Raw genomic sequence first — 273335 nt, forward strand, 5'->3', positions numbered from 1 at the left:
GTAAGTGTGAGCAACAGTTATCAGATGAGACTACAAGAAATCTTAGGGAGTTTTTTGATATGTGGTTAGTAGAAGGAAGAATGATTATGGGAGGAAGATGTTGGTCAGTGATTATGATAAAATGAAACCATTATGCAGGAATAGTAGAGGTGTTAAATGAGCAATTCATTAAAGTATTCCATCCTTGTGAATATAATTTAATGTAGAACTTGAGAGAGAGAGCAGCGGGAAGGTGGAAGAGTGATGAGAGAGCAGAAGATATATGAGGAATTGAGGAAACTTGATGTCATTAAGGCCATAGGAGCTGATGATATATCATCATATGTTTTAAGGAAATGTTCCAGGCAGTTAACAACAGCTAACTTACCTTTTTAACATGAGTCTTAGATTGGCCCAAGTATAAAGGAGCAAAAAGAAGGCAAAATTTGTTCTGCTCCATAAAGGGGGTATGACTAAGGCTTTGGCCTATAATTCAATCTGCTTGTCTAGAGTCGTGGTGAAAGTGTTAGAGAAGTTAGTGAGGACCAGGATTCAGAACTGGGTGGACAGCAGCAGGATTCTCTTTGATGAACAGCATGAGTTTTCTAAAGGAAGATTGTGTTTTAGAAATCTGCTTACTTATTATAACAGGGTGACAAATTGTATTGGACAAAGGGGCTCCATACACAGTAGTATATTTAGATTTTTCAAAGGCTTTCAAAAAATTGCCACACTGGTTATTAAATTGGAGCAAATGAGGTTGCATGGTAGCTTAGTGTGTTGGATTGGAGATTGGCTGTCTGCTATGTATTGGCAGGTTGTGTATGGAGTAGCAATACCCCAGAAGAGGAAAGTCACTAGTGATGTGCACCAGGGGGTCTGTTTTGTGGTGGCTACTGTTGTTTAATTTGTATTTAAATGACATTGGAAGGGACTTGAATGGTGATTTTGTGCAAATTATGCAAAGTTGGGGAAAGCTATGAGAATGGCAGCCTTGCAAAAGGACTTGAATAGACTGGATGAATGGACAATTGTGTGGGATGTCAGTTCATTGTAGCCAAGTGTAGATTTTGAAATTTTGGAAGCAAAGATTGGGATGCAGAATATAAGATTGGTAAGGATATCTTAGAGGAAGTGGAGGAGATGAAAGATCTGAGAGTGATGGCGGATGGGGATCTGAAATTTCTGAGACATTTTGCTAAAACTGTGAGGATAGCACTGCAGATTATAACAATAATGTGGAGAACACTGTCATGTAGAAGCAAGGATGTTATGTTTCCATTGTACAAGACTTTGATCAGACCACATGTGCGAGAGGATTCAGAGGCAAATTGAACTAACTCGGTTTCAAGTTCAATGGAATACTAATCCGTAAACTACAACATATGGGAATGGATATAGGATTGGTGAGATGGATAGGTGGTTGGTTGATGGAGAGATATCAAAGAGTAGTTTATTCAGGAGTAGAGTCCAAAAGACGGCCTGTGACTAGTGGTGTGCCGCAGGGTTCTGTTCTTGGACCACTGCTGTTTAATCTGTTCATTAACGATATAGGGAAGGATCTAAGTGGAACAGTTCATTTGTTTGCTGATGATGCAAAGTTGGGTAGGGCAATAGTGAATGCAGAAGATGTCAAAGTCTTGCAGGATGACTTAGATAGATTGGAGTTCTGGGCTAAGGAGAATGGATGTCAATTTAATGTGACAAAATGTAAGGTTATGCATTTTGGGGTGAAAAGATTAGCAGCAGTATACCACATTGGTGGAACTGTACTCCAAGAGATTGATGAGGCCAGGGACTTGGGAGTGTTGGTGGATAGGGAGATGAAGTTTAGGGGGCACATTGCAAAAGTAGCTAAATCAGCTCATCGACTCACTTGGTTGTTGAAAAATACCTTGACGAGCAGAGACAAGCAAGTTATTGTACCTCTGTACCGAGCCTTGATAAGACCTCATCTCGACTACTGTGCCCAGATTTGGTCACCTCGGTTCCTTCTTGATGGGGAGGAGGTGGAGAGGATCCAGAGGCGAGTGACTAAGATGATAACAGGTCTATGGAATGAACCATATGAGAACAGGTTGAAGATTTGTGGGTTGCAGAAACTAGTTGATAGGCAGAGGAGGGGAGATATGATTGAGACATTCAAATTGCTAAAGGGATTCTATAGGATTAATTCAGAGGATATTTTTGAGATCAGGACTGGTGGTGAGAGAACTAGGGGACACCTATGGAAGCTAGGCAAGAGTGTGGTTAGCAGGGGTGTTAGAGCTGGGTTCTTTACTTTTAGAGTGGTAAATGAGTGGAATAAGCTGCCAGAGTCTGTTGTGGGTGCTATGACGGTGAACGAGTTCAAGACAAGGTATGATAGATACTGTGTGAATGTAATCGCATAGTTGTGTGGACATGATGTTTAAGGCCTCCCTCGATGAGTCTAAGGACTCCTGAAGTCGCCCGAAATAATAATAATAAAGTCTCTGGAATGTGGAGTACAAGAACAGAGAGATTGCAAACTGCAGAGCCTAGTGGATAGAAGGAGAACATGATTGAAATATATAAGTTTTTTTAAGGAGTAATGTGGTTGAGATTTTTTATAGAATGGCTGGAGACAGGGAGAGACAAGAGGCTATCCACGGAAGCTGTATAAGAAGATGTGAGCAGGAAGAGGAGTAGACTTTTTGCATGGAGAGTGGGATGATTGGAATACATTGCCTGAAAGTGTGGTGAGTGCGTTTGAGTCAGGGTATGATAAGCTGCATATGTGAGAATCGGACTCCCACGATGAGTCTCTTAACTCCATGGAGGTCTGATGATGACGATGATAATAATAATAATAATATTAATGGTCCACATTGGCTAATTTCTGCTCATACTGCACTTTTGCTATCTTTACCCTCCTGGAGTAACCCTCCTGGCTTGCTCTTTGTACTTTTCATGCAACTGATTATTTCTAATATTCATCTTGTGTTGCTTCCACAGTGTCTTCTTCCAGATTTAATGCATAATCTGCCTAATCTCTCCATGAATCCATTTTACTCCTACCTTATTTAGCTGTTTCACCTTTGGAATACACTTAGACATTGCTGCTGCTAAATAGCTCTTGATCAGTGTCCACGCAATGCCTACCTCCTTTTCCACTCAACTCATCTTTCCATATTATAGCTCCTAGTTGTCTCCTAAGCTTTTCATAATTGCTGGCCCTGCAGTTTTGCAGAAGTTCTCATATGACTGGCTACAACCCAGGTGATCACCTCATGGTCATTGTCACCATCTTTAGGAAAATTCCATTCCATTCACAATCACATCCTGTGCTGTTATGATCAGATCTAAAACTCTCAGCACTAATCTGCCCTTCATTACATATTTCCTATGATAGTTGTCCTTTTGAGTTTAACTCAAGAAATTCATTCTCTTTATTCTCTGATGCGATATCTTCCTTCCAATCAATATTGCCATAATTAAAATCATCTATGGTGATCACCCTTATCTTGCTCTCTTAGCTAAATATCTTATCCTATCAATTTCAATCTGTTATTATTTATATTTTCGTGCACTGTTTTGCTTGTCAGTAGCAGGCCAGAAGGATGAGCAGACATCCTTCTGGCCTACTACCACTCAAAACCTTATGGTTTTCTCCTTCTGTCTGCTGTTATTTGCTCCTTGATCACTATTCTCATTTATAATAATAATAGAAACATTTCATTCTGTTCTTACAAATACTTTTATTCATGCTTCCAGCATTATGCATCCCAGGCATACATTATTTTGAAAAAGTTTACGAAACTTTATCATGGCAAATATGAAAAGGGTAGAAAGAGCAGGAATGAGAACAAGGGATTGTTCAAGATTTGAGATTGTTCATTTTTGAGATTGTACAAGATGTGAGGAAAAAGTGTGAAGAGTAGATTTTTTTTTTTTTTTTTTTTTTTGGCACGGAGGGAGATAAGTGAGCAGATTGTATTATCAGAGAAGGTGAATGCACAAGTAGTGAATGATTTGAAAGGGTAGTACAGAGATATTAGAGGCCCACACTAATTACCATCTTCTATAAAATATTGTAGCAATTAGTGTTAACTTTCTGTATTCATTTTTACCCTGGGATCCAACTGTAATAATAATAATTTTACTTCATTTATGTTGCTTTTATTTACATGAATAGTACAAGTCACAAATAGGATTCACAACATACTAGGAAGTCATCATGTAACCTGTACAGTTTTCAAACCTTCTAAACTTCACTAACTGAATTAAATAATATGCTCTAGTATTATTTATTTATTTATTATTATTATTTTTTAGTTATGAAAGCTGGGAAGGAAAGTTAAATTCCAATTATAGTTCCTTAAAAGAAGAATAAGAAGAATGTCTTTGTGTTCTTGTATAAAGATATTGCTGTTCTGGAAGAATAACAGCATTTAGAGAGAGAGAGAGAGAGAGAGATTAGCCTGTGAAATGGAGAGGAAGGCTCATTTTATCAGCTCATTTTTTATTAAAAAGATAATATGAGCATTAAATGACATTCTGTGTACTTTCACAAAGTAGCAGGCTATAGGTTTCAAAGAGTAAATCTCCTGACCTTTAGCGAACTGAATAATAGACTAGATTATGAGGTACTAGCTCTAAAGAATTGATGGATGGAATTGAAACTAGACTGCTCTAGGATAGCAAATTAAATTCCAAGAAATTAAAAAGTTCAGCAGTTTTCAAACTTTCTGCCTTCAAGGTGAAAATGTTTTATGACTAAAAAACTTTCATTAACAACAAGGATATTTATTAGTTGTTAGAATATGAAAAATACCCCTAATTTCACCACCTAAAATACAACTAGTGGCTTTATCAGGGCTTAAACAGCAAATACACAAAATAGATCACAAAGTTAACTAAACACTGAAATACTGTTCCAAACAAAAAAAAAAAAAAAGACTAAATTCATTATAAATCAATGTAAAACTGTGTTGTATGCAGTTAATGACAGAAGGTGGTTGATAGGGAAGTTGAAGTTTCCGATGTTAAAAAAAATTTAATAAGCGATTTGCATACATCACTTAATATCAGTCGTAGGTTTTTATTCAGTGAACCACATAACTGATTCCCTCAGAAGTCTGTAAAAAAAAATTTCTTCTACATAAGACACAGTTGAAATTTTCCAGTCGACTGCATGATTGGTATTATAAAGTATGGTTGGCCATACTAGATCTACCTTTTCTTTTATGCCTGATATCTGCACCATATTCCTTCTTTCCCACCTCAAATCCATGGCCAGTCTCCTCCCTATGTAGGCTTAAACCATGAGTAGAAAGGTGTGCTATCCTTAGGAGAACTCAGGAGGCTGTGAACAGTTTAAATTGCTTTCAGAGTTACTCTGTTGTTATGATCTTTGAACAGAGATGTGATCTTTAATCGATAGACTATCAATATGTGGAATTGTGATCAAGTTTCTATATTGGATAATCTGGTTATTGGGAGAGGTAGGGTTCAAAAATAAAATCCTGTCAACTGTTTTTTGGAGCAGTCATTGAGAACAAAAAATTTCAGAGTGAGAGTCTGTAGTTTGGCCTTGAGTTGGTCCTCATTTTGTATAAGAGACTGCTTGATTCTTTAAAGTGTGGATTATTCCTAATTTTTGAGAAGGATGGTGAAGGAATGAGGTATGAAGATTACATCCTGCATGTGTAGGCTTATGACACACCTCAAGAGTAACACTATTGTTAGACTTTTTATTATTATTATTATTATTATTCAGGCCTCCGTGGAGTCAAAAGACTCATCGTGGGAGGTCCTTCCTAAAAACATAAAGTCTGTCAAGATTCATCAAGGGGGAGGTCCTCCTTAAGAAACACAAAGTCTATCATACCACTCCTTAAAGTCATTGACCGTTCTCGCTCTCACCACTCCATCAGGCAATGCATTCAACGGTTCAACCACCCTCCACGCAAAGAAACCACTCCTCACCTTCTTGCTCACAGTTTCCTTTCGTAACTTCCAGAGATGGCCTCTTGCCATCATTCCTTCCCGCTGTTCAACCAAGTGAAAGAATTCCCCAGTGTCAATGCTGTGACCACCTCTCAAAAGTTTAAAAGTCTCAATCATACCTCCCGCAATGAGTCTTTGGACTCCTTGGAGGTGTCAGGAATAATAATAATAAAAAACTCTGCAGTCCACATTCCCTCAGCTGATCCTCATAACTATCCTTGTACAGTACTGAAACCATCTTTGCCATCCATCTTTGTATCCTTTCCACAGTTAATTTATCCTTCAAATCCTGGGGACCAAATCTGAGAACAATAGTCTAAGTGTGGTCTGATCAGAGACTTATACAACAGAATGATAACCTTTTTATCTCTGCAGGTCAGTGTCATTCTCATAATTGCAGCAATCCTCTGTGTTACCTTCACCACCTTTGCAATATGTCCCCTAAATTTCAGGTTTCTATCAATCATCAACCCCAGATCTCTTGTCTCCCCTACTTCCTCCAGTATAACTCCTCCCATAGAGAATGCAGCATCCCTTCGATGTTTCCCAAACCTCAAGACCTTACATTTTGCTGCATTAAATTGACATCCCCATTCACTTGCCCATCTATCTAGCTTATTCAAATCCTCTTGCAGGGCTACCACATCTGCACTATTACTAATAATCCTTCCCAGCTTCGCATCATCCGCAAACAACTGAATATCCCCTTGCAATCCACTGGCAATGTCATTGATATAAAGGTTAAACAATATAGGTCCTAGTACTGAGCCCTGTGGGACCACACTTGTAACCCTCTGCTCCACCATACACAACTCTCTGATACCTATCAGACAGCCAATCCTGAATCCAGTTGACCAATCTGACATCCAGACCCATGTGCTGCAACTTAAATATCAGCTTATCATGTTGCACCCTGTCAAATGCCTTTGCTAAGTCTAAGAAGATTGCAGTATATGCCTTTCCCTCATCTAATGTTCTTGTAACTTTATTATAAAAGGCTAGCATATTGCTAAAACAAGAGCGCCCTTTCACAAATCCATGTTGACTCTCGCAGATAACGTTACCCTCATCTGCCCCTCACTACTTTCTTCAAGATCTTAACTACTGATGACACACAGACTTGGCTATAATTAGACACTTCTAGTCTGTTACCACCCTTATGCAATGGTGGTAACAATCTTACCTTCCTTCCATTCCATGGGCACCTTTTCAGCAGCCAGACTTTCATTGAAAAGCCAGGTTAAAGGCACTGTGAGTTCCCTAGCACATTCTCTCAAAACTCGTGAAATACCAGTTCCAGAGCTTTACTGACATCCAGAGTACTCAGTATCTGAAACACATTCTCCTCCTGTACCTCTAAACCTCGAACCAGCCCTATCCCTCTAGCATTAAAACTGACTCCTCTAGGATGAAATACTCCAATAAAGTGTTTATTGAACAATTCCACTATGTCCTCTGCATCAGTCACTCTATTCTCATTTTTATCCCACAATATCATTCTTCCACAGTCATTTCTCCCGCTACTGGCCACATAGTTAAAAAAATTCCCTAGGATTTTCTTTAGATCTTAGGGCCAATCTCCTCTCATATTCCAGTTTCACTTTCCTTACCACACTAGTCACTCTTCTGGCCTGTGTCTTATATTCTTCATGCATCTTCTCTTCACCTGTCTCCTTATATCTCTTCCATAGCCTCTTTTCTGCATGCAATTCCTGTTTAACATTGTTTGTCATCTTACTCCAAATTGTGTCCTCTTCTTCACTCGTGGTATACAACTTACCATTGCTGCTAGCAAATATTCTTTCACAATTTCCCATGCACTAATGCTATCCTGGCCTTCCAATTCCTCCCTCAATGAAACTTCCCGAAGTTGATGTCTAAGACTATTATAATCACCTGCTTTATAATTCCACATAAGTTCCCATCTCTTTGATACTCCTGCATGTCTATTCATTTTCCAAGTCAAAACCATATGGTCACTCTCTCCAACTGGTGGGAGAGATGTCATCTCAGTTATTATCAACTCTTCTGATGCTATAACCAAATCCAAAACTCTTGAACCTCTTGTTCCCTCTGTTACATGTTGCCTAAGACATTTGTCCCTCAAGAATTCTAGAAATTCCATTCCCCTATTGCTACATGCATCTTCCTCTCTCCAATTTATACTACTGTAGTTAAAATCTCCCATAACGATCATTCTTCTTGCACTTGCCAAACTTAACTGTCTAATCATCTCCTGGTCCCCATCCTCTGTGCTCCTGGGTCTGTAGCGACACCCAACTAAATATCCTGTCTTGCCTACCTCTACCTCACACCATATGCTCTCAAAATCACTTGTCTCACTTCCTTCCAAAGCCTCCACTGTTAGAGGACATAGGTCATCACTTATCATAAGTAGTACCCCACCACCACGCTTTCCCCTCCTATCCTGACGAAAAATGCTATACCCAGCGACTTCTATTCCTGTTGTTATATCCCCTTCTGTCAACCACGTCTCAGTGATCGCAATAATTTTGGCCAGGCTGATGCTATCTGCACCACCAATTCCTCTCCCTTATTCTGGATACTCCTGGCATTAGTATAAAGCATATAAATGCCATTGTTTCTATACCCAGCATTATCCTCTCTAGACTCCACTGGGTTCAGTGTTATCTGATGTCGTCTCCCTTCTATCAAGTATCCATTCCCACAAGAGGCCACCCCTGCTATCATCCTCCCTGGGTCACGCTGACTCGTTCAGAATAGCAATCTCTCCAGATGCCTACGTCCCTCCTCATTCAAATGTAAGCGGTCTCTCGCATACAATTCCTCTCTTTCCTCAAACGCACTCCAAGCATCCACATATACCAGTCCTCTCTTGTCGCACATTCTCGCTATTATGCCATTCAATATCACCGCTCTTCTGCTCAGCTCATCATTATCATACCTAGGCAACACGCACTCTATTTTTCCTCTCTCTGTCTTCTTCCGTACAGCTTCAAGCAAAAATCTCATATCTCTTGCTGCCCGACTTACATTACCACTCAAGTCATTTGTTCCTACCATCACAATCATCTCATCCACCCTTTCACCTCTCTTAATTGCCATAGCCACCCTTTCTATTGTTCCTCCTGGCAAACACTCCTCACGCATCCTATCTTGAGCACCACGGATCATTGAGTCGCCATACATTATACCTCTTACCATTTCCTCTCTCCTATTGTTTCCATTCTCTCCTCTTCTTTCATTCCCATAGGTCTCTCTCATTCCCTCTTCTCTTCTAGCATTCTCATACCTCTCTCTCCTACTGTTTCTATTCTCTCCTCTTCTAGCACTCCCACACATCTCTCTCATTCCCTCTCTCCTAGTTTCCATTTTCTCCACTTCTAGCAATTCCATATCCCTCTCTCATTCCGTCTCTCCTACTGTTTCCATTCTCTCGTCTTCTAGCATTCCCATACCTCTCTCTCATTCCATCTCTCCTACTGTTTCCATTTTCTCTCCTCTTCTAACACTTCCATATCTCTCTCTCATTCCCTCTCTTCTACTGTTTCCATTCTCTCCTCTTCTAGCACCCCCATACCCCCCACTCATTCCCTCTCTTCTACTGTTTCCTTTCTCTCCTCTTCTAACACTCCCAAAATTCTCTCTCCCCCCTACTCTGATTCGACTTGCATTTATCTCTTCCATTCTCCTAATCTTATCTTTCATATTTCTGCTCTCATTCACAAGACATTCCACCTCCACTTTCAGCTCATCTATCTCCCTCTGCAGGTCAGTCACTCTTAATCTAAATTCACTCTCCCAAACAAAACCATCTCCTAAACTTTCACAGTCACTCACACCTTCCACACTATCAACTATTATTTTCTCATTCATATATATATTTTTTCATTCTCTCCTATCACACTACTTGTCTTCCTACATTCATTCCCCGTTCCTGGAGCAACAAGGTCGGATATTGATATTTTGAATGCACTTATTTCCTCCCACTGCCTGCATTTTGCACACATACACTCTCTGCTCTCTTTCACAAGCCACATATCCAATTCCCGAGATGCATACATGTCGCAAGCACTGCATGTCACAAAGTCCCTTATGATATTGCTTATAATAGAGTTCTTAAATGGCAGAGGACTTGGCGATACGTCACTTGTGACCGCAGCTGAATCCGTCATCATTCCTTACTGCCGAATAGCGTAATTGTTAATTATTCAATTAATAAATTCCATTAAATAAATAAGAAAAAAGTACAAACAATTACAAGCAAAACAAAACATTTAAGTACACTAAATAAAATGAAATATAACTAAATACAGTAATGAAAACTTAGCTTGGTTTTGTCTTCCACCGTTATGCATTCGATTCTGACGGTAACCAAAATATATTGCGACAGCAACTAACTTCCAAAAAACAACCACTGAAGTACACTCGTATTCAGAGAAACAATTTAGCACTCAAAAACATAGAAAAACGGGGAAAAAAACGGACTATTCACCGATTAAAAATCACTTTTTAATGACAAAACATCAAGAAGCAGGAGTTTTTCCTTCTTTTTTGAGCTCTAATGCAAATTTGATGGTTGGTCAGTTGGTAAGAGTTCAGGGAATGAGGAAATTGTTGCAGACTTAGGAGGTCATGTTTCCAAATAATAAAAATATCATTCACACTACACCAACCACTGGTTTTAGAATTGTTTCTGTTAGGAAAGTTTTTTCAAAGTTTTTCATAAAGGGGTCAGCAGAAGGTGGAGAGAGGAGGCTACACATCACAAGCCCAAATTGTTGCTTGTAAAATATGTTATTCCACTAAAAAAAAAATTGGACCAGAGACCGAATTCAAATAAGTTAGTAATGCCTGGTGGAAAAAGGCATTACTAACAAATTTGAATGAAGTTTCAAATAAGTTAGTCATGTTAAACTTCAATGAAGTTTAACACATCATCTACAGGAACACTAGTAAAGAGGGATACTATGTCAAGACTTGCAAGGATGTCAGCAGATGATACATGTAAACTTGATAGTTTCTGGACAAAATAGGATGAATTTTTGATGCAAGAGTCAGATGATCTTACATGGTGTCCTAATAGATAGCCAGATATTTAATTAAGGTGTAACTAAATATCTAAAGAGATGCCAGGCTTGTGTATTTTAGGTGACCAGTAAAGTTGTGGAGGAATTGTATGCAACAACTTCAGCTTTTGTATTAATTCTTGAGGCCAGTTTGGGACATTTTTAAGTAAATTACTTGCTTTTTATTAATTTCCACATAGGGTCATGATTTAGAATTGAGTAGATGGAAGAGTCAAAAAGCAAATTTGTAATTTTTTTGTTTATAATCTTCTACTATTTAGAACTACTATTGTATTCCCTTTATCAACTCTGAAGTTCAAGATTAAGTTCTAATGACTAATAAATTTCTTTCATAGTGAAGAATTTATGGAGATAAAAATGCACATGTTGGATTAATTAATTTACTTATAATTAAGGAAATAACAATCAATGTTTTGACCTCAGTATTGAGGTCATCATCATCATCATCAGGAAAACATGCATATGCACAGGACACAAGCTACATGACACTATACAAAAGTAAGATAAATCTAAATGCTTTATGTATCGTGTATCCTAGCCTGACCCTGGTGAAAAATAAATAAATAAAAATAAAATATAAATAATAGTAAATAAAATATATACAAAAAATATAATTAACAAAATAAAAATCTTTTTACACCTATCAGTATAATAATATACAGATGATTAAAAACCCTCTAAATAAATAAAATTAAGTTTAACAGCAGAACTACATTAAACAATTTCTTCAGTCCTCTTATATTAAAGTTTTCTTGTTTGGGGGGGGGGGGGGTGTTCCGGATGCTATATGGGTTGAAGATGGGTCCTCCATATGCTTGGAATTATTAATCCATTATTGTTTAGATTTGAATGATGTTTTAGCATTTCACAAGTTTATTATTATTATTATTACATGGCACCTCCAAGGAGTCCAAAGACTCATCGAGGGAGGGCACCTACTCCACAGCTCCATCTCTACCACTCAATCCACCAACTGCAACAAACTGCAACTACTTTCATCATTCACACCAATGCCATCTACCGCCAACCACCACCACTAGTATTTTCACAGACAATCATGAACATCCATGCCCACGGTGAGATTTGAACCCGCAGCCTTTTGCTGGAGAGCGGATATGCTAACCACTCGACCAACTAGGCTGGCAGAATTGAGTAGGTGGAAGAGTCAAAAGCAAATCTGTAATTTTTTTGTTTATAATCTTCTGTATTTAGAACTACTATTGTATTCCCTTTATCAGCTCTGAAGATTATAAGTTTCCTTGAACTTTCTTTCAAACTAGGTTTTGGTGCAGTATAGGGATTTGGTGCCTTTCCAGTGATTCTGTGACATGTTTAAAGTGCATGGTCTTGAGAGGCATGATATAAAAAAGAACAAAAAAGAAATAATAAAAATTAAATACGTTTCTTTTAAGATTTAAAAAAAATCTACTTAGTCTTAAAACATTTTAAATTTGTTTTCATTATTTCATGGGCCCCCTCAGCAAAACTTACAGCCCCCCAGGTGGCCATGGCTCACAGTTTGGGAAGCTCTGCCATAGCAGAGGAATTTAATGTGCCATTTATGTTTGTCTTTTCTTATTGAGATGGTTTGCTCTGTTTTCCCTATATAGGATAGGTTGCAGGTGCACTGAATTTTGTAAACCCCTGGGTGGGCAAGGTAGGGTAGAGGATCTTTGGATGATCTGAGTATATTTCTTAATTTTGCAGGAGGTTTGAAGGTTGCCTTAATGTTGTATTTATGTAGTGTTCGATCTATTTTTTCTGATATTCATTCATTCATATCAATGAATATCAAGAATATATTTCCTTGTTGTTACTGAAAATAGAAGTTTTCAAGAATAGCTTCATGCATTCACCAAATTGTTTTCTTATATTTATTATTATTAACATCTGACCTCCATGGAGTCAGAGACTCATTTGTAGGAGGTACACACTATCACACACAGTGCTCATCCAACCATGCCTTAAACCGATTCAATGTGTCTACATTCACAACACACTCAGGCAATGCATTCCAGTCTCCAGTCTTTATTTAAACTGAACATTGTTTTAAGGATGTGCATGGCAAAGCTTTATATAATTAAATAATTTAAATGGATGTTAAGCAGTTTCCTGATATTCTTACTCTTGTAGTCTTGCATATTTATGCATTTCAAGTTTTCATGAAAAAAAAAAGAATTTTACTGTATTTGCATTGGTAGTGTTTTGATTACTTTTTTTTATTACTGTTGCCATTATAACCTCTTCTAATTCATTATCCAATCCATATTCTAATTAATCTTCTAATTATAATTTTATTTCTTTACAGGTCATGGTAGATACAAATCAAGGTTTAACAAAATGACTTGTCCAATACCAATATTTCGATGGCTGTGCATGGTGTGTTTGGTATTTCACAAAGTTCTCATTGGTATTCTCAGACTAGGATTGAGATGAAAAGAAAAAGTGTATATCTGGTTTTAAGTGAAGAAGATAATGCAAATAATGCTGGCTTCTCTCTTCTGTTTGTTGAGAAAACAAGTGTACTCTTTGGGATTCACAACTTGTATATCATTAATCTGTGATCCACTTCATAATCTTTGAGAGTATATGCAAATTGCATATACCTAGTTGTTATATGAATGGCATCATTAGGAGGATCAGATAGTGAATCATCAGTTAAAGACTATCCACTGCAGTCAGAACCAAAATATGTATCATTTCTTGACTGTCGCCGTTTATGTTATACAGTGTTCAAACTTAATCGTTTTAGCAATGTTGAAGTGGAGTTCCTGTATCAACGTTACTTTTTGCACTTAAATCAAAGGAATTTAACTGCTTTGTTAGGAATTGTATCAGCTGTTAGTGTTGTGATGTTGATTTTTAACTATGCACTTAGTACTCACAACTCCATATCACATGGAATTGTTTTTGGCATTCTTGTGACATTATATTCAATTATGAGCATAATAAGCACACAATCCTTCTTTAATCAGATCTATTTATTAGTCTTTTCATATACAGTTGTAGTATCATTTTTTATTACTGTTATCCTAGTCATAGTGGATTCAGACCTACACATTCCCACCTCTGGAGCTTGGTGCACAATAATGTTTGTCTATCTTAGTTACACTCTACTGCCAATAAGAATGCCAGAGTGTATGACATGTGGAATTGTCTTGTCATTAGTGCAGTTAATTTGTGCTGCTTGTGTTAATTATGGTGATGAGTCACTCTGGAAACAAGTAAGTTATTTTGTATTCTTTCTTTAGTTTTTTTTTTTTTTTTTTTTTTTTTTAATAATACAGTATAACACAACTGTTTTTCTTTTTGTACTAAATCCTATATTTTGATATGATGATACTATCGCTTATTTTTAGGTAGTTTTTTTTTTTTTTAATTCCTTTGATATTCTCTGAAGTTAGACAAAGGCTTTTTGGCTGTAGTTTAATTTCACTGAAATGGGAGAATGTTTTATTAGTGCTTCATAAATCTTTCATAGAACACACATGATAAGCTTGTATTTAGGTTGAAGTTAGTCATGGATAAGATAGAAACATTGTTCAGTGGATAATTAACAGATTGTTTGTTTGGTTGACAGTTATCTTATTTTGTGTTAAGGAATCAGACTGAAAGAGAGTAGCTACTGATGTCTGCAGAGATCAGGTTTGAGTCAACTTAACATGTTCCAACAACCATACAATTAATCATACATATGATTTAACTCTCACCGTTAAGGCTTAAGTTTGGGGAGGAGCTCATGTTGGAGGCTTAATGGAGTGAAAAAAAAACAGCACTGGAAAAAATTATTAAAAATACTATTCGAAGTTCTAACTCCAGATTTGATTTTTTATATCACTTGAACAAAATTTGAATACCAAGTCATTGCAAACACAATTTGAACTTAATTTATCCTATGAGAGTAAAAATAATGCATTTTTGTTAAATTATATTAACCATCCAGACAGCCATATGGATGAAAAATATCAGTACATTTATGCTTCTTTGTATCAGTGTTATTTCAATTTCAATGGACAAAATATTCATGTAATTATTGAATATAAACACGTCAAAAGAGGTTAATAGGCATTTTCAAAAAAGAGAGAGAATGCAAGGAATACAGTGGTGAACAGATTTAATTGTTCCCCTCTAGATTTTGAGGTTGTAGAAACCTCATGACAAAAATTGCAAAGGCAATTATTACTAGACTAGAATGTGATCACTAGTTGCAAAAATTGCTTTTAAAAAGTTTTAGTTTGTTGACACTTGAATTACTGAAGAGAGATAGTGTGCACAATCACCTAAAATAACATTACATGTATGATTATGAAATATTCGCTTAATTAGAGCTATATGAGCATTTCATAGTCTTATCCTATGTAAAGTGGGGAGGAGGAGGGGTGCAGAATTTGGATCACAGGTGAAAGGGAAAATGTGACCAAAATTTTATGTCATTTCTCTTGAATATAAGAAATCAGTGAGGAAGGAGATTTGGATGCCTGCTGCCAAAATAATGAATGAGGAGCAAAGATCTTGCACGTCAAAATTTGATAGTTATTACTATTACGAAACCTTAACTGAAGATCAGCTAGTCCTATATACATCTATTATGCCTTGCATTGCTTCATTAGTCTCATGTGAGGTTATCAAAAAATATTTTTTTCTATATCTATCTAACCATTAATTAACAATTAATGGCTGATTTAGAAAAAAATATTTTTTGATAACCTCACATGAGACTAATGAAGCAATGCAAGGCATAATAGATGTATATAGGACTAGCTTTTATTAGGTTATTATTATTATTACACCTTCCATGGAGTCGGCAGAATCATCGTAAGAGGTTTATTCAACTGACAACATATTTATCATATAGAGTCTTAAAATCCGTAACACTTCTTGCATTAACAACACATTCCAGTAATGCGTTCCATTCACTAACAATTCTCCATGTAAAAAATCTACTCCACACACTGCTATTCACCACACTTTTATATAACTTCCAGGGATGACCTCTGGTTCTTCCCCTCTTGCCTTCTTCTCCTTTTATAATCCGCTTCTGGATTATTCTGATAAAATTCTCTCACTAACTTAAAATCTCTATCATATCACCTCTTTTCCTGCTATCCACCAAACTCTGTAATCCACATTATTATTATTACATGACACCTCCAGGGAGTCCAAGGACTCATCGAGGGAGGGCATCTCCACCACTCAATCCACCAACTACAACTACTTTCATCATCTACACCAACACCATCTACTGCCGACCACCACCACTAGTATTTTCACAGACAATCACAAACATCCATGCCCATGGCGGGATTTGAACCCACAGCCATTTGGCTGGAGAGCAGATACACTAATCACTTGTCCAACCAGGCTGGCAATTTCTTCAACCTCTCTCCATAGCCAGCATTCCAAAGTCCTAACATTGTCTTAGTCGCTCAACTCTGGACCATCTCCAATGTCTCCACATCACACTGAAAACCAGGTGACCAGATTTGAGCACAATAGTCCAAGTGTGGTCTGACCAGTGCCTTATACAGTGACACTATCACTTCCTTATCCCTACATCTTAAGAGTATTTCTTATTATAGCAGTACCACGATGTGCAACCTTTGCAACACTAGCAATGTGCCCTCTAAACTTAAGTCTACTGTCAACCATCACTCTCAAATCTCTAATCTCATCCACTTCCTGCAGTACAGCACCATCAATAGTACACAGCCTTATATTTCTGCACTCCAAAATGCAACACCTTGCACTTATTGATATTAAAACTATAACTCCACTCCTTTGTCCAAGTAAAAAGTCTAACATCATAAAAGATTAACATCGGCAGTGCTACTTATAATTCTTCCCAACTTCACATCATTAGCAAACTACTATAGATCCCCCCCCCCCAGTCAGTCCACATGATGTAACGTTTACAAACTGCAGAGGCCCAAGAACAAAACTCTGGGGCACGCTACCAGTTACCTTCATTTTTTTGAGACACTGCTCCATCGTACACAACCTTGTGTATCATTCAGAGAGCCAATCTCTGAATCCATCTAACCAGTATACTATCTATTCCCATCCTTTGCACTTTTGCTAAGTCCAAGAATATCACTGTATATGATTCTCCCTTATCTGACATACTTGTTACCTTATCATAAAATGCAAGTAAATTACTAAAACAGGACCTACCCTTTACAAATCCATCCTGACCATCATAAAGAATGCTATGTCCATCAAACCAATCCTGTATTCTATTTCTTACCAATCTCTCCAACACTTGACCACAACTGCAGTTATACAGACTGGTCTACAGTTGGAGACCTGTCTTAGAACCATGCTTGTAGAGTGGTACTATTTTGATTTTTTAACTATTTTGCCTGCTTTCCACTCCTTATCAACTCTACCCACTGCAAGACTTTCATTAAATAACTAGTCAAGGGCTTAGCCAACTGTGGTGCACATTCCTTAAGAATATGTGGTGATATGTCATCCATTCCCACAGCCTTATTAACATCTAACCCAACCAACATCTGATATATATACCTGCATTTTTCACTTCCAATTCTCCTAATACTTGCCTCTGTTTTCTATATTGCACCGCATCATTTACACCAGCATGATATATGCTGATAAAGTACTTGTTCAATAATTCCACTATATCCTTTGCATATTATTATGAGAAAATTATTCATCACAAGAAGTTCATCCTAAATGATACAATATCGGTCATACTAATCTTACATTCATCCACAATCTCAAACAACACATTCCTATCACCCATCACTGTCTATGCAAGAAGCCATTCCTCACATCCTTATTTCACCCAACATTATTCAACTTCTAATGTTTAATTTCTCATTATATAGTATCTCAGAAGATACTATTATAGCACATGATTAAATTTATATTACTGTTAATCTCCTATCAACAATTTTCTCCCAAATTAGTCTGTCATGTGTGTCATCACTCCAATATTGTCAGATCTTATATTTTTGTCTTCCAGAGCATTCATGACTGCATCAATCCACCTAGATCTTGGTCATCCTTTGGATCTTTTCTCTACCATCTTTGCATCAAACACCTGTTTCGCCAACCTTTCCTCTCCATTTTCTTGAAGTGATAATACCTCCTTCGATTATCTATGTTCACACATTCTTGAATGCTAATAATGTTGGATTCCTTCCTAATATCTTCAATTTTAATATGATTTTGCCACTGATGCCATCTATTTACTCTCCCAATTTTTTCTCAAAACCTAGTTTCTAATCTTTGATCAGGTGCTTTATTTCTAATCCATAACTTAAAACTGGTTTGAACACTATCTATGTACTACTAGTTCAGTGTTTCGGCTAAGTTCTCTCCTATTACATTGAATTTATTCAGTTGACTTCCCACCATACCAGTTTTTCTTATTTTGTTGTCTATTTCCATATTTATTTTGCCATCTTCACTAAAAATTGTGCCTAAAATATTTTACTTCTTCTATGGTTTCTCCTTTGAGAATGCAGTTGAAGTTATCCATGTTCTTACCTATTTTCATAGTTTTAGTCTTTTGATTGCTTATTTTCATGCTGTATTTGTTACTGCTGTTATTCAGTTTAGTTTAGAATCCTTGGCAACACTTCATTTGCATAAAGCAAATAGCTAAGCATGATACCTCTAATTCAGATATCAGGTTTAATGTCAACTTCTTTCAGAGATAGTGCATCCATGACTTATGCCTGATTTTACATCAAACCATCTTCCTGTACTTCCTTTAGTTCTTACTGCTGACTTCTAACTTAAAGATAGATTATTATTATTATTAACACCAGACCTCCATGGAGCCAAATGACTCATCATGGGAAGCGAACACTGTTACACACAAAAAGCCCATAAGCCATGCTTTAAACTCATTCAATGTATCTGCATTAACCACAATGTCAGGCAACACATTCCTCTGACCAATCACTCTCCATGCAAAGCACTTACTCCTTATGCGTCCCTGTTCACACCCTCCTTATACAACTTCCAGGCATGTCCTCTTGTTCTACCTCCTTTTGCCATTTTGTGAAAAATTTCTTTCCCATTAACCCAGTAACAACCCTTGAACAACTTAAATGTCTCAATAATCATATCCCCTACCATCATCCTATTCACTTTCAATTTTTACATATTAGCTGAAGGTCAAAAAAAAAAAAAAAGACTTGTTCGGCTCCCAATAGTCGTGAAAGTTTAGCTGCCAAAGATGTCGCCCAGGTGCACCACAAGGAGGTATTTCATAACAATTCAGCACCCACCTGTCAGTGCCATTCACTGAAAACGAACTGATTCAAGCAATTAAATCACTGAAAAATAACAAAGCAGCAGGCCTGGATGGTATATACACAGAGTTCATTAAACATCTTGTATGTAACGCTCGTAAGTGGCTTTTGCAGTTTTTCTGTAAAATTCTAGAAAGCAGGAACATCCCAAAGGAATTCCTCTGAGGAGCATCATTATAGCCATTCTAAAACCTGGAAAAGAGCCTACTGATGCAGCAAACTATCGACCAATATCTTTATTAAGTATTCCATATAAACATTTTGAACGATTACATTACTCTATATTCTTGTAGAGAGGCTTATACGTTGGTTAACCTTGATAACTAATAATTAAGGAATTGACAGCATACACTAGAAATATAAATTAAATAAACTTTAATATATACTTTCCGATATTTCGGCAACATCACATTGTCATCTTCTTGGGAACTTAATACAAAGACAAGTGCACGCAAGTACTACATAACAGCAAATGAGAAAAGAGGATCGTTTTTATTGTATTGTATCATAATATTGTGCTCAGACAGATGAGAAGTTTTAGTCAATTGTTAACATTTGTGAGGATATCCTTTTATCATATGTGTGGAGTCTTTTGTGGCAGCATAATCGCCCTTCCCACATAGAATTTTAAAACCTATCATTTGTGTGTTTGCTAGTATTGCTTCAGCTTAGTATTGAATTAAGTTTTAACGAATTTTAATGAATTGTATTGTGCTTATGTGTATAATAAACTTTTGCTCATTGAAAACTTAGTTGTCTGAAATTGCCATTCAATGCACCACTTGTAATAACACGAATCTGGCCGTGGGGCGGGGAGAAAAATTTTAGTTCCGAGTTCAAGGTCACTACTGCATAATTGTTTCACACCTAAACATATTTAAGAAATTGCTTCTTGTTTTGATTTTTTTTTCATAAACTAAATGTCCTAAATGCGCAGCTAAAAAATATAAATGTTTTAGGATACTAAGGGGAGCAAGAGCTTAGATACCTTGTATTTGGGTGATATCATGTATAGTAAGAAATTTGTTACAAACAAGATAAAAAATAAACTTGTAAGTGGAATTAACAATTATAGGACGGTAAAAAGGGGACACAACAAACCTTCAAGAAACACCTGGAAAATTATATATTAGGTTTTATCCTTTATCCAAGTGTTAGCAAACAAAGTTTGCACCTGAAGTACTTTCAGGACTGAGGAAACTCGTGGTAAAGGTGGCATAAGTTCTCATCACTTGCCTTAGTATCTCCCATAATGCTAAACACATCTCCTTGCAGACATGTATAATGTTATACATTAAGGGATGGGCCACTACCCAGACCGGTTTCGACCTTTATCGAGGTCTCATCAGTGGGAGCCAGACCTAGAGGTGGTGATACTAAGGTGGAAGTGGGAGATACTAAGGCAAGTGATGAGAACCAATACTACCCTTACCACGAGTTGCTGTAGTCCTGAAAGTACTTTGTTTGCTAACACTTGGATAAAGGATAAAACCCAATATATAATTAGTAGCATAGCCAAGTGAAAAAACTTCCATAAACCTGGAAAATGTTTGCCAAAAGTTAAAAACTAGGAATATTATTATTACCAACATTTGACCTCCATGGAGTCAGAGATGTTGGAAGTTTATTTTTCATTTGGTTAGACTATAATAAATTTCGTTTAATCCTTTATCCAAGTGTAAGCAAACAAAGTTTGCACCTGAAAATATCTTCAGGACTGGGGTAAGGTAGTGCAACTCCGAGCAAAGGTGGACCGAGCTCTCATCACTCTTTGTCTAAGTATCTCCCATAATGCAAAGCACATCTCCTTGCGGACATATATACTGCTATGCATTAAGGGAAGGGCTACTACCCAGACCGGTTTCAAACTTTATTGAGGTGTATTTAAGTAAAGACCTCTCTAAAAATTAGACGATCCCGAAAGATCGCCCTACTCAGCTTTGTTCCACTCAGTGACAAGCTCACCCCACCACCAGACAGAGCCATAATCTCAGCGGCGGCTCTACTCAGAGACAGGCGAAAACCTACCCCAAGCAGAGCCTCTCATATATATCCAGCATGGGAGGCAGACCAAAACATGGGGATACTAAGGCAGAAGCAATAGGTGAGGTCATATTTATCTATAGGAGTTGCCAACAGGTGTACCACCTTATTATTGAATTACTCTGGATTTAATGAAAGATGTTGGAAGTTTATTTTCACCTGGTTAGACTATAATAAATTTAGTTTAATCCTTTATCCAAGTGTAAGCAAACAAAGTTTGCATCTGAAAATATCTTCAGGACTGGGGTAAGGTAGTGCAACTCCAAGCAAAGTTGGACCGAGCTCTCATCACTCCTTGCATAGCAGTATACATGTCTGCAAGGAGATGTGCTTTGCATTATGGGAGATACTGAGACAAGGAGTGATGAGAGCTTGATCCACCTTTGCTCAAAGTTGCCCGGGGTTGTACTACCTTGGAGATGCATGGTGATATGTCATCAAATCCTGCCTTATTAACACATCAAGGTTATTTATTTCCTCAAATACCTCCTGCTCACTCACAATTAAGCTATTCTCTCCCATGTCCTCTACACTTAAGTTCCTCATGATTCCACCCTGCATGTTAGGGTTCTGATCGGGATGAAACACACTTATAAATTGATCACTGAATACCTCAACAATGTCTTCTGCAGCAGTTACCATTCTACCACTTTCCACATATCTAAAAAAGGGTTTTTGTTAGCTTGATTTGCCAATTTCTGCTCATACTCTTTTGTTTTCCTTACTAACTGAGTCACTTTCCCCTTGCTTGTTCTTTATATTCTTAATGCGACTGATTACCAGTGTTTTGGTTGAGGGGGGGGGGGCATGCAGGAGCCAACACTTTAAAATCTGCTGCCGATGCCATAGTGTAATCTTGTGCAGAATATTGTGGTATTCGAGCCATCATGTCAACAAGTTCGCTGTGCAACTTAACAATACCATGAGAATTATCACGGGTTGCATAAAGTCTACACCTGTTGAGTGGCTACCAGTGGCAGCCCATATATATGCACTGCGACACTGCAGCACCCCCAAGGAAAAAATGAAAAATTTAAATTTTGTTTGTGTTTATAAATAATAACAATGCTTACAACATTATATAAATGCAATACAGCATGTTAAAGGTTAGAGTTTATGTTTCGACAGTGATTGAATAATTAATTATTGGAATTGTTTGATTAACACTTTAGATTGCGAAACAAATACAATGCGATCTAACACAGTGTCGATATTATCACTTTTGACCAATACAGCCAGTCTCGTCGATATTCATTTGCGCTTATGACTGCACGTTACAAGGTCATTCTGGCACTGCTTGGTTGGGCAGCGTATCATGAGATTTCTGTGAGATACGAAACTTTTATTATTGGTGTTTGTTCCTAGTGAGGGTGAAATATTTTTAATAAAACAATTTTTTAATATGTAAATTTATTTATTAATAAATTGGTTACTGATTAGGAAAAAAAGAATTTATTATTATTATTTAAAAATTTTTTTTTTTTATTTTGTATATGCAGCATCCCCACTTAAAATTTTCACCGGCTGCCACTGGTGGCTACCAACCCTCTCTAACATCATACCACCAGACATAAGAAGGAAAGCTGCACTAACAGAGAGTGGATAAAATATATGGGAAATAACAACTTACCCATTCATGAGGACCTCCAAAATCTACCATCTATTCGCTTAAAGTCCTGCAACCCAATCTGGAAACCTCAGCAACCAGATACATATTCTCCTGAAACTGAATGGAAGAATTGCTGGCTTACTTCAACAATGAAAAATGGACACTTCATTACAGACCCCACAACAGAAGCCTCCAGCTTTGACCTGCCCAGACAATAATAAAGCACACTTAGTCACATGAGGACAGGCCATGCCAGGTGTACTACCATGATGTACAAGTGAGGCTTGTGTCCATCTTCAACATGTGCCTGTGGTGCTGATCAACAGACTGTCAATCATATTATCCAGGACTGCCCACTGCAGAGTTTTAAGGGCATAGTGATGGACCTGTTCCAGGCTACCTCAGACATAGTCCAATGGATTAAAGACAATCTGAACTTAAATTTGTGATTTTTAGTATCTAGTTTTAGTATATATACAGGGTGTCCCAAAATTTATGCAAGATTTAAATTTAGTGCCATTTGTGTGGTAAAGTGTTGCCAACGAGAAAAAAAAGACAGAGTGACAGCTGACAGTTCAGGGTTATTAAAAATGACCACACACAGCGAAGAGAGTTCGTTGAATGGATTATGGAACAACAACAACAAGTGGATGCTTATTTTTCGAACAAAATCATCTTCAGCAATGACGCTCATTTTCATCTTGATGGCTTCGTTAATCGACAAAATTGTCGCATTTGGGGTTCAGAAAATCCACGAGTGATTGTTGAGAAACAAATGCATCCACAACGTGTCACTGTTTGGTGCGGATTTTGGGCTGGAGGCATCATCGGTCCATTCTTCTTCGAAAATGCGGTTGGTAAGGCAATTACAGTTAATGGTGCTTGCTATCGCGACATGATAATCCAGTTTTTTGTGCCTAAATTGCAAGATATGGATGTGGACGACATGTGGTTTCAACAAGACGGTGCCACATGCCATACAGCCCGAGAAACAATTCAATTACTGCATGAGTCATTTCCTGATCGTGTAATTTCCCGTGTTGGTGATCAGAATTGGCCGCCCAGATCATGTGACGTAACGCTGTTGGACTTTTTTCTTTGGGATTTTTTGAAGTCTAAGGTTTATGCCAACAAGTCCACGACCACCCACGCCTTGAAGGAGGAAATTGAGCGCTGTATCAACGAAATTCAGCCACATTTATGCAAAACGGTCATGGAAAATTTCGACAAAAGAGTGCTTATGTGCCAGCAAAGCCGTGGAGGCCATTTACCCGATATGCTATTCCATGCATAACCCTATACTGTATACTTTATGAATCAATAAGAAATTACAATTTTTAATTAAAAACCTGTGTTTTCTATCAAAATTACTTCTTGCGTGAATTTTGTGACACCCTGTATATTCATTTTTTCTGTTTTTTATCTTTCTATTTGCACAAATCCAACCCATATGAAATGTATGTATCCTATTCACAAGCCTTTGCAAATGGCATTGCCTCAATCTGTCCTCATATCCCACATCAAAGCCAGTTATGACCTTAGCCAGTCTTCTCTGGAACCTTTCCAACATATCCTCATCACTATGAAAACCAGGAGACCTTTATTTCTACAAGTTAAGGTCCTCTGCATCATTCTTATAATCTGATATTCATCATGACTTGTGCAGTGTGACCTCTGAACTTCAGATCCTTGTTCTCCACCATGTCAAGGTCTTTTATCTTCTCAACTTCCTCCAAAATTTCCCCACCAAGTGTATACTTTGCATCCCATTATGCCTGCCAAATTTCAAAACTTTACACTTGGAATTATTGAAATCCAGTTCCATACTGTTGCCCACTCATACAGTCTATTCAAGTCCTCCTTAAGGCTACAACATCTACTTGATTCGTCATCACTCTATCCAGTTTTGCATAATCTGCAAACAGTTGTATATCATAGTTAAACCTATCCCAATATCATTATGATATGCAAATTAAATAACAATAGTCCCCAAAACTGATCTCTGTGACACTCCACTATTGACGTTCTTTTTAGTGCCCCGCCCCCATACACAACTCACTGATATCTATTCGATAGCCATTCACCTATCCAATTCACCATGTAGTGCTCTGTATAATATTTCATTTACCTTATATAATTGTAGCTATCTAAATAGATTTTCTCTTGGCACCTTGTTGTATGCCTTTTTCTAGATTACAGAACTTAAGTACCAATCCTCGTTATATTCCCATGAATTCTCAACTATTTGTTGTAAAGTCAAAATCTGACCCTAACAATTTCTGTTTGCCTGAACTTCTAGCTTGTTCTTCTCCAGATTTCTCTTCTGTTTTTCATAGCTTATTCTCAAGTATTTGCAGTAAAGTGGATGACAAACAATATTAAACAGGAATTGCATGCGAAAAAGAGGCTATGGAAGAGATATAAGTAGACAGGTGAAGAGAAGCTGCATGAAGAGTAAAAGACACAGATCAGAAGAGTGACTAGTATGGTAAGGAAGACAAAACTGGAATATGAGAGGAGATTGGCCCTAAGATCTGAAGAAAATCATAGGGAATTTTTTAGATATGTTGCCAGTAGGAGGAGAAATGACTGTGGAAGAATGATATTGTGGGATAAAAATGGGAATAGAGTGACTGATGCAGAGGACATAGTGGAATTGTTCAATGAACACTTTATTGGAGTATTTCATCCTGGAGGAGTCAGTTTTAATGCTAGAGGGATTGGGCAGGTTCAAGGTTTAGAGGTACAGGAGGAGAGTGTGTTTCAAATACTGAGTACTCTGGATGTCAGTAAAGCTGTGGGACTGGATGGTATTTCACCAGGTATTTGAGAGAATGTGCTAAGGAACTAACAGTGCCTTTGACCTGGCTTTTCAATGAAAGTCTCGTTGCAGGACTTGGATTTGTGAAGGGGCGCTCTTGTTTTAGCAATATGCTAGCCTTTTATGATAAAGTTACAAGAGCATTAGATGAGGGAAAGGCATATAATGTCATTTTCTTAGACTTAGCGAAGGCATATGACAGGGTGCCACATGATAAGCTGATAATTAAGTTGCAGCACATGGGTCTGGATGTTAGATTGGTCAACTGGATTCAGGATTGGCTTTCCGATAGGTATCAGAGAGTTGTTTATGGTGGGGCAATTTCAAGGAAGCAGAGGGTTACAAGTGGGGTCTCACAGGGCTCAGTACTGGAACCTATATTGTTTAACCTTTATATCAATGACATTGTCAGTGGATTGCAAGGGGATATTCAGTTGTTTGCGGATGATGCGAAGCCGAGAAGGATTATTAGTAATAGTGCAAATGTGGCAGCCCTGCAAGAGGATTTGAATAAGCTAGATAGATGGGCAAATGAATGGGGGTGTCGGTTTAATGCAGCAAAATGTAAGGTCTTGAGGTTTGGAACACATCAATGGGATGCTGCATACTCTATTGGAGGAGATATACTGAAGGAAGTAAAGGACAAGAGATCTGGGGTTGGTGATTGATAGAAACCTGAAATTCAAGGGACATATTGCAAAGGTGGTTGAACGTAACACAAAGGATTGCTGCAATAATGAGAAGGATGCTGACCTGCAGAGATAAAAGAGTTATCATTCCGTTTTATATGACCCTGATCAGACCACACTTAGACTGTTGTTCTCAGATTTGGTCCCCAGGATTTGAAGGGGATAAATTAACTGTTTTCAAAGGGTACAGAGGCAGATTGTTGAGGAACACACTGACATCCAGAGATAAAGAGGTTATTATTCCCCTTTATAAAGCATTGATACTTCCACATTTGGATTACTGTGCTCAGGTCTGGTCACCTGGATTCCTTGGAGATGAGGAGGCTGTGGAGAGGGTTCAGAGAAGAGTGACCAAGTTGGTGAGTGATATAAAAAATGCTCCCTACATTGATAGATTGAGAGCTTGTGGATTGCAGAGATTGGTTGATAGGCGAAGAAGAGGGGATATGATAGAAACATTCAAATTACTAAAAGGTTTTTATAGGATTGATGCAGGGGAAATGTTTCAGCTGTGTGATAGTGATGGAAGAACAAGAGGTCATCTCTGGAAATTAAAGAAGAGTGTGGTTAACAAAGGTGTCAGAACAAGGTTTTTTGCCTGGAGGGTGGTGAATGAGTGGAATTCATTGCCTGACTTTGTTGTGAGCTCTTCATCTGTAAATGAATTCAAGAAGAGATATGACAGATATTGTTTTGCTAGCTTGGGTCTCCCTCGATGAGTCTACTGACTCCATGGAGATACCCGTAATAATAATAATAATAGCAAAGACAGGTTCAGGACTGTACAATGTTAGTTATGAGGATTGGCTGAGGGAATGTGGATTGCGGAGTTTGGTGGATAGAAGGAGAGGTGATATGATTGAGACTTTTAAACTGTTGAGAAGTGGTTATAGGGTTGACACTGAGGAGTTTTTTCGCTTGGTTGAACAGCTGGAAGGAGTGATGACAAGGGGCCATCCCTGATAGTTACGAAGGCATACTGTGAGCAAGAGGGTGAGGAGTGGTTTCTTTGCATGGAGGGTGGTTGAACCGTGGAATGTATTGCCTGATAGAGTGGTGAGAGCAAGAACGGTCAATGAGTTTAAGGAGTGGTATGATAGACTTTGTTTAAGTTAATGGATATTACATCCCATAGACTTTGTGTTTCCTGGGAGCAACCTCCCACGTTGTATCTTGATAGACTTGTGTTTCCTAGGAAGGACCTCCCGTGAAGAGTCTTTTGACTCCTTGGATTTCTAAATAATAATAATAATAAAATTAAGAATTATTAAAATAATAATAATAATAATTTTTCTCTATATTCTCAGAGGGCATTTACTTGGTAGGAACTTTTTATATTCTTTCTTTTCCAGGCTGCTTCTTTAACTTCTTGTGTCTACCATATAGTTTATTTTTCTGTCATTGCAGCACATGCCACCTTAGCTGCATCAATTATTTTTTTTTTTTCTCTGTTTGCCACTGAGACTCCAGGGTTTGGTTCTTGTTTTCAAACTATTTCATTTTTCTTGAATAATATTTGTAGAGTTTTTATATTTTACTTGTAAAAGCTGCTCCACTTTAATTCTTTTTTGAAGCTTTCTTACATGTTTTTTTGATGCGATATTTATTTTTTATCTTGCTTAAAAGTAAATGATGATCGCTTCCAATTTCAAATCTCCTATGTGCTCTTGGAAGTACTGTACTTAAGATATTGCAGAATTACCATGGGATTAATCCTCCAACTGGCCATGATGTCTACATACATCCAACAAAATCTGGATATGATTCTGTAATACCTATTGAATAACATGTATAAGAAGTTCAATTTGGTCTCACTATTTCATCCACCTCAGCCGGTAGGGAGATTAATGGGAAAACTATAACCATTATGGGTGATATTAATTGTGGCAGTATTGATTAGAATGAGGAGATAGAATCAAGGACATGTTGCCTTTAACAAAATTCATACCTACATGTTGCTTATCTTAGGCAACATGTAATGGCAAGTACATGAGGATTTAAAGTCTTAGATCTAATCATATTATCACGGGATGTGATTGTGAATGGAGTGTCTAATCCTCTTCCAGTTGGTGAGAGTGACCATGAGGTGATCACCTGAGTTGTAGCCATTTATATGAGAACTTCTGTGGAACTACAGGACTGGTGATTGTGAAAATATTAGGAGACAAGTGGGAGCTATAGCACGGAAAGGGGAGTTGAGTGGGAGGCAAGTATTGCTTGGGCATTGATCATTGCTACATAAGGTAGGAGTAAAATGAAGGGATTAAGCATGAAATCTGGAAAAGGCACCGTGGAAGCAACACAAAATGAATGTTGGTAATAATCAGTTGCATGAAGAGCACAAAGAGCAAGTCAGAAAGGTTAAGCATGAGCAGAAATTAGCCAATCAAGCCAAGAAAAATTGTAGCGAATAATATTTTGATATGTGACAAATAGAAATAAGAATAACTATGGGAGGATGATATTAATTGATGATAAAGGTAGATTGATAACTGATGCAAAGAATACAGTTGAAGTACTCAGTGAGCATCTTGTCAAGGTATTTCATCCCTGTGAAGGTGACACCATGAGAAGCTAGAGCGTAGAGGGTATGTTAGATGAAGTGATGATTGAGGGAATGCAGTTTGCAGAGTCTTGCAAATAGAAGAAGAGATATGATTGAGATATATAAATTGGTAAATAAGTTGGTAAGAGGTTGTTACCGGATTAATGTGGAAGAAATTTTTCTTTGAATGTGGGGGGGGGAGGATAGAACAAAGGGTCATCCCTGGAAGCTGTATAAGGAGGATGTGAGAAAGCATGTAATGAGTAGGTTCTTTGCATAGAGAGTAGTTGGTGAGTGGAATGCTTTGCCTGAAAGTGTGGTGAGTGCAGAAATTGTCATTTGGTTTAAGGCATCATTGAATGATCTTTTTGCTTGAGTGTGGCCTTCCTGTGATGAATCCTTTCACTCCATGGAGGTATGATGATAATAATATTTTAATTTCAGAAATTTCCATACATAGTGGAAGAAGAAACAAGAAGGATATTAAAAATATAAAACATTTTGAGTTGTGCTGGTTAAAAATTTTATTTAATGTGAAAATATGAAACTTTTTTATCATTGAATTAAAAAAAATCAGTACTAATTATGATTACTATAAGTACTATAATTACTATAAGATTACTATAAGTACTGAAACAAAGAAAGATGAATGACAGTAAAAGTAAGAAGAATGATAGCGAAAGTTGGACGCATGTTAGTCCGAAAGTACGGAAACAAAGAAAGATAAATGAGAGTGAAAGTGAGAAGAATGATAGTGAAAGTTGGACGTATGTTGGACCGAAAGTATGGAAACAAAGAAGGATGAATGAGAGGGAATGTGAGAAGAGGGGGTCGAGAGTTAGAAAGTTAGAAAGATTTAATGATAGAGAGAATGTGTCGCGAGGTTCGGAAAGTGAATTAGATTGGATGAGGCAAGAAATGAAATGGATGCTGAATGAAATTAAGAGAATTCAGGTCAAAACTATTAAAATAAATCATGATGGCATGAAAGAGTTAATGAAAGATGAGCGAGTGGCGTTGTATGGCGACTCCATTATTAAAGGTGTGCTAGAGGATAAAATGCACAAGGTATGTTTTCCAGGCGGTAAAATAAGTAGTGATTGAGGCATTGGATATGAGGCGGGAGCGAGCAAAAGAGTTAATTGTATTAATTGGTACAAATGATTTGAGAGAGAACAAAGAGCATGTCAAAATGAATGTCAAGAGACTGCTTAGAAAGATAAAAGAGAATAGTGTGACAGGAAGGGTGGTCAGTGTGTTGCCTAGGTATGATTGTGGTGAAATGAGGCAGAGAGCAAGGATTATGAATGGTATTCTGGCTGAAATGTGTGAGGAGATGGGAGTACAGTTTGTTAATGTGTGGAATGAGTTTGAGGGACGAAGTGAGCTGTATGGGAGCGATGGACTGCATTTGAGTGGTTATGGTGTGAGTCGCTTGGAGAGACTGCTGCTAGAAGGTAGAGAAGTGAATAGAGAAAATGAATCAGATCGAGAGGGGAGTGATGTGGAAGAGCAGGAGAGTAAGACAGGAGAGATTGAAGAAGTGGAAATGAATGGAGAGGTGAGTGGTATGAGTATAGAAAATGAGAGAATGGGTGTGCAAGAGGAGCAGGGAAACGGGGAGGCCCAGGGTGGACAGGGATACACAGCGTGAGAAAGGTGGATGCTCCAAGAGGAGGTGAGAGCATGTGTAGGCAGGAAAGTAATGGGATGACCAGGGATCAAGAGGAAACAGATGTTGTTGCAAAGGGTTCTAAAATGAAGAGGCAGAAAGAGAAATGGCCCCAGTCCAGCATGGAGAGAGCACATCGAGTGAATGGTATCAGTGGAACTAGCTGTAGATCCAGAAATGAGTTGTTGTGTTTGTATACCAATGCTAGAAGCATAAGAAACAAGGCGGATGAAATGGTTGCACTAATTGTGTCTGTGTACCCAGAGATTGTTGGAATAAGTGAGACATGGTTAGATGAGGACGACATCCTGACAGGAATAGAGATGGAAAGGTATGATATGTTTCGTGAGGATAGAAGGGATAAAAAGGGAGGGGGAGTGCTATTGATGATAGAGAAAGAGTTATGTCCATACAAGGTAGAGATGCAAGAGGGAAATAGGGCCAGTGGTTTTGAGGCAGTATGGTGTGAGATAGAGGTGAATAGAATCAAATACTTGGTGGGATGTTGTTATAGACCTGGTAATGTGGATGGTGGTGATAGTGAAATGTATAGTCAAATAAGCCGAGCAAATAAAAAAAGGGTGATCATTATGGGTGATTTTAATTATGGCAATATAGACTGGAATGAAGAGATAGCGACTGGAAGTAAAGAAAATGAGTTTCTTGAGTTTTTGAGGGATAACTACCTCAGACAGTATGTAACAGAGGGCACACAAGGATTAAGGGTCTTGGATTTGGTCATCTCATCGGAGGATGTAATTATAAATGAGGTGTCAAATCAAAGTGACCATGAGGTGATTACCTGGGTGGTTGCCAGCAGTGCGAGGACCCCTGTGAAAAAAGGGTATATGTGGAACTACAAGGGGGGTGATTATGAAGAGCTCAGGAGACAGCTTGCAGGTGTAGCATGGAATGAGGAGTTAGCTGGAAAAGAGATCAATGCAGCTTGGGGGATTTTCAAAAAATATTTAGTGGATGCAATGTCTAAATGTATACCACGGGTGAGAAGGTTAAATAAGGTAGGTGTGAGATGGATGAATAAAGAGATTAAGCATGCAATACAGAAAAAAAAGGCATTGTGGAAACAGCATAAGAGAAGTGGAAGTAACCAATTTCATGAAGTCTACAAAGACCAGGCAAGGAGGGTGACTTGGTTGGTGAGAGTAGCTAAAGAGAGGTATGAACAGCAGTTAGCTAAGGAAGCCAAAAAGAATCCTAGGGAGTTCTTTCGATATGTAGCCAGCAAAAGAAAGAATGATTATGGAAGGATGATATTGATTGGAGGAAATGGTATAAAGACAGCTGTTGCAGAATGTGTTGTGGAGATACTTAATGAGCAATTCATAAAGATCTTTCAATCTTGTGAATGTGACTTCATGGAGAGATTAAGAGCAGTTGATGATGGGGAGGAGAGACTGACTGTAAGTGAGCAAGAGGTGTTTGGGGAGTTGAGTAAACTAGATGTAAATAAGGCTGTGGGACTTGATAATATATCACCACGTATTCTGAAGGAGTGTGCCAGAGAGTTGACACCTGCCTTGACATATTTTTTTAATACGAGTCTTGCACTTGGTCAAGTTCCTAAAGAGTGGAAGGAAGGCAAGATTGTGCCACTTCATAAAGGAGGTGATCGAACTCAAGCATCAAACTATAGGCCTATCTGTGTGTCAGGTATTGTGGTTAAGTTGTTGGAGAAGCTTGTGAGAACTAGGATCCAGAGTTGGGTTGACAACAATGGTATAATCTTTGATGGACAGCATGGATTTGCTAAAGGGAGGTCATGTTTTAGTAATCTACTTACTTATTACAATAAAGTAACTGCTTCCTTGGACAGAGGAGAAGGATACACAGTAATATACTTGGATTTCGCAAAAGCTTTTGATAGAGTACCTCATGATAAGTTGACAGTCAAACTAGAGCAGATGGGGTTGGATATTAGATTAGTGCATTGGATTGGAGACTGGCTATCTGATAGGTATCAACAAGTTGTGTATGGGGGGTGCAATATCCAGGAAAAGGAAAGTCGCTAGTGGAGTGCCTTAGGGGTCTGTTTTAGGGCCATTACTATTTAACTTATATATTAATGATATTGGTGAAGATTTGGATGGAGATATTCAGTTGTTTGCAGATGATGCAAAGTTGGGACGAACCATAAAGAGTAGTGAAGATGTTGTGGCCTTGCAAGAACACTTGAATAAATTGAGTGATTGGGCAAGCAAATGGGGATGTGAGTTCAATGTTGCAAAATGTAAGGTTTTAAAATTTTGAAAACAAAGATGGGATGCAGAATTTATGCTTGTGAGAATATATTGTTGGAAGTAGAGGAAATAAGAGATCTGGGGGTGATAGTGGATAAGGATCTAAAATTTAGGCGACACATCGCCAAAATTGTGAAGACAAGACAAAGACTTCTGGGAATGATGCAGAGGACACTGACATGTAGAAGTAGGGAGATACTTGTTCCAATGTATGAGGCTTTGATTAGGCCACACTTGGACTATTGTGCCCAGATTTGGTCACCGGGTTTTCAGAAGGATGAAGAGATGTTGGAAAGGGTCCAAAGGCGACTGACTAAGGTAGTTTCTGACCTCTGGAATGTTGAGTATGAGGAAAGATTGAAAAGATGTAATTTGCAGAGTCTCGTGGAGAGAAGGAAGAGGGGAGATATGATAGAGACCTACAAGTTGGTAAGGGGTTGTTATAGGATCAATGGTGGAGAAGTTCTACAGAGAATAGTGGGAGATCAGGGGAGAACCAGAGGTCATCCCTGGAAACTGTATAAGGAGGGTGTGAGTAAGGGAGCGAGAGGCAGGTTTTTTTCGTGCAGAGTTGTGAGTGATTGGAATGCCTTGCCTCAGAGCGTGGTGTCTGCAAGTAGTTTGATTGTGTTTAAGACACGGTATGATGAGATGTGTGTGTAAGATAAAAGGACCTCCTAGATGAGTCTTTGACTCCATGAGGTCTTGTTTAATAATAATAATTTTTTACTATAATAATTTATCAAATACTTAGATTATTAATGACTACTTATAGAAAACATATATTTATATTTTATCACCACTGTATATTTTGTTTTAAAAAATATTTAGATTTGTCCTGAACAAATGTATGTATTCAAGTATATTTGCTTTTTTTTAAACCATATGATGTTTTTGCCACAGTTGCTTGCCAGTCTCCTTCTCCTCATTGCTGTGAATGTTGCAGGCATTTTCTCCTTATTCCCAAGTAAAACTTCCCAAAGGCAAGCATTCCTTGAAACTAGAGAATGTATTGAAGCTCGCCTTAGTATCCAACGAGAGAACCAGCAGCAGGTAAATCTTCCTATATGAAAACATTTTTTATAATTGTTTAAGCTTCTCATTAAAAACTTTAACCTATTAATGCTATTAGGTTAATCCTTTTTCTGTTCAGCTGATACTAAGTTTTTTCATAATCTGATTTTGCCTTTCTTACCATACTGGTCACCTTTCTTTCCTGTGCCTTATTTGCTTGTGAACTTGCTGATTACCTTTCTCCTTATATACCCTCCATAATATTTTATTTTTATTGTCACTTCTGCTTGATACATCCTTCCATAGCAAATTCTTATGTTCTATGGTATGGCTTCAAACTACCACTTAAGCTTGTCATAATCACCTGCCTCTAGCCTCCACATATATCACATAATTTCTCATAGTTCTTCCCAACTTTGTATCATATCCAAACAGTTTCATAATTCTAGTTTAGCCTATCACAAATCATTAACAAATATGTTAAACAATAATGATCCCAAAACAGGCCTCTGACATTACTAGTGACCTTCCTCTTTTGGAATATCCCCCCCCCCCCCACACACACACATGCACATGCAGTCCATTGATACCTATCTGACATCCAATCACCTATCCGACTTGCTAGCCTCTTATCCAACAATCCCATCTGTTCCAGTTTAGTTACCAGCTTGTTGTGTAGCAATCTGTCAAATGGCTTCTGAAAAATCCAAGTATACTACGCTATATGCATCTCCCTTATATGGTGAATTTGTCGCTTTGTTGTAATACACGAGCAGATTGTTAAAACGTGACCTCCTCCTTAACAAACTCATACTAACCATCATGGAGAACTACAGAAGTAATTGCTGCACATATTCTTCCACTAACATATCCTACCATTATCTTGATTTTTCTACTTTTCACATACCGAATGAACTTTGTGGGATTTTTCTTGGCTCGATTGGCTAATTTCTGCTCATCACTTTTGCTGTTCTTTTTAACTTATGCCATACACAGCTTTAATAGTTTTCCATCAGCTAGTCTTTTTCCACTTCACTAATTTACTAATTACCATTTGTTACAGTCTGAATACTTAATTGCAGTGTTGCAAGATCATCATCATCAAATTCCTGCCATGTACCCTCAAAGGGTACATGGCAGGAAAACAGGATATGATAGTACTACATGAAAAATTTACATCATTACTATCTTCCTATCTACAATTTTTCTCCAAATCAGTCTGTTACTTGTCAAGATTCCAACATTATCAGATCTTATATTTCTATCGTCCAAGGCACTTTGTACCATATCAATCCACCTACATCTTGGTCTTCCTCTGGGTCGTTTTCCTGCCAACCTGGCAGAAAACACTTGTTTTGCTAATCTTTCTGCCCATTCTGTTTAAGTGACCATACCATCTGAGATTAGCTCTGCTAACGCATTCCTGGATGTTGACAATGTCAAGTTCTTTCCTAATATCCTAGTTTTTAATATGATATTGCCATTGATGCCATCTGTCCATGCCAATAATCTTTCTCAGGACTCTCATATCTGCAGTCTCTAGTCTTAGATCAAATGTTTTACTTCTGATCCAGCTCTCAGATCCATAAGTTAAAACTGGTTTGAACACTGTCTTGTATACAGCTAATTTAGTGTTCCGACTAATTTCTCTCTTATTCCATATGAATTTATTCAATTGACTTCCCACCATATCAGCTTTGCTGATTCTGTTGTCTATTTCTATATTTAATTTACCATCTTCAGTAAAAATCGTGCCTAAGTAGCTGAAATGTTTTACTTGTTCCACAGGTTCTCCATTTACAACACAGTTGACATTTTCAATGATTCTGCCTATTTTCATTGTCTTTGTCTTTTTATTGCTGACCTTCATACCATATCTATTACTACAGCTATTCAATTTAGTCAGAGAATCTTGCAGACTTGTAGCGGATTTATTTAGAAGTATAACATCATCCGTATAAAGCAAAGAGCTGAGATTAACATCTCCAATTCTGATATCATGTTTAATACCACTTTCCTTCATAATGTGATCCATATAAATAATGAATAACAGAGGGGATAATGTACATTCTTGTCTCACACCAGAATTAACATTAAACCACCTTCCTGTACTTCCTTCAATTCTAACTGCTGACTTACAACTCAAATAAAGACTAATTATTGCTTGATATAATGCCCCATTGACACCATATAACTGTAGCATATTGAATAGCTTCTCTCATGGCACCTGGTCATATGCTTTTTCCAAATCGACAAAACTTAAATACAGATCTCTGTTATATTGCCATGCTTTCTCGACTATTTGTCATAAAGTGAAGATCTGATCCTGACAGCCTCTATTTGGCCTGAATCCAGCTTGTTCTTCACCAAGCTTTTCTTCCACAATTCTTCTCAACCGTTTCTCAAGTATACTTGCATAGATCTTGCCAGGAACGGAACACTCAGTAGGGAAATACCTCTGTAATTCTCACATTCAGTTTTATTTCCCTTTTTATATATATATTTTATATTATGAGAGCTCTACTCCAATCATCGGGAATTCGTCCCTCTGTCCAGGCCTTCTGAACTATGCAGTGCAGCCACTGTAAGACTCTCACACCACCATACTTCAGCATTTCTGGTCGAATATCATCTACTCCTGCTGCCTTTCCACATTTCAAGCCTTTGATGGATTTTTTTACTTCAAGTATGGATATGTATTCCTGACTGCATGCCTGGTCAGTGTTTTTTACCACTGTGCTGTCATCATTGCTTGTTTCATTTAGCAGTTTTTCATAGTAATTACTCCATACTTCAAGGATATCTTTTTGTCCTGTTTTCATGTCAACTTTATTATCTCTAACTCCTTTTACAGCACTCTTTCCCCCATTCCTAAGCTTCTTCAACAACCTCCAGAATATTTTGCCACTTCTTGATATTTATTTTCTATATTCTTGCCATGACTTTTGTTTAGCTAGTTTTACACAGTGTTTATTTCTTACATTTGTCTCTGTATTCTCTAAGAGCACAAGCTGACTTATTTGCCAGGAACTTTTGATATGCTTTTTTCTTTTCCTTCACTGCCTCTTTAACTTCCTGTATCCACCAGGGAGTTCTGATTTTTTTTATTCTTGCAGACAACCTCACCACATGCCTCTCTGCAGAATCAAGTAATGTTTTCTTCAGAGTTAGCAACTGAATCTCCAAGGTTTGGTTCCTGTTCTCAAACTTTTTCATTTTTTCTTCAATAATCTTTGTGTATTTTAGTCTGCAGTTCACATCTGAGAGCTGCTCAACTTTTATTGGCTTTAAAACTTTCTTACATGTTATTCTTTTCAATATGAAATTCAATTTTATCCTGCTCAAGACTAAATAGTGATCACTTCCAATTTCAAATCCTCTGTACACTCTGGTGTCCTGCACCAGGGAGAAAACATCACTCTCAACAATAACATAATCAATGAGACCTTTCTTATTCCTTGCCTCTTCTCTAAATGTGAATTTGTGCACATTTTTATGTTGGAACATGGTGTTAGTAATAACCAGTCCATGTCCTGAGCAGAAATCCAACAGCTATTTGCCATTATTATTATCTTTGCTCTTTTTTAACTAGATGTTGAAATCATCATCATCATCATTATATTCCTGCCATGTAACCTCAAGGCATGCAGGATATGATAGTACTACATTAAACATTTACATCATTACTAACTTCCTATTCTGTCTACAATTTTACTCCAAATCATTCTGTTACTTGTCAAGACTCCAACATTATCATATCTTATATTTCTATCGTCTAAGGCAGTGGTCTCCAAAGTGTCGTACATGTATCAACTCGCGTACCCCAGGGGATACGCGAGTCGATATGTGGGGGTATGTCAAAAAAGTTTTATATTGATAGGGAAAAAAATTAAGTAATTAATTAAAGATAAAGAATATTACTTTCTTTCATCAATTAAACATATATCTAATATAGACAAAGACATTATAAAGATCCTGTAAACTTAAATTTGCGAGTAGCGCACATTGGGCAACTTTGCACATATAATCGTTTGTGGCAAAGATGTCATGTTTTTTAAAACTAGGGAGTAAATCTCTTACTTCTTATCATTGCCATTGTTTGTAGAGCATCCTAGTTTTGACAATCCCAACTAGAGAAGGAAAATTGCTTAGTTATCCTGCTATCTACAGATCAAACCACAGTTGTATTAATTATTTGACTGTTAGTAGTAAGTTTAACGATTTTTTAGTATATATTGTTTCTGTGCAATTCCAACACCTTTTTGTGCTTACTTTTTACGTTTACACTAGAAATAGTGAATTAATATTATCAAAATTGCTTATATTTTTTAAAAGTGTTTGATATTATCAATAGTAAATGAATTATATTTAAATTTTACAAATTAATCCTCACAAAACGGATAAATGGTTAAAAAATGTCCTTCAAAGAAACTCTCTCAATCAATTGGGGGTATGCGCTATTTGTTTTTTCTGTCTTGGGGGTACGTGATCAAAAACGTTTGGAGACCACTGGTCTAAGGAACTTTGTACCGTATCAATCCACCTATATCTTGGTCTTCCTCTGGGTCATTTTCCTGCCAACCTGGCAGAGAACACTTGTTTTCCTAATCTTTCCTCGCCCATTCTGTTTAAGTGATACCACCTGAGATTAGCTCTGCTAACACATTCCTGGATGTCGACAATGTCAAGTTCTTTCCTAATATCCTCGTTTTTAATATGATATTGCCATTGATGCCATCTGTTCACGCCTGTAATCTTTCTCAGGACTCTCATATCTGCGGTCTCTAGTATTGGATCAAGTGTTTTACTTCTGACCCAACTTTCAGATCCATAAGTTAAAACTGGTTTGAACACTGTCTTGTATACAGCTAATTTAGTGTTCCGACTAATTTCTCTCTTATTCCATATGAATTTATTCAGTTGAATTCCTATCATACCAGCTTTGTTGATTCTGTTGTCTATTTCCACATTTAATTTGCCATCTTTAGTAAAAATCGTGCCTAAGTAGCTGAAATGTTTTACTTGTTCCATAGGTTCTCCATTCACAATGCAGTTGACATTTTCAACTATTCTGCCTATTTTCATTGTCTTTGTGTTTTTATTGCTGACCTTCTTGCAGACTTGTAGTGGATTTATTTTGGAAGTATAACATTGTCTGCATAAAGCAAGAACTGACATTAACATCTCAAGTTTTGATATCATGTTTAATACCACTTTCCTTCATAATGTGATCCATATAGATAATGAATAACAGAGGAGATAATGATGTACATCCTGGTCTCACACCAGATTTAACATTAAACCATCTTCCTGTGCTTCCTTCAATTCTGACTGCTGACTTGCAACTCAAATAAAGACTAAGTATTGCTTGATATAATGCCTCATTGACACCATATAACTGTAGCATATTGATTAGCTTCTCTCTTGGCACTTTGTCATATGCCTTTTCCAGATCGACAAAACCGAAATACAGATCTTTGTTATATTCCCATGCTTTCTCAACTATTTGTCGTAAAGTGAAGATCTGATCCTGACAGCCTCTATTTGGCCTGAATCCAGCTTGTTCTTCACCAAGCTTTTCTTCCACAATTCATCTCAACCGTTTCTCAAGTATACTTGCATAGATCTTGCCAGGAACACTCAGTAGGGAAATACCTCTATAATTCTCACATTCAGTTTTATTTCCCTTTTTATATATGGGTACTATTAGAACCCTACTCCAATCATCGGGAATTCGTCCCTCGGTCCAGTCTTCCTGAACTATGCAGTGCAGACACTGTAAGACTTTTATACCTCCATACTTGAGCATTTCTGGTCGAATATCATCTACTCCTGCTGCCTTTCGACATTTCACGCCTGTGATGGCTTTTTCTACTTCAAGTATGGATATGTATTCCTGACCGTATGCCTGTTGAGTGTTTTTTTAACATTGTGCTATCACTGCCTGTTTCATTTAGCAATTTTTCGAAGTAATTACTCCATTCTCCAAGGATATCTTTTTCTCCTGTTTTCATGTCACCTTTATCATCTCTTAATCCTTTTAGAGTAGTCTTTCCTCCATTTCTAAGCTTCTTCAACAAACTCCAGAATATTTTGCCACCTTCTTGATATTTATTTTCTATGTTCTTGCCAAAGTCCTCGAATGACTTTTGTTTAGCTAGTTTTATGCCCTGTTTAGCTTTCTTACATTTGTCTCTGTATTCTCTAAGAGCACAAGCTGACTTATTTGCCAGGAACTTTTGATATGCTTTCTTCTTTTCCTTCGCTGCCTCTTTAACTTCCTATGTCCACCATGGAGTTCTGATTTTTCTATCCTTGCAGACAACCTCACCACATGCCTTTCTGGCTGAATCAGTCAGGGTTTTCTTTAATGCTTGCCACTAAAGATACAAGGTTTGGTTCCTGTTCTCAAGCTCTTTCATTTTTTCTTCAATAATCTTTGTGTATTTTAGTCTACAGTTCACATCTGAGAGCTGCTTAACTTTTATTGGGGTGAAGGGCCAAAGCTGTATAACAGAGAAGACCTCCACACAGCCTTTAAAGGAATGTGGAGAAACGACCAGGGCTTCTGACCTAATGTCCAATCCTCACCTTCTCGCGGTGCACCCTTTTGGGTATATACCTGGATACTGAACGAATGAGGATTGGCTGGCAATTTGGGATTTAGCCGACCAAATTGTATTCTTATTGGTTTAAATCAAAATACAAAATGATGGTACAACATGTTGAAATCACGACTCTTAAGGTCTGGGTTTATGGACCAGTGCAGATCACTGGTCCTTAAACACAGTCATATATATTCCTGTCCTAACCAGTTTTCTAATAATTTTATATCACCACTCTCCTAAAACATAGCCTACTCTGTAATTGACTGTGCTATTTTGCACTGCAAAAAGTTGAGCTCTAGAAATGATGACAGACAGATCTTGGAAAATTATGATGCCATGATGAATGATATAGTCTGGTGTCTTCTATCTGATGGTCAGGGTTATCACATGGGATGTGGTAACCCTGACCTCTGGCTATAATTCCAAAATCACCAAAATTACAGCTAAGCTGATATCTGTTCCTGTTCATCTATCCAAAACACAAAACCAGTAAAAGCTGTTAAATATACAGTAACATTATTACATCAGAGCTCTCTATAAACTCTTTTGCAAACAGTTGAATATCTTCTCTCAAACTTTGGACTATACAAAGTGTGGCTATTAAATAATGAGACTGGTTGCAAAAATATGGTTTATTATTACAATTGTATAACTTAAAATTGTTATCCCCTTCAACATACTCCTCTCCTCTATCTATACACTGTCTCTACAAATTTTCCATTGTTGGAAGCAGTGCTGGAAGTCATCGGGTGTTATCTGCTTCATTTTCTCCTTTACCTCATCCACTGACTGAAAATGGGTGCCTTTCAATGCAGATTTCAACTTTGGAAAAAAGTAAAATTTGCATGGAGCTAAGTCCGGCGAGTAAGGTGGATAGTCCAATACTGGGATCTTCTTATCGGCCAGATATTGCTTTACAGATGGTGCACTGTGGGCTGGAATTGTCCTGATGGAGAATCCAAGCGTTGTTCTTCCACAGATCGGGTCGCTTCTTCCTCACTCATTTTCTCAGCTTGGCCAGAACCTCAAGGTAATAATGCTGGTTAACTGTCTGACCCTGTGGTACTCATTCAACCATTACCATGGCACTAATATATATATATATATATATATATAAAAAACGATCAGCATTGCTTTCAGTTTTGACTTGCTCATTCTTGCTTTTTTCATTCTCAGTGAAGTGGGTGTTTTCCAGTGCATCGATTGTCTGTTTCTGAATCGTACTGGAAAATCCACGTCTTATCACATGTAATAATTCTGACAGCGGAGCCTGCAAGTCCGGCTCTGCTGTCAGCCAGATAAGGTAAAGGAGAAAACTGCAGCACTACTGAAAAAGATACACCTGATGACTTGCAGCACTGCTTCCGACAATGGAAAATTTGTATGCAACAGTGTATAGACAGAGGAGGGGAGTATGTTGAAGGGAATAACAATTAAGTTGTACAATTGTAATAATAAACCACATTTTTGTAACTAGTCTTGTTACTTAATAGCCACACCTCATATACACACACACATATATACAAACAACAACACTTTTTTTGAAAGCAGTAGGTGTGTGTGTATATGTGTGAGAGAGAGAGAATATAAAATGTTATATTGGAGTGAGAAAGTAGGTTTAAAGCAAACTTTGATTTCCAGGTAGTAAGAAAATGGAATCTCTCAGAATGGATGATGAAAGATGTTCAGCTAAAACTTTTTAAGACAAAGCATTAGGATTAGATTAGATCTCCTATAATGAGTTTGTATGTATTTGTTTATATATAATATAAATAATAATAATATAGTTATCTATGTTTAACATGTTACATATAAATTAGTTTTTTTTTTTTTTAATTATAAGGAAAGGCTCTTGCTGTCAGTATTGCCAAGGCATGTTGCAATGGAAATGAAAGCAGATATTGCCAAAAAACCTGAAGATACAATGTTCCATAAAATATATATACAGAGGCATGAAAATGTGAGGTAAAGATGTCTCTCTTTAAAACTTGTTGTATTGTTTTCATTTTATATCATCTTATGAAAATAATAAAAATTATTGTTATGCATCTTTCTATTTCTCTGTTTTTCCACCCAGAACTTTTATTACATATCTGAATTCAATGTTAATTTTGGTGTTTATTGGCAAAATGTTATGCAAGAAATTGTTATTCATTTAGTGTTCTGAATTAATTTGATTCTTCAGAGAAAATTATTCTAGAATATAATGATATTTGAAAATATGCTTTTCTGAAAAATTTGGATGAAATTAAATGTGTTATGAAAAAATGAGGATCTGTTCTTTTACTCATAGTTGTAGCACTAGAGAATGATATTCGAAGTTCTTGATTATTTTTATATGAGATAAATGTATTAAGCATAAAAACAAATCTGGATTTAATGAAATTTGACTAATGTGTTTAGAACAAACAAACAATGTGGATATTTTAGATAAAGCTTTGATGTACCTAACTTTTGAATGAGATGCTGTTGATATTTAGAATCAGTATATTTTCCCATGTTTGTTTTCTTTCTGTAGATCAAGAACCTTTCATTTCTTAATCTACAGAAAGAATAAAAATTAGAAAAATAAAAAGTTAGAAATGGAGTAGAGAGGATGACAGAATGGATCAGATGACAAAGAAAAGGTAATGAACATAAAGAGATGCTGGAAGTTTGGCATTATTAGAGTTGACTTTCACTGTAGTGAATATGAACCACAGGAACAATTTATTAATAGTGAATTTCTTTTAGCAAAGTATTGTCCCTATGAAGCTTTGGTCCAAACTCTTCAGAAGTTTTGTGAGCAAGTTTGTTTGTTGTAGTGAGAGTCAATTGTGCTGTTTATTAATGAAAAGAATTAACAACAGACTACTAGCAGAAAATCTCTGGGAGAAACTCAGTGACAAGTAGATATTAGTATCAGAAACAAAACAAAAAAAAAAAGCTCTCAAAAAGCAGAGATGTGGAATAACAGATATGCTCAAAATGGAGGTCAAAAATTTTATACCTTTAGTCTATTGTCTTCTTTTGGCAGTTGTAATTTTATATTGGCAGAGTCCTTTAAGTTGTCTGTTCAATCATTTTGTGGCCTCAACTTTCCCCAGACATAATGCTAACATTATGCTGGAAGAAATGGAGGAAGCAGGGAATTTTGGAGTGATTGTAGATAGAAATTTTAAGTTCAGAGGACATGTTGCAAAGGTTGTGTAGACATCTCAGAGAGAGAGAATTGCTGCAACATTGATTGCATTGCATAAAACTTTGATCAGACCACATCTGGATTTCTCTGCTCATATCTGGTCTCTGGGATTTGGAGGTGATGAAACAGCCTCAGAGAGAATATAGTAAAAAAATAAATAATGATATCAGGACTGTACAGTGTTAGTACGAGGATAGACTGAGGCCCAAAGACTGCAAAGTTTGGTGGATAGAAGACAAAGGGGAGGATATGATTGAGACATTTAAGCTGTTGAAGGATTCTTCTTCTCTCTTCCATCATCTATATGGATGATGATGATGAGGGCGAATGAACTCTTTCCACTTCTGTCTGTCCCGGGAGTCTGAACAATTCTGTCCAGTTTGGTGTCACTTGTTGTGATTTGGTTTTCAGGTCCTCTTTTATTTTGTCTATCCATCTAATTCTGGGCTGTCCTTTGGATCTTTTACCTTCTATCGTTGTATTCAGGGCTTTAGATGGTAGTCTTTCTGTTCCCATTCTGGTCACATGACCAAACCATCACAGTCTTCTTTCTTGGATTTTGTCTATTATTGTTATTTCTTGTTTCTTAGTCCATCCAGCAGAGATACTCCAAGTAATATTCTTAGCCAACCCATTTCAGTAACTAATAATTTTTTTCTCTTCACCTTTTTGATATTCCAGCATTCACTTCTATAGAGGAGTATTGGGAGATTGTTTCATAGATTCTTACTTTTGTTACTTGTTTGATGTCTCTTGACTTCCGTATTTTGTTAAATCATCCAAAAGTTTGGGATTGCTTGACTGATTCATCTGTTTATATCTTTTTTAATTTCACCATTGTACTCAATAACTCCTCCAAGGTAGGTGAAGTTTTCTACCTGCTCTAGATTCTTACTGTCAGTTTCAATTTTCAGAATGGTGCTTCTTTTTCCTATTTGCATAATTTTTGTTTTTTCTATATGTTTAATCCAGATTTTATACACTCCTCCTTTATTTTATCAGAAATTTGCTGTAGATTTTCTTCTGTGCTTGAAAGTAATGCAATGTCGTCTGCAAATTTTAAATTTGTTACATTTTTTCCATATATTTTGATTCCGGATTCTTCATTGTTTAAGGCCTTATTGGTTGTTTCTTCCAGTGTAAGATTGAACATGTCTGGTGACAGATTGCATCCCTGTCTTACTCCCCTCTCTATGTGGAACCAGTTGGTTAAGGTGTCCTCCATTCATACTGCACTTTCAGATTTCTCATACAGATTCTTTATTATTCTTATTGTTTTGTTGGGAATTCCAAATTCTTCCATAGTTTTCCATAGTTCTCTTCTATGGATTGAATCAAATGCATGACAAAAGTCTATGAAATTTATGTAGCAACTTTGGTTGTACTCTAGTGTCTTTTCTATTAGCTGTCTTAAGATGAATAGTTGATCAATTGTGCTTCTTCCTGGTCTGAAACCTGCTTGTTCTTCTCCTAGTTCTAGTTCTATATATGGCTTAATTTGTTTTTGGAGTACTTTTGTAAAAACTTACTTGGAATACTGCAGAGGCTAATCCTCTGTAATTATTACATTCTGTTTTATCTCCTTTTTTTGTATATTGGAGTTATAACTGATTTGGTCCAATCAGTAGGCACTGCTTCGTTTTTGTAGATCCTTTCAAATAATGTTTTTAATGGTTCCAAAAGTTGTTCCTTTCCTGCTTTTAAGAATTCATGTAGTTGATCAATGCCAGGTGCTTTCCTAGTTTTGAGTTTTTCTATACTGTGTGCTATTATTTCTTCAGTAAAGATATTTGTTTTCTCTTCCATTTCAGTGGTGGATAGTAATATCCTGGGAGCTGTTTTTATTATGTAAATCTCTGAAGTATTCTTCCCATCTGGCCATTCTTTTTGTTTTACTTTCAATTAGTTGCCCCTCTTTGTTTTGATCATTATCATTTTTGTTGTCCATGTCTTACTAATTTGGTCTCTTTGTTTATATAATTCATGAAGGTTATTTTCTTTTGATAGCTTTTCTACCATTTTGCATTTTCTTCTAATCAGTTATTCTTGTCTCTTTTAACTAGTTTCCTAATTTCTCTGGTTAATCTATTATATTCATTTCTGTTATAGTTCTGTTTTAGTTTTATGCTTTTCCTTTGATTGCTTAACCTTTTTACTTCATTCGAGATCCAATCCTTTCTACTTTCTCTTTCTGTGTAACTTATTGTATTTTCTGCCAATTTTAATGTTATTTCCTTTTAATTTGCACCAATGTTCTTCGATGTTTATATTCTGTTTTGGTAGTTCCTTGAGGTTTTTATCTAGTTCTAGTTGATATTTTCTTAGAATATTGTTGTCTTGTAGTTTTTTTACATTCAGTCTCCTTTTGACTCTAAAAGTGCTTTCAGGTTTTAACTTTATTCTTAGGTTTGCTAATACTAGCTTATGGTCTGATCCGCAATCTGCAGAAAAGGATCTGCAATTACTTGATTTCCATCTTTGGTTTACAATAATATAGTCTATCATATTCTTGGTTTGTCTGTATGGTGATATCCATGTCCATATTCTTTGAGGTTTTGGATGTTTAAAGAGAGTGTTGGTTATTGTTAGTCTATTATATGAGCAAATGTTTAGCAGTCTTTCTCCATACCCGAACTTTCCGATTACTCTTGGCCAGATATCCCAATCTTTGCCTACTTTTGTGTTTAAGTCTCCCATTACAATTAGGAGATCTTGACTTGATGTTTGCTGTACTGCTTTTTTGCAAATCTATATAGAACTTCTTAATGTCTTCTTCTGATGATGTCAAAGTTGGTGAGTATACTTGAATAATAATTAGTGATCCGATTGATGTTTTAAATCTTGCTTTAATTATCCTAGGTGAGATAGGATTATAGGACAATAGAGTTTTGAGCCTTTACTTTTAATAAATGGACAACAAACACCAAGAAGGAGTTGTCCTCCCTGCCTGAAGTTAAGATTTTGTACTGTCCATGATGGAATTCTCCTTTTCCAGTCAATCTGATTTTGCAGAGTCCAATCACTTCCCATCGGTTGAAGGATTATTATCAGATAAACACTGGGAAGATTTTCATATGGTAGAATGAGGGAAGGAACTGGGACAAAGAACCATCCCTGGAAGTTTCAAAAGGGAAAGGGTGAGAAATAAGTTTTTTTGCATAGAATGCATTGCCTGAGAGGGTTGGTAAAAGTGCAAACAGTGGATGAGTTTAAGGAATGGCACAATAGCCTTTTGTGTTCACTAACATTAACCTCCTATGATGATTAAAGATACCAAGAAACTATATACTTGGTTTAATCCTTTATCCAAGTGTAAGCAAAGTTTGCACCTGAAATATAATCAGGACAGGGCAACTCATATATACAAGCTAATAACTTCACATCACTTGCATTACTATCCCATGATGCAAAGCACATATCCTTATGGGTATGTATAATGCTATGCATTATGGAAAGGGTCACTACCCAGACCGGTTTCGACCTTTGTATAGGTGAAGCGGCTCTAAAAATAAGACAATCCCAAAAGATCGCCCAACTCAGTGTTGTTCCCCTCAGTGACAGATTCACCCCACCACCAGGCAGAGCCATGAACTCAACAGCAGCTCCACTCAGAGACAGGCAAAAACTTACCTCCAAGCAGGGCCAGATCTGCCCTGCACTGGTTTCAACCCTCATTGAGATCTCATCAGTGGAAACCAGACCCAGATTGAAGTAATGTGCAAGTCATATTTTCATATACAAGTTGCCAAAAGGTGTCACATATACTCTGGATTAAAGATAGTTGTTGAAAGTGTTTCCACTTGGGTATACTATAAATTAAAGATACCAAGAAATTATATACTTGATTTAATCCTTTATTATATACAAAGTTTTTTCCTGAAATATAATCAGGACAGGGCAACTCTGGGTCTGGCTCCCACTGATGAGACCTCAATGAAGGTCGAAACTGTCTGGGTAGTGACCCTTTCCATAATGCGTAGCATTATACATACCCCATAAGGATATGCTTTGCATTATGGGATAGTATGGCAAGTGATGTGAAGTCATTAGCTTGTATATACGAGTTGCCCTATTCTGATTATATTTCAGGAGAAAACTTTGTATATAATAAAGGATTAAATCAAGTATATAATTTCTTGGTATCTTTAATTTATAGTATAACCAAGTGGGAAAACTTCCAACTTCTGTGATGAGTTTTGTGATTCCATGGAGGTCAAGAAAATAATAATATAATAATTATCTTTTCCAATAATTCATCTGTTCATGTAATATTTTCATAAAGCACGAGAAAGCCATTTGAAAGTTCTGCATGCTGTACTCCTGTACAGCAAAATACAGGCTTTCATAGGGAATAGATTGAAGTGTGGTAGGCTCAGGACTGTACCCAGGGTGAGAGAGCACTTGCTACCCATACTTTTCTGTAAGTCCAGATACTAAACATGAACCATGTTGTGTGTGATATCCAACGTGAATTTCATTTATGTTGATCAGAATCACATTTTGAACTTTTAATTTATGGAACAAGAACAATAGAAACAGAAAATTATTATTATTATTTTTTTTTTAAATTTAAATTCTGGTTGGCTTACAGGTGACAAAAAGGTGGAAATTATTATATTATCTTACTGCATACTCATACACAATACACTGTACTTTTGAACTGACCCTCATATATTAACTGAAGTTAATATATGAGGGTGCTTTTAATCACTGCCTCCCAGGATATTATTTTTTATTTTTTGAAAACTTATGGGATTCTTAGTAGTTTCCTCTACATCTGTAATTCAAATGAATCAATTCACTTTCTATCTTTTTTCTTAATGGTCCAGTTTTCACTTGCATACATCACTTCTGGAAAGACCTTTCCTTTAATAGTTCTAGCTTTCATACCGTTACTGACATCTTTTATAATTTTTGTCAAGTTCAAACATAGCTTCCCCACCCAGTGCTATGCTTCTAATGTTATCTTTACATTGCTTATCAAGAATAAGAAATTATTCTTGACCCCAGTAAATCATAACTTTCAGCAACCTCTCTTTCTCTCTCCCGCCCTCCCTCAATAGATTCCTCCAAATTACCAAAAGCCATCGCTTGTGTTATGACTATTTAAATTCCATCCAGCTTTTTTACTCTCCTTTTCATCTAACAGAATCAATCATTCTAGATATTCTTTAGTTTCTGCTGTTAAGGTTGTGTAATCTGCATATCTCAAATTATTTTCTTTTACTTCTGAATGCTGATTCCTGCTGGATGTTTATCTAATCCAGTCATCCTCATAACATTTTCATCCTAAATTTACATTACCCCCATGGAGTTCCAAGACTCATTGTGGGAACCCATTACATCACTCTGCTAATCTATCTTGCATTGCCAGTTCACTAATCTGTCTTGCAAATGTATTTTTGTTCATTCACTGTGTATATTTTCTGGCAATTTTGTGGGAAGAAAAATAAAAGTCTCTCAGATCAAAAAACAAATGTTCCCTCTGCATGAGACTAACCTGCCTTCAGTTAAGCATTCTTATAAAGATTCTTTGAAACCTATGAACACAAACCTGCTCATCGAGGTATCACAGATCACTTTTACCAAGAGTTTTCCCGAAGTCAAGAAAACTGCTGGGTATCAGTGCTATGGGCTCACAAATATTATACACAGAGAGAAAATAAACTCTCGGTAAAAGTGACCTGCAATACCCCAGTGAGCAGGTTTGTGTTCATAGGTTTCAAAGAATCTTTATAAGAATGCTTAACTGAAGGGAGTTAGTCTCACGCATAGGCAACATTTCTTTTTTGATCTGAGAAACTTTTATTTTTCTTCCCACAAAATTGCCAGAAAATACAACAATGAATGAACAAAAATACATTTACAAGACAGATTAGTGAAGTGGCAATATAAGATAAATTAGCAGAGTTACATCATTCAGTGGGCCCGCAAATATCACCATTTAGCATTGCATCTATTTCTGAATGAAAATTCATGATGGCATTATACGTTTTCTTTTTCGTCTTAATTGTGTCTTGAACTATTGAGGCAATGAGATAGTGAAGCTTGCTGGTGTTGTTGGTGTATGCATGTTATCATCAAAAAAACTGATCATGAATTGCTTTCAGCTTTCTTTTTGCTGTCAGTTTTACAGTAGAAAGTTTCTTCAAGCTTGATAAGATGCTTTTCCAGGTTTCAGAGATTTAGGAATTATTTAACAAAGGGGAAGCATAGAGGACTGAGAAATGGCTAGCTGAGGTTGCTCAGAAGTTTGAATGCCAATTTCTTGATTCTTGGCACAGTTGGCATGAGTTCCATGGCAACAGAAATTGCATGAAAATATCTTTTCTATAATGACCAGTTTGCATATTTAGCACTTCAGAGCTTCAAGTGGTTTCTCTGTCCTAGCGAGACTTGAAGTGATCTGTCATCACTCAGCTTTGCTGCTGTCATCTTTTGTTTCATGCTGTAGGCATCGCTATATGTCGTGTGCAAGTGCTGATATTAGAATAGAGGGATTTTTTATTTTTTTTTTTTAAATGTTCAGTCTTGAGAATGAAAGGTTGGATAAAATCACTTTTAATGGCAATAATTAAGAGAGCTCAATTCCAAGTAACACATGGGGAGACCACATAAAAGATTTAAGGAAAAATAAGAGGTATACAGATAGAATTAATGGCAGAATTAAATTAAAAATCAAGATATTATGAAATAATCTTTCTATCTTCTTGATATAATTGCCATTCAGGAATATGTAAATAGTGATAACCTAAAGGGATATGATGACTTAGAATGGAAGGGGCAAGGAGAAGGAAAGAAGAAAAAGAGCCAAAAAATGAAATCTAGATGGATTAATGCAATTTGTAGATGACCAAAATGTAAGTGTTGACAATACTGGAGACCTACCAAAAGCAGATTAATTTCATAATAGGGTATAGGGAGAATGTACCCATTCTCCTTATTTCCAACTAAATCATTAATTCCAATCACAACCACAACCTCCCTTGCATGCTTGCTTCTCATATCCAGCACCTCAATTACCCATATTCTTCCTCTTGTGAAACAGACCTTGTGCACTCTCTCATCCACTGCACCTTTTATGATAGAATCTCCATATATATTTCTTGAGTCATATGCTACTTCTTTTTCTCCACTATCTTTCATTTTATTCTTTTGCATTCTTTTGTTCACATCTACCACACATCTAATTTCATTCTGTACATACAACATCTTGTTCATCATCTTAATCATTTCATTCTTCAATTCTTGAATTCCTGCTATTGCTTCATCAGTCACTTTCTTCCATTCCTGCAGTCACACCAGCTCTTACTTCATCAGTCAGACACACTTCCGTTTCTTTAATTATGCTTGTTTTTTTTTTTTTTTAATCATTTCTGTATTCACAATAGCATTCTCCACTCATCTTCTTATGCTTACTCTTCTGACCATCATTCTTTCATCTTCTGGCTCATCACTCAACACTACCTTTCATCTGGTATTCTTCGCTTCCATTTCCAACTTTCATTCAAATCATTGCCATCCATTGATATATCACACTTTCTACAGACCCTCACTCTTTCACTTCTTTTGTTTAATCTCTCAACAAACACATCTGCCACATTTGCCTATGCATACATATTACACTCCTGACAATGAACAATCTTAGAGAACACACCACTCAATAGACTCGATTTTTTGTGTAGTGCATCTGATTGGCCTAGTTCTTGCTTCCATTTTTGCTTCTGTTAACAGCTGTACATAGAATTCACCACAAATCCTATTAACAACCTTGATAATTAATACTCGTTCAGTCTCAGTATCGTTAATATGCAGTGAAATGCATAAAATTCTTCAAAGTATTCTATAAAATAAAACTTATCTTTGCTTCAGTGACTGACTTTTGTTCTATTCTTCCTTGACTTTCATTGTACTATTCTAAATATTTTAAAAAGCAATAAATTACCTCAGATTAACAATCGCAAACTTCAATGATGTTTATTATATTTACTTGAATATAACTCGCCCTCGTGTATAACTTGCACCCTTGATTTTACTTTACAAAAAAAGAATTAAAAAAGTTTTGCATATACCTCGCACATGAAAAAAGTTTAAACTCATTCACGTCGGGACAATAGTAACTCACTTGCCACAGTAAACAACACACCCTCCCAACAACCACTTGCAGATGCAAGAAAAACAAGTAGTTTTATTGTATCACTGAATAAGATACAGAGACATTTGTAATCTGTGTAATATATTTGTCAACAAATAGTGTAGTTAGAGACAACTACATATCCCTCTAACTACAAATAGTGTAGTTAGAGGGATATGGATTTGAAATTTTCCATGTCATTAAGACAGATCACAAAGGCTAACCTCAAATAAATTTCTACTGCCAAATTGACCCAGCATACTGTATAATATTATTATTATTATTATTATTATTATTGTTCCAGGAAACTCCAAGGAGTCGACAGACTCATCGAGGGAGGCCCTAACATCATGTCAAGAACAACTATTCAACATTCACACAGTATCTATCATACCTTGCCTTGAACTCATTCACGGTCGTAGCACCCACAACAGACTCTGGAAGCTTATTCCACTCATTTACCACTCTCCAAGTAAATAACCTAGCTCTAACACCCTTGTCAACCACGCTCTTGCCCAGCTTCCATGCATGGCCCCTAGTCCTCCCACCACCAGTCATATTTTCAAAAATATCTTCTGGATCAATCTTATAAAAACCCTTCAGTAATTTGAATGTCTCAATCATATCACCCCTCCTTCGCCTATCGTCCAATTTCTGCAACCCACAAATCTTCAACCTATTCTCATAAGGTTCATTCCACAGACCTGCTATCATCTTGGTCACTCGTCTCTGGACCCTCTCCACTTCCTCCCCATCACGAAGAAACCCTGGTGCCCATAGCTGGGCACAGAAGTCCAGATGGGGTCTTATCAAGGCTTGATACAGAGGAACAACAACTTGTTCGTCTCTGCATGTTAAAGTATTTTTCAGAAGCCAAGTGATTTGGTGAACTGTTTTAGTTACTTTTGCAATGTGCCCCCTAAGCTTCAACTCCCTATCCACCAACACTCCCAAATCCCTGGCCTCATCAATCTCCTGGAGTATGATTCCACCAATGCGATATACTACTGCTACTCTTTTCACCCCAAAGTGCATAACCTTACACTTTGCCACATTAAATTGACATCCATTTTTCCTAGCCCAGTCCTCCAAACTATTCAAATCATCCTGTAAAATTTTGACATCTTGTGCACTCACAATTGCTCTACCCAACTTTGCATCATCAGCAAACAAGTGAACACTTCCTCTCAGATCCTTTCCAATATCATTGATGAACAAATTGAAAAGCAGTGGTCCAAGAACAGAGCCCTGTGGCACTCCACTAGTCACAAGACGTCTTTTAGACTCCACTCCTGAATAAACCACTCTTTGATATCTCTCCTTCAACCACCCTCTTATCCATCTCACCAACCCTATATCTATACCCATCTGCTCCAGTTTACTGATTAGGGTTCCATCTGGTATCCTATCAAAGGCCTTGGCAAGGTCCAGTAGTATCACTGTAAACCCATTACCCCTATCCAGTTCAGCCGTCACTGTTGTTTAACCCCTACTTGATTTATTATTCGGACTCTAGGTATACAGTCAACCATTGCTTCATGCATGCACTTCTTAACTACCTCCCATGCACTATCAACTTCTAGTCCTTGCAGTTGTACATGCCATGGCACTGAACCAATCAAACTCCTAAGCTTGTCATACTTTCCAGCCCGATAATTCCACATGTACCCTGTCTTAATTGAAAATTCTACACCTTTAGCCACCTCCCAAGTTAAGACCCTATGATCACTCTCACCGATTGGTGGCAATGTGGTCATATTTGTTACAGCCAAATCCTCAGATGTAATTACTAGGTCAAGCACTCTCTGACCCCTAGTATTTTCCATTACATGCTGTCGCAGATAGTTATCCCTTAATAACCGAATAAAATCCAATTCCTTCCTCCCGTGTGTCCTCTCCTCACTCCAATCAATGCGACCATAGTTGAAATCTCCCATAATAATCACCCTCCTTCCACCCATTTCTTCTATTTGCTTGTGCATACTGTCACCACCATCTTTTCCATCACCTGGTCTATAGCAGCACCCAATTGTATATTTAGTTCTGCTAGCCACAATCTCTCACCAAATGGCCTCAAATGTGCTCTTTTCTCTATCCTGCAATTCAACTTCTATTCTCCTTGGCTGGAGCTCATCAGCTATCATCAACAATACTCCTCCCCCCATTTTATTCTCTCTGTCATTCCTGAACACACTATACCCATCACATTCAATCCCACTAGTTATATCATCTACAGTCAGCCATGTTTCACTAATACCTATAACCTGTGGTCTGGAAGTGCCAACCATAGCCAAAAACTCTTCCTTCTTGTTCCTAATACTCCTAGCATTAGTGTACATGAATTTAAGACCCCCATTAGCCCCAACCCTACCTTGATGCCTTATATTAACTATCCCACTCAGATTTGTTGTCCTTATTTGCTCTGGCATATTATATTCATTCTTACATTCAACTGCCTCCATAAGGACTGTATTTCTACTCCCCCCCACCTAACAAATCTAGTTTCCCTGAATTTGCACATCCACTACATTCAGCAACACTTTCTCAAGTCTTCTTACACCGTAACCATTCAAATGCAAGCCATCCATCTTATATAGATCCTTTCGCCCATCAAACTCACTCCACACATCCACAAATTCCACACCACTCGTCATACATAACCCACGCATAAAGTCATTCGCAATTATAGCCCTCCTTTTAAACATTTCACTGTCATACCGTGGCAAAAGACTAATCATTCTAACTCTCTCACTCTTTTCTTTTGCTACCTCAAACAATTCATTCAGGTCTTCTATCATTTCCATTTTATCTCCTTTCAAATCATTCGTACCTAATATGCATGTGAGTCTACCTGATGTGGAAGCGGCACACAAATAAGCAGCAATAAAATTCAACCAAAGGGATGAAACTTTGTGTCAGTTGAGCTTGTCCACACGATGCAGAAGCAGAACACAAACATAATGAGAAGTCCTGTCGTTCCGACAGGACTTCTCATTATGTTTGTGTACTGCTTACTATACTATACTAGACTAGACTAGACTATACTGGCAAAACACCATGCTGATGTGAATGTGTTAAAACTAAGAAATGTATAGTGAATGTTGTTATGGCAGTTTCAGATATTTTGGAATTCAGTTGAAGAGAATCCAACATTTCAACTCGATAATTGTCTGCTTGCATTTGTCGTTGAGTTGTGCGATCTTTTGTTAATACTGCATCAATCATATGCATGTCCTCATAGCTGCTCTGTCTCTCTACTGGCCTATCATAGCTGTCCATTTCACACTTTGCTTTCACTTCTCATGAGTCATTCGTGAAGGATTGTTCATTACGTATCTCAAGTCTTGTAAATTACTGGTAATTTTTGCTTGAAATATGAAGAAACATTCAAGTTAGAGTGCTGGTTTTAAACTCAGGTATGATAAACTCAAAGATCTTATGATTACAAAATGATAAAACGGAGAATGAAACTGTGTTTCAAGTTAATTACAGAAGCACTGTCGCTGAAGATTCAGATATATCATGTGATGAAGGTGAGCAACTGATCTCGTAAATAATTTTGGAAATTAAAATTTAAATGCATTCATTTTATAAATAATGTGAACAATTATAAATTATAATGAATACTGAAGATGTAATTATAAATGTCTTATTTTTTGCCTGGAAAACTTTAGTTGCCGAAAATTCCCACATGTGTTGCACCATGATTTTTGAACTTTAATTTTGGGGAAAAAAGTGAGTTATGTTTGAGTAAATATGGTATACTCTATCTGTATTTATTAATAATTTTTAAAATTCTTGATATTTTTGTAATTACTACTGCCATCCTTACATGAAAAGTAGACTATGAAATTACTTTTCACACAGACAAAATATTAACTGACACAAGTTACTCAGATTGATGATTTGGAACAGCATATGACTATAGTGGTTTTTAATTGTTAGGTATGTCACCTCAGAGTTACTGTTGTAGTATTGCTAGATGATTGCTTCAACCTAGTCATTGTACTGTGGTATGAACCTTATAGTGGATGTTCAGTTGCTGCTTATGTTCAGACCATCATTTCTCAGTATCATGTGGTTTCTTTATACAGGGACTGTTTCATTAAATTGATGCTCATGTTTACAATCCCTATAGTGAATGTAAATTTATTTCACCATATATCACTTAACTGTAGCAGTCAGCAGGAAATACAAACAGCATCAATGAAGCAGCATGTGTACCACCATTGACTTGAGCAGTTGCATTAGTTAAAATTTTTTTATAGTCTTTGCTTTTCATCATATCCTGAAGTTGATGGCTTGATTTAAGCTTCCGAAATGTTGAGCTATTTGCAAGTTAAAACTTGCTAATAAATTTCTGTGATAAAAAAAAAATATGTCAAAGTATTTATCTTTACTTTATAATTATAATGCATGTTATAAGGTGATATTACTAATTATGGTTTTCATTTTAACAGTATCCTCTTTGCAGACATCTGTGGGTTTACCAGTCTTGCATCTCAGTGTACAGCTGAAGAAGTTGTTAAGATACTCAATGAACTTTTTGCACGTTTTGATAAGTTGGCAACAGAAAACCATTGTCTTCGCATTAAACTTTTGGGTGATTGTTATTACTGTGTTAGTGGGCTTCCAGATCCACGCCCTGATCATGCACATTGTTGTGTAGAGATGGGATTGGATATGATTGATGCAATCGCGTAAGTATAATGCATTTGAATATTTGTCTTCTAAAATAATTATTTCTCTCTGTCCCTTTTACTTTACAGTCACTCTTTGTACAATTTTACACACACACACACACACACACACACACACACACACACACACACACACACACACACACACACACACACACACACACACACACACACACTGTAATCCCTGAATTATACACCTTAGTGGTGTTTATGTTTGCAATTAGCAAACATAAACACCACTAAGTATAATGCAGACATCTGAAGAAGAGTTATACACCTGAATTATACACTAAGGTGTATAATTCAGGTATATAACTGTACCTTCAGTTATCCAGTTGCATAACTGAAGGTACAGTTACATGGTGCTGTATCAGAAGTGTCAGTTGGCATACACTACCCCCCCCCCCCCTTCAAGATTTAGTTAATTGAAGGTTCATTCATTTGAAGGTCAGATAAGTCAGGGATACTAAATCAATATCAAGGGAGGAATGGGGAAAATGTGTGAAAGAGAAATAATTTTTGCTATGGTATGCAAACATGATAAAGATATGAATGGCTTTGAACATGGTTTAGGACAATATTTAGGATGTATGTAGGATTTTGAACAATATTTAGGGCAAAGGGATGGAAATATACACATTGGGTTCAGACCTTTTGCATATGTCTGAAGAGGGAGAAAGAAAATTCTTCAACAAGGCCAGATACATTACATATCTAATTATAAGGATAGGCTAGGTGGTAATTTATATCTATATACAAATGACAGGAACGTTCAATAAGAAACAAAGGGATTAAGTTTGTTGCTTTATTGAATACATTGTGGCCTAAGATTGTTGGCATTAGTGAAACTTGGCTATCGGAATCAGATATGTTAACTGGAATCAAGTGTAATGGGTATACTTTTTTTAGGAATGACAGAAGAAATAGGAGAGGAGGGGGGGGTACTATCAATGAAATCAGATGACTTAAGTTTATTTAGGATAGAACTGCAAGAAAAAAATGCTGGTAATAATGTCCCAGGTAGCAGTGAGTTTGAGGTTATGAAGTGGAGGCTGACAGTATGAAATATATGGTGGGGTGTTGCTACTGATCTGGCAGGTCAGTTGTAGGGGGCAATGAAATGCATTGCCAATTTAGCCTTATGGGTACTAAACCAGCAATCATTATGGGTGACTTTAATTATTTATACATTAATGGGGTAGAAGAGAAATCTCATGATAAGAATTGAGAGGAATTTATTGAATTGTTGTGAGACAACTTTCTCAAGCAACATGTGAAAGAAGGGCCTTGAGATCAAAGAGTGTTAGATTTGTTCATAGCATCAGAAGGGGTCTCTGTTATGAATATGATTATTTTACCAATAGTTGATGTCAGTCTTCATGCTATGCTTTCTTGGGAAGTATCTAATTATATAGATGCTCCCATGCTGAACTACAAAGCTAGAAATTATGATCAACTTAGGAGAATACTATCTTTGATCCCATGGTATCAGTTACTGAATGGGAAAAATGTCAGCTAGAAAAAAGTCTTTGAAAAAGTGTTTAAATGAGGTGCTATCTGAATGTATCCCTAGAGTTCAAAAAATGAATGAGGTGGGAGTAGAATATGCAGTCTTATTAATCTTATCTTATTATCATCTTCTTGTAGAGATCTGCAAGATGATGATGTGGAAAGAATATTGTGAGAATAAGAGTGAGAAGAGTTATAAAATATATAAACTGCAGACCAGAAAAGTAACAATATTGTGCAGAAAGCTAAATTGGAGTATGAAAAGAAATTGGCTATGCAGGCTAAAGGCAATCTAAAAAAATTGTATCATTATGCCCCAAGAATAACTACTGAATGCAGATAGTACTCTAGTACTATCTGCATTCAGAAGCAATTGAGATTGTTCAATTAATGAGTGCTCACTTTACTAAGATATATCAACCAAGTGTATGCAACATGGTGCACAGTGCTACTGCTCCATTGGATCAAGAGTTAGAGGTGCATGAGAATAAAGTTGAAGAGCTATTGCATAACTTGGATAAGAATTTGTCACTAGGTACAGATGGGATATCAGAATGTGTGATAAAGGAATGTTCAGCCAAATTGGCTAGGTCTTTCACATGGTATCAGCTTAGGAATAATACCACAGAAATGTATGATAGTTCCATTGTACAAGGGTTGTGCAAAAACTAATGTATCTAACTACTGATCACAATATCTCTGGTGTGTGGTGGTGAAGATTTTAGAGAAGTTGGGAAGAACTTGCATACAGAAATTGGTAGATAAACAAGCTATACTCTGCAAAGAGCAGCATTGGTTTACTAAAGGACGCTCATGTTTTAGCAATTTGCTCATATTTTTATTATTGTTATACAGGTATTTCGATGGAGTCCAAAGAATCATTGTGGGAGACCCAATCTATCAAGAAAATCTATCATACTTCTCCTTTAACCCATTAAAAGACAAAGCACTCACAACTGACTCTGGCAACTCATTCACAACTCTCCAAGCAAAAAATGCTGTCCTCACACTCCTACTAACCACACCTTTATTCAACTTCCAGAGATGACCCCTTGTTCTAGTCCCAGCCAAGTGCAGAAACATTTCTCCTGCATCTGTCCTTTAAGCAACTGAAATGTTTCTATCATATCCCCAATTTTTCTCCTATCAGCCAACTTCTGCAATCCACACACTTTCAATCTATCCTCACAGGGAACATTCCACAGGTCACTTGCCTCTGAATCCTCTCCAGCACGTTCTCATTCCCAAGAAACCCATGGTACCAGACTTGAACACAGTAATCCAGATGTGGACATATCAAGGTCTTATTAAGAGGAATAACAACTTTCTTATTTCTAATTCTAATCAGCTGGCCTGGTTGGCCAAGTGGTTAGCATATCTGCTCTCCAGCCAAAAGGCTGCAGATTTGAATCCCACCATGGGCATGGATGTTTGTGACTGCCTGTGAAAATACTACTGGTGGTGTTCGGCAGTAGATGGCATTGGTGTAGATGATGAAAGTAGTTGTAGTTGGATTGAGTGGTGGAGACGGAGAGTTGTTGAGTAGGTGCCCTCCCTCGATGAGTCTTTGTTCTCCCTGGAGGTATCATGTAATAATAATAATAATAACTTTTAATGTGTTCTTCAATAGCCAAGTTGATCTTTTGGGGCTACCTTAGCAATATGTCCTCTAAACTTTAATTCTCTGTCTACCACCACCCTTAAATCTCTAGCTTCATCTATTTCCTGGAGTATAGTGCCATCAATGTGATCTACAGCTTGTAATCTATTTATCCCAAAATGCATAATTTTACATTTCCCCACATTTAACTGATGCCCATTATCTTTTACCCACACTGACAACCTATTTAAATCATCCCGCAAGCTCTCCACAACGCCGCGATTCATTCCTATATCATTTATGTACAAATTAAGTAGCAATGTTCCCAGCACTGAACCTTTCGGCATGGCATTAGTTACCTGTTTTTGCCTTGATTCTGCCTCTCCATATACCACTCTTTGATATTTGTTCAGCAGCTACCCTCTTATTCACTTAAGCAGTCATGTCCATCCCCATTTGTTCTAATTTACGTAACAGAGTTCCATGGGGTATTCTGTCAAATGCCTTTGCAAAATTCAGCAGAATCGACATATAGCCATTTCCTTTATCCAACTCTGCTGCTACTCTATTATAAAAAGATAGTTCATTACTAAGGTATGACTGACCCTTTGCAAAGTCATGTTGTCCCTTGTACAGTACCATATTTTTATCTACCCATTCTTGAATCTTCTTTTTGACCAATTTTTCCATGCTTGAGATACTGATTGGTCTATAATTTGCTACTGCAGTCTTAGAACCTCCCTTATGCAAGGGAATTATTTTGCCCTCTTTCCACTCTCGGAACTATTAGAGCTGAGACTTAAATTAAAGAGCCCAGTCAAGGGCATTGCCAGTTCCCTTGCACATTCTCGCAAAATCCTAGCTGATATCCCATCTAATCCCACAGCTGTATTTACATCGAGATTCTAATATCCTAAGCACCTCCGATTCATCTACCTCTGTTTCCACATTAGTGTCTGTCACAATACACCCTCTGTCCAAAAAGAAACTGAACTTTTGATAGAAAATAAAACACAGACCAATTATAATTATTCAAATAATTTATTTCAATAAATATACTCTCCCTCAGCTTTGATACAGTGTTTGGCACGGTCAATTAATTCGTTAAATGAGTTTTTTTATATCAGTTTTTGGGATACTGTTGAGGGTCGTGGTTACTGCTGCTTGAACGTTTTCAGTGCTATCGTATCACTTACCTTTCATTGGCAAATGAAGTCAGGGGAAGAGAAAGAAGTTACAGGGTGCTAAATCAGGTGAATATGGCGAGTGATTGAACACAAACTTGGTTTTTGCTCAAAAACTGTTTCACAATGTTTGAACAATGAGATGGTGCATTATCGTGCAAAAGTGACCAGCTGCCTGTATCGCAATATTCATGCCATATGCGACGAATTCCCGCTATCAATCGCTTCAAACTTTGAGATAAAACTCACCATTGACCGTTTGGCCAGGTGGAATGAATTCTTTGTGGATAATGCCCTTGGAATCATAGAAACAAATCAGCATTGTCTTTACTTTTGACTTCTCCAAGCGACTTTTTTTTCGGATGCCCCTCTTCTGGTGGTCTCCACTCAGCACTCTGGTGCTTTGATTCAGGCTCATACTCAAAACGCTATGTTTCATCACCAGTAATGATCGTTTCAAGGAAGTTTGAGTCCTTATGAGAGCGGTTTTAATAAGGTCCTTGCAGTGTTCATTTCGATACATTTTTTGGTCATTGGTTCAACTTGTGGGAACAAATTGCGAATTCAATTTATGAAGGCCCAAACTCTCGGTCAAAATGTTGCGCACAGTTATTTTTGGAATCCCCAATTCATCTTCAATCAATCTCACGGTTTTCTTTGATGAAATCATGCACTTTTTGGATGTTAACTTCACTCAGTCCAGTTTTTGGATGGCCCTGGCTTTTCGTCATCCTCAAGTGTCTTATGACCACTTTGAAATCGCTTAAACCACTCGTAAACTTGAGTATGGGATAAACATTCATCACCATATGCTTTTTGAAGCATTTCGGTAAAACCTTTACCAAGTTTAACACAAAAGTCAATCACAGCTCTGTTTGAAACTCATTATCCGACCATTGTCAAAACACACTGTCACTCTTGGAACTGTAACTCAGCTTCTAATGAAACAAATGTCATAAACAATTGACACAACACTAATGAAGTTTTCCGCTTTCGACAACAAAAGGATACAACAGGTGGTGCCACTAGTTTCTTCTATTTTTGAAAAGCTTGATTTCTCTTTGGACAGAGGATGTAGGTAAAGCAGTAACCTCAATAGGATGATATATTCTTGCAAAGTGGTCATTCAGTATGAAAGACTATTCGTGGAATCAGCCTCAGCCCTTAGGAACATGCCAAACCTCAACAAATTTGGGTGCATAAGACTGCCCCAAATTTGGGAAACATATATCAGAAGAACTTCAGCCCAAAGGCTAATAATTACCAATATAGCCCGCCAGGGGCACCATCAGGACTTTAGGAAAACGGTAGCTTCCTCGCTTCGTTTCTCATTTGCTGTTATGTAACATTTGCGTGCACCTGTTCTTTATTTTAAGTTCCCAAGAAGATGGCAACATGACATTGCCGAAATATCGGAAAGTATTTATTAAAGTTGTTTTTAATTTATATTTCTAGTGTACGCTGTCAATTCCTTAATTATTAGTTATCATGTTTATCCAGCGTATAAGCCTTTCAACAAGAATTCCCCCATCTCATAGGATGGGTTGAGCCCTCCTAATGAGGGATTAAGTATATTTTATGACTGTAAATCTGTGTTGTGTTCACAGGGCTAATTTGCCTGTTTTCTGAAGGATGAAAAACTAGTTTCTGTGTGAGAAAACCCTCTACCTCCAAATGAGACCTGCTAACTCACCTTTAGTTGAAAGAGACCAGATAAAGGTTCCTCAACTCGTGGACAGTAATCAAACAAGATCTTTCCAATCAAAGGGCTTCGTCTATACCAACTGTGTTACAGAGACTTTGATAAATGAATTAAATAAATTAATAAAAAAATAGGAAAAAAATCATAGAGTAAAAAAATAAACAAAAGAAACAAAAAAGCGAAGAGACTCAAAGCCTCTGGAACAGCCTTCCTCATAATGTGTTTCCCAAATATAACTCTAAGTTTCCTTTCAGAAAGTTTATTTTCCTTATTCTGTTGTGATTAGTAGTTTTATGTTACAAAACTAGTTTGATTTTTTTTAATTTCTTTCTTGTGTAATTTCCGAATTAAAGTTCAAATAAAGTTTTGAGGCTCTGTGCCCTTCATGCAGCGCTTGTTTTACTTATATCAGATTATGCATTTCTTATTATGCCCTCTAGATTTATTCTTTTACTCCATGATTTATTCTTCCTTCTAAGTTCAGTCATTTACCTAATGATATGATTTAATATCTCTGCGTTTTCTCAGATTATTAATTTCTTCTCCTGTGTTGTGGATTTTACAAATATACACATGAAAGAATACATTTTTTACTAAGTAATTTAAGGAAATTACAACGTCACTAGGATATACATTAAAATAAATTTTAATATACTTCAATATTTCGACAACGTCATGTTGCCATTTTCAAGAAACTTAAGAACAAGACACGTGCATGCAGGCACAACAAACAGTAAATGAGGAAGAAGCAGGTACTATTATTTCTCCTAAAGTCCTGATGGTGCTCCCTAGCAGGCAATGTTGGTATTCTTGGGTGATTGTGCTGAAGGTCTTCTGATGTAGGTTTCCCAAATTTGGGGCAGTCTCATGCAGCCAAATTTGTTGAGGTTCGGATTGTTTCTTAGGGCTGAAGCTGATTCCATGAAAAGCCTTTCATACTTGTATTTACCATAGTAAATACAAGTATGAAATACAACTTTCATACTTGTATTTACCATGATAGTATTTACTTGTATTTACCATGATAGTATTTACTTGTATTTACCATGATACGGTGTACTATCGTGGCTTTCTTCCACCGTATTCTATAGCAGGTATCCAGTGCATGGTCAGCAAGACCAGAGTGGCTGTACTGGTGAAACTGGATGTAGTCCTTGTGTTCTGAAATTCTGATATTGGCTGCCCTGCCTGTTTAGCCAAAGTAGGACAGCTTACAGCTGCAAGGGACCTGGTATACACCAGGCAGGTCTGGGGGGGGGGGTCTTTAGTAGAGCAGATAAGGGATGCCAATTTTTTATATGGTCTGTAACAAGAGGTTAAGTCGTTTTTTTTTTAAGTTTTTGTAATTTTTTCTGCGGTGCCTCGGATATAGGGTATGGTGATGGATTTAGAGTAATCCTTGTTGCGGGGGGGGGGGTGCTGGTTTCAATATTTTTTGGAAATTTTTGGAGGGGTAGCCATTGGCTGAGAAAATGTTGAGAATGTGGTTTAGTTCTGTGGTTAGTGCATTGTCATTTGAACAGATTAGTTTAGCCTTGTTGTGTAGTGTCTTAATGACTCCATATTGTTGTGAGGAGAGGGTGGTGGGATTGTTGGTGAATGTATCTGCCTGTATGGGTGGGTTTTCTATAGACTGAGAAAACCAAGGTTCCATCAGGCTGGCGGGTGACTAGTGTGTCTAAGAAAGGAAGGCAGTTATTTTTTTCTTCTTCCAGGGTGAATTTGATTCTGGGGTGTTGGTTGTTTATATGTGTTAGGAAGGAGAGGAGTGCATCGGAGCGATGTGGCCAAATAGCAAACACATCATCAACATAGCGAAGCCAAATGGTTGGTTTTTGTGGGGCAGAGTTTAAGGCTTTCTCTTCAAAAGTCTCCATATAAAAGTTGCCCAAGGGTGGGGAGAGTGGAGAACCCATGGCCGTCCCTGCTATTTGTTTGTAGAATTTTCCTTGCCAAACAAAATAGCCCAAGTTCATTGTGAACTGAAAAAGGGCTGTGATATCAGGAGGAAATTTAACTTGGATTAGCTCTAAGGATTCTTTGAGTGGGACATCAAAACTGACCATTATGTCAGTGTGTTTGAGTGCAAGATTTTCTATGCTGGCTTTGAAGTGGGCTGAGTTTTTTTATGTGTGATGGTGTGTTGTCAGTATAGTGTGAGAGTGCTTGGGCCAAATGTTTAGCTAGTTTGTATGTGGGGGGAATCAATGCCATCCACTAAGGGACGTAATGGCACATTTTCCTTATGTATTTTTGGGAATCCATAAATACGGGGGGGGGGGGGTATGGAGTTAAATGGTTTTAATTTGTTAGTGATTTCCACAGGCCAAGAAGTGGCCTTCTTAAGGAGCCTGTAGAGTTTTCTAATTTGCGAGTTGGTGGGATTGTACTCAGTAGGAAGGTAAATAGCCCGATCTAACAATAATGCTTTCAGCTTACCTGTGTAATCCTTTTGGTTAAGCAATACTGTGGCATTCCCTTTATCAACTTTGGTGATTATTATTTTCTTGTTTTTCTTTTCATTTACTGTTTGTTGTGCCTGTGTGCACGTGTCTTGTTCTTAAGTTTCTTGAAAATGGCAATGTGACGTTGCCGAAATATTGACGTATATTAAAATTTATTTTAATGTATATCCTAGTGACGTTGTACTTTCCTTAAATTACTTAGTAAAAAACTGCATAACCAACGTTTAAGCCTTTCCACGAGAAAGAATACATTATGTTTGAATATATTTTTAAAAATTATCTGCATTGACTAATCTTACTGAATAATGAAATTTGTGTCTCTCTGTGTTTCTTTCACAGGTTAGTAAGAGAAGTTACTGGAGTAGATGTAAATATGAGAGTAGGCATTCATACTGGACGTGTTCATTGTGGTGTATTAGGTCTTAGAAAGTGGCAGTTTGATGTCTGGTCTAATGATGTAACTTTAGCAAATTATATGGAGGCTGGAGGAATTCCTGGGTGAGTTCTGAATATTTATTGACATGTTGTTGAAAAGTGCCCCACTAGTTCTCAGTCAGTTGTGATTTGTGAGTTAAATATTGAAAACTAATATTTTAGTGTCTTAGTATTTACAGATCTTATGCATATATTTAATAATATCTAAATTTAAGGATTTTTGTAAAATAATGTTATGGGTAAAAAAATAAATAGAGATTTTCTGTGAGACAGTCACATTTGAATTATACAAAATGTATAATTTCAAGGTGAAAAACATGGTTCGTTCATGTTGTCATGTGCTGGCCTGGTTGGATAGCATCTCTGCTTTTCAATCAGCAGACTGTGGGGTTAAAATTTCCACTATGGTATAGATGAATTATCTAACTTTGCCCAACTCACATTATTGATGAAAATTAGGTTTGCAACCGTTCATAGGTAAGATTAACATAAAAACGGAATGTGTAGAAAGAATGGTATTACTTTGCAATTGTTTGATGATTCTTGATAAATTTTTCTAGATAAATTGAACATACCATTCTTGCATTCCAGTTCCTTATCTAAAAGGCACCTTAGGAAGACAAGAAATACAACCTGACTATCCTAAATCAAGTATCAGTCATTCACTCTACTAAAGATCAGCTTTATTTCTTTTCTTATCCAGTTGTCTTGTCAAATATCTTTTGCTTGCAGATGGATGTAAAAATAAAATTTTTGAGGTGGTAGATGGATATCATTTCCTAGTGTGAAATCACCACACTCTTTATTAGAGGTTTGAAGTGGCTTAAAATTCACTGTGGACTACTCTAGAGCAAGGTTTCTGGATAATTTAACTCGTAGCTTATCCAATATGTGCCATCCAGTCATTTTCAAGTCTTGGTGATCATGTGAACAAAAGCGCAACATTCCACTTGGCCTCTTGTCCTTTCTTTCAGCAATTGTAAGTTCAAGTTGGTAAGTTTTTTTTATGTTATCCATCCAACTCTTTTGCAGTCTTTCCCTTCTCCTCATTCCCTCAATCTTCCCTAACATAACTGCCTTTTTCAATGATTCATCAGCTTGCATAATATGTCCAAAGTATATCTATCAACTTCTGTTTAGCGATCATTTCTTCCAAGGATCATTCTGTCTTTATAATCTCTAAAACCTTATTGGTCATTCTTGCAGTCTGTGGGATTCTTAATAGTCTCCTCCATGCCCATAATTCAAATGAATCAATTCACTTTCTGTCTTTCTTCTTAATAATCCACATTCGCATTCATACATCACTACTGGAAATACCATTGCTTTGACAGTTATAACTTTCATGTCCTTACTCACACCTCTCTGTCTTTCACAATTTTTGTCAGGTTTAACATAACTTTTATTCCTATGACTATCCTTCTTTTAATTTTTAATTTCATCTACACATTTACCATCATTTCTGATTCTGAACCCCAGTAAATAATAACTTTCAGTGATTTCTATTTTATCTCCCTCTATTATAAATTCATTTAAATTGTAAGAAGCCATCACATAATATAGTATAGGTTTGTAATTTTTTATGAGTAGGATTCATATTAAAAAACAAAAACAACAACAAAAAAAAAACAGGAAGATTTGTCAGTATACAAACATGATTATATGTGATTTATCCAGTATAGGTAAACTACCATGTTCAAATTGTTGCACATATCTTTTTCTTTTTGGTTTTTGGTCATTATCTGTTGATTCTGTGTGTAAGTTATTCCTTATTATTAACATGGGAAGCAGCCAGAGTTGCACTATTGAAATGGTGGTAATCAGTTCCTCTGTGCATTTGTTGAAATTCACTCTAAAAGATATTTACTCCGTATCTTGTGGAGTGAACAAGATGATGATTGAGTAGTTTTGTTATACATGCATCATTTGCCTGGCAAGTTTATATCCCACATATGATAAGAAGAACATTTAATTAGCCTGTTTTGAGCAAAAAATTGGTATTTCTGATATATAACTACTCTTTATTATTTGTTAGTTTTTATTTTCTTTCGATTTTTATGAGTTGAACAGAGTGGAGCATAGTAAAATTATTGACGTATTGGACAGAAAGAAAGGAATGAGCTTCCAAGATTTCTTTGGTTATCTTGAAATTCTTGCGAGTTCTTTTCTGCTACGAAGTTTGTTTAAAAAGTTTGTAAATTTGTAAATTTCCAATAGACAGCAACACAATTCATTCATTCATACCAGTGTCAGCACGTATCATTTTTTTTTCATCACCCCTTGCAAAATTTTAGCCACTTGCAACACATAGTTCTTGTTTGGCAAACATTTAAAATGACCATATTCGCATTTTTTCATAAAAATGGAGAAAAACGAGTTTCATGCAGTGATAAAACACTTTGATTTGAAGAAGTGGACTGCCGTGCAGATCAAAGCTGAGTGAGATGCAGTTCATGGGGACTCTGCACCAGCATTAAAGACTATTTATTTTTGGATAAATGAGTTTAAATGTGGTCGTAAGTCCATCAAAGATGAAGTGTGCTCCAGACACTGAATGAGGTCACTACGAAGGAAATGATTGACAAAATCAATGGTATCGTTATGGAAGACCACCACGTGAAAGTGCATGAGATTGCCGAGATTGTAGGCATCTCAACTGAACGGGTATAATATCCTGCATGAAAAATTGCACATAAAAATGCTGTGTGCATGATGGGTGCCATGATTGTTGACTGTCAATCAAAAACGCATCCGAAAAGTCATTTCAGTGCAGTGTTTGGCAATGTTCAATTCGCAGGCTTTTTTGCATCTATTTGTGACTGTAGATAGATGAAACTTGGATCCACCACTATACACCTGAGTTCAAGCAGCAGTCAATATGATGGACAATGCCTGGTGAAAGAGCTACAAAAAAAAGCGAAGACTGTTTTGTCAGCTGGGAGGGTGATGGCCACTGCTTTTTGGGATTCCCAAGGAATTATCATGATTGACTATTTGGAAAAGGGTAAGACAATAACAGGAGTCTATTATGTGTCATTGTTGGACTGTTTAAAAGAAGAAATGAATAAAAAACGGCTAAGATCGGCATACAAAAAAGTGCTTTCATCAAGATAATGCACCTTCCCACACATCTGCCGTCGCCATGGCAAAATTGCACAAATTGAGGTTCGAATTGGTTCCACATCCACCGTATTCTCCGGACTTGGCCCTGTGTGACTTCTTCTTGTTTCCAAACTTAAAAATTTGGCTCATTGGGAAAAAATTTTCTTCAAACAAGGATTTCATCAAGGCTGTCAATGACTATTTTGCACAATTTTGACAAATCCTACTTTTTTAGATTGGATGAAAAAATTGCAAACTCACTGGACCAAATGTGTAGACCTCGATGGAGACTATGTTGAGAAAAAAGGTGATTTTTTCCAAAAAAAATGTGTTTAACTTATTTTTTTTACCAAACTTTTCAAACAACCCTCGTAGTTTTGTATACCTTTTGTACACTTCTTTGGAGAGTTTGTTATTATGAGTTGAACAGCATGAGAGTTTAATGCCAGAATAGAACAACAGTTGAAAACTGTTTTAATAATCAATGTATGATGGCTGGAATTATCATATTGCAAAACTCAATGTGCATCATGTCCAAGGTGTGTATATGAAATTTTTGATGAACAATGACTAGACTTGATGCAAGATGATGCCTTGGTTCTTATTGCATCTGACTTCCGTGAAGTCAGAGACTCATTGTGGTAGGCACACATTATCACACACACACAAAGCTCATCAAACTGTGCCTTAAACTGATTCAATGTGTCTACATTCACAACACACTCAGGAAGTGCATTCCACTTGCTAACTACTCTCCATGTAAAAAAAAACCCTGCTCCTAATTCCTCTGCTCAGCCCTCCCTTATAGAGTTTCCTGGGATGGCCTCTTGTCCCCCCCCCTCCCATTCTATGAAAATTCACATGTCAACCTGATAACTCCTGACTAGCTTATATGTCTCGATCATAATCATATCTCAACCCCCCCCCTTCTCCTCCTATTCATGAGGCTTTGCAATTTACATTCTCTCAATCTGTCATCATACTGGGCCTCTGGGTTTCTTCTTGATGGGGAGGAGGTAGAGAGGATCCAGAGGCGAGTGACCAAGATGATAGCTGGTCTATGGAATGATCCTTACGAGAACAGGTTGAAGATCTGTGGGTTACAGAAATTGGTTGATAGGTGGAAAAGGGGTGATATGATTGAGACATTCAAATTACTGAAGGGTTTTTACAAGATTAATTCAGAAGAAATTTTTCAGAACAGGTCTGGCGATGGGAGAACTAGGGGCCATCCATGGAAACTGAGCAAGAGTGTAGTTAACAAGGGTGTTAGAACTAGGTTTTTTACTTGGAGAGTGGTGAATGAGTGGAATAAGCTGCCAGAGTTTGTGTGGGTGCCATGACTGTAAATGAGTTCAAAGCAAAGTATGATAGATACTGTGCGAATGCCAAATAGTTGTTCTTGATATGATGTTTAGGGCCTCCCTCGATGAGTCTAAGGACTCCTTAGATGCAATAATCCGTATGAGGCCTGATCAAGGTCATTACAATGGCATCATAACTTCTTTATTTCTGCATGTCAAGGTCTTCTGTATCATTTCCATTATCCGATGTGACATCATCACAACTTTTCCAATGTGGCCTCTGAATTTAGGTCCTTGTCCAACATTACTTCCAGATCTAAAGTTTTAAAAGTTTCTCCACTTGGTGGAGAAACTTTAAAACTTTACACTTCTGCACTACTCTCTTTTTACAACTCTTACACTTTTGGTGGAGAAACTTTATACTTCTGCCCATTCATGCAATCTATTCAAGTCCTCCTGTAAGACCATAACATCTCCTTGACTATGCATTGTTCTCCCCATTTTGCAACATCTACAAAGAGCTGCATATCACCAGTTAAGCCCATCCCAATATCAATAATATACAAATGGAACAACAATGGTCCTGAAATTTATTTAACATCTTGTCATGTGGCAGTCTATCAAAAACTTTTGCAAAATCTAAGTGTACCACTGTAAATGCATCTCCCTTGTCGAAGACATTTGTCATCTTGTTATAGTACATGAGTAAGTTAGTATAAACATGATCTCCCTTTAACACACCCATGATGATAACTGCAGAGAATACTGCTGTTATTAACCGATTTCTGTATCCTACTTCTCACCAATCTCTCTAGTATCTTCACCACAACTACAGATATCTAGATTGGCCTATAATTTGTAATCATGGCCTTATCACCAGCTTTATGCAGTGGAGCAATTTTGCCTTCTTTTCACTCCCTTGGAACCTGTGCTGTTGTAAGACTCCTGTTAAACAGGCATGCCAATTCCTTGGAATATTTCCTTAAGATATGTGGTGATGTCATCAAATCCTATTGCCTTATCGACATCGAGGTTATTTATTTCCTAAATACCTCCTTCCTACTCACAATTAAGTCATCTTCTCCTATGTTCTCTACACTTAAGTTTCTCATGATTTTGCTCTGATGAGGGATGAAACATTCTTATAAATCGATCACTGAATACCTCAACAATGTCTTCTCAGTTACCATTCACATCATTTTACCATAATTATTCTTCCTTCTACTTGCCACATATCTAAAAAAAACTCTCTAGGCTTTTCTTCACCTTATTTGCTAATTTCTGCTCATATTGCACTTTTGTTGTCCTTACTGTCTCCTGGCTTGTTCTTTATACTCTTTGTGTAACTGATTATTATTTCTATATAATTCATCTTGTACTGCCTCCAAAGTGCCTTCTTCCAGATTTCATGCTTAAGCCCATCATTCATCCATTTTACACCTACTTTATTCAGCCCTTTGACCTTTGGAATACATTCATATTCTATGCTGCTTGGGAACTGATAAAGAAATACATAACAGCATTTCTTTGTCAGTTCCCAAGCAACATATATTTCCTTACTGCTGAACTCCTCATTCCATGCTATAGCTCCAAGCTGTCTCCTAAGCTTGTCATAATCACTAGCCTTGTACTTCCACATATATCCTTTCCTCACAGAAGTCTGCATATGGCCCACAACTCAAGTGATCAATTCAAGATCACATGATTTCTGAAGCTTCCTGGAATTTTCTGACAAAGTGGTTATGGTCCACATATGACTTTTCTGTTTTCTGCCATAGTACAGGATGACCTTTGTTGAAAGTATTGTATGATGGACTAATCCAGATTTGTGTTTTCTGTTATTTTCCACATCATTAAACATGTTCTGACCTGTGAATTCCTCTGTAGAATCCTGCTTGTTCTACATAATGTATGCCACATATACATTTGATTTCATATACCCCTGGTTTTTTAAGGGGTGGGTGGAGGTAGTTTAGGAGGATGTAAAAACCATGTAAACAACATAATGCATAGTTTCTCATGCTGACTTGCATAGTGGAATGAATGCTATTTTTATGTCGTGTTGTCAAAGTATTTCAGAAATTTTGTCTGTTACATGTTGGGTATAAGGAAGAGTTACTATTCCATTGCATTCTTGTCATTGTCTGGGAAGGGTTTTGCAAGATCTTGTTCATTGTTTTGTACCTATATCCATTTTGAGATAGTGTAACTGATGTGTTTAAGTTCATGATTCTTCTTTTCTGTGTTGCTAGAAATATGTTCATCATATTTTAGTATTTTAATAATTCCTGTTTTTTTTTTTTTTTTTTTTTTTTTTTTTTGTATGTGGGATGGTGGTGAGATGAGGTATGGAGGTTTCTTCTGGCGCATATATGCTTTCTATATACTGAATAGCTGAGTTTGCTTTCTTCAGATACGTCTAGGAGTATGTAAAGAAATGGGAGGACCTCCTTGACTTCTCCTCCTCCTTCCCATGGTCTGACTACTGCTTCAGTTCTTCTGATCCAAACACCTGCTCAAACTGGATAACAGAAATCATCCTCACAGGAATGAGGGCTTTCATCCCTTATTCCACTCCAAATTCTCAGCTACCATCCAAGCCTTGGTTCTTAAAAAAAAAAAAAAAAGTGTGCCAATGCTGTAAAAGAAAAAAACCTCTGCTTACCACGAATGACTCAAGACCAAAATTCCAGCTTCCTACTCTGACTATACTGCAGCTCACAATAGTTGCAAAAGAATCATCACCAAGTCAGAGTCAGATTTTGAAAGGGCCAAATGCTGCAAACTCACCTCCTGCCAAAATGGCAGTCACTCCTTGTGGTCCCTTGCCAAAGCCATTAGGCACAACTTCTGTCTACCCAGGTTTCTACCACTTTTACATTCCGATGTTATTGTAGTTATATCACCTAAAGACAAGGCCAATTTACTGGCATCACTCTTCCCTTCCAACTCCTGCATTGATGACCAGGCAAAGTCCCCTCCATTCCACCAGGAATGGCTCCCTTCATGTCTCCCATAGTCTTTTGACAAAAAAGTAATCTGAAGAATACTTAATACAAACAAGGTATCTAGTCCTGATGGTAACCCACCAATTGTGTTAAAAAATTGTGCTCCAGAACTAACACCTATCCTGTATTGCCTCTTCAATCTACCCTATAACATGGAAACAGGTCCACATCCAGCCCATCCCAAAGAAAGGTGATAAAAGCTAACCAACAAACTACCATTCAATTGCTCTCAATTCTGTTCTCTCTAAAATTATGAAGGTCATCAATAGCCAACTCTTAAACCATTTAAAGACATACTAATCAATCAGTGAACAACAGTATGGATTCCATCACTCACGATCTACAGCTGATCTTCTTGCTGCTTTCACCACCCACCTCTGGACTCAGGCCTTGGAGAAACTCACGTGGTTGCCCTCGACATTTCAAAGGCATTTGATCAGGTTTGCTATAAGGGCCTGCTTAGCAAACTGCCATCCTATGGTCTGCCTTCCTCACTCTGCAATGGATCATCAACTTTCTCACTGGTCACTCACTGCATGTCATAGTGGATGCTGTAATCTCCTCAGATTTCCCCACTAGCACAGGGATACCCCAGGGTTCTGTTCTTTCACCCACTCTCTTCCTCTTGTATATAAATGTATATATATATATTGTTCTCTCAGACTTCCAATCCTATCCATAGCTTTGCCAATGACAGTAACACTCCATTTCTCCTTTTTCATTTGACAAACCTTGTAGTACTCAAGTATTAGACTCCTCAAGATCTACCCATGACTAATGACCTGAACTCAGATCTCCTAGCTATATCCTAGTGGGGCAAGGACAAACTTATAAACTTCAATCCACCAAAACTCGGTTCTGTTTGATCTCTCACAAGAAAGAGCTCACATCCCTCTCCCTTACCTTCAGTAATACTGAAATATCCAAACACGATCAAATTTCTTATTTTGGGCTGACCTACATCTCCAATCTTTCCTGCACGACCACATTTCAACTATAGTTTCTGCAGCTGCCAAAAACTTTTTGTACTTTTTTGCACAAGGCACTACTTCACATCTGCTAACTCTATACAAAGCGCAAATCTACCCAGCCATGGAATATTCATTCCATATTTGGGTTGGGGTGGTAATTAATGATCCTCTCTCACAAACTCACTTCACTCTCTTTCTCAGAGACGTTTAGTTTTTGCCTTGTGCCTCTTCTACAGATACTTTCATAGACAGTACTCTGCTGAATTGGCCACTATTATTCTTCCACTCTCCTCCAAAATCATTAAAACAAAAGGCACTGCTAACCAACTCTCTTTTACAGTGTATATGTGTGTGTGTGTATATATATATAAAAAATGATAAGCCTTTTTATGTTACATTTGTTTGTCATGTTTTTCGAAACGTTTTGAAACTCAGGGGCTATCCTGAGTGTTGAGTCATCAGAATTCCAGGAGAACTGGCCTACCAGTCTGGAACATGGGGGTTGAGCAGTGGCAGTGTAGGTGCCAGGGGGGGTAGCCCCCCTAGTATATATATATATATATATATATATATATATATATATATAAAAAATCACCACTTGCACCATGATTTTCCACCCTCTCCATTAACTATGTGAGTTTTTTATAAATCAGAAGTATTCTTTACGTTTTTTGAATTATGCTCATTCATCTTTTGGCCTCATTATTTGATGTTTGGTGCATAATCAATCTCTAGTTAATAGAAATTTAGGAAAGAATTTTAAATATTACTGCACATTCTTCCTTGTGAAGTATTTCACAGACTGAAATATGATTTTATGATATGATATAAAATCAGACAAACACAGTTGATGTTCATTATAGCAAACATTATTATATTGAATTCACTTACTATAACAAATCCCTGCCACCCACCCTGGGGAAAAAAAAATTCTTAGCCAAAATTTTTTAGCTTCAGTTCCTTGTCTAATGACATTCACTATAACAAACCGTCTACTAGCAATTAAACTATTTATTTGATCAACAGTACTACATAGATTCTTTAGAATTAACTTGGATTTTTATGGAAAAGTATATATTTAATTCAGTAAAGTGAATATTGTTTTAACAAATTTAAGTATTAATTTAAAAAAATACTTGTTTTTGTAGGCGTATCCATATCACTAAGGAAACATTGAATTGTCTGAATGGTGATTATGAAGTTGAACCAGGCAATGGTGGGGAGCGCCATATATATCTTCAAGATCATAATATTGAGACATTTCTTATAGTGGAAGATGAGAAAAACCGCCTCAGTAATGTTCGACCTCACCAGAATTCCAACATGAACAGTGTGTCAAAGGAAATGAGGATGATGGGCCATGCTGATGCTCATAATATAGAAAGGTAAATTTTATGTCTCTTCAACAAATTTTTAGATTCAGTACCAAGTTTGTTTTAGCATGCCAATTGTGATCTGTTCGCACATGTCTAGATAATTATCGATAATTATCAATAATTATCACCAATTTCTGATATGTGTACTTTTAAAGTACATATAGAATACTATGAGAGCCTGTGTAGCTCATTGGAAGTAGTGTTTGCACTCCATGGTGCTTGATTGCCCGAAGGAAGACCTGGATTCAAATCTAGTTGCCGACTAGAGGAACATTTTCTAAGCCTTTCTTTGACCAGTTCCCAAGTTATTCGATCTCTGGCATGAGTAAGTTGGTTTTTCTCCTGGAAACTCAGGTTTTTCATCTGGTAAACTCATGAAAATAGACCGTAAAATCCACACCATCTCAGACAATAAATATATAGTGTTAGGATTAGGGACCACGAGATGGTGGCACTTGTCAGCTGCCTCTCTTCACCGGATGCCAGATATTGTTAGTGATAGTATTGGGCCAGCTATCTGTAATTGGCCTTCAGTGAAGATTGAACTGCCTTCTCAGTCTCCAAAAGGTTAGATAAGGCTAAAATGGCCTCACCTACTCCCTAAGGGAAATCAAAGGCATTAGTGGTTTTTTTTTAAGATTACTGTAATAGCACAGCATAATTAAATTTATATCATTATTAGTTTCCTATTAATAATATTTTTCCAAATTAATCTATTTGTCAGGTTTCCAATATTGTCAAAACTTATATTTTGATCTAAGAAATTACTAACTGCATCAATCCACCTAGATCCTGATCTTCCTGACATAAGCTTATGTTGCTGGTCTCACCTCTCTCATGCAGTTTAATTGACCATACCACCTTTAGATTAGCTCTGTTTGACACATTCTTGAACACTGACATTGTCAAGTTTCTAATAAGATTCTGCCATTGAATTGCCATTGATACTACATGTTCACCTCCCCTCCAGTTTTTCTCAGAATGTTCATATCTATAGCTGTTCTCTGATCAACTATTTCATTCCTAATCCAACTTTAAAATCAGTTTAAAGATAATAAAATTACATTATCAAGGAAAGTGACATTAAACCTAATGCCAGAATTTCACTTAGACTTGTCTCTTTAACAGATGATGGTATAATAAATCCAGTACAGTTCTTTAGGATTCTTTAACTAAATCAGAGATCTGCTGTATCTGAATTTAATATAAAAGTTTAATATGAAAATCATCAATAAAAAGACAAAAACTATGAAAACAGATAGGCACATTGAAAACAACTCCATTTCAAACAAGTGGAAAGGTGTCGGCATTACATGTTAGTTTATTTTAACAGTATCGATTACAACACAGAATGATAAGAAAATAATATTTATTAACTTATTAGCTGTATTTTGCAGGTATTATATCCAGCATCTTCACAGCATAAGAACAGTTTGTCACAGTACATGAAACAACAATTTTTTTAAACTAGTCCCACTGTTATACCAAATTGTTGTTGTTTCATGTACTGTGATAAACTGCGTTCTTGTGTTCTGAAGATGCTGGATATAATACCAGTGAAATATCAGCTAATAATTTAATAAATATTATTTATTTTCTTATCATTCCATGTTGTAATCAGTACCATTAAAATAAACTAACAATTTCATTTTCAGTGGAGAAGCTACAAAGTAAAGCATTTTAGCTTTTTGGCAAAATTTTTATTGAAGACAACAAATTAAATATGGAAATGGGGAACAAACAACACTGTCTATCGACAAAAGACCAATAGCAATTAGTCTGCAGAAGTTGGATGGTAGGCAGAAAAGCAGATATGATAGAAATTCGGTATTATTTCTGGGAAAATTCTCATGTTACTCTACTAAAATAAACTATTATTTTAATGGCTAATATAGCTTACTTTCGTATAGGATTGCCCCTTTTTTTACAATGTCATTGGCTCTTTACTAAAATCTTAGGGCATTATTGAAGTGTTATAAAACTAATATATGAAGAATAATATAGGAGAAATTGGACATACTTCTTTTTTTTTTTGGATGTTGTTTTCTGTCTCCCTGTCCTGGCAATATGCATTCATCTTCTGTTAAGCTGTTAAAAGGAAGGGGGGGGGGGGTAAAGTAATGTGGAGAATTATTTGGAAAAATCTGGGTTTTTGATATGTACAATATTATTATTGTTATTAAGGGGGGGTAGAGAGAGGGATCTGAAGATAGAAATTATTTTTGGGGGAAGAGGAGGGATTGATGGGAAAAAATCAGGGGTGGGAGTAACGGGGTGCGAGCCGTTTCGACAATGTGTCGTCTTCGGAACTCGTGAGTGAAGTGGAGACTATGTCATGTCGGCTAGGTGTTTCTGTCTTTGGTGTGCTTGTGTTGTCTCCTATTGGTTGGAGTCATGACCTAATTTTTATGTTATGGAGCTTCCAACTCTCATAGATTATGTAGGGTTTGTGGTCATTTATTGAGTTTTCGTCATATTTTATGGCTATCATTTCCGATATTCTAAGCATTTTGAAAGTTTATTTTTCACTTGGTTAGAGTATAATAAAATTAGTTTAATCCTTTATCCAAGTGTGAGCAAACAAAGTTTGCGCCTGAAAGTATCTTCAGGACTGGGTTAAGGTGATACAGCACCAGGGCAACTTGTTGCAAAGGTGGAGCAAGAGACCTCAATAAAGGTCAAAACTAGTCTGGGTAGTAGCCCTTCGCTTAATGCATAACATTAGACTTATCCGCAAGGAGATGTGTTTTGCATTATAGGAGATACTAAGGTAGGAGTGCTGGTAGCTTGCTCCACCTTTGCAACGAGTTGCCCTGGTGTTGTACCACCTTAACCCAGTCCTGAAGATACTTTCAGGCGCAAACTTTGTTTGCTCACACGTGGATAAAGGATTAAACTAATTTTATTATACTCTAACCAAGTGAAAAATAAACTTTCAACATCTTTCTCTAAATCCAGAGTAATTTATTAAAAAAGGGTGGCACACCATTTGGCAACTCCTATAGGTAGAGATGACCTGCTAATGCTTCTGCCTGGTATCTCTACTTGGGCCTAGCTCCCACTGAAGAGACCTCAATAAAGGTTGAAACTAGTCTGGGTAGTGGCCCTTCCCTTAATGCATAACATTAGACATATCCGCAAGGAGATGTGTTTTGCATTATGTTTTGCATTATATAGGAGATACTGAGATAGGAGTGCTGGTAGCTTGCTCCACCTTTGCAACGAGTTGCCCTGGTGTTGTACCACCTTAACCCAGTCCTGAAGATACTTTCAGGTGCAAACTTTGTTTGCTCACACTTGGATAAAGGATTAAACTAATTTTATTATATTCTAAGCACTGTTGTCTTGTATGTTTAATATTATGGCCTTGTCGATTTGCAGGGTATGTTTCTGTTCAAGGGCATGGACTGCTATTTCAGTTTTTCCTGTACTTTGTATCCTGTTTTTCTTTTTATTGTTTAAATGTTTTAAATGTTCTGGGATATGGTTGTTATAGTCACGGAAGTGTTCTTGTGGTCTTGTTCATAAAGACCTGATAGTAAAACCTGTGTATGTGACATCACATTCTTTTTGGCAAGGAAATTTGTAAAAAAAAAAACATTGTGGTGTTCTAATATTTCTTTGTGTGTGTTATTCATCACAAACCAAAAATTGGCAACACTTCTAAAACCTGCAGAATCTCACAGCAAAATTCCAGAATACAAATAAAATTAATCTCACCAGAAAATTTGATTCCCTAAAATGTATGCAGGATCATCCCACATCCCATCATAATTCTAACTTTTTAAAAAAAGTTGTAATAAATAATTCTTCCCATCCACTTTCATCGGCAGAAGAAAGTGTACTTGCTAAAGATCTCAATTTTGTTATTGCTCATACTTGCATACCTAAAGAACTATTCTTAACCAAGATAGAAAAAGCAGCATCCTTATTACCAAACCAAGAAGCAAACCTTCTTCGTATGGAAGCTATATTCACCATAAATCATGCAAGCCTACCATCTGACAACATTTCTCATTCTGAAAGATCAGCTATTAAAAACTTAAGAAATAATAATGACATCATCGTTCTCCCTGCAGACAAAGGGAATGCTACTGTCATCTTAGACAAATCTGATTACCATAACAAAATTTTGGAACTACTAAACACTGACACTTAGTCTGAACTAAATAGTGACCTTACAAAAGAACTGCACAATAGAACCAACAATTTACTGAAAACCACCTCAGAGTTACCAAGAAACATCCATCTTTCCCTCAGGTCGATTCATCTGCTAATCCCACTATTATATGGACTCCCAAAGATCCATAAATTAAACTCTCCACTCAGACCAATCATTGAATGCATAAACTCCCCTACTTACAACCTATCTAAATACCTAAATACCTAAATACCTACTTACAACCTATCTAAATACATCCTTTTTAAAAAGCCTATCCGGAAATTCCTTTTCTCATATAAAAAATTCAGCTGATTTTGTGTCCAAAATCAAAGACATCAAACTCAACAAATCAGATTTAATGGCAAGTTTTGATATAGTTTCTCTCTTCACAAATGTACCTACTCAAGAAGTCCTCCATCTTCTCCTGAACAAACTATCCAAGAAATTATTTTCCTTACTCTCCCACTGTGTAAATTCAGGATACTTAAAATTCAAAAACAATATTTACAAACAGAACTCAGGATTGGCTATGGGCGGTGTACTCTCTCCGATTCTTGCTGATATATTTCTTAGGGATTTTGAAGAAAAAGCAATTAATTCCTCAACTCTTAAACCCGAAATATGGTATCGTTATATAGACGATGTATTCCTCATTAAATTTAAACATGTGATCCACAGTAGTAGGTTTTTTTTTTTTTTTATTATGTAAATATTTTGTCCTAGGTATCTTAGGACATCATCAGTACAGTAGAACAATACTAGGAATGACACAAAGGATAGGGCACGTACGTACAATGGAATCAAAATTGCGTGCAGTGGCACGTTGCGGCCTGAATTAAATTGAATTGAATTAAATTAAAATTAAATTACAATTAAGTTATTTTTTACAAAATTTTGTATGACAATTTCCCATACTTTAGGGATGGCAAGAACATCATTGCGGTTTAGATTTGGTCTGTGAAGTAGGGATTCAGCACTTTCTTTATATAAGCGTTCATATTTATATGAAAATCTGTGTAGGAGTTTTATCTTTCCCAGTGGATCTTGTGGTTTGGGTTTTCAACTCAGTGTTGAGCGATGCCTGATTGTTGTGGTTTGATGAGACGGATATGGTCTTGATGTTCCAAAATGTGTTTAACAACTGATCTGCCTGTCTGTCCATAATAAGAGAGTTTACAGGAGCATGGAACCTCGTATACACCAGGCAGTAGCATAGGTGAAAGTTTGTCTTTAGGTGAAGGTAACAAGTTGTGGATCTGGTTGATGGATTTGTAGGTGGCAGCAAGATTGCATTTCTTCATAATTTTCGAGAGCCGTTCGGAGATGCCTTTGATATAAGGTATGGGAATCCTATGGGCTTGTTCTTGTCTAGGGTGATATGTGGAGAAGTTGCTGATGATTTTTTGAGTTGTTTTGAGATTGTATCCATTTAGAGTGGGTGTGTTTTTGATCATTTCCAATTCTTGTTTTAGAGAATCCTTGGAGGAACAAAATCTGTGTGCTCTGGTTACCAATGATTTAATGATGCCAAATTTTTTCCAAATTGATGCCAAATCCTTTGTGTCATTCCTAGTATTGTTCTACTAGGAACAATACTAGGAATCATCAGTTCCATTTACTGATGATGTTCTAAGATACATAGGTGAAAGTTTGTCTTTAGGTGAAGGTAACAAGTTGTGGATCTGGTTGATGGATTTGTAGGTGGCAGCAAGATTGCATTTCTTCATAATTCCTTACTCTAGGAATTATGAAGAAATGCCTAGAGTAAGGAATACCTAGGACGAAATATTTACGTAATAAAAAAACAAACAAACCTACTACTGTGGATCACGTGTGTTAAATTTAGTCATGAATTCTCCACAGGTTTCTCTATATAATCAAGATGTCATCTGGGAACACGGTGTCAACAACCTCAATTTTTTCTAGACCACCTCAACAAGTTTCATGAGAAAATCAATTTTACCTACGAACTAGAATCCAACGACTGTCTCCCCTTTCTGGACTTAAAACTTACAAGATGCGCTGAAAATATCAAAACCCACACACACAGACAGACAGAAGATACCTTCATGCTTCTTCCTATCACTACCCTTCACAAAAATTTGGTATTATTTCAACCCTGGCACATCGAGCCAGATCTTTACAAACAGATGAAACAGAAATTGAAAATGAACTCCATTTACTAAAAAGGACTTTTGTCAACAATGGTTTCTCTCTTAAAAAGATTGATAAATTTTTCTCTTTCCATCGCTCAACTGCTATTGAAGTTTCTTCTCCCCCAAGAGCTTTTATATCGTTGCCATACATCAGCTCTCTCTCCCCAAAACCAAAAATTCTTAAGAAATTCAACATTAGAACTTGCTTCACTATGTTTCCAAAACTTTGCTCCATACTAAGTAGACCTAAAGTGAAACATCTCCCTATTCAGTATCCAGGAGTCTACAAGATTTTGTGTGAATGTGGCAAACCATATTACGACCAGACAGCTAAATCCATCCTTTTACATATGGAAGAACACCAAAGAGACATATCCTACAATGGGACCAGGGCCAGCGCTCTCTAGCCATGTTCTCTTCTCTATTAACTCGGATGAAGGCCGCCAACACCTCGTAGACTGGCCGCAAACTTCTAATATCCATGTGTGTTATGATGAACTTGAAAGAAAGATTATCGAATGTAGAGAAATATTCCTCGATTCATCCCATATTAACAACAGCCTTAGCTACAATCTTTCTGATGCACACATTGCCACTCTCCAGTATTGGTATACTTATGACAGCTCACTCACGTAGTCAACTTCAATTGGAACTCCAGCACACATTCCTGTTTTAAAATGTACTATTGTCTTTTATACTAGATCTGTTGATGTAATTTTATCATGTCTCTGTTATTTTATATAATTCTTTGCCTGTGATACCTGAAGAAGTTGATTTATTCAACAAAACTAGTAGTATTTTACCATTAAACCTTATTCTTTTTCATTCTCAGTATATAGTCATTCAAACTAATTTTTTATAACATTATCTACCTAGTAAATATGAACAATAATATATATATATATATATATATATATATATATATATATATATATATAATTCCAAAAGTCTTTCAATTACTTTTTTGTCTTGCTATGTCTATGCATAATTTTGCTTTTTTAATTTTCTCTGTGTTCTCTAAGGACATTTGCTTACTTGTAAAAAAATTTCAGTCATTCTTCATAGAAAAGAAGCTAAAGCATTGGTTTCAAATGTCTTGTTTTGAAACATTTTTGTATTATCTGCAATAAGAGATGAATATTTGAGTCTACAGCTTGACCATGAAAGCTGCTTGGGAATCGGTAGCATCTGCTATGGGATGAAGAGGATGATTGGGTTTGTGAATTTTAGGCAATCTTATATCTGAGGAAGGCAGAAACTAAAAGATATGAGTTTTTGATAACTTCTCTAGGCCAAGACGTGACATTTTTTAGAAGCCTTTTTGACTTTTTTTTCTTTCTGAGACTTGGTTTGATCATAATCTAGCGATTTATATGAAGTATGAACTCTGAGCAGCACATTCATTGTCAATTATAATTACTGGAATTGTGGACAACTGTAGCATCACCTTTGTTACCTATGTATACTCTAATTCATCACTTTTATATATTTTAATTTCATTTCCTCCATTTATTGTTTCTTGTATGTTTTTGTGCATGTGTTATAACAATTTTAACTTTGTATTCCTGAAGTTCTCTGTGACAGAGATGAAATATCGAAACGATTAAAGCTGTTGTTTAATTATTTCTCTTTGTACTGTATGAGTTTACACCAGCACATAAGCCTAAATAAGAGGTTTATCACATCATTATTGGAGGAACTTTGCTTCAATTGGTGGAGAATGGGTAAGCACATCAAGACTGATAAAGGACTTAAATCCAGAATATTGCATCCTAGCCAAAGAAATTAATGTATTTTTTCCAAATATTAGAACTTCTTACCTGAAATTGCATGTACTACTTTAATGGAAAGGTAATTGCCATCATTTTTAAAATACTTTATTGTTTCTTACTTTAATGGAAAGGTAATTGCCATCATTTTTAAAATACTTTATTGCTTCTTATTTTCAAGAAACAATAACATCATAGAATACAAGATGTACAAAACATAAGCTTTATATTGCACATACATTCAAATGTTTTATTTATTTATTTATTTCATATGAAACTACCTATGAAATATTAAAACTGCGTGTATGTGTACTGTGAGGGAGGGAAAGACTAAGGGTTAATAATCTAGAAGCTATGCTCTAGAGACCAAATATTGAATTTTTTCAAGCCACTTCAGGCCTCCAGTATGCAAGGTAATGTTTTCATGTTGGGCAATGGAAATCATCTTACCACCTAATGGCATTAACAGTCATGAATTGCCTCTCCCCAGTTATCTTCTGGTTGACTAGTTATTGTTAGCATACTATGTGTGAGATATGCATTTCATTAGGGCATTGTAGTGGCAGGTGATTGGCATAGTCTTTATTTGCAGGAGGCCTAAGATGAACAACTAGATCAAACTTACATTTTAAGCCATTGTAGCATCTTTACATTAGAATTTCATGGAACAGATATTCATATTTCTGGTTGTTATTGAAGAATGTAAGGGCTCTTTCCCAAATGAGTTGTGAAACATGTCCAAAGTGTATGGTTTAAAGACTTGATTTTTCCTTTTTGTTATTTTCTATATTTTGTATATCATCCACTCACATGAGAGGCAGCAAAAACCAAAACATGACAGTATTGAGTGTATGGGCAGGTGATTAAGAGAGAAAGGAATCTGTTCATGTGTTTCTTGAACAACTGGAGGATGAAATCCTTGGGGTATGGGGAAGGGTGTTCAAAAGACCAGAGGTGTAGGGGAATAAATGAAAGAGGATGAGAAATTGGATCTATAATTTTGAAGCTGAACTGTATTGATGTTAACCCACAGCTCCTCATGTTTTTACATAGAGGAAAGTGAAGGAATTGTGATAGTTATTTCATTGCAACAGCTGTCATTTTAATACCTATAGAAAACACATAAATAGCCTCCACAGCACAGATGGTTTGAATACCTTCTTACATGTAAAAAACCTATATTAAGATTTTTTAACTGAAGAAACAACAGTTAGCTGGTTTCATATGGAGGCAGCAGGGTTTCTCCTTCCAGAAACTGGTTTTTCAGCCTGCAAAATAGACATGCTAGCCAGAATAACTCCACAATTGGCAGACAAAGCAGAGAGGATTAGCTGTCTTATCATAAACAGTATCTGGTTTCTAAGAAGCTAGGTTACTCGACCATGACATGCCATTGAGCCTAACATGAAAGATCATAAGCAGTATCTGGTTTCTAAGAAGCCATGTTACTTGACTGTGGCATGCCATTGGAAGATGGGACAGGAAAAGGCATAATGCATTTCTCAGAGAAATGTTCTCCTGAGAAAACAAATGGAGGGGAGTTTATGTAAGAGATCATCTGTGAGTAGATTTCCCCTCTTTTTTGATACCATCAAGCTTTAGGGAGGTTTTTGATGTGTGAGAACAGTATTCTAAGGTTGAGGACATTTGGAATTTATATGATGTTCGGAATTGTACAGGTAGCATTCTTGATTGCAAGTAGAAATTTTTTTTGAGACTGAGGAGAGGACTGTGAGGGTGAGGTGCCTATACCAGGCAAGGATACATATATGAGCCAGCCCAGTAAGAGAAATATGATCTTGATTAGAATTTTGAATATTATCAAAAGTAATGAGAAATGAAGTGATATCTTTCTCATGAGATAAAACTATGTTTTGGTGGCACTGAGTTCTCTAGGTTATTCTCACATCACTGAGAATGATACAGAGGTCAGTATTTAAGATTTTGGTTATGGAAGAGCTTGCCACTTGAATCATTTGAGCACTACAAGGTTTTTCGAATGAAGGAAGAATGGAGTGTGCTATAATCATCAAAACTATGGATAGGATTGAAGGTTAATGAGAGAGTCATTAATATATAGAAGAAGAATATATGCAAATGCACAAATCCCTCTGGTATCCTACATCAATAGGGAAACCTGAAGAGAGGGACATCCACCATAACTTGCAGTGAACATCTTGAAAAGAAACTGGTTACCCATTTGTAAAAGATTAGAAGAAAGACTATGTGATAATAGTTTGGTAAGGAGGGGTCTGTGTCAGATCCAACCAAATATCCTTAAAAAGTGAAGAAAAACCTTGTGATATTCTTTATACTTTTTCATGGCTTATGCCAATTGATGCACCATGAAAGGGAGTGGCAGAACCCATCTTGGTAATTAGTAATTCATTGGCAGGAACTCCAGGTTGGGGAAAAAAAAGTTGGCTTTTGATGACTCTCATCTCCACCCAATCATACTGTGAATATTCAATCACTGTGTGTATCAACTATTTAAAGTGCATAAAGAACTAGCACTATTAATAGCTATTGTGAATGGAAACATCACTTACCTTCAGCTTACCCAGGTATTTATCCTAGATATTAGCTAGATATTGTAGAACAAGTTGCATTTTACATTATATTAAAAAAAAAAAATAAAAGAAAGAGAAAAAAGAAACACAGTATGCCAAAAATCTAATTTTACAATCCAGTGATATTCAGGCTGATGTCATAAGTCTTTTCACAGTATGTCTGGAGAAGAAACAACTGATTTGTTATATCTGTATACCATATCACAATCTGATATGGTAAACTTACTCCAGCACTGTTTTAACTGTTTTGTTAATTCTTTTCATTCTTGTGTGTGTTTCTCTCTCTCTCTCTCTCTTTCTTTATATATATATATATATATATATATATATATATATAAGTGGGTAACCTGAAAAGTTCTCAGCCTAACAATGAAAAATTTAATACATTTATTAATTTTATTAATTATTAGTCTTAACTAACATATTACTTAAGACTAATACATTTATTCCAGCAATGCTCAGTGCCATTATCCCATCCCTGTAATGGTTCTTAGTAAGATCTGCAAAATACCCCTTTACAGCTGCAGTCACCTCTTTATTCGAAGAAAAACGCTGACCAGCGAAGAAGAGTTAGTTTTGGGAAGAGATAGAAGTAAGGGGGAGCCAAATCTGGGGAATAGGGTGAATGTTCCAACAATTCATTGTGCAGATCCCTTAATTTTCCCATTGCCAAAACACCTTTTTGGGCAGGTGCATTGTCCTGATGAAAGATGGTTTTTTCTTCTGCAAACTGGGTCTTTTCTCACAAATTTTTTTGTCTAGTCTGGTTCAAAGATTGGAATAATATTCAATATTCCATGGTTATTGTTTTACCCTTTTCAAGATAATTAATAAACAAAATGCCTTAAGCATCCCAAAACACCGATGCCATGACCTTGTCTTCTTTGGCACTGAACAGCCGGCTTCTGTCCACTGTTTTGACTACTGTTTGGATTCTGGTGTCTACTGGTGAATCCAAGTCTCATCCTTAGTAATAAATCAACGCACAAAATCAGTTTTATTCTTTTTAAAACACTCCAAACTGTTCACAGATTTTCATGCGAGTGTGTTTTTGATCTGCACGGCACCCATCTTGCCCAAAGCTTTTTCATTTGCAAATCATGCAAAATGTATCTTACACGTTCTTTTGAAATGCCTATAGTCCAGCAATTTCACTCGCTCACTCACTTTGACTTGCCACCGGTCATTCAATACCACATCGTGCACTGATCAATGACTTCTAGTGTTGTTGTTACACTTTTTCGACGTCCTTCACATGGATCATCTTCAAGGCTGGTACGGCCATGTTTAAACTTGGCAGCCCATTTCTTAATTGTCATAAATGAAGGAGAAGAGTGCCCATAAACTTTTATGAACTTCAAATGAATTTCTTTTGCCATTAAACCTTCTTTTACAAAGTATTTTATAACTGCACAATACTCAATTTTATCCATTTCAAGGGATACATACAACACTTTGGCTTCCGACAGCTGTATAGAAAAAATTACTTGATAGAATGACTTGCAATTTCACATCGATGCTTATGGCAGATGTACCAACTTAGGGGAAAAAAAAAATCTTGCTGATAGTGTTGCTATTTATGGTTGAGGCCGAGAACTTTTCAGATCACTAATGTATATATATATATGTGTGAACAGAAGGAAAGTCTGGCTGCAGACTCATTTGTTCACTTTCTACATAAAATTCCTTTAATTAACAAACACCATCTGTTCTTTTAGTGAATTATACTCACAAAAGGTTGTAAACCTATAATATTTCAGAAAACTGTGGGTTGGTGGGCTATGGAATAATCTGAGAATCGTGTTTGAGAGACCAAGCATGAAACTTTTTTGAAGCCATTTCAGACCTTGTTGGGGTGTACATATTAATTCCAGTGTGATCTCGACACTGAAATAAGTGGTTCAGAATAAGAGAGAACAGATTGGTCTACTCAAAACTATATGCTTTGATATGATAAATACTGTGAAGACATCTCAGCATGAACAACCACATAAGTTTGAAACCATGAATTATAAGAAGCAATCGATTTCTGAATGATATCAGTATAATTGATTAGACCTAATAATTAAAAATAATTATTTTTTTCATATTGTGTGATACATTTTAAATATTTTAATTATTAAAAATTTTTTAAATTAGAACATTGATCTCATTTCAGGAAAAAAGAATTTAAAAACCCTCAAGATGAAGTAAATGATTACCTTTCCCGTGCCATTGATGCTCGTAGTATAGATAGGCTAAGAGCAGAACACTGTCGAAAATTTACTCACTCATTTTATAAGCCAGAAGTTGAAAAGAAAGTAAATTAATAATTGAATTATTTCAATTGATAATTTCAGTTAATTGAAATTGAATTATTTCAGTTGACAGTTGATAATTGTTTTGAAAATGTGGTAGACGCTTACTATAGCAAACAAAATTATAGTAAGGCCATTCATTCAAATAAGCTGCAAAAAAAAACAGGTTTTACCGTGGTATAAAGCAGTGATGCCATGGTAAAACCTCGGGTCTTTGTTATTTAAAAGAAATTCATTAGTAAATCTTTTACTGTAACAAACTATTTCTTTTATCATTTCACTATAGTGAGAGGTGACTAAATATTATTGAGAAATATTATCTAAAACTTGATAGTCACAACTATTGTGTTGAAGTAATAGCTTCACTTTAAACTAAAATAACTACTCAAGTTTTTGACCTTTATATTAAGGTCATCATCATCAGAAGTGGCTTTGCTAGAGCTCTTACTGCCTCTCTCAATACACACCAAAAATATTACAAAAAAAGTCAAAATGACATGTAGGGTCAGGTTGAAAGTGCCACCCAGGGCCACCCCCCCCCCTCCAGCTATGCCACTGATCATCAGGAATACATATGTATGCACACAGGGACGAGCTACATAATGATCCGCTACAGTATGATACAGCTTTCTGACTTTGGTCACCCATTGACTCTAGTTTGTCCTCTGGCAAGGAAGAGACTTAAATAAATAAATAAATAATAAAACTCATATATAAGTGGAATTACATTTCTGTTGTGGCTTAATTTTCTAGAGCTTTGGAACATATGACTAGTGATGATCCCATCATCATTAGTCATATGTGGCAAAAAGGCCAATTATTTGTGATGAATTAGTATTTCTAGTGTTGCAAATGTGTGTTCATAAATATATATATAAATTTTGTGTAAATGAATGAAAAAAAAATCCTTAATAAAAATAATGTAGTTTTATAATTTATATTTATAATTACAAGAAAAATGCAAGGTGGTGCTTAAGGGTCAAAGCTGTATAACGGAGAGGAGACCTCCACATAGCCTTTAAAGGAATGCAGAGAATCAACCAGGGCTTCTGACCTAATGTCTAATCCTCACCTTCTCATGGTGCACCCTGAGAAGCGAACAGCGAAAAGTCAGCTACTGGAACAAATCTGAAAGCACACCCCAACTCAACATCACCAGAGTTAAAGATCGGTACTATCAACATTAGAAGCCTGAATGGCAAAGAAATGGAGCTAGCTGAGGAATTAGATAAGTACCAGATCGACATAATAGGGGTGACTGAAACAAAAAAGACAAAAACTGGCGAGATCTTTCTGAGCATTAAATACAAAATGTTATATTCAGGCAATGACAATCAAGGAAAAGAAGGAGTAGCCATAGTATTCAACACAAAATACGAGGCTAATCTTCTTGAATGGCAGGCAGTCTCAAGTAGAGTGATGTGGGCAAATATGAGAATGGGGAACTGGACAATGAGTCTTATTTGTGTCTATGGTCCCAGAGAAGGTTCTACTAAGGAATTTTTTGATCCTTTAGAAAAAGCAACTGACACAATGAAAAAGGAAAAGTTGGTTCTTGTTGGGGATCTAAATAGCAGAGTAGGAAATGATTATCAGACATACAAAAATATTTTGTGGAAAATTTGGAGAAAAGAGCAAAGCCAATAATAATGGCAAATATTTGTTGGATTTCTGCTCAGGACATGGACTGGTTATTACTAACACCATGTTCCAACATAAAAATCTGCAAAAATTCACATGTAGAGAAGAGGAAAGGAATAAGAAAAGTCTCATTGACTATGTTATTATTGATAGCGATGTTTTCTCCCTGCTGCAGGACACCAGAGTGTACAGAGGATTTGAAATTGGAAACGATCACTATTTAGTCTTGAGCAGAATAAAATTGAATTTCATAGTGAAAAGAATAGCATGTAAGAAAGTTTTAAAACGAATAAAAGTTGAGCCGTTCTCAGATGTGAACTGTAGACTAAAATACACAAAGATTATTGAAATAAAAAATGAAAGAGTTTGAGAACAGGAATGAAACCTTGGAGATTCAGTGGCAAGCCTTGAAGAAAACCCTGATTGATTCAGCAGAGAGCCATATGGTGAGGTTGTCTGCAAGGATAGAAACATCGGAACTCCATGGTGGACACAGGAAGTTAAAGAGGCAGTGAAGGAAAAGAAGAAAGCATATCAAAAGTTCTTGGCAAATAAGTCAGCTTTTGCTCTTAGAGAATACAGAGACAAATGTAAGAAAGCGAAACACTGTTTAAAACTAGCTAAACAAAAGTCATGGGAGGACTTTGGCAAGAACATAGAAAATAAATATCGAGAAGGTGGTAAGATATTCTGGAGGTTGAAGAAGCTTAGAAATGGAGGAAAGAGTGCTGTAAAAGGAGTCAGAGATGATAAAGGTGACATGAAAACAGGAGAAAAAGATATCCTTCAAGTATGGAATAATTACATCGAAAAATTGCTAAATGAAACAAGCAGTGATGACAGCACAGTGGAAAAAAAACACTGAAAAGGCATGCAGTCAGGAATACATATCCTTACTTGAAGTAGAAAAAGTCATCAAAAGCCTGAAATGTGGAAAGGCAGCAGTAGTAGATGATATTCGACCAGAAATGCTCAAGTATGGAGGTATAAAAGTCTTACAGTGACTGCACAGCATAGTTCAGAAAGCTTATACAGAGGGACGAATTCCTGATTATTGGAGTAGAGCTCTAATAGTACCCATATATAAAAAGGGAAATAAAACTGAATGTGAGAATTACAGAGGTATTTCCCTTCTGAGTGTTTCTGGCAAGATCTATGCAAGTATACTTGAGAAACGGTTGAGAAGAATTGTGGAAGAAAAGCTTGGTGAAGAACAAGCTGAATTCAGGCCAAATAGAGGCTGTCAGGATCAGATCTTTACTTTACGACAAATAGTGGAGAAAGCATGGGAATATAACAAAGATCTGTATTTAAGTTTTGTCGATCTGGAAAAGGCATATGACAAGGTGTGGAGAGAGAAGCTGTTCAATACACTACAGTTATATGGTGTCAATGGGGCATTATATCAAGCAATACTTAGTCTTTATTTGAGTTGTAAGTCAGCAGTCAGAATTGAAGGAAGTACAGGATGATGGTTTAATGTTAAATCTGGTGTGAGACAAGGATGTACATTAGCCCCTCTGTTATTCAACATCTATATGGATCACATTACGAAGGAAAGTGGTATTAAGCATGATATCAGAATTGGAGATGTTAATGTCAACTCTTTGCTTTATGCGGAGAATGTTATACTTCTAAATAAATCCGCTACAAGTTTGCAAGATTTCCTGACTAAATTGAATAACTGTTTTAATAGATATGGTATGAAGGTCAGCATTAAAAAGACAAAGACAATAAAAAATACGTAGAATTGTTGAAAATGTTAACTGTGTTGTGAACGGGGAACCTGTGGAACAAGTAAAACATTTCAGCTACTTAGGCACGATTTTTAGTGAAGATGGTAAATTAAATATAGAAATAGACAACAGAATCCACAAAGCTGGTATGGTAGGAAGTAAATTGAATAAATTCATATGGAATAAGAGAGAAATTAGTCGGAACACTAAATTAGCTGTATACAAGTTCAAACAGTGTTCAAACCATTTTTAACTTATGGATCTGAAAACTGGTTCAGAAGTAAAACACTTGACCAAAGACTAGAGACCGCAGATATGAGAGTCCTGAGAAAAATTAGAGGCGTGAACAGATGGCATCAATGGCAATATCATATTAAAAACGAGGATATTAGGAAAGAACTTGACATTGTCGGCATCCAGGAATGTGTTAGTAGAGCTAATCTCAGGTGATATGGTCACTTAAACAGAATGGGCGAGGAAAGATTAGCAAAACAAGTGTTCTCTGCCAGGTTTCGGGAAAATGACCCAGAGGAAGACCAAGATATAGGTGGATTGATACGGTACAATGTGCCTTAGATGATAAAAATATAAGATCTGATAATGATAATATTGGAGTCTTGACAAGTAACAGACTGATTTGGAGGAAAATTGTAGATAGGAAGTTAGTAATGATGTAAATTTTTCATGTAATACTATCATATCCTGTACACCACTTGAGGGTACAAGTCAGGAATTTGATGATGATGATGAGAAAATTTCAAAATAATCAATGATTTAATTGTACATCTTCAGGAATTTAAATAGAAATTGAAACATTTCATTGAACAGAGAAAAGTTTATGATTTCTTCCACCTATACTGGGCTCAGTACTGGGACCTATATTGTTTAACCTTTATATCAGTAACGTCAGTGGATTGCAGGGGGGGGGGATATTCAATTGTTTGCGGGTGATGCATAGCTGGGAAAATCAATGGGGGTGTCGGTTTAATGCAGCAAGATGTAAGGTCTTGAGTTTTGGGACACATCGATGGGACATTGTACACTCTATTAGAGGAAGTACAGGAGACAAGATCTGGGGTTGATGATTGATAGAAACCTGAAATTTAGGGAACATATTGCAAAGATGGTGGAGATAGCACAGAGGATTGCTGCAATAATGAGAAGGATTCTGACCTGCAGAATTACGAGTTATTCCGTTATATAGGACCCTTATCAGACCACACTTAGACTATTGTTCTCAGATTTGGTCCCCAAGATTTGAAGGTGATAAATTAACTGTGGAAAGTGTACAAAGGCAGATAACAAAGATGGTTTCAGGACTGTACCATGTTAGTTACGAGGATTGACTGAGGGAATTTGGACTGCAGAGTTTGGTGCATAGAAGAAGAAGTGATATGATTGAGACTTAAACTGTTGAGAAGTGGTTACAAGGTTGACACTGGGGAGTTCTTTTGCCTGGTTAAACAGTGGGAAGGAGTGATGAGAAGGGGTCATCCCTGGAAGTTACGAAAGGAAACTGTGAGCAAGAGGGTGTGGAGCGGTTTCTTTGCATGGAGGGTGGTTGAACCATGGAATGCATTGCCTGATAGAGTGGTGAGAGCGAGAACAGTTAATGAGTTTAATGAGTGGTATGATAGACTTTGTTTCCTAGGAAGGACCTCTTGCAATGAGTCTTGATAGACTTTGTGTTTCCTAGGAAGGATCTCCCACAATGAGTCTTTTGACTCCATGGAGGCCTGAATATTAATAATAATAATTCTATGAATTGCTTTGTTCTTTCATTCCTATATCGAAGACAAATCTTCCTGAAGCATTAACATTACCCTCTTCTCCCACTATAGCATTCCAATCTCCCATTATTATTGTATTGTCTCTGTCTTTAAATCTGTTCCAGATTTCTTCTATTTGTTCATATATTTCTTCATTGCTATGTTGTGATGTTGGCATGTAGACCATTATAATATTGAGGTTGACTGGTTCATTTTAAATACTTATAGCCATCACTGTGGTTAATTATTGTAGTGATTAAATTTCCAGCTTTTTTCTGAAGCACTATTACAATGTCTGTCTCTCCCTTCTTTTGTCCTGAATATATTATTTGAAATTCTCCACTCCAAAATCACCCTGTCCCTCCCATCTTGTCTCACTAATGCCCAGAATGTCTATTTTAAGTCTTTCCATTTCTTTTTCACATTTTATATTTTACGTGATTCTGGTAGTGTTCTTGGATTCCATGTTTCAATATTCAATTTATTTCTTGTCTTCATTTTTGAATAAGTACCAGGAAAATTTGTTGGCTGTCAACTTGAGAAGCCTTACTTTTCTTGCCGGGCATGACTCCTTCAGTGAAGGCTCCATCGCCGATCTTGACTTCATTTTTGACTTCCATTGCTGCTTTTACTTGGGAATATAATGTGGTGGTTCCCCTACAATACATTGCAGTATTGTAGCATATATGCTACAAGAGGTTAATACTAGTAGCTCTGCTTCCCACTACTAAGAATGTTAGTGGTTTTGAAAGAGGAAACACCCCTAGCCCTCGATTACTCTAGTAGCTTCAGGGAGAATGGAGGACCTCCTCCTGGGGTTAGTAAACTAGAAAAGAGACAGATAAAAAAGATTTAAATAAAGAGCCCTCATTAAGAAAAATGTTAGTATGAGGGTAGAAGCAAGAAGTGGAAGAGCAAGAGAAAAGTATGATCAAAAGCTTTGAAATAGGTCAGAATTAGCTCTGGGACCCCGGGTTAGCCATGCCCATGGCTGCAAGTCGCAAGCCCCATGGGGAAATTACAATATTATGTGTATGAATTTCATATCCAAGTTTTGTTTTCTTCAGAATCATAGACAAAGGTATCATAGAAATGTTGAAGAGTAATGCTGACAAGAAAACATCTTTGGAAAATTCCACATTAAATGCTAACATCTTCGAATCATTCATTATTGCTATTAAAGTTGTTTTCAATGATTTCATAGCAGCAGCCAGAAATAAATGAACATATGTTTTTGCTAATTGCAAATATTTATAGTGATTTTAGGATCCAGGAGTGTGAGAGGGAATTGAGTGCTTTCTTATAGTCTATCCACGAAAGGAACAACTTTCGGAACCATTAAAAACATTATTTGAAAGGATCTAAAAAAACGAAGCAGTGCCAACTGATTGGACCAAATCAGTCATAACTCCTATATACAAAAAAGGAGATAAAACAGAATGCAATAATTACAGAGGCATTATCCTCCTCAGTATTCCAAGTAAAGTTTTTACGAAATTACTCCAAAAACAAATTAAGCCATATATAGAACTGGCACTGGGAGAACACGCAGGTTTCAGACCAGGGTGAAGCACAATTGATCAGCTATTCACATTAAGACAACTAATAGAAAAGACATTGGAGTACAACCAAAGTTGCTACATAAATTTCATAGACTTTTGTCACGCATTTGATTCAATCCATAGACGAGAACTATGGAAAACTATGGAAGAATTTGGAATTCCAACAAAACCATAAGAATAATAAAGAATCAGTATGAGAAATCTGAAAGTGTAGTACGAATGGAGGACACCTTAACCAACTAGTTCCACACAGAGAGCAGAGTAAGACAGGGATGCAATCTGTCACCAGACCTGTTCAATCTTACACTGGAAGAAGCAACCAATAAGGCCCTAAACAATGAAGACTCCGGAATCAAGATATATGGGAAAAATTGACAAATTTAAAATTTGCAGATGATGTTGCATTACTTGCAAGCACAGAAGAAAATCTACAGTGAATTTCTGATAAAATAAAGGAGGAGTGTATAAAATCTGGGTTAAACATAAATATAGACAAAACAAAATTATGTAAATAAGAAAAAGAAGCACCAATCTGAAAATTGAAATTGATAGTAAGAATCTAGAGCAGGTAGAAAACTTAACCTACCTTGGAGGAGTTATTGAGTACAATGGTGAAATTATAAAAGATATAAACAGACGAATCAGTCAAGCATCCCAAACTTTTGGATGACTTAATAAAATATGGAAGGCAAGAGACATCAAACAAGTAACAAAAGTAAGAATTTATGAAACAATGGTCCTCCCATTGTTTCATAGATTCCAGCATTCACTCTATGGAAGTGAATGCTTTATATTGCTAGTCATCCACTTAATCCCTACTTGGTTTATCCTTCTGATCCTGGTATGCACTCTGATACTGCTTCACTCAAAGAATCCTTGACCACTTTCCATTCGCTATTGACATTCATTCTATCTCATGCCAGACAGCATCAGATGAACCATTTCCATCAGATCTACAATCTTCCTTAACTTGTAGTTTTGTTGGTGGAAGTTCTTCAGCTATCATTAATAATACCCCTCCTCCTGCCCTATTTCTTCTATCTTATCTGAAAATACAATATCTATTACATTCCATTCCTGTAAATACATCTCTGATAACAGGTCTTGCTGATGCCAATAATTTTTGCCCAAGTTGAGCTGACAATGCTAAAAATTCCTCTCCTTTATTTGTGGTACTTTGGGCATTCATGTACATGAATGCCCAAAGTACCACATTTCTGCATTCTCTTGTGCCCACATTGTACAGATTCAGATTCAAAACCTGGGAAATTGCACCCAGCTGTTCATAATCATTCCTGCACTCATACTTATGTATCCCAGGGGTGGCCAGACACATGCTTTTTCCAAGCACCTATCTCCAAAACCGTTTAAGTGCAGTCCATCGGGCATATACAGGTCCTTACATCTATCAAATTCCCTCCACTCATCTATAAACCTCACACGATTCCTCCTGTACAATATTCTCATTGGCAATCATGGTCCTCCTTCTTCTCAATTCTGTCCTGTTACACTGAGGCAGCAGGCTCACAATCTTTACTTTCTTACTATTCATTTTTGTCTCTTCTAATAACTCTTTCATATCTTCTGTCACTGCATATTTCTCACCTTTCAAATCATTAGTGCCTGCCAAAACAATTAATTCTTTTGCTTCTTTCTTCTTCAAACATAAAGCTTCACTAACATCCTTTATCGTTGCACCTGGAAAATATGCTCTTTCATTACTTTCTTATTAAGTATACCTCTTATCATCAAATCCTCATACAATACTATCCCTTTTCTTCCACTTTTTTCATTCACTCTTTCTTTCATTCTCCATCCTTCTGTACAACATGCTAGTTATTTCTCCAGTTGCTTGAACTCAAGTTTTGTCCTGTAAAGTAGTCTGCATAAGCATGCAGTTTCTTTCTGCGCTGGCATCTCATCATCCACATTATTACTTTCAACCACTTCTGCTACATTCTCCACAACACTACTATAATAACCTTTATGCTTGTATCTTCCATGATTTATCAATCAGCATTCAAAATATAATTAACCGTCTCATGCATGAATTTTTATATTCATTTATAAAGAATTATAATGATGATACAGTACCATTTAATCTTATAGTATTACCATGAATTTATTAATTTTGGTAAATTTGTGCCCTGTATATGTTAAAAATCATGTCCTCATCTGAGGACATCATTTTTATGTGTCCTCATATGAGGCTCTTATGCATGACAGGGTTAAAGAAGAACAGGACTAAATTGCTTAGCTTTGGCATCACAACATTATCAAAAAAAGAAAATACTAAATCAAAATAAGGAAGCACATCAATAGTTCATTTAAAGAAGACAACTTTTAAAACCTTTTAGAACAACGTTGGTTAAGTACTAGGTTTCTCTATAGTTTCTGAATAAAACTAACAGTGGAAAATAATAAATTTAGTTTAATCCTTTATCCAAGTGTAAGCAAACAAAGTTTGCACCTGAAAATATCTTCAGGACTGGGGTAAGGTAGTGCAGCACCAGGCAACTCTGAGCAAAGGTGAACCAAGCTCTCATCACTCCTTGTCTCAGTATCTCCCATAATGCAAAGCACATCACCTTGCAGACATGTATATTGCTATGCATTAAGGGAAGGGCCACTACCCAGGCCGGTTTCAACCTTTATTGAGGTGTATTTAAGTAAAGACCTCTCTAAAAATTGGACTATCCCAAAAGATCGCCCAACTCAGCTTTGTTCCACTCAGTGACAGGCTCACCCTGTCATGAAGAACTTCTCAGCACTGGCTCTACCCAGTGGCAGGCTCACCCCACCACCAGACAGCCATAATCTCAGCAGCGGCTCTACTCAGAGACAGGCAAAAACCTATCCCAAACAGAGCCTCTCATATATATATCTATCCAGCATGGGAGGCAGACCCAAATGTGGAGTTACTAAGGTCCTTATAGTCCTTATAAGGACTGGCTTAAAGGGGCGAAGCAAGAATGCTTTTCATCTTCCCTGTTATCTGTAGAGGACTGTGTAGGGATAAGGTATTATTGAGCTATTAAATTAAAGCTCTGATCATAGCAGGAGGGTAACAGCAATAGCCGTTACCCTCCTGCCATCCATTACCCTACAAGGATATTAATCGCTGCATCTCATGGTCAATTCCCACCAGATACTAAGGCAGAAGCAATAGGAGAGGTCATATTTACCTATAGGAGTGGCCAACAGGTGTACCATCTTATTATTGAATTACTCTGGATTTAGAGAAAGATGTTGGAATTTTATTTTTCACTTGGTTAGACTATAATAAATTTAGTTTAATCCTTTATTCAAGTATAAGCAAACAAAGTTTGCACCTGAAAATATCTTCAAGACTGGGGTAAGTAGTGGCCCTTCCCTTAATGCATAGCAGTATACATGTCTGCAAGGTGATGTGCTTTGCATTATGGGAGATACTGAGACATGGAGTGATGGGAGCTTGGTTCACCTTTGCTCGGAGTTGCACTACCTTACCCCAGTCCTGAAGATGTTTTCAGGTGCAAACTTTGTTTGCTTACACTTAGATATAATAAATTTATTATAGTCTAACCAAGTAAAAAATAAACTTCCAACAACAGTGGTAAATAATGTTATCAGACCAATGCTGATTAAAAGCAACAGTTAAAGGTTGAATATACAAGGATCTTTTAAAAGGAGATGATGTTTTGGGAAGACATCAAAGTATTTCCCAAAAGGTATGCTTCTTCATAAGTCATCAGTCCCTTCGAAAATGTTTCAAGTTTCAGTCTATAAATCTTGGTTTCCCTGCTTGGTGTTAAAAAAAAAAATAATATCTAGATTTTTTTTTTTTTCCTGACCTCCATAGATTATAATAAATTTAGTTTAATCCTTTATCCCAGTGAGAGCAAACAAAGTTTGCGCCCGAAAAAATCTTCAGGACTGAATATAGTGTTGTACTATCTTACCTGGGTAAGTAGTACAACACTATATTCAGTCCTGAAGATATTTTCAGGCGCAAACTTTGTTTGCTCACACTGGGATAAAGGATTAAACTAAATTTATTATAGTCTAACCTAGTGAAAAATAAACATTCATGACCTCCATAGAGTTACAAGACTCATTGTGGGATGTCAATGCTAGTCAGTACAAAGTCTATTGTACTACTTAACCTTGTCTACTATTCGCACTTTCACCACCCTACTTCCTTTTGTAACATTTGGAGATGTCTTCTTGTTCTTGTTCCTTCCCTCCATTTTTCTGTATGAAAAGTCTCCTCAGTATTAATCCAATCACAGCTTAATTGTCCTCATAATCAACATCGTGCAGTCTGGATATAATTTTTATTCATTGCTGTGCCCTCTCCAAAGTTACTTCATTCCCCATCAAATCCCAGTGCTGATCAAAGCTTTATAATGGAGACACTATCCTTTTATCATTTATGGTCCTCAATATTGCAACAAGAAATTCTCTGAGATATCTTCACAACCTTTGCAATATATCCCCTGAAATTGAAATTTCTATCTACAATTGCCTCACAATTCTTTGCCGCCTCTACTTCTTCCACCAATTGAGTAGGAAGCATCCCATTTATGGATCCCAAATTTCAAAACCTTACATTTACTTGCATTAAACTGATATCCCCATTCATTTGCCCACCTTTTCATTTTATTCAAATCCTCTTGAATGTCTCTTATTAGTAGCAAGTTATTAGCCTATTACTAATAACTCTCCCAAGCTTCACATCTGCAGACAACTGAATATCTCACTGTAGTCTCATAACAATATCATCTACATAAAGATTGAACAGTGATAGTCAAAGTAATGAATCCTGTGGAACTCTGCTTATAATAACCTTTCTAAACTCCCTGATATTGCTCCTCCATATATAACTCTCTGATATCTATCATAAAGCCAATTACCAATCCATTCTGCTAACTTTATATCCAAACCCATATGTTGCAAAAATAAACTTATGTGTCACCTTGTCAAATGCCTTCTGAAGAAAAAAAAATAATAATAATATATGTCTTACCCTCACCACTGCTTTTATTACTGTATTGGAAGAGTTAACCAGATTACCAAAACAAGAGTGCGCTTAACAAATTCATGCTGGCCTGCATAAATAATATTGCTCTTATCTGCCCATTTCTGTATTCAAGTTCTTACCAATTTCTCCTAAATCTTAATTACAGAAGAAATATAAACAGGTCTATAATTTGATACCCTATTCTACCACCACTTTTATTCAAAGGAACTATCTTACCCTCTTTCCACTCTCCAGGAACCTGTCATTTTGCGAGTCTTATTAAACAGCCAAGTTAATGGCACAGTCAGTTCCACAACACTTTCCATTAAAACATGTGGGATCCATCTAGTTCCCCTGCCTTACTGACATTATAGTACTCAATATTTGGAATATCCTCTTCATTATCTTGTAACACTTCACCACTCCTTATCCTTCTAAGAATAAAGAGTGATGTGCCAGGAAGGAAAACTCTAATAAAGTGATCGTTATATGTCATCTACATTGATCACCTGAGTCCCATCTCCATCCAGCAAGGTAATCTGTCTACAGTCATTTTTCTTCCTACTTACGTAATGAAAAAAAAAAAAAAAACTCTTTGGAGTCTCCTCTCATATTCTAATTTTTCTCTCCTTACAATACCAGTCACTTTCCTAGCTCGAGCCTCATATTCCTCATGCAACTGTTCTCCACCTCTCTTTATATGTCTTCCATAATCTCTTTTTCATCTGCAATTCCTCTTTAATTTCTCTTCTCGTCCACTTGACTACAAATCGCTTTATCTTTTTCACTCAAAGTATACAATCTGCCAGTGATATTTTCTCAAGTATCTCCCATGCACTACTGACCTCTCTTCTTTCACATTCCATTGTACTGCTGCAAGACAGTATCTAGGTCTATGATAGTTGCCTACCTTATAATTCCACATAAATTTTTTCTACCTTGAAATCTCTACATGTCTATTCTTCCTCCAAGCTAGGACTGCATGGTCACTCTCACTGACCAGGGGAAAGTATGACATCTCAGTAACATACAGATCATCTGATGCTATGACCAAATCCCAAATTCTTGATCATGTTTCCTCCACTACATGCTGCCTAAGATTGAATAGCATTCCACAACCACATTGGTGGTAGAATGTTACTTATAATATAATATAAATATTTATTATACAAATATAAAATATATATAAAAAGATAATAAAGAAGATATTTATTATTTTTCTTGAATATTGTGTATGTTTATGATAAAAAAACGTGTATAATAATTGTTAAGGATATGCAGAATTCATTTGAAATATATATATATACATACAATCATCCCTTGACTTACATCCATTTGAAGATGCATTTGTGATCCCGTAAGGGAATAAATAACATTTTTCGACTATACTTTCAAACAAGACACAAGCGAGCATAAAGTAAAAAGGTTTCTATTTATAGCAACAATGCATTCATGCACAGTGGCAACAGTGCATTCAGCGGCAACCGCCTTTGGCATTCGGCACGTCTTCAACAGTTCCTCTGTTGATTTTGTGTAACATGGCTGCTACACGCCCAATCAAAAAATCCTAGTGAAGAATCACAGAAAAGAGGTGGGCAATTCATCTTGAAAAGAAGTTGCAAGTTATAAAGCAACATGAAGCTGGTAAGCTCGTCAATGTGACCTCTTGCACATGACTTTGGATGGTCTCATTCTACAGTGATGATCATTTTGAAAAATAAGGATAAAATTGTAGAGGCTGTGAAAGGATCTGTTTTCATCAAATCAACAATAGTGACAAAGCAATGACAAGGTCCTATTGGTGATATGGAAAAGCTACTTGCATCATGGATAGAGGACCCGAATCAAAAGCGCATGCCCCTTAGCACTATGACCATAACCACCTAAGGCACTTAGTCTCTTCAACATGTTGAAGGAGAAAGCAGAGTCCAATTATGATGACAACGAATTGGGCTCTGTTTCAACGCTTCTTCTGGTTGGTACATGAGATTCAAGTTTTGCGCTGAAGTTTATTTTTCACTTAGTTAGAGTATAATAAATTTAGTTTAATCCTTTATCCAAGTGTGAGCAAACAAAGTTTGCACCTGAAAGTATCATCAGGACTGGGGTAAGGTGGTACAATACCAGGACACTCCTTGCAAAGGTGGAGCAAGCTACCAACACTCCTATCTCAGTATCTCCCATAATGCAAAACACATCTCCTTGTGGATATGTCTAATGTTATGCATTAAGGGAAGGGCCACAACCCAGACTAGTTTCGACCTTTATGGAGGTCTCTTCAGTGGGAGCCAGGCCCAATCCTATAAGTAAAGATGACTTCACCATTGCTTCTGCCTGGTATCTCCACTTCTGGGCCTGGCTCCCATTGAAGAGACCTCAATAAAGGTCGAAACTAGTCTGGGTAGTGGCCCTTCCCTTAATGCATAACATTAGACATATCCACAAGGAGATGTGTTTTGCATTATGGGAGATACTGAGATAGGAGTGTTGGTAGCTTGCTCCATCTTTGCAAGGAGTGTCCTGGTGTTGTACCACCTTACCCCAGTCCTGAAGATACTTTCAGGCTCAAACTTTGTTTGCTCACACTTGGATAAAGGATTAAACTAAATTTATTATACAAGTTTTGTGCTGTATAATGTAAAAATGCATCATGAATCTGCAATTGTTGATGAGAAGCCTGCCAAGGAGTTTGTAGAGAAATTGGATAAAATTATTTGCTACAACAAATATTTAATATGGATGAGACCTTGTTTTGGAAGTTTTGAAAAAAATGAAGACCTTTGTAAATTGAGTGAAGAAATAGTGGGCCTAGCAAACAATCTGAATCTCAAAATGAATGATGATGATATAGTTCAACTCATAGACAGTGCCCCTGAAGAGTTGACCAACAAAGAATTGGTTGAACTGGAGGAACAATGTGTTGTAGAAGAGGAAGAATAAGAAAAGGAAGAGGGAAAAGAGAAACAAGAAGAATTAGTTAAACAGTTCACATTGAAGGGTCTTGCAGAAATATTCTCTGCAGTTAGCGATGTTCTAAAATAGCTGAAGACATGGACCTCAATGTTGAATGCTATTTGTTAGTAAAAAGGAAAGTACATGATGCGTTTGTTTACTATAAATAAATTTATGATGAAAAGAAGAAGAGGAATAAACAAAGCACATTGGACATTTTCATTTAAAAAAAAAAAAAAAGGTTATACCAGAAGAATCGCATCCTAGTCCTTCACGTAGGGAAGGTAATGAAGATGTGACTGTGGAGGAAGATTTGGATGATTATTCTCCTGTTTATAGCAAACAGTAACAGTACAGTTTTATAAGGTTTAAAAATTAAAATGACAGTATACTTATTATGGTTAAGTCCCTAACCCCTATAACTCTGCTGATTTAATGTATCGATTTATGTCCAACTGACCTGTCCTGCTGGATGGAACGGAATCCCGATGTATGCTGAGGGATGACTGTATAGATATATACACACATACATGTTGTATAAAAATCTGTTTTTAATTTTCAGTATATGAAGGAAGGAGATCAAATGCTTGCCACATATTTTATATGTGCTGGCTTGATGTTACTGTTCATTATCATCATTCAGCTTATTATTCTTCCAGTGTAAGTAAGTTAATTTATATATGTATGTATATATATATATATATTTACTAAAAATAAGAACCAGAAATCTAAAATCTGTGCTTATCTTCTGCTTATTATATTTTATAAAACATCTACTATATGATTAGAGCAGTCGATGTTGGGCATAAAATTCAGTGAACTTTACTAAAAAGCTATTATCTGACTCTTCCTGCTAATATTTATCCCCTTGTTAATACATTCGTTTTAGACCTTGTTAATACATCTTTTAAATGTAGTTTCTATATTAAGCTGTTATTATTATAGCTCCTCCAGGAAGACCAAGATTCAGTTGAGGAAGGGCCACTTTTAGTTACTAATTCCTAATACCTGCATATCTTCCTTTGTAAACATTTCCGGAAGATACTTGCAGAGTATCTAGTGGCTTTCATTCAGATATATAATTCTTTCCTTCATGATATATAATATTTTATGATTTAATAAATTAGTTGACTTATCCATCAAGCAATCTCATTAAAAAAAAAAAAGAAAAAAAGTAGGGATTGATACAATGAAACACATTTAATTTCTTCCTCCTTCTCAGTTTATAGTAATGTAATGCATTTTTTTATATATCATGAAATTTAATTTATCATTATAATTAAATTCACTTGTTTTAATCTTCCCAAAGAGAAGAAAAATTATGTTAAATAATTTGATAAACTTTTGAAGGTTGTCATTTAATCAGTTTGTAAACTTTGTTTATCAAATATTGCTCAAGTTTGGCAGTATTTTGTAATGGCATTGTAGATAATGCATGGAGTTGACAGTTCTTAAGTTCAAGAACTACACTTTTTTGTCTAACATGTATCACATACTCACACACACACACATATTGGTTGATTTTCTTCCGTCAAGACTGGTTGAGTACTTCATGAGTCCATCTTCTCTTAATAAAGTCTTTCTCTAATAAATTTAGTTTAATCCTTTATCCAAGGGTAAGCAAACAAAGTTTGCACCTGAAAATATCTTCAGGACTGGGGTAAGTTAGTGCAACACCAGGCAACTCCGAGCAAAGGTTGACCAAACTCTCATCACTCGTTGTCTCAGTATTTCCCATAATGCAAAGCATATCTTCTTGCAGACATGTATACTGCTGTGCATTAAGGGAAGGGCCACTACCCAGACCGGTGAGGTCTCGTCAGTGGGAGGCAGACCCAAACGTGGAGATACTAAGGCAGAAGCAATAGGAGAAGTCATATTTACCTATAGGAGTAGCCAACAGGTGTACCACCTTATTATTGAATTACTCTGGATTTAGAGAAAGATGTTGGAAGTTTATTTTTCACTTGATTAGACTATAATAAATTTAGTTTAATCCTTTATCCAAGTGTAAACAAACAAAATTTGCACCTGAAAATATCTTCAGGACCAGAGTAAGGTAGTGCAACTCCAAGCAAAGGATTAAACTAAATTTATTATAGTCTAACCAAGTGAAAAATAAACTTCCAACATCTTTCTCTAAATCCAGAGTAATTCATTAATAAGGTGATACACCTGTTGGCAACTCCTATAGGTAAATATGACCTCTCCTATTGCTTCTGCCTTAGTATCTCCACATTTGGGTCTGCCTCCCACTGACGAGACCTCAATAAAGGTTGAAACAGTTCTGGGTAGTGGCCCTTCCCTTAATGCATAGCAGTATACATGTTTGCAAGGAGATGTGCTTTGCATTATGGGAGATACTGAGACAAGGAGTGATGAGAGCTTGGTCAAAGATAGGGGTGGGACAAAGGGATCACTGCATTTCATGTATACTAATGCCAGGAGTATTAGGAACAAGAAGGAAGAATTTTTGGTCTTGATTGGCTCTTCCTGGCCACAGGTTATTGGCATTAGTGAAACATGGCTGACGGAAGATGATATAGTTAGTGGGAGAGAATGTGTAGGTTATAGTGTGTTTAGGAGGAACAGAGAGAATAAAATGGGGGAGGGGTGTTATTGATGATAGCTGATGAACTGCAGCCAAGGAGAATTGAAGTTGTATCGCAGGATAGTGAAAAGAGCTCATTTGAGGCTATTTGGTGTGAGATTGAGACTGGCAGAATAAAATATACAGTTGGGTGCTGCTATAGACCAGGTGATGGAATAGATGGTGAAGATAGTATGCATAAACAAATTGATGAAATGAGTGGAAGGAGGGTAATTATTATGGGGGATTTCAACTATGGTAACACTGATTGGAAGGAGGAGAGGACATATGTGAGGCAGGAAATGGATTTTATTCAATTATTAAGGGATAACTATCTGAGACAGCATGTAATTGAAAATACTAGGGGTGTGAGAGTGTTTGACCTGGTAATAGCATCTGAGAATTTGACTGTAATGAATATGATCATGTTGCCACCTATTGGTGAGAGTGATCATAAGGTCTTGACCTGGGAGGTGGCTAAAAGTGTGGAATTATCGATTAAGACAGGGTATATGTGGAATTACTGTGCTGGCAAGTATGAGAAGCTCAGGAGATTGCTTGGATCAGTGCCATGGCATGTACAACTGCAAGGGCTGGATGTCAATAATGCATGGGAAATGGTCAAGGAGCATTTTACACGAAGTTATGGCTGATTGTATACCTAAGGTCTGAATAGTAAAACAAGTAGGGGTTAAATGGATGAATATCACCATTAAGCTTGAGCTGCAAAAAAAGAAGCAACTGTGGAGGGAATTTAAAGAAAGAGGTGGCCTGCAGGCACACGAACGGTATAAAGTGCAGGCCAGAAGGGTAACGAGTGTGGTAAAAAAAGCAAAAGCGGATTATGAAAGGAAACTAGCTATGCAAGCTAAAGAGAATCCCAAACAGTTCTTTCAATATGCTGCAAGCAAGAAAAAACTGTACACGGCAAAATGATTTTAAGGAATGACAATGGTAAAGAGGTCACTGAATCAGTCAATATAGTGGAGTTACTGAGCGAGCACTTTGCAAAAGTATATTATCCAGGTGGTGACATTGAAAAAATGAAGGAACCATTAGTTTATATGGGAATTATGACGAATGAAGTGGAGGTGAATAGTCTATTTCATAACCTTAATGTGAATACATCTGTGGGATTGGATGGTATACCGGCATGGGTTTTGCGTGAAGCGGCTAAAGAATTGTCAGTGCCCTTGACCATGTTGTTTAATCTGAGTCTCGGGTCTGGTTTAGTCCCGAAGGTATGGAAAGAGGGGGGGAAAACAATTCCACTGCATAAAGGAGGATCCAAGATTACGGTTGCAAATTACCAATCGATCAGCATATCAGGAGTCGTTGTCAAGGTCTTGGAGAAAGTAGTTAAGGGAAAAATACAGGAATGGATTGATGAAAACGAGATACTGTATGGGGGATAGCATGGCTTTGTGAAGGGTAGGTCATGCCTCAGTAACCTGCTCAAGTTTTATAACATGTTGACGGCTGAACTGGATAAGGGTAATGGGTTTACAGTGATACTGCTGGACCTGGCAAAGGCATTTGACAGGATACCACATGGAATTCTAATCCATAAACTACAACATAAGGGAATGGATATAGGGTTGGTTAGATGGATAGGTGGGTGGTTGATGGAGAGATATCAAAGAGTAGTTTATTCAGGAGTAGAGTCCAAAAGATAGCCTGTGACTAGTGGCTGTGCCGCAAGGTTCTGTTCTTGGACCACCGCTGTTTAATTTGTTCATTAATGATATTGGGAAGGATCTAAGAGGAACAGTTCATTTGTTCGCTGATGATGCAAAGTTGGGTAATGGTGAATGCAGAAGATGTCAAACTCTTGCAGGACAACTTGGATAGATTGGAGTTCTGGACTAAGGAGAATGGATGTCAATTTAATGTGACAAAATGTAAGGTTATGCATTTTGGGGTGAAAAGATTAGCAGCAGTATACCACATTGGTGGAACTGTACTCCAGGAGATTGATGAGGCCAGGGACTTGGGAGTGTTGGTGGATACGGAGATGAAGTTTAGGGGACACATTGCAAAAGTAGCTAAATCAGCTCATCGACTCACTTGGTTGTTGAAAAATACCTTGACGAGCAGAGACAAGCAAGTTATTGTACCTCTGTACCGAGCCTTGATAAGACCTCATCTCGACTACTGTGCCCAGATTTGGTCACCTAGGTTCTTTCTTGATGTGGGGGAGGTGGAGAGGATCCAGAGGCGAGTGACTAAGTTGATAGCAGGTCCATGGAATGAACCATATGAGAACAGGTGGAAGATTTGTGGGTTGCAGAAATTAGAGCTGGGTTGATAGGCGGAAAAGGGGAGATGTGATTGAGACATTCAAATTACTAAAGGGTTTCTATAGGATTAATTCAGAGGATATTTTTGAGATCAGGACTGGTGGTTGGAGAACTAGGGGACACCTATGGAAGCTGGGCAAGAGTGTGGTTAGCAGGGGTGTTAGAGCTGGGTTCTTTACTTTTAGAGTAGTAAATGAGTGGAATAAGCTGCCCGAGTCTGTTGTGGGTGCTATGACAGTGAGTGAGTTCAAGGCAAGGTATGATAGATACTGTGAGAATGTTGTATAGTTGTGTGGACATGTTTAGGGCCTCCCTCGATGAGTCTAAGGACTCCCTGGAGTCACCCATAATAATAATAATATAGTTCATCCCTCACTCTTTGATTGGTCTTTTCTCAGTCCATTTAGTTTGGTTTATTTTTCATAAGTATTTGTATTCAAACACTTGTATTTTATTTCTTCTTTTTTCTTTGTTATTCAACTTTCAGATCTGTAGAGAACCACAGGCAATACCATTGAGTTGTACATTTTTAGTTTCAGCTGTTTACTTATTTTATTACTATTCTAAACTTTATTTAGCTTTCCTATTACAGACCAACCTATTCTATGATTTATTATTTTCATATAATTTAGATCTTCAGTGATGAGTGATCCCAAATTGTTAAACTGAGTTTCTTTCCGTGTTGTGATTATTTTAGATTTTTTTTTAAATTTATACTTATATTATATTTATTGCTAATTTGGTTTATTTTGCTAATCGTGGATTTCAGATCAGTGGCGCACCCAGGGAGGGGACCAAAGGGCCCTGCCCCCCCCCCCCCCCCCCCCCCCAAAAAAAAAGAAAAAGTTAAAAAACACTAGAAAATTTTCCGTCCTAATTAAAATTCATTTTTTATTTATGTTGTGTCTTGTCTTCTATTTCTATACTACTTATGAATTAGGGGTCACATAAGGTGAGAAAACCTTATAGCAGTGTTCTCAACTATGGTCTGCGGACCACAGGTGATCTGCGACGATAGGACAGGTGGTCCACAGGCTTAAATTAACCAAATAAATCTATATATTTTAATTATCAAACAAAACAAATTAAAATTGAATAAGTAAGTAAAAATTATTAAAATAAAATGAATACTTAAAAAAAAAATAGCAGCAGAATGTTCATGGAATGAACATTCTGCCACTATTTTAATTTGTAGCAGCAGAATCACGAGTAATAAAAGAGGGGTGAAGTGAAAAACAATATGATTTTATTGCTTCCACCTTCCCTTGCTGTTTTGTCAGATTTGAAGTGAACATGTGTTTGCCCACATGACCACATTTCAAATAATTGCTTGTTGTTTATTGATTTTTATTGTTGAAAGTTTTCCTCCTTCAACCAAGGCTCAGTATATCTTCAGAAGTGCTAAGTAATACTTAGACAAAATGTGTTGTGAGTTAACTCCATTATTTATATATTTTTCGGAAATCGCGTGAAAAGCAAGCTGACAATTGAGTTGAAATGCTAACTCTCTCCAACCGAATTCCAATAATATGTGAAACTGCCATAACAGCATTCACTATATATATTTCTTAGTTTTAACACGTTTATGAATTTTGACACTTTCGGTTGAATTTTATTGCTGCTGAGCGAACTCACACAATCTAATTAATAACAATAGTTTTAAGTTAGACTGTGTTTGCTGGTGCAACATATGGTTTTACTTGAATCTATATATACAGCATAGTTTCTGTATGAGGGGACGTGATTTATTAATTAGTGTCATTTTTATCCAAGTTGTCTCTAATTGCACTATTTGTTGAGAAATATATTACACAGACTGCTTATACCTTATTCACTGACATAATAAAAGTACTTGTTTTTCTTGCCTAGTGGCTATTGGGGGAGGGGGTGTTGTTTACTGCAGGAGCAAGTTACTATCGCCCTGCTCTGAACATGTTTCAGCTTTTTTCATTTGTGAGCTATATGCGAAACTTTTTAATTTCTTTTTTTGGAAAGTAAAATCAGGGGTGAGAGTTATATGCAAGTAAGTACAGTATTTCAATTATGGATAAGTACATTGGTACCTTCTTTAAACGGAAAAATATCTCCTATGACAGTGATAATACAAAACGAGTTTGTAATGACAGTTTGTGTGTAGTTTCTGAAGAGAAAGAGGTCTGTAACGAATCTACAGAAACACAGAATTCCCATCAGTTGTAATGCGATAATATTAATATAATACGCTTAATGAAAGGAAAGATTTGCTGACTTGCTGGACACTCGGCGAGTGGATTGCATTCAAAGGTAAATACAATTGGTTAGTTTGTAGGAACATTTTTCTGTTTTGTGACTTTTCTCCCTTTACGGTAATTATGCCTACATTATTGTGTTATTATTCAACAATTGTTTAAAGTTTTTAATGTGTATATAAAGTCAATATCAACAGTAGCCTGCTTATGAACACGTGATGAAAGGGATGGGGAGGTTTGGAGCTTCCCCGGATAGTAAAGGGAGAAAGGGAGAAAAGTGACTTTACCGTAAAGTCAGAGTCAGAGTTACCGTAAAGGGAGAAAAGTGACTTTTCTCCCTTTACGGTAACTATGCCTACATTATTGTGTTATTATTCAACAATTGTTTAAAGTTTTCAATGTGTATATAAAGTCAATATCAACAGTAGCCTGCTTATGAACATGTGATGAAAGGGATGGGGAGGTTTGGAGCTTCCCCAGATAGTATTCAAAAGGTAAATACAATTGGTTATTTTGTATAGGGCTCCGAAACTTATTAGTTTAGAATTTAACTACTGGGAAAGGGTTTGTGTCCACCTCAAAACTCTGAAACAGAATTTGGAAACATTTTCTGAATAACTTTTCATAAGAAATTTCTGTGATTTCGCGATCCATTTCAGGCTTGCAGTCACGAGAACGGCCTTTCATTATCAAAAAAAGAGCAGCTAATTGAGCTTTCAAGTGACAGTGGGCTTAAAATGCAATTCTGTGATCGTGGTTTGGCTCGATTCTGGATCTCACCTTCTGTGAGAAGTGAATTTCCAGAATTATTTGAAGAAGTTGAAAATTGTCATGCAGTTTTCTACAACCTATCTTTGCGAGAAACGACTTTCATCGCTTTTTCAAATAAAAACAAAATACAGAATTTGTCTTAGTGTGTGTGCCGATGTATGACTGAAGTTGACCGATATTGAGCCAGATATCCAGCAACTCTGCAAGGTCGAGAAGCTCATCCATCTCATTAAAAGTAAACAGTAACATAATTATATCATTTTATTTATTTGTTTAATAAAAATTAAAACTTTGTTTTAATTTTTATCCACAAAATTTAATTTTTTATCTATATATCCAGCCTGGTTGGCCGACTCTCCAGCCAAAAGGCTGCGAGTTTGAATCCCGCCATGGGCATGGATGTTTGTGATTGTCTGTGAAAATCATCATCATCTACACCTGTCTACCAATGCTGTCTACCACCGACCACTACCACTAGTGGTAGTGGTCGGTGGTAGACAGCATTGGTGTAGATGATGATGATGATTATAGTTGTGGTTGGTGAAGACAGAGTTGTAGAGTAGGTGCCCTTCCTCGATATGTCTTTGGACTACCTGGAGATGTTATGTAATAATAATATCGACAAGCTTTATATGTTCATTGTGCATCACATAGTTTGAATTTGGCACTTAGAAATGCTATATCTGTGACATATAAGAAATTGCATTGGCATAATTGAAAAGGTACACAATTTCTTCAATACCCCTAAAAGACAGGATGTCCTTGTTGTTTATAGTATTATAATATTATAATACTATAAACTTATAATATTAATGTCTTTTAAGATTTATAATATCTTTATTTAGCTTGCAAAAAATATTTGCGTGTGCCTTACCATTGTCTAAAATAATGCAAAAATCTGACAGTGACCTTAATTGCCCTAAATTTTGTTGATGATGTTGTGGCTCAATTAAATACTGTTTGTGAAACACCAGATTCTTCATTTAAAGATATTTACCATGAAGCATGTATAAAAGCCAATAATTTTAATACTGACATTAAAAAGCGAAGGAGTTCATCAAAACAAACATTAAGTTCCAATGTTCCAGCCGATTCTGTAGAAGAGTATTTCAAGAGAACTATTCCATTCCATTTATTGACCAAATATTGACTCAACTTCATGAATGTTTCACTCAGCACCGCAACATTATGAAATTTTTTTTTCTCTTCTACCAAATGGAAAAGATGCTCCAACATCAAGTGCAATGGAAGATTTTCATCAGTTGTGTGAATTTTATGCTGGTGATTTGCCTTATACAAATCCAGCAATTTCGAACGCTGAATTCAAGTTGTGGTATAAGAAATTTGAAAAACCGTTTGCAATAGCTCCATGCAAAAATACCGTTGATGCAGTTTCAAATTGTGACAAAATGATATATTCTAACATCTTAAACTTACTAAAATATTTGCAACACTTCCGGTAACAACATGCATCAGTGAAAGGTCATTTTCTAACTTACGCCTTTTAAAAACCCATTTAAGATCTACCATAACACAATCACGATTGAACGGACTGGCTATATACTTTGTTATATACATACACACGGACTTTGCTATATACGTACACACAGAGAGAGATTAACGTAACCATGACTGAAATAATTCAAGAGCTTTGTAAAAAGCAAAGAAAACTGGATTTTATTCTTTAAATAAATTTTTATAATTACCTAATGAATTTTATTGAATGAATGAAATTTAACGAATTTTAGTTGAACAGATAAAAATATTTTTAATGCAAATTCATTGTATTAAAAATATTTTTATCCGTTCAACCCCCCCCCCCCCCATAAGATTTAATCCTGGGTGCACCACTGTTTCAGATCTTCACTGTTAATAAGGAGGACTATATCATCTGCATATTTGATATGGGTGATGTTGGTTAATGATCATTCTTTCATATATATATATATATATATATATATATATTAGGATAACCAAGCAATTTTATATGCTTGGTTATTTTAGCTCCTAATCCCAAGTATGCAAACAATTAAGTTTGCGCCTGAAACAAAGTTCAAGTCTAAAGATGGTACAACACCAGGGCAACTCATTGTAAAGGTGGTTAAAGCTTTGATCACTATTCTTAGTATTTTCCCATAATGTAAAGCACATCTCACTAGAAGATGTATACTGCAATGCATTATGGGTGGGGTCACTACCCAGACCGGTTTCGACCTTTTTTGAGGTCTCCTCAGTGAGTAGCTAGACGGTTTCGATACTTGGGATTAGGAGCTAAAATAACCAAGCATATAAAATTGCTTGGTTATCCTAATATACAATATACCCAAGTTAAAAATTTATTCCCATCAATATCTCCTCCAGAGATTTTTATTAAAACTTAATACACCTTGTTGCAACTTATATAGGTAAAGTTGATAAGGCTTTGTATTACTAAAACCTTGGTATTTAGGGTCTAGCTACTCACTGAGGAGACCTCAAAAAAGGTCGAAACCGGTCTGGGTAGTGACCCCACCCATAATGCATTGCAGTATACATCTTCTAGTGAGATGTGCTTTACATTATGGGAAAATACTAAGAATAGTGATCAAAGCTTTAACCACCTTTACAATGAGTTGCCCTGGTGTTGTACCATCTTTAGACTTGAACTTTGTTTCAGGCACAAACTTAATTGTTTGCATACTTGGGATTAGGAGCTAAAATAACCAAGCATATAAAATTGCTTGGTTATCCTAATATACAATATACCCAAGTTAAAAATTTATTCCCATATATATATGTATATATATATATATATATGACAGAATGATCATTAACTCGGTTAACATACATATTTTTATAAAGAATTGAATGACTAGAACCGAGATTTAAGTAAAAAGGTTTTAATATAAAAACACGACTAGTTTCGACTTGTAACAGCATTCATCAGGTGACATTATAAAAGAAAAAACACTAAAACACTGAAGCTTAAATAAACTATGAACTTTATAGAGAGTCTCTATACATAATTGACATTAAATCATTGTGGTTGTATTTAAAGCTGTTCTTTCGTTAGTTGTATCGTTGGGAAAGTGCGTGCTAGTAGCATCTCGTGAACGCCAGTACATGATTAAAGCTGAATGACAATCTGGGAGGTTGCAGCTCAAGTTATTATTTAGATGAACAGGATTGAAGATGATTTCTCTAAATTCCATGATTTTTCTCTCTAGTTCATCATTGCAACGGAAGATGTTAGTAGATTTTTCCCAGCAGACTTTGTGACTTTGGTTTTCATCATTAGGATTAGCCGAGAAAAGGATATGACTTGATAATGCACTGGCTCGCTGTCTCTTGTAAGTAATGTCCCTCATGTCTTCTTCCATACGCAATTCAACAGATTTGTCTATCTGCCCAAAATAAGGAATATCGCAATCACACAATATTTTATATACACCAGGGTATTTGAGTTGATGATGACAAGGTTTTGGGTGACTTATTAAGAAACAGATCTTTGGAGGTGGAATGAACAAGGTTCTGATATTGTATTTTCTTAGAACTCAAATACCCTGGTGTATATAAAATATTGTGTGATTGCGATATTCCTTATTTTGGGCAGATAGACAATCTGTTGAATTGCGTATGGAAGAAGACATGAGGGACATTACTTATAAGAGACAGCGAGCCAGTGCATTATCAAGTCATGTCCATAAATACAGTTTCACATAATTTATGTGAAACTGTATTTATGTAAGGAATAGATGTATTGCCTTTGAATCTATTTGTTTCTTCTGAGTGATGTCTAGGAGGATTAAGAAGGAATCTTTACGATTCTCTTGGAATATCCATTAACTTCGAAAGAAGTTTTGAGATGGTTTATTTCTGTCAGAAGTTCATTTGGGTCATCCAGAAGAGAACGGGCTCTATGTCCCTAGGTGGAAATTATTCCAAGCTTATGAGGAGGGAAGTGATGGGACTGACTATGTAAGGATATCTGTTGGTATGTGTGGGTTTTCTATATATATTGATATTTTGAGTTTACCAGAAGAGCGAGTCAGTTTGACATCAAGAAAAGGCAAGGAATTATCCGTTTCAAGCTCGTCAGTAAACTTAATACTTTGATGTCGGCTATTGAGATGTTCGAGGAAAACCATAAGTGAATCATGTCCATGGCTCCAAATAATGAAGATATTATCTACATAGCATTTCCAAACTTTAGGTGTTAAAATAAAGGAAGAGATAGCCTTAGTTTCAAAGCTTGAAACAGATAATTCCTTGCCTTTTCTTGATGTCAAACTGACTCGTTCTTCTGGTAAACTCAAAATATCGATATATAGAAAGCCAACACATACCAACAGATATCTACATAGTCAGTCCCATCACTTCCCTCCTCATAAGCTTGGAATAATTTCCACCTTGGGACATAGAGCCCGTTCTCTTCTGGATGACCCAAATGAACTTCTGACAGAAATAAACCATCTCAAAACTTCTTTCGAAGTTAATGGATATTCCAAGAGAATCGTAAAGATTCCTTCTTAATCCTCCTAGACATCACTCAGAAGAAACAAATAGATTCAAAGGCAATTCATCTATTCCTTACATAAGTACAGTTTCACATAAATTAGCAAAAGTTCTAAGAAAATACAATATCAGAACCTTGTCATCATCAACTCAGATACCCTGGTGTATATAAAATATTATGTGATTGTGATATTCCTTATTTTAGGCAGACAGACAAATCTGTTGAATTGCATATGGAAGAACACATGAGGGACATTACTTACAAGAGAAAGCGAGCCAGTGCATTATCAAGTCATATCCTTTTCTCGGCTAATCCTAATGATGAAAACCAAAGTCACAAAGTCTGCTGAGAAATATCTACTAACATCTTCTGTTGCAATGATGAATGAGAGAGAAAAATCGTAGAATCTAGAGAAATCATCTTCAATCCTGTTCATCTAAATAATAATTTGAGCGCAACCTCCCAGATTGTCATTCAGCTCTAATCATGTACTGGCGTTCACGAGATGCTACTAGCACGCACTTTCCGAACAGTACAACTAACGAAAGAACAGCTTTAAATACAACCACAACGATTTAATGTCAGTTATGTATAGAGACTCTCTATGATGTTCATAGTTTATTTAAGCTTCCGTGTTTTAGTGTTTTTTCCTTTTTTCTTTCTTTTATAATGTCACTTGATGAAGGCTGTTACAAGCCGAAACTAGTCATGTTTTTATATTAAAACCTTTTTACTTAAATCTCGGTTCTAGTTATTCAATTCTTTTATAAAAATATATATATATATATATATATATATATATATTCCTCGACAACGCAAGGTACAAGAGGGTATAAGGAAGATGAGATATATTAGATAAGTATGGCGAAAGTGGACAGCCTAGCATAACTCCTTTTATAATATGTATTTCTTCTGTTTCCATTTTATTAAATTTCACTATTGCCCTTATGCCTTGATAATATTTCTTAATGAGATAAATAATATAGGGATGTATGTTAGTTTTTTCAAGGCATTGTTTTCTATTGTAAGATCTGCTAGTCATTGTATTACAAAAATTACATCAACTTTTTTTCTGCCACTTCTGAAGCCCATTTGATCCTCTTATAAGATTTCTTCATAGATAGATTTAATCATCATCATCAAATTCCTGCCATGTACCCTCAAGGGGTGTACAGGATATGACAGTACTACATGAAAAATTTACATCATTACTAACTTCCTATCTACAATTTTCTTCCAAATCAGTCTGATACTTGTCAAGACTCCAACATTATCAGCTCTTATATTTCTATCATCTAACGCACTTTGTACTGTATCAATCCACCTATATCTTGGTCTTCCTCTGGGTCGTTATCCTGCCAACCTGGCAGAGAACACTTGTTTTGCTAATCTTTCCTCGCCCATTCTATTTAAGTGACCATACCACCTGAGATTAGCTCTGCTAACGCATTCCTGGATGCTGACAATGTCAAGTTCTTTCCTAATATCCTCATTTTTAATATGATATTGCCATCGATGCCATCTGTTCATGCCTCTAATTTTTCTCAGGACTCTCATATCTGCGGTCTCTAGTCTTTGGTCAAGTGTTTTACTTCTGACCCAGCTCTCAGATCCATAAGTTAAAACTGGTTTGAACACTGTCTTGTATACAGCTAATTTAGTGTTCCAACTAATTTCTCTCTTATTCCATATGAATTTATTCAATTGACTTCCCACCATACCAGCTTTGCTGATTCTGTTGTCTATTTCTATATTTAATTTACCATCTTCAGTAAAAATCGTGCCTAAATAGCTGAAATGTTTTACTTGTTCCACAGGTTCTCCATTCACAACACATTTGACATTTTCAATGATTCTGCCTATTTTCATTGTCTTTGTATTTTTATTGCTGACCTTCATACCATATCTATTACAACAGCTATTCAATTTAGTCAGAGAATCTTGCAGACTTGTAGCGGATTTATTTAGAAGTATAACATCATCCGCATAAAGCAAAGAGCTGACATTAACATCTCCAATTCTGATATCATGCTTAATACCACTTTCCTTCGTAATGTGATCCATATAGATGTTGAATAACAGAGGGGCTAATGTACATCCTTGTCTCACACCAGATTTAACATTAAACCATCATCCTGTACTTCCTTCAATTCTGACTGCTGACTTACAACTCAAATAAAGACTAAGTATTGCTTGATATAATGCCCCATTGACACCATATAACTGCAGTGTATTGAATAGCTTCTCTCTTGGCACCTTGTCATATGCCTTTTCCAAATCGACCAAACTTAAATACAGATCTTTGTTATATTCCCATGCTTTCTCAACTATTTGTCGTAAAGTGAAGATCTGATCTTGACAGCCTCTATTTGGCCTGAATCCACCTTGTTCTTCACCAAGCTTTTCTTCCACAATTCTTCTCAACCGTTTCTCAAGTATACTTGCATAGATCTTGCCAGGAACACTCAGTAGGGAAATACCTCTGTAATTCTCACATTCAGTTTTATTTCCCTTTTTATATATGGGTACTATGAGAACTCTAATCCAGTCATCGGGAATTCTTCCCTCAGTCCAGGCTTTCTGAACTATGCAGTGCAGCCACTGTAAGACTTTTATACCACCATACTTCAGCATTTCTGGTCGAATATCATCTACTCCTGCTGCCTTTCCACATTTCAAGCCTTTGATGGCTTTTTCTACTTCAAGTATGGATATGTATTCCTGACTGCATGCCTGGTCAGTGTTTTTTATCACTGTGCTGTCATCACTGCTTCTTTCATTTAGCAGTTTTTCAAAGTAATTACTCCATACTTAAAGGATATATTTTTCTCCTGTTTTCATGTCACCTTTATCATCTCTAACTCCTTTTACAGCACTCTTTCCTCCATTCTTAAGCTTCTTCAACAACCTCCAGAATATTTTGCCACCTTCTTGATATTTATTTTCTATATTCTTGCCAAAGTCCTCCCATGACTTTTGTTTAGCTAGTTTTACACACTGTTTAGCTTTCTTACATTTGTCTCTGTATTCTGTAAGAGTAAAAGTTGACTTATTTGCCAGGAACTTTTGATATGCTTTCTTCTTTTCCTTCACTGCCTCTTTAACTTCCTGTGTCCACCAGGGAGTTCTGATTTTTTTATCCTTGCACACAACCTCACCACATGCCTCTCTGGCAGAATCAATCAATGTTTTCTTCAGAGTTTGCCACTGAATCTCCAAGGTTTCATTCCTGTTCTCAAACTCTTTCATTTTCTTTTCAATAATCTTTCTGTATTTTAGTCTGCAGTTCACATCTGAGAGCTGCTCAACTTTTATTCGCTTTAAAACTTTCTTACATGTTATTCTTTTCAATATGAAATTGAATTTTATCCTGCTCAAGACTAAATAGTGATCGCTTCCAATTTCAAATCCTCTGTACACTCTGGTGTCCTGCACCAGGGAGAAAACATCGCTATCAACAATAACATAGTCAATGAGACTTTTCTTATTCCTAGCCTCTTCTCTCCATGTGAATTTGTGCACATTTTTATGTTGGAACATGGTGTTAGTAATAACCAGTCCATGTCCTGAGCAGAAATCCAACAGATATTTGCCATTATTATTAGCTTTGCTCTTTTCTCCAAATTTTCCCAAAATATTTTTCTATGTCTCACAATCATTTCCTACTCTGCTATTTAGATCCCCAATACGACCAACTTTTCCTTTTTTATTGTGTCAGTTGCTTTTTCTAAAGCGTCAAAAAATTCCTCCACTTCTACCTTAGTAGAACCTTCTGTGGGACCATAGGCACAAATAAGTGTCATTGTCCAGTTCCCCATTCTCATATTTGCCCACATTACTCTACTTGAGATTGACTGCCATTCAAGAAGATTAGCCTCATATTTTGTGTTGAATACTATGGCTACTCCTTCTTTTCCCTGATTGTCATTGCCTGAATATAACATTTTGTATTTATTGCTCAGAAAGATCTCACCAGTTTTGGTCTTTTTTGTTTCAGTCACCCCTATTATGTCGATCTGGTACTTATCTAATTCCTCAGCTAGCTCCATTTCTTTGCCATTCAGGCTTCTTACGTTGATAGTACCGATCTTTAACTCTGGTGATGTTGAGTTGGGGTTTGTTTTCAGATTTGTTCCAGTAGCTGACTTTTCGCTGTTCCCCCTGGTTCCCTGGCGAAAACAACGGGGGCCTTGTTTAACCGGGTGACGCCCCAGCCGGCATGAAATTTTGTCATGTTGTACCATCATTTTTTATTTTGGTTTAACCAATAAGAATACAATTTGGTCAGCTAAATCCCAAATTGCCAGCCCATCCTCGTTCGTTCAGTATCAAAGTAGATACCCAACAGGGTGCACCACGAGAAGGTGAGGATTGGACATTAGGTCAGAAGCCCTGGTCGGTTCTCTGCATTCCTTTAAAGGCTATGTGGAGGTCTCCTCTCAGAGGAGAGGAGATAGATTTAATTCAGTTTTGTATAATAGGGATGAAATTCTTGTAAGCATGATTAAATAGAGAGATAGGCCTGTAGTTAGCACATAGTCTTTTGTCACCTTTTTTATGTAATGGAATTATTTTTGATATCTTCAAATCTTAATTTGAAGAGATCAAAATTCAATTTTTAATAAATATCAAAAAAGTAGCTTTTTCATCTTTCATTTCATTGAGTGCTTTCTAAATATAGAACTTTTGGTTTTTCTATGGGGCTTGTATTAGGTTCTGGTAGATGGTTTGTGTTATTATTTCCAAAGTTACAGTGAAATAGTTGTACCATATTTTCTTTATTTCATCTTTGTTTCCTGTAATTTTTTCATTTTCATCTATTAGTGTGATTATTTTAGGAACATACATTTTAGATATTTCCTCTATTGTTATGAAAATAGTCTTAAAATCATGTTTTTCATTGTCTTCTTCACATTACTTTGCTTTTCTCCAAGGTATTCTTCTTTTTGATTTGTACATTTTAAATCTATCTCTTTTCAAATTAAACTGTAGGTATTCCTGTTTTCTTTTGTGATTTTGTTTCAATTCTCTTCTTTTAGCAATCAGATTCAGAATTTCACCAGTCATCCACTGATTATTGATTCTAACGGGGTGACCAATGGCCTCGGTTGCTGATTTTGAAATACTTTCTTTTCCTTTTTCCCATAAAATTTCTATATTTTATGTTTGTTGAAAGTTTATTTTGCACTTGGTTAGGCTATAATAAATTTACGTGTGTAGAGGCTTAGTTTATTCCTTTATCCAAGTATCTGCAAGGAGATGTGTTTTTCATTATGGGAGATCCTGAGATAGGAGTGATGAGAGCTTAAGGTGCAAACTTTTTTTGCTCACACTTGGATAAAGGATTAAACTAAATTTATTATAGTCTAACCAAGTGCAAAATAAACTTTCAACATCTTTCTCTAAATCCAGGGTAATTTAATAATAAGGTGGTACACCTTTTGGCAACTCCTATAGGTAAAGATGACCTCTCCATTGCTTCTGCCTTGTTATATCCACCTCTGGGCCTAACTCCCACTGATGAGACCTCAATAGAGGTCAAAACCGGTCTAGGTAGTTGCCCTTCCCTTAATGCATAACATTATACATATCTGCAAGGAGATGTGTTTTGCATTATGGGAGATACTGAGATAGGAGTGATGATAGCTTGGTTCACCTTTGCTCAGAGTTTCCTGGTGTTGCACTACCTTTCCTCAGTCCTGAAGATATTCTCAGGTGCAAAATTTGTTTGCTCACACTTGGATTAAGGATTAAACTAAATTTATTATTTTCTGTTTGATTGTCTGTTAAAAATTCATGGTCTATGTCTATATCTGCTTCTTAGAGTTTTTACATTATTAATGTAAAAGGTGAGTGTTAAAAATGATATCAGGATTGTGGAATATTGATTATGAAGACAGGTTGAGAATTTGTAGATTGCAGACGCTAGCAAATAGGAGAAAGAGGGGTGATATGATTGAGACTTACAAACTGCTGAAAGGGTCATACAAGATTTCAATTGATGGGATTTTTCAATTTATGGAGGGTGGTAAAAGGACAAGAGGGCATCTTTGGAAGCTGAGAATGAAGGCTGCCAAGAAGGGTATAAGGACCAGATTTTTCTCTAGGGTGGTGTGTGATTGGAATGGATTGCCATTGTATGTTGTGAGTGGAAGCAGTGTGAATGAATTCAAGAATAAGTATGATAGCTGGTGTGTGTAGTATGTGTCCTCCCTCGATGAGTCTCTGACTCCCTGGAGGTCTCTCTTAATAATAATAATCATAATAATTGAGGATTTCCATTTTTTTTATTTATTATTATTTAATCTATACAATTTTTAACTTCTCCATTTGGGGAGATCCAGGTATATTTATGATTTTTTTCTGTGATAAAATATTGTATTTGCAATAAATAGGTTATTTAACTTGCAAAAACTTAGTAGCATTTTGCCTCATGCATTGGTTTCATTAATCCCAAACTTTCCCGTTACATCTCTTTTATCTTATGTGAATGTTCCAGTCTTAGCATTGAAGTCGCCTATGACTAAGGTGATATCTGTTTTTTTTTCTTAGTAGTGTTTATTTTGTCTTGAAGTCCAATAAATTCTAGATATTCTTCTTCTTCATGCAATTGATCAGGTGCATATACAGGTAGTTCTCACTTTACAAATTCCCCCTTTATGAATTTTTTGGATTGGAATTTTTCTTTTAAATTGTGCGCAGCGAAGACAATTAGGAGCATGTATGGGGAATTATGCAGTATATACTGACGTAATGATCAGTTAGAATGAGTCTCAGTCACTCATGAGCCTTGGCGATGCGAGTGTGTTATTCATAGTTTTCTTCAATTAGACCTGATTTTTTATTTGTTTTCTTCTTAACTATAATGCTTTCACTTTTCCAACAATGCCAAAAAGAAGCAACTGTGCAAAACCAAAAAATGAGCAAAAGAAACAAAGAGAAGCAATTACATTAGAGGTAAAATATGAAATTATTACCAGCCATCAAGCGAGTAGCATTGTTAAAGCTCTTCCTGAGAAATTTTCTCTTCCTGCTTCTACAGTTTGCTACCATTTTAAAGGATAAAGAAAAATATTTGAAAGAAGTGAAAAATGTGCAATCTATGCAGTCTGCATGGTTACGTAATAAAGAAACAGGCAGTATAATTCCTCATATGGAAAAACTGTTAACTGCTTGGATAAGTAACCAAAAACTCAACGATTAAACATGCCTGTTGCTTATGCAATGATTTGTACTAAAACATTAGCCATTTTTAAAATGCTGAAAGACCAAAAAGGGGATGACTACAAAGAGACTTTTTCTGCATGTAGTGGGTGGTTTGACCACTATAAAAAGCGAACTGTTGGCATTCGCTAACCACTTGGCCAGCCAGGCTAGCCGAGTGGTTGGCATATCTGCTCTCCAGTCAAAAGGCTGTGGGTTTGAATCCTGCCGTGGGCATGGATGTTTGTGATTGTCTTTGGAAATACTAGTGGTGGTCAGCGGTAGATGGCATTGGTGTAGTTGCGGTCAGCTGGTGGATTGAGTGTTGGAGACAGAGTTGTAGAGCAGGTGCCCTTCCTCAATGAGTGTTTGGACTCCCTGGAGGTGTCTAATAATAACAATAATAATAATAACATTAAAATACAAGATGAAGCTGCAAGTGCCGATAGTGAAGCTGCAAAATCTGCAAAACCAGTTTCGGAAGGTGATATTAATGAGCTGCTTCAATCTCACACTGTGGAACTCTCACCCAAATGATCTCCTTTAGTTAGAGGAACAAAAAGAAATGAAGAAGAAGAAAAAGAGTTAAGAAGATAATGAATATGAAGCTCCAACTCAGTTTTTCACTTAAAAAAATTTTTTTTAAAATCTTTTTAAAAGGCCTGGAAGAAGCATTTAAACTTCTCAAAAAGCTCAAGCAATCTTTGAATCACAAGATTCAGACTTTGAACGATTGAGTAAATTTTCCTGTGAAATAAATAATGCCTTCTGCTTGCTATCGAACTCTTTTAAATGAAAAGAAGTGAAAGCTAATGAAGCAGATGACACTCGAGGCCTTTTTTGAAAAAAAGATGCACCGAAGCTTCCTAATATATCTCTTACTACCTAGACTGCTGCTGGTGATATAGAAATTAGCTATTTTTTTTTTTCAAATTTTTTTTAAATTTTAAATTTTTCTTATGTTATTTTTTAAATATGTAAATCTTTGGCCATAAAGTCTTTTCTTATCAATTTTCTTATGAATGTAACTCTTACTTATAGCATTATTTCTAAGGCAAATAAATTCCCTCTTTATGAATTCCTGATTTATGAATGGTCTCCAGGAACCAGTTAATTCGTCCAGGTGGGAACTACCTGTACTTGAATTATTTTTAGGTATACGAGGGTGGTCTGAAAAGTTCTCAGCCTAACAAAAAAAAAAAAAATTTATAATTTCAAAATTATTTTTATTTTTTTAATTTTTATAAAATGACTTGCAATTTCACGTGGATGCTTATGACAGATGTACCAACTTAGGGGAAAAAAAAAGATCTTGCTGATAGTGTGGCCATCTGTGGTCGAGGCTGAGCATAGATGGCCACATTCAGACCACCCTCGTATGTTCTTCTCTTTTGTTTTGAATCTAGCTGCTATTATTCTAGAAGATATTGGTGTGATTTCTAGGAGAGAAGTGATCATGTTGTAATAGGTTTCAATAATAAGAACACAGATGATTAAGAAAATAACTATTTATTAACTTAAAACTAATATTTCGCTGGTATTATATCCAGCATCTTTTTTATTTTAAACCTAGGTGGTGCCATAGTAGGACTTTAGTCTTGTGTTGCATGCTGCAATCACTGATACTAGCCCCCACTGTTACACCGGATTGTGGTTGTCTTACATTTGTAACAAACTTTGTGTTGTGTGCTCTGAAGATGCTGGATGTAATACCAGCGAAATATTAGCTTTAAGTTAATAAATAGTTATTTTCTTAACCATCTGTGTTCTTATTATACCGTGAAACCTATTACAACATGTCTGATGAACACATAAGCCTATCTATGCGAGAAGTGATCAGATGCATTTTAATAATTAATGCAACTCTTTCTCTGTGTTGTTGATCTTTTCTACCTGTATAATATATTCTGCTGCATTTTAGCTCTAACATTCCGTCAACTGGCCAATGGGTTTCAGCAATTCTAAGAATTACATTCCATTTAAATCTTTCCAATTCTTTCTCAATCACTTTTAATTTTCCAGATTTAAATAGTGTCTGAACATTAATTGTTGAAATATGGCTAATATTTTTGACAGACCACATTGTAAACTTCTCACCTGCCTTATATGGTATTAGGGCTTAATAAATAGTTATTTTCTTAACCATCTGTGTTCTTATTATACCGTGAAACCTATTACAACATGTCTGATGAACACATAAGCCTATCCATGCGAGAAGTGATCAGATGCATTTTAATAATTAATGCAACTCTTTCTCTGTGTTGTTGATCTTTTCTACCTGTATAATATATTCTGCTGCATTTTAGCGCTAACATTCCGTCAACTGGCCAATGGGTTTCAGCAATTCTAAGAATTACATTCCATTTATATCTTTCCAATTCTTTCTCAATCACTTTTAATTTTCCAGATTTAAATAGTGTCTGAACATTAATTGTTGAAATATGGCTAATATTTTTGACAGACCACATTGTAAACTTCTCACCTGCCTTATATGGTATTAGGGCAGGCACATCGATTGTCCTGTATGCGGTAGCAATTTTCAAGTTTCTTCTGGCTATATTACTCATGAAGTTTAAAGATAGACACTACAGCCAGCTTGCTACTCCTCTGCTGCAGTGTCCATATTTAAGGTGGGACAGGTATCTGTGAGAGAAGGCAGACTCCCACTGCATGAGATGACAAAACAGGAAAGAATTACCCCTGGCCCTCGATTCCTCTAATAGCGTTGGGGGGGGGGTGCAGAAGAGGAGAAATACAGGGGGAAAGAAGAGTAGGGACCAGTCTACAGATAATATAACAAGTGTATATTACATGAAGTAAGGCATGGTCCAGCTTCAGGTGGCTTGGGTTTGCCATGCCTGTACTCACTAAAGTGATCCACATATATGTAACACATATAACTTCACCACAACTCCAGATATGAAGTTGTAATGAAGGTACTGGAGAGACTGGTGAGAAGTAGGATACAGAAATGGGTTGATAACAGCAGTATTCAGTGTGGTTATCAGCATGGGTTTGTTAAAGGGAGATCATGTTTTGCTAACTTACTTATGGACTATAACAAGGTGATAAATACCTTGGACAGGAGAGATGCATCTACAGTGGTGTACTTGGATTTTGCCAAAGCTTTTGATAGACTGCCACACAGCAAGATGTTAATTAAATTGAAACAGGTGGGATTGGATAATCTGAGTTGAGTCAGTGACTGGCTGTCAGATAAGTCAGAAAGTTGTATATGGGTGTGCAGTATCCCAAAAGAGGAAGGTCACTTCCTCTTTTGGGATACAGTGGTGTACCACAAGGATCAGTTTTGAGACTATTGTTGTTCAATTTATATGTTAATGATATTGGGATGGGTTTAACTAGTGATATGCAGCTGTTTGCAGATGATGCAACATTGGGGAGAGTCCTCCTTATAGGAGGACTTGAATAGATTGCATGAATGGGCAGGTAAGTGGAACTGTCAGTTCAGTGTTTGCCCAGTTGCAAAGTATAAGGATTTGAGATCTGGTATACACCTGGTGGAGAAATCTCTCATGAGATCCGATGAGAGATTTCTAAGAGTGATGGTGGTCAAGGACCTGAATTCAGGGGCCCCATTGCGCAAGTCATGAGGACATCACATCGGAAAAATCGAATGATGTGAGGACCCTAATATGCAGAAATAGAGAAGTTATTTAAATATAAAGAGCCAACAGGCTTCATTTTGGCGATATAAACATTATTTAAATTAAGCGAATATTAAATCCCACATTGTTTTAAAACCGAATAAGAAACTCAAAGATCGGAATCAGAGAGTTTCATGCCGAATATAGTAAACTATAAAAGTATCGGCAATTACTAGCATGAGCTAATGCAAGTAGTCCTAGTACGTAGTACTAACTCGGGCAACTTGTAGCAAAGGTGGTAAAGTTCTGATCGCTATTCTTGATATTTTCCATAAGGTAAAAACACTAAAGGCTGAAACTGGTCTGGGTAGTGACCTCCCACCATAATGTAATAACAGCATACATTTCGTAGGAAATGTGTTTTTACATTATGGAAAATACCAAGAATTGCGATTAGAACTTTACCACCTTTGCTGCTAGTTGCCCGAGTTTGTACTACGTACCAGGACTACTTGCATTAGCTCACACTAGTAATCGCCGTACTTTTATAGTTTACTATATTCGGCATGAAACTCTCTGATTCCGATCTTTGAGTTTCTTATTCGGTTTTAAAACAATGTGGGATTTAATATCCCCTTAATTTAAATAAAGAGAGGTTATTGTTTGGATTATATGGATTATTATGCACAGATTTTTTCGCCTGGTTTTCATGTGATGTGGATATGTTGGAAAGGGTTCAGAGAAGATTCACAAAGGTGGTCAGTGGCCTTTGTAATGTGGAGTACAGGGAGAGATTGAGAGAATGTAAGTTGCAAAGTCTCATAAATAAGAAGGGGGGGGATATGATCGAGACATATAAGCTAGTCAGGGGTTGTTATCAAGTTGACATGAAAGAGATTTTTTGTAGAATGTGGGGAAGTAGAACAAGAGGTCATTGCTAGAAACTGTATAAGGAGGGAGGAGTAGGTTCTGTGCATGGAGAGTGGTTGGTGAGTGGAATGCATTTCCTGAGTGTGTTGTGAATGTAGACACATTAAATCAGTTTAAGGCCATGGTTGGATGAACACTGTGTGCAATAGTGTGTACCTCCCATGATGAGTCCCTGATTCCATGGAGGTCAGATGATAGTGATAATAATAATATATCAAGAAATTATCATTCTGTTACTTAAAGAGACTGAACTGTATAGTAAAACTATTTTTCTTGCCCAAAAATTTATTTTACACATTGGTTCTTCTTACCCATACTAGGAGTGTGCTGTTGAGTTTAACCAGCAATTTGAAGTGAGTGCACTCATGCTCAGATATTTTTTTATTATTATTATTATTAAACAAGACCTCATGGAGTCAAAGACTCATCTAGGAGGTCCTTTTATCTCACACACATCTCATCATACCGGGTCTTAAACACATTCAAACTCCTTGCAGACACCACACTCTCAGGCAAGGCATTCCAATCATTCACAACTCTGCACGAAAAAAACCTGCCTCTCACTCCCCTACTCACACCCTCTTTATACAGTTTCCAGGGATGACCTCTGGTTCTCCCCTGATCTCCCACTATTCGCTGTAGAACTTCTCCACCATTGATCCTATAGCAACCCCTTACCAACTTGTAGGTCTCTATCATATCTCCCCTCTTCCTTCTCTCCACTAGTCTCTGCAAATTACATCTTTTCAATCTTTCCTCATACTCGACATTCCAGAGGTCAGAAACTACCTTAGTCAGTCGCCTTTGGACCCTTTCCAACATCTCCTCATCCTTCTGAAAACCAGGTGACCAAATCTGGGCACAATAGTCCATGTGTGGCCTAATCAAAGCCTTATACAATGGAACAAGAATCTCCCTACTTCTACACGTCAGTGTCCTCCTCATCATTCCCAGAAGTCTTTGTGTTGTCTTCACAATTTTGGCGATGTGACCCCTAAATTTTAGATCCTTATCCACTATCACTCCCAGATCTCTTATTTCCTCTACTTCCAACAATATATTCTTACCAAGCATAAATTCTGCATCCCATCTTTGTTTTCCAAATTTTAAAACCTTACATTTTGCAACATTGAACTCACACCCCCATTTGCTTGCCCAATCACTCAATTTATTCAAGTCTTCTTGCAAGGCCACAACATCTTCACTACTCTTTATGGTTCTTCCCAACTTTGCATCATCTGCAAACAACTGAATATCTCCATCCAAATCTTCGCCAATATCATTAATATACAAGTTAAATAGTAATGGCCCTAAAACAGATCCCTGAGGCACTCCACTAGTGACTTTCCTTTTCCTGGATATTGCACCCCCATACACAACTTGTTGATACCTATCAGATAGCCAGTCTCCAATCCAATGCACTAATCTAATATCCAACCCCATCTGCTCTAGTTTGACTGTCAACTTATCATGAGGCACTCTATCAAAAGCTTTTGCGAAATCCAAGTATATTACTGTGTATCCTTCTCCTCTGTCCAAGGAAGCAGTCACTTTATTGTAATAAGTAAGTAGATTACTAAAACACGACCTCCCTTTAGCAAATCCATGCTGTCCATCAAAGATTATACCATTGTTGTCAACCCAACTCTGGATTCTAGCTCTCACAAGCTTCTCCAACAACTTAACCACAACACCCGACACACAGATAGGCCTATAGTTTGATGCTTGAGTTCGATCACCTCCTTTATGAAGTGGCACAATCTTGCCCTCCTTCCACTCTTTAGGGACTTGACCAAGTGCAAGACTCGTATTAAAAAAATATGTCAAGGCAGGTGTCAACTCTCTGGCACATTCCTTCAGAATACGCGGTGATATATTATCAAGTCCCACAGCCTTATTTACATCTAGTTTACTCAACTCCCCAAACACCTCTTGCTCACTTACAGTCAGTCTCTCCTCCCCATCATCAACTGCTCTTAATCTCTCCATGAAGTCACATTCACAAGATTGAAAGATCTTTATGAACTGCTCATTAAGTATCTCCACCACACATTCTGCAACAGCTGTCTTTATACCATTTCCTCCAATCAATGTCATCCTTCCATAATCATTCTTTCTTTTGCTGGCTACATATCGAAAGAACTCCCTAGGATTCTTTTTAGCTTCATTAGCTAACTGCTGTTCATACCTCTCTTTAGCTACTCTCACCAACCAAGTCACTCTCCTTGCCTGGTCTTTGTAGAACTCATGAAATTGGTTACTTCCACTTCTCTTATGCTGCCTCCACAATGCCCTTTTTCTCTGTATTGCATGCTTAATCTCTTTATTCATCCATCTCACACCTAACTTATTTAACCTTCTCACCCGTGGTATACATTTAGACATTGCATCCACTAAATATTTTTTGAAAATCCCCCAAGCTGCATTGATCTCTTTTCCAGCTAACTCCTCATTCCATGCTACACCTGCAAGCTGTCTCCTGAGCTCTTCATAATCACCCCCCTTGTAGTTCCACATATACCCTTTTTTCACAGGGGTCCTTGCACTGCTGGCAACCACCCAAGTAATCACCTCATGGTCACTTTCACCAATTGGTGGATGATTTGATACCTCATTGATAATTACATCCTCCGATGAGATGACCAAATCCAAGACCCTTAATCCTCTTGTGCCCTCTGTTACATACTGTCTGAGGTAGTTATCCCTCAAAAACTCAAGAAACTCATTTTCTTTACTTCCAGTTGCTATCTCTTCATTCCAGTCTATATTGCCATAATTAAAATCACCCATAATGATCACCCTTTTCTTATTTGCTTGGCTTATTTGACTATACATTTCACTATCACCACCATCCACATTACCAGGTCTATAACAACATCCCACCAAGTATTTAGGAAGCAGTTGTAGTTATTTTGGTTTTGTTGTTGTGGAGATCAGAATGAGAATGTGGGTTTTTTTTTAGAGAGGAGAGGAAAGAGTTTAATGGAATTAGAGATCCATAGATTTATCTGAAAGTGTTTTCTTTCAAATAGTGAATGACTATCAGAAGATAATCTAGAAGAAGGCAGGTCTCTAATATTGTTTTTTCTTTAAAAGGATGAACATAGCACAGTTTGTAAGGAATTAATTCCTATAATAATTTTGGTCTGCTGTTTGTTTTCTTTGCTCTGCATTTCTTTCAGTTATTAAACAAAACTGAAGTCAAAAACATTTTATTTCCTTCAGGATGAAAAGTTGTGTTTTCTTCTAATACTGCAGATAAGAATGAAACTGTATTCTGAAAGAGAACTGATTTCATCAGTATGAAAGGATTGTTTAAAAAACTGTCAAAATCAGCAGAATTTATTCTAAATGCTCCTCTTGGATAATTTTTTTTAGCAAGGTAATTTTAAGGAAAGAGAATTATTTGAGAAAATGTTAATTTTGAATCAGAGTGAGATGGTGCTCATTTGGAACTGATTAGTTTGTTGTTAAAAAAAACTTTTTTCCCCTGTTATTCCTGAAATTAAACTCAAATTTGTAAGAGAGAAAGTATCTCTTAAGAAATCTTTTTAAAAATTTTATGTAAATACTTATATTTGTATCTCTCTCTTATCTTCTTTTTACCCTCTTTTACCTTGTGGTGTCAAGGGTTTATTAATCATCGGATGCAGTCTTGTCTCAAGGCCTGTTTGTCTGCTTTGTGGCATGAAAAGCCCCAAGATAAACCCTATTGTCCATGCCCAAGACTGGTTAACTTGGCTATGGCTGAGGAAGATCCTTCCCCAGGCATATGATTGCGAAGCACAGAGCCACTAGGCTAACCACACGGACATATTTGTATATTTTCTGTATTAATTAAACAATGTCTTTTTTATTACGATTATTTTGTCTTATTTAAGAGACTAAGTGAATATAATAAATGAGATTTTAAACAGTGTTCTTTTAAAGTAAATATTGGAAGAAAGAAACCAAATAACTCTTGGCATGAACCTTTTCAAGTGTGGAAAATACTCTCTTTTCCTCTCTCTCACACACACGCACAATATATAATTTCATAAACCAGTTATCATCTTGGGCCTGATTCTTTTTTTATTGTTTCCCTTGGTGACCATATCTGCACATACTAGCCCAAATGCAGTCTTGTTAAAGCTTTTGAAATGAGAAAATAGTTTCCTTTTTCTGACAGATTAGTTCTCTTCAGTACTGCAGTTATCTGATGTGATGCCTTAACCACTTTATCATTGTAATCTCCCAACTTTAATTTTCTGTTCACTATAACCCTCAAATCTCTAGATTTATTCGCTGCATGGAGCAGATTCGGCTTATGAAGATTGTGCATCAGATATATATTCTTCCTCACAGCATTATCTTATAACAAAGCAAATAATTGGATATCACCCACTAGACTATCTCCATTATCATTAATATAAAAGCTAATGAGAGAATTGGGATGCAGGAGTTGCATCCCTGTAGAAATTCAACGTGCTTTGTGCGAGAGTTTTTGTTTGTTTAGTATTTATTGTGTAAGTACAGCTTAAATAAAGTTTTAAACAGTAATTTTAAGGGAAAAAATCCTTACCCCACCCACTTCTAATGGTACTGTAGATGTACAATCTTTTGTGACTGGCAGCCACATAAAAAAAAATATATATATATATTTACTCATAGGAAAAGAAACATGTACTTACAGGCATGAAGATATCAGCAACTTTGTCCTTGTTAAATGTGCATTTTGATTTCAGTTGTTTGTCAGTGTGCTATATGTACTTTTGGATTATGTACAAAAAAAAGTGTTTTAAATCAGATGTCAGTAGAGTGTGTCCATAATGTGATGGGAAACTTAGTTAATATTCTGATAGAGAAAAGGACTTGTATGTGCTTGATGGGTTACATTTGAATAGTTTTGAAGTTAGATGTTTGGAGAAAGTGTTCAGTGAGATGTTGGAAGTGCACATTCAGGGAAACTAGAATTGTTAGGATGCAGTCAAGCACATTCCACCCACTATCGGAACAAGTGAGTGTGGATACATGAAATGCTGATGGTTTCCCAGGCATTGAATCTGAATCTGAATAGGCTGTTAATTTCATCATGAAAGGAATGTAGAAATACATAAATACCAGAAGCATTAGAAACAAAAAGAGGGAATTCTGGTATAGTCAGCTCAGCTTGGTCAGAAATTATTGGCATCAGTGAGACTTGAGCAACAAAAGATTATATGGAGATAAAATGCAAGGGATATTGTATTTTGAAGCATTTCGGGCTGTTTAGTGTGATATAGTTTCCAACAACAACAACAACAACATAAAATATATTGTTGTTTACTGCTATAGACTGGTGCACAGAATAATAGTGGCACCATTCATTAGCAGATTAACATAATGAATGCAGGCCAGGCAGTGTATATTAACAATCCCTCAGTTGCAAATTCAGTACTATTAATGATTCATTGTTGTTGAATTTATAACCTTTATGTGAATAAATCAGGCAATTATTTTTTTTTTAATGAGTACTGAAAAACCGGTATTTGAATACCAGAAAAAAAATTACTTGGATCATGAGATCTCAATATCTTAATTGCTACTTTCTACCATAGCAACTTTGCAAATTCTGTTGTCTATTCCATATTTAATTTGCCAACTTCACTAAAAATTATTCCTAAATAGCCATCACCTAAATTAGCACTACTACATAGGATACAGAGCCAAGATTGGATGGGAGAAAGCTGGTCTGAAGAAAGAAAAACATCGAGACAAGGTTATGGTCAGAGTAACAATGAAAGCAAGGTTATGGTCAGAGTAACCAAAAAATTATTTGGAGGTGGAGCTGGTCCAGAGAAGAATGATGAGGATTATGTGCCTCTGTAGTGCAGGTGGAGGAACAACAGTACATCACATCCTTCAATTGGAAAAGCCCTAGGTTTGATTCTCGTCATGACGAGAAGAATCTTTATATGGGTTTTTTCAATTGAAGGTGAGTTAGCCAATCTCATACAGAGGTAGCAGGGTTTTTTCTCCCAAAAACTCGGATTTTTCATCCTACATACAGAACAAATCAGCCTTGAGTATGCACGCAATTTATAGACAAAAAATACTATTGGTGGTGGTCTTTCAGATGGCATTGGTGTAGACGATGTTAGTGGCAGTTTCGCTGTATTTGGTAAATTAAGTGGTGGAGATGGAGAGTACCCTCGCTTGATGAATCTTTGAATTCCTTATAATAAGAATAATAATTATTATTATAATTATTATTATAATAATTATTATTATTCTTATTATAATAATTATTATAATAATAATAATAATTATTATTATTCTTATTATAACTGTCTCACGTTATTAAACATGAGACAGTTAGTAAATTTAACACTCAATTGTTTCTCAATTTCTTCCAGTTGTGTTAAGTAGTAATCCTTGAGCAACTCAAGGAACCTATTCTTCTTACTCATGTGCAGTTTCCTGCTTCTAATCAATGTATACAGTTAAAGTTGAAAATCAGTATCACCTGCCTGTCACTTGTAAGAGGTGGTTAAAGTGTGAAAACAAGATCTGAGAAGATACACAAGGGTAGTCTGAAAAGTTCTCGGCCTAACAATAAAAAAACAAATTTATAATTTCAAAATTATTTTTATTTTTCAATATAATCTCCCTTAAGACTAATACATTTATTCCAGCGATGCTCCAGTGCCATTATCCTGTCCCTGTAGTGGTTTTCATCAAGATCTGCAAAATACCCCTCTACAGCTGCAATCACCTCTTGATTCGAAGAAAAACGCTGACCAGCGAAGAAGAGTTTTAGTTTTAGGAAGAGATAGCAGTCAGAGGGAGCCAAATCTGGGGAATAGGGTGGATGTTGCAACAATTCATAGTGCAGAGCCCTTAGTTTTCCCATTGCCAAAACACCTTTGTGGGCAGGTGCATTGTCCAGATGAAAAATGATTTTTTTTTTTCTTCTGCAAACCGTACTAGACGAATTTTTTCATCTAGTCTGGTTAAAAGATCAAGATAATATTCCCAGGTTATTGTTAATAATAAATAAAATGCCTTTAGCATCCCAAAACACCGATGCCATGACCTTTCCTGCTGATGGAACTGACTTTGTCTCTTTTGGTGCTGAACAACCAATTTCTGTCCACTGTTTGGATTCTGGTGTCTAATGGTGAATCCAAGTCTCATCCATAGTAATAAATCGATACACAAAATCAGTTTTATTCTTGTTAAAACACTGCAAGCACTGTTCAGAGATTTTCATGCCAGTGCATTTTTGATCTGCTGTGAACAAGTGCGGTACCCATCTTGCACAAAGCTTTTTTATATGCAATTCTTCATGCAAAATATATCGTACACATTCTTTTGAAATGCCTGTAGTCTCAGCAGTTTCATGCACTTTGACTTGCCGGTCATCCAATACCATATCGTGCACTTGATCAATGATTTCTGGTGTTATTACACTTTTTGGATGTCCTTCACGTGGATCATCTTCAAGGCTGATATGGCTATGTTCAAACTCGATAGCTATTTCTTAATTGTTAAAAATGAAGGAGAAGAGTGCCCATAAACTTTTATGTACTTTGAATGAATTTCTTTTGGTGTTAAACCTTCTTTTACAAAGAATTTTATAACCGCACGATACTCAGTTTTATTCATATCAAGGGATACAGACAACACTTTTGCTTCAGACAGCTGTATAAAACAAACTACTTGATAGAATGACTTGCAATTTCACATGGATGCTTATGACAGATGTACCAACTTAGAAAAAAAAAACTTGCTGATAGTGTTGCCATCTATGGTAGAGGCCGAGAGCTTTTCAGACTACCATCATACAATCCTGATCTTTATTTCTTTATTTATTGATCTTTATTTTTCTTTATTACTAATCTTTATTACTGGAATCACTTATCTCATTTTCCTTTTACCCTCTTTTACCTTGCGGTGTCGAGTGTTTATTAATCTTGGAAGTTTGGAAGTTTATTTTTCACTTGGTTAGACTATAATAAATTTAGTTTAATCCTTTATCCAAGTGTAAGCAAACAAAGTTTGCACCTGAAAATATCTTCAGGACTGGGGTAAGGTAGCGCAACACCAGGAAACTCCGAGCAAAGGTGGACCGAGCTCTCATCACCCCTTGTCTCAGTATCTCCCATATTGCAAAGCACATCTCCTTGCGAACCTTGCCCCAGTCCTGAAGATATTTTCAGGTGCAAACTTTGTTTGTTTACACTTGGATAAAGGATTAAACTAAATTTATTATAGTCTAACCAAGTGAAAAATAAACTTCCAACATCTTTCTCTAAATCCAGAGTAATTCAATAATAATGTGGTACACCTGTTGGCAACTCCTATAGGTAAATATGACCTCTCCTATTGCTTCTGCCTTAGTATCTCCACGTTTGGGTCTACCTCCCACTGAGGAGACCTCGATAAAGGTTAAAACTGGTCTGGGTAGTGGCCCTTCCCTTAATGCATAGCAGTATACATGTCTGCAAGGAGAGGTGCTTTGCATTATGGGAGATACTGAGACAAGGAGTGATGAGAGCTCGGTCCACCTTTGCTCAGAGTTGCCTGGTGTTGCACCACCTTACCCCAGTCCTGAAGATATTTTCAGGTGCAAACTTTGTTTGCTTACACTTGGATAATGGATTAAACTAAATTTATTATAATGTTTATTAATCATCGGACCTCAAACCGTTCACACGATAAGGTGGTCAGCTCTATGCCCCGGTGTTACCTATGTCCGTAGCATTGAGTTCTGAAGGCCGGTTTGCCTGCTTTGTGGCATGAAAAACCCCAGGATAAACTGGGGAAAAAACCCTACTGTCCATGCCCAAGACTGGCTAACTTGGCTATGGCTGAGGAAGATCCTTCAGCTCCTCATGTCACCGATGGGAATCGAACCTAGAACACTCCTTCCCCAGGCATATGGTTGCGAAGCGCACAGCCACTAGGCTAACCGTGGGGACTCTGGAATCGCTTATGTTCAATTTAAATTTAAATTAATTTCTTTATTTGTAAAATTTTCAGCTAAGTTTCATAGCCATTGTCAAGACAGTTATAGGAAAAAAAGATAACAATTCAATTGAATGCATGTGATATTATGTGCACTATCAGCTGCAGGAGAATAACCTCATCTGCAGTAATAGATATCCAAAATAAATTACAATAAAACAATTTAGTTAATAAATTATTTTTAAATATATTAAATATATATTTAAAACAAAAATTAATTACAAATTAGGAAACACGTGAATGGTGAGTATTAGTCAGTATAACTTTCCAAAATTGAGAAACTTGATGCAATCGTTTTTGTTAAGGTTTCGGTTGTGAATATGTGTTTTTCAGCTTTCCTATAGTCTTTCCAGGAAAAAATAATTTTGTACCAAAATTATATCCAATTTATATGGCAACCTACGCTATAAAATTCATGTCAATTTGACCGTATGATTGCATTTTTATTGATGTATGAAAGTTTTAAGAGTGCATAGTGCATCAGCTCTCATCTTAATTGTTCCAATGCAAATAATTGTAGGATAACTTTAAATACTTTAATTTATCAGTTATAATTTTAAATATGGAAAATATAAAGGTCCAATGAACAACAACTATGCTTCACGCACACCATTTATGTGAGAAGTTCAAAGGGTTTATGCTTCCTGGTGAGATTAGATTATCATTGGCAAATACTAGAGTGAGATACAGATAATTTGAATTTTGATATGATTTTTACATACAGCCATATAATATGCACAGAAATCTGAAAAAGTAATCACTTGAGAAATTATTTTTCTGGATTGAATCAAAGAAAGGCTGAAATAACTTATTTTACTTATTTATTCACAAGGTCCAACCTTCTTGGACTATAATCAATCATACAATTCGCAAACGCTCTGTCAGAAAACAGGACATTCAGTAGATTGGCAACACTGTTTCCCATTTTCCAAGTGATAAATTATTTATAGAAAATTACTTGTCTATAACGGTATCCTAAACACATCAGTTCACACTTCACGCATGCAAAACAGATGAAAAACAAAAACAGTAACTCATGACAAATGACAGCGTTCAGTTGGACCGGTTGACACAATAGCCAATCACAGCCACTGATTTCTAGATGCTATTGTCTCAGTGCTCACCCTGCTTCACCTTCTGGGCAATTTAAAACAACTGGAACTCTATGAATTTGACCTGCTGTGCCATCTGTATGTCTATTCACAGGGCTCAAAGGTGTATGTATTTGTGAATGCACCCAGGCTATTTATGTGAATGTGATGCAATGTTTATTTGCTGAAAAGTGTCCTTTTTATGAAGCATTAGTATATTGTGTTTAATTTTAGGAATCAAAAATTGAAATTGATAATTTCATAAATTTTTAATTTATGAAATTACCAGTATTAAGATTTTGATGTGTATTTTGAGTCCTGATGTGGTGGCGGTGGGGGGGGGGTCATCTGAATAAATTTATATGGAATATGACAGGCCAAATAGTTGGCATATCTGCTCTCCTGCCAAACTCATGGATGTTTGTGATTGCCATTTACCATGTGTACTGCTGTAACCTGCACCTTGTCACAGCATGACCTTTGGTGTCTTTGCACCACAAAAAAAATCAAAATCAAACTTGTTGATCTGAGAGCTGGGTTAGAAGTAAAACAGTTGATCAAAGATTGGAGAAAACAGATATGAGAATTCTGAGAAAAATTAAGAGATTGAATAAATGGCAATCAGTGGTAGAATCATATTAAACATAAAGGATATTTGGAACTAATTCGGAGGAAAATTATTAATAGGAGATTAATAATGATGTAAACTTAATCATGTAGTGTTGTCATAGTAACCTGAACACCCCTTGATGGTAATATCAGAAAATTGATGTTGATATTAGGAACGAACTTAGCATTGTTAGTAAATCAGTAATGTGTAAGTGAAGGATATCTTAGGTGGTATATTCACTTAAACAGAATCAAAAAGGAAAGATTAGCAAAAGCAATATTTTTTGCCAGGATTACAGGAAAATGACTCAGAGAAAGACCACAGTGTACTTGGATATTCAAGGTGGATATTCATTTATAGGTACCTTAAAAGACAAATGTTGGAGTCCTGACAAATAACTAAGTTGGAGGAAAATTGTTGATAGGTAAGTTAGTAATGATGTGAACTTTCATGTGATATTGTCATAGTGTCCTTTACATCTCCCCTACTCCTTGAGGGTACATATCAGAAATTTGATGACGATGATGATTATTCTAGCTCTCTGCTCAAAACTCTGTTCTCTAGCCAGCTCTGGTTTTCCAACAGTTATGCAAAAGCAGTACAAAACAAAAAGTCAGCATACATGCAGTTGCCAAATTATTGAGTAAAATTGAATAGCAAACAACATTCGTTGTACTAGATTTATGGACTCTACTACTGTTTGAGATTTAAAAAAAAAAAATTAATAACGTTAAAATTCTGTGTTTCAACCTTTACAATTAAGTTCATCTTTGGGAATACATCTCTACACACACACACTACATTAAGCACCTAGCACCATACCATACCATTGTAAGCTACATAATACAGTCCAGCATGGAGAGATCACATCGAGTGAGTGGTATCAGTGGAACTAGCTGTAGATCCAGAAATGAGTTGTTGTGTTTGTATACCAATGCTAGAAGTATAAGAAACAAGGCGGATGAAATGGTTGCACTAATTGCGTCTGTGCACCCAGAGATTGTCGGAATAAGTGAGACATGGTTAGATGAGGATGACATCCTGACAGGAATAGAGATGGAAAGGTATGATGTGTTTCGTGAGGATAGAAGGGGTAAAAAGGGAGGGGGAGTGCTATTGATGATAGAGAAAGAGTTATGTCCATACAAGGTAGAGATGCAAGGGGGAAATGGGGCCAGTGGTTTTGAGGCAGTATGGTGTGAGATAGAGGTGAATAGAATCAAATACTTGGTGGGATGTTGTTATAGACCTGGTAATGTGGATGGTGGTGATAGTGAAATGTATAGTCAAATAAGCCAAGCAAATAAGAAAAGGGTGATCATTATGGGTGATTTTAATTATGGCAATATAGACTGGAATGAAGAGATAGCAACTGGAAGTAAAGAAAATGAGTTTCTTGAGTTTTTGAGGGATAACTACCTCAGACAGTATGTAACAGAGGGCACAAGAGGATTAAGGGTCTTGGATTTGGTCATCTCATCGGAGGATGTAATTATCAATGAGGTATCAAATCATCCACCAATTGGTGAAAGTGACCATGAGGTGATTACTTGGGTGGTTGCCAGCAGTGCAAGGACCCCTGTGAAAAAAGGGTATATGTGGAACTACAAGGGGGGTGATTATGAAGAGCTCAGGAGACAGCTTGCAGGTGTAGCATGGAATGAGGAGTTAGCTGGAAAAGAGATCAATGCAGCTTGGGGGATTTTCAAAAAATATTTAGTGGATGCAATGTCTAAATGTATACCACGGGTGAGAAGGTTAAATAAGTTAGGTGTGAGATGGATGAATAAAGAGATTAAGCATGCAATACAGAGAAAAAGGGCATTGTGGAGGCAGCATAAGAGAAGTGGAAGTAACCAATTTCATGAGTTCTACAAAGACCAGGCAAGGAGAGTGACTTGGTTGGTGAGAGTAGCTAAAGAGAGGTATGAACAGCAGTTAGCTAATGAAGCTAAAAAGAATCCTAGGGAGTTCTTTCGATATGTAGCCAGCAAAAGAAAGAATGATTATGGAAGGATGACATTGATTGGAGGAAATGGTATAAAGACAGCTGTTGCAGAATGTGTGGTGGAGATACTTAATGAGCAGTTCATAAAGATCTTTCAATCTTGTGAATGTGACTTCATGGAGAGATTAAGAGCAGTTGATGATGGGGAGGAGAGACTGACTGTAAGTGAGCAAGAGGTGTTTGGGGAGTTGAGTAAACTAGATGTAAATAAGGCTGTGGGACTTGATAATATATCACCACGTATTCTGAAGGAATGTGCCAGAGAGTTGACACCTGCCTTGACATATTTTTTTAATACGAGTCTTGCACTTGGTCAAGTCCCTAAAGAGTGGAAGGAGGGCAAGATTGTGCCACTTCATAAAGGAGGTGATCGAACTCAAGCATCAAACTATAGGCCTATCTGTGTGTCGGGTGTTGTGGTTAAGTTGTTGGAGAAGCTTGTGAGAGCTAGAATCCAGAGTTGGGTTGACAACAATGGTATAATCTTTGATGGACAGCATGGATTTGCTAAAGGGAGGTCGTGTTTTAGTAATCTACTTACTTATTACAATAAAGTGACTGCTTCCTTGGACAGAGGAGAAGGATACACAGTAATATACTTGGATTTCGCAAAAGCTTTTGATAGAGTGCCTCATGATAAGTTGACAGTCAAACTAGAGCAGATGGGGTTGGATATTAGATTAGTGCATTGGATTGGAGACTGGCTATCTGATAGGTATCAACAAGTTGTGTATGGGGGTGCAATATCCAGGAAAAGGAAAGTCACTAGTGGAGTGCCTCAGGGATCTGTTTTAGGGCCATTACTATTTAACTTGTATATTAATGATATTGGCGAAGATTTGGATGGAGATATTCAGTTGTTTGCAGATGATGCAAAGTTGGGAAGAACCATAAAGAGTAGTGAAGATGTTGTGGCCTTGCAAGAAGACTTGAATAAATTGAGTGATTGGGCAAGCAAATGGGGGTGTGAGTTCAATGTTGCAAAATGTAAGGTTTTAAAATTTGGAAAACAAAGATGGGATGCAGAATTTATGCTTGGTAAGAATATATTGTTGGAAGTAGAGGAAATAAGAGATCTGGGAGTGATAGTGGATAAAGATCTAAAATTTAGGGGTCACATCGCCAAAATTGTGAAGACAACACAAAGACTTCTGGGAATGATGAGGAGGACACTGACGTGTAGAAGTAGGGAGATTCTTGTTCCATTGTATAAGGCTTTGATTAGGCCACACATGGACTATTGTGCCCAGATTTGGTCACCTGGTTTTCAGAAGGATGAGGAGATGTTGGAAAGGGTCCAAAGGCGACTGACTAAGGTAGTTTCTGACCTCTGGAATGTCGAGTATGAGGAAAGATTGAAAAGATGTAATTTGCAGAGACTAGTGGAGAGAAGGAAGAGGGGAGATATGATAGAGACCTACAAGTTGGTAAGGGGTTGCTATAGGATCAATGGTGGAGAAGTTCTACAGCGAATAGTGGGAGATCAGGGGAGAACCAGAGGTCATCCCTGGAAACTGTATAAAGAGGGTGTGAGTAGGGGAGTGAGAGGCAGGTTTTTTTCGTGCAGAGTTGTGAATGATTGGAATGCCTTGCCTGAGAGTGTGGTGTCTGCAAGGAGTTTGAATGTGTTTAAGACCCGGTATGATGAGATGTGTGTGAGATAAAAGGACCTCCTAGATGAGTCTTTGACTCCATGAGGTCTTGTTTAATAATAATAATAATAATAATAATAATGTCTAAAACTAATTAACTTGCTTTGCCTGACCTCTTGTGGTAAGAAAAAAAAAATTGATAAATAAATAAAAATAAGTAAATAAAGTTGCCAGCTTGGTTGTCTGAGTGGAGATTTAACCAGAGTCCTTAAAAAAAAAAGTTCTATGGCTCTTATTGACTGAAGTTACTTATACTTTCAAGAAACCATTAACCTTTATTTCTATTTATTTGTACTCTAGGCATTCTGAGGATATACATTGCTATTACGGTTATATATTTGCTAACCAGAATTTGGAAATTTTGAGACCATCATTCTTGTTTTATGCAAGTCTTGTAAATTTAAATTTAAATCTCTTTAAATTTACTTTTATACTAGGTTGTTGTGTAATTCGAGTCTTGTGCCTTTCTAGTCAATTCTATGATAAGTCTGAAAGGCATGATTGGAAATGCCTGTGATGAATTAGATGAATGTGATTTTTATGTCTTTCTTTCTGATATCTTCTGTTTGTCCAGTTTCACCAATGTATGGGAGGATACACGTACATTTAACTTTGATATGCTTCCCACCCTCTTCCCTGGATATGAGGGAAGAGGGTGGGAAGTTCTTGAATGTCCTGAATAAATGTTTTAGTTTTATGAAAGGTTTTTGTTTTTAAAGTGTATTAAACTGACAGGAGATTCTCAGTTGTTTGCTGAGGATGCAAAGATAGACAGGACAATCAGAGATACTACTGATATCCAGTATTTACAGGGTGATTTGAATAAGCTGGAAGTGTGGGCAAATGATAACGGTTATCTATTCATTGTCAGTAAATTTAAAGGTATGCACTTTGGCATGATGCAGTATTTAATAGCATGGTATATTAGTGGGATTATGCTAGGAATAACTAACGAGGCTAGAGATCTTGAAGTTATGTTTTAATAGAAAGTTGAAGTTCAACTTTCTATTAAATAGAAATAATTAAATAATATTGCATAACAAAAATTGCAAATACAGCTCAGAGGATAATTGCAATGCTGAAATGAATACTGACATTTAGGAATATGGAAGTAATTTTTCCTCTTTATGAGGCATTAATACAACTGCTCCAGGACTACTGTATGCAGATTTGGTCTCCTAGGTTCCAAAGGGATAATAAAAAAACTGTGAAAGGCTGCAAAAAAAAGTTACAAAAATGATATCGGGATTATGGAATGTAGATTATGAGGATAGATTGAGAGTATGTAAATTGCACACACTGGTAGAGAGAAAAAAGAAGGGTGGGATGACAGAGATCTCCATAAACTTTTGAGAGAGTGTTATAGGATAAAAGTTGATCAAATTTTTCATTTATATGGAAGATGGAGAGAGAGAGAGAGGATTGGGGGGGGGGGGAGCATCCATGGAATTTTGTGTGCATTTGAAAAGGGGAAAGAGTTAGATTTTTTTCCCTCATAGAATCATCAGGGAGTGGAACAGTTTGCCTGTTGAAGTAGTGAGTGCATCTAGTGTGAATGAATTGAAAAAAAAAAAGTATCACAGCATGTGCGGGTGATGAATGGTCTCCCTCAATGAGTCCTTTACTTCCTGTAGATCTAATAATAATAATAATCAGCTATTGTCAAACCATTGCTGGATGAAGGCCTTTCCAAGATTACTCCAAAACTGTCTGTCCGTGGCTCTCCTTTCCCATGTCACTCCTGCAAATCTGATGATATCATCAATCCACCATGATTTAGGTCACGTCGTGGTTGTTTTTCCTCTCATGGAATCCAATCCAGTACTTCTTTTGACCATCATTGATCTTGTCTTCGAACAGTATGCCCAGCCCATTGCCACTTCAGATGTTTCACTCTTCCTTTGATGTCAGAGACTTTGGTTTGGTTCCTTGTCCATGTATCCCTTTTGTGATATCCAGTCTTGTGATACAAAGCATACTTCTTTTCATGCTAAATTGTGTTTTTCTTAATTTCTGAATTACCTTTGCATTTAGTGTCCATGTTTCACAGCCATATGTCAATGCAGGGAGAATACACTGGTTAAAAACTTTTCTCTTCAGGCATAATGACAGTTGGCTTTTTGAATATTGAATGCAATTTTCCAAATGCTTTCCATCCAAGCATCGGGTGTCTTTTACAAGTACATATACTTAAGATAACAGATATCCATGGATATCTGTTATCCTAAGTATATGTAATGATCTACTTGTTTAATTTCCTCATTATTGATTTTTATTATTTCTGGTTGGACATAGCTATTGAACATAACTTGGGTCTTCTTTAGTTTTATCTTTAGGCCAGCTGTTTTGCTATCAGTTTGGAGTTCATGGATACGAGTCTGTAATTCATGCGCAGTTTAAGTAAAGATAATTGTGTCATCTGCAAAGAGTAAATGACTTAAATAGTTTCCATTTATCTTTAGACCTTTCCTTTCCCAATCAAGAAGTTTGAATATTTCTTCTAGACATGCTGTGAATAATTTTGGAGATATTATATCACCCTGTCTTATACCTCTCTGTATGTATTTTCACAGTAGAGATGTTTCCATCATTGAAATGAATTGCTGCTGTAGCATTGGTGTATGCTGCTTTGATGGTCCTGATGTATGGCTCCTCCACTTGTTGGTTTCGTAATGCTTTAAGTATTGCACAAGTTTTTAGTGAATCAAAGGCTTTCTTATAGTCAATAAAACCAAGACATAGTAGTAGTTGATATTCATTATCAATGAATATCAACTACTACTACTACAATGAATGCGTATTTTAATGATTGGATGTCAGGAATTTTATACTAGTCGATGTAATTAATTATTAATAATTATTTAATGATATTTTATTTTATATTTATTTTTTAATTCTTTTATTTTTTTTGTATTTTTTGCTACAAGAGGTCAGGCCAAGCGAGTTAATTAGCTTTAGATATTATGTAGCTTTCAGTGGTATGGTACTAGTTGCGTTAATTGACTGTTTGTGTGCATATAGATGTATGTATTCCTGAAGATAACCTTAATGTAAAGGTTAAATTGTATACTTTTAATGTTATTAAAGTTGTTTTTTTTTTTTTCCTCCTCTCCTGACGGTAGTTGAATTCATCAATCTAGTACAATGAATTCAATGGTCAAAGTTAAAAAGTCCAACTTCTTATTCAGTTTGAACTACAGCCTATAACAGCTGTCCTCTTCTACGTATTAGGCCTACTGGCCTGTTACAGGGCTATCTTAAGCCCTTCTAAGTTGTACTTGTCCCGAGGATAAGGTGACTAGCCCTTTGCCTCCTGGTATATTCTATGGCTGTAGCTGCATCTGTTCACAGGGACAGTTTGCCTGCTTGTATGAGGAAAAATCTCAGATTAAGATAAACAGGGAGAAAAACCCTGCTGTCCATGCTCAAGACCAGCTAACTTGGCTATGTCTGAGAAAGATCATTAAGCTCTTCACGTCGACAACAGGAATCAAACCCAGGACACTCCTTTCCCAGGCACATGGTTGTGAAACACATAGCCGCTAGGCTAACCATATGGACGATATAACAGCTGTAAAATTTTTTTAAAAAAATAATAATTCATCAACAAATCTAAGCAGACTTTGTAAGAGCTAAATGAGTAAGCTTGCTTTCTTCTCAAACTGCCTTCTGGTCCATTGTCAAGACTATTTTGCAGAACTTCTGTGCTTCCATGTTCTCACCTACCCTCCCCCCCCTCTCTCTCTCTCTCTCTCTCTCTCTCTCTCATCCTGATAGTACAATAGTAATATCTCCTAAAAATAAGGCAGACCTCTTGGCATTAGTCTTCTCCATCTTTCTTAGGCAACCAAGGCAATTTCCTCCCACTATTCCCTACCCACATCATTCATTCTCTGATCTTTTGCCAGTGGACGTTAGAAATATTACTCAATAGACTTGATATTAATAAGTCCCCTTATCCAGATGGCAACTTTCCATTTGTACTGAAAGTTGATGCTCCAGAATTGACACCATGCTGTATTGCTATAACAGCTTGTAATAGCAATACAGGATGGATATTACAAGCTGTTACTTATCTGATATGTATTCATGAGCATGAAGGCAAGCTTTTATCCAGGTTAGTTTCTAATAAAGGTGATAAGTCAACCTATCGCCCCACTGTTTTCACTTTTATAGTCTGAAAATAATGGAAAAGATTGTTAATAACTAAATACTTGACTGTTAATTGATTTTTAGTGGAACCTGTGGCATAGTAATTAAATAATAAAGTAACACTTAAAAACCACAGTGAAATCTTTAATTAGTAAAAGGACAGGTATTTTGTACTAAAATTAATAGTACATCTTCAGTGTCTGTAACATTAATAGGAATGGCAAATGTTCGGTGGATCACCTATTAAAATGCAATTGTTACCGTGTGCAAGGAAATAATAGAAATAACAAATTTAACTATTAAGATAAATGGTTTTTTACATAAGATAAATCTCCCAAATCTTTGAGAGAGAGACATACAGTCATTTTTATTTAAATTCGGTCAGTGTAAGATAGTTTTACAACTTTCTTTGAATAAGCATTCATATTTGAATCTGCATCTATGGAGAAGACCTGCTTTATCCCACTGGACACTATGAGTAGAGTCAATACTGTGCTGCACCAGACCAGACTTCAGGGGATTGTTATAATCAATATAATATTGATGTTCTTTTATTCTTTTTTCCAAAGAATGGCCAGTTTGTCCAAAATAAGAGATATCGCATTCGCAAGGTATTTGGTAAACGCCAGCCAAAGATAGAGAAGACAGTTTGTAGAAGGTAATAAAGAAGAAATTTTGTTGATAGGAATATATGTTGGAATCAGTTGATACTTTTTCAGAATTCTTCCTATAGGTTCTGAGATACCTGGAATGTATGGAATAGGAACTCTGCGGACTGTTGAAGAAACTGTAAGTGTTGGAACATAAGAGTAAAGTATGTTAGATTTGATTGGAGTTGTAATCATTTTATTCCATTCATTTTTTAATGATAGAAAGTTCTTGTTGTAAGATTATTGGGAAAGAGCAAACTTTATGTGCTCTATGAATTAGAGATTTAAGAATGCCAAATTTTTGAGACATGGTGCGCAGACGTTTTGTGAATGTATCTGCCAGTAAAAGTGGGTTTTCGAAAGACACTTGTAGATAAGGTACCAGAAGACCAAGTAAGGAAGATGTCCAAAAATGGTAATGTACCAGAGTTTTCTTTTTCCATAGTGAATTGGATGCGTGAGTGAAGGTTATTTATCCATTGTAGAAAAGTGAAAAGTTCATTTTCAGTGTATAGCCAAACAGCAAAAACATCGACATAAGAGTATCAAAGAGATGATTGAGGATGAATGGATGAGAACATAGCATCTTCGAATTGTTTCAAATAGTAGTTTGAAAAAAAAATAATTTTTTTATTTTTTTTTGGAAAAAAAAAAGTTTAAAAAAATTTGAAAACTATTTATCTCTTAATAGATTAAATTTGTTATTTCTATTATTTCCTAGCACACAATAACAATTGTATTTTAATAGGTGATCCACCAAATATTTGCCTGTATTCCATTCCTATTACTGTTACAGACACTGAAGATGTACTATTATTTTTAGTATGAAATATCTGTCTTTTTACTAATTAAAGATTTCACTGTGGGTTTTATGTGTTACTTTATTATTTAATTGGCTGTTAATTATCTTTTCCATTATTTACCATTATTCTATTAATGAAAATGAGTGAAGCTGTGAACTACTTCACTACTTGGAAACCCACAATTAATTCATATCATCAATATTTATTCTACTGCTCTTTCTTCAGAGCAGATCTCATAGCTAACTTTATCAACCTTCTGACATAAGGTTGGAAAAGTTTACAGATACTCATGTGGATGCTCTTGATGCTACTGCTAAGGCAGTAGTTGATTGAATCTAGCATTGCAGCCTGCCATCTTATGGTTTACCTCCCACTCTTTTTGAGCGGATTGCAAGCATCTTCTCTGCTTATTATGTCATGGAAGATGGTTTCTCTCATTAGGTTTTCTTTTTATTTTATTTTATTTTCATTCACAAATCTTGTAGTACTTGACTCAACTGCGATATCTTATAACTAATGCCAACACCAATCTCTTTGTAGTTTTTGAGCAGGGCAAAGATTATCTAGTAAATTTTAATACCACCCAAATACAATCTTTTCTAATTACCCCCTATTCCCTCTTACATTTGATCCTGTTCTGCTGTCCAGTCAAGATCAGTTTTCTCTTTGTGGATTAACCTTCATACCTAACTTATTATTACCACACACCTCCAGGAAGCCAGGGACTCATTGAGGGTGATTACATATCATTCACTTTATTTTCTTGAATTCAATCACACCACCTCCACTCGCTGCCTCCAAAGGCAAGCCATTCATGCATCCATCTGTGAGAGAAAAATCTAGCTCTCACTTCACCTTTCTTGACTACATTCATTCTCAACTTCCATGGATGTCCTCTCATCCTCTCTCAACCCTCCATAAAATGAAAATTATGTACTGGTATCTAATTCTAGTAACTGTATATGTCCTGTGAAATCCTTTTCAGTGTCATTATTGTAAAGATTGACTAACAGTGGACCAAGAGCTGATCCCTGAGTTACAACACTGATCAACAGACTTTTGCATAATCACATCCCCCCCCCCCCCGTATACACCACATTTTGATATATCACTCAACCATCTTCTTATCCAAACTAGTCATTCATAATCCAGTACCATATCTTCCTTTCAAAAGCTTTAATAAAGTCTAAAAGTATCATGGTGTATCTGATCCCCTTGTATAACTCAGCTGTATGATGTTTTATTCTCAAAACAAACAAGAAGGTAGTGTTTCATCGGACATCTTTCATAAGTCCATCCATACTGAACATTATCTTCATTCTTCATCTCTTCACTATCCCTCCAAAAAATTGAGCATAACTCATACCATTAAAAAAGAAAAAAAAAAGCAATCTTTATTTTAAAAGATGAAGAAAAGCCAAAAAAGGAATTTCAGTCTCTTCTCCACTACACCTGAAAAGTAAACTGGTATATCTGGGGAGTCAGCTGAATAAGTTTATATCAAAGTTTGTATTTAGCGCTTTGCCACAGCTCTAAACTAGCTGTATATATAATATAATGCATGTTCAAAGCAGTGTTATCTTATAGATCTGAAAGCTCTGTTAGAAGAAAAAAACAGTTGGTCATAGACCAAAGATGATATGAGAGTTTTGAGAAAATTAGGGAAGTGAACAGGTGGCATCAGTAGAAGAATCTTATTAAAAATGTTTTATTATGAAGAAACTTGACATTGTAAGCATTCAAGAATGTGTGAACACAGCTTTTCTCAGTGGTATGGTCACTTAAACAGAATGGGAAAGGAAAGATTAGCAGAGCTGATGTTTGATGGCAGTCCTGAGGTCCAGAGAAAGACTGAGATTTATTTGGATTGATGCAATTAAAAGTGCCTTAGAAGACTGAAATATATGATCTGACAATAGTGAAATTCTGCACTAATTTGGAAGAAAGTTATCAACAGGAAGTTAGTAATAATATAAACTTTTCATATAGTACTATCAGTACTCTGTACATCTGGGGACATATCAGAAATTTGATGATCATTTTCAATATCATTCATGTACAAATTGAATAACAGACTCAAGTGCAGAGCCTATAATACTTTATCTCTATCCTGTCTATTCTTTGATTCAGCTCCACTATATACTACTATCTGATGTCTACCCATCACTTACCCTTTTATTGACGTTGACAATTTTGTATCCATCCCAGTTTACTGACTTATGCAATAGTATTCCATGCAGTATCCTGTCAGATTTGCAAAGTCTTGCAGTATCATAGTATAGTCATTTCCCTTATTCATCTTGGCTGTCACTTTATTGTAGAAAGTGAATAAATTGCTAAGACAGGTCATTCTTTCACAATATGCTGTCATCCACAGTGTCATATTCCTAACACCCATGGTCTTTAACCAATTTTTCCACCTTATTTAACACTCCTTCTGAAATGATTAGTCTATAATTTTCTGCCTCTATCTTGGAGCCTCTTTTACAGAATGGAACTATCTTGTCCCCCTTCCAGTACCTTTGGGCCCTGTTACTTCTGAAATTAAATGACCTGATTAGGCTTACTGCCATTTGCCTTGCACTTTCTTGTGATACACAGTTTGATATTCCTTCTAGTCCCATTTCTGTATTCACATTGAAATTTCTTAATATCCTAAAGCACTTCAATTTCATCTACCTATGTTCTCACCATTGGTTCATATCACATCAGTTATTAGATTATTTCCACCTGGATGATATATCACATAAAGTGAACATTGTAATTTAACTTTTTTTTTCTGCTTCTATCATTTTATCATATTACCATATATATTTATTAAATGTACCTTTCCACAATCATTTTTCCATACTAACTTTATACAAAAGCTAGTTATCTTTTTTTAGTGTGAATTACTTGGTAGAATGAAAGGTTTAAGCTAAGAGAAACTGCTAAGGAGGCTGACAGTGATATCAACTTGGATATTTAAAAAAAGTCTTGCATCTATGGAATAGAGAGTATGATTGCTTTTGCATAAGGGTAATAGTAAAATGGAAACATGACTATAGACCAGTTTGTATTGTATTTCTTCTATGATCATCAAGATTCTTTCAAAAAATTTCTTTTATTTTTAGATTTAGTCTATAACTTGCATTTAGTCTATTTATATCATGCTTAATCTTCATCATATCAACCTTCTTTATAATGCATGGCATTTTATAAACATCATTTTATTTGTATATCTTTTCTTATAATTTTTTTTTCTATTATCTTTAAAAGTTATTTTATTTTAGGACCTGGATACAGCTAGTCGTACAGTTTGGTGGAGGTGTGATCATCATGCTGGTTATTCTCTTGGTAGAATCCCCACATAGTCATGTGAGCATATTTTTGAAGTTTTTAATTTATTATTGTTATACCTTTTATTTTCATCCTGCAGAGCAGGCAAACTGACTGAAAGAACACACAATTAATACCTCTAATACACTCTGCAGATATGATTATCTGCCCTGTGAGAACATTAATTAGGTTTCAAAGAAGCCAAGTTACTTGGCTGTGATGGGTCATTGAACCTAACATGCAAGGGAAAATGGAAATGGATACCTGTTGTTTAAGCTGCACATAGTATTTTAATAATGTTACTAATTGAAAATAAAATCTTTATTCAGTATCGTTGTACAAATGTAAAAGAAAGATACAATGATATAATATACTGTTCATTAACTGTTATTTATATATATAACAGTTTATTTTACATGATAGTAAATTTGATATGGATAAAGCTCATATAATACATACAGTAGACTCTCGACTATCCTGCCTAATGTGGCGGAAGGCGGGCCGGATAACACAAAAGCCGGATGGGCCGGAGTTCTAGGCCTACCTTTTTACATTTGTGTGAAAAGGTAGGCCTAAGATGAAAGAGTCAAAACTTAGTTTTTGAAAACGTCCTTGATAGATGACTGCTTCACCCTTTTAGCCCTCTTCCGTGACGCAATGTCCCTCCACTTACGCAAGCAGATGATATCAGCTGGCATCGCTTCCTCCTGCTCACTAATGTACTGCAGCGCTGCCTCAATCGTCTCGAACTCTTTCGAATGTGGGATGAGATTTTTGCTGTCATCTATGGATGCCTCCTCCTCCTCCTCTTCTTCTTCTTCTTTCCCCTGTGTCACCATTTCCACAATATCATTGTCAGTTATTTCATCAACTTCGTTGTTTGACATCCATTCTGTAATGTCCTCTGCATTGACATCATCACAGCTCAGTACATTTTTGAGCAACGAAACAAGTTTATTGTTTTCATCTTCCACTTCAGTTTCACACACGGGTTCAAGGTAGAAATGTCCACCTTCATGGTCCAAAAGAATTTTTAAAGACTTTACAAGTGATATGTTTCGAATCTCTTTACTAACGTAACCAGGAACAGTGGCAAACGTATTCCGCACTTGTGGACATCCGATACACTACTGACGAAGCAGGGAAATCTGCACTTTGCATGTCTCAACTTGTGTTATGTACACGGCACGTAGGAGGATTGTAGAAGACTCCCGCTTGCAACGCTTTGGCAAAGTAAATTACAATACGTATTCCTCATTTTATCACGGAGAATTACTGTATTATTATAATTCTCTGTGATAAAATCCGTGCTCCGGATAGTGCGGAGGCTGGATTGTCGCGAGCCAGATAGTCGAGAGTCTACTGTAGTATTATATATATATATATATATATATATACAGGGTGTTCGGGATAAATTTGACAGTTTCGTAAGGAAAAAGAAAATCTTCTTTGTATCTATTAAATTTAATGAATTGACAAAAAAACATTACAGGCAGAGTTAATTACAATACTATCAACAAGATTTACTCAAAATAACCACCATTAGCATCGATCACAGCTTCAATTCTGCTTCGGAACCTCGAACAAGCTGATGCTACAGTCTCCCTGGGAAGGGCCGCAAAAACTGTTTTAATTTTATCCATTAACTGGGCTTTTGTATTACTGGAAGTGCGATTGGTGTCTTTTTCAACTGCGCCCCATACAAAATAATCCATGGGGTTAAGGTCTGGGGAGTTTGGAGGCCAAACATTTGGACTGGTGAAGTCGTAGAAATTTTCAGACAACCATTTTTGACTTTTCCCAGAGGTGTGGCAAGGGGCCGAATCCTGCTGCCATACATACGGCCTACCATTGGCTACCCTTGTTATCCAGGGCTTGACTACAGTTAGCAACTCCACGAACAAAGCCCGAATTCCAATGCCAGGGTTCTTCAACACCTGTTCCTGCAGATTTGCGAGGAATTCTGCTGTACGAACGCAATCAGATCGTCTGCTAGGGATCTTTCTTCTTGCTACATCCTCGTAGTCACCATTGCAAGTCTCTAGTTCATGCCTGATTGTTTTTACTGTATTCAGGGAGCATTGGGCAGCAGTCGTAATATCCTTATTTTGATGGCGGGCACGAATCATCATGATACAAGTTATTCTCTTCCATGATTCAGGTGGGTTCCAGCTATCCATCCTTTCTGACATCTTGTATATGAATGAAGAAGGGTCCAAACTTTTAAACGAAGAGAAGTGTGTGTTAATACATGTAACTTACGGAAAAATATAATTAATTATAAATATGTCAAATTTATCCCGAACACCCTGTATATCTGTCTATCTATTTCTCCCTTCCGACGGGTTACGTCTCCTCCTAATGAGGAGTCATGGCGAAATAATGCAGCTGGCATGCCACTCCTCTGCTGCATCCCTAATGGAGGTATTCATGAATAGGCAGTCCTATTCGTGACTGTTCCTTATCTCTCTCTCTCACTCTCTCTTCTAAATTTGTTAATCTGCATTCTACAGCTATTCAATGCTGCTCCTTCACAGTTCCATTCCAAACTCCCAGAACAAATTTTTCTTCCTCTTCATTCATTCCTTCTGCTGCAATCTTTTGGAGCAGCCTCCTCCTTTTATCTACTTTTCCTTTCTATGCATCAGTAACTTTCTCCAGGGGGGGGGCTCTGCCCCCCTAGTATATTTATATATATCCTGACTGCTGAAGAGTTGTCAAGAGTAAGGATATAGAGTTGTTGTTTGGGTGAAGCCGTATCAAACTCTATGCCCAGTACAAAGCGCATGCAAAAAGAATGACAAGCATGGTTAAGAAAACAAAAATCAGATTATGAGAGAAAAATAGCAGAGTGAGATAAATCCCAAAGAGTTTTCTTTGACTACATGTCAAAGAAAACTAAAATAAAAAATAATTATGTAAGGATAACTTTGATGAATGCAAATGGTAGGAAAGTGGCAGAAGCAAAAGAAATAGTTGAGTTCCTGAGTAGTCACTTTGTGAGGATGTTTCATTCTAGTGGAGATAATGCAGTGATTGATGTGAGTATAGTTAGATGAACTGGAGGTGTAAATACAGCCATGGGATTGGATGAATCAAAAATCAATCCCATTTATGTTAATTGAAATCTCAAGAGAATTGGCAGTGTCCCCTCATCTAATTGGTTACCAGTGTAGTCCTGAGGGAATGGGTAGACAAGATAGGAATGAGGAAATAGCAGAGAGAGAGAGAATTCAGGAATGTGTGAATGAACAAGAGAGGAAACTGTTCTGTAGATTGTTCCTTATGAGGATAGATTGAAGGTTTGCAAGTCACAAAATTTGGTTTGACAAGTGGTAAGGAGATATGATTCAAGTTGCCATAGGTGATTGGGAGTGATTTACAAAAGTATGATAGATATAGTTACTATGAACCTCATGCAATGATTATTTTGTTTCTGTGGAAATGCTTGTGTAATAATAAAAAGTGGAGAGAGGAGATAAACTATGTTAAAAAATAAAAAATGGATGCATAAACCGTATCTTTTAAAGTAACTGGTCATTCTGTCTTTTCTTAGTTGTCCCTGACATCTGTGTCCTCCAACTATTATTGCCCAAAAAGATACGTTAAAAACGTATCTTTTTCTGGGCAATCTTGAACTGTCCATTCCTTCAATATGTTCAATCCTTTTTTTTGTATTTGTATATTTTGTCTCAAAGAGTATAGCCTGGTTTACAGTAGTGTAGGGCTTGCCAAAATTTATAAACTCTTATTCTTGTATTCTTTTGAACTTGGGTTTGAAAATATTATTGATCATCTTTGTAATCTTTTAGAAAGTGTGAAATTATTATTATTATTATTCAGGCCTCCATGGAGTCAAAAGACTCATTGTGGGAGGTCCTTCCTAGGAAACACAAAGTCTATAATACTACTCCTTGAACTCATTGACCTTTTTTTGCTCTCACCACTCTATCAGACAGTGCATTCCACGGTTCAATCATCCTCCATGCAAAGAAACCACTCCTCACCCTCTTGCTTACAGCATCCTTTCATAACTTCCAGGGATGACCTCTTGTCATCACTACTTCCTGCTGTTTCACCAAGCAAAAGAACTCCCCAGTGTCAATTCTAACTACCTCTCAACAGTAGTTACACTACTGTTGAAAGGTAGTTACAGAGCTGAGTCTTGAAACTAATATTGTACAATCCTGAAACCATCTTTGTTATCTGTCTCTTTACCTTTTCCACAGTTAATTTATACCCTTCAAATCTGGGGACCAAATTTGAGAACAATAGTATAAGTGTGGTCTGATCAGGGTCTTATACAATGGAACGATGTCTTTTATCTCTGCAGGTCAGCGTCATTCTCAGTATTGCAGCAATCCTCTGGGTTACCTTCACCACCTTTGCAATATGTTTCCCAAATTTCAGTTTTCTATCAATCATCACCCCCAGATCTCTTGTCTCTCCCCCTACTTCCTCCTCCAGTACTCCTCCAATCAAGTATGCAGCCTTCCATCGATGTATCCCAAACTTCAAGACTACATTTTTCAGCATTCAACCAATACTCTATTCATTTGTCCATCTATCTAGTTTATTCATATCCTCTTGCTGGATTAGCAGACACATCTGCACTATTACTAATAATCCTTCCCAGCTACACATCATCTGCACACAACTGAATACCCCCCCCCCACACACACACAATCCATTGACAAAGGTTAAACAATAATTATTTATTGTTTAACCTTGTAACCTTCTGCTTCCTTGCCATACACAACTCTCTCTGATAGCTATCAGACAGCCAATCCTGAATCCATTTGACCAACCTGACATCCAAACCCATGTGCTGCAACTTAAATATCAGCTTATCATGTGGCACACTGTCAAATGCCTTCGCTAAATCCAAGAAAATGGCAGTATATGCCTTTCCCCTCATCGACTGCTCTTGTAATTTTATTATAAAAGGCTAGCATATTACTAAAACAAGAGTGCCCTTAACAAATGCATGTTGACTCTCACAGATAATATTACCCTCATCTGCCCAACACTGTATATGGTCCCTCACTAATTTCTCCAAGATCTAACAATTATTGATGACACACAAACTGGCCTATAATTAGACACTTCCAGTCTTCTACTACCTGTATGCAATGGCACTATCTTACCTTCCTTCTATTCCTTGGGTGTCTTTCCCGTAGCCAGAATTTCTTTGAAAAGCCAGGTCAACGGAGCTGTCATTAGCACATTCTCTCAAAATTCATTGTGAAATACCATCCAGTCCCACAGCTTTACTGACATCCAGAGTACTCAGTATTTGGAACACACTCTCCTCTTGCACCTCTAAATCTCAAACCTGCCCTGTCCCTCTAGTATTAAAACTTACTTCTCGAGGATGAAATACTCCAATAAAGTGTTCATTGAACAAATCCACTATGTCATCTGCATCAGTCACTCTACTCCCATTTTTATCCCACAATCATTTCTCCTCTTACTGGCCATGTAGCTAAAAAAATTCCCTAGGATTTTTTTGGATCTTAGTGCGAATCTTTTGATATTCCAATCTTGCCTTCTTCACCATACTAGTCACTCTCCTGACCTGAGTCTTATATTCTTCATGCATTTGCTCTCCATCCCTCTCCATAATCTCTTTTTCACCTGCAGTTCATGTTTGATATTTTTGTCATCCACATTGTGTCCTCTTCACTCGTGTGATACAGCTTACTATTTTAATTACTCATAATAATAATTAAATAAAAATTATTACCCATAATAATTACTCAACTTGCCTTCATTGTAATAATATGTTGATTCATATCTACCAATCATCCCTGGTGTCACCAATCACCCCCTGGCTTATAGCAGCAACTAATTTTATATTTTGTCCTATTGGCTTCAATCACACACCAGATTGCCTCAGAATAATGCCATTTGCTTAACTATTAATTAAATAAAATAAAAATAAAATGATTGTTTTATATATATATATATATATATATTTTTTTTTTTGTTAACACATTTCTAATAATAATAATAATTATTATTATTAGAAATGTGTTAACAAAAAAAAAATATATATAAAACAATCATTTTATTTTTATTTTATTTGATCATTTCTAATAATAATAATAATAATTATTATTAGAAATGTGTTAACAAAAAAAATATATATATAAAACAATCATTTTATTTTTATTTTATTTGATTAATAGTTAAGCAAATGGCAGTTATTCTGAGGCAATCTGGTGTGTGATTGAAGCCAATAGGACAAAATATAAAATTAGTTGCTGCTTATAAGTCAGGGGACACTAGGGATGATTAGTAGATATGACAAAAGTTGAACAGAACTACTTCTTTTTTTTTAAAAAAAAAAAGGCTTAAATGGGTTGTCTCTAATTTTTAGCTTTCAGACTTGCCATTTGAATTCCGCTGTAGCATGGATGCTTGTGAATGTCTTGAGGTGGTGGATTTTAATACTCAGTCTGTGTAACCACTATCCTGCTTGTTTGAAGCCCTGAGGTTTGAAAGGTAACATGTGTGATATACGGGATTCCTGGATTATAGGTTTTTTGGGTGGAATTGTTACTTGAAAAAAATACTGCTTAACATTACTCAAAGTGTTCTTAAATGAAACATGCAGATACAAATTATTGGCTTAAAAATATAAACAAGTTTGTGCAATATTGAAAGTTTTTTTTTACATCTTCAATTTCAAAAGGGTAACTGAATAAATCTCAGTATGCAAAATTAGCCAATTGTGGTAAAAAAGAAGCAGCCATTTTTATAATCATTATCAGAAGAAAATAAATAATTCATTAAACTTACTAATATTTTGTTGGATTTCTAACCAGCATCTTCAGAGCAGAGCTGTGCATAGAGTATGTAGCACTCAATTAGATTACTGTAGAAACCTTTCACATTACAACTGAAAATGAGTTAATGTTCTGCCAATAAAAAAAATAAAGCTAATTAAGCGAAGTCAAAGTCAATGTGGTTTTAGGATAATTGTCTTTCAGATCTTTGGCAAATGAATTCAACCATACTTGTTGAGGTTGGGGGAAGGAGATGTTTCATAGCTGATGTTGATAGTCTCTCGGAACTCTAGTGACTTCTATGCAGCACAATTGTCTTTTCCCATTTAATCCTGTGTGGCAAACCAGAGCATGGTCTGCCAGTCTTGACTTGCCATACAGCCATTTGCAAATGTAATTTTTATGTTCTTCAAGGCAGAAATTAAGAGATCTATCAATCTGTTCAAATTAGGTAAGCTGCTTGCACAAGGAACATTATACACTTAGGATGTGCAAGGGGATGAAGCTGATCCTTAGGAAAACAGATAAAGGCTGGATGTGTGGTTGGAATTAGCAACCTTCATCCATTCTCCTAAAGATCAGCCTTATCCTCTTGCATACCCTGGAAGTTATAAAATTCCTTGTGTCTGCCACTTAGCCTATGGACAGACTGGCAGATCTGTTAACATCTGCCTTAATGAACATAAAAACTACATTTCAGTCATCTTTTTGGCAAGTCAGGACTGACAGACCATCCTCTGGATATTCCTACTCACAGTATTAAATGGAACAAGATGGCTGTGCTGTATAAAAGTTACTATATGTCTGAGAGACTAGAATATTTTTGCAATCAGCATCAGCTGTGAAACACTCCTGTAACCTCGGCAAGTATGAGTGCATTAATTTACCAAAGATTAAGACCACATTTATCTTAAATTCTCTGAATTAGCATTTATCTGGTCCTTAGAAGGCACCTTTGTAAGACAATACACATTGTCTTACAAAGACCTGTAGCTGAAAAGAAACTATGTTTGAAGCCAGAGTAATTTAATAATAAGGTGGCACACCTTTTGGCAACTCCTATAGGTAAGGATGACCTCTCCTATTGCTTCTGCCTTAGTATCTCCACTCTGGACCTGACTCCCACTGATGAGACCTCAATAAAGGTTGAAACCGGTATGGATAGTGGCCCTTCCCTTAATGCATAGCAGTATACATGTCCGCAAGGAGTGTGCTGTGCATTATGGGAGATACTGAGACAAGGAGTTGGGAGCTTGATCCACCTTTGCTGCGAGTTGCCCGGCTTACCTCGGTCCTGAAGATATTTTCAGGCGCAAACTTTGTTTGCTCAGACTTGGATAAAGGATTAAACTAAATTTATTATATTGAAAAGAAACTACTTTGTAGTTTCTTTTCAGCTACACAGTTCGAATTGTTTCTACAACAATTTAGTTGAGTGCTGTGTGCTTTGCTTTATCACAGTTGTAATTTGTACACTAAAGATGCTGGTTTGGAATTTAGTGAAATACTAATTATTTATTTCTGGTATTTATAGCCATGAAGCCTATTGTGAATAACCACCAACACCTAAGCTGTATATATACAGTACACAGTATATACAGTACTGTATATATACAGTACATACATACTGTATATATATATATATATACAGTATGTATGTTTAAGATTTTAAATTGCAATTAAAATATACAGTTAAAATGAATTGTTTTTTATTCATGACACTGATATTACTTATATTACTCTCTTAAAGACAGCCCAAGAGATTCTACCTCATACCTGCATGAAGTTGGCATCCAAAATTGTGAATAGTCGCAGGTACAGCCAACTGTTATCTGTGGTTGCACTCTTTGTTATTTTTACTTGCTCAATTTTTCCCTTGGTAGGTTTTCTAAAATAATTATTCTTGCATCTTTGTTATACTATTTAATTGAACCTGATTACTACAAAAAAATATTTTTGGATATATATTAGCAGTTATATACTGATTTACTACATTATTTCCAAATATGGACAAAACATACCACAATAGCTACTTAGTTATTGGGAGAATACACTGATAAGTAGAGATAAGGAAACTATCCCTCTTGATAAGGCTTTTATGTGACTATATCTAAATTATTGTGCTCATTTTTGGTATATATGGACTATATTGTATATATATGGATATATATTGTATATATGGACTGCTCCTGAGCAGTCCATATATACAATGTATGTACTCAGAGGTGTTTGAGTAATGGTGTTGCAGTAATCATCCTTTCCCATGGTCTTCAGACAGAATCTAAGGCTTTCTGTGGTGCCTATATAGCATCTTGGGTAGCCCTGCCATTTCACCTCTGAGTACATTCATTGTTTGTTGGATATTGACCATTCATGTGTGGCTCTGTTGTCGATGGGGAAAACTCTACTGAATCCTCTCCTTTTTGGTCTCTTCAAAAATGAGTCAACTATATTGACTCATTTTTGTCCAGAAGGGATTACTAGGATCTCTAAAATCTATAAGAAATTCTGTTCAGGAGATTCTTGTGGAAACATGTTGTGAACATTCAAAGCAACTCCTCTATGCAACATAAATCAGAAGAATACCAATCACAGTAACTCCTCACAAAAGTTAACTTTTCTTGATGTGTGATTACAGAGTGAGACCTCCTTGATGTTTCTAACAGCAAGACTTGTTCTGAATTAAAAGATCAAAGAGTGACAGCCATAAGAAAAATTTTCATATAAAGGTATGATATCCTGCTGCTGCTGACCAGGATTATCCTTACATTAAACACCCTGAAATCCTCAACATCAGTGAAAGCAGGTACTCAACTGTCCTGTCACACTCAATATCTCAAACCCTCACATTGCTTTAAGGGTCAAAAATATAGTTGTGCTCAGACTGCCTGGTATGGCAATAAAAAGCATGAAAATAAAGATTGCAAAAGCAAAACTCCCATAGATTACAAAAGCTAAACGCCCATGTGCCCTAACTGTGAGGGAGATCATCCAGCTTACTCCCAAGCAAGCCAAAGATGGAAGGATGAGAGCAATTCAGAAGATTAAAACAATGCAGAATATCAGGAGGTAAAGAGGAAGTATAATTCAACTTCTAGTAGAAACCCTCCTACTCTCAGCAAATAATAGAATAAAAAAAAACATTGAAGGGGATATTAATATGCATGATTGTCTCACCTTATGACAATTACATTGTTCCCAGATGGTGGTATGATTTACTCATCTCAATAGAGTAAATCAGAGAAGATAAAAGAATATGGCATCATTCCTGAAAACATACCAAAAATTATTCCGCTACATCATAGTTTGCTGGTTACAAAAATAATGGAGCATGCAGTGCAAAGAATAAAAGACATGCCTCCAGATCCACTAATATGGGATGGGGAATCTTGGTCTTGCTGAGATTAACATCTTCAATTTTGATGTTAGGTTTAATAGCACTTTCCTTCATAATGTGATGATGAATATAGATATAATATTCCTAGTCAGCAGCAGGATATCATACCTATATTCATATAGATGATGAATAACAGTATATCCTTGTCTCTAATTTGATTTAACATCAAAAAATCTTTCTGTACCTCCTTCAATTCTAACTCAAACTTACAGCTCAAATATAGATTAAGTATATTTGCTTGATATAATGCTTGATACACCCATTTACACCATATAATTGTAGCAGTTTGAACAGCTGTTCTCTTAACACCTTGTCATATTCCTTTTCCAGATTTACAAAACTTAAATACAGTTCCTTATTATATTCCCAAGGTTTCTTAACTATTTGTCTTAAAGTGAAAATGTGATCCTGACAACTTCTATTTGGCCTGAATCCAGCTTGTTCTTCACCAAGCTTCAATTCCACAAGTTTTCTTAGCCATTTTTTGCATAAATGTTAGCAGGAACACTCACTAGGGAAATTCCTCTGTAATTCTCCCATTCAGTTTTATTTCCCTTTTCATAGATAAGTACTATGAGAGCTGTACTCCAGTCATCCAGAATTTGTCCCTCTGATCAGGTCTTCTGAATTATGCAGTATAGCCTCTGTATAAGTTTTATATCTCCATATTTGAGCATTTCTGGTCAGATGTCATCTCCAGATGCCTTTCCAAAATTCAGTTTTTTGATGCTTTTTCTGCTTCAAATATTGATGTGCATTCCAGATTTCATTCCTGTCGAGTGTTTTCAACCACTATGCTGTTACGGCTTGTTTCATTTAACAGTCTTTCAAGGTATTTAATCCAGACTCCTAGAATATCTTTATCATCAGTTTTCATATAAACTTTATGATCTTTCATTCCTTTTACAGTACTCTTTCCTCCATTTCTAAGCTTTTTCAATACCCTCTAGAATATTTTGCCACCTTTCTAATATTTGCTTTCTAACATTTTTCTCTGTATTCTCTAAGAGTACAAGCTGACTTACTTGCCAGGAATGTCTTATATGCTTTGTCTTTTTCTTCATTGCCTCTTTAACTTCTTGAGTCCCCATGGAGTTCTGATTTTTCTGTTCTTGTAGACCACCTCCCTTACCTCTTTGGCATAAATCAATCAATTTTCTTCAGGGTTTGCCGCTGAACCTCGAAGGTTTGATTCTTGTTTACAATGTCTTTCATTTTTTATTGAGTAATATTTGTGTATTTTAGTCTGCAGTTTACATCTGGAAGCTGCTCAACTTTAATTCATTTTAAAACTTTCTTATACTCTTCTCTGCAATATGAAATTCAGTTTTATCCTGCTCAAAACTAAATGATGATCACTTCCAATTTCAAATCCTCTATATACTCTTGTGTACTGAACCATGTAGAAAAACATTATCATCAACAATAACATTGTCAGACTGTTTTTTATTTCTTGTATCATCTTCCCATGTGAATTTCTGCACATTTTTATGCTGATACATGATATTAATGATTCCTGTCCTGAACAGAAATCCATCAGGTACTTACTATTATTATTAGCTTTACTCTTTTCTCCAAATTTTCCCAAAATATTTATGCAAGTCTGGTAATTATTTTCTACTTTGCTGTTTAGATCTCCAAAAAGGACCAACTGTTCATTTTTTTTTGTGTCAGCTGCCTTCTTTACTGCCGAAGTTCCTTTGCTTTTTTCTTAGTAGAGCTTTCTGTGGTATCATAGGCAGAAATAAGTTTCATTATCTAGTTCCTCATCTTGATATTTGTCCACGTCACTCTATTTGATATTGCCTATCATTCAAGAAGATTATCCTTGTATTTAGTGTTGAATACTATAGCTACTCCCTTTTTCCGTGATTGTAATTGCCTGAATATAACATTTTGTATTTGTTGTTGCTCAGAAAGATCTAACCTGTCAGTCACACCAATTATGTCGATCTGGTACTTATCCAGTTCTTCTGCCAATTTTATTTCTTTTTCATTGATGCTTCTTGTGTTGATAGTACCAATCTTGAACTCTGCTGATGTGGTGGGATGTGTTCTCGGATTTCTTTCAGTTGCTGACTTTTTGCTGTTCATCCTGGTTTCCTGATAAAAACAATAGAAACCTTGTTTAACTTTGGCGATGCCCCAGCCAGTATGAAATTCCATGATGTTTTAAAATAACTAAGTTATCAAAAATCTTGTCCTGCTAAGCACACTGTTACTAAACTTACAACAGCAATCTCTTTTTCTCTACCTTCTAGTCATGTTTTTATTTTTTTTTAATTTATTTTTTTAACATATCAGCATCTGAGGCTCAGATAGTTCTAAAATGTTATATACTTGAATAAAGATTACTTGCTTGTAAAAAGCAGCACAATAATGGCTGCACTCATTAATATAATGAGAGCAGTCTAAATGTGATGAATGATTAACATTGTAAATAATTCCACATGCAGGCACATCATATCATTTCCTCAGCAGAAAACATGGAAGATGAGTATTGTCTATGCAGAACTGAGCATTAACTTCCTCTCTATGAACCCTGCACAGAATTGGACATCCACAGTTTGATTACAGGTTTTGTTTTATTTGGTATTGTTTGCTGTTGTCTTTATATTCCATGATGCTCATCATTGGGGATATTAGCTTTTTTCTTATCTGCTTGTAATCAGTGTAGGTGAACAGAAAGATGGTTTCTTAAAGGACAAGCTAACTTATATACATTATCTGTAGCCTCATTTCTCTTAATTACAACATCACTTGGAATTCAACAATACACAGCCATTCAGATGAAGACTCCTTATTTTTGTTATTTTTAATATTGTTATTATTATTATTTCACCACATATTATTTATTACCCACAAGCTTTCTAGTTAACTTATGAAACTTTCATAGTTTCTACATTCAGCATTTGAAATAATGCTGGATCTAATATCCACTTCACTTATGTAATTATTATTATTATTGTACATGCACCTCCATGGAGTTCAAAGACTCATCACGAGAGACTATCCACACAATCTATCATATTCCTCCTCGAGTAAATGCAGTATGTAACAAACTTAGCCTTGGAAAACAGTGGTATTGGACTTAACTTACAGTTGGTGGCAAAAAAAATCAATAATCTCATTTTCCAATGACATTGACCTAATAGTAGAGAATGAACATCAATTACAAGAATTAATAGAGTTTCTAATGTGCTTAGTGATTATGATCAAATCAAAAACGATGTCTTAAAACAATAAGCCTATGAAAGTTTCATTTAATTATGAAAAATTGGAAGAAGTAGGATTCACCTACTTGGGAAGCATACAACATAGAGATAGCCAGTCTAAATGTGATTTTAAAACATGCATTGCTAAAGCAACTGTTGCCCTTCAGAGTTTACAACCAGTTTGGATGGAAAATAAAATACAGCTAACTAGACCACTTTACCTTATCAATACCCTTGTTAACATCGTCTTACTATATTGATCTGACAGTTGGAAATTGCTAAAGGAAGATGAAAAAAAGACTATTGGCCTTAAGGATGAAGCACTACAGAAAACTTTTGAAGATATCATACATTGTACATGCAAAAAATGATGAGGTTAGAAGGAAAATCTACTCCATTGCCAAACACAAGAAAATATCACTAAAATATGTCAAAACCACCTCCGGTAGCTGGACCACATGACTAGATCAGGTAGTTTACCTAAAATAGCACTAGAGGCTTGATTTCTGGTTAAGGATAGATAATATTAGAAAATGGACCATTCTCCACCTTATTAAGGAGATCCTAAGACAGAAACACCAGAGAGACTATGTCAGGACTGTCACCTTTATAATGTCCCAACAGCTACATGGACTATGGTGAAGAAGAAGACCAGAGATCTCTATTCTACATCTGACATTTTAAAACAAAATGGCCAGTATACACCTTGTTTCTGGCTTGCCATGTATTACAGGTTTTATGTTCCTTTTGTTTTTTATTTTTGGCTCTTAAATTCTTAGTTTGCTTAATTCATTTTTTCATTATTGGTTTATTCATATTTTTCGGCTATCTGATAATACTATTGGTTGTTCATCATTAACACTTCCTAATTATATACTATCCCAGCCTGATCAAGTCCTGGCCCAAGTATATTATCCTTACCGTCAAAAAATGCACACAGGTATGTAGAATTAATAATCCTTATTTAACATAATCCCATTTATTTAGCATCTCTGTAACCTACACATACTGGCTACTGAATTAGAAACTAATGAAGGCTGTTCCTGATCCATATCTCACCGAATTATGCGCAGAATGAAGAGATTCAGTTTTGGCAGTGACATGCCTATATGGAAACCACTGATTTCTGCAAAGAACCAGAAAGTTCATCTACAGTGGTGTTGGGAACACCTTGAATGGACTCTGGAAGACAGGAAAAAAGTCATGGTCCAATGAGTAAGGATACATACCTTGTTCTGTACCAATGGTGGGCACAGAATTTGGTAGGAGTCCCATGAAGCAATGAACTAGCTTGCCTCGTAAACACACCTGAAGGTTCTGGAAGTGGTATCATGGTGTGAAGCATGCTCTGTTGATAAAGAATGGGTCCCTTGATATTGCTGGAAAGTTGGGTGTCCTCCAAGGAATATCTGAATTGTTGCGAATCATGTCCATCCTGCAGTGTTGACTTTTTATCCAGCAGGTGATGGTTGCTTCATGGATGACAATGCTAATATCCATCATGCAGGAATTGTTCAGGAGTGGATGAGCAAGCATGTCAGCGACTTCCACCATCTTCCCAAACTATCACATAGCCCTGATCTCAATTCCATTGAGAATGTATGGGACATGTTAGAAAAACCTAGATCTAGGAACAAAGTCCTCTTCTGTCAAACATGAGCCAATTACAGGACTCTGGTGAATGCCTGGTATGTTGTAGATATAGATGCAATCCAACACCTTGTGGAATCTATGCTAAACTGCATATCTGCTGTAATTCAGGCTAAAGGAGGTCGTCCAACATGGTATTAAATAAAATTTTCTAAGGCTGGTATATGTAATTAGATTAAAAAAAAAAAAAAAGACAATCCATTACCAAAAAAAGCTTTGTTTTTTTTGTTGTTGTTGTTTGTTTAATATCAAATTATAGGAGCATCATGATTTTAAAAATTTAAAGTATTAACACTCTAATACTTTACATTCATTATAGATCATCTTAATTTTGTTATTTTTATGGCATGTGACACACTAGCTTTTATGGCATTTCAGTCTCTCCTGTCAATGTCTGTGCTAAAGAAACAAGGGCCTGTGCAGTTATTTAGTCCCAGAATATAAGACCAAGTAGCATTTATCAAAATTGGGGGTGTAAGCAGTATTGTAATGTGGATAAACTAATGTCAGTGATGTGGAAGGACCTAGTTGGTGGAGAACTTCAGACTACAGGTAATTTTGACATGCTACATGCTTCTTGGATAGCAAAGTAATCATTTTGGCAAATTTTTTACCAATGGGATTTATTGTTGATACTCAGTCATATCATAATTACTCTTTTGGATGGAATGAATAGACAATCTTCATTTCACAGTTGACAACAATGTTATTTGGTTGTAAAAACATGATGTGAAATTGCATTGAAGATGCAGAGTCTTCAGAAGGGTATTTTCTCTGAGGGTGAAAAGGTGTCATACAAGGATTTCCCTCCCACACACTGGAGACTGTGGTTTTTCCCCCAGAAAGACAGAACACGTACCTCTTAGAGGCATAATATATTGGCTTCATAGCCCTAGTTGCTTCAATCATAATTCAAAACAATTTTCCCCAACAATCCAGAATAAACTGACATTCAGATTTGCTGCCCTTTGGATGCTTCATTTCAGGACAGTATACAGCTGTAATATTCACTCAGGTTTAACAACGTCTTGAGTGCTGGGAATTTCCAAGCTTTTATCACTCTTATAATAGTGCCAACTTTTGATAAATGTCACTTGGTGTGACACTTTGGGACCACAAATTTTGCACAGCACTCCATTGTTGTTCTGGTAGGACATGACAGAAGAGATGCTGTGCTTGGAATTCAGTAACAGTCAGTGTAGGATTGCCACCTGCCAGTCATGTATTATTAAAGTTCATTTCTAAGAACAGTAATATCTAATTTATCAAAAAGTTATATATATGGTTAATTAATTTTCCCTATAGGCAGTACTGGATGTGGCAGAAGCAACAGAATGCTGGCAGTTGAGATATAACCACTCTTCTGTTTCAAACATAAGCCAGTTTCCTCAGTGTAAAGACATCATGCTACGTGGCTTCCCTTATGTATGTAAGAAGCTCAACTTAAAAGTTACTCTTTACTAATTTATTGTACTCTGAAAACTACTTTTGTTAGTAGTTATATCAAAAGTTGAAAAATGCAGTTTTTTTTTTCTCCACATGTAGTTGGGGAAAAAAATCCATAACCTATGAGCTTTTGATTTCATAATTTATTTAATAGTATTCTATGTGTACCTTATTTGCTTCCAATCCCTCAAAACTTTCTCTCCCTTTAGGAATCAAATCTGTTTCATCAGAATGGAATACTCTGATAAATCATTAAACAAGTCCAGTATATCATCTGTATCAGTCACCAGACTACCCTTTTCATCAATGTAGGTCATTCTTTTCCACAGTCATTTGTACTTCTACTGACCACACAAGGAAAAAAACTCCTTGGGATTCTCACCATCTATGTACAAAGGTGAGATGCAGATCATGTCCAGAATTCCAGAAATTGAGTTCCTTTATTACAATAATTCTCTGTTCAGTCTCTATTATTTTCCTGATTTCCCTGATACTTGTATACAGAAGAAGCGGTGCATTGCTTGTATTCCTAGTAGCCTCGTAACCATTATTGCTTTCCTTGGTCTTTTCTTGGTTCTATGATGTATCATACAAATTCATAAGAAAATGGCATGCTGACTATCACAGAAAAAACTGCTATTTTCTGTAATGGTCCACATGGATTTGTAATGAGAGTTAATTTTTTTAGCAATCTGTTTATGTATTACAACATGGTGACATATTCTTTCAACAAGGGATATGCATATACAGTGATATACTTAGATTTTTTGAAGGCCTTTGATAGATTGATATATAGCAAGCTGGCAGCTAAATTAGAATGAATAGGGTTGGATAATAGATTAGTGAACTTGATATGTGATTGGCTGTCAGATTGTTAACAAGTTGTGTATGAAGGAGTACTATCCCAAAAGAGGAATCACTGATAGTGTGCCACAAGGAGTCTGTTTTTGGATCATTATTGTTAAACTTCTATGTTAATGACATAGAAAAAGTGGATATTAAAGATCCAACATTATTTCAAATCCAAATGTTTATATAAACTATGAAACCTTCGTAAAATTGACCAAACACCTTACAAGAATACAATCCTTGGCATCAGAGTTGCCATAGCTTGCACTACTTAAAAGAACATGCCCACTGTCCAAACAGCCATATCACTTTTTAATTAGCACAGTTGATAAAGGTTTCACTGGCCTGACAGCTGTTTCAAAATGGTTGGCTCTCTTCAGAGAGGCAATTCAGTTTGTTCAAAAGAACATCTCAGGTCTACGAGGTCTCTTAAGTCGAGACCTCAGTTACAAAGAATCAGTCATAGGTTCATTCCAACCTCTTGATATCTGAATTGCCATGGTCTGCATGCTGCTCCTGAAAACCTGAAAGAAGATGGAACTGAGTGAGTGGTCCTATGCCCCCCCCCTCCATCCAAGGCTAACTCTGGGTTTCATAGGACTTTTCCCTAAGGACATTACATTACTCATTGGATTACTTGCTGGTTCTAAAGTTACTAAAGATAAACAAATGGAAGTGTCAGACAAATTTGAATTCTGTCATTTCTTAGCTTGTATTAGTATTGGTGGCATGCACCAATACTTTATGAACTGAGAGCTCCCCAAAATGAACTGTTAGGCAGAAATTTCAAGATACAGTTTGTAGAAAGCTCCAGTTATCATTGAGTATGACTTGCTTGCTGGTCATCCCATTTCTGGATTCTCCATAAATGGTACTTGAATTCTGTAATTAGAAAGGTGATGATTTTGATTTTGCTACTGATTGGTGGAGAAACTATAAATATGACTTCCTCTACTGTCAACATGGGAACACACTGGACCATACTAATACGAAACCAAATACATCTTATTAGAGGGCAGTAATAGAAGAAGTGATTAACTCTTTCAAGCTCTCCACATATAGAACAAGTTAGGCTGTCGGTCTGAAATTCACGGTATTTTATCCACTTCACTGAAAAGTTTCTATGAGCTACCCTCCAGGACAGGTCTTGCTTGTAGCAGCAACAGTTATAGAGACTATTTGCAAAAATTCCTATATCCATATTCAAGTTCATGCTAGATGGTTATGAAATTAGAAGATTTTTGAGTACAGCTGTTTTGATTTTAGATATCATTGATTTATTCCTTTGTCTGATGTTTGTCTAATGAGGTGACATGTAGTCGGATAGTATTTGGGGATAATTTCTACACGGGTTCCTTTGTGGTTACTTATACCAAAGTGAGATAGAGAATATACTAGGACGTACTTGACTAAGATGAGTGGAGATAAGAATTTTGTTAATCATTCTAATGGTGTTAGTAAAGAAGCAAAATCTCACTGGGAAGTCAGATCTGCCTTGTGAGTGAGGGAGAAGATGTTGAAGCTTCAACTCTTGCATGTGATGATTCTGAAAGAACTGAAGCAAGAGTTTGTATAGATAAACTTTGCACAGCTTTGATGATAGTGGCTCTTGTTGAAAAGGAGAGAAGACCAATCTTTAAAGGTACCTGAGGCATGACTATAAATAACATACACGATAACCACAGTAATTAACTTTAATGAAATGAAAGTACAAATATTTCATACTGAAAATAACAGTACATCATCAGTGCATAGAACCAAGCAAATCAAAGAAATGAGAATACATGGTACACACAACAATCGGTTTACCAATTAAAAACTGAATTAACTTTAATGAAATGTTTTTAATTGGTAAACCAATTGTTGTGTGTACCTTGTATTCCTGTTTCTTTGATTTGCTTGTTTCTATGCACTAGAGATGTACTGTTATTTTCAGTATAAAAATATCGGTACTTTCATTTCATTAAAGTTAATTATGGTTATTAAGTAATTTGTTGTTTAGAGAAGACCAATGTCCCATTCATGTAACGTGTATTTACTCTTGCTTTTCAAATTTTCTGCTGTCAGTGTTGGAGCTTTCAGGAATGGCACTCCTAGGATATTTAATTGGATCTTTCCTTGGGATTAAGCCGAGTAGTAAGTTGGCAGTTATCCACCATCTGATGATTAATAACTTGGCTTTATTGGGGTCAGCCTCAAGTCTGCTACTTTCTCCAAACTGTAATGGTATTCCTTTTATAGTGGTGGCATTTGAAGAGAACCAACCAGTTTGAAACAGTTGTCAGGCCAGTGAAAAAACCTTTATCGAATGCACTCATTAAAAGGTGAATATACAGACTCTTGGCTAGCATCGTATCGTATATTGTTTAAGGAAATTAGCAACGTAGACTTCATAATAACTAAAAATATTTAATTATTACTTCCTGTATTTTGCCAAAGTTAAATCAGCATCAAGGATTAATACACTGGTATTAAACACTTGCTCACAGGCATACCTCAGTAACAAAGATGGAACAGGAGAGATTCAGGAAGACCTAAAGTCCTATAATTATGGCCCTTATTGGCTTTGGTGGGTGTTCTTGGCTGTTGGGCTGATTGTCTGCCGATGAGGGTTTCTCATATTAGGGGCAATTTGATACAATCATAATTGTTTCAGTTAGGATAGTCGGTAAGAGCTGTGTCAGGTTTGAGGAAAAGCCTCTCGAACTTAAATTTGCTTCAGTTGAGTAAGGTGGCTTTTTTCCGCTGGATATCCAGGGCATGGTTTGCTAATCTTGAGTGGCCATAGTGGTGGAAACAGATATAATCCTGGTGCTCATGTTCTTTTAAGTAGTGCTAGCTAAGGCAACTCCTATGCCCAAGATTGTATTTTTGTAAGCTCTCTGGTCCATTTAAAAAAAAAAAACTTTTATAGATTCTACAAATGTTCTGCTTTGAAATAATGTTGGATCTTTAAAACCCACTTTTTCTACTTAATTTACATTGCCAATATAATGCCATACGGCTCTATCTTTAGTATGTTAATGATATTGGGACAAATGTAACTGGAGATATGCAGCTGTTTGCAGATGATGGGAAGAACTATAAGCAATCGAGTTGATGTTGTGGTCTTTCAGGAGAATATGAATAGACTGTGAGTGAACAAATGAGTGGAGCTGCCACTTCAGTGTTGCAAAATGTAACATCTTGAAATTTGCTAGGCAAAGATGGGATGCAGAGTATACAATTAATGGGAAAATTTTGAAGGATGTGGAGGAGATGATAGTTTGGGGAGTGGTAGTGAACTGAAACTTGGACTAACCTTCTGCACAGATTTTGTCATATGGTTTCTAAGGAGATGAGGATATCTCAGAGCTCAAAGAAATTTCAACAAGTTGATGTTGAGTATTTTGAATCTGGGATATGAAGAGAATGCAATTTTCGGTCTTCTGAATAGAAGGAGAGAGAATGTAATTGATGTATAAGTTGATGAAGGGATTGTTACTAGATTAATGTGGAAGAGATTTTTTTTGTTGTTGAGTAGACAGTGGTAAAACAACAGGCCATTCCTGGAAGTTTTATAAGGAAGGTTTGAACAAGAGAGTGAGGAGTGGGTTCTTTTTATGGAGAGTGATTGGTAAGTGTGGAAATTGTGAATGGGTTAAGGCACAATTTAATGAACTTTTTTGTGTGTGAGAGTGGTGATTTTTCTTTCTCTCTCTCTCTCTCTCTCTCCCTCCCTCCCTCCCCCTTTGATGGTTCCTTTGACTCTATGAAGGACTTATGTTAATAATAATTTGTTTTAGTAACTAAATTAATGAGTCTAGAAAGTTGCAGTGAGTTTCTTTAAGAGGATAACATCATGTCCATAGAATAAAGAACTAAGCTAATATCTCTGATTTTGGCACAAGGTTTATTGTTCCTTTCTTTAATGATGAGATTTGGATAGAATTTGCAAATTCACAATTTGCACCTGACTTCACTTTCAATTGTCACCTCATACATCCTTCATTTCTTATCACTGACTTATAACTTATGTATAATCACTTTTAATAAGGAACCATTTATACTAAGTAATTTAGGTTTTTTTAACAAGTTTTTTTATATGGCACGTTTTTATATATACATTTTCGTGATCCACAAAATATAAATTAGATCCTTACTATATTCCTCTGATTTCACAACTGTTTCTCTTATAGTAAAAGTGTGGTCATGACAACTTGTAATAATTTTTTTCCCTGAATCCATCCAAGTTTTTCTTTGACAATTTTTCTTAAACTGTTCTCAAATATTGATTGTGTGAAAGAGCACTACTTTAATCATCTGAGATTCAGCTCTCTGAATTATGCAGCATTGTTGCTCTAAGATTTTGTACTTCCTTATACAGTCATAATATAATTGTATTCATTCTGGATGTTTCACTGCCATATATTCACTCATTCATATCATCAGAATGCTAGCACTTGAGAAGTGCTTCTTCTAAGGCAACAAGTAATTTTCTAGGACAAGATATAAGGTTGGGGGAGGGGACAGATGATGTGGATGCTGCATGGAGCATTTAAGCTAGAAATGAAGAATGATGTTTGAATACTGCTAGTGCCATTGTACATGAAATGTCTCCCAGATGTGTTATTCTGGTTACTTTTATTTTGTCAAAAGATATCACACACAAGCTACCTTGTCCATGATTGCATATTCTCTGATGAACTCTAAGCACACAATTTCATTACAAGAAAAACCTCCATCGCTTATATGAAATGGAAAAGGAACATTGGACGAGTGTTTTAAAATGCATGATTGAAATTATAAAAATTCCTTGGTAGCCAAAATTTAGCTTTTCGTGGATAATCTGATAAATTATATGAAAGGAATAACGGCAATTTTTTAAAATTAGTCTAACTGTTTGCGAAGTTTGATCCCATTATGGAAAATCATGTTGAAAGGGCCCTACAACGAAACAATAGAGTGCACTATTTGAGTAAAGACAGTCAAAATGAAATATTGGAAACTTTAAGTAACACAATCAGGGATACAATTTTATTATCAATTCGAAAATCTAAATATTATTCCATAATTTTAGACTGCACACCTGATACAAGTAAAACAAAACAAATGACCATTATTATTCGCTTTGTTTCCTGTGACAATGGAATTGTCAAGATCAGGGAAAACTTTTTGGTTTTGCAGATATATCAGATTCCACAGGACATGGTTTATGTGCAACAATAATGGAACAACTGGAAAAATGGAACATTCCCTTTGAAGACATGTGAGGTCAAGTGTATGACAATGGGGCAAATATGAAAGGGAAAAAATATGGGCTTCAAAATTGGCTTTTGAACAAAAATCCTAGAGCTTTTTACGTGCCATGTGCTGCTCATACTCTAAATTTAATCATTAACAATGCAGCCAAAGTGAATGCAGATACAATTAGTTTCTTTGCAATTATTCAAGAAATATACAATTTCTTTTCATTCTCTCACAAACGTTGGGCAATCCTTTTAAAGTTCGTAAAAAATTTGACATTGAAACAGCCATCAGAAACGTGATGGGAAAGTAAAATTAATGCAATCCACCCTCTACGATATCAGTTAGGAGAAATTTACGATGCATTTTTTGAAATTTTAAATAATGAAAATTTTAATAAAGAAATCCAGCATGAAGCACAAACATTATGTGCTCAAATAAAGGACTACAAATTTATTTGCTCTCTTATAACTTGGCATGATTTACTTAACAGAATAAACCCTGTGAGTAAAATGCTTCAAGACAAAAATATGAACATTACACTTGCTTTACAATCTATCGAAAATTTAAAAATATTCTTACAAGAATATCCATCAGATACAAATTTTAAAGGAGTTCTAAAAACAGCAAAAGAACTGAGTTAAGAGGTGGATAGAGAACAAGAATTTAAAACTGGTACGAAAGTTCGACGACGAAAGAAGACACAACAATTTGACTAAGAGCATCATGACGAAACGCCACAATCGCCAGAAGATAAATTTAGAGTGAATGTGTTTTATACACTTGTAGACGTTGCAATGTGTTCGTTAATAGAACGTTTTGAACAACTAAAAACATATTATAATAATTTCAATTTCTTGTATAGATTACTACAAATTAATGAAGATTTATGAAAAAATTGTGACGATTTAGAGATTCTCTTGAAGGATGGTGACAGTAAAGACTTAAATGCAATAGAACAATACAACGAGTTATGTGCTTTCTGGGATATTTTTCGTAAGGATAATTTAAATATTCAAAACCCTTTCGATATTCTTAATTTTATTGTGTCCAATAATTTATCTTTCCCTAACTTTTCAATTGCTTTAAGAATACTATTAACCTTACCTGTTACTGTAGCGAGCAGTGAATGTTCCTTTTCCAAGTTGAAATTCATTAAAACCTATTGAAGAACAAGTATGTCACAAAAAAGGCTTGTTAGTTTGGCATTAATAGCTATTGAAATTGATATATGTGCGGAATTAGACGTTAAGACCATTATTTCTAATTCTGTGAATATGAAATCAAGAACCCTAGAATTTTAATTAAAAAAATTTCAAGTATATTTATGTAATTTAATTTATTTTCTGTCATTCTGTAAAGATTGTATTTTTTGAATACTTATATTAAATGTTCTAATTATTTCTGAATGCTTTTTTTATTTTCTCATCTATCTTGAATTTCTTTTATTTTCCTAAAAGATAGTTCCATTTATAAAAATTATTAAGAAATTTTTACAAGTTACTAAGAATTTAGTAACTTGTAAAATGCAAGAATTTTTTAAACTTTAGTTCAAATAAATTTTAACTTTAATTAAAATTTATTTTAATTTTGTTAGTGATTCAGGTCGGTGAGAAGGCAATCATCCCTGTATCATTATATTCAACGATTAAAGTGAAGTGGCTTTATCAAAATTAGCTTTAACTTTTGAGAATTTTTTGAATATTCGGATTTTTAATGATTATCCTGCCTAGTCAACACCTCCGGTTCGTTACATTTAGCAAACCAACGTGTGGCTGTTCTTTCAAAATTTATTTAAGAAATTTAAAATAAATTATATTTTTATTGTCGTAAAAGAACCACACACACCCAGATCGTTACAGGGGCGCTTGGATAGAAATTGCATGCGAGCGACAAAGATCCTAACGCCGGCACTGGTTATACAGGTTGTAGATGGGTCCTCCACATTCTTGGAATGGTTAGGCCATCATTTTTGTTGAGATTTGAGTTATTATTATTATTCAACTACGAATCATCTCCATCAACGCCATCTACGCCCACCACCACAACTACTATTTTTTGTCTGTAAATTGCATTTGTTCTGAAGAGCCGATTTGTCTGTATTTGTCGGGATGAAAAACCTAAGTTTATGGGAGAAAAAAACCCTGCTACCCCCGTATGAGATCGGCTAACTCACCTTCGATTGAAATCATCCAGATAAAGATTCCTCCTGTCACGACAAGAATTGAACTTAGGCCTATTCCAATTGAAGGGCGCAATGTACCGTCATTCTTCTAATTGCGCTACGAAGGCAACTTATGTTTGAGCATTTCACATGACTCTTTAAATTTTCTCTCAAACCAGATTTTGGTACAGTGTACCAAGTCCTTACACCGCACCAAAACCTGGTGTGAGAGAAAATCTAAAGAGTCATGTGAAATGCTCAAACATAACCCAAATCTCAACAAAAATGATGGCCTAACCATTCCAAGAATGTGGAGGACCCATCTACAACCTGTATAACAACTTAAATTAGCCGTAGAAAAATCCCACTACAAGGAGACAACCTGATGAAGTGTTTGTAACATTCAACAGCAACTGAAGGAAATGATATTATAACAATCAGAATTGTACAAATTCAGAAGAATATTAATACATGAGGACTTTAGCAGTTTATTGTAGTTGTATTTTTTTATTTTTATTTATTTTTTTATTTTTTATTTATTATTATTTTTTTTTTAAATTTATTTATTTTATTTTATTTTATTTTTTTATCACTAGAGGTCAGGCTAGGGAAAAGGATTAATTAACTATGTAGATTTAGTTTACCGGTATACAGGGCTAGAGCATGTAGCTTGGTTTCTTATGCACTTGTATCCTTCTGATGATGACCTCGATACAGGGGTCGAAACGTCAAGTTTTATTTTATTAGTAATTAATAAAATAATCTGTTCAACATGTGTGTTTTTGTGTCCCTAAATTTATAAATATGAGTGCTGATCCCCGTGTAACCTTAAAAGAAAGAAACATTCTTCTCTATGCTCAGTGCATCAATTCTGAATGATTTTGAATCATTATTTTGATTTTGAATGAGTTTGAATTCTGTTACCAGAACTTAGTTCTGGTGACACCTAACCAAATTTAGGGGGGAAAAATCATTCAGAATTGATGCACTGAGCATAGAGAAGAATGTTTCTTTCTTTTAAGGTTACACGGGGATCAGCACTCATATTTATAAATTTAGGGACACAAAAACACACGTTGAACAGATTATTTTATTAATTACTAATAAAATAAAACTTGACGTTTCGACCCTTGTATCGAGGTCATCATCAGAAGGATACAAGTGTATAAGATACAAGCGAATGATTTTTTCCCCCTAAATTTGGTTAGATGTTACCAGAACTTAGTTCTGGTAACACCTAGAGGGTATTTTAATCTTTGTTAAAAAATTGACATTTTTACCATCCTTAAACACTCTGAACATGTTGCACAGTCAACTGTAGCCTGATGAAATCATCCACAGTGGTTGGCATCTCGATGATGTGCACAAATATGCCAGTGCCTAGTTGCACAGCGGTCAGTTTAAGAACCATTTGATTGCAATCAATACATTATTATTCATATCTTATTTTATTTGTTTAATATGGCCATTTACTTTTTTCCCATCATTTACTGACACTGGTGATTATACAGCATTATAGATCATTTGATATTATCTTTAGTTGCTATAGTTTCATATAAGGGGTGTTTTTCCTCTGAATTTTCATTACTCATAATTTTTAAGGCTGAAGAATTTAAATATAAAATACAAATTATTGAATAATTTCTTCATATATATTTTTATTAAAAAATTGTGTTACCATACAGTGTTATGTATTTCAGTTCATAACCTTCTGCATGATGCTTGTGATGTTATCCTGTGCTGCCTTCCTTGTTCTAACAACAGTCCAGAAGCTTCTCACACTACTTCTTTTTACAGTTCTATTCTGTTCATTAGTTCTCCTTACTCATGTTCATCTTTTTGATGCATTTGATCTACTTAACAGGTAAGTATTCAAAATTATTGCATTCATATAACTACTTTGATATTGTGTTTCTCTTCATTATTAAATCAGATTTTGTTTCATGGTAAAAACATATATTATTATTTTAAATACAATAGTTTTATGACAGGTGCATATTTAGGTATCAATATTTTTCATGTTGAACATTACTTAACCTTATTGCATATTAAATATTACTTAACAAGTTGAAACCTACAAAAAAAAAAGAGGGGGAAATATGATGTAGAACAAAAGTTGCTGAGGATTTGTGCAAGATTGATACAGAAGAGATTATTCACAGAATGTGGAAATTGAATATGAGCAGGGTGAGCACTTATCTCTAAGCAAAAAAAAACTAATAGGAGAGTTGAGGAATGTGTGAAATATGAAAACAGTAAATGCGTTTAAGGCACAGTGTGATGAACATTTTGTTAGTATTGACCTCCTGCAATGAGAGTTATAACATCCTGTAAGTCGGATGATAATGATGGTAACAATTAATAAGATAAAAAAACTATCAACTAAAGCAGGGGTTTCCAGACTCTTTTTTTATTGCAGTCAGTATATTACTTATATCTTATTTTATTTGTTAACATGGCCATTTACTTTTTTTGCATCATTTACTGACACTGGTGATTATATGATCATATAATCACTTTATACTGCTGTTAGGAGACACTTACCAGTGACAGCATGTAATGGTGGAGGGACTTGCTTAAAAGAGTTAGATCTGGTGATAGCTTCAGAGATTCATTATAAGATTTAATGGAATAAATACAGCACATATAAATAATTAAACAAAACATTTACTCAGTCCTATATTTCATCTCGGTCATTGAGACTTCGTCAGAGAAACAATATTAAAATTGTAAAAAACACACAATTGTGTGTCAATCAAAACAATAACTGAAAAAGATTAGACTGAAAGCCTTCCTAAAGTCCTAATGGCACCCAGAGAGGGCACCCCTGACTAGCCTTAATTGTGTTGGGTGGGAGGCCTAAGAATTAAAGTTTCCCAAATAAATACAAATTTGAAAGACGTTTTTTTTTTTAAAAAAAAAAAGAATCAGCAGCATATTTAAAAACCAACCTAATCTTAATATGATTGTATTGAACTTCCTAAGATTAGGTTGGTTTTTTTAAAAAAGTCAAATTTCAAATTTGTGTTTGTTGTAGTGAAGCATAATAGTTTTCTTCCATTTGATTCTGCAAGGAATCCAAGGCAAGGTCAGCTAGACCTGACTGACCATATTTATGGTGGCAGATATATTTTTTATGTTCTTTTAGGAAGATGTTAACAGATCTCCCAGTTGGACCATAATATAATAAGTTGCAGGAACGGGGAACTTTGTATACGCCTAAACACCTGAAACAGAGAGAGAGGAGGTAGATGATCCTTGGGAGCGTGGACGAGGGCAGCTAGCTTTTGTAGAATTCTGGCTATTTTTCTGAGGTGCCTCGGATATAAGGAACAGTGATAGCTTTACTATAGTTAGAATGCTGAGAGGGAGATGGGAAGAACAATGAATTTGTTGATCTTTTTTGGCATTGTAACCATTGAACAAGAAAGTCTGGTGAATGAAGGAGAGTTCAGCCTGGGTAGAACAGAGACTGGGAGCTCTATTAACAAGGGTTTTTATAACACCATATGGTTGAGAGGGAGATCTCCCAGTTGGACCATAATATAATAAGTTGCAGGAACGGGGAACTTTGTATACGCCTAAACACCTGAAACAGAGAGAGAGGAGGTAGATGATCCTTGGGAGCATGGACGAGGGCAGCTAGCTTTTGTAGAATTCTGGCTATTTTTCTGAGGTGCCTCGGATATAAGGAACAGTGATAGCTTTACTATAGTTAGAATGCTGAGAGGGAGATGGGAAGAACAATGAATTTGTTGATCTTTTTTGGCATTGTAACCATTGAACAAGAAAGTCTGGTGAATGAAGGAGAGTTCAGCCTGGGTAGAACAGAGACTGGGAGCTCTATTAACAAGGGTTTTTATAACACCATATGGTTGAGAGGGAGAGGGATGATGCAATTTGAATATTGTTTCCTTGACAATGTCTCAGTAACTGAGATGAAATATAGAATTGATTAAACGTGTTGTGTAATTATTCATGTGCTGCATTTATTCCATTAAATCTAATAATGAGTTCAAACCAGCATAAGTCTAAATAGCTTCAGAAATTGCCAGGCATGGAATTTTCAGCCAGTTTGGAACATTGCCACGACATATAAATCTGAAGGTGAAAGATATTAGTAGTAGGAGATTGCCAAGGGATGTTTGAAGAGAGCAATATCAGACTGTATACAGCAGGTTCAGGAGGATGAAGGATAAATTAAGTAGTAATTGATAGATGAATTGCATCATCAAGCAGATGTCGAAGTTTTTTCCCACTTGGTTAGACTATAATAAATTTAGTTTAATCCTTTATCCAAGTGTAAGCAAACAAAGTTTGCACCTGAAATATCTTCAGGAGTGAGGCAACTCGTGGTAAAGGTGGACCACGCTCTCATCACTCCTTGTCTTAGTATCTCCCATAATGCAAAGCACATCTCCTTGCGGACATGTATAATGCTATGCATTAAGGGAAGGACCACTATCCAGACCAGTTTCGACCTTTATTGAGGTCTCGTCAGTGGGAGCCAGACCCAGAGGTGGTGATACCAAGGTGGAAGCAATGGAGAAGTCATATTTACTTGTAGTTGCCAAAAGGTGTCTCGCCTTATTATTAAATTACTCTGGATTTAGAGAAAGATGTTGGAAGTTTTTTTCCACTTAGTTAGACCATAATAAATTTAGTTTAATCCTTTATCTAAGTGTAAGCAAACAAAGTTTGTGCCTGAAGTATCTTCAGAACTGAGGCAACTCGTGGTAAAGGTGGACCACGCTCTCATCACTCCTTGTCTTAGTATCTCCCATAATATTCTGAAGATACTTCATTAGTTTCTTCAGAAGTATCTTCAGTCCTGAAGATACTTCAGGCACAAACTTTGTCTGCTTACACTTGGATAAAGGATTAAACTAAATTTATTATAGTCTAACCAAGTGAAAAAAACTTCCAACATTTTTCTCTAAATCCAGAGTAATTTAATAATAAGGTGAGACACCTTTTGGCAATTCGTTTAGGTAAATATGACTTCTCCATTGCTTCCACCTTGGTATTGCCACCTCTGGGTCTGGCTCCCACTGATGAGACCTCAGTAAAGATTGAAACCAGTCTGGGTAGTGGCCCTTCCCTTAATGCATAGCATTATGCATTAAGGGAAGGGCCACTACTTCCCTCCATGCAAAGAAACCACTCCTCACCCTGTTGCTCACAGTTTCCTTTCGTAACTTCTAGGGATGGCCCCTTGTCATCACTCCTTCTTGCTGTTCAACCAAGTGAAAGAACTCCTCAGTGTCAACCCTGTAAACACCTCTCAACAGTTTAAAAGTCTCAATCATATCACCCCTCCTTCTATCCAGCAAATTCTGCAGTCCATACTCCCTCAGTCGATCCTCATAACTAACATTGTACAGTCCCAATACCATCTTTGTTATCCACCTTTGTACCCTTTCCACATTTAATTTATCCCCGTCAAATCCTGGGGACCAAATCTGAGAACAATAGTCTAAGTGTGGTCTGATCAGAGTCTTATACAACAGAATGATAACTCTTTTATTTCTGCAGGTCAGTGTCCTTCTCATTATTGCAGCAATCCTCTGTATTACCTTCACCACCTTTGCAATATATCCCCTAAATTTCAGGTTTCTATCAATCATCAATCCCTGGTATCTTTTGTAAGTGAAGGCCTTGGGTAGGCCTTCACTGCTTAGGATTGCCCTCTTGTTATTCCTGGTGACCATAAAACCACCGTGAGCTAAGAGGATGGAATAGTGTGAAAAACGTCTCATAATAAGAATACAGAAGTTTATCTCACCCTGATGAATATTGCATAAAGTGAGTGGTCTGAACCACCTTGCCAAAAATTTGGTATCTCCTATAATGCTGCTTTCTAAATATCAAAATCATCAGACTGAACAATAGAATTTCAATAATACAATGTTATAAAACATTTGTGTTTCATATTGATGATTTTACAAACCAGTGTTTTTTTGTTGGTTTGTTTTTGCTAACTGTTGGTTGAGGAAAGTATCGTAAAAAAAAAAAAAAAAAGAATTCATTTTGTTGTGAGTAATGGAATGCTGAACACATTATGTAGTCTGTTACAAATATGCACTTCAAGAGGTAACTCTAAGATGCATGTTCTACTCTTTCCAATCTGTAACAGTATCACAGATTGGATCTCCAGTTTTAAAGTACCTCCATTTGATGGCATTTACTGGGAGGTTAGCATCCAGTGCCAGAATGATGTAACAAAGTTAAGCTTAGAATGTTGTAATATTTAGAAACAATCTCAGATTCAATCTTAGGCCATTGTAATAATTTCTTCTAAATAGTGGGAAGCCTCATCAGTGTAAGAGACTGTGGAGATGCTGAAAGCTAAATCAATGCAGAAGCCATATATTTTATATACCATCAGCAAAATAGTATACCATACTATTAAAATACTATTATTAAAGTACTCTGGATCAGAGACAGAGAGTTGGAGAAAGCATTTCCATTTTGTAAAAAAGTACATTATACTAGGCAGGAAATTATATTCTTGTTTATACAAGCAAACATAAACAAACAAACAAAAGTTTGTATGTGTGAAGTATCTCAGTAAGGATTAAAACAAGAACAGAATTTCCTTTCTACTATAATATACTTTCTACCATGCACAAAACTTTCTACAACTATATCTGATGTGAAATATTTTAATAATATTATTATAATAATGTAATCTTCTTCTTGGCTTCAGGTATTAGGCAATTGTTTGCCTGTTTTCAAGGGTTTAGAAAATCTTCTGCCCATCTCCTGCTGGGTCTTGCTCTTGGTCGGTGTTCCTTTGGTTTATATTTCCAGGCAATATTTGGCCATCTGTACTCATTCATACTTTCTACATGATTTTTTCCAGTTCTTTCTATAGTTCGCAATGTCTTCTGTTATGTTAATTATGGATAATTGTTTTCTTATTTTGTCTATTCTTTTATAGCTTGTGAGTGGTCTTTAGGAACTTCATTTCTGCAGCTTCCACTTGTCTTTTATGTCATTCTCCCTAAGTCCACGTTTCACTGCCATATTTCAGAATTGGTTTGGCTGTTATTTTATATAGTTTTATTTGGGTTGTTCTAAACATCTGTTTATTGAAGTGTCTGTTCAATGAGTACTAGGAATTTTTGCTTTTTATGTGCAATGGCGATTTCTCCATTTTGGGCTTATGTAATTTCCTAGATATTTAAATTTGTTCACTTGTTCTATTACTTTGTTATGGATGACTAATTTGTATCTTTTAATTTCTTTACCTTGAAATGCTATTGATTTCATTTTATTTATTGAGATTTTTATGTCATACTGTTCTATTGTTTTGCTCAATACTTGTAGATTTTTCTGTAATTGGTCTTCATTTTCAGCAAAAATAACTTGATCATCAGCCTACAGTAGGCTGACTATTCTTTATTTCCTATTTTAATTCCTATGATTTTGTTTTTCCTTCACTCTCTTGAAATATATATATATTGAAGAGTATCGGTGATAATCCACTTCCTTGAATGAGACCTCTATTGGTTTTAATTTTTTCGGTTGTTTCATTATTGATTTTAATTTTCACTTGTGGATAATTGCACATTAATATATCTTTCTTCCATTATATTTGTTATTACTTTGGTGGTTTGAGTTGGAACTGTCAATTCATACAGTATATTGATTAATTTTGTTCTGTTGTTTTGATCGTATGTTTTCTTATAGTCCAGGAAGGCCATATATGTTGGCATGTTAAATTCTATTCTATTTTCTATAATTTGTTTGAGTGTAAATGTGGGATCTGTGCAGGATCTTCTTTTCCTAAAGTTGCATTGTTCTTCTCCAATAATTTCCTCAGCCCATTGTGTTAACTTACTTTTAATTATATCTAGATATATTTTATAGCATGTATTTAATAACTATATTCCTCTGTAGTTTCTGCAATCCTTTCTGTTTCCTTTTTTGAATATGTTTATGACTATTCTGTCTTCCATTCTTGTGGGATGTTTCCTTCTTCCCATATTCTGTTTAGGAATTTAATTAATCAAATGGTTTAGAGCTGTATTTGTATAGTTCTGAATATTCCATCTTCTCCTGTAGCTTTTTTATTTTTTAGTTTTTCCTATTTTCTTTAGATCATTTAACTGTATTGGTTGTTCATTTGTTTCTTGATTTCTTGTTTTATTTCAATTTGATATTATTGTTTAGAAGCTGGGTGTAGTGATTGGTCCATTCTTTTGTGGGGGGGGACTTCTAATTGTAGATTATCCTTTGTTTCTTGAGTCATTTTTTAATGATTTTATAGCTTTTTAGTTGAGGTCCAATTATGTCATGCTCTAATCTTGATACAAATTTTTCTCAGTCTTGTCTTCTGATTTTCCTGGTTTCTCTTCTTGTTATTTCTCTGATTCTTTTATATTCCATTTCTTTTTTAAATAACGAAACCTGTGGTGCGTTCATAATTAAAAGAAACACACGTATAAACCACAGTGAAAATTATTTAATTGTAAATATTTCATCCTAGTATCTTAGGACATCATCAGTACAGTATTTAAACAAAAATTAGGAATAACATACAGTTAGGGCGCATGATTACAATAAAATCTCATGAAAACGTGCATGACGTGCCTAAAGTAGTAAAAAAAAAAAAAAAAAAAAAAAAAAAAAAAAAAAAAAAACTTTAATTATTTAACACAGTTTTGTATGATAATTTCCCATACTTTAGGAATAGTAAGAACGTCGTTGCGGTTTAGGTTTGGTCTGTGTAGTAGGGCTTCAGAACTTTCTTTGTATAAACGTTCATGTTTAAATATAGATCTATGTAAAAGTTTTGCCTTTTCCCAATGGATCCTATGGTTTGGATTTTCAATTCCGTGTTGAGAGAGGCCAGATTTCTGCGGTTTAAGAAGACGAATGTGGTCTTGATGTTCTGAGATGCGTTTCTGAACAGACCTACCTGTCTGTCCAAAGTAAGATAATTTGCATGAGCATGGAATCTCATAAACACCAGGTAACATCAAGGGTGAGAATTTGTCCTTAGGAGAAGGTAATAAGTTGTAAATTTGGTTGATAGGTTTGTAAGTAGTGGCAAAATTGTATTTCTTCATAATTTTAGAAAGACGTTCTGAGATGCCTTTAACGTAAGGTATGGGAATCCTATGCACTTCTTCCTGTCTGGTTTGATGTATGCAGAAGTGACTGATGATTTTTTGAGTTGTTTTGGGATTATATCCATTTAGGATGGCTGTATTTTTGATAACTTCTAATTCCTGGTTTAAAGATTCTTCAGAGGAGCAGAATTTGTGTACTCTGGAAACTAGTGATTTAATAATGCCAGATTTCTGAGATGGATGATGAGCAGAAGAATTGTGAATGTAGCGACCTGAGAATGTAGGCTTGCGAAAGACGCAAGTGGCGATGGAACCGTCTTCTTTTCTTTTGATGTGTAAATCCAAAAAAGAGATACCCTGTGGAGATTCTTTTTCTAACGTAAAGTTGATGTGATGATGAAGAAGGTTAATTTTATCTAGAAACAGTTGTAATTCAGGTTCGGGATGATTCCATACTGCAAATACGTCATCGACATATCTTAGCCAAATTTTTGGTTTGGGTTCAAAAGTGAATATTTTTTCCTCAAGGTGTTCTAGAAACAAATTTGCTAGGTTTGGTGATAAAGGAGATCCCATTGCTGTTCCTTCCTCTTGCTTGTAAATTTGACCTTTCCAGGTGAAGTAACCTGATGCAATAACAAACTTGAACAATTCAACTATATCAGACGGAAATTTTTGAGTTAGTAATTCTATTGTTTCTTTCTGGGGAATGTTAGTGAAGAGGGCGACAATGTCGAAGCTGATTAACAAGTCAGTTTTTGATAGTTGAATGTCTTTAATTTTTGTGTGAAACTCATTAGAATTTTTGATTGAAGAGACTGAGTGGCCTATGTGAGGGCGGAGAAGGTTAGATAAGAATCTTGATAACTTGTACATTGGACAGCCGATACAGTCTACAACAGGTCTAAGGGAACATTAGTTTTGTGTAGCTTAGGTAAGCCATAAATTCTAGGAGGTCTTGCATGGTATGTCTTAAGTTTTTTGATTGTTTCTTCATCTAAGGAGGAAGTTTCATTAAGTAGCTTATTTAATTTTCTGAGTTGACAATTCGTAGGATCAAAATCCAATTTGGAGTAAGTATTACGATCTCGAAGAAGTAAATTAATTTTTCGGTCATATGAATTGGTATCAAGAACCACAGTGGTATTTCCTTTATCAGCTCTAGTAATGATTAAATTTTTGTTACGTTTTAAGTCATTCCTTACTACTCAATCAGTTATCAGTGTCTAAGCATGAACTAGCAACAAACAATTTAAATATTACAGAACTAGAAACAGATTTGTCAAATACGTTAAATCAAGAATTGCTACAATTAATTATAACTGTCTCAAAGAATTCGGGAAAAAAAGCTTTTGATAAAAGCAATAGTGCTCTACATATTAAATACCTTAATCTATTAAATCGATCAAAAAAGATCACTAACAAATTACCAACGGAAAAATGGGTAGTCAATTTATCTAACCGTCACCTAACAAAAGATGAATTAAATGTTCTAGCAAGAGGCCATAAATTTGCGATTTCACCAAAGTGTTTCCCATATTTAGACTTTATACATAATATAGAAAGAAACATCAAGCATCTCTCCAGTATTGAAGCCAACAAACTTCGTTTCGAAGTAGCTAAAGTGATCTACAATGCCAAACCTTCAGAATTAAATATCCCACCGTCGGAATTGAAAGCTATTATTTCCTTAAAACGTAACAAAAATTTAATCATTACTAGAGCTGATAAAGGAAATACCACTGTTTATCTATTTATCTAACCGTCAACTAACAAAAGATGAATTAAATGTTCTAGCAAGAGGCCATAAATTTGCGATTTCACCAAAGTGTTTCCCATATTTAGACTTTATACATAATATAGAAAGAAACATCAAGCATCTCTCCAGTATTGAAGCCAACAAACTTCGTTTCGAAGTAGCTAAAGTGATCTACAATGCCAAACCTTCAGAATTAAATATCCCACCGTCGGAATTGAAAGCTATTATTTCCTTAAAACGTAACAAAAATTTAATCATTACTAAAGCTGATGAAGGAAATACCACTGTGATTCTTGATACCAATTCATATGACCGAAAAATTAATTTACTTCTTCGGGATCGTAATACTAACTCCAAATTGGATTTTGATCCTACGAATCGTCAACTCAGAAAATTAAATAAGCTACTTAATGAAACTTCCTCCTTAGATGAAGAAACAATCAAAAAACTTAAGACATACCATGCAAGACCTCCTAGAATTTATGGCTTACCTAAGCTACACAAAACTAATGTTCCACTTAGACCTGTCGTAGACTGTATCGGCTGTCCAACGTACAGGTTATCAAGATTCTTATCTAACCTTCTCTGCCCTCACACAGGCCACTCAGTCTCTTCAATCAAAAATTCTAATGAGTTTCACACAAAAATTAAAGACATTCAACTATCAAAAACTGACTTGTTAATCAGCTTCGACATTGTCTCCCTCTTCACTAACATTCCCCAGAAAGAAACAATAGAATTACTAACTCAAAAATTTCTGTCTGATATAGTTGAATTGTTCAAGTTTGTTATTGCATCAGGTTACTTCACCTGGAAAGGTCAAATTTACAAGCAAGAGGAAGGAACAGCAATGGGATCTCCTTTATCACCAAACCTAGCAAATTTGTTTCTAGAACACCTTGAGGAAAAAATATTCACTTTTGAACCCAAACCAAAAATTTGGCTAAGATATGTCGATGACGTATTTGCAGTATGGAATCATCCCGAACCTGAATTACAACTGTTTCTAGATAAAATTAACCTTCTTCATCATCGCATCAACTTTACGTTAGAAAAAGAATCTCCACAGGGTATCTCTTTTTTGGATTTACACATCAAAAGAAAAGAAGACGGTTCCATCGCCACTTCCGTCTTTCGCAAGCCTACATTCTCAAGTCGCTACATTCACAATTCTTCTGCTCATCATCCATCTCAGAAATCTGGCATTATTAAATCACTAGTTTCCAGAGCACACAAATTCTGCTCCTCTGAAGAATCTTTAAACCAGGAATTAGAAGTTATCAAAAATACAGCCATCCTAAATGGATATAATCCCAAAACAACTCAAAAAATCATCAGTCACTTCTGCATACATCAAACCAGACAGGAAGAAGTGCATAGGATTCCCATACCTTACGTTAAAAGCATCTCAGAACGTCTTTCTAAAATTATGAAGAAATACAATTTTGCCACTACTTACCAACCTATCAACCAAATTTACAACTTATTACCTTCTCCTAAGGACAAATTCTCACCCTTGATGTTACCTGGTGTTTATGAGATTCCATGCTCATGCAAATTATCTTACTTTGGACAGACAGGTAGGTCTGTTCAGAAACGCATCTCGGAACATCAAGACCACATTCGTCTTCTTAAACCGCAGAAATCTGGCCTCTCTCAACACGGAATTGAAAATCCAAACCATAGGATCCATTGGGAAAAGGCTAAACTTTTACATAGATCTATATTTAAACATGAACGTTTATACAAAGAAAGTTCTGAAGCCCTACTACACAGACCAAACTTAAACCGCAACAACGTTCTTACTATTCCTAAAGTATGGGAAATTATCATACAAAACTGTGTTAAATAATTAACGTTTTTTTTTTTACTACTTTAGCACGTTATGCACGTTTTCATGAGATTCTATTGTAATCATGCGCCCTAACTGTATGTTATTCCTAATTTTTGTTTAAATACTGTACTGATGATGTCCTAAGATACTTAGGATGAAATATTTACAATTAAATAATTTTCACTGTGGTTTATACGTGTGTTTCTTCTAATTATATTCTATTTCATTTCCTATGGTTCTCTAGTTTAACTATTTCAGGTACATTTCTTTTTTCTTTGGCAACTCCTATAGGTAAAGATGACTTCACCATTGCTTCTGCCTGGTATCTCCACTTCTGGGCCTGGTTCCCACTGAAGAGACCTCAATAAAGCTCGAAACTAGTCTGGGTAGTGGCCCTTCCCTTAATGCATAACATTATACATATCTGTAAGGAGATGTGTTTTGCATTATGGGAGATACTGAGATAGGAGTGATGTTAGCTTGGTCCACTTTTGCTACGAGTTGCCCGGTGTTGTACTACCTTACCCCAGTCCTGAAGATATTTTCAGGCCCAAACTTTGTTTGCTCACACTTGGATAAAGGATAAAATTAAATTTATTATAGTCTAACCAAGTGAAAAATGAACTTTCAACATCTTTCTCTAAATCCAGAGTAATTTAATAAAAAGGTGGCACACCGTTTGGCAACTCCTATAAGTAAAGATGACTTTACCATTGCTTCTGCCTGGTATCTCCACTTCTGGGCCTGGCTCCCATTGAAGAGACCTCAGTAAAGGTCGAAACTAGTCTGGGTAGTGGCCCTTCCCTTAATGCATAACATTATACATATCTGCAAGATGTGTTTTGCATTATGGGAGATACTGAGATAGGAGTGATGTTAGCTTGGTCTACCTTTGCTACGAGTTGCCTGGTGTTGCACTACCTTACCCCAGTCTCAAAGATATTTTCAGGCACAAACTTTGTTTGCTCACACTTGGATAAAGGATTAAACTAAATTTATTATATTCTTTTTTCTATATTATTAAAGATTCTATTTCTAGGTTCCAGGTTCTAAGTCCTTTCCTTTTCTTTGCAGTTTTGTTCCTATGGCTTCATATGCTGCTTGTTTAATTATTTGGCTAATGTTTTGCCATTCATTTTCTATATCTTCATTTATTTTCTTTGTATGATTTGTAAGTCTTCTTTAATATAGTTCCCTATATCAAATAATATCAAAATACTATCTTCCTGTAACAGTTCTATCTTAAATTGCTCCTGCGTTTGTTTTTGTGTTCTTGTATTGTTTCTATTTCTCTGGTCAATATTGCATACTCTGCAATTTCTTAACATCTTCTTTAGTTTTTTACCCACTATTGGTCGATGATGCTTTTATATCATCTGACTTCCTATGCATATTTATGTATATCTTTATTTTAAAGAAGCTGTTGGTGAATTTCAAACTATTATATGCCACAAATTCCCAAAGTTCTCCTCCATTGTTATTTATGGTGTTTTCTCCTCGATTACCTATTAAATCTTTAAATGTATTTGATCCAATTCTAGCATTGAAATGGTCTGCAATGGAAATTACATGAATTCTGCATTGTTTAGTAAGCTTTTTTATTTGTGTTCTGAATTATGTTTTGGAGGGTTTAGAGAATTTTACTGTTTCAGATTTTTTTTCCTTCTTCAGGCACATATATTCTCATGATTGTAATTAATTTCTTATTTAAGTCTAGCCATTATTTTTTCTAGCCGTTATTCTTTCGAAGATCCAGTTATATGATTCAATTTTGTCTTTCCATTTATTGTTGACCATGATGGCTGTACCTTCAGCTCCTCGTTTTTCATTGAGTACTCTACCGTATATTAGACTGAAGTTCTGTAGAGCCTTTTGATTTTTTATTTGTTTCTGAAATTACTGTTATTTCTATTTTCATTTCTGTTAGGGATTTTTGTATTTCTTCGATCTTGTGATTGATGCCTCTTATGTTTACTGTTCCGATCTGTATCCAGCTCATAATCCTTTTTCCCCAATTCTATTTCATTATCTGTTTTGGACTGTCCGGTTTTTATTCCCTTGAAATTTGCAAGTATAAGAATTTATCGGCTGGGCTGGTTACCAATCATCTGCAGCCTAGTCCAATGATGTGGCTGCCATCTTAGGGCCTCCAGACCTATCCACTTTGGACCAGGACTGCTTATTAGGTATTCACGGCTAACCACCATTTCTGATGGCCATTCCTCTATCCACCACCTGGGGACCTGTGTGGTCGCAGTAGCTCTGCTCCAAGAAATGTAATATAATAATAAGAATGGATATGGAAATTACATGAATTCTGCATTGTATTAGCTTTCAACATCATCTGGCTCCCACTGATGACACCTCAGTAAAGGTCAAAACTTGCCTGGGTAGTGACCCTTCCTATTATTCATAACAATATACACTTCCAAAAGAAAGTGTGGCATGCATTATGAGATATGAAGCAGTTAATGTGAAGTCAACAGCCTCTATATACAAGTAGCCTGGTTGTGAGGATATTTCATGAGCAAACTTTTGTTTTCTTATGCTTCAATAAAGGTTTAAAACAATAATATAATTTGTCAAGTATAACATGCATATTGTTAGGACGTTAACCTTTGATTAGTTGCATGGGGTTTATTTGACCTCAGCCATCATTCAAGTTTGATTTCTGACAAAACCATCATGGATTTTTGTTAAGATTTTGAGTAGCTGAGTTTCTTGCTGCCCTCGTGCCAAATCAGTCACGTGCCAGCCATTGGTGCAATCAGTTGTGGAGTAAGGAGTGATTTCTGATGTTTAGACCCCATGCGCCTAATTATGTGACAAAAAAGGTGCGAGTAATTAAGGGTTAATGCAGTTAGACTGTACTACTCTCTTCAAACTCATGATTTTATAGTGCTGATTTTTTTTATATTCTTTAAATTTTTATTTTAGCCTCATTGCATTGCAGCCTCAAGTAGTCATTACATAAACCAAAGTAATAAATAAATTGTAAAATCCATATTTTGTAGCCAAGTTGGCAAACTAGCGTGCTAAAAAACAGAAGTGTATGATTTTTCACTCTAGTATATGCTTGTTTAAGTCGAGTGTGTGTTGAGTAGTATTTGCACTGCTTAAAAGTTACAACTCTAAAGCTGTGTTTTCACTTGGAGTGCTGGTGAAAATATGTTATTACTGCTCTTAGGATTTTGTTGACTTACTGATCTGATTTGGTCAGTAAGGCAGAAAGGACCACTAAATGTCTATAGTAGTTTGTCTCTGACCATTCACAAGATTTGCTACATAGTATTCTGGATTTCTGTCTATCCTCTGAAGAGAACCAGTGAGTTTGAGACACATGCAACAAGTTGAAAAAAATAAATAGAAAAATTATTTATAAAATGGCAATAAAAGCTAAAAATTGATAGAAATGATTTTAAAGTGCAGAAGTGAGGTATTAAAGGTCATATTATATTATTTCAGTAAGCCATCACTTTCTGAAAAATACTGTAGATTTTCACCATAGCAAACTCCTGTTTACAACAATGTTTACTGTTGTAAACTGGGAGTTTTGGGGGTGATAGTTGATAGAGGTTTGAAGTTCAGAGGACATATTAACAAGTACAGATAGGGAAGTTATTATTCATCTTTATATGGTTATGAAACCATATATCTTTATATGGTTATATAAAACATACAACCAAATTGACTTTATCCTTGTAAGCACAAAATTTAAAAACTCCATCAACCTCACTAGAACTAGATCATTTTCTGGAGCCGACATTGGCAACGACCACAATATGGTCATCACAACTGTGAATATGAAAATGAGGGAAATATTACCTTCAAAATCAACTTGTAAAAGATATAATATAGAAAAATTAAAAGATCCCCAAATAAATACACTATATAAATACAAATTAAAACAAATTTTTGACACAAGCTTCAAGAAATATAATAATATCAAATCTAAAACCAAATGCTTCTCACAAAAGATAACTGAGACAGCTGAAGAAATTCTTGGATACAAAAGGAAAGTCAATAAACCATGGATAACCAAAAATATTTTGGACCTGTGCAACAAAAGAAGAAATTTGAAATCGCATATTAATAGCAGTGATAATAAAGAACAGTATGAAAATATTACTAAGATTATTAAAAAAGACATCAAACATGCTAGAAACTTATGGATACTAGATGAATGCAAAAATATAGAAGAGAATTTAAATAAAAATAATCCTAAAAGTTCTTTTCAAATTATCAATAAGTTAACCAAACCTTTTACTGCAATTAATTGGAGCATAAAAAATGAAGCTGGAACTCCTATCATTGATAACCAGAAAATAGTTGATAGATGGAAATGTTACACAACCAAGCTTTTTCAAAAGGACCCTCAACTGACTGACGATATTCTGGATGGAATTTTGTGAGGAGGTTCAGCGGAAGGAGATTACCCGATATTAAAAGAAGTCATTGCAGCAGTTAGCTCTTCAAAAATAGGAAAATCATTGGGAATTGATGGTGTTACAATGGAACTGATGCACAAAGGAGGTGATATCATCATAGACACCTTGCTAAATTTGTTCCAGGACATATGGAACACAGAAACTTAGCCTTCTGATTGGTGGACTTCTGTCCTTGTACCTATTCCTAAAAAAGGGAAACCGCAATAAATGTAGCAACTATAGAACAATAAGCGTTATTAGTCATCCAAGCTAAATCCTGTTAAAAATACTATTGTCAAGAATTGAAAAGAAAATAGAAAGCAGACTATCAGATGAACAAGCAGGTTTCTGGAACTCCAGAAGTACAATCGACCATATTTTTACAATACACATACTAGGTGAAAAATACATAGAGCATAACAAAATAATCTGTCACAATATTATTTTAATCTTAGTATCTCCCATAATGCACAGCACATCTCCTTGCAGACATGTATACTGCTATGCAGGACCGGCCTTCTCTGTAAAGGGGCCCAGGTGCAAGAAACCTTTTGGGGCCCTAAAATATTTTTCAAAGGTAAAAAGGATTCGATTACAAAATATACAGCAGAATCTTAAATAACAAACTAATGAAATATTCCGAAAACTCTATTCTAGAAGTACAAAATGGATTTAGAAAAGGACGATCATGTATAGATAGACCCAGCCTTCTGCCTAAAATTAATAATAGAGAAAAGAAGAGAATATAATTTAGAAACACATATTTCATTTATTGACTTTGAAAAAGCATTTGACAAAGTTAAAAGAAACATATTATTTAACATATTAAAAGAAAGACAAATACCAAATAATATCCTAAAAGCTGTCACAAGTATATATGAAAATAATCAAATACAAATAAGATTAAATCATGAGCTATCATATACAAGAGAGATAAACCAAGGGGTCCGACAGGGATGTCCCCTCTCAGCAACTCTTTTTAATATCTACTTAAATGAAATCATAATAAAATGGAGTAAAAATTTACATGAAGGAATTAAACTTTCACCTACAGTTAACTTAAACACTCTCCTCTTTGCAGACGACCAAATAATAATTACAAATTCTGAAGATAACTTACAGAAAGCTATTTTAAATCTAAATGAGATATCCAAAGATTATGGTATGATAATATCAATGGAAAAATCAAAAACTATGGCCTTTAAAGGACAAGATCCAGCAAGAACTAAAATAGTATTAGATAACAAGATCTTAGAACAGGTGAATTCATTTAACTACCAAGGATGTATGATCACTTATGAAAATGAAAAAGATATAAATATAAAAATTGCAAAAAATTTAAAAATAACAGGAGTAATTAACTCTATATTTAAACCAAACCTAGTTCAAAAACAAACCAGGCTAAAAGTATACAATACATTAGCCCTACCGGTCTTAATGTATGGAAGCGAAATCTGGACAATAAAACAAAAAGACAAACAAACAAAGATTAACAACAGCAGAAATGAAGTTTATGAGAAAAACTGCAAAGTATACCCTATTTGATCACAAAAGAAACGAAGATATTATGAAAGAATTAAACCAAGAACCAGTAATAGAAAAAATTAAAAAATATAAACATAGATGGATGGAACACGTTCAAAGAATGAAAACAGAAAGATTACCAAAACAAGCCTTAAAGTACAAGCCATTAGGAAAAAGAAAACCAGGACGTCCTCTTAAACGATTCAACGATGACTTCTAAAGCGGGAACAGGCCATACTAGGCCTAAATCCTTGATACGTATGATGATGACGATGATGATGAAAAAGGATTCGAAATAAACGTATTGTAAAACCTCTTACTTGCAAATGATTTTGGCACAGGAAAAAAAAAAAAAAACACATTCGAAATATAATAGGTTAACATAACGTTTATTGAACACAAAACACTAATATAATAGAGAAACACAGAGATATTATTATTACCGGGGGCCCTAAAATCCTGTCGATGAAATCCCTTTAGTTATAAGCAAAATTAGAAGAAGAAAAAAAAAAATACGTTTCTGCAAATTTGTACTGACTGTGCCCACTCGATCGTGGGGCCCACTGCACCCCTGAGATGGCCGGCTCTGTTGCTATGCATTAAGGGAAGGGCCACTACCCATACTGGTTTCAACCTTTATTGAGGTCTCGTCAGTGGGAGGCAGGCCGAGAGTGGAGATACTATGGCAGAAGCAATAGGAGAGGTCATCCTTACCTATAGGAGTTGCCAAAAGGTGTGCCACCTTATTATTAAATTACTCTGGATTTAGAGAAAGATGTTGAAAGTTTATTTTTCACTTGGTTAGATTATAATAAATTTAATTTAATCCTTTATCCAAGTGTGGGCAAACAAAGTTTCCGCCTGAAAATATCTTTAGGACTGAGGTAAGGTAGTACAACACCAGGAAACTCTCAGCAAAGGTGGATCAAGCTCTCTCAACTCCTTGCAGACATGTATACTGCTATGCATTAAGGGAAGGGCCACTACCCATACCGGTTTCGATCTTTATTGAGGTCTCGTCAGTGGGAGCCAGGCCCAGAGTGGAGATACTATGGCAGAAGCAACTACCTTACCTCAGTCCTGAAGATATTTTCAGGCGCAAACTTTGTTTGCTCGCACATGGATAAAGGATTAAACTAAATTTATTATAGTCTAACCAAGTGAAAAATAAACTTTCAATACCTTCAAAAGCTTTTGACTCAATATGGCACGAGGCATTATGGAAAACTTTAGAACATTATGGTATTGACAACAAGATCATTAGGATTATTAAATCTCTTTATTCCTCATCTGATATGAGAATTGAAATTGAAAATTACAGTAGTGAACCATTATGGGCAGAACGGGGGATAAGACAGGGATGCATCTTGTCCCCTCTTTTTTTTAATTGTTTTCTGGAATATGTCATAGATGAAGCTTTTCATGAATATGACACTGGAATAGTAGTTGGTGCACTAAGAATAAATAACTTGTTTTGCAGACGATATCGATCTTCTGGCAGAAAGTGAAGAAGAATTACAAGAGATAACCAGCTACATTTTCGGAACATTAAAAAAATATGGATTATACATAAACCTACAAAAAACAAAAACAATGATAACCTCAAAATCAGACATTGAATTCTTAAAGATACAAATTGGCAATAAACAAATTGAGAATGTTAACAAGTTCACTTATTTAGGAAGCACGTTGAATCAAGGAAGCACGTTGAGATAACAGAATAACAATCACAACCAGATTAAGACTAATTGACACTTTGGTGAATTCTATCCTCTTGTATGATTGTGAGGAGAGGAGACTCCTGTCTTTTGAAATGAAAGCTTACAGAAGACTTTTGAGAATTCCCTATACTGTTCACGAAACCAACGAAAATGTCTGAAAACTGATTGATTCAATAGACGAGAGAAAAGGGAAAAATATGCTGACAGCCATCAGAAGAAGACAGATGAAACGGTTCAGACATGTGGAGAGGGCTAATGCATTCCAAAACAAGCACTAAAAGGAATCATTCCGGAATCAAGGATTAGTGGCTGACCTCAATTAAAATGGACTGATAACATCAAAAAATGGACAAATTCTCCCCTTTCTCAACTGACATCAAAAACAAGAGACCGAGGTGATTGGAGGAGGAGGCTAACAAAGAATATCACCTACCAGTCATGAGTGACCCAATGGTCCATTTAGGAATATGGGAGAGGAGAAGAAGAAGATATGGTTATGATAGATGGGCAAATGAATGGGGGTATCGGTTTAATGCAGCAAAATGTAAGGTCTTGAGGTTTGGGAAACATCGATGGGACACTGCATACTCTATGGGAGAAGATAAGAGATCTGGGGTTGATAATTGATAGAAACCTGAAATTTAGAGGACATATTGCAAAGGTGGTGAAGGTAACACAAAGGATTGCTGCAATAATGAGAAGGATGCTGACCTGCAGAAATAAAACAGTTATCATTCCTTTGTTTAAGACCCTGATCAGACCACACTTGGACTATTGTTCTCAGATTTGGTCCCCAAGATTTGAAGGGGATAAATTAACTGTGGAAGGGGCACAAAGGCAGATAACAAAGATGGTTTCAGGACTGTACAATGATAGTTATGTGGATCGGCTAAGGGTATATGGACTGCAGAGTTTGGTGGATAGAAGAAGGAGAGGTGATATGATTGGGACTTTTAAACTGTTGAGAGGTGGTTACAGGGTTGACACTGGGGAGTTCTTTCACTTGGTTGAACAGCGGGAAGGAGTGATGACAAGAGGCCATCCCTGGAAGTTATGAAAGGAAACTGTGAGCAAGAGGGTGAGGAGTGGTTTCTTTGCATGGAAGGTGGTTGAACCATGAATGCATTGCCTGATGGAGTGGTGAGATTGAGAACGATCAATGAGTTTAAGGAGTGGTATGATAGACTTTGTGTTTCTTAGGAAGGACCTCCCATGATGAGTCTTTTGACTCCATGGAGGCCTGAATAATAATAATGATTCATCCACATGTTGATTACCATGCACAGATTTGATCACTTGTTTCCTTGGAGATCAGGAGGTGATGGAAAGGATTCAGAAACAAATGACCAAGCTGGCAACAGATTTGTGGAATGCTCCCTATGAGGATGGATTGATTGAAGATGTGGGGGTTTGATTGATACAAACCAATTTTTCAATACATGAGGAGCAGAAGGAGAGCTAGCGGGTTACCTTTGGAAATTTTGCAAAAGTATGGTTAGTAAGGCTATGCAGACTAGGTTCTTTGCTTCGAGAGTGGTGAATGAGTGGAATGGATTGCCAAAGGTAATTGTGAGTTCCCCAACTGTGAATAAATTTAAGAAGAGTATGATAAGTATTGTATGAATAATGATTAGTGTGGGTGTCCTGTGATAAGTCTTTTGACTCCATGGAGATACCTGTAAAATAATAATAATAAAATTTGGAGTAAAACAGAACTGAACTTCTTATCCTATTTCTAAAAAACGAAGAAAATGGGAGACATAAAAGAAAGAGGAGTATGAAATTATAAAAATTAAAATCCAGCAGATTTAGTACTTATGTGTCAAAATGTTAAGTTAGCTTAAATTAATGTCATTTACCTGAAATCTCCATAGCAAACTAAATATGTGCAGTATATATCATTAAAATCAAAAATAACCTGAAAGTATCAGTAGTCAGTTAACTTTAATCGATCATCTTCAATTAGAAAAAGGAAGAGAATGCAGGGGATTATTATTATTATTTCTGACACCTCCAAGGAGTCCGAAGGCTCATCATGGGAGGACACCTACAACTGTCTCAACCACTACATCGAACCTCTACTACGAATCATCTCCATCAATGCCATCTACTGCCCACCACAACTAGTATTTTTTGTCTGTAAATTGCATGTGTTCTGATTAGTTAGCCTGATTAGTTAGTGATTAGATGCTTGATTAGTTAGCCTAATGTTCGGATATTGGTATATTGTCAGGTGTTGGTCTTGTTCATTTTTCACTTCCATTGTTTGCATTTGTACTTTTTCATGTTGTCATTTTGTGTGCTTTTTATCTATGATTCCTGTCAATCCTTTGTGTTCACTTATAAATGTATGATTTTTGTCATTTTTTTTCCTGCACTGTTTTCACACCATTTCCTTTGTTTTATTGCCCATTTTCTTTAGTTTGTTTCCTTCCGTTTTGTTTGCTTAGTGACTTTAGCTATAGTTTTCTCCTTTCTTTTATTTCATAGTTTTAATACAAAATGCAAATAAATTTTATGCAGTACTTCCCACAGGATTACTTCCAATAGTTGTATTTTGTAACTTTTGTATAGAATTTTGCAGTTATAAGGTTTTTTGCTTTTACTGTTCCCAGTAGTGAGTTTAAAGTCACGGTGGATTCTGTAGGACATATGCTGGGACTGTTACCTAGTTCATTATAGTGGTGTTTGCTGTAGTGTGCATACACTATATATATGAAACTATTATGAGGTTTTATGAACAAATCAGTATTTATATGAATTCAGCTTTTCTGTATGTAATATCTCTAAATCTCCTTTTTTGGTTGTACAGATGTGAAAATAGGTTTATATTTGTAGCTATTCTTCAGTTATGTGTGTATGTATATATGTATGTGTGTGTATATATATATGTATGTGTGTGTGTGTGTGTGTATATATATATATATATATATATATATATATATAAATACAGAACTGAACTGTGTAAATGTATATACCTCCTTCTCCTATAGCCTCTCAGATGGAAATCACACACCATCTAAATATGCTACTGCCATCATTCTAGTACTCTTCATGTCTGCACTTGTAGTTCATGGTCACCAGGCAGAAGCTACTGCCCGACTTGACTTCCTTTGGAAGCTGCAAGCTATAGAAGAGAAAGAAGATATGGAACATTTGCAAGCCTATAATAGAAAACTGCTGGCCAATATTCTTCCAGCTCATGTAGCAGAATATTTTCTAACAGCTGACCGCAGAAATGAGGCAAGTATGTTTTATTATTTTTATAGAACAGTATTATTATTATCTTCATCAGATTCCATTTAGTCAAAATGCTTATAGGAGCTTTTTAATTATTACTACACTTATAACAAATATACCTTTAAATTCCTTCACTTTCTATTCATTTATTCATTCTCTATGTTAGAGGGAAAAAATTCCCTTATTTCTTAATCATTACATTTTAATACACCTTCTAGAAATGGTCTCCTGTTCTTCCCAATCTTTCAGATGTGAATAGTTTCCCACCATTTAATTGTTCTCTATCTCTCTCTCTCTCCCTCTCTCTCTCTGGACTTGTATGTCAGCTCTGTGCCTGTGGGATTTAAAGAATAAGCAACATATAGTTTGTAATTTTTTTAAAAAAAAGTGTATGTGTGTGTGAGAGGGATTTATTGCATAGAGTTGCTTTTGTAAGAGCATTCTACAATGTTTTTTTTTTTTTAATTGAATACCTAGTCACCCATCAAACCTGATGCTGAAATGAAGTGGAGAATATTGTACAATAATGTCCTTTCCACTCCTACCTTCCAACATAAATTCAGAATTATCAAAAAAAAAAAAAAAAAAAAAAAGTAAAAGTCTATAATCAAACAACTACCCTTTTTCATGCCTGCCTGGAATGTCCTGTAAACAAAAACAAATAAAAAAAAAGTTCTTTTGAACATTTCTCACTTGTGCTTGTCTACACTTGAAATGCTTGATTAAACAAGAAAGAAATTATTATTATTATATAAGTATCTCCATGTAGTTAGAAGACTTATTGCAGAAGACCCACACTAACCTTTATAAACACAATACTAATCATATCTCTGTTGAAAGTTTTTCACTTGGTTATATTATAAATTAAAGATACCAAGAAATTATATACTTGATTTAATCCATTATCCAAGTGTAAGCAAACAAAGTTTGCACCTGAAGTATTTTCAGGACTGGGACAACTCATGGCCAAGGTGATATAACTTCTCATCACTTCCTCAGTATCCCATAATGTAAAGCACATCTCCTTGCAGACTTGTATAATGCTATAAGGGAAGGGTCAGTCACTACCCAGACCGCTTTCGACCTTTATTGAGGTCTCATCAGTGGGAGTCCGACTCAGAGGTGGTGATACTAAGGTGGAAGTAATGGAGTAGTCATATTTCCATATACCAGTTGCCAAAAGGTGTCACACTTTATTATTAAAAATGTTCTGGACTAGAGATAGATAGTTGTTGAAAGTTTTTCACTTGGTTATATTATAAATTAAAGATACAAAGAAATTATATACTTGGTTTAATCCATTATTCAAGTGTAAGCAAACAAAGTTTGTGCCTGAAGTATCTTTCAGGAACTGGGGAAACTTGTGACAAAGGTGATTTTGCATTATGGGATACTGAGACAAGTGATGAGAAGTTATACCGCCTTTGCCATGAGTTGCCCCAGTCCTGAAAGATACTTCAGGTGCAAACTTAATACCAAGAAATTATATACTTGATTTAATCCATTATCCAATGGATAATGGATTAAATCAAGTATATAATTTCTTGGTATCTTTAATTTGTAATCATTTCTCTCTTAAAATTCATTCACTTTTGGGCACTCAACTAATTCTGGTGATCCATTCCATTTATTCACCTCTCTCCAAGTAAAAAAAAAAATCTATTCACACTCTTACACAACTTCCAGGAGTAACTCCTATTTCTCTCATGTATTGAAAAATTTCCTTTGTGTCATTCTTATAGAATTCCTTTAATAACTTATAAGTTTCTATCACGTCCTCTGTTTTCCACTTGTCAACTAAAGTTTGCAACCCACATACCTTTAATCTATGATAGGAAGCATTCCACAGACCTTTCACCATCTTGGTCACTCATCTCGAATCCTCTACACCACTTCCTGATCCTCAAGAAACCTAGGTGACTATGCATGGCAGTCCAGATATGGCCAAATAGGGGGTGGGATGGGGGGAAATGACATAGGCTTATAAAGAGGGATAATAATCCAAATAATCCTTTTAGCTATTTGACCAACTTTGGCAATATGCCAGTTCTCTATCCACCATTACCTCTAAATCTCTAGCCTCATCAATTTCCTGCAATTCAGTACCATCAATGTAATATACAGTATGTAATCTGTTAAACCCAAAGTGCAAAACCTTACATTTTGTAACACTAAAATGACAATCCATGGGTTGAGACTTAAGTGCTGTGAAAACATCTTGTTGGAGGCTTAATGTATACAGCACTTGGAAAGGATTAAAACTGATTTTAATACTTCCAAGCTTTATTTTTCACTTGGTCAGACTATAATAAATTTAGTTTAATCCTTTATCCAAGTGTGTGCAAACAAAGTTTGCGCCTGAAAGTATCTTCAGGACTTAAGTAAAGTGGTACAACACCGGGCGACCGCCTTGCAAAGGTGGAGCAAGCTACCAACACTCCTATCTCAGCATCTCCCATAATGCAAAACACATCTCCTTGCAGATATGTATAATGTTATGCATTAAGGGAAGGGCCACTACCCAGACTAGTTTCGACCTTTATTGAGGTCTCTTCAGTTGGAGCCAGGCCCAAGTGGGAATACCAAGGCCGAAGCATTAGCAAGGTCATCTCCTCCCATAGGAGCTGCCAAACGGTGTGCCACCGTTTTATTAAATTACTCTGGATTTAGAGAAAGATGTTGAAAGTTTATTTTTCTCTTGGTCAGACTATAATGAATTTAGTTTAATCCTTTATCCAAGTGTGTGCAAACAAAGTTTGCGCCTGAAAGTATCTTCAAGACTCGGGTGCTCCACCTTTGCAAGGAGTCGCCCGGTGTTGTACCACTTTACCCAAGTCCTGAAGATACTTTCAGGCACAAACTTTGTTTGCACACACTTGGATAAAGGATTAAACTAAATTTATTATAGTCTGACCAAGTGAAAAATAAACTTTCAGCATCCTTCTCTAAATCCAGAGTAATTTAATTAAAAGGTGGCACACCGTTTGGCAGCTCCTATGGGAGGAGATGACCTTGCTAATGCTTCGGCCTTGGTATCTCCACTTGGGCCTGGCTCCCACTGAAGAGACCTCAATAAAGATCGAAACTAGTCTGGGTAGTGGCCCTTCCCTTAATGCATAACATTATACATATCTGCAAGGAGATGTGTTTTGCATTATGGGAGATGCTGAGATAGGAGTGTTGGTAGCTTGCTCCACCTTTGCAAGGAGTCACCCGGTGTTGTACCACTTTACCCAAGTCCTGAAGATACTTTCAGGTGCAAACTTTGTTTGCACATACTTGGATAAAGGATTAAACTAAATTTATTATTTAATACTTCCAATATTTCATGTCAGTCACTGAGACATCTTCAGGGATTACAAAAAACTAACGTAATATACACTCAAATATAACACAATACTAAGCCAACCATGTGGGTGACTCTAAAGTTCTCTCTAGGTTGTGCGTCCTCTATGGGTGCATGTACACCTACATGCACCCATAGAGGGCGCACTAGGATCTCTGATAATTAATGTTTCCCAAATTTTCAGAAGTTGAATGCAACTGTATTTATTTAGATTTGATTGATTTCTGAGTGCCTCTGCAGATTCTAAAAATAGTCTTTCTTTTTTGAATTTTCTATGGTGGAGCATGGTGATTTTTTCCAGGAGATCATGTGGGTTGTATCCAAATATGATTTGTGCTCTTCTAAGTGGATGGTTGCTGATTCCTGTCTCTTCAAAGTATGCCAGCTTGCAAGAACAGGGTACTTTATAAACTCCAGGCACTGAATATAGAAAACCTACACACACACACAGGCAGATATGTTCATAAACTCTCCCATCACCACCTTACTCAACAATATGGTTATTAAAACTCTAACCAAGAGAGCATACCATTTTTGTTCTAGTGGAACTGTCCTTTCAGCCGAACTTAACCACATATACAACACCTTCTTCTCCAATGGCTACAGTGATCACAGTATTAAAAAATATCCAGTTCCCCATTCCCTGGCCATCTTTTCAGAATGAGTTCAGAAATGCTATCACCATACCCTACATCCATGGTACATCGGAAAAAATATCCAAGGCCTTGAAAAAAAAAAGTACAACCTCTACACAGCATTTAAGCCCCACCACAAACTTGCTATCCTTATCCTTTCTACCAAAGATCAGTTCCCTCCTCTCTCAGTGCCTGGAGTTTATAAAGTACCCTGTTCCTGCAAGCTGGCATACTTTGGACAGACAGGTACATCAGCAACCATCTGCTTAGAAGAGCACAAATCATACATCTGCAACCATCTGCGACTATGGTCAGTCTGGCCTGGCAGACTGTGTTTTGGATACAACCCACAGGATCTCCTGGGGGAAAAAACTACCATGCTCCGCCATAGTAAATTCAAAAAAGAAAGACTATTTTTAGAATCTGCAGCAGCACTCAGAAATCAACCAAATCTAAATAAATAAGGTTGCATTAAACTTCCGAAAATTTGGGAAACATTAATTATCAGAGATCCCGCCTTACATTCTAGGCAACCTACAATTGCCCATAGAGGGTGCACCACCTAGATAGGACTTCAGTCACCCACGTGGTTAACTTAGTATTATGTTATATTTGAGTGTATGTTACATTAGTTTTTTGTAATCCCCAAAGATGTCTCTCTCTGACGGAGATGAAATATTGAAAGTACTAAAATCAGTTTTAATCCTTTCTGAGTGCTGTATACATTCCATTAATCCTCCAAATCTCTATCACCTTCAGCAACCAACTGAGCATTCCCCCTTAAGTCTTTCCCTATATCATTAATATAGAAATTAAATAGTGACCCTAGGATAGAATCATGAGGCACTCCACTAGTCACTCTGATTCTCTTAGATACCACTCTACCATATACTTCCCTTTAGTGTTTGTCTGTCACCTAACCCTTATCCATGCTACCAGCTTCATATTGAATCCTGTTTGCTGAGTTACAAATTGGATTCAAAATTGGATTCAACTTTGCAATTCAAAAGTTGCAAAGTCCATCAGAGTGTTGCCATTTCCTTTATCTATTTTTCTTGTTAGTAAATTACAAATGCAGGATCCACCCTTTACAACGCTGTGCTGCTTCCCCTTAGAGCACTGGTTCTTAACCTTTTCGAAGTCATGGATCACTTTTGATTATAAGAAAAATTTGGGGAACACCAAAAGCATTAGTGTCATAAAACTAACAATAAAATTATGCATGGACTTGCCTTTTATAAAAATGGAACTTATTTTAATGCGATACTTGAGCTTGTCAGCTTTTGCAGATTTCAGCAATATCAGGTTATATAGCTACCCTCATCCCTTTTTCAAAGTCTTTCACACTTTTTAGTTTTTCTAACCTCCACATAGCCTTTAAAGGAATGCGAAGAACCGATCAGGGCCTCTGACCTAATGTCCAATCCTCACCTTCTCGTGGTACATCCTGTTATGTATCTACCTGCATACTGAATGAACAAAGATGGGCTAACAATTTGGAATTTAGCCAACCAAATTGTATTCTTATTGGCTTAAACCAAAATAAAAAACGATGGTACAACATGACAGAATATCATGTTGTACCCAACATGACAGAATATCATGTTGGGGCGTCGCCTGGTTAAACAAGGCCCCTGTTGTTTTTGCCAGAGAACCAGGGCAAACAGCGAAAAGGCAGCTACTGGAACAAATCCTACTAATCCTAACCAGGCGACGCCCCAGCTAGTTGACATTATTATTAGCTTTGTTCTTTTCTTCAAATTTTCCCAATATATTTTTGTATGTCTGACAATCATTTCCTACTCTGCTATTTAGATCCCCAATAAGGACCAACTTTTCCTTTTTCATTGTGTCAGTTGCTTTCTCTAAAGCATCAAAAATTTCCTCCACTTCTCTTTTAGTAGAACCTTCTGTGGGACCATAGGCATAAATAAATCTTATCCAGTTCCTCATTCTCATATTTGCCCACATCACTCTACTTGAGACTGCCTGCTTCAAGAAGATTAGCCTCGTATTTAGCATTGAATACTATGGCTACTCTTTCTTTTCTTGGATTGTCATTGCTAAATATAACATTTTGTATTTATTGCTCAGAAAGATCTCACCAGTTTTTGCCTTTTTTGTTTCAATATCGCCAGAGTTCAAGATCGGTACTATCAACATAAGAAGTCTTGAATGGCAAAGAAATGGAGCTAGCTCAGGAATTGGATAAGTACCAGAGCGTACAGAGGATTTGAAATTGGAAGTGATCACAATTTAGTCTTGATAGCAGGATAAAATTGAATTTCATGTTGAAAAGAAGAACATGTAAGAAAGTTTTAAAGTAAATAAAATTGAGCGTATCTCAGATGTGAACTGTAGACTAAAATACACAAACATTATTGAATTAAAAATGAAAAAGTTTGAGAACAGGAACAAAACCTTGGAGGTTCAGAGGCAAGCCCTGAAGAAAACACTGATTGATTCAGTCAGAGTGGCATGATGTGGTGAGATTGTTTGTAAGGGTAGAAAAATCAGAACTCCATGGTGGACACAGAAAGTTAAAAAAGCAGTGAAAGAAAAGAAGAAAGCATATCAAAAGTTCCTGGCAAATAAGTCAGCTTGTGCTCTTAGAGAATATAGAGACAAATATAAGAAAACCAAACACTGTGTAAAACTAGCTAAACAAAAGTCATTGGAGGACTTTGGTAAGAACATTGAAAATAAGAATCAAGAAGGTGGCAAGATATTCTGAAGGTTGGTGAAGAAGCTCAGAAATGGAGGAAAGAATGCTGTAAAAAATTAAAGATGATAAAGGTGACTTGAAAACAGAAGAAAAAGATATTCTTGAAGTATGGAGTAATTACTTCAAAAAATTGCTAAATGAAACAAGTGGTGATGACAGCACAGTGGTGAAAAACACTGACCAGGCATTCAGTCAGGAATATATACTTGAAGTAGAAAAAGTGATCAAAAGCCTGAAATGTGGAAAGGTAGCAGGAGTAGATGATATTCGAACAGAAATGCTCAAGTATGGAGGTATAAAAGTCTTAAAGTGAAGAAGGCCTGAACAGAGGGACAAATTCCAGATGATTAGAGTAGAGCTCTCATAGTACCCATATAAAAAAATGGAAATAAAACTGAATGTGAGAATTACAGAGGTATTTCCTTACTGAGTGTTCCTAGTAAGACATATGCAAGTATACTTGAGAAACGGTTGAGAAGGTTTGTGGAAGAGAAGCTCGTTGAAGAACAAGCTGGATTCAGGCCAAATAGAGGCTGTCAAGATCAGATTTTCACTTTACAGTAGATAGTTGAGAAATCATGGGAATATAACAAAGATGTGTATTTAAGCTTTGTAGATCTGGAAGGTATATGACAAGGTGCCAAGAGAGAAGCTATTCGAAACTCTACAGTTGTATGGTGTCAATGGGGCATTATATCAAACAATACTTTGTCTTTATTTGAGTTGTAAGTCAGCAGTTAGAATACAGGAGGGTGGTTTAATGTTAAATCAGGTGTCAGACAAGGATGTACTTTATCCCCTCTGTTAATCGTTATCTGTTATTAGTTATCTATATGGATCACATTATGAAGGAAAGTGGCATTAAACATAATATCGAAATTGGAGGTGTTAATGTCAGCTCTTTTCTTTATGCGGATGATGTTATACTTCTAAATAAATCCGCTACAAGTCTGCAAGATTCCCTGACTAAAGTGAATAACTGTTGTAATAGATATGGAATGAAGGTCAGCATTAAAAAGACAAAGACAATGAAAATAGGCAGAAACATTGAAATCAACTGCATTGTGAATGGAGAACCTAAGTAAAGCATTTCAGCTACTTAGGCACGATTTTTAGTGAAGATGGTAAATTAAAAATGGAAATAGACAACACAATCAACAAAGCTAGTATGGTAGGAAGTCAACTGAATAAATTTATATGGAATAAGAGAGGAATTAGCCAAAACACTAAATTAGCTATACACAAGACAGTATTCAAGCCAATTTTAACTTATGTATCTGAGAGCTGGGTCAGAAGTAAAACACTTGACCAAAGACTAGAGACCACAGATATGAGAGTCCTGAGAGGAAAGATGGCATCAATGGCAATATCATATTAAAAATGAGGATATATTATTAAAGAACTTGACATTGTCAGCGTCCAGAAATGTGTTAACAAAACTAATCTTAGGTAGTATGGTCACTTGAACAGAATGGAAGAGGAAAGATTAGCAAAACAAGTGTTCTCTGCCAGGTTGGCAGGGAAAAGACCCAGAGGATGACCAAGATATAGGTGGATGATATAATCACGTAATCACAAGAAAGATATTTATTTAACCAAATATTTCGGTCTGGAAATAGCAGACCATCGTCGGTGGTATTACAAGAACAGTTTAAAAAATATACAAGCTAGAATACTAACAATAGATCGTTGAAATTAGAACATGCCGCGTGATGTTATATCACTAAGTATGAAACGAAATATTTTGAAGTAGAAACATGATTGAATTTGCTATAAAAAAAAAAAAAAAAAAAAAAAAAAAAAAAAAAAAAAAATTTAATGAGTAATCTTGATTAGGCTTTCCCAGATTTTTGATATAGATATGCAGTCATTACGATTCAGGTTGGGATGATGGAGCAAGGCCTCCACGCTTTCCTTGAACAAACGTTCGAACCTATAACGGGATCTATGTAAGAGGCGCGTTTTGGACCAAAGGATGCTGTGGTCAGTTTCAATCCCGTGTTGAGCCAAACCAGACTTTTCAGGTTTATTGTGAAGAATGGATGATTGATGTTCTTGGATTCTTTTTTCAAGAGAACGTCCAGTCTGTCCAAAGTAAGAGAGATCACAGTTGCAAGGAATTTGATAAACTCCAGGAAGAGATAAAGTTGAGCGTTTGTCTTTAGGAGAAGGAAAATGAGAAGACAATTTGTTAATAGGAGAATACGTAGCTGTTAAATCATATTTCTTCAAAATTCTTGCGATAGGTTCTGAAATACCGGAGATATAAGGAATAGGTACTCGACGTATTGAATCTTTGTTGTTTTGTGGAGGATTATAAGATGTAAGAAGACGTTGAATACTTTTTTCAGAAAAGCCATTGAGTTTCATGTGTTGCTGGATAGTAGAAAGTTCTTTCTGTAGATAATCAAAAGTAGAACAATTAGTTTTGGCTCTTTTGATGAGACATTTTATAATTCCTGTTTTATGACATGGATGATGGGCTGATTCTTTCAGAATATAACGACCTGTGAATGTTGGTTTCCTGTATACTGTAGTTGTAAGAATATTTGAAGATGATCGGATGAGGAGAACGTCTAAAAAAGATAACTGGTTGTTTTCTTCTAATTCCATAGTAAACTTTATGCGATGATGTAAGGAATTAATACTGTTTAAAAAGGAAGATAAAGTGTTTTCACTGTGAGGCCAAATAGCAAATATGTCATCTATATATCTTACCCAAAAAGATGGTAGAGGGAAACTAGATGTGAAGAGGACTTTTTCTAAATGTTCCAAATAAAAGTTGGCTAAAGCTGGAGAAAGAGGACTTCCCATGGCTGTTCCTTCTACTTGGCTATAAAATTTGTTTTGACATATGAAATAACCAGAATGTATAACGAAATCGAATAGTTTTATAATATCTTGAGGAAAGATGTCAGCAAGTAGTTTTAAAGTTTCCTTAAGAGGTACATTGGTGTATAAAGATTCTATATCAAAACTAACCATAAGATCTGTAGGTTGTAATGAGACATCTTTTAATTTTTCTAAGAAATCTGAGGAGTTTTTTAAAAAAGAACTAGAGTTGCCAATGTAAGATTTCAGTAATTTAGCTAGATATTTGGCTATACGGTAAGTAGGAGAATCAATGCAATCTACTATTGGACGAAGAGGATAGTCAATCTTATGGATTTTTGGAAGGCCATAAAATCTAGGAGGTCTTGCAAAATGAGTTTTAAGTCTTTCAATTGTGTCTTTATCCAAACTGATGACTTCATCAAGGAGAGAATTTAATTTCTTTAGTTGTCTGTTGGTTGGATTATAATCAATTTCTTGATATGTGGAGCGATCTCGAAGCAAAAGAGAAAGTTTTCTTCTGTAATTTACTGAGTCCATAACTACTGTTGCTTTTCCCTTGTCAGCTTTAGTGATAATGAGGTGATTATTTTTTCTCAAGGACTGTAAAGATTTCATTTCAGAAGGAGATATGTTAGAAGGAGGAAGTTTAGCCTTAAGTAGAGAAGAAGCGACTTCTAGGCGAAGAGCATTAGTTTTGATATAGAATCTTTATACACCAATGTACCTCTTAAGGAAACTTTAAAACTACTTGCTGACATCTTTCCTCAAGATATTATAAAACTATTCGATTTCGTTATACATTCTGGTTATTTCATATGTCAAAACAAATTTTATAGCCAAGTAGAAGGAACAGCCATGGGAAGTCCTCTTTCTCCAGCTTTAGCCAACTTTTATTTGGAACATTTAGAAAAAGTCCTCTTCACATCTAGTTTCCCTCTACCATCTTTTTGGGTAAGATATATAGATGACATATTTGCTATTTGGCCTCACAGTAAAAACACTTTATCTTCCTTTTTAAACAGTATTAATTCCTTACATCATCGCATAAAGTTTACTATGGAATTAGAAGAAAACAACCAGTTATCTTTTTTAGACGTTCTCCTCATCCGATCATCTTCAAATATTCTTACAACTACAGTATACAGGAAACCAACATTCACAGGTCGTTATATTCTGAAAGAATCAGCCCATCATCCATGTCATAAAACAGGAATTATAAAATGTCTCATCAAAAGAGCCAAAACTAATTGTTCTACTTTTGATTATCTACAGAAAGAACTTTCTACTATCCAGCAACACATGAAACTCAATGGCTTTTCTGAAAAAAGTATTCAACGTCTTCTTACATCTTATAATCCTCCACAAAACAACAAAGATTCAATACGTCGAGTACCTATTCCTTATATCTCCGGTATTTCAGAACCTATCGCAAGAATTTTGAAGAAATATGATTTAACAGCTACGTATTCTCCTATTAACAAATTGTCTTCTCATTTTCCTTCTCCTAAAGACAAACGCTCAACTTTATCTCTTCCTGGAGTTTATCAAATTCCTTGCAACTGTGATCTCTCTTACTTTGGACAGACTGGACGTTCTCTTGAAAAAAGAATCCAAGAACATCAATCATCCATTCTTCACAATAAACCTGAAAAGTCTGGTTTGGCTCAACACGGGATTGAAACTGACCACAGCATCCTTTGGTCCAAAACGCGCCTCTTACATAGATCCCGTTATAGGTTCGAACGTTTGTTCAAGGAAAGCGTGGAGGCCTTGCTCCATCATCCCAACCTGAATCGTAATGACTGCATATCTATATCAAAAATCTGGGAAAGCCTAATCAAGATTACTCATTAATTTTTTTTTTTTTTTTTTTTTTTTTTTTTTTTTTTTTTTTTTTTTTATAGCAAATTCAATCATGTTTCTACTTCAAAATATTTCGTTTCATACTTAGTGATATAACATCACGCGGCATGTTCTAATTTCAACGATCTATTGTTAGTATTCTAGCTTGTATATTTTTTAAACTGTTCTTGTAATACCACCGACGATGGTCTGCTATTTCCAGACCGAAATATTTGGTTAAATAAATATCTTTCTTGTGATTACGTGATTATATCATTCAGTCTTATGTCGCAAGTATCCTTAAAACAACAAAGATATAGGTGGATTTATACAGTAAAAAGTGCCTTAGAAGATAGAAATATAAGATTTGGTGATGTTAGATAGGTAACAGACTGATTTGGAGGAAAATTGTAGATATGAAGTTAGTAATGATGTAATTTTTCATTTAGTACTATCTTATCCTATACATCTCATAAGGGTATAATATATCAGGAATTTGATGATGACTTAATAAAATACGCCATCTATAGGACATAAAGCATGGATACAGCATATTAAGGTCTTAACGGTACCAATTTTTTTTTTTTATTAGGGTGATAGTGCAATTCTGCATGAATATAATGATATAATGGCCTGTGTGAACTTTTTCCAAAAACAGTGAAAACTATAGGCTGTTGCTCAGATAACAAAAAAATAGCACATTCAAAAAGGCTAGTTGTTTTCTAGTTTTCCTAAAGTGAACTTTATGGTTGAACTGAATTTATTTAGGATGAGAATTTTTCTAAATCATGAGAAGAATAATTTATGGAGCACTTCAGATGTCTCCTCAATGATATTTCTCCCAGCTCTATGCTTTGGTACAGGTATGTTTATGACATCTTTACAATTTGAAATGGTTCTTCTCCTGACTGAAAATTAAAAAATTAAAATAAATACAGTTCAACAAGAACACAGTTCACTTTAGAAAAAGAAGAAATTAACCAAATTGCCATTTTTGGATCTGCTAATGTCAATTACACAGAGGATCTTAATATGTAGAAATAAAGAGGTTATAGTTCCATTGTATAAGGCTTTGATCAGGCCTGATGTGGAGTAATGTGCACGGATTTGGTTGCCTAGTTTTTATGGTGATGAGGATATATTAAAAAGGGTAAAGAGAAGACTAAAGTAACTGGTCTTTGGAATGTGGGATATGAAGACAGATTAAGCGAATGCAATTTGCAAGGCCTTATGAATAGGAGGAAGAGAGGGGATATGATTGAGATGTTTAAGTTGGTAAGGGGTTGTTATCAAGTTAATGTGTAAGAAATTTTTCATAGAATGGGAGAAGGGGATAGAACAAGGAGACCTCCTTGGAAGCTGTGTAAGGAAGGTGTTATCAGGGACATAAGGAGTAGGTTCTTTGCATGGAGAGTGATTAATCAGTGGAATGAATGCATTGCCTGATATTGTGGTAAATATAGATACATTGAATGAGTTTAAAGCATGGTTTGATGGACCTTATGTGTAACAGTGGTTGCCTTCCATGATGAGTCTTTTGACTTCATGGAAGTATCTGGTGTTAGCAGGGGTATAAGGAGGGCTCTTTACATGGAGAGTGGTTAGTGAGTGGAATACATTTCCTGACAGTGTAGTGAATGTGGACTCACAGAATGAATTTAACCTCCCTACTAACTTGAAGAAGAATGATGGAATCCAAAATGAAGGAGGCAAGATGGGAAAGTTGGACAGAAGCAAGAGTAGTTGCGAGGGACAAGGGCAGATGGAAAACCAGCATTGCAGCCTTATGTGCCAGTAGGCACAGAAAGACTAGATAATGATGATGACCGGCCACAGTGGATAAAACCAGGGTTAACCTCCCTGCAGCACAATTTGTTGAGCTTTGTGTGCAACAGTGTATACCTCCTGTGATCAGTCTTTTGATTCTATGAAGGTGTAGTGTTAATAATTATGTGTGTGTCTGTGTAGAATTTTACTTTTTTTCCCCTTATTATAGCATTTGTGGTCCTTTTAGAATTTTTCTGTTATTTGTATATTATGTTCCATTTCTGTACTGAAGATGCCTTTGACACATTGGCAAAAATTTTACCATTAAATATTAAGTTATTTAACATGAGTTTTTTTTTTTTTAAATTCCATCAAATCTTATTTGAATCAGCTTTGAATATGTTAATTAATAAGACTACACTTATCCTTGTGTTTGTCACATTTACTTTAAAGTATTTTTTTAAAAGTGTGTAGAAATCAGATTTGTTTTGAGAATGTATAGTTATAAAACTTAACGAAAGCAAAAGCTCATATAATCGATACATTATGAATCTTTTGTTTTCAACTTTCCTGTACTATCGCTGTACTATTTTGGATGCTTTTTAAAACCTTCTAGAATGGGAGATTTCCACATGAAACACACTGATTAAACTATTACAGTACAAAAAAAAAAAAAAAAAAAATTGTGTATTCAAATAGCATAATTTTTATGTTAAAATTACATTATTCATTCTGAGTTCAATTTCTTTATATTTCAGGAGCTTTATCATAAACAGTGTGAAAGTGTTTGCATTATGTTTGCTTCCATTCCTAACTTCAGTGATTTTTACATGGAATTAGAAGCCAATAATGAGGGAGTGGAGTGCCTTCGATTGCTTAATGAAATTATTGCTGATTTTGATGAGGTATTGTTTATTATTAATTTTTACATCTCTCTCTCTCTCTCTCTCTCTCTCTCTCTCTCTCTCTCTCTCTCTCTCTCTCTGTCTGTAAATTGGTAAGGTTCCAAATTTTAACTCCTCACCTTATTCCAGATTCTTGAAGAAGAGCAATTCAGCTGTGTGGAGAAAATTAAAACAACAGGGTATACTTATATGGCTGCATCAGGACTAACAGCTCTGGTTGTAGATCTTACAAATCATTCCCATGTCACCACTATGGCAGACTTTGCACTCAGGTTAAAGGAGCAGCTAGATTATGTCAATGAACATTCCTTTAATACCTTCAAAATAAGAGTTGGTGAGGAATACTGTTATTTTTTATTGCAATCTCAAATTGTTTTTGCTTTGATTAAATAAATGGTTATGATTAGTAAGTCTTGTGTAGAAATATGTTTTTACTATGAGTTATTCTGCCAGTAACTTTTGATAGAAAAAATTATTTTATTTATATTAACATAGTTTTTTTTTTTTCTACTTTATGTTGTTTTATGCAAAAATCACTTTAGTGATATACTGTATATGTTGTTTTATTTATTTATGCAAAAATATTTATGCAAAAATCACTTTAGTGATATATATACAGGGTGTTCGGGATAAATTTGACATATTTATAATTAATTATATTTTTCCGTAAGTTACATGTATTAACACACACTTCTCTTCATTTAAAAGTTTGGACCCTTCTTCATTCATATACAAGATGTCAGAAAGGATGGATAGCTGGAACCCACCTGAATCATGGAAGAGAATAACTTGTATCATGATGATTCGTGCCTGCCATCAAAATAAGGATATTACGACTGCTGCCCAATGCTCCCTGAATACAGTAAAAACAATCAGGCATGAACTAGAGACTTGCAATGGTGACTACGAGGATGTAGCAAGAAGAAAGATCCCTAGCAGACGATCTGATTGCGTTCGTACAGCAGAATTCCTCGCAAATCTGCAGGAACAGGTGTTGAAGAACCCTGGCATTGGAATTCGGGCTTTGTTCGTGGAGTTGCTAACTGTAGTCAAGCCCTGGATAACAAGGGTAGCCAATGGTAGGCCGTATGTATGGCAGCAGGATTCGGCCCCTTGCCACACCTCTGGGAAAAGTCAAAAATGGTTGTCTGAAAATTTCTACGACTTCACCAGTCCAAATGTTTGGCCTCCAAACTCCCCAGACCTTAACCCCATGGATTATTTTGTATGGGGCGCAGTTGAAAAAGACACCAATCGCACTTCCAGTAATACAAAAGCCCAGTTAATGGATAAAGTTAAAACAGTTTTTGCGGCCCTTCCCAGGGAGACTGTAGCATCAGCTTGTTCGAGGTTCCGAAGCAGAATTGAAGCTGTGATCGATGCTAATGGTGGTTATTTTGAGTAAATCTTGTTGATAGTATTGTAATTAACTCTGCCTGTAATGTTTTTTTGTCAATTCATTAAATTTAATAGATACAAAGAAGATTTTCTTTTTCCTTACGAAACTGTCAAATTTATCCCGAACACCCTGTATATACAGTATATATATATATATATATAAGCTTCTCTTTAGTATAAGACATATTTTGATTTTTTAAATAATTTTCTAAAATGTCCTTATTAAAAATGTTAAAGAATCTGAGGGAAATGTTAGCTTTCTGAGGTTATGTTTCTTGAGAAATATAATTTCCAATCAACAACTCTCTCACTATTCAGGAGTAAAATGGAAACTTCCAAGTATTAGCAACCCTACATATAGTGCTCAAGCAGTAATACTATTTCTTCCATGTGTCTTAATACTACACGTCTAGATAAGGTGACATTTATCATTTGGTTGGAAAGAACTAGGTTCACACACCACCTAGGATTTAAAGAATCTTTAATAATGGCTTTTCTGTTGTGAGTTTTTCCTCGAACAAACTATAGAGTTTTTGATCTGACAAAACTGGTAAACAAGCTGAATGATGTGCAATTAACAGTTGTAATATAATGACTTTAGACTTAGTTGCTTCAGCTGTAATTAAAACCAATCCAAACCCAGTTATTTTTTGCTGTAGGCTATCAGCCTATTGTTTTAGTGGTTATTGCAAGCCCTCTTTCCATCTTTTCTTTGATTTTTCACACTATTCTTTTAATGTTTTTAGTTTTTTTTCTGTGTTATTATTCTGTTATTTTGCATTCTTCATGCATAAGCATTGATATGATTATTTTTTCTTTTGCTTATTTAGTTACTTATTGTTTGTACCAAACATTGTTAGTTTATTTCTTTTTTCAATCCTGTGATTATATTTATTAGTTTATTTTAGCTGTTTTTCAGCTTATGTTTCAGAAATATATATCACTATTGCCATGGCCAAGTAATTTGGTTTCATAGAAACCTAATTAATGATGTGATATGGTGGTTAATTCTGTCTATAGTTTGCTATGTGTTGTGTATATTCTCTAACCGTTTTGTCTGTCTTGTGGAATGAAAAACTGTAGTTTCCACCTCTGTATGAAACTGGCAATAGGACTTTTTACCTTTGTTTGAAAAGTTCTTACAAAAGTTCTTTGCATCATACAGAATTTCAAAACCAAGTCTTCCAACCAAAGGGCTACAGAGGCTCTGGTTAAGACATCTCTGTTATTCTTTTTGCATTAATTATTACTATTTAAAAATATTAAAACTTTCTTGTATAGTGAGACCTGTGGAGTTTCCATAATTAAACATTAACATGTGTGTCACAGTAAACTATATTTATTTTACAAATATTTTGTTTTGCATAGTGTAAGACATCATCAGTGAGAGTGAAGAACAATGGTAAGGAATTTGAACAATGAAACATTACAGCACATGTATCAAACTTGAATCCCTCTGTACAAATAGTTGCACATTTGTTAAAACTGTTGGGCAACAATTCGATTATTATGATACAATCTATTTTACACAATCGAGTATAACAATTTCCCAAACTTTTGGGATCATAAAGCAATTGTTATAATTAATATTAGGTCTTTGAAGTAGAACTTCAGTACTTTCTTTAAATAGCCTTTCATATCTGTACATAGATCTGTGTAGAAGTTTTGTGTTTTGCTATTGGATCCTATGGTTTGCATTTTCAATTCCATGCTGAGCCAAATCCAATTTCTGCATTTCAAGCAAGATGTGATCAGAAATGCATTTGTAGACTGATCTTCCTGTTTGTGTATAATATGACAGATTGCATGAACATGAGACTTGGCATACTCCAGGCAGATCGTTATTGAGAGTTTGTTGTTTGAAGAGGATAAGAGATTATGAATTTGGTTAATAGGTTTGAAAGTGAAAAGTTGATATTTTTATAATCTTTGCAACTCTGTCAGAGATGCCTTTGATGTACATGTCTAGATAAGGTGACATTAATCATTTGGTTGGAAAGAACTAGGTTCACACACTACCTAGGTGTGTCTTGGAATGGTTTTAACTATTTTTTGTGTTTTGAGGTTGAATCCATTTATTACAGTTGTTTGTTTAATGGTTTCTAATTCCTGTGTGCTCTAGTCAGTAAGACTTTTATGATGCCATATTTCTAAGATAGGTGGTGTTCTGATGTATTGTGAACATAGCGCCTTGTAAAGGTAGATGTTCAGTAGACAAGGTTTCGTTGAATATGAATGTCAGGAAAGGAAAGGGAATTCCACTTGTTTCTTTTTCTAATGTGAATGTAATTCAAGGATGTAGGTTGTTAAACTTTTTCTACAAATAAATAGAATTCTGGTTCTGTGTGATTCAATACTCAATGTCATCTATGTACCATAACCAAATAGATGGTTTTGGGTTAAGAGAAGATTCTTACTTCCAGATGTTCCAGTTAAAAATTTTCTAGGTTAGGTGATAGTGGTGAACCCATAGCAGCTCCCTCCTCTTTGTTGGTATAGCTGTTCTTGCCATGTAAAGTATCTTTAAATAGATCTACTATGTCTTCTGGAAATTCTTGGGCTAGAAGGTCTGTTGTTTCATTATGTTGAATGTTCATGAAGGGGGAAATGTGATGTCAAAACTTACCATCATATCTGAAGATGTCAGTTTAATATCTTATATTATTGTGCAAAATTCTGTGGAATTTTTTATTGCAGAGGCTGAGTGGCTAGTGACGAGTGGCTAGGTTTGAAAGGAATCTTGAGACCTTGTAGGTTGGACTGCCTGTGGAATCAACAATTGACCTAAGTGTGTAGTGGCAATTACTTCTGTGTAGCTTTGGTGCTGCATATATTCTGAGAGGTTTTGCATGGTAAGTTCTGAGTTTTTTAAGAATTGCTTGGTCTGTGGATGTTGTTTTGTTCAATAGCTTGTTAAGCTTATTAAGTTGGTTTTGGTAGAATCTTTATGAATCTCAGTATGTGTATTCCAATCACATAACAGTAATTCCATTTTTCATTCATAGGATTTGGTGTCTAGCACTACTGTGATGTTTTCCTTGTTAGCCTTTGTAATAACTCTATTGTTATTGTGTTTTAAAGACTTTATGGCTTTAAGTTCAGAAGGTGGTTTACTTATTAAATTACTTAAGGAATTTACAACGTACAAATGATATAAATTAAAATTAAACTTTAATCTATATTCCAATATTTCAGCTACATCATGTTGCCATTTTCACAGGAACTTAAAATAAAGACACGTGATGCAGGCACTACACACAGTAACTGAGGATGAAGTAGGAAGCTGTTGTTTTGCCTAAAAGTCCTGATGGTGCCCCCTAGTGGGCTATGTAAGTATTCTTGGCTGTTGGACTGAAGGTCTTCTGATGTAAGTCTCCCAAATTTGGGGCAGTCTCATGCAACCAAATTTGTTGAGGTTTGGCATGTTTCTTAGGGCTCAGGCTGATTCCAGCCTTTCAAATTTGAATTTACTATGGTGTATAACCATGGCTTTCTTCCACCGTATTCTGTGGCGAGTATCCAGAGCATGGTCTGCAAGACTAGAGTGGCTGTACTGGTGAAAACGTATTTTAAGTTCCTGTGAAATTAGCAAAGTGACGTTGCTGAAATATAGGATTATTGATTAAAGTTTAATTTTAATTTATATCATTTGTACATTGTAAATTCTTTAAGTAATTTAATAAGCATGTATAACCAACGTCTAAGCCTTTCTACGAGAATCAGAAGGTGGTATATTCAGTTTGGGTGGTTTTGCATCATAAACGATGTTTGCAACCTCTACAGCACATGCGTTATGCTGTTTCATTGTTCAACTTCTTTACTGTTGTTCTTTGCTCTCATTGATGATATTGAGGATGTCTTACAAAATGCAAGATGAAATATTTGTGAAATAAATATTATATTTTACTGTGGCACATCTTAATGTTTAATTAAAATACTAAATTTTCATCATTTTCTGATATATACTCTCTCTCTCTCACTTGGGGGGAACCAGACTCCTACCAGGTGCGTCCCTTGGGTGGCAGATGAGGGAAGCCCCAATGGGTTGCTCCAAATAAAGAGTAAGGAGCCGTGGACCAAAGGATGTGACAGAGAAATGGCAAGCTGGCCACATGAAAATGCCAAAATTTCCATGGATTACAAGATTACTGGGAATACACTACCACGTACAGGGTAGATGACACGCCAACATGAGCCTCACATAGAGTTGGTGAGAAATCTTCTATGTGGTAAGTATATAGCTATTGTAAATATCAGATCTCTATACAAAGCAGGAAAACTCCAAATTCTACAAGAGAATCTGAAAAGGATAAAGTGGGATATTATAGGAATCTCAGAAACTCACTGGACAGGAGAAGGATGCCTAAACATGCCAGAGAGCAAATTATTCTATTCGGGAAGAAGAGACAAAGTACATAGAGAAGGAGTTGCAATTCTAATAAAACAAAATCTTACTGCAAGTATAACAGATATCAAGCCTATCTCCTGCAGAATAACAGGAATTAGACTAAAAGCCAAAGAAAAAGAACTACACATAAAGGTTATTCTGATTTATGCAAGTCACAATGAAGAACACATCGAACTATTCTATAATGATCTCCAAAAAGAAATAGATGATATCAACTCCAGAGACATCTTATTCGTAATATGAGATTTCAACGCTAAGATCGGTACTTTCAGAGAAGAGCTAAAAGATATAATGGGGAAATTTGGAATTGGAACCGAAAATGAAAGCAGAGAAACTATGCTCAATTTCTGCAAAGAAATTGATGACCTTGTCATCTCAAACACAATGTTTTACCATAGACCTAGTTTTAAATATACCTGGACCTCACCAGATAGAGAAATACGAAATTGTATAAATTATATCCTAATTAGAAATAAATGGAAAATCAACTATAAAAGAAATAGTTGATGGAAGATTTTTCACTTGGCTATGCTACCAATTATATATTTGGCTTAATCCTTTCATGTTGGAGGTTTAATGGAATATTATCAGCACTGAGAAAGGATTAAAACTAATTTTAATACTTCCAATATTTCATCTCCATCACAGAGACCTCTTCAGGGATTACAAAATTTTTTGTAACAACACACACGCAAATACAATACATTCACTCACTCACTATTGTATTGTATTGTATTTATGTGTGTGTGTGTGTGTGTGTGTGTGTGTGTGTGTGTGTGTGTTGTTACAAAAAGTTTTTTGTAATCCCTGAAGATGTCTCTGTGACAGAGACGAAATATTGGAAGTATTAAAATTAGTTTTAATTCTTTCTCAGTGCTGATAATATTCCATTAAACCTCCAACATGAATTCTTCACAACACTTAAGCTTCAACACACAGGTTTAATCCTTTATCCAAGTGTAAGCAAACAAAGTTGTGCCTGAAGTATTTTCAGGACTGGGGCAACTCATGACAAAGGTGGTATAACTTATCATCAAAGCACATCTCCTTGCAGACATGTATAATGCTATGCATTAAGGGAAGGGTCACTACCCAGACTGGTTTTGACCTTTATTGAGATCTCTTCGGTGGTGATACTAAGGTGGAAGTAATGGAGAAGTCATATTTCCATATATATGTTGCCAAAAGATGTCACACCTTTTAGCAACTCATATTTGGCTCCCACTGACGAGACCTCAATAAAGGTTGAAACCGGTCTGGGTAGTGACCCTTCCCTTAATGCATAGCATTATACATGTCTGCAAGGAGATGTGCTTTGCATTATGGGATATTAAGGCAAGTGATGAGAAGTTATACCACCTTTGCCACAAGTTGCCCCAGTACTGAAAATACTTCAGGCGCAAACTTTATTTGCTTACACTTGGGTAAAGGATTAAACCAAATATATAATTGGTATAAAAGAAATAGAATTGATAAACTCCACATGAAAAAGTTAAAAAATAACCAAATAAGATTAGGCTACATTAGGAAAATTGAAGAAATATTAATTAACTCAGCAAGGGAAATTTTAAGAATTTATAAGAGACCCAATGATAAATGGATAACATCTGAAATTTTAGAAAAATATGAAGAAAAAGAGAAAACTAAAAACAAAAATAAATGGACATACCTCAGAAGAAAACAAGAAGAAATACAAACAACTCAAAACGAAATTGATAAACTCTGCAGACAGGTTAAATAAAACTGGCTAAACAAAAAATCAGAAAAATGCAATGAAGCATATAAACCATAACTCAAAAACATTACATAACATAATTAAAGAAATTACACAAAACTTTTCACCTATCTCTAACAATGATCAACTATCAGGGTAAGGAAACAGGAAATCCAAATGCAATAAAAGCAATATGGATGGAACACTACCAAAAAACCTTTAAGAATGAAATCAATAACTACCTAATAACAAAGCCCCACACTAACTCAAGACATGATGCCTTAATGATTCTTCCATCAGAAGTGGAGAATGCTCTAAAGCAAATGAAATCTGACAAAGTACCAGGGATAGACCAAATTCCATCATATCTCTGGGAAGAAGGAAAGCAAACAACTTTAAAATTCTTTACCACACTTTTCAACAAAATCATTAAATCAGGAGAAATACCAGAAGATTGGATAACAGGAACTATCATACCAATTTACAAGTAAGGTGATAAGAAAATTTGTAAAAATTACAGACCAATCACATTACTCAGCCATGCTTACAAAATATTTACAAGAGTAGTACAGAACAGAATAAAGAGCACATATAAGATCATTCTTAGTGAAGAACAGGCAGGCTTCAGAAAGAATCGCCCCACATTGGATCAGATCTTCATAATACAAAGACTAGCAGAATTATACTGGTGTTATGTCTTTAGGTTCGTCCCTTTTTAGGTTATTTTATTTCTGCTGTTACTATTATCTATCATTTTAGGATATCAGCTATTCCGTTGCCGACAAATTTATAATTGTTTAAAATGACTGCGCTAGCCGGCAACTGAATTCTGATACTCTAAAATATTAAAGGGATTACATGATTTGCAGTCGTGGTCCCTCTTCTTCTTATGGCAATGGATTCCCCTTTTACTTTTGCAGATCCGAAGTTTTAATAAGTGGTAATTCAAATCTCAGAAAACGACAGACTCATGAACTTTGGGTTAAAGAAATACATTTATTTAAAGAAACTTGCATATATACATTATATGAAATAAATCCAATACTAAAGAGTCTGAACTCCCCCACTTAAGTTAAGATATCCAAAATTTCTAATTCTAAAATTAATCTAACAGTTCCACACTCTTTTTTTTTGTGTTACTATGTTCAGACTCGGTTAATTCATATAGAGTTACTCAGTTTCCACATATAAAAACAACACATGCACATAGTTATATACAATCCTTGTGTAGAGCATATCAGACGAGTTCCGTCGTGATTTAGCATGGGATATTATTCTTATTTATGAGCGGGCTATATCCTCCCCCAACTTAGTTAATATTCAAACTAATTTCTAACATAATATCATAAGTGTTTCTTCCAAGCAAACAATTCCAAAAGTTTTGGTTCCTTCCTCAGCTTAAACTTAGACTGGCACTAACTCACTTGACATAGACAGATTAGTCCAAAAACAGTCCTTTAGGCATTATATGAAAGTTAAATGTGTGGAGCTTCTTAATTCCCTGGTTCCTATTCCTTCCTTGGTTATTATTCAAAATGAGTATGAAAACTTGTACCTTACCATTCTTGTCTTTTACGGAGTTGCCGAGGCTTCCTTGATTGCACTTCTGTGTTTTCTCACTATGTATTCTCACGGCATCAGCAACTTACTTCTATCATCTTCGAAAGGTTCCCCTTTCACTGACTATACGTTGGCAAAACTAACCAACGGCTCTTTGCTGGAATTCCAACCTCATTCCTTCGGTCTATACTCGACACGGCACTTACAGCACCCGGGAAATTACAGAGGGTGGATGTCTAAGTTGGTGGCCGAGCCATTTTATTTGGTTTCTTTGAACAGTGCTGACTAGAGATCTTTCTGGGTTTCATCTAATATAGTAGAGTTGGGAATGTGGTCTTCCCAGGAGTAATCCAGGATATTTCTTAGACGACCAAAGCTATTTATAATATTGGTCATCGCTGCTTTTGTTGAGATGTTCCAGGTCTGGGAGCCATATAGAAAGATAGACTGGCTGGTGCACTTGTAAAGATGAATCTTCGTCTCCTTTGAGATGAGGCTCGACTTCCATACTTTATTAAAACTTCTGTGGAACTGCAGTGCTGTCTATTTTCTTGTTTTAATGTCTATTAAGGAATCTGAGATGTGTGATCCAAGATATGCAAGGTCCTCTACTTCTTCAAGGTGATCATTTTGATATATATAGATGTGCCCATCTATCTGATGTTTTAATATCTTTGTTTTTTGGGAGTTTATTTTTAGTCCAAATATTTCTGTGGTTCTCCTAAGGCTTTTGAAGTAGTTTTAGGCATCTGTAATGTTGGAGTCAATGTGAGAACTATATCATCTGCAAAGCTTGGGTCTTCAAGGTGCATCTGTATATATGGGTCTTTGATAAGGATTCCAGATTTAACTTGCATTAATTTAAAAATATAGTCAATCACTATTTATGAAGAGATATGGGGCCAGAGTATCTCTGTAGGACTCCTGTGGTGATGGAAAAACTGTCTGTTTTGTCTCCGTTAACTAATACTGTGGCTTGATATTCCTGGTAGGGTGCCTTGATTGTCCTGATAAGTTTAGGTGGAATACCATAAAGTTTGAGCATTTCCCATAATCGTTCCCTATCAACAGAATTAAATGCTTTAGTAAAGTCAGTAAAGTTCAAAAGCAATAGTAGATTCTTGTCCTTCGAACCCTCTTATTAGTCTTCTGATGCAGTGAATGTGTTCTAGAGTACCATGTTTTTTGAGGAATCCAGCCTGGTTTGTACGAAGTAATGGAGTTATATGTGGTTCAATTCTATTTAATATCATTCTATTGTAGATTTTTAGTGGAGCAGAGATGAGTGCGATTCCTCTGTAGTTTTCAGGTTTGTTCAGGTTACCCTTTTTTGGAATTGGTATTATTACTAGACCCTCTTTCCACTGTTCAGGAACTTTCCCAGAGGATAGTGCAAAGTTATATATGTGTAGCAGTTGTTCTTTGATATCTGTAGAGCAGTGCTTTAAAGCCTCAATTGTGATGCCATCTGCTCCTTGTGATTTTCCTGCTTTTTGTTGTTCAAGGGCCATTGTGAACTCCTGCATGGTGAAATCATCGCAGTTGATGCTAAGAGTTTTTGGTACTATGGTTTTAGAGATGAAATCAATGTTTGTGGTTGGCATGTTTGGAAGTGTGCCTTCCATTCATCAAGTTCTTCAGTCTTGTTTTCAAACGAGGTTCCATCTTTTTTCTTGATTCTCAATACTGTGGGTTTTCCTTCTGCTGTGCTCAGGGACTTTGCCATTTTGTAAGTTTCTCTTGTTTTGTGTAATTTTTGACAGTTTTCTAGCTCTTGACAGATGTTCTGGATGTAGGCTTCTTTATCTTTTGAGAGCACTTCATATACCTCTGTGTTTAATTGCTTTAGTTCATTTTTATATTGAAGAGAATCTTGGGTTTTTACTTTGTGTTTTATTTTATTGTGCTTGTCAATCAGTGAGTTTGTTTCTTTGGTTACCCAGTCTTTATCTACACTTTTTGTGTTTGATTGAAGAAATGTTTGGGAGGCTGCTTGATGAATGATGCTAGCTATTGCTTTAAATATGTTGTCTGCATTATCATTCGATACTGCTTGTGGGTTGGTTGTACTTTTGAGTTGCTGGAATTGATTTGCCTTGTTAGTCATTTAATTCTTCCCAATTGTATCTGAGGGTTTTTTTCTGTGATTTAGATGCTCTTAGTCATAGCTTTAATCGTGCACTTACAATTCTGTGATCAGAGTTTAATTCTGTGATCAGAGTTTAATTCTGTGCTCTACAGTTTTGGGCTGACCTTATCCATTTTACGTTTATTAAGATATGATCAATTTGAGCCTTAGTTTCATTGGGATGTTGCCAGGTCTATTTTCTTTCTAATTTATTTGGGAATTTTGATTGAAGAGATATCAAGTTCTGAGAGTAGCAAAAATACACAAGAAGATGGCTGTTCCCATTGGTTGAGTCATGGTAGGTATATTGTCCTATGTTTTTGTGTTTCCAGCTACATCTTTTCCGATTTATGCATTGAAGTCTCCTCCAACTATGTGCATATTGTGTGCAGGTATTTTGATAATGTACTTGGCTAGGTTTTGATAGAAAGTTTCTTTGTCTTTATTCTGCTGCTTCTGTAGGTGCATCTGCACATGTAATTGTTATTTTAAGGTTTGCGTTTATTGTAATAGCTATTATTCTTTTTGAAACACTTTCTATTGATGGAATATTTTTGTAGACTCTCTTGTTTACCAGGATTCTGACTCTGCAATTTCCAGATGATCTGCAGATGAGTACATAAAGATCCATTTATGATTATAGGATCTGATTTCATTGAATGCCAAGTGGGATTTTCATCTATACTCCTGTATGCAGATTGCATCCACGTGTTCTGCCTCTGCTCCCCTGGAAAATTCATAAAATTTTCTACATTTTAGGAGAGTGCGAACATTATATGTTGAGATGATTATGGGCTTCTTCCAGTAGTGTTTAGAGCGCTTCTTTCCTTCATCAGGCTGAAGGCTTCCCTGTGGGCTTTGACCTCCAGCCACCATAGAGGGGGAGGATTGAAGTGTGCTCTGTCGTTTCATTTTGAATTGTTGTTTCCTTTCGTAATCTAAAGTTATCCACATATCGGGTGATTGGTCCTAATAATAATAATAAATAATAATAATAAATGTAAGGTCTTAAAATTTGGGATCCATCAATGGGATGCTACATATTGTATTGGTAACTATAGCATAACACATATGCCACAGTAAATAACTTTTTTATTATGTCAATATTTCATCTTATGTATTATAAGACATCATCAATACAACTAATGAACAACAATAGGAAATGAATTTAAAAAAACAGTAGTGCGCATGCTTAAATTGAAATCTCTCTATGTATACAGTCACGTGTTCATGGATTAAGGCTATTGGGCTAAAATTAAAATTAGTTAAATTAAAATATAGCAGATAAATTATTGAATACATATGGTCTATGAAGTAAAGCTTCAGCAATTTCTTTACATAACCATTGATGTTTATATGTGGATCTATGTAGTAACTTGGCATTTTGCCATTGGATCCTGTGGTTAGCATTTTGATTCCATGTTGTGCAAGGCCAGATTTATGAGGTTTGATAAAATGGATGTGGTCTTGATGTTCAGAGATTTATTTATTTACGAGGTGTGGCTATTAAATAACGAGACTGGTTGCAAAAATGTAGGTTATTATTACAATTGTACAACTTAATTGTTATCCCCTTCAACATACTCCCCTCCCCTCCCCTCCTCTATCTATACACCGTTACATACGAATTTTTCATTGTTGGAAGCAGTGCTGCAAGTCAGCAGGTGTTATCTGCTTCAGTAGTGCTGCTGTTTTCTCCTTTACCTCATCTATTGACTGAAAATGGGTGCCCTTCAATACGGATTTCAACTTTAGAAAAAGGTAAAAGTCACATGGAGCTAAGTCCAGCGAGTAAGGTGGATTCAGAAACAAAGAGACAGTCGATACATTTGAAAACTCCGACATAATCGAGAATGAAAAAGTAAGAATGAGCAAGTCAGAACTGAAGGCAATGCTGATCGTTTTTTTTTATATATATATATATTAGTGCCATGGTATTGAATGGGTACTGGAGGGTCAGACAGTTAACCAGCATTATTACCTTGAGGTTCTGGCCAAGCTGAGAGAACAAGTGAGGAAGAAGAGACCTGATCTGTGGAAGAACAATGCTTGGATTCTCCATCAGGACAACGCTGCAGCCCACAGTGCACTGTCTGTAAAGCAGTATCTGGCTGATAAGAAGATCCCAGTGTTGGACCATCCAAATTACTTGCCAGACTTAGCTCCATGTGACTTTTACCTTTTTCCAAAATTGAAATCCGCATTGAAGGGCATCCATTTTCAGTCAGTGGATGAGGTAAAGGAGAAAACGACAGCACTACTGAAACAGACAACACTGATGACTTGCAGCACTGCTTCCAACAATGGAAAATTCTTATGCAATGGTGTATAGATAGAGAAGGGGAGTATTTTGAAGGGGATAACAATTAAGTTATACAATTGCAATAATAAACCACATTTTTCCAACCAGTCTTGTTATTTAATAGCCAGACCTCATATAGATCTTCCTATTTGTCCATAGTAAGACATGTTACACGAACATGGTACTTGGTATGTGCCAGGTAGCATCATTGGTGAGAGTTTGTCTTTTGGAGTAGGTAGCAATGAGTTGATATTTTTTCATAATTTTTGCCACACATTCATAGATGCCTTTAATATATGGAATTGGAATCATGGGCTGCTTCATGTCTGGGTTGATTTGTAGGAGAGTGGTTTATTATATTTTGGGTTGTTCTTGAATTATATCCATTTAGCAAGGCTGTTTCTTTGATGATTTCCAATTCGTTTTAGGGATTCTTCAGAAGAACAAATCTTGTGTGCTCTTGTTACTGAAGATTTTGTGATGCCATATTTTTGAGGAGGAGGGTGAACTGATGTATTATGGATATAACGACATGAAAAAGTTTTTTTTTCGGTAGATGGAAGTGGAAATGGATCCATCTTGTTTGCACACACATCAAGAAAGGAAATACCTGTTGATGATTGTGCTTGGGCCAATGTTGTTTAATTTGTATATAAATGATATAGGAAACGGCTTAAAGGGAGATATTCAGTTGTTTGCTGATGATGCAAAGTTGTGTAGTGCAATAAAAAATCAAGCTGATGTTGAAAGTTTGCAGGAGGATTTAAATAAGCTGGTAAAATGGGCAAAAGAAAATGGATGTCAGTTCAATGTGGAAAAGTGTAAAGTCATGCATTTTGGGATTAAAAGATTACCAGCTGTGTACTACATCGATGGAAAGGTACTCCAAGAGATTGATGAGGCTAGGGACTTAGGGGTATTGGTAGATAGGGAGATGAAGTTCAGAGGACACATTGCTAAGGTGTCCAAGATTGCACATAGGATTACTTGGTTGTTGAGGAACACACTGACATCCAGAGATAAAGAGGTTATTATTCCCCTTTATAAAGCATTGATACTTCCACATTTGGATTACTGTGCTCAGGTCTGGTCACCTGGATTCCTTGGAGATGAGGAGGCTGTGGAGAGGGTTCAGAGAAGAGTGACCAAGTTGGTGAGTGATATAAAAAATGCTCCCTACATTGATAGATTGAGAGCTTGTGGATTGCAGAGATTGGTTGATAGACGAAGAAGAGGGAATATGATAGAAACATTCAAATTACTAAAAGGTTTTTATAGGATTGATGCAGGGGAAATGTTTCAGCTGTGTGATAGTGATGGAAGAACAAGAGGTCATCTCTGGAAATTAAAGAAGGGTGTGGTTAACAAAGGTGTCAGAACAAGGTTTTTTGCCTGGAGGGTGGTGAATGAGTGGAATTCATTGCCTGACTTAGTTGTGAGCTCTTCGTCTGTAAATGAATTCAAGAAGAGATATGACAGATATTGTTTTGCTAGTTTGGGTCTCCCGCGATGAGTCTACTGACTCCATGGAGATACCCGTAATAATAATAATAATAATAATAATGATTCCTTTTCTAGTGTGAACTTGATACAAGGATGCAGTGTTTTGATTTTTTTTGTAGAAATGAGTAGAGTTAAGGTTATGCAAAGACGTCATTGACATAGTGTAACCACATTGTTGGTTTTGGGTCAAGAGTTATCCTCAATTGTATTCAATAATTTTTCTGCTATATTTTAATTTAATTAATTTTAATTTCACCCCAATAGTCTTAATCCATGAACACTCAACTGTCTACATAGAGGGATTCCAATTTAAGCATGCACACTACTGTTTTTTGAATTTAATTTCTATTGTTGTTCATTAGTTGTACTGATGATATCTTATGACACATAAAACAAAATATTTACATAATAAAAAAGTAATTTACTGTACCATGCGTGTTATTCTATAGTTATGAATACCCCACAGGTTTCACTATATTAAAAAATACTGTTTTGGTGGATCTATGCTAGAGAAAGTAGAGGAGGAGGAGGAGTCAAAGGATCTTGGAGTTGATAGTTGATAAAAGTTTGAAGTTTAGAGACATATCACAAAGGTGGTGAACCCAGAAGATTGCTGTAATATTAAGGACTTTGACCAGTAGAGATAAAAGACTGGTAATTCCTTGTTGTGATCAGTCCATATCTGGATTGTTTTGCTCAGATCTGGTTCCCAGGATTTGAAGAGGATAAATTAACCATGGTGAGAATACAGAGGCAGATAACAAAAATAATATTAGGACTCTGTAATGTTAACCATGAGGATAGACTGGAGGCATGTAAACTACAGAGTTTATTGGATGAAAAACAAAGAGATAACATGATTGAGATATTTAAACTGTTGAGAGGTATTTACAGGATTGACACTGGGGAGATGTTTCATATATAGTAGCACAAGGGGAAGAAACAGGGACAAGAAGCTACCCCTGAAAGCTGTGAAAGGAAGTCATGAGTAAGAAGATGAATAGTGGTTTTTTTGCATGATTAGACCATGAAATTCATTGCCTGGTAGGGTAGTGAATGTGCAAACAGGGTTGAGGAGTAGACTTTTGTTGTCTAAGATGGCCTTCCTCCTGCGTTGAGTATTATGACTCCTTGGTGGTCCATAATAATAATAATAATAATTTGTGATTTACACATTCCTGAATGTGCAAATCACAACCTGTAGTGAAGGTATTAATCATGAGTGCACTTTTGTCAAAATTTATGCCTTAGTGATTTTTTTGTCTGAATAGAACTATTTATAGTCTGATAAATGTAAAATAGTTTTATAAGCTGTAAAACTAAAATTATCTTTCTCTCCTCAAGCATTTTTATTACTGCTCATTTTAAGTTAGCCAGAGCAGGTTTATTTTCTTATCTTTTAGGATTAAATGTTGGACAAGTAGTAGCTGGAGTGATAGGGGCCAAAAAACCTCAGTATGATATTTGGGGTAATGCTGTCAATGTAGCAAGTCGGATGGATAGTACAGGAGAAATGGGAAAAATTCAGGTATTTTTTAAATATGAAATTAACTTACTACTTTTATAGTGAACATTTGTGCCTGTAATTTTTTTTTCTTTTAAATGCATTTTTTGCTTTTAACAATTGTCAGAAAATTAGAATGACATCCTTATGGGAATGAGTTTTGGCATTACTTTTTTTTTATCATTTTTTTCTCCAGAATGATTTTCTAAACAGCATTCACTATGTCTGATTAATTTCATACTATTTAAATTCTTTCTTATTGGACTATGTACTTTGTCACACCAAGACATTTTCAGCTAGAAACAACACATAGGAAAATCAAAGTTCTTGAATTCCGATCTGTGTTCTTGAATTTGTATTAATCTAACAGATAAACTTTGTGTTGATGGTTATTTATGACTTATTTTTAATGATATTAACAACACCAAATGAACTATTTTATAAAAAGATGTTTTATTAACTTGCTTATATTTTACTGAATTTCAAATCAGCATCATCATCAGAGCACAACACAGCATGTATACGTAACAGTAAGTGAAACAGTACAGTTGTTGTAACAGACAAAAGATCTAGTCTCTTATTTTGGCACCCTCTAATGTTGTAAAAAAATAAATAGATACAGCTATTTGGGAGTTGCTCTTAAGATAAGTCTCCAAATTTTTGGCAAATTAATGCAACCATATTTCTTCAGATTATGATGCTGATTTGAAATTCAACGAAATATACGCAAGTTAATAAAACATCGAGCATCCCCTGTCGGTTTTTATTTTGCCTGGAGGATTGATAGAAAGTGTGACTATGGCAATTAAGTGGGATGAAAGGATGGACGAGATGATGATGATGATGGTGGGCACAAATGAGAGGCAGTGTAAATCAGGTGGCGAGTGATCTGAGATTCATGCTTGAGGTTGTACAAAAGAAAACACAGAGAGGACGGATAGTGTGTGTTGCTCAGGTATGATAATGACAAGCTGAGCAGAAGAGCAGTAATAATGAATGGCATAAAATAGCCAAAATGTCTCAAAAGAGAGGATTGGAATATATGGATGCTTGGAGGGCATTTGAGGACAAAAGGAACTGTATGTGAGAGATCACTTGCATGAGGAAGGATGTAGAATCTGGAGAGATTGCTGTTTTTTGAATAAGTTGGAGTGTCAATGCAGAGAAACTAGAATTCCCAGGGTGGATGGTAGCATTGGTGACTTCTTGTGGGAATGGGTGCTTGGGGGAAGATATCAGGTGACTTTGAGTTTAGTGGAGTCTGGAGTGGATAATGATAGGTATAGAAACAGTGAAATTTTTATGCTTTATGCTAATGCCAGGAGTATCTGGAATAAAGGACATGAATTGGTGGCACTGATAGCATCAGCCTGGCCAAAGATTATTGGGATCTCTGAGATGTGGTTGACAGAAGATAATATAATAACAGGAATAGAAGTAGGCAGGGTACAGCATTTTTCGGCAGGATAGGAAGGGAGAACATGGTGGTGGAGTATTGCTTATGATAAGTGATGACTTATGTCCTCTAAGAGGGGAGGCTTTGGAAGGTAGTGACACTAATGGTTTTGAAAGCATATGATGTTAGGTAGAGGTGGGCAAGATAGGATATTTAGTGGGAGTGTTACTACAAGCCAAGGAGCACAGATGGTGGGGGATCAGGAGATGCTTAGGCAGTTGAGTTTGGCAAGTGCAAGAAGAGTGATTGTTATGAAAGATTTTAACTACAGCAGTATAAGTTGGAAAGAGGAAAATGCATGCAGTAGTAAGGGAATGGAATTTCTAGAATTCTTGAGGGACAAATGTCTTGGGCAACATGTAATAGAGGGAACAAGAGGTTCAAGATTGGATTTGGTCATAGCATCAGAAGAGCTGATAATAACTGAGATGACATCTCTCCCCCAGTTGGAGAAAGTGACCATGTGGTTTTGACATGGAAGATGAATAGACATGCAGGAGTATCAAAGAAAAGAGCATGTGTGTGGAATTATAAAGCAGGTGATTATAATAGTCTTAGATATCAACTTGGGTTAGTTCCATGGAGGGCAGAATTTGGAGGGCCACGATATCATTAGCGCATGGGAAATTGTGAAGAAATATTTGTTAGCAGCAATAGTAAGCTGTATTCCAGATGTGAAGAAGAGGACACAATTTGGTGTAAAGTGGATGACAAACAATATCAAACAGGAACTGCAGGTGAAAAGGAGATTATAGAAGAGATATAAGGAGAGGGGTTGAGAGCAGATGCATGAAGAATATAAGACTTAGGCCAGGAGAGTGACTAGTGTATTACTATTTTTAAGGAAGGCATAACTGGAATATGAGAAGAGATTGGCACTAAGATCCAAAGAAAATCCTAGGGAATTTTTTAGCTGTGTGGCCAGTAGGAGGAAAAATTATTGTGGAAGAATGACATTGTGGGATAAAAATGGGAGTAGAGTGACTGATGCAGAAGTAAGTTTTAATACTAGAGGGATAGAGCAGGTTCGAAGTTTAGAGGTGCAAGAGGAGAGTGTGTTCCAGATACTGAGTATTCTGGATGTCAGTAAAGCTGTGGGATTGGGTGGTATTTCACAACGGGTTTTTTACGAGAATATGCTAAAGAACTGACAGCTCCATTGACCTGGCTTTTCGATGAAAGTCTGGAGTCAACATGGATTTGTTTAGGGGTACTCTTGCTTTAGTAATATGATTGCCTTTTATAATAAAGTGACAAGAGCAGTTGATGAGGGAAAGGCATATACTGCCATTTTTTTTTTAGAATTTGCAAAGGCATTTGACAGGGTGCCACATGATAAGGTGATATTTAAGTTGCAGCTCATGGGTTTAGATGTTGGGTTATTCAACTGGATTCAGGATTGGCTATCTGATAGGTATCAGAGAGTTGTGTATGGTGGGACAATATCAAGGAGGCAGAAGGTTACAAGTGGGGATCCCACAGGCTGAATACTGAGACCTGTATTGTTTAACCTTTATGTCAATGGATTGTAGGGTAATATTCAGTTGTTTTCAGATGATATGAAGCTGGGAAGGGTTATTGGTAATAGTGCAGATGTGGCAGCCCTGCAAAAGGATTTGAATAAACTAGATAGATGGGCAAATGAATGGGGATGTCGGTTTAATGCAGCAAAATGTAAAATCTTCAAGTTTGGGATACATCGATGGGATGCTGCATACTCGATTGGAGGATGAAGTAGGGGAGACAAGAGATCTGGGGATGATGATTGTTAGTAAGGACCTCCCACGATGAGTCTTTTGATTTCATAGAGGCCTGAATAATAATAATAATAATAATACTTTGTTTGGTATTGTTAACACTGTTAAAAATAATCTCCTCTCATCTCCTACATAATTCTTTAATTAGATAGTTATGACTGCCCATTGGTTTTTTGATCTTGGACTGACTTCTTACTTTCAGATTCAGCCCATTGTGTTCTTTTTTCTTTTTTTTTTTTTTTATGGTGGAGGGGAGGGTCTGCTAATTATATTTGTATTTGGTTTCCATTTTTTGCTACTTAACTATTCTTGAATCTATTCTAATAATGTGTTTATTTCATTCTGAGCTCTTATTTTATCTTTTTATCTATGGATTTTAATTAACATTCTTCATATTTTTTTTACTCTATTAATTATTTTTTTCTTAACATTTTCATCAAACTACTGACTTATAGATTCTTACTTTTGTTTCTTTTGCCAGATCTTTATTTTTCCATATGTTATGTTATTGAATTTAGATGCATCATATTCAGGGCTTGAAAAATGTGCTTGTCTGCTCATCCATGACAAACTAGAATGTTTAGTTAACAAGTGAAAAAAAAGCAGAGAGGATTTAATTGTCAGTTTTATTTACGTAATGCTGATTCTGCCTATTTTGTCAATTATCACTGATTTTATCGTAATGGAATACAACCAATGAGTGGAATAGGATATGCATGCATCATTTTAATAAATTTAGTTTAATTCTTTATCCAAGTGTAAACAAACAAAGTTTGTGCCTGAAGTATGTTCAGGACTGAGGCAACTCATGATAAAGGTGGACCAAGCTCTCATCACTCCTTGTCTTAGTATCTCCCATAATGCAAAGCACATCTCCTTGCGGACATGTATAATGCTATGCATTAAGGAAAGGGCCATTACCCAGACCGGCTTCAACCCCCATTGAGGTCTCGCCAATGGGAGACAGATCCAGAGGTAGTGATGGTGATACTAAGGTGGAAGCAATGAAGAAGTCATATTTACCTATATGAGTTGCCAAAAGGTGTTTCACCTTATTATTAAATTACTCTGTATTTAGAGAAAGATGTTGGAAGTTTTTTCCCACTTGGTTAGACTATAATAAATTTAGTTTAATCCTTTATCCAAGCGTAAGCAAACAAAGTTTGTGCCTGAAGTATCTTCAGAACTGAGGCAACTCGTGGTAAAGGTGGACTAAGCTCTCATCACTCCTTGTCTTAGTTTGAGTGATGAGAGCTTGGTCCACCTTTACCACGAGTTGCCTCAGTCCTGAAGATACTTCAGGCCCAAACTTTGTTTGCTTACACTTGAATTAAACTAAATTTATTTATAGTCTAACCAAGTGGGAAAAAATTTCCAACATGCATCATTTTATTTTTAGAGTGCTCAGTTGTACCTTTTGGTAACAGTGAATTGTGAAACGGCAGCCTAAAAGAGATATGCAGCAGACAGTGATAATTAGCTTATTTCTTACTCAGTAATGGAATATGGCAAAATGTGATGTTAATAACAGATATTAAAACTTGAAAAGTTGAGAAAGAAGTATTTATTTTCCAAAATATTTGATGATTTTGATTCTAATCTAAAGGTTTTTCAATTGCTTTCTGAGTTGTTGCCATGTCATATGACATCACTGGTCCTCTATCCAGCCATTTTTGGAGCCAATCAGAATTCAGAAAAAAATTTTATTGAGAGTTTTTAATGTTTGCTTATAATGGCAGAGAAAAAATTGTTTGCTTTTTTCGTGAAAGCAATTCATGTAAGTGTTGAAAGTGAAAATTATTATTACATGCCGCCTCCAGGGAGTCCAAAGACTCATTGAAGGAGGGCACCTGCTCTACAACTCTGTCTCCACCACTCATTCCACCAACTACACCAAAGCCACCCATCTCTACCACCCATCACCACCACCACTAATATTTCCACAGACATTCACAAACATCCATGCCCATAGCAGGATTCGAACTCGCAGCCCTTTGGCTGGAGAGTGGATACACTAACCACTCGGCCAACCAGGCCAGCAGCAAAATGTGTCAGAAAATTGTGTTATTAATAAAAATAATAATAAATGGTCTTGTATCACTTATAAAATGCGTGCTTTTTTTTTCCCACAGACTGATAAATACACTAATGCATAAGTAAACATATTTGCTTCCAACTTGTTCACTTATACAGGATAAAAATTAGCCATAGCATTAACACAAGCTTTTAAATTGACCAGATCTAGGGATAAACACATGATTATGATATATAGGTGACTGTAATAAAGTACACCCAGACTAACATATGACAAATGAGATATTTGCCTGACTGGTGAGCCAGCACAAAATTTTCACGCCTTGATCATATTTCATGTCAATCTTTTGTTAGATATGGTATATCTGAAATCTTTTGCATAGTTTGGATTGGGTGTATGTAGTAAAAAACATTCATATAGATCAGAAATTTTGCAATATTCACATAATTTTTGGATTGTAGTGCGTTATGCATGTATATAAAATAACTTTTATATAATAACTTTTATTTTTAATGAAAAATATCACAAAAATCATTTGTTCCATATCACAAAAAAATATTACTTATATGATGCTATGCATGTATATGAAATAACTTTTATATACTTTATTTTTAATGAAAAATATCACAAAAATCATTTGTTCCTTATCACCATAAAACATTACTTATATGATAATAGTGTATTTCTAAATGAATTCTTGTTAAATTCAAAGATACAGTCACTAGTAGCCTGTCAACAACTGTTTTATTATTTTAGGTCACACATGATGTATATTTAATACTGAAAGCCCATGGCTATCCACTTGAGTCCCGAGGTTATATAAAAGTGAAAGGTAAAGGAGAGATGCTCACTTACTTTCTTACTGGAAACAGACAAGGAAGCCCCAGTTCTCCTGTGGGTGTATCCTCCATGTAAACAGGGTCTTAATAGTGATAAGAATCTAAGTACTTTATTTTTATATTTCTTATTCATCAGATACTGTGCTTGAATGTGTTATATAATATATTCCATGCTTTATGGTAATTAATCATGGCCAGTTTCAAATTCTGGTTTTATGATCCTAGAAGGAGGGAAACTAGGTTTCCTACCTCTGTCATATACATAAGTAGCTTTCTGTAATGAGGGCATTTCCAGTAGTTGTGTTAGCAAATCATTTCTTATCTTTGTATATTGCCATTATCTACTTATTGTTGGATTATATTTACATATTTCAGCCAGATGACAACTTTTAAACTTATGTTTATGGAAATTTTTGTTTATATAAGTGTATGTATATATATGTCATATATATATATATATATATAAAGTAAGAATCTGTTATAATCATTAGAGTCATCCTTTTCATTCTGAATGGAGTAATCATTTTTTTTGGAGGTATTTTTTTGTATCTTTTGCAGTATACATATATTTTTCAAGTTAAAAAATATTGCTGTTTGCATTTATTTCATATTTTTCATTTCTAAATATTATTCTTAAATGAGTTGCTTGATAATTGGTTTAATTGTTTTAAAGTGAGTTGGGAACACCCAATATTAAATTTATATATAAGATTATTTATATTTATATGAATTCTTGATTTTTTTTCCCTTCTTTTTTTGTCTTTTTTTTGCTCAATATTAATTCGTTATGATTGAAATCCATACTACAAACTGTGATTTTCATACAAGGCATGAAACAGAAATTAATAAATGTGGAAAATCAGAAAAGGGAAAAAATATTGGAAATTCTTGTCACTTCAAAATCTTAAAGAAAACACTTGTATAGTTAATATTAGGAATAATGGAAAGTCTTAAATTATGGTAGATATCTTGTTTGCAACTGCTATATTTTCAGATTCTTTAACAAATTATTATAACAGGTTCATTATAGGAAGGAAAAAATTTGAATGTATTTCAAAAATTATTTTACACTGTTATATCCATGAATAATACATTAAGTATAGATATGTGATTTAAACTGATCATGCAGAAATACCAAATAGTGAAATTATATTTCTTGTATTTATTTTTAATGAGAATGAGAAATTCATAAAGTATTACAAATCAATTTTATTTCTATCTAAAATTTTTAAATATTAAAATCTAGTTTGTTTGTTTTTTAATTTGTTTATATGTGAAGTGCTCTTTGGAATAATATTTTCACATGGAAAATACAAAACTATTTTTAACTGTAATTTATGAATGTATAATATTGTTGCCTTAATAGTCAATATTCAACTTGGTGCTCAGTTGGCTGAGCATTATTAATATGTTATCTGTCAAATTTCTCAGTCTTTATTGTCTCAGAGATTATGTTAATCTTTGCATTTACATTTTTGATTGCATGTTACTTGGTTAGTTTTTAAAAATACACTCAAACATTTTTTCTATCCAGAATAATGCTTCATGATAAAAACAACCAGAAAAACAAAATAAATACATAGTTTATTGAGTTACTAATATTTCCCCTGATTTCAAACTAGCCTAACCTAATGAGTGTGGTTGCATTCATTTGTCTAACATATGAGTGACCCATTCTGAGACACATGTAGCTTGACTTTTCTGAATTAACTTCATTTTTTATCTGGTCCAGTCCCTACAGGGTGCCTTGTTAGGATATTAGTTCCTTTTCAGTTACAATTTGAATTGTTTCTACAACAGTTTAATTGAGTGTGTACCTTACTTGTTGTTTGTATACTCTGAAGATGATGCATTGAAATTCTTACAAAATATTACTAACTCAGTAAGTTATGTATTTATTTTGTTCTTCTGGTGTTGTTTGTACCATGAAGCACTATTATGAATACCCACCAATATCTAAAATTGTCATTACATTTAAACTTGCTTCCTGAATAATACTGTTTCTTAAAAGTCTTTTGTAAAAAGACTTGGCCTTAGATACCAAGGCTTTTCACACATTGATGAATTGATGAAGATGCTAGTAATATAGAAAAACTTCAGTTATTAATATTTATTATAGTAATAGGCCATATTTAATCAAGTAAAAGCATGATTTTTTTTTTTTTTTTACTTGGGTGGCATTCATTAATTCCAGGTGATAATTTGCGTATGAAGTATTATATGGTTCATCTGTGTCACATCATAATTAGAAGCTCTTTTATTGTTCAGATGTGGGTATGGAGGCTAGATAGAACAGAAAGACATGCCAACTGTTATCACCATTGTATACTCATATACTGTTTACTGTAACTATGTTATATGCCTCAAACTTATTTGTTTGATAACAGAACAGATTATTTTCTCAACATTTTAGCTCAAAATCAAATACATCAAATGATCAGCTAACCTTCTCATCAGACATATAATGTGAGTTTGGCCACAATGGACATGGTGATCATTGCTACAATCCCTTGTCTTGCTGCATCTGCAAGTTGATCTTACCTTATCTTTGACCATCTAATATTTATGAATGGATAGTGTCATGTTAGGCATCAGAAATGTATAGTGTATATGCTATGCTATGCTGCCAAAAATATTGAAACACCTGAGAAATGTAGACAAAGATCAAAATATTATCTTTATCATATGGTTTTGGCCAACCTTTGACCTCCAGTAGAACATTTACTCTGCATGGTTAGTTTTCCATGTGGAAAACTATTTTTCACATGGGACCTTCTTGAGTTTCTGCAGCGATTGGCCATTAGGAATGATTCCACATGCACTTCATTCCTCTTCATCTCAAAAGTGCTTCAGTGCACTGTTCATCTTTAGGATGAAGGTGCATTGAAGGTTGATTGATCATAGGAGATTCTGAAGACATTTTGATAGCTTTAATATTCAGAATAGTAATGCAAGGTACATTCTCATACAAGGTACATTTCCATTACATTCTTCTTGTGAACAATGTCTATAGTTATGAATGATCTGTTGTATGGTTTTGCTATCATAGCCATCAGAAATGATCAGCTGATCTCATAGAATTTGTGTTGTTCCAGCCATAAACCTAGGATTAAAAAAAAAAAAAAAAAAAAAACTAGAGCTTCATGAAAGTAACTTTCTTCTTAAAAAAACTTAACTGAATTGTGATGCTCTAATTACATAAGCCCAATTTAAACAGAGATGACAAGAATACTCTTCTTTTCCAGGCTGGGGAACATTGTGTTAAATTTCCCTCATCAGTATTAATTTTTTTTAATATTATATTATTTTTACAGTTTACTGGACTCTAACTGTACATATATAATGCATCATCATTTTTTTTTATTTTTTTTTCCCTATACCTCTTCTTTGTAATCAATGAAATACATCATCTACTTTGTTTTTGAACCTTAATAGATGATGAAGATATGATATCTTAATAGATATGAAGGTCAAAACATTAATAAAATAAACTTCATATGAGAGTTATTCCATCTCATATTTATCTCAGCTGTTCCTTATATTCCTACCAGAGATTGACAATGAAAATATAACTTTCTGTTACAGATCTGTTGTTGTGCATTCAGTTGAATTCATTATTTTAACAAAAATGAAATATTTTTTCTATGTGACATTTTGTTATTATTTTGAACTTCCATGGAGTCACATAGGAGGCCTATCTTAGACAATACAGTCTAAGATGGGCTTCATTCACCATCCTATCAGACAATGCATTCCATCAGTCCACTTATCCTCTTGCTCACCACTTCTATTCACTTCTACCAGGGATACAAATCATATTTCAACTAAAACATAGATTTAGGCTAACAAAGTATTAAAAAAACAATAACATAGGCAGAATAATTACCAAATATTCATCATATTCAAGTTACCAGACTGGAAGAAACTGATGTGGGCAAAGAATAAAGAGTGGTGTCCACACTTTTCAGATGAAAGGCCAAAACTATGTTTGAACTCCAGAACAAAGCTCCAATTTACTTTCACCCCATTTTGAAAACTAAATATATTTTTTAAATAATCAAAAAGGGAACAACTTTTTGAATTTTGAATGTCTTTAAGTAATAGATGATATGCATGACCTGATGTGAGATTACCACAACATGTTTGTAGGAGGCTTGAAGATGCTCCATGTTTGTCTCTAGAGAAGTTTCCAGATTATCAAATCCCTAGCCCACCCAAACATGGGTGGAAATATCATTAAAAATAATTGCTGGAATGTAGCACATCCCATTCATTAATGTACCATAAAATGTACTTATTTTATCTACTGCATGTCAGTTTTACTGTCTTTTTTAAAAGTGTTTTAAACTTTGAATTTAATGTTTATTTCACCTTAAAAGTTCAGGGATTGCATTTTATTCAACAGTAGTGTGAAATTAATGGATCTGTACATTCATTAATTATATGGGATTGCTAACTCCATTTAATTCAATGATCCATTATTTCTAGATCCCAAAGGTGTTTGTGCAATAAGTAGCATACTTTGATGTTTGGTAGCTAATAATATAAATATATAAACATTAATTGCTGAAAAACAGTGTTACTTGCCAAGTCAGACCTAATCATTTGAAATGCTCTTTTCCATCTAAAAATGGATTTTGATTGTTACTTTATTTTCTGTTGAAAATAAAGTAACAATTTATTTCCTTGAAAACTTAGTCATCAAGGAGGAGAAGAGACATCATTAGAAAATTTTAATAGTGGTTTTTGTGTGTATATTTTTTGTGTGGCAATTTTTTTTTGTTATTGTTTGTCTCTCTTTTATCATTGCTGAAGCTGATGGTGAATGTAATAATCATAAGGTGTTTCTTGACAGTTACATTAGGAACTGTCAAGACACACTACAGTTACATTAGTAATTGTCAAGAAACATTTATTAGGACTTTTTCCTAAGAAAACTTTTTTTTTCTACTGACCTTAGAACTCAATTTGCAAACATAATACATTCACCCATATCCTTAGTTATTTTGGTAGAATCTAAACGACAGACTGACAGTTACACTAATAGCCATGATTTCTCATCCCCTCCTTTAGCATAGTAACTTTAAACATCCCTAAATAACCAAAATACGAGGGATGTCCAGAAAGTAAGTTCCGATGGGCTGTAAAAGAAACAAAAATATACTTATAAAGTAGACATCTTTCACTACTTTTCTACATAATTTCATTATGTCGATTGTGGAGCCATTGTTCATGCACTTATCATAATGGGGCATCAAGAGTTGTATACCTCGTCGTAGAAGATTGCTGCCTGTGACTCAAACCATGTATTGACTTCTTCTTTGACCTCATCATCGTCATCTTGAAATCACTGGCCACCAAGGAAAGATTTCAGATGTTTGAACAGGTGAAAGTTGCTTGGTGCAAGGTCAAGACTATATAGGAGATGATGGAATTGTTCCCAGCCGAAGGTGGCGAGAAGTTGTTGTGTTATGCTGGCCGTGTGTGGGCAGGCATTGTCATGAATCAAAACAACACCCCTGGTAAGCATGCCATGTCGTTTATTCTGGATTGCACGACAGTTTCTTAAGGGTTTGGCAGTACTTGCGTCGATTGTGGAGCCTTGACCCAAGAAGTCTACCAGCAAAATTCCTTGTCTGTTCCAAAATGCAGTGCACATGATTTTCGTCTTGACTGGTGATGAGGTGCACCTCCACTCCTTGGGCTGTTGTTTGGATTCAGGGGTTGCATGTGACACCCAAGTCCCTTCCCCGGTGACAAGTCTGCTCAGGAAAGCATTGCCATTCTCAATGTAGCGTGTCAAGAATTCCAACACACTGCCCAGCCGATTCACTTTGTATTGTTCTGTAAGCAACTTCGGCACCCAGTGTGCACACAATTTCCAATAATTCAGTTTCTCTGACACAATTTCATGAAGACATGAACATGAAACTTCTGAAAATTGCAGCAAGAGTGACTCAATCCCCTATTCTGTCAAATATTCTCTTCAACTGAACATCGTCAGTCACTAAAGAGGGTCACCCACTCCGTTCATCATCGTGCACGCCTGTCCTTCCTTCATTAAAAAGTCTTACCCATCTTCGTACCATTGAATCACTCATTGCATGTTCTCATAAACCTCAATAATTTGCCGATGAATTTCAGCTGCTTTAATGTTCCTCGCATTCAAGAAATGGATAACTGACCTAATTTTACATGCTGCAGGCAGTTTGATTTTTCTTAGACATTATAAACACACACTAAGAAGCATATGCAACCCGAGAATGTCTGAAAATGGCACTTTATTTACCTGGAATATGTTGGAATATTTTAAATATATTTAATACACACACACATATATACTTTTTTTCATGCCGACAATACGTTTGTATGTTAGTTTAATGTAATGTCTAACTTCAGAATATCAAAATATTAAATATTGCATCCTTCGATTGGAAAAGATCTAGGTTCATTTCTCATCTTGACAAGAGGAATTTTTATATGAGCTTTTTCAAGACATAATTCTCATATGGAGGTAGCAGAGTTTTTCATCCCACCTGCAGGCAAATCAGCCATGAGAACACATGCAATTTACAGACAGAAAATGCTGTTGTTGGTGGTGGTGATGATGGGCAGTAGATGGTGCTGATGGGTAGTAGTGCTGAAAGAGAAGATGAAGAGATGTGTGTAGTGGAATATAGTGGAGTGCCCTCCCTCAATGAGCCCTTGGACTCCTTGGAGGTGTCATGCAATAATAATAATAATAATAAAGTATCCTATGTATACAGTATCTGATTCAACTTTAAAAATTATTGCTATTACAGGTATTTGCTTGGAGAGATCTCATTGCAAGAGGCCCACATTAACTTATTCAGACAATACCTGTCACATCTTAAGTTCTTTGCTTACAAAGCACTCATGACTGCCTCTGGCAATCCATTTTACTCATTCAGCATTCTCTAAGCAAAAATAACTTAGCCTTCAGCTCTTGCTAATCACTTGTATGCAACTTCTAGGGGTGACTGATGTTTTTCTCTTCTTTGTCATGTATTTATAATCTATTTTGCAACTTATATGTATCTATCATATTACCTTTTTTCCACTTATCAACTTTGTACCTCACACTTAATTTGTCCTCATAAAGAGCATTCTGTAGGCCTATGCATCTGGGTCTTCTGGATTATCTTCTACTGCTTCATTTCCAAGAAAGGTGTGCAAATCTGTGCACAGTAGTCAAGGTATGTCTATATCAAACCCTCATAAAGAGAGGTAATAGATCTTCTATATGCACATGTTATTGTGTTTAACATCCAGTTGATCCTTTGAGCTATTTTGCCCAGTTTTATAATATACCATCTGAATTTCAACTCTGTTTCCACCATCATATCTCCCTTCCTCACACACTCTCACATGTGTGTAGAGGCTTCATGTTGGTAGAGGCTTCACTCTCACATGAAACAATATAAAATCCAAAAATTGTATGTCAACTATGAGTAACTGAGATATAAATTCAACCTTATGGTTGAGAGGGTAGCAGTATGCTATTTAACCAGGGAAATGATTATGGAACAAAGTGGTTTCCAGTTGCCTTCCTTGCCCAGTACATATTTTATGACTGTAGATGTGTGTGTGTGTGTGTGTTCACAGGGCCAGTTTGCCTGATTTGAGAGATTAAAAATCCGAGTTTCCAGTCCCAAAAAAACCCTCCAATTCTTTATGAGACCAGCTAACTCACCTTTAGTCGAAAGGATCTGATAAAAGTTCCTCATGTCATGGATGGCAATCGAACCCAGGTCTTTCTGACCAAAGGACTTTGTCTATACTGACTGACTACGGAGACGATGAATAGCTGTGTTCTTTATATAGTAATTTGTCAAGTCATAACCCCCCAAAAAAGTTCAAAACTGAAATACTCCAGTCAAAAATGGATCGTGGAGGGGTAGCTAATTGGCAGAACAATCATTAGTAATAGCATATAATAATTATTTTTATATTATTATATAGTGAAAGCTTGATTACAAGTATGATCTATAACTAGAAGTCAGTAATTCTTATGAGAGATTCTGCATGGACAGCCAGTGTAATAATTTTAAATATTTTCTTCTTCTTCTTCTTCAAAATACAGTTCTTAATGTGCCTTTAAGTGATAGCCATCCAAGATATATTCTTGTATTTTGTAACCGTGATTCCGGGATAAGGTGTTTAGCCCTCTGCCTATAAGTATTGCCTTTGCATAAGGGCAGTAGCAGACTGGAAGTGTCAAATTATAGACCAGTTTGTGTGTCATCGGTAGTTAATAAAATCTTGGAGAAAGTAGTGAGGGACCATATACTGCATTGGGCAGATGAGGGTAATGTTATCAGTGAGAGTCAACATGGATTTGTGAAGGGGCGCTCTTGTTTTAGCAATATGCTAGCCTTTTATGATAAAGTTACAAGAGCATTAGATGAGGGAAAGGCATATACTGACATTTTCCTAGACTTAGCAAAGGCATTTGACAGGGTGCCACATGATAAGCTGATATTCAAGTTGCAGCACATCGGTCTGGATGTTAGATTGGTCAACTGGATTCAGGATTGGCTGTCTGATAGGTATCAGAGAGTTGTGTATGGTGTAGCAATATCAAAGAGGCAGAAGGTTACAAGTGGGGTTCCACAGGGCTCAGTGGGACCTATATTGTTTAACCTTCATATCAATGACATTGTCCATGGATTACAAGGGGATATTCAGTTGTTTGAGGATGATGCGAAGCTGGGAAGGGTTATTAGTAATAGTGCAGATGTGGTAGCCCTGCAAGAGGATTTGAATAAGCTAGATAGATGGGCAAATGAATGGTGGTATCAGTTTAATGCAGCAAAATGTAAGGTCTTGAGGTTTGGGAAACATCGATGGGATGCTGCATACTCTATGGGAGGAGTTAAACTGGAGGAAGTAGGAGACACAAGAGATCTGGGTTTGATGATTGATAGAAACCTGAAATTTAGGGGACATATTGCAAAGGTAGTGAAGGTAACACAGAGGATTGCTGCAATTATGAGAAGAACACTGACCTGCAGAGATAAAATGGTTATCATTCTGTTGTATAAGACTCTGATCAGACCACACTTAGACTATTGTTCTCAGATTTGGTCCCCAGGATTTGAAGGGGATAAATTAACTGTTGAAAGGGTATAGAGGCAGATAACAAAGATGATTTCAGAATTGTACAATGTTAGTTATAAGGATTGGCTGAGGGAATGTGGACTGCAAAGTTTGGTAGATAGAAGAAGGGGAGATGATATGATTGACTTTTAAACTGTTGAGAGGTGGGTACAGGGTTGAAACTGGGAAGTTCTTTAGCTTGGTTGAACAGCGGGAAGGAGTGATGACAAGGGCCCATCTCTGGAAGTTACAAAAGGAAGCTGTGAGCAAGAGGGTGAGGAGTGGTTTCTTTGCATAGAGGGTGGTTGAACCATGGAATGCATTGCCTGATAGAGTGGTGAGAGCGAGAACGGTCAATGAGTTTAAGGAGTGGTATGATAGACTTTGTGTTTCCTAGGAGGGAAACACAAAGTCTATCATACCACTCCTTAGGAGGGACCTCCCTCGATGAGTCTTGATAGACTTGTGTTTCTTAGGAAGGACCTCCCACGATGAGTCTTTTGACTCCATGGAGGCCAGAATAATAATAATAATAAAGTATACATTGTTTGTAAATTACATATATTCTCCTGGCCATTTGCCTTTATGCAGGATGAAAATCCATAGTTTCTCAGAGGAAAAAACGTCATGAGGCTGTTAAGGAGAGTGAAAGATAACATTCTGGCAGGTAAGGTTAGTCAGTGTGTTGCCCAGGAATGAATTATAATGATGAGTTGAGAAGGCAAGTTAAGATTATGAACAGTATTCTAGCAGCAAAGTTGTGTAAGGAGAAAGGAGTTAACTTTGTGAATGTGTGGGATGAGTTTGAGGGGCAGATAGATCTTCACTTGAAAATGATAATTTTAAATATAGAAAGATTTTTTGGTTGTAAAGAAACTGCTGATTTGTTATAATGAGTGCTTCTTGGTTATTTTCTGCAGTTCCTGAAATATGTTTCAGTTTGTTTCTGGTATGACTGAATAGGAATATAAGGAAACCAAAAATGTTTACCCTTTATATGGAAAGAACAGTGTAGCAGTTTATTTGCAGAGAATTCTAGAGTATTTATGCATATCGTTGGATTCATTTAATGATTCGTTCAGATGAGTTGTATGGGGAAAATTTCAATACTGATTGGTGTAAATTAAAGTTTACATAATATAATCATTATTTTTCTTTGAGGTGTCCTAATTAATTGCATTTGTTGAAAGTTTTTTCACTTATACTCTATATTAAAGATGCCAAGAAATTATATTCTTGGTTTTATCCTTTATCTGATTTAAGCAAACAAAGTTTGCGTGTAAAGTGACTTCACGACTAGAGTACTTGTGTATAGAGGCTGATGACCTTGCATCATTGCCATAGTATTCCATAATGCAACACATATATCCCTACAGACATGTATAATGCTATGCATTATGGGATGTGCCACTACCCAAACAGATTTCAGCCTTTATTGAGGTCTTATTGGTAGGAGCCAGACCCAGAAATGATACCAAGGTTGAAGTAACGCAGAAATCATTACTTCAACTTTGGTATCACTTTCAAGTTTGGCTCCCACTTTTATATATATATATATATATATATATATAAGCTATCACTTCATCATTAAAGCCTAGGTTATGGAAGACGTATATAGATGAAATTTTCTTAATCTGGAGTTATGGACCTGATTTCTTAAAGGAGTTCCTAAACGATCTCATCAGTCAACACCTGAAAATATAATTTACTTCGAAATTAGAAGTTGATGGCTCTCTCCCATTCCTGGATGTCAAACTCACTTGTGTGTCTGAATAATTAAAAATCTCCATTTATAGAAAACCCACTTACACCAATAAATAGCATGCACAATCCCATCATTATCTGCCTCAAAAACTTGGCGTCATCTCTTCACTAGAAATGATGGTAAACATGTTCGCTTCCTCCTCTGTGAAGAAGAGGACATCAACAAAGAACTACAGTTTCATAGTTGAGAAATGTATTTTTAAAATTTTAAGAGAAGTTTACAGTAAAATTAGTTTTCTTCTTAAAACTTACTGATTGATTTATACTTAATATAGGAGTCATAAATCACTCTTAAATAACACCATGTTATTAATATGTAAATGATTCCAGAAATATCTGGAAAGCTGTTTTTTGCTATGTAGAGAGACATCTTAGTATGGTATAAATGGCATACATCCTATAATTACTTCAATCAGTAGTGTTTAACATCCTTTCTCTTGAGATGATATTTACACGTGTAAATTTTTTAAAATCATGGAACATTAAGGACCTGTTCTTTGCACTGCAATTTGTTCTGCTATCTTCAATTTACCTATACCTCTATTCAAATTGATTATTAGATTTTGAATTTTAATGTCAGCAGGCCTTGGTTGGTCAAGTGAATAGTGTCTCTACTCTCTAACCTATAAGCTGTGAGGTCAAATCCCACTGTGGCATGGATATTTATGAATGTTTTTATTATTATTATTATTATTATTAAGCAAAACCACCTTTCTCATGGCCTCCTTTTAATGAGGCCCTGAGAAAGAAGTCAGGGCCTCATTGAGAGAGGCCACATATCACCCACACCAGCTACCTTTTCTAGAATTCATTCACACTATCTGCATTCACAACCTCTATTCCATTCATGCACCACTCAGAGAGAAAAATCTAGCTCTCAGTCACCTCCTTCTTCACTGTATTCATTTTCAACTTCCATGGATGCCTGCTCATCCCCTTCTTACCCTCCATAAATTGAAAAATTCCATTTACTAGTATCCTGTATGACCCTTTCATAAGTTTGCAAGTCTCATTCATATCCCCTCTTTCTCTTGTTTTGTTAGTGTCTGCAGTCCTTTTAGGTGGTAATTTTTGTTGCCCAGTTTGAAATCATCACTATCCTGCTTATTAGAGGCTTGATGTGGCTTAAATGTTCTTAGTCTGTCCACCCACAGTGTGTAGGTACATGTACTGTACTTTTACAGCGTTTTGTGAGTTGGGATTAATCATACCTAAACAATCCACATTGAATCCAAGAAGTTTGATTTTGTAATATATATGACTTATAAAGACACATATCATCCCACAATGAGTCTGCTGACTCTATAGAAGATGTAATAATAATATACCATGTTAATTAAATTAAGGGGATATTAGATCCTACATTGTTTTAAAACCGAATAAGAAACTCAAAGATTGGAATCAGAGAGTTTCATGCCAAATATAGTATAAAAAACTATAAAAGTATCGGCGAATACTAGCGTGAGCTGAATGCAAGTAGTCCTAGAACGTAGTACAAACACGGGCAACAAAAATTACGAACATTCTGATCACTATTCTTTGGTATTTACCATGATGTAAAAACACATTTCCTAGGAAATGTATGCTGTTCTTACATTATGGTAGGGAGGTCACTACCCAGACTGGTTTCAGCCTTTATTGAGGCTTCATCAGTGAGTAGCTAGACCAAATTATTAATAATACCAAAGGGTATAGCGAAAAGAACTTATATACTCTGCTATATGAGTTGTCCAAAAAGGTGCACCCGTTAAGTTACTTAAATATAAAGAGCCAACAGGCTTCATTTCGGTGATATAAACATTAATTAAATTAAGGGGATATTAGATCCCACATTGTTTTAAAACCGAATAAGAAACTCAAAGATTGGAATCAGAGAGTTTCATGCCTAATATAGTCGGCGAATACTAGCGTGAGCTGAAGTATACCTACCATAATGTAAGAACAGCATACATTTCCTAGGAAATGTGGGATCTAATATCCCCTTATTTGGTTTTAAACAATGAGTTTCTTATTTGGTTTTAAAACAATGTGGGATCTAATATCCCCTTAATTTAATTAATGTTTATATCGCCGAAATGAAGCCTTTTGGCTCTATATTTAAACATACCATGTATCTCTTAGAGATGCTCTCTCTCTCTCTCTCTCTTTTATGATAAGTTCCTTTGTGGTTTGCTGCTCACTTTTGAGTGGTAAATTTGACACTTTTTCATACACATCAGAATTTTGGTTTGCTTTGATAATGCAAAGCTTTACCAAAAAACAAAATTTCAAGGCTATCTAATTGAATGAAAGTTTTGTTGAAATTATTCCTTTCCATTAGATTTACCATTGCATCCTTATCCATGCAAATGGGAATATCACTCTACAATATATTGCTGTTTCTTCACCGATATCAGTATTTTCAAGTGACACATTCCTGCTGGTTAACAGGAAGAGGACAAAGTTGATATAATTGAGATATAAGCAGATATACTAGTTTGTGCTAGTTTCATTCAGAAGAGATTTTTCATAGAGTGAAGGAAGAAATAACAAGACACCATCCATAGTTGTGTGATTAAAGAGAGCAAGGAATAGGTTTTGTTAGGAGAGTGGTGAATAAATGGAATGCATTGTCTGAGTATACAATGGCTACAAAAACATTAGAGACCAATTTAAGACATTATTTGATGAGCATTGTAGATAAAGTGAGGACCTTTCATGATGAGTCTTTACTCCATGGAAGTCTGATGATAATAATAATTAAAAAATATATAGTAATTTATTTTTTTGTTACTATTAATAAAAAAACTTTTCGTGTTGCTTTTTGTCACATGGATGCATGTGTTGAATTTGTAGGTAGGCAAATGTGTGAGTGAAAAAATCTGTAATTTTGTTTCTCGGAAGAGCTGGAGATAGTATTCATGTATTGAGGCTTAAGTGCTGTGAAGAATTCATGTTGGAGGTTTAATCGAATATTATCAGCACTGAGCAAGGAGATAATTTTAATACTTCCAATATTTCATATCCATCACAGAGACATCTTCAGGGATTACAAAAAAACTTTTTGTAACAACACCCACACAAATATAATACAATAGTGGGTGAAACTAAAGTCCTATCAAATGCGCATAGAGCGGGATCTCTGATAATTAATGTTTCCCAAAGTTTGGGCAGTTTAATGCAACTATTTGTTTAAATTCAGTTGATTCCTGAGTGCAGATGCAGATTCAAAGAATGCTTTAAACTTCCCAAAATTTGGGAAACATTAATTATCAGAGATCCCTTTTTACATTCTATGCCACCTGAAAATGCCCATAGAGGGGCACACCACCTAGATAGGACTTTAGTTTCACTCACTATTGTATTATATTTGTGTGGGTGTTGTTACAAAAAGTTTTTTTGTAATCACTAAAGATGTCTCTGTGACGGAGATGAAATATTGGAAGTATTAAAATTAGTTTTAATCCTTTCTCAGTGCTGATAATATTCCCTTAAACCTCCAACATGGAGATAGTATTCATTGGGAAAGCAATATGGGAAAGGTGCTTCCATAGAACAAATTGAGATAGAATGCAGGAAGAGGATTAGAAGTTGGTTTGAGCTGAACTGTGTATTTATATTGTTGTGGTTAGTGGTTGCTTGTGTCCTTCCATGATTAGAAGAAGCTGAGAAATGGTAGTGACCAGTGTAATGGAGCAGCACCCATGAAAATACCTATTAAAAAAAAAAATAGACATAATGTAAGAAACCATGTCTCTGAGAGAGCAATTGGAAGGAGTCGGTGAGAGAAGAGTTAAGCCGATAGCCTGCTTCTGGATACAGTTGTGCATTTCTTTGGGAGGTTTTGGGTGCCATCCAAATGTGAGAATAGTATTCTAGAGTTGTGCAGGAGAGAAATAGTGTTTAGAACAAAAAATAAATACCAATGGATACAATTTGTTTGTCAGGATAGGCTAGATGTGAAAGCTAATCCGAGAGAAAGCTGATCTTGACTAGTGACCAGAATATTATTAAAAGAAAAGGGAAGTGAAGCAAGATCTTTCTTCTGATAAAGTAGACAGTTCTGTGTACATTGAAATTCACTATGTTATCTTCACTCCCACTTGAGAACAGTGAGAGATCAATTTTTAAGGCAAATCATTTCAGGACAACAAGGTTTTGTTAGTAAAGAAAAGGAATGAAGTATACTGTCATCAGCAAACCTGTGAGTATGATTTGAAGTTAGTGAGGGAATGTCATTGATGCAGTACCGTCGGCAGGGTGTAGCATAGAGGCAGCCTGCCTCACGGCACGGCTTAATAAAGGTGCTCGTTCCAGCCTCGGAAAGGTGATAGAGAAAGTGATCCTCACAAGGCTTCAAGCAGAAACAGATAAGTTAGGAATTTTACCCAACGAGCAGTTTACAACAAGTACACCGGCTAGTGGAGATCATCACAAAAGGCTATAATTGGAAACTCCATACAGCTGCCATATTCATCGATGCTGAGAAGGCATTTGACAAAGTTGGCATCGAGGCCTTCTTTACAAACTCATAAAATTTAACTTGCCAATCAAGTTAACAAAAATAATCCACTCATACCTGAAAGACAGATATATGCAGGTCAGGGTCGGTGAAACGGTTTTGTCCAGACGCAAGGTCTTGGCATACCTCAGGGCTCTCTTCTGGCCCCCTCTCCTGTTCTCAATCTTCATAGCAGACATCCCTCTGAACTCGAGAACAGCATTCACTGCATTATATGTAGATGATACTACATTAATGGCAAGATCTCTGAACCCAAAACTGGCAACTAGAAGACTTCAAAGCAGTATACATATATTAGAAAAATGTCTAGCAGACTGGAGGATCCAAGTAAACTCCAAAAAGAGCTCAGCCATACTGTTTTCTTTTCTAGGAAGAAAATCCATAGTATGGAGGACATTCATCTTTTAGGAGTTAAGATTCCATGGCAGACTGAAGTCAAATATCTTGGAGTGATACTTGATAAAAAAAACTCCAATTCAGCAATCATATAAGATAAGACACATTATTATTATTATTATGTATATAAGGTGCCTCATGGAGTCAAAAGACTCATCGCGGGAGACCCAAAGTTGCCTCGAAGAATCCAAAGTAATTGCACAGCTCTACCCTGTGATCAACAGAAAAAGCAAACTGGATACACAAACAAAGTTAATAATTTACAAGATGGTAATAACACCGGTCATCACTTACACATCCCTGCATGGAGCCACACCGTGAATACAAATATTCAAAAACTACAGAACAAGTGCCTGAGGATGATTCTAGATGCCCCTTGGTTTATTAGAAACTCCTAGATCTAGCTGAGAAGTTCTTTACCAAGACAAGCATACACCCAAACCCGTTGGTCAAGGAAGCTTTGAAATATAATGAAGTGGAAAGCTACAAATATAAAAGGCCCAAGTCAATCTTACATCCAGCTGAACACAGCTAATTTCACTGCCCTCACTGGGCAAGCTTATAGCTCATAAACACTCCATTCAAAGTTCTTCCTTTACAGACAAAGGGGAATATGAAAAGCATTTTTGCTTCACCCAACTCACCAGAAACGTTATTCGTATTATGGTAGGCGCTGTCACTACGCTAACAATTCCTGTTAGCGGAGCAAGTGCAGAAAGAAGTTTTTCCAAGCTTGAACTGATTAAAAATTATTGGTTGGTCTAGCCACTATATCGATAGAGGCAAACGTGGCTTATAATTTAAATTTAGAAGAGCTTATAAACAGTTTATTGTGCGATATCACCGTAGAGCAAACATTTAATTAATATTATTATGTAATAGTTTTGCATTAATGTTTCTCTTATAATAAAAACAAAATTGCAATTGGAGATTTTCTTATATTTTTGGCTTATAATCCATCAGGGGTGATATTTAATTGTTTGCCTCAGGGTGCAATATAATCTGGTGACAGCCCTGATCATAGGTCTCATCTCTAACTGGATTGAAGCCATCCAATATCATTAGCAGCATGCCCTCTCCTCTCCTATCCTTTAAAAATGTACCCTTTACACTCAATACCTTTTCCAACAACACTTTCATGTCCCCTCTCATACTGAACTTATCGCTAGTTAAGTCGTTAGCACCTACTACAATTATGATCTTGTTTACTTTTCTTCTCTGTTTTTGAATTGCTTCATTTATATTCTCAATTTTCACTCCAGGAAAACTTGAAGTTATAACTCGCTCATCAACAGCATGTTTGATTATAGAGTCACCATACCAAATAACATCTTTCTTTTTACAAACGTCACTTACCTGATTTCTGTTACTTCCTGACTTACCTATTTTCATGCTTTATTATTTCTTATTTTGCTGCTTAATTTTCTTTGTCTCCCTATGCTCATTTAAACGCCTCACAAATTTTTGTAATTCTTGTTGTGTCTCTGATGATCAACTTTAATTTTGCTTATTTTGGAGGTTAATTCATTTTCATTAACCTCCTCCTCATCTCCAATAATCTCGTTAGCAGGGCTAGCCTTTTTGTTCTCACCTGCGGTGCTGTTCTTAGCATTTCTTGTGTGTTTTTGGTGCCATTTTAAACTTATACTTAGTATTGAAATATCAATACTTATTTTTTATTTCAATACTTAGTATTGAAATAAAAATATGTTATAAAATACTAAATACCCTAAAATCTACACTGATATACTATAAAATGGGAAAAACACAATAAAACAGACAAAAATCACCAATTTTACATGCGTGCTAATTCACTGATCAACCACAATGTATCCTCCAATACCATGAAGCAGTATTATAAATAGCACGGTCTTGTTTAAAAGCTGATGCTTCACCCAGTGACATTTCACCATGTTGTACCATCGTTTTTGGTTTAAACTAACACAAAATAAATTTGGCAAGATAAATCTCAAACTGCCAGTCCATCCTCAGTTCATTATCCTGATGAACATCTGCTAATGGCACATGCTACAAAGAGGGAAGGATTTAACGTTAGCTCATCAGCTGCAGTCTTTTCCCTAATTCCTTAAAGGCTACTTGACTTCCTCACAGTGATCTAGATTTGATCTTTAATCAATCTATCAAGGTCCCAATAAATTAAAATTTATCTGGGTTCTTTATATGATGAACAAAACCTAGATATATGTTTTCCAGTGTAGTGCATAAAGAGCTACAAACAGCAAAGTAAACCTCTATTAGCATGTATAAACGTTTTGTGATATTGTGAACATTTTTAGAATAGTTTTATGCCTCTGTGGCTTTGGTTGAGCCTATTCACTAGTTTTTTTAAAGTTAGTGAGTTAGTTATAATGATGTTCATAACAATCAGCAAAAGGTTAAAACAAAACAAAATTGATACGAAAAAGCATTTGGCCCGACATTAAAATGCAGGCGCTGAGGCGATTAGAAAAAGGTGAACGTCAAATTGACATTGGAGCTGCTTTAAATTGTCTACTATATGAACAATTTTAAAAAACAAGGACAAAATTAATTGTTCAGCAAAATTAATGTGTTCAGCAAAAAATGTCTTCTGCAACAAAGGTAACCTGATCCAGAAGCAATGTTTTAGAGGAAATGGAGAAACGTCTTTCCATTTGAATTGATGATGAAACCAAACTCAACGTGCCATTAATTCAGGAAATAATCAATGAAAAGGCAAGAAGTATTTTGAAGTCAGAAGTAAGAGGAAATAATCTGTCTATTATGGCATGCAATGAATAAGGCAGAGGGAAAGCTGATAATGCAATTACAAAAGCAGAAGAAAGACCATGAGATGATGGCTTTGTAAGAGGCATCAGTTCCAGACTTTAAAATCTTGAAAATATCAAGAGTTTCTTCATACTTTACCATGACTTATGTCCAAAGGTGGGTTGGAATCTATATTGGTGATCACTAATTAATTAATGGATTTCCAGGTAGTGAAGAAGTTGTCCATTAATGATCTTCTCCATTACTTTCAAGATTACTGGATGAGGACAGTAGAATGATGGTTTGATGACTAACTGTTATTTCCTTTTTTTTAGGGAGTAGCTGGATAATAGTTTGCATCCATGTGTTGGATAGATTTCAGATGACTGTGACAGCTTATATAAGCAATATGTAGGATGGGTGTTAATTCTGGACTACAAGTTCTTAGTACAGTTGGAAGGATGCCATCTGGACCAGGGGAATTTTTAGTATAAAGAAGAGTATTGATTTTTTTAATGTATTTCTGGTGAAAGATGGGGGGGTGGAAATGCTGTGAGCAGTTCATGGTATTGTAGAGGGTAATTTGTTTTGGTTGTCTATACAAGAATCGGAAAAGATTGGTGCCAAGAGGCCTACCTTATCTTTAGGTGATATCATGGGAGGGCATAAGTTGCATCCAAGCCTCTCAAGCAACTAGAAGCTTGACTTCTATTTGAGTAAGACTTATTCCTTGCAAAGTCTACTTTAAATCTGTCAATGATTTTACAGTGTTAATGTAGACTGAGTGAGGCGGTGGAGGTTCAACTCGGGCCATTGAATGCTTACTTTTTATCTTGAACTGGTTTGGCTTATGTATATATGCATGTCCAAAATTAGTGGAGATACATTTTTGTATAGTTCTGTTTAGTAATTTGCAGTATTTTGTTTTTAGTGTATTTTGTATAGTATTATTTATTATAGTAATTTGGTGCATTTTGTTTTACTTTCTTTGGAGAAAATCCTAACAAAATTTAATTTTAGTTTTTTTTTTTTTTTTTTCCAGTATTTGTATTGACATTCAAAGTCAATTATTTGATGTATTTATCATCATCATCACAGGATCTCCATGATGTCAATTAATTCATCATGGGGGGTTCACTCTAAGTCTCATAAAGTTGTTCATGCTTATCTGCCTAATCGCCACCATTTCAAGCAATGGAAATGGATTCTTTTACATGAGAGCAGTGAGTGCATTTCATACACCCACCCTCTATGCAAGCATTTTACTTCTCATTCCTTTGTGCATCTTCCAGGGGTGGCACCTTGATCCTTTTATTTATTACTGTTTGGAAAATCTTAGTGTTTATTTAGTAATCATCTCACAACAACTAATGTTATAATCATATCACCCCCCCCCCTTCTTATCTTCTAAACTCTGTAGATCACACATTTCCTCAATCTGTCCTCATAGTCAACATAATATAATTATGACATTTGTTATCTAACTTTGTATTCTTTCTAAGGTAGATAACAAATATCACTGATGAAGAAAATAAATTTTCTTCTTCAGTTTGAAATCAAGGTGACTAAATCTGCACACCGTAACCTAAATGTGATCTAATCAAGAAACTATTACTTATAACTGCTGGTCAGTGTCATTACTATTGCAGCATTCTACTAGGTAGGTTTCACCACCTTCAACTTCTGGTCAACCATTATCAAGAGTTCTTGCCTCTTCTATCTCCTCCAATATAGTCCCACTAATAGAATTTGTTTTAAAATGTATTAAACATGATTTGATTGCTATTAGAAAAACAAAGCATGTTAAAAGAAGATATTTAATACCTTAACCTGTCTTTCCTAAAAAGATATCCTAGCATAAAAACAAATACAAGCTTTATTTTTTAAAGACAATGAAGCTACACTTTTTGTCTATTCATAACACTTTATGATGTACTAGGACCATATCATTGGCAATTTGTCTATTTGCTTATTTGTGTTAATGTTTATACAAATTGTGACAGCTGCTCAATCTGTGATTGAGCAGCTTAGATGTCATTTGCTATAATATATAAGTTTGTTAAATGTTCGCCTTTTTTTTTTTTTTTTGCATATCTGTTTGGTGAACTTTAAATCTCTATTAAAAAGATCACTTTGTAGTGAGGAGAAGCATCAACATAGGAAAATGTATAAGGAACTTAAAAGACAATAGAATCCATCACTTTATTCTTCAAGAAAATGGAGCCTTTTCAGCCAAACAATCATGCTTTGTTTAATGATAAGTTTTGATTTGTATATATTGTATTATTTGATATCTAACATTATTTAGCAGTACATGCTAAAAAATACATTAATAAAAACTTTTCCATTTTTTTCTATAAACCAAAAATTTCTATATTCTGTGACTGGAAAAATCTGAATGATACAGTAAATCACTTACACAGAGCATCCGGTTGTCACATATGCAGGGCCAGCACTACCATTTAGGCAACTGCCTAGGGTGCAAAACTTCAAGCTATGCTTTATTCATACTTTACTAAAATATCAAAATTAAAGAGTGATATATGATTTAGGTATCGATTCTTTTTCCTTATCCCTCACACATCACACTATTTTACTATTTAACTCTTGGTTCTTTTTTGTTCCTTACCAAAATTATTTGAACTTACCACTATTTAAAATTCAGTTAAGATAAATATTTTAAAACGTTAACATTTTAAAATATTAAATTTCAGTATTTTATAACTTTTTTTTTGTAAATGAATTATAACAAAGAATTTTCAAATTAATTAAAAAAGAAAATAAAAAAAGCCCTATTAATTTAACCTGAAAGACAATTTTATTTTGTTTAATATCAATTAGAAACATTTTAGTTTATGAAATATGGGGTGCACTTGTAAACTTTGCCTAGGGCGCAAAATAACCTGGCACTGACAGTGCACATATGCATATAGAAGCAGCTTGGTCCTGATTTATAAAATGCTTTTTTAATGAATTAAACATAAAACATCTTCATTAGCATGAGCCTATATTTTTTATTACATGCTTCTATTTTTGCTTAGGAATGTGTTTATAATAATAGAAAGTTTCATTTTTTTTTTTTATTTAAAAGTTTTTTTTTTCACCAAAGTTGAGAGGTTTAGTCCCAATTTTCCATGCACTATTTCATTTATAAATTTTGAAGTTGTCTATCTTGAGAGTTTTCAAGAATGCATTCTCTGGAATGCAAATCCATAGCTACTTGTACTTTGTAACTTATTATCATACTTAAAATCAGATTACAGTATTATTAAGTTTAACATGGGATTTCATTCTTGATATTAAATATAATCTTATAGGAAGGATTAGTATTAGAAAGTAACTTTCTTATAAACATTAATCACAATACTATGACATATTTAGCCAAGAAGGCTATATTATTTTTTTAAAATAAAAAGTCTATAGTATATCATTATTTTAAACTAATGACTGATTTTTAATAAATTTAATAGAAAATTTAACACTCGTGTTCCATAATAAATTTTAATAAATGTCTTATCAATGTGAATTATGGAACATGATAAGATATTTATTAAAATTTATTATGTGGTTCATCATACATCTCAAAGATCATTAGCTGCAATGAAATGGTTCCTAAAAGACTGGTGCTTAGTTCATTTTATAATATATTGATATGTTAATGTGGCATGGTAAAATTGTATTAAACCACTGTTGAGAAAAAGTATATTTAAAAAAAAAAAGTTGTATTAGTTTAGCTAAAGTTTAACTTAAAATTTAGATTCCTATTGGAAAAATTTTAAATGTGGTGCCTTATGAGTTGGTGCATAGTTGCGCTGTATTTTTACTAGTTTGTGTGCTGTGTGATAGATAGAATGCATATGCATTGTTACCGAACTATTAATTTAATGTTTCTACACATGTGGGAGAGAGAAAATGTAGCTATGTGAATATTAGATCATATTTTTTTCTGATAGTTAACAAATAAATATAAATTGGTAGAGTTAGTGAGAAACAGCAGGGGAAAACAAATGAATATTTTTGAAAAAGGTAAATATGGATTTGCTGAAACTGATAATAAAATTTATCAAAAAGGATAAAAAAATGAATACATAATCGTTGTGCCTTGTAAAAAATTAAATGAAGTCTGTGTTGCATGAATAATGTACGTAAATAAAGTTTTTTTTAATATATAAGATTTTTCCCATCAGTTCAAATGTGGTAATTGAATGTACTGTATATGGATATTTTTTAGTGGATATTTTGCTATGAATGACATGATATCCATTGTGCTGTGTGTAAAAGAAATAGTTTTTTTTGAAAATTATCATTTTCTTCAGATTTAAAAATATTTCATTTTTAGAAAAAGCCCTAAAATTTCAATCAAGTTTTTTTACTTCTGATCCCTTAAAGCTTTTGCTTTATATTGTATAGTCTTAAACACACACTATGAATGGATACCATTTGTTGTTGTATAATTCTGTTATTCATTTATTTACATACCATTATATAAGCAATGCAATATTGTTTGTATATTATAATGTATAAATGATGGAAAGATAAATTTCTTTTAAATTTATATTCATATGTACATTTTCACAATTCTTTTTATTAATTTATGTTAGTGTTCACAATTTAAACATTTTGTATAGTGCAGTTTTTTAATAATACTAATTAATTATTGCCTTTGTTATATAAGAAAATACTTAATTGTTATACCCAGGATGTTTTTTCATGTGTGTGTGTGTGTGTGTGACATGTAAAATAATAGCTTAAAGTTTATCATATTCCAGATACAGCTAAGATATATCCAGAGATATATATGGAAATCTGATATAATAATCTGTCACTAATAACTGCAGATCATAAAAAAGTATGTTATATAGAAAGAATTTATAATTTTTGTTAAGTAGATTTTTTTTATTGTGACTTACTTTATCAAAAAAATAAAAAATAAATAAATAAAAATAGCTGTATCAGGTTAATGAAGTTTTAATGAGTGCAACACTGTAGTAGTTCTCTTATAAGAGTATTGACTTTATATGATATACTAATACCTGCCTCTTTTAAGATTTCTATATTTTCTTAATAATTATAGAAAATATTAAAATATATTGGAATATTTTCATAAGTTTGCAATTATATAACTAAGAAAATAAGCTGAGGTCATCAGATTACTTCCATAAGAGAAATTAATGTAATATATGTCTGTGGGTGCTCTGTTTATCATCTTTCTATATTTATTTATAGTATTCCTAAGGAAGATGCAAAGAAATCCTGTAAAAAATTTGCTTGTAAAGTCATTAAAAGAAAAAATTTTTGTGACAAAACAGTTGTATGATTTTTACAAACCAGTTATTCTTTTAAGAATGCACTGATCACAATCAGAGTAAGCTCCCCATAACTTTCAGGTAACATACTGCTCATGAGATACTTAGACAGCATTGATAAGACATTTATTAAAATTTATTAGTATGCTGTGATGAAAAAAAAAACTTTCCTACATCACTATGTATTGCCAATCTGGATTTCTCTGAGATAAGGTGGTGGTGGAGTGAATCTATAAGCAAGTTACCAAGATGATGACCTGCAGAATGCCCTCAAAAATAACTTAGATATTTATATCTACTAAACATCCTTACTGGAAGTTAAGTCTTCCAGTAAGATTTCTTGTTTGGAGAGTAGTGAATGAGTGGAATTGGTTGCTAGAGGAAATTGAGTGTATTTTCTATGAATGAGTTTAAAGGTGTGATAAACATAATTTTGTACAAATAATTAATAGCATACTTATAATTAATTATATGAACAATAATTATTGTATAAATAATTAGTAATGTACATATGAGTAATTATATGAACAATAATTATTTTGCAAATAATTAGTAATGTACATATGAGTAATTATATGAACAATAATTATTTTGCAAATAATTAATAGGATGGGAGTGAAATGGATATGCAACCTTATTAAGAGTGATAGAGGTTTGAAGTTCAGAGAACATATTACAGAAGTTGGCAAAATAGCTCAAGGGATTTCTTTGATGTTGAAGAACACATTGACAAGTAAAGATAAGGAAGTTATTATCCCTCTTTATAAGACTATGATTTGGCCACAAAGCAAGTTACTGAATATTGTTCAGGTGACTACTTTGCACAGATTTGGTCACCTGGGTTTCTTGGAGATCAGGAAGTGATGGAGAGGATTCAGAGACTAGTGATTAAGCTGGTAATAGGCTTGTGAAATACTCCTCTATGAGGATGGATTAAAGAGGTGTAGGTTGCAGAGTTTAGTTGACAGCCAGAAGAGAGGGAACGTGATAAAAACTTATAACTTACTAAAGAGATTCTAGAAGATTGGTACAAAAGAAATTTTTCAATACATGAGTAGAAGGGTAAAACAAGGTGATCATCCCTGGAAATCATGTAAGAGTGTGGAGTAAGGGTGTGCAGACTAGGTTTTCTGCTTGAGTGGTGAATGAGTAGAATGGATTGCCAGAGCTAGTTGTGAGTGCCACAATGGAAAATCAGTTTAAGGAGAGATACTATAGGTATTGTGTGAATAATAGTTAGTGTGTGTATCTCACACATAGAGTCTTTTGACTCCATGGAGATACTCGTATAATAATAATAATCAGTTCTTACTTTGCTAACATTTATCAACCTGGCAAATGTAACATGGTGTACATTGCTACAACTACACTGGAATTGCACATCCTGAAAATAGTTCAGGTGCAAACTTGTTTGCTTACACTTCGATGAAGGATTAAACCAAGTATGTAATTTCTTGGTATATTTAATTTAAACTACACTGGAAGAAGAGAGATAAATGCACGAGAAGGAGATTCTAGAGCTGTCACATAACCTTACTAAGAATTTGGCAATATGGATAGATAGGATAATGTTAAATCTGGTGTCACAAGGACATACATTATCTCCTCTGTTATTCATTATCTATATGGGTCACATTATGAAGGAAAGTGGTATTAAACTTGATTGATATAAAAATTAAAGATGTTAATGTCAGCTCTTTGCTTTATGCAGATGATGTTATACTACTAAATAAATCCACTACAAAGCTGCAAGATTCCCTGACTAAAGTGAATAACTGTTGTAATAGATATCAGGGGCGAATGCTGCTCTTGAAATTCACGCTTGCTCTTGTTATCATTCAGGGAATGAGAAGTGTGATTGAAGTCTGATTAGCGGAACAATGAATTACTGACCATTTAAAACTATGCACGGGTAACCTTCATATAATGCGGATGTTAAGTTCCGCAGAAATTTGGCGTTATGCGAGTCTCAGATCACATAGAAAAAGTAGGGTTATGGACAAAGTGTGAAAAAAATGTCCCTTTTTCATTTATCGTTGACCCAGCAATAAATACTTTCTCGGATTTTATGTCCATTTTGTGGTTAATTAGTGAGAAGTATGGCCAAGTCAAGTAAGGAGAATTGATGAGGACAGAATTTTGATATTAGCGGAGTGTTCATACTGTAAGGAATAAAAATAATGGCGTTCTGCATTTTGTGAAATATCAAGGTAAGACTTTGTTTAGATGCAATTTAATTGCTATTGCTTTCTTTAGCCTACACTTGATATTGCTGGCAGTCCTTTGCAGCTGCGGGATATTCTATAAAAAAAAAAAAATTCTGCTGGCAGGTCTTTACACCTGTGGGATTTTTATTAACGCTCATACGCAGTTAAAACGATATGAGCGTACCTGACCTAGACGTATTCACTGATTTGCTTAATAAAGAGCCAGCTCTTGTACTTATTGATAAACTCCAAAAGAAGTTCAAACTGACATGTCCTACTAGCATGATTGACCCCGACATCATTATTGAGTCGCTCGATAAAAGCCTAGCACTTGCTTTTATTAAAAAGCTTCTCAAAAAGTTTAAGCGGGATTGGCCCGGCTACTTAAACTTATATTCCTCACCTGAAGTCGACGTTGAGGAAAATGAAGACTCTCCTCAAATTGGAGGAAAAACTCAATCTAGTTGTCTCTACCTCTAATCCTTCTGATCAAGGAGAAATCCATGCTCGCAAGAAGAGAAAAACTCTCGCTGCTGAGCCAGCAAATGATGTTGTTATGGACGAGGATGTTCCCATTTCAGATCCCTCTGCTTCGCCCCAATGAAAAGGTGCCACCGATTATCCTAAGGGAAAAGCAGAGATGGACAACACTAAGAACCATCATGGCTAACTTACAAATAAGTTTTAGATCTGCTAAAAATGTAGACGAAGGTATAAAAATTCAGCCCACCATGGTGGCTGATTATAGAAATCTTACAAAGGAATTGGACGCAAGAAGAACTCAATAGCACATATTTTCACTTGCCTCCGAAAAAAATCTGAAAGTAGTTCTACGAGGATATTGACGGATGAAATAGTTACTGACCTTAACTTACAGGATCTACCTCCCATAAAGGTCACTAGAATGTTTAGATCAAATAAGACACCTATGCTTTAGTCTTAGTAGAAATTCATAACATTTACAAAGAGATCTATAATTTAAAATCAATCTGTGGACTCAAAATCGCCCCAGAACCATTGAGAAAGAAAGCATCTTCTGGGCAGTGCCACCGATGCCAAAAATTTGACCATGCCCAGAAGCTATGCAAAACTCAGTTCAGATGCCTAAAATGTGGCGAGAATCACCCCACGAACACTTGCACTAAGCCAAAATCCACCCCAGCTAAGTGTGCTAATTATAAAGGGTGTATACATCACCCCAAAAACAGATGGAATGATTCAAATCATCAATCTACCTCGTCATCTAGTGCAAGAGTTCCTGAAGCTCAGGCTCCTCAGTTCTCCAAGAGTGAGATCATGACAACAGGTGCTCGCCCATCATTAACTGAGCCCCTTAAGAAAACGAATCTTCAACATCAAGCGAGAACATATGTTGATGTGGCCTGCTCCAAACAGATAGTACAAACCCAGAACCTGATTAATCCACATTCAAATCTATCAGCTATTATCACCTCTTCTCTTGCAAACATGCTGCAGGATTTCAGCAACTCAAATCCATCCCTAAGTGTCACAAAAAGATTCTTACAGCAAACCCAATCCATATTGTCTGCACTCTGATGCATAGGTAAAAAATCGCCCCAAACTCTCTTAGTATTATTGCTTGGAATGCCAACGGTATAAAAAATAAACTGTTAGAAATCCAGGAATTTAATAATAGATACAATCCAGATATATTGTTAATTAATGAAACTCACCTGAGGCCTGCTGACACCCTGAAAATCAGAGGGAATCAGATTTACAGAAACGACAGACTTGGGTATAGAGATGGAGGTACAGCCACCCTTATCAAAAACTATATCAATCGTCATTCAGTAACCAACCTCGAAATCATAGGAATTAATGTCCTCACAAACTCAATTGGAAACCTTAAATTTTTTCTGCATACAACCCTCAATTAAAGACATTATTGACCTCAGATCTGGATGCCATCCTTTGAGTAAAAGGACCGGTCGTCACTGCTGGAGACTTCAATGCAAAGCATCCTGCTCGGAACAGTAAATCTACCAATAAAAACGGTCGCATCCTTTCTACCTACACAGGATCAAACTATGATGTTGTGGCTGGACCTACCGAACCAACTCATCTCAGTACGTCTGGCACTGCTGACATCCTGGATATAGCTATCCTGCAAGACATTAAACTACAGTACAGCCTTATATCACTAAACGAGCTGTCGTCAGATCACAACCCAATTCTACTGCAATTGAGAGAACAAGAATGCCTGTCTCCTCTCATTCAGGCATATCATGGGAGAGATTGTTAGCATTTAGGGATCAAATTGGACCTGCCCCTCACATATGCACACCAGAAGATGTGGAATCTGCAGTGACTAGCCTCACCCAACAGATTAAGTCTGCTATAACGGTTGCAACCTTCCAGAAACCTGTTCCCAAGCCTGATCTTTTGCCTGAGGACATTATCGACCTGATCAGAGAGAAGAACAGAGCTAGGAAGAGATTTTGTAACACTCGCGCTCCTCAGGACAAAACAGTGCTTAATAGATTGAATGGAGCAGTAAGAGATGCACTGAAAACTCAGAGAAACCAAGTTTGGGATAAAAAGTTAGCCTCTATCTCACCTATTGATCACTCTATCTGGGGGCTACTGAGAAACATCAAAAATAAAAACAGATCCCTCCCCCCCCCATAATCTCAAACCAGGGCCTAGTCCACACAGATGCAGATAAGGCAGAAGCCATACTAAAAAATCTTGAGGATCAGTGCAAACCTTCTTATAACAACTTAGATTTCAATCATGTGTACAAAATCCACAGACAGGTCAGGCATGCATTAAACCTCCCAGATACCAGTGCTGACCATATTGCACCTACATCACCTGTTGAATTATATGATATTATGAAATAACTTAAGAACAATAAAGCTCCTGGACCAGACAGCATCTCAAATAGGGTGATCAAGTTGCTGCCAGGAAAAGCTGTAGTGCACCTAACCAGTATAATAAATGCAACCTTAAGACTTCACTATTTTCCTTCCACCTGGAAACTGGCTGATGTGATTCCTATACATAAGCCAGGCAAAGACCCACACTTACCGCAGAATTATCGTCCAATCAGTCTCATCTCAAATCTGGGTAAGGGTGCAGAGAAGGTCATCGAATACATCACCACCAGTTACAACTGGCGCCAGTACACAGCAGCTGTTTTCCTAGACCTATCCAAAGCATTTGACAAAATCTGGCATTTTGGACTCCTGCACAAACTTATCTCAACTGATACCTCACTAAATATGGTTCATCTAATCCATTCATATCTTCAGAATAGATCAATGCACGTTAAAATCAACGGTTCTACATCGTCCCAGCGCCATATCTTTGCTGGAGTGCCGCAGGGATCTCTACTGGCTCCATTACTGTTTTCTGTATACATGTCAGACATCCCACACAATCTGATGACTTCCATTTTGGCCCTGTATGCGGACGATACGGCAATACTAACCAGATCTCTCAGACCCCATTTCATTACCAGAAAGCTTCAAGAAAACCTTCTAAAGCTGGAGAGTTGGTTCTCCAAGTGGAGATTGGAAGTCAACCCCCTGAAAAGCTCAGCCGTTCTTTTCTCAAAAAGGCCAATGTCTCCTGCAGGAGATGTGTTACTATTCAATACTAAAATTCCCTGGCAGACAGAAACAAATTACCTGGGTGTGATTCTTGACAAAAAGCTATCTTTCAACCAACACATCAAGTCTGCGTGTGCAAAGGCATCTAAAGCCATAGCTCAGATCTATCCGCTAATTAATAGAAATAGCAAGCTCAGCAACAGAATCAAATTGCAACTATACCAGATGATGATTCGTCCTATAATCAACTATGCCTCTCCTGCCTGGAGCCACACCTCTAATGCTAACATTATCAAAATACAGCGAGTGCAGAACAAGTGCTTGAGAATGATTCTGAACGCCCCCGTGGTATGTTAGAAACAGTCAACTCCACAGAGACACAAATATTCCCTATATTCTCTCTTTTCTACAATCCTTAGCATCCACGTTTTTCCTAAAGACATCCACACATCCCAACGATTTGGTTCAACAAGCTGCAGCATACGAGGCAACGGACATATTCAAATATAGAAGACCAAAAGCTATATTAGCCTCCTATAACGATGCATAATCTCCATGCCCACTCAGGGCGAGTAAATTGCTCGTAAATTTTACCCTCACTGTAGTCACAACAGATAGCGGGGAATATGAAAAAGCATTTTGCTTCACCCCTAAAGACATATATAAACAATTGACAATAAAAGTCCCTGCAAAAATTCTATATTTTTGAACCGATCCAAGATTTTGAATATTTTTCTTCGAGAGAAATTAATTTTGTTTTCAATATTGGTTTTACCCTTGCGTTGCAGTTTGTGGCCATTACTATAAAAATAATTTTTTACACAAAAATGCAAATATTACGTATGTATTGTATGTAACTCACCAGAAAATAAAGTGCTCAGCTGCAGATGAACACACTTATGATTTTTAATTCACTTTCCTGGCAGAAACGAAGACAATTTTCAACAATAAACGTTTTATACGGTAAACAATTGAGGTACATGCGTGCTAAAGAGTATTTCCCCTAATATAAATTCGCTACTTATAATTACATGCGGGATACAGGCAGACACAAATTTCACGAAGAGAAAATTTGAATTTTAAGTCGCGCGGTGAAAAACATGAAAAGATAAAGGGTTATTACAATTTGTAGACCATGTTTTTATCTTAACCGTGTATAAGTACCGCGTTCAACAAGGGTTACTACAATTTTTCGACCGCGTTGTATAAGCACCGCGTTATACGAGGGTTACCTATATTTAGAATTTTATGTACATTTAATCATACAAATACAACATTCATTTTTCAAATGATATTCTGTCTTTTTCAATTTAGCTCCTTAAATACAAATTCTACCCTACGGCTCTTCTTTATGAACCGGTCAATAACATCGTCATAAAAAGTTGGTTGTAACTTAATTTTCCCAAGCAACACGCACACTTGTAAAGGCTGGCTGAAGCTCACTGGCTAAAGCAACTTTCATTGCGTATGGTCCGTGTTTAAGCAACAGGGTGAGATGACGTGAGGAAGCGGAAATTGCTATGCGCGCGCATGAAATCATAGTCCTGAAGCGAGGACCTGGATGCTTCCACAACCGAGCAAGCCAAGGTAGCTTGACTAGCTACGTCGGCCTTCCATACACAACGCAATGCTCAATTATTGCCGCACAAGCTTAAGACCTCTTCTGTCTACAAAATAAAAGCCTAAATGGAATGTTTATAAATGCATGTATTTATTAACACAGAAAGCATAGCTAGCAAGCATGGAGAATTCTCCACTGATAGATATGATATGAAGGTCAGCCTTAAAAATACAAAGACAATGAAAATAGGCAGAAACATTGAAAATAACTGCATTCTGAATGAAGAACCTATAGAACAAGTAAAACATTTCAGCTACTTAGGCAGAATTTTTGTGAAGATAGCAATTAAATATGGACACAGACAACAGAATCAACAAAACTGTTATGGTAGGAAGTCAACTAAATAAATTTATATGGAATAAGAGAGAAGTCAAAACGCTAAATTAGCTATATACAAGACAGTGTTCAAACCAATTTTAACTTATGGCTCTGAGAGCTGGGTTAGAAATAAAACACTTGACCAAAGAGTAGAGAACGCAGATATGAGAGTCCTGAGAAAGATTAGGGACGTGAACAGAAGGCATGATTGGCAATATCATATTAAAAACAAGGATATTAGGAAAGAACTGAACATGGTTAGCATCCAGGAATGTGTCAGCAGTGCTAATCTCAGGTGGTATGGTCCCTTAAACAGAATCGGAGAGGAAAGATTAGCAAAAACAAGTGTACCCTGCCATGTTGACAGGAAAACGACCCAGAGGAAGACCAAGATGTAGGTGGATTCATACGGTAAAAAGTATCTTAGAAGATAGAAATATAAAAAAAAAAAAAAAAAATCAGCTAACGCCTTTTTATTCCCGTATATACGGGAGTAGGCGAGGCCATTTAGCCCTATCTAACTTTTGGAGACTGAGTGGGCAGTTCAATCTCCACTGGTATGAGATCTAAAATCCGAGTTTCCGGGAGGAAAAACCTGCTTGCCCGTGCCAGAGATCGACTAACTCGGGAACCGGTCGAAAAAAGGCTTAGAAAAATTTCCTCTAGTCGCCGACTAGACTCGAAACCAAGACTTCCTTCGTGCGGCCTAGCGCGGTGGTGTGCAAACGCCACATCCACTGAGCTACACAGGCTCTTATTATTATTATTATTATTATTACGGGCAACTCCAGGGAGTCCTTAGACTCATCGAGGAGGCCCTGAACACCATGTCCACACAACTATACATTCTCACAGTATCTATCATACCTTGCCTTTAATTCACTCGCCGTCATAGCACCCACAACAGACTCGGGCAGCTTATTCCATTCATTTACCACTCTAAAAGTAAAGAACCCAGCTATAACCACACACTTTCCCAGCTTCCATAGGTGTCCCCTAGTTCTCCCACCACCAGTCCTGATCTCAAAAATATCCTCTGAATTAATCCTATTGAAACCCTTTAGCAATTTGTATGTCTCAATCATATCTCCCCTTTTCTGCCTATCAACTAATTTCTGCAACCCACAAATCTTCAACCTGTTCTCCTAAGGTTCATTTCATAGACCTGCTATCATCTTGGTCACTCGCCTCTGGATCCTCTCCACCTCCTCCCCATCAAGAAGAAACCTAGGTGACCAAATCTGGGTAAGATTCCATTCATATCCAGCTCATTAATGTAGCATTCAAGGAGTCTGCTACAACTTAGTTACCAACTTGTGTTACTGATTAATTCGACTGTTTTGAGAAATTCTGGTTGAATAAGTATTTGACCAGAAATGTTCAAATATGGACGTGTAAACATTTTACAATAGCTACACTGCATAATTTTGGAGGCCAGTCAGAGGGATTGCACTGTGAATCATACTCATTTATCCACATTGAAAGTTTATTCAATCTGCCAAAAAAAGCCACAACAAGGAACTATATGGAGCAAAAATTTTCCTCAAACTCTATTACTCGTATTATAATATTAAGAACGTCCCATAACTATTATTATTCTCTCCAGACTCCATTCAGTTTGGCAACTCGAACAAGTACTCCTCTAATACTATTTTATGCATGCCAAATCATGGAATCTCCATACATCATATAAAGCTCCATTCTTCTCTCACTAACTATCCCTAACTATTTCTTCTAGCACCCAACCTCATCTCTCTCTCTCTCTCTCTCTATTGCTCTTAACTTCTTCCACCTTGCTGTCCTTGTTTGACTTCGCTATTTCACCTCTCAAGTCCTTTAACATGTTTATACTGGAATGTGTCTTGTTTTATCTTCCATTTCCTTTTTCATCACCAATCATTATCATTTTCTTCGTATGTACCATAAAATAATGTAAAGAATGCTATGATATTAGTCGCTGTAGTGCAATTGGAAGAATAGCGGAACATTGCACCCTTCGATTGGAAAAGACCAAAGTTCGATTCTAGTCATGACAAGGGGAATCTTTATATGGACTTTTTCAGTTGAAGGTGAATTAGCCGATCTCATATGGTGGTAGCAGGGTTTTTGCTCTGGGAAACTGGGGTTTTTCATCCGGCATATAGAAAAATCGGCCTTCAGAAGACATGCAATTTAGAGACAAAAAATACTATAGTTATTGATGATGGGCGATAGTGGTGTTGATGGTAATAGTGTCATAATTGGAGAATTAAGCAGTAGTGGAGAGGGTGAGATGTATTTAGCGAAGTAGAGTAGTGTACCCTCCCATGATGAGTCCTTGGACTCCCTAGAGGTGTCACGTAATAATAATAACAATGATAGTATTGCATGATTAAGTTTATTTACAATAGATTTTACAAAATATCAAATACTTATGTAATGATAATGAATCGCCGGCCTGATTGGCCAAGTGGTTAGCGTATCCACTATCAGCCAAAAGGCTGCGGGTTCGAATCCCGTCATCAGCATGGATGTTTGTGATTGTCTGTGGAAATACTAGTGGTGGTGGTCGGCGATAGATGGCGTTAGTTAGTTGCGGTTTGTTGCTGGTGGTGGATTGAGTAGTGTGGAGACAGAGCTCTAGTGCAGGCATCCCCCTCGATGAGTTGGACTCCCTGGAGGTGTCACACAATAATAGTAATAATGAACCAGATTTACAAATAAATGGCTCAAATAACAACCACATTAAATATGCAGACACTATTAATAATGAGAAGCCTCCAGGGAATCAGGGACTCATCAAGGCGGGGGGGCACATACTACATGCACCAATTTTCATACTTGTTCTTGAATTCACTCACATCACTTGCATTCATACACACACATCCTGTGTCAATATGTTCTAATCACACACCATCAATGGTGGTAGATTTTTCTTTCACCACCATATGAAATAAAAATCTCACCCCCTTTCTTAACAACAGTCGTTCACAGCTTCCAAGAATATCTTTTTCCACATTCAATAAAATCAAAATTTCCACAACCCAAATCCTGTATAACCCTTTCAGAAGTTTGTAAGCCTCAATCTTATCACCCCTCTTTCTCCTGTTTGCTAATGTCTGCAGTCTACAAATTCTCAATCTGACTTCATACTCAATATTCCACAATCCTGATATCATTAACCGCCGCCGTAGCGCAATTGGAAGAACAGCGGCATACTGCGCCCTTCTATTGGAAAAAATCTGGGTTCGATTCTCGTCGTGACGCGAATCCTTATATGGGCGTTTTCAATTGACGGTCAGATAGCCGATCTCATACGGTGGTACCAGGGTTTTTTATTCCAGAAACTCGGGTTTTACATCCCGTGTACAGACAAATCGGCCTTCAGAACACATGCAATTTACAAGCAAAAATTACTGTTGTTGGTAACGATGGACGATAGATGGCGTTGATTGTCATAGTTGGAGAATTAAATAGTAGTGGAGAGGATGAGATGTATTTAGCATAGTAGAGTAATGTGCCCACCCACGATGAGTCCTTGGACTCCCTTGGAGGTGTCACTTAATAATAATAATTGTAACTCTCTCTCTCTCCACTATCAGAATCACCACAGAGACCAGACCCCGCACAATAGTCCAAGTGAAGTCTTATCAAGGCTTTGTAAAGAGGCAAAAGGACATCATTATCTGTACATGTCATTGTTGGTTTCAGCATTGCAATTATCCTCTGAGTAGTATTTGCAATCTTTGCTATATGGCCATTGAACTTCAACTTCCTATCAACTAAAACTCCATGATCCCTGATTGGTTTCTTCCAGGATAATCCCATAAATAGGATATTGGATATCTAATCTCACCAAAGTGCATCTCTTTACATTTATGACATTGACCTAACAGCCATTTTCCGATACCCACAGTTCCAGCTTATTCGAATCATTCTGCAAGTACTACATATCAGCAGCATTCCTGATTAATAAAAATAAAAAAAAGTTGTATGTTGCCTGTCAGATCCTTCCCGATGTCATTAATGTACAGATTGAATAACAGTGGACCAAGAAGATCCTTGTGGTACACCATTTGTTACCTTAAATCTTAGACTCCCATTCCCCATATACCACTTTTGATATGTCAGTCGCCATCTTCTTATCCATGCTAATATTTTATAATTCAAACCCATATTCTCCAATTTATGCAACAGTCTTCCATGCTGTATTCTGTCAATAGCCTTAGCAAAACCAAAAGTACAATGGTGTATTCACTCTGGTTTAATTCATCGGTACCGTTATTATAGAATGTGAGCAAGTTGCTAAAACAAGACTTCCCATTTGTAAACCTAAGCTGTTCATTTCAAAATAGAGATTATTTTTCAACCCATGTCTGAATGCAAACCCTAAAAATCTTTTCCAAAATCTTCACTACCACTTCAGAGATATTAATAGGTTGATAGTTGGATACATAAGTTTTTGCATCACCCTTGTGCAAGGGGATTACCATACATTCTTTCCACTGCTGTGGAATCTTCTCTTTATCAACACTCAGATTATATAGCCTGGTCAAAGGAATAGCCAGTTCAGCTGAACAGTTTTGGCATCCCTACTGATGAATTCTTATTCAGTCAAGAGCTCTAATACCTCCTCCTCATTCACTGAGTTTCATCATTCAGTGAAGAAGAAGCAGTGAGTTCAAAGTTGCATATACCAAGTTGATAGCTTTTAATCAAATGACTACTCATTAGAACAATGTCTTATGCATCAGTCACCTGCATACCATCTGTATTCAGTAGAGTCATTCTTCCTTTTCATAATGATAGAATTCTTTGGGATATCCTTAGCTTGCAGAACCAGTTTCTTTTCATACAACATTTATGACTTTTCTAACCTGCTGCTTATAATTTTCATGATGGGCATCATCCTTTTGCACATGGTGTTCCTTCCACATCATCCTTTTCTTACGAATCTCTTGCTAAATAAGATTACAGATCCATTTACGCTATTTATTCTTCGAACTCTAGGACACATTCTGATATTGGATCATTTAAGTATTTTTAAGCTGCCCATGCGCAGTCAATACACTTCACATCTAACATTATTACAACTGAATGCACAGCGCAATTGAAAGACAGTAAAAATTTTAAATCAAGAATGTAAATCTTACACTGGTGTCTAGAAACTAAGGAAGAACTGCATTTTTAGCTGTATATGAAAATCTTTTCACGATTACAGCCAAATGTGAACATAAATGTGAACATAAATGAGTCTTCGGACTCCTTGGAGGTATCAGGAATAATAATAATAATAATAATAATAATAAAAATTTATTGCCAGCATCCTAATAAATTTTATCACACAAAAAAGGTGTTATAAATTCTATGCAAATTAAATTGCAATATATTTTCGGCAAAAGTTGCAAATTTCTTGAGGTCATAATTAGAATTAATGTACAGTGCTTACAGATGACTATGCGGAGACATTTCAGTATGGGATATGTCCACCCAAAACTTGTAATGCAGCACTCACATTATCGTGTGATGCAAGAACCAAATGATTGAGTAGATCTCGAGACAAACTAGCCCCTTCCTCCTCCTTCAGAGCAAATATAAGGCCTTGTTTGTTTTCTGGGGGGGGGGGAATTTTGAGCAAGAATGCATTTTTCTGTTGCATCCCAAACGTGTTCTATAATGTTGAGCGCTTGGGAGCATGCTGGCCACTCAATTCGATTAACATCCTCAGTCTCCAGAAGTATCTCCACTGCTCATTTACAATGTCATTATCATCCATAAAGATGAATTCTTTGCATACAGCATCATGGAACAGTTGAACATGACATTGAAGAAATTTGTTGCAATATCGTTCACTAGTCATAATCCCTTTTCCAGCATTGCAGATCGGTGCATCTGTTAAACATAATGCTTCCCCCATACACCATAACCCCAGCACAGCTGTTCCCTTTTAAAAACATTCTCATGATGGTAAGCAGTACGATTTTCATGCCTGATGAAGTGTCATCTAGAATTGGAGGAAAAACTGAAATGACTCATCTCTAAAGAGCATTAGTTTGATGGATAACTAAAGTAACAAAAAATAGGCAAACATCACAGCAGGGGGAATACAAATACAGCACAGAGTCCCTCAAGGAGCAATATTACCATCCATACTGTTCAACATATACATATATGACATTCAAAACTTTGCCATGTGTCAAATATATCAATACGCAGATGATACAGCATTCAGACATTAACAATGCCCTCTCCAAATCACAACATGACCTAAACAAAACAACTGCCTACTTCTACAACAATTCAGTTATAGTAAACAACACTAACACTCAAATGCTAATCATAAAGAACCCGAGAATCATGCACCCTGGACAATGAACGATATACAGTCTCACATACCATTGCATTAATCTTGGAATCTGTCAATTGTTCCGAAATTACACCCATAACACAGGCGATATCTAACATGTGTTACGTGTGTCACATCTGTAACACTAATTTGATATCGCGGTTTATACATTGGCAACCGGCCCTTCAGAAATGGAAATGGAATAAACATATAGGATACTCGT

The 273335-nt window shown here is 35.8% G+C and overlaps 1 protein-coding gene across 1 annotated transcript; it reads left to right on the plus strand.

Moving 5' to 3' along the window:
• The first annotated feature begins 13642 nt into the window (after positions 1-13642).
• LOC150099904 (adenylate cyclase type 5-like) lies at positions 13643-235307 on the plus strand. The gene is made up of 19 exons (XM_090403170.1): positions 13643-14245; positions 33847-33996; positions 42409-42530; positions 56341-56580; positions 65380-65538; positions 75009-75245; positions 84233-84259; positions 88052-88193; positions 103415-103512; positions 143690-143706; positions 150221-150288; positions 166608-166727; positions 176688-176851; positions 198326-198575; positions 206400-206402; positions 212481-212627; positions 212757-212961; positions 229044-229168; positions 235149-235307. Exons 1-19 carry the CDS (start codon positions 13643-13645, stop codon positions 235305-235307), a joined length of 3036 nt encoding a protein of 1011 aa, XP_090259296.1.
• The last annotated feature ends 38028 nt before the right edge of the window (positions 235308-273335 follow it).

This window comes from Typopeltis vanoorti, chromosome 13 (assembly GCF_054136105.1).
Source record: "Typopeltis vanoorti isolate ZY-2024b chromosome 13, IOZ_Tvanoo_1.0, whole genome shotgun sequence".
In the NCBI taxonomy this organism is placed as follows: Eukaryota; Metazoa; Arthropoda; class Arachnida; order Uropygi; family Thelyphonidae; genus Typopeltis; species Typopeltis vanoorti.

Coding starts and splice junctions, on each gene's coding strand:
- LOC150099904 (XM_090403170.1), top strand. CDS start 13,643: ATGGCATCATTAGGAGGATCAGATAGTGAATCATCAGTTAAAGACTAT. Junction 65,539..75,008: donor GAGGCTGGAGGAATTCCTGG/GTGAGTTCTGAA, acceptor TTGTTTTTGTAG/GCGTATCCATATCACTAAGG. Junction 212,962..229,043: donor TACCTTCAAAATAAGAGTTG/GTGAGGAATACT, acceptor CTTATCTTTTAG/GATTAAATGTTGGACAAGTA.